We start from the raw sequence: 219,641 nt of genomic DNA, 5'->3' as shown, positions 1-219,641 counted from the left end.
TTGTGTATTCAGCTCACACACATCATGGGACATACACATCTCATTCACACACATCACGTGACAGTCATGAGGAAGGCCATGGAGATATCATGTCACAGTGCACTTGAGGGCAAATTGGCAGCGTGATGCAATCACAAATCAAGACCTCAAGTAACATACATCCCGGAGTGCTTGGCAGTCACACACTCACTTCTCAGACACATGCACATGTACACCATGCATGTCCATGATGGTGACATAAGCACATGTGTCACACCTCTCGCATTCCCCAGTCCAGACACAGGTATGCAAACATGTGCGCATCGTTACATGCCGGTACGCATCACGCATTGCAATACAGACACCATAGATGTGGGACATGCTTGAATGGACGAACATGCAGCACTGTCAGGGACATGCACACAGACATCAGTACAGGAGGCATGCCAGACATAAGGCCAAGGTGCACACTCTAGCCACAAATCAACATGCAAATACACTATAGTGGACAAGAACACATGAACACCTACTAGTCGACTCCAGACGGAGCACCAACTCCAAGACCTGGGGTACAGCCTTGAGGAGGCGGCGGGCCTTGTTGTGGTCCGGGACCTGAAGTCTTCCCAGCGCTTGTGGACATGTTGGTAGTCGCAGGGTGCCACCCCCTCCATGTTGATGACACCCACGATGTCCTCTCAGATCTTCTTCCGTGGTTCATTGCTGACTTGCGATGGGTCGTGGAAGAGGGCATCATGATGCCCCAGGACTTGTTCCACCAGGATGCCAACTTCCCTGGATGAGAAGCTGACAGCCCTCTGCCTCTCTGCCGGGTGGTTGCCACTTGCCTCAGATGGTGTTGGGTCAAACATGGCAACACCAGAGGCATGTGTGGGTGGGCAAGGTGGTCCTGGGGCTGGGCTGTGGAGCAGTGGTATGGCAGTCTGGAGTCTTCAGGATCAGCAGAGGTGGTCACAGCAACAGGATCACTGGCAATGGCTTCAGAGAAGGCACCAACATGCAGGGTACATGGGCAGCAGGCACACAGAGTGGGCTGGCAGCAGCTGATGGCTCGTAGGAGGCAGCTCGGGCAGTTGAAGGCAGGTAAATGGTCTAGTAGGCAGGAGTGTGGGTCTTCCGTGTTCTTTCGCGGGGCCAGCCGGAAACAGAATGACTCTGAATGTGCGGAAACAGCGCGTTAGCGTGTAATCAGAGGAAAGACCCTAAGCGCGTAAGTTGCGTGACGACCCCTGGACGTTGGGCGTTGCTGTTCAGTATGTGATAAAGGTGTGCATAGGATGACAGTGCAATGCATGTGCTTTTCGTGGGGACGGACGTGTGAATTTCATATTTTTGTGGGTTCACACGCGATTAGTTCACTACTGTGGCAGTGCGTACTTCTTGTTTTGGCGGGGGGAGTTGCCCATGGGCACACGCGCGTGTGAGTCGTGCATGCATTTTTCCCACTATGGTTGCCACTGTGTGTCGCGTACCCCATTTTCGATGTCATAGTAGCCTACCTGTTCCTTGCGTATGCATGTTTTGTGTAGCTGGATACCACCGCGTACTGTGGGATTTTTTTTACTCACACGTGGGCTGCCGAGGGGTCGCGTACACGCTGATTTTTGTTTTTGGGGTGCCAGAGGGTTGCACAACCCGTTATTTTTTCCCCAGGGGTCACATAGAGCCTTGCTGGAGCACAGTGGTACGTTTTCCATCATGTACCCTGCCCCCTCACACCAATTGCCCAGGACAATTGTTGGCTGCACCTCCCATTGCGCTAGTCCATCAGTGCCAAGAATGGGAGGGCAACAAGTGGGTAGGGAGACAAAGTTGGGCAACCTGCCAGAGGTGGCCGATGTGGCCATGGTCGGTGATGTGGCCAGGGTGGCCAAGTTGGCCAAGGTGGGGGATGTGGCCAGGGTGGCCAAGGTGGGTGGCGTGGCCAGGGTGGTCAAGCTGGCCAAGGTGAGTGACGTGGCCAGGGTGGTCAAGCTGGCCAAGGTGGTCCACGTGGACAAGGTGTCCAGGCCCATGCAGGGATAGCTATGCCCCCCACCCAACCCGGGCAGGGAGATGCAGCTGCTGCCGACATCCCCAGCACCCGTGTTCCCAGACAAGCAGTGCCATCTGCTGTCCAGAGCAGCCATAGAGTGGAAGCTGCAGGGGCAGCTGCGGCTACCAACAACCAGGCTCAGGTTCAGCCAGCCCGGACTGTAGTGGTCCCAGCCCAGGCACAGGGTGACTCAATGGCCGATTTCCATGCCCTGAAGGCCAAGACACGTGTGGTGCAGGGTCCTGGCAACAGCACCCAGCTACCGATATCTGCAAGCGGACCTTCTCTAGTAACATCAGTGGCTGATTCCATAGGCCAGTCCACCTGTACTCCAGCCCCTACTGACCAGAGTGGTACAAGCCACTCAGGGTCTGCACCACCTCGCAAGAGGCAGAAGCATGCTCCAGCGGTACAGGCTGGGACCCCAGACACGGCACAGCAGTCCTGCACGTCGAGAAAGAGGAGTTTCTGTGATGAGGAACTGGACAAGCTTGTGGACTACGTGTTGGATCATGGCCGTGACATGCTGGTGCAGGCAGGGAGCACACGTACGCCTGCTCAGCGTATGGCCAACTGGCAGTGCCTCGCAGACCGTATTAGCGCCTTGGGCCATGAGAGGCGCACAGCTGGTGATGTGGTGAAGCGCCGGAATGACCTCCGACGCCGAGCAAAAGACATGCTGGCTGCCAAGTTTGCCTCTAAACTGCTGACTGGAGGTAGGTCAGCACCAGAGGACGATGAACTCACTGGACATGAGGAGATCGCTAGTGATTTCATTGCAGTGGAGCAGGTCCAAGGCGTGGGAGACCTGCCAATGTATGAGCCAATGTCCAGTGAGTGTCGATGCGTGTGTGTCCAGGCCATGTGTATGTTTCTTGGGTGATGTGCTATGATTGTCTGCCAGTTCAGGCTGCATTGACATCACTGCCATGTGTGACCCATTTGATGTTCGACTGATAAGTGCTTGTTGTCATGCAGACTGCATACAAACCATGTGCTGCACACAGAGGCAATCCTCATCACCACACCTGCTCCCTCCTTCCATGACACTCTGGCCCTATTCTTGCTCCAACCTGTGGTCGCCGATAGCCTGTGATGATCTTCCACTCAACACTGGCTTTCTATCGTCACATGACTGACATCTCTGTGAGGTCACCCTGCAAGCTGCTCCTCCTCAGAGGCATTCTTCCTTTCCTCTCCATCCCCCAGCAGCTCACTGTCTCCAGAAGACTGGTAATTCCTATGGTGGATTACTGCAACAGGCTTTACCAGGATTTATGTGATTCTACACTCTTCCCTTGCAACTCTGCCAGTGTCATGAAACGCCCATGGAGCCTGTGGGAGAGATGGAAGCAATGGAAGAAGGACTGAGCTCCTCCTTTACCTGGACGTTATGTTCTAGCCTCGCTGGAACAGAGTCTATAATTAGCTGTCAGGTGTGGCAACCGGTGCGTTGCAACTGATTTCTTTTCCGACGCTAGTTGACAGTGCTCCTGTCTTGTGCTACTCCTTGTTATTCCACCCATTTGGCTTTACACTGTTTGTTTTCCTTGCTTGCGCTTTCTTGCTACCTTCCCATCGTGTGTGTCTGTTATTTCTGCTGGAGTCAGCAGACACCTGCGTTCACTCTGGGGCCATTACTCAGCAAGCGTGAACTTGCTATCTGCAGTTCTTTTCTAAAACACACGCTTTTACAAGCAGCTGCCACTTTCAACTTGTGTCCACTGAGTTGTGTGCTTCCTCTGACCTGTGTCACCCCCCCTTCTGTTTATTTACTCAACCTTGCTCACTGAGTTCTTGGAATCTTTTCCAAAACATAGACATTGCACCCAAGTGCATTCTGGTATATGTAGTACTCCCAAGAAGTGGGATTCCAAGAAGGACTGTGAATTACCCACTCACTGAACATTATTCCAAGAAGGATTGTGAATACTTATATGAACTTAAGCTGTATTCCAAGAAGGATTGTGAATACCTATTTGAACAGACCAACTCACCTGAAACTACCCAGGGTTTTTCTGCTGCAGCTTTTCCCTGGTTTGGGGTGGGCTCCCCGGAGCCCCCGCTGCCGGGCACATTGCCATACTCGCAAAGTGGCCTCCGGAGGAGCTCGGCCCTATCTCTTCAAACAAAAGGGCAAGATGGTGAAGAAGAAGAACCCAAGAGCCTGGAGAGAGAAACCTGTGGAGACTTTTTCAGACGAGCCTTCGGAAGCCAACTCAGAAACCTCAGGTGAGGAGTGGGAGAGTGATAAGGGTACAATTGTAGACACTAAACAGCCTGAACCTGAGAGATTGCAACGCCCAGAAAACATGGCAAGCCTTGAGCAATACCAGGAAATGGTTAATGCTATTCAAGCCCTCACAGTGGAAGTACAGTCACTAAGAGCCAATAATGCAGCCCTGCGACAACAGGTACAACAGAGAGAAGATAACCAAGGGGATTTACCTCCCATTGCATTACCTTGTGGCAAGTTTGACGGCAATCCCAGAAGAATGAAGGAATTCTTGGATGCCTGTTTGGTACACTATACCTTTCGCCCGAAAACATATGAAGTGGACAGGGCCAAGGTGGGATTTTTGATTTCAAACTTAGTGGGGAATGCGTTGGCATGGGCTACTCCACTAGTTACCAACTCTGACCCAGCCCTCAATGATTACAGTAATTTTGTTCAACACTTCCGGGATAGGTTTGAGAGACCCGAAGTTCTGTACTCTACTTTTGAAACTTTATTAGATATACGCCAAGGACCAGCTGATGTTCAAACCTATGTGGCCAATTTCCAGAGGGTCGTTACAGAAGCAGATTGGCCTGAGACGGCACAGCAAGCCATATTCCGTTGTGGTTTACATGACGATATCAAGGATGAATTAGCTTGTGTCGCCAGACCTTCTACGTTTCAGGAACTAGTCTCCTTAGTTCTGCAAATTGAGTTCTGTATGGCCGAAAGGAAGGCAGAAAGGAAGAGACCCAGATCTACTGTACTCATTCCTCACCTCCCTCCCTTACCGGAAAAAGGGTCTGCAGATAAGCCTATGCAGATCGGTACGGCCAGAGGCCCCCTCACCGCAAGTGAAAGAAAGAGGTGTAAGGATCTAGGACTGTGTATGTACTGTGGATCCGATACACATTTATCACGGGATTGTCCTGAAGTTCCACCCAGGTGTCAGACTTCGGCTCCACCTCCCTTCTCCTCACCTGAATCTTCTGATACTGAGTCCTTTACCGTAGTCCGGATTCGGGGACGTTCCTTCTTCTTGGTAGAGATAAGAACCTTAGGTGTTCTAACCTTCTTATCGTGCAAGTAAGGTCTGGCCCCTCCGGAGGCCACCCTGGCAGTAGTGGAAACCTGCCGTGGGGGGCTCCCAGTGGGCCAGCCTCGGTGCCCAAGGGAAAAAGCCAGAACGGCAGAAAAAACCCTTGAATGAAGATCTGCAGGCAAGGTGAGGAGTGGTTCCTAAGGCAAGGTATAAGGCAGGTTCTCCCAGGCTGAGATGATGAAGATTCAGGAATGATGGATGGAAAAGCAAGGGCCTTCTCCAAAGTCAGGACACTGTAGAATGCTTGGAGTGCCAGATGCCTCGGACACAGAAGCTAATAGGAGCCGCAAGCGGTATAAGGTACAGGAAGGTAACAACGAGAAGCAGGATGAGAAGGGTTTCGCAAGCGGAGAAAAAGTAAACAGAAAGGTAAGCAAGAAGCTGAGTGCGAAAGGGATCGTGAGCAGAGAAAAAAGGAATCAGAAAGGCAGAGGCGAGGAGCAGAGTGCGAAGGTTCTCGCAAGCGGAGAAAAAGTAAACAGGAAGGTAAACAAGAAGCTGAGCGCGAAAGAGATCGCGAGCGGAGAAAAAAGGAATCAGAAAGGCAGAGCGAGGAGCAGAGTGCGAAGGGTTTCGCAAGCGGAGAAAAAGTAAACAGGAAGGTAAGCAAGAAGCTGAGCGCGAAAGCGATCGCGCGCGGAGAAAAAGGAATCAGAAAGGCAGAGCGAGGAGCGGAGTGCGAAGGGTTTCGCAAGCGGAGAAAAAGTAAACAGGAAGGTAAGCAAGAAGCTGAACGTGAAAGGGATCGCGAGCGGAGAAAGGCAGAACACAGATAGTTGGTTATGAAAACCACGTAGAACAAAACACAGAGCGGACAGAAAGGGGAGAGGGACACAGGAGGAAATAACAAGCTCACGCCGAAAACGAGAGCGTTGAGGAATACTCGGAAAGAAAGTTACGAGCAACTCTGGGCGCTGGTAGAAGTGTAGGCAATACACAGATACAACGCGCCGAGCTGGAGGCGGGGCCTAGATTTATAGTGGAGGCAGCCATGATGGGTGAGGACTAGAGCGTCCATCGATCCCACAGCTTCCACCCTCGATTCCTGACACCAGGAGACAGGGAAACGGCAAACCCCGACCTTGAACAGGGAAAAGGGAGGGGTGTCTACAGTGAATCCCTGTGAAACTACTCAGTGAGCTATGATCAATAAATGCAGCCTGATGGTCATTAAGATCCACTTAGACTGGAAACAGGAAAGCCCGGTGGAATGTTTGGCAATGCTGGATTGCGGAGCCGCAGGCAATTTCATTGATGACAAATGGGCAGGGGAACATCAAATCCCCAGGCGTCAAAAGATACGTACAATACCCGTGGAAGGGGTTGACGGCACACCTCTAACTTCGGGTCCTATTGTTCATGAAACCCAGGAATTAAGAGTCAGGATGGCTGCTCATCAAGAATACATGACTTTCAATTTAATACGCGCCACTCATTTCCTGGTTATACTGGGAATCCCCTGGCTCAGACAGCACAACCCTTGTATTGATTGGAGACTTAATACAGTAGGATTCCAGTCTCAATATTGCGAGCAGAATTATTTAGTACCGGTGGAAGCACCTCCTCTGATACACGCGTCCCTTCAAGATACTTCCTGCAGTGTCAACACAATTCCAATACAATATCAGGAATTCTCTGATGTGTTTGCAGACACTCAACCACGAAGCGTTCCGCCCCATCGGAAGAAGGACTGTAAGATTGATCTTGTGCCTGATGCAGTAGTGCCATTTGGTAGGATGTTCCCGCTTTCCTTACCTGAAAAGGAAGCACTTAAAGAATATTTGGCAACCAATTTACAAAATGGCCTCATCAGAGAGTCATCCTCTTCAGCCGGAGCTTCTCTTTTTTTTATTTCCAAGAAGGGAACCACAGAATTCAGACCCTGTATTGATTTCAGGGGCTTAAACAGCCTTACAGTACGGGATAGATATCCCATGCCTTTGATGAAAGACATCATAGAGGCTGTCCAAGGGGCTCGTGTATTCATAAAGCTTGATCTCCGAGGGGCCTATCATCTTCTAAGAGTTTGTGAAGGAGACAAATGGAAGATGGCATTTAGAACTCCTCTGGGCCACTACGAATACATGGTCATGCCGTTTGGGCTGGTCAACGCTTCTGCACAGTTCCAGCGTTTTATGGATAAGATCTTTGCAGATATGCCGTATAATACAGTAGTGATTTATCTAGATGATATACTCGTTTATTCAACTTCCCTAGCAGAACATCGTCATCAACACATTTGTGTTCGCGCGTGCTTTTTATGCATTGTTTTAGGCGCGCGGTGATGCTTATGCCTGATTTTGCTTGGCGGATGTGTTTCCCGATTAGCGCATCTTTTCCCGCACGCAGGAGAGCCCTGTTCAATTCCATGAATACTTGTTGTTACTGCGCGTGTGGGCATTGCGAATATTTTACTGTGGTACTTCCCACGTAACACCCACATTTACGCTTGTTGTTCCCCATTCCACGTGTTCCGCCCCCTTTTTAGGTGTGTGCGCTGGATGGTGTGCGCCTTCACTGGGCGTCTTGCGCAAGGTGGTTGTGATGTCGCAGTGACGTGTTGGATTCGTGCGGATTCAACGCCGGTCTCAGGTAAGCCACCCGCAATGTGTTCCATGAATCAGAAAATGGGAGCTTGCGCGCATTTTGCATGCATGCGCCCCGTTTTCAACGCAGATTGATTCCATGAATCAGAACCAGTATATCTGCATACTGGAAATATCTCCACACTTATCACCCACCTCCTACTAGTAGCCAGAATTACTATGCAAGATGCTGGAAGATTCCTGATGACCCAATGTTGCCTTTGTGGTGGGGAGAAATGTGGGACATATTGGTGTCTGAAAAGACATTTATAAGAGCCTTCATGAGTAAATGGAAATTGGTACCCAACAATCAATGTAACTATTTTCTGGGTACTTGCGAAAAGACAATTCTCTTCTTAATTCTTTATCCTGCAAGGACATAAAAGGTGGCTTTTACCTGTCCTGTTTTTAGGAAATGTAATATGTACATTTGGACTGCTTTGGGTTATTGTTATCAGACTGTTGATGATTTATCTCTGTCAGGGATCTCCCCATTTTTTAAAAAAATGCTTAGGTGTTAAGGCGGAAAAAGTTAAACTCCAAAGGAGAGACACTTTTTTGAAAATGGCTCGATTGAGAAAGCACATCACAGTTGTAAATATTTTATGAGTATATGCATTATATGAAAATAAGGATAGTTGGAATTTTAATTGTGCATCATGAATTGTATTATTGGATGTTATGATTTTACGGTTTTTAACCGAAATAAATAATTATGCTATTACTACCACATTTATAAATGATCAGATCACAAGATAGATAAACATATAGTCACTCTTCATAGTATATTGTCAGAGGAACCCTTTGTCCATGTTTAAACCAAGCCTCTTGCAAATGTTCTCTTTACTCTGAGCCCTTTTCTTGCTATTGCTAAACTGTGCTGTAGTACCATTATAATCAGATTTTTAATGTGGAGACCAATATATGGAATGCACATCTTCTTGTGGTGAGTGGGCTGTCCAGTAAGCTATTTGTAATGCTCTGTTCGAGATATATAATCCAATGTCAATTGTTTTATTCTAAGTCACAACGGCAAATGTTAAATAAAAGTGAATTAAAAAACGTAGACTCTGCATAACCTGACAAACCTACTTGTGAATACCTACAGTGTCTGGCTATTATTCTCATGATTGAAAGCAGGCAGATGTTCACTCCTAAAAAGAAGATGGTCTAAAAGCATATCCAGACCACCATAGTTCTCCTTCACACAATACGTCATTCTCACACTCAGTAACAGTCCCAAAGAAAGCCATCAATGTTCTCAATGGATCGTCTTGAGAGAATGTCTACTATGGGATCAGACTTGGATACCTCACTGGAAAAAGTCTTCAATTGATAGTAAAGGTCACCTTCTGTTAAAGAATGTTCCTCCATCCCTGGATCTTCCCCTCTACTACCTGTAGGATATGCTTCTGTAAATACTCAGAATACAGCAAGTTCATTGGTTTCTGAAACAGGAGTATTTTACTTAAGGTTTTAAACTGTGGATGATGTACTGTGTCCGTTAGATTTTAATTTTGATATTCAAAACACTATTTTCCTCACATAGGGAGTAACATTTTCAATCATTTGTATTTTAGAAAGGTGTGGCAGTCTGTGTCTTTCCCCTGACTCCTGTGTGGGTGTGTCCCTGAGAGTCCATGCCTGTCTCCTAACTTCTGTTTAAACGGTTGTGTTTTAAGTTCCTTTCTGGAGAAGTGTGAGAGTTTATCTTCTGTCTCCAGTGTGAGTGTGATCCTGATTGTAGTCGACCTGTCCATGCCACTTCCTGGGTGACGGGGCAGTGATGCCATGAATGTGTGTGGTGTAGTAGGCAGAATGTTTCCCCCCTTGGTGCTCTGTGTGGAATTGCCTAATCCAGGTGTTCCCTTAGTGACAGTTGGAAGTTGACCTGGTGGTGGGCACAGGTGGGTCTCCCCTTCTCTGTACCTGTAATACTTAGACAATAAAGAAGGCTTACTTGAACCTACAGACTCTGCACTCCTTCACGTGTGGAGTCGCCTTCATCTCATTATAAGAGAATGGCGACGAGTGGTCTTCCGTGGACATCCAGGTTTGACCTAGAAGTGCTATGGCGGAGGGAGCAGCCAGCCTCTGGAGCTCACTGACCACCAAGGAGAGCAGCCCACTACTCAGGGCAAGGTCAGTGCTGTGCCACTGCAGACCGTCCCATATTTTCTGTGTCTGCCTGTTTGTCTGGTGCTGCATTTCTGCCTTTTGTGTGTGCACCCAACCCAGCATTGGTTTTGTTCTGGATATTGTCTCAGGTATGGGCCAGTAGTGGACTGAGCTGCAGAACCTGCCGTGGTGACATGATGAGGAATTTTGCCATGCTTGCTATGTGCGGTTTGGATACACCATGCCAAATACCTAACTTGTCCCTGAATATACTTACAGTGTAGAATATTAATCATGTGTCTCCAGCGCACTGAATTAAATGTAAATAATGTTTGGTCTGATTTTATTTGGCCTGCTAAAGGTTAACAACGTGGCCTCACACACAGCACTTAGAAGGACATTTGAATTAATTTGCCTTGCTACGCCGCATAACCCCTCATTTGCTGTACGACAGAAGCCATACATATTTGTGAACGCTATTTCAGACTGATGTGAGCAGTCCTTTTTATTTTGTAAAATGTTCAGAGGCACAAAGTGCAAATGCAGGCCTCTCTTTGCATTCAGAAAAAGTCAGTACTGATCATTAAACCCAGATTGCATTGAAAACAGCACAAAAAACAAGATTAAAACAGCCTTATTTTCTTTTGTTCTTGCCTCCTCTCATAGAGAAACGTGCAGTCACTATATTCCTCTGCCTTCTGCCTACACTTTTCATGCAGATCTATAAGTTCATCCAATCCGAATATCTTCATTTACCCACACTACAACATCACAAACAGGTAATGTTGTTCAATGAATTCAACCTTCTGGGTACAATATCCCTTGTCAAAATAAACATATTTCCGTCTACATGTATTTCAAATTTCTGTGCCTTGCTGTTCCTTCCTCTAAAGAATATGCTGTAACAACTTGTGCTCATCCTCATGTAACACACATTAGGACCCTGGTGGCCCCGTAATGAACGGTGCCAGTACGGGACCGGCACCGTTCATTATGGGCTGCCCTATTACGAGCACTGCTGTGGGACCCGCTAAGGAACGCCTGGTCAGACCAGACATCCTTAGCGGTTCCCGCTAGCAGTCCAGGATGCTAACAACGGGCCCGTCATTAACGGGCCCGTTGTTAGCATCCTCCCCATCCCATTGAGCCCTATGGGGGCTCATGGGAATGGGGATGTACCTGGTCTGGGTCCCGCGAAAGGGATTTACCAGGCCCTCCAAGGTTGGAATGGACCGGTAAGTCCCCTTTTGCGGGACCCGGACTTATTACCTGGTATGGAGGTAGCCATGCCGCTTTTAGCGCAATGGCTACCTCCATACTCGTAATGAGGCCCAATTACTTTGTTTAACTAAACTAGCATTGCGATAACAGACTTTGTTTCATGTCATGTTTAATTCTAGTTTTACTAAAGTTTAATCCTCTGTGGTTAAGCCATTGTCTAGGTTCTGTGTTTTAGTAATATGACACACAGATTTTTGCTGAATTTTAGAAAATGTTTCTTTTAAATATTAACCTTCCCAGCATAGCAAAGCAATTATTAAGGAGTTCATGTATGTTAATAGCACCAATGCAGTTCCCATGTTTTGATATTTACACAACAGTGTCTCCGTCTCATTAAATGCTGCCTGTTCATGTAGTACAGCTCCCCTTACTTTCTCACATATACCACAGTACTTTTTTCATCTTTTGTTTTTTGTCCTGACAGGCCAAGGGGCTTGAGAAGACCCAGAGCACAATCAATGGAGCTGTCAAAATCCTGCAAAGGCTTGTCGTAAGAACTCCATCCTGCGTGATTCCCAACAGAGTAATGGTGATGTCACCAGCAGGCGGACCTACGCATATAACCCCAACTCACAGTGATGTGATGGGCGCTTCTAACGTCAAGCTCCAAACTGCCTTGGTTGGGAGCAATGAGGAGGCAATGACCCTGGGAGTGTCATGGAGCTGCTGCAACACCCCTGTCAGAATGGGTACTGTAGCACATGCTGTCAACAGATGAGGCTATGTTGCCATCTAAATGGGGGGGCAAAGAAAATTCAGTGGAGCTGGCATGGGCAGAGACATGTCCTAGAAAGAGAAGGAAAAGTGACCTTGCCTGGCAAGACTCTGGCAGAAAAGGCTCTGACTTTGAGACTACGGCCTCATTACAAGTCTGGAGGTAGCCATGGAGCTATTAGCTCCATGGCTGCCTCCAAACTGGCCTCCTTTACCGGGTTCCTGCAATGGGGACTTACCGGGTTACTCCGACAAAGGAGGACCCGGTACGTCCTCCTTGCAGTAACCATTCCCCATTCCCGTTTGAGCCCACATATGGCTCAATGGGAATGGGGAGGGAGGTAACAACGGGCACATTATGAGTGTCCTGTTGTTACCTCCCTCCTCTCCTCGCGGGATCCGGAAAAGACGCCTGGTTTTACCAGTTGTCTAATCCGGGTCCCGCGAAGGGAACCTCGTAATCGGCCCTGACGGAATAAAGGAGGTTTCGTTTACTATCCCCAGTCACCAACCTTGCTTCTGCCCCTCTTCTGAATAGTTAAGTAATTGTATTTGTTCTAGGTTTCAGGTCATGGCTTCTTTTGCACAAGGCTTTAATGCATCTTAATTCCTGATGGGGCAGGCATTGCATCAGATTAATTTGGGCATGCTGTTCAGGTTTTGTAATGCTGCATGGGCTATATGCTGCACACCCTGAATGTTGCTGTATAAGTATTATCCTACCGAATACCGGATGGTATTTGCGTCTCACTGCGTAACATGGCCTCATGATCAAGGCAGCTATTTTGTTTCATTTAGAAGATATCCCCATATCCTGTGGGGTACATGTCATTATTCACCACCCACACAACAATGTACAGCTTACTTACTCAAGTAGCCAGGTTATCTGTTAACATAATGTAGGTGCCTTTTTGGGAGCTGGGAGGATTTCAGTTTATCAATATTTGTCCATGCTTTGTATTTTAATGGTGTGCCCAGAAGTAGCCAGTATGATTCATATTTCAGTGTTATACATATAAGTCTTTTATTGTTTAAACATAAACACGGGTTGCACTTTTGAAAGATGAGGCATTCCTGTTGTTTTGGAGCTATCCTCCTGTTTTTACTACTCCAGGTGGATTTATGAGCCCGGTTTATCTGTGAGTCTGACTGTTGATATTTCTGTGTTTTACATGAGGCTTGAGGAGATGTTACAGTGCTTGAGAGCACTGTCATGTGCACAGGGTACATTCACATTTTTGTGTGCATGGTGTGCTGGTGCAGTGGCAGCATCCTAAGTGTAGTTTTGACAGTGCTGCAGAGTGCTGTGGTGTGCAACCAATGATGTTCCCCTGGTGGAGTTGTCACTTAGTGTTGCCGGTTCCGGATGTTGCTCTCACTTGCAGTGTTTCTTTCCCATGTATCTACTGTGGGGCAGGGAGCAGCTGATGTTCAGTGATGTTGTCCTTCTCAAGTACTATGGATTTCTACTTTTCCTTTTGGAGCTGTTCTTTTCTTGGAGCATCTAATTTTCCTTCTTTTTTTACAGTTGTCACTATCTTTGACCTTCTCTTAATGGTGCATGTTTGTGTTAGCAAAGGGGCAGGGCTCCTAGTACGAGTAGGTTGTGGGTGGTCACCCTTCACTAATCCTTAGATAGGTTTTTGTGTCTGTTACGGGGCAGGAAGAGACTGTCCTCCATGGCAGTCGTCTGTGCATTCTAGGATTCTGTCCATTTTCTTTTGATCCTGATGATTGTTGTCGCACTTGAGTGTTCAGCAGGCTCTGGAGTGGCAGGCCTGTGTGCTTGGTTCTTGGGTGTCATTGGTGTGGGAGCTCAAGGCACTTGAGGGCATGCGGTCTTAAGTGTGGAGGACTTAGGACGGTTTGTTGGTGGTTGGTTTCCTGGGTGTTGGAGGCCCAGCAGCAATTCTTTCAGTTCATGTGTTTTGAGCATTTGTTTGGTGGGGTACCTTTGTTTGGATTTCCTCTCCTTATAGCTTACTGCCTCCTCGCTCTCTTGGTCCGGGTCAGTATGCATGTGTGGCTCCTTCAGTTCTCCCTATATGGGTATGCGCAAGCCTGTGAGTCATGCTGGCTGTGTCATCCTTGTTGTCACTTGCGTGACAAGAGGTGTGGGAGTCTGTGTCTGTCCCCAACTCTGTGTGCTTGGGGTTCTGCGTCGGTTTCCCGACCCCTATAAGTGTGTTTGTGTTTGTTGCACCTTTTGGGGAGAGACTTGTGGGAGTATTTCTCCCGATTCTATTGTGGGTGGTTACCAAGTTGGAGTCTGCCTGTTATGTATAGGTTCCTTCCTGGGTGACTGGCAGTGATGTCATATGGGTTTGTGTGGTGCAGTATGCAGAATGTTTACCTCTGCTGTTCTTGGTTGAATCTCTTGACCGAGGTGTTCCTTCAATAACAGTTGGAAGTTGCTTGGTTGGTGGGTATCAGTGGGTCTCACCTTCACTGTGCCTGTAATATTACCCTATAAATCAGGTTTACCACCTCCTCCATGTGGGGATTCACCTTCAAATAATTGTAATAAAGTTCCTTGAAAAATGTTTGGTTTTGTGTTGAATACAAATGCAAATGTCTGTCCACGTATTAAACAGCAGATTGCAATTTGAAATGCAAGACACATTTCTGGACTAGAAATCAAAGTATTCTTCTTAAGATTTACAGGCTCAGTACTGTGACTCTAAGAAAAGCCTTACTCTACTTACAGTAAGAACACCCGCTCAAGCTGAAAGAGCAGAACATATGTAAGCATTTTCATTTTACAGTTACATTGAAAACGCTGGTTCAACAATATTGTTCCTGGGTTTGGGTGCAAATTCACTATTTCCTACTTTTACAGAAGAGTCAGTGAATTTGAATCATTCTTTGTTAATGTTAACTTGATTGCCCAGAGGAGGGCCACCAAGATGGTAGCAGAACTACACTCATTCCAAAGAGGAGAGATGAAAAGACTAAAACCTGTATAATTTGTAAGAAGGGGTGGTAGGGAAGGAATAAGTGGTAGAGGTATTTAAATGTCTCCAGGGTTCAAAGAATAAATATGTCTTCGAGGGTTCAAAGAAGTGGAAGTGATGACCATAATCAAGTGATGTTGCACGATGGTAACTGGAAGAAAATGATGTACAGTGTTATAAAGTTAATTGAAAGCAATGTAATAATGAACAGATTAAATTTACAAAGACTGTAGGGATTTAAATGACTGGTTGAAGACACAACACTGAGATGTGTCACCGATTTGGAATGATCAGCCTTTCGTTATCTACCATACTAATGATTTCATTGTTCAAGCCACTGAATATTTTAGAATCAAGCATGAGCTAGTGAATAAATCTTCCCACTAACCCACCTCACATTCTCTAGCTGACATCAATCAGATTCCTGGGCAACAATGACATCACAGAGGTACATCTGCCACCACACGTTCTAAGCATTGTGAGGGAGTGAAGAAGAGAATATGCAATTCTTTTCTTGTTTAAACCATGCAGTTGTTTCTTTTTCAGTGGCCAGGTTCATCACTCCAGCTCACCCTGATTGGCTTCTCCCACACATGAAGACCAGAAGTAATGAAGTGGAGCTGTGAGTGATTTTTGTTCTTAGATAAAGGTGCTTAGAACCCCAAAAAGAATACCGTTTCCAAACATACCTTGATATTTATGACAATAAGGGTCTCTAGGCCTAGTATTCTGCTTTCTACACTGTCTGATGCACCACCCTAGCTTGTACCTGGTCTCTAGCTCCGTTGTGGCTCTCACATTATGGCTACTTCCCTGTGTCTGTCCCCAACATCTTTTTAAATGTGTTTACTGATTTTGACACCACCACACAGATCTGATGTTGGCTCCCTGCTTGATAACCCTTTCTGTGAAGGGAAACCTCATTATGCATGTTACTTCAAAGCCTCTCCCCACACCATGACAAGTATTTACTTACACCTTTTTCCGCTAGAATTCATTTTTGCAAAAGGGGCCTTATAACCTGCTCCAGACATTTGGCATTAATATGTCACCCCAGATATAAATCCCTGTGGGTCGACACAGTTGATCCTTCTTCTAGGTCAATAAAATGAGAGCCATTGGGGCACCTGACATCTGACTGACTGGCTAAGTTCTTTGACAAGTTTTAGAGGCAGGCTATTCCCAATTCTTCTATTTGACACCCCAATCCTGCTTTGGCTAAGGAGACCATCAGCCAGGGCAAACATTTACAGAACTAGAATCTACAAAAGAGGTGATGGCTGGAAAGTTTAGAATGAATCAATCGATCAATACTTTATTTCAACCAATAATAGGTAATAAAAGTCATAACAATTACATAAAAAATAAACAATTAATCTTAATCTCTGGCAATTGCTCTGGGCAACCCTACAAACCATTGTTTTTCAGCCTGCCAAGCCATTACAGGAAATGGGAAATCAGGCTTGGTCCCACCCCAAAAGGGGCAGCCCAGCCTTAACTGCTTGGTGACATCCCTTCTACACAAAACCACAAGCAACCCACGACATGTTTCAACCTTATTGGACATCATCAGTGAGATGTAGCATGGGTCTCTGGGCCTAGCAGACTCGGGAACCACCTCTGGGCATACCCAACCCACTCGGGGACACAGACAAAACAGATCTACAATTTTGTAAGATGATTATGTGGGTGCACTATCTAATACTTTACTCTTATTCTCATTCTTATTTTCCTTCAGTCACAGAATCAGTTAAAAACAGAATGATCACTACCACTTCTACAGAGCAGGCTATCCTAAAGTGATTCTGTTCACCACATGATGGGATATTAGGCATTGAAAATGGGCATATATCGGATTCCTGAATCTAAAACAGTATCATGGGGTTGATCCTCTTTGATACCTGGTATGCACACAAATGCACATAGCAGAGATTGGTAATAAAGATTGGCATGAAAAAATATAGCTGGTTCCATTACAGCAGAGGCCTATGGAGTCTGCCTGTTCTTAGATAATGCTAGAAAGAACGCCGTCGGTAGGAATTCCTGCTGCTCTGCCCACACCAAAGTGCTGATATGGTCGGAGAGGCAGCCGGAATCCCAGGAAGGAGCAATGAAATAAACAGAGTGGATTTCCAATTGAGCTTCTCACTCCATGCCTGTAATCATGTCCAAAAAGATGCAGGTCCACGAAAACCTGTGGAAAAATAGTTTCCATGGGTTTTCACACATCCATACAATTTTCCACCCTCGTAAAATAGGGTGTCTATCGTATATTGCATTGCATTAAGCCATTCACGAAAGTCACAAAAGTCCAGGAGCACGTCTTTATTTAAGTAGAGATATAGGAAGTGGCAACAAATCAAAAACTAAAGAGGAATTACACGTTGGTAATTTGGACCAGTCATGGTTTGCATTTTAGGCAAACCTTCATTTTTGAAGAGGGACAATGACATACTGTTTGCAAAATTGGTGGGGTGAGGGATTTGGGAAAATTACTTTTTAATATGTAATGTTAATGTAGGTTGCTTCTATAAGATTTGTAGACCGCAATGGATGTTTCAAAAGGCCACAGGTGAAATGGAGAAGGGAAACGATAGAGGGTAAGAGAAAAGGAAGGATAGGACAGAGGAGTCAAGGGTGACTTTGGAAGATAAATCAGGGTTACTTTGAAAGGAAACACTCAGCGGCAGCTGGGGAATATTTGTAAAGATGGGCTTAAATATTTTTCACGAATTGGTACGAATGTACAAACCCAAAATCACTTGCCAATCTTGTCATGTGTTTTACAGCTCTGTTTTTCTGAAAACGTTCATACAGAGTCGTAAGATTTACAGGCAGTTTTGTAAAAAAAACGGTTGTATCCTCTACCCTGAATCATGATTTGACATTTATGAAGAAACAAGGTACTTTATTCCTTTACATCATCGTCACCAATGTCAACAGACAGGTCAATGCCTCTCTGCCACTGATCTCTTCCCAACCATCAATCCACCCACCTCTACATTCTACATTCCACACTCAAAGTTCTCTGTCAGCTCACTACACATCCCCCACCCACACAATAATGATTTACAACAGAGTGATATAATGCAATGAAATTACCTATCAGACTAAAAATACTATAATGCCATGCCAAAAACTGTATATGTCTCTGATGAGAACTATATACACTTAACTTTTCATTTATATGAGCATGCGCATATATAACAACAATATACAAAATAAACTTAAACATTTATATGAACCGAACCATATATATTTGCAAGAATAAACTATATTGTTGTTGATTTCTGTGTACATACACTAATGAGACATGTTATTTCCTGAGCCCAGCTAGGTGGTCTTCTCACTCTCTTGTTTCTACTCAGCAACTTATCTCACCTATCTCCTCACTCATCACACATCCATTATCATCTTGATCCTCTATCTAGCTGCACCCTTGTCCGACCTGAACATCATTCTAATTTCTCACATCCTTAGCTAAATACTTAGCCCCTCGGTTACAATTCCAGATGGAACCATCTTCTACCCGTTACAGCATTTGACACCACTTTATTACTTTAATGGGATATGAAAATGTTGACACTGCCTTACTTGAAGACACACCTCTCTATATTTTTACCCACTCACCTGGCACAAAACTCTTGGTATACATCAAATCCCTGACATCATATTTAATACTAGATTTACCCTGCGCTTCATCAATACGTTTTCTCACCTACTCCTTTCCTACCTCAACCTTTTTAATTCTCACATTCACTCACCCAGGGTTTAATTTAAAATGTTGATCTCTCCCTTGCATTAATCGGAAAAGGGAAAACCCTGTCACCGCCTTGGCCGTCATCCTAGCCTTCCATACCTTATCAGCAATAGCCTCTACATTATCCATACCACTTCTTTTAGTCAACACTATAATCTCCACCAACACTCTGTTAAACCTTTCTACCAATACAATAGTTTATAGGTGGTAATTTGACACATATTTCCAGCTTATCCCCAACCTGCCTGCCTAGTCCTAAACGTCCTTACCTATAAACTGTGGACCGTTGTTACTCACCACTTCTTAGGAAAGTCCTTCGCTTCTGAACACCTGGCCCATGAATGTAATCACATTACTGCAAGAAACATTTTTTTACAACCTTTACTCTCGGCCATTAAATAATAACCAATCATCACAATAATTAAGATAATCCTCCTTTGAAGAACTGGATACGGACATAAAATGTCTATCCCAATCTTTTTCCATGCCCATCAGGTACTTCCATCAGGTACTTCAACCAGTTCCAATGGCTTTTTAACAAGTCTCAAACTTTTGTCAGAGTCTTGACATGGCCAACAATTTCTTACCATTCTTTCCACACACAAGTCTATCTCCGGCGACCATTACTTCTCTCTAATCCTTCTTTTGGCGCCTGTTACTCCTGGATGACCTGCATGTCCCAAGCTCATGATGCAACCCCTCAAGGAACAAGGAGAAACCATCTTCTGTCCTCTGACAAAAAATCTCCCATCCACAGACAATTCTTCTTTCACCAACACAAATGGTACTAAATCTTCTGTTACGTCATTCTTACTTGGCCAACCTTACCAAATTCAACTCATCACTTTGTTCAAAATGACATGCTCGTTCATTACCCTAATCCATTAATCTACAGATATGGATTTACATAACTCCCACTCCTTCAACAACACAACTAATTCTTCCTCTCAGTCCCAAACCTCAACACTCCCTGTTGGTAACCAGGACAACCAATCTACAATTTTATGGTGCACTCCTGGCAAATATCTCACTTGGAAATCATATTTGTGTAGCTTCAAACACGAATGGGTAATCCTTGGAGAAGCTCTTGTTAAACCACCCTTTGTCAACACTTCCAAAAGTGGTTTATGTACTGTGAAAATTATACATTTTTTTCCCCAGAGATAGTTCACTCCCCAAACACATGCTAACAACTCACATTCTATTACTGAGTACCCTGATTCAGGCCCGGATATGTCCTAGATGCATGACATATCCATAATAATCTGTCAGTTCCCTCCACAATCTGTGACATGACAGCTCCTAATCCTTTCCCACTGGCATCAACTGTCAATTTAATCAGCCGTCCTATGACGTAACCGTATAATGTGCTCTTTTTCTAATCTATCAGGCTAGTTTTTCATATTGTCTCTTAAGGTCAATGGAATGCTCCTTGCTTTATGCCGACTCAGCTCCTGCTTTTAAAATGATTGTGTGTGCATATCCTTTAAGACAACCTATGTTTGGAGTGAAAATCCCTTCAAATTGTTCTTCCCCATTCACATTTATCGTTTGTATTTCAGTGCAGCTTGGTCCTTCCAACCTAACACCTACACACTTATCTTTACGACATACACTTTGATTCCTGACATCCTGTTTCTGAATTCAGCTAATGCCTGGAAATAGCCCATTATTTGAATGCTCGTCCCTTCAAATCCTCCACGATTTTTCATATTCGATAATGTTCACTTCTTTCACAGCAAAAACATCTGTTTTTCTCGCCTTCTGCCTGGTGGTACCTCCTTCTCCCTCCTTCTGCCTGGCTCCAATTCTTATTCATACTCCTTTTTTTATATCCATCATTTCATCTTTCCTCCTGGCATCCTTTTCTTTTTCTTTCACATTCCCTTCTGCTCTCTTCCTCACTACATGAACTTGTGAGTTATTTGTCATGTCCCCTTCCTTCTCAGACTTCGCTTGCAGAACCTCTTTCTTCTCCTTAATTTCCACAATTGTGTGTGCTCATTCTTCTTTGCTATTGCAATCGTTTCCGCCAGCGTGGGATCTACACATCCATAGTGTCTCCTGTATAAACATGTTTTTTGTGTGTATAGTTATCTCATCTGTGATCAATTCCTCAGTTCTTATACCCATTCCAAATTTGCAAACCAGAGCCAATGTTTTCAAGGCAGATTATATTCTTCTGTCGATTCATCAGTCTTCTGAACTCTTCAATAAAAATTAAACCAGTTTATGGCAACATTCATTTCAGGCACATAATGCAGATCCAATTGCCTCAAAGTTCTCTCATATATGTCTATGTCACCTGATCCTGAATCAGTGCCACTCAAAAGGAGGCAACTCCCTGTATTTAAGTTGTCCCTCTGGTCAAAGTGCATGCAAAAGTAACAACCTTTTCTTTTCTGACATCAACTCTTCAAACTCCACTTTTTTTGTGTAATTTCCCAAGTACTCTTTCCATCCTATCCACAGAATTTTCGGTTCACCAGGATTTGTCAAAAAATTTGCATGTGGGTGTATTGTAATATGTAGTGATCAGTGATTTTAATATCTTAAGCATTACTGTATCATATATACATATTACTGTTATTACTGCTATGTTTTCTTTCTTATTATTCAATTGTCCTCGTTGCATCTTCACGAGGTACCTCAAGGTTCTGGGTGAGCTCGTGAAGATGGAATGGGAAGGAACGTTAGTGTTTGTTTACATACGGTTGTCGGTGCAAAAGGACGGTGGGCCCATTGAATAAAACTCACCTGAAAATAAGTTCCTGCTGTGTTGTCATCGTTTCTACATTGGTGACGAGGATTTCTTATCCTTAGTGAGCCCACCCCCTGCCAGTGTGAATCCCTGTGAGGAGGAGTACCGTGGAGAACCATCGTTTGAAGCCGCGGTGCCTGCGAAGCGAGACGGACCTGTTTAGGACTGGGGCGTCATGGACCAAAGAGGTGGAGGCTGGCCGCTCCGCCCCGGTGTTGCAGAGGCCGCAAGGATCCAGCCGCTCTACCTTTAGGGTCGCAACAGCCACAGGAGACTAACGCCCCACTGCGCACAATATCATCTTCGAGATTGGCCGCTCCGCCCCTTCAAGTCACCGGGGCATAGAAGCGGCAAGGACACGCAGAAGAGGCGTGTCTCATTTCAGAGAGCACTGTAATCATTATAAGAGAAGGGCACTCCAAACTGCAAAAGAGGCGTGTTTTGTATTGAAGCACCTTGTTGTGAAAGCACCGTGTCTAGTGTAAGTAAAGAGCACTTCCAGTGTTACGAAGAGCTGCCACTTATCTTCCAAGTATGAAATTACTTTAAGTGAGAGGAACACTTAAAAGTTGCATGGGGGTAATTTTCAAAACCAGAATCCCACATTGTTAATACAGTGGAAGAGACACAACTTTAATCAGAAATTACAGTTTTCAAGTTATATTATACACCTGGGGACAACTGTCTACCATAAGCAGTTACAATGGCAGCGGCAAGTATGCCTCCCCCACCACCCTTCCTGTCAGAACCTGGTACCCCTATGATTAGGTGGGACAGGTGGAAAATACTCTTTGACACCTACCTGGTGGCTATTGGGGGAGATAAGTTTGCCCCGGCAAGAAACGAAGCAGCTTTGTTACACAATTTAGGGACGGATGGACGCAGTGTTTTCAATGGATTATCTGATCCCACAGACATAGGACAAGTAGAAGAAGATCAATTCACAGTGGCCATCAGCAAATTACAAGCACATTTTGAACTCAGAAAAAATATCACTTTTGGGAGACACACATTTTTCTCAAGGAGTCAAGATCTTCTGGAACTTGTGGAGACTTTCATTGCAGCATTACGCACATTGAGTCATTCATGTGACTTTGGGGCCTTAACTGACTCTCTCATTCGTGATCAACTAGTGCGTTGTACAAACAACAACAGAATACAGGAGAAATTGTTATTGAAGGACTTATCTCTGGAGCAAGCAGTTGAAGTAGCTAGGGGCATGGAAGAAACGTCAAAGTACATGGCCAGCATGAAGTTGGATAAAAACAATGGTGAGGTAGCGGCTATTAAAAGTGGAAAGAGGTTCACTACAGGGAAAGGCATAAAGTGCTTCAAGTGCGTCAGCAACCGCCACGTCTCTTCAAATCCTTTCTGCCCCGCACGGAACGCCAATTGTCTCAAATGCAAAAGAAAGGGACACTTTGCTAAAGTCCGCAGATAAAATTCTGTTGTAGAGAGCATAGAAATGGTCATCAAGTGTTCTGAACAGAATGAAAATAAGGTGGAACAGCAAAACATGCAAGTTAAACTTGTCTTAGAGATTGAAGACGTCTCTGGTGGAGAAAAAGGGCCGATAGACGTTTTCATGGTTAATAACAGAGTGGTCACAATGAAGGTGGACAGTTGCTCACCGTGGACAATAATGTCCAAGGAGACATTTCTGAATTGTGTGAGAGGCAACATAGAAGATTTGCGTGAACCCACGATTGAACCGTATAAATTGAGCTTTTAGGAAAATACACGGCTGTCATCAAATTTAAAGGAAGAAGTTGTAAGGCTGAAATATACGTAACTAAAGAAGGATCATCCTTGTTAGGCTGGAGCGAACAAAAAGAATTAAGAATAAAGATACAAGCCAATGCGGAATGCCCAGTTATGATTGCGCAAATTAGAGACCAATGGGAAAAAGAATTTCCTAAAGTATTCACGGATGAGCTGGGAAGACTGAATGGATACGAACACCAAATCAAACTATAGAGAAATGATGTACCAAGAATACATAGAGTTAGATTGGTGCCACAGAATCTCAGGAACAAAGTGAAAGAAGAGATTGATTCCCTACTCCAAAGGGGCATCATAGAGAGAGTGGAAGGTGCTGAATGGCTGTCACCTGTGGTGATAGCAACTAAACCAAGTGGTGATATAAGACTATGGGCCTCATTACGACTTTGGAGGCAGCCATGTCCTTAATAAGGGCATGGCTGCCTCCAAAATCGGGTCCGGGTTCCCTGAATGAGGAAATACCAGGCCATTCCGAGTATGGAGGGCCCGGTATTTCCTCCTTCAGGGAACCCGGGCCCGGTCCTTCCCCATTCCCATTCGAGCCCCCATAGGACTCAATGGGAATGGGGAGGGAGCTAACAATGGGCCCATTACAAGAGGGCCCGTTGTTAGTTCCCTGGTCCCCTCGCGGGACCCGCTATGGACGTCTGGATAAACCAGACGTCCAGAGCGGGTCCCACGAGGGGACCTCGTAATAGTGCGGAATGCGTTTAACGGCGCCAGCACCATTACCGGCGCTGTTAAACGCATTCCGAACTACTTGTAATGAGGCCCTATGTGTAGATTTGAGAGAACTTAATAAGAATATATTAGTTGACCACCATCCCCTGCCGAACATCAGTGAGAAACATTGAACAAGGCGAGTGTATGTTCAGTCATTGACTTATCACAGGCATACCACTTTTCGAAGATTGTCAGCACCTCACCTCCTTCATTACTTCTGAGGGAACATTTAAATACTGTAGAATTCCTTTTGGTTTAGCTTCGGCAGCTGCGGTATTTCAAAGGGTGATGGAAATGATCTTGGAGGGAGTTCGGAATGTAGTAATATTTCAAGATGATGTTCTAGTATATGCTGATTCCAAAGAAGAACATGATCGATTATTGAGAATAGTACTGTCACAATTGGGGGAGGCGGGCCTTACTGTCAAAAGAAACAAGAGTGTAAGATATCCGTAGACAGTGTGGAGTACCTTGGTCATGTGGTGTCTAGCCAAGGTGTAAATCCAAAATTGAGTCTGGTTGATGCAATTGAGAATGCACCATGTCCATCAGATAAAGACCAAGTTAGATCTTTTCTTGGTCTAGCAGAATATATCATACATTTGTGAAAAATGTTTTCCATCATATCTACACCTATAAGGGCCTTATTAAAGAAAGGGGCGTAATGCCAATGGTCCACACAATGTGAAATAGCATTTAAAGAAATTAAAGATGGAATTGCACATCCGCCTTATATTGGAAGGTTTAGTAATAACGATCGCACGGTGTTGGTAGTTGATGTTCGCATTTTGGGTTTAGGGGCTACTTTGTTACAATATGATTCTAATAAGATAGAGAGAGTCATAGCATTTGCCTCCAGGACTCTCAAAGGAGCAAAAGTGAACTACTCAGTCATAAAGTGAGAGGCAATGGCTATGTTCTGGGCCATTAATCATTTCAAGTGTACTTTTTGTGGGGTAGGAAGTTCAGTGTGCGATCGGATCACAAACCTTTGGTACAATTGTTCAATAGTGGCAGGTGGGCAGCAGGATCTCCAAGAATAAGTAGATGGGGTCTTGGGCGTCTTGGGCTTCAGGCGTACAATTTTATAGTGGATTACTTACCTGGAAAAAACAATATTGTGGCTGATTTTTTTAGGATGCCGATAGACAATAAATGTACAAGCAGTGCTATGAATGAAGAGTATGTAGTTGCCGAACTGGTGAGTGTGGACAATGAGGAGTGGTCCAAAGCAGAAGGTAATGACCAGGATTTGGAATTGATCAAACAGTGGACCATAGATGGATGGCCAGACAGGGAAGTTTTTGATAGGAAATTTGAAGCATGGTGGGAGATAAAGGATGAGCTGAGTATTGTAGGAGGTAGATTAAGAAGAGGAAATTGTATAGTTCCCCCAGAGGGTGTGCAAAGAAGTCTTTTAGAATTAGCTCACCAAGGTCGCTTAGGAGAAGGGGCGACTAAGAGAAGGGTACGACATAGCTACCGGTGGCCCAAGATGGACAAAATTGTGGAGTTAGTTAAATGTGGCGTTAGTGCTATTACTGCGGCATTTAAGGGTCCGCCAGATCATGGCCTTGGCGGATTGCAATGCTTGCCAACAGAGCGACAAATCGAAGGTTGTACGTGAAGTACCACTGAGTGTTCCAACCCAACCATGGCAGAAGTTAGCTGTTGACATATTAGGGCCTATAGCAGGTCTGGGAGATGGGTTCAAATATATCTTTTTATTAGTTGATTTCCATTCTAAATGGGTAGAGTGGGAGGTGTCGAGGGAAGTAACTGCCAGAGATTTAATTTCTTTTTTAGAGAAAGTATTTCTCAGAGAAGGGTGTGCCTCTGAGTTGGCCTCTGACAATGGGGTACAATTTGTATCTCATTTCATGAGGTCATTTTTAGAAGGCTACGGGATTAAACATATCCGGATTGCCCTTTACCACCCAAGAGCTAACGGATTCGTAGAGAGAGTAAATAGACTTATCAAAGGAGGAATCCAATTAGCTAAATGCTCAGGTCAGGATTGGAAAGAAATATTGAACCACATGTTATGGAGTTACTTAACTACACCCCATTCTGTAACCAAAGTATCCCCTTTTGTTTCTCTTAAAGGTAGAGAACCTGGAACTAAGCTCTGACCCGGATGGTTGGGTTTGGCAAGTGCTGTAGTGGTGGATAGAAGTGCCATCATGAATCTCATTAAGCAAGCACAGATTATCAATAAGGAACATTTTGACAAAGAGAAAGTGTAAAAGACAAAGGGCCTCATCACAAGTCTGGCGGTAACCCTTAAATGTGGCGTTAGTGCTATTACTGCTGCATTTAAGGGTCCGCCAGATCATGGCCTTGGCGGATTTCCCCCCAGCTCCGAGCTGGGAGGAAATCCGCAGCAAATTTGCCAATTTTTGGCGCTATTACCGCCGGCTGGACATTTGACGGCGGTTATAGCGCACATTTTCCCCATTTGGCCCAAGGGGGAATGAGGAATTCCCGAATGGGCCCAATGGGGAATGGGCACTAACCGTTCCGCCAAACCCATGATCCGGCGCTAATAGCACCGGGGGTTTGGTGCTAGAGCTAATAGCGCCAGCGGTAATAGCACCGGTGTTACCGCCCAACTCGTGATGAGGCCCAAAGAGTAGAAAATTGAGGATTGGGTGTTGGTGAAAAATCCCAGATATTCCCAAAAGTGTGTGAAAAGCAAATATATTGGTCCCAAGAAAATCGTTGAAGTTAGAGGGAATGTAGTAGTTGTGGAAGGAGGGGAGGTGTGGTCTCAAGGCAAGTTAGCAAGTGTAAAAACAAGGAATGTGAATGATGATAATGAGGAAAGTGATGAACAGGATAAAGAGCTTTAAATAAATGAGGTTTCAAAGGAAGATTCTATTGATGATAAAAATGTTAGAATCGGTGGTAACTTTTAAGAGGTCCATTCACAAACCAGGTTGGTTAAAGGATTTTGTAGAATGAAAAGCAATTACTATGTTTATTTCTATATTGTAGTTATTTAAGGTTTTAGGGAGGGAGATATGCAGTGATCAGTGATTTTAATATATTAAGCATTACTGTCTCGTATATACATATTACTGTTGTTACTGCTATGTTTTCTTTCTTATTATTCACTTGTTCTCGTTGCATCTTCACAAGCTACCTCGAGGTTCAGGGCGATCTCGTGAAGATGGAATCGGGAGGAACGTTAGTGTTTGTTTACATACGGTTATCGGTGCAAAAGGACGGTGGGCCCATTGAATAAAACTCACCTGAAAATAAGTTCCTGTTGTGGTGTCATCTTTTCTATATAATACCTTGCATTTTGGTACTATTAACTTTCCTTTGCAATTCAGAATTTTTTTTTTTATTCTCTATTGTCATTTATATGTAATGTAGTGTAATGTAATGTAATTGTCATTTGTATTCCGCCTTTCACCATTGGTATGGTGTCAACGTGCTGTAGGTTGGACCGACGTCCAGGTATGGCAAATTTGTCTGAGGAATTTAGAATGCATGTGTGCATTTTAGCCAATACGAATATAGGTAGGGGTATCCAAGTCCCTGCTAGCCTTCCATGTTGAGCTGACATATGGATGGGTGCAGAGAGGTAGTCTGGAGAATATGCGAGAGCAGGAAAATCATTATGTGTGCAGCTGGACCACATTTTTATCGTGGGGTATAGCTGCATTCTTATGGCAGAGGTGAAATGCAAAGTGTCTTACAGTGGTGTATGATAGCAGATGTCTGCGGGTGGGTGGCCGAGCCTTTGGCTAGTTTCCCTACGCATGTGTCCTGACTGGTTTCTTGGTTTACGTAGATGCAGCTGAATTCAGAAGGGGGAGAATTCAAAGCGCGGCTAAACTCCACACACAGGCCACACAAAATGTGCCCAATACAACACATTGGTCCTCATTACGACTGAGGCGGAACGGGTTAACGGGCTCCGCTAAAGGAGGCGGACCCGTTAAACCTGTTCCGCCTCATTACAAGATCCCCTCGCGTGACCCAGTAAGTAACGCCTGGTCAAACAAGGTGTCCTTACAGGGTCCCGCGAGGGGAAGAGGGAGCAAACAACGGGCCGCTCGTAATCGGCCCGTTGTTTGCTCCCTCTAAAATTCCCATTGAGCCCTATGGGGGCTCAAATGGGAATGGGGAAGGTCCAGGCCCGGGTTTCTGGAGGGAGGAATTACCGGGCCCTCCGAACTCGGAATGGCCCGGTAATTCCCCATTCAGGGAACCCGGACCCGATTTTGGCAGCAGCCACGCCGCCAATAGTGGCATGGCTACCGCCAAAGTCGTAATGAGGCCCATTGACTACACTCTGCTATACTCCCTAAATGTTGTATGTAATTACACTCATATTTATACTACATAATGCTAATCCATTCAAAAGTTGTTACTTTTGATTCAATGTTCCAATGTTCACTCCTTTTACTTGCTGTATATCGGTTTCAAGAGTTTCTTTTTCTTGCTGTGTATCTGTTAACATGAGGTTGCCTTGGCAACACTCCATCGCTACATAGTCCCTTCTCTTTCTTTAGCCACGCAAAGGCACACCATCTCGCACCTCTCCATGAACCACATTGCTGTTTCGCTCTCGTCCCTTGACTTGCCTTAAAACCAACAAATGACAAAAAAAACGGAATGCTTCCTTATTGTTACTTCGTATCAGTAAGGCAATTGGATCCTCCTCATGGGATACTGCTCCTCTGACACTGAGGCAAGCGTGATGACTTATGCTGATGCTACGTTACATTGTCCATTATCCCACTCATCGCCAAAATGTTGTATACTCTACCCTGAATCATGAACAGATATTTATGAAGATAGAAGATACTTTATTCCTTTAGAGCATTGGCACCCAAATCAACAGACCATCTGGAGTGAAAAGGTCTTTTTAATTTTACTGAAAATTAAAAAGACTGATTTTGAAAGACCTCTCTGAGAACGATCACAGCGGTCTTTCTAAATCTTAACTGTCACATCCCTGCCGCACAAAGCTGCATGCAGGGGCTGACAGGCAGGCCGGGACGGGCAGGGAAAGAAGATTGAGGTGTTTGTTTGCGTGCCTGTCTGTAGGTTGTGGGGTAGTGTTTGTTATGGGGAGGGTGCTGGGGAGAAGGTGTCTGTTTGCGTGTGTGTATTTGTTTGTGAGGCAGTGTTCAGGTGGGGGCACACACAGGTTAAAGGAGGCCTGGGGAAGTGATGTATTTCAAATATTAAAAAGGTTGCACCAGATTAGTGCAATATTTCGAAAAAAAATAGGTATTCTTTGCGTGGGCCTTTAATAGTCGAGATTATCAAATAGAGCCCAAAGACAGGTCAATGCCTCTTTGCCACTGATCTCCTCCCAACCGTCAATATTCCCACCTCCACATTCTACCCTCTACATTCTACACTCCAGGATCTCTGTCAGCTCACTACAGAAACACATGAACCACTTATTTCTGGGACACCTAAGAATAATGATTGCACTTTTATGGTCGGAAAGCAGTGAATGAGTATGTTACAATTATTTAGGCAAAGATAATATACTTTTTGTGATATATTGTTTTCTTATTTTTTCCTCATTATGTTTCACTTTCTTTTTCCCTCTCTTCTCTTGTCTTCTCCCTTTGTTGTTGGTCCTTTATTTCAAAACAATTTTGTTAATTCTTTAGACTCTTATGAGTATAGAGATTGATGGAAACAATTATTTTGATCAGCCGTTTGTTTGTGAAGCATGTTTAGATGTCATGTGTATTAGACAGACTTGCCACTGTGTAGCCATGAGGAAGACCCTGCAATGGCTGAAATATGTGTCGGCTTAAGCATAAATTCTTCTATTAGGGCAAAACTTTGTGTATAGTGCTAAGTCATCCTTTATGTTAATTACATGGGACAAGTGCATTTGCAGCAGTCCTTCAGTATCAAATATTAATTGGCTGGACCCAAGCAACCTTTTTCAAGACTAATCTGATCCAGGCACACCAATCACCTGGTCTGCCTGATTGCTTTATAATTTTTAGATCATTCAGGTTGAGTGCAGCCAGGGTGTACCAAATCCCGAAATGGCAGAATATCTTTTGAATTGAGAAGAAGACAGGATAGCTTTATTTGCTCCAAGAGGCAGCACATTGAATGCTTTTAGAAGCATTATAGCTAAACAAGAAACTTTGAGGCAAACATTTGTCAGACTGGAAAGAGTGTCAAAACGAGAAAGAAACAAATATTGGGAGAAGGCAACAATGCTTAATTGCTTTGAAAACAATAACATCCCTAGAGGGCTCAGGATTTTGATATTTCCAGATTTCAACAGCAATAAAGACAGTGATTTAGCCCATAAATGGGAAGGTTATCTCAATCAGAGTTCCAAGGTTATGATGGCATTATTGGTTGAGCCTGCGGATTGAGAACAAGCAGGATACAAACATAAATTGACAAACTTAAACAGGAAATTACAGATATTGACTCTCCTGAATCCACAAAAGCAAAACATTATAAGATAATGTATGATATCCCAAAACATTTCAGGATGATGTCCAATTAAGAAAGTCTTGAAATATTTGAAATATTTTGGGAGAGTGTCTATAGGGAAGACCAGGTTTATACTTTTCAGACAAAATATGATGAAAGCCGCAAAAGTTTATCTATGGGCAGTACACCAGCATCATCATCAGGCAGCACAGATATAGATTCTGAACCAAAGGCTATTCATGACACGCAAAAAACAGCATCATCCAGTGACACTAAAATAGAAGGAGTTTCCAGTCATCTGAACACAGTGTTCTTTTTTTTTTTTAAAGGATTTTATTAAGTTTTACAAACAATCAAACAATAAAAACCAAACAAAGTGCATGTTGCAACAGTTTCATTACACTTTTCTTAACTTCTAACCACTACTCCCTCTAACCCCACCCCCTTTACGAGTCTATTGCATTAAAACTTCTGTTTCCGCATCCTGTGGTTCGGTCCCCTCCTCTACAGGCAAAGCCGGGTCAGCTAATGACCCAAACAGTTTGGCTATCAGTGATTTTCAGGCCATCAGGGACTCATTCTCCTCCTCCCCCCTGTGCTACTCGCTTCTTGCCATGCCATGGTTTCGGCTTCTGCCCATTTTTGCAAGTCTTTCCACCACACCTCTATCTTCGGCACATGGCATGACTTCCATTCCATGGCAATCCTTCTTTTTGCGAGCACATAAGCCAGATCCCTCAGCTTACTTACATGCCTGAGCTTCTGTGGTCTGGGGAACCCCCCAGCAGACAGGCCCACATTGTATCCACTACTAGATAACCCCTTTTTCTTCCAGTTTCACTTTCACTCCCCTCCAGAATCGCTCTATGATCGGGCATGAACAGAACATGTGCACCATACCCGCGTACTCCTCATCACACTTGGGGCATGCTTGCCGCCCTGCGTTTTCCAACCTCGATATCCTCCAAGGCGTCATATAGGCCCTGTGTGTTATGTACAGCTGACTCTGTTTCAGCCTCGCCTTTCTAGACACCTTCTTATGATACCCTTGCGCCCGTTCCCATATCCCGTCTCCCATTGGGGCCCCGACCTCCATTTCCCAGTCAAGTCTCAACTGCGTGAACTCCTTCCCCACTTTAGACATCAACATGTCATACAGTCTAGAAATCTCGTGCCCCCCCTCAGCTATGTCATATATCACGTCTATGGTGGTGTCTAATTCCTCCTCCAACATAGTTTCAGGCCATGCTCTCTTAATCCTCTGTACCACTCTATGATACGTGATGTACTGGCCTTCATGCAACCCAGTTTCTTCCCGCAGCCCCTCGAAAGTAATACTTGAGCCCTCCTGCCAAATATCACCCATCGTTGCCACCCCAGCCGGTTCCCAGTGGGTCCTGAGTATCATTCGTAGCTGAGCGTCTGCCCCTGTCAATACAACCAATGGTATCTGCGGTGAGCATGGGGACGGGTCCTCCATCATTTGGCATGCCCTGTGCCACACCTTCCACCCCAGTAGCATCATTTTAGGGCGCCCCACCATTTCCGCCCTGGGTACCCACATCATCTCTTTCAAATAAAAAGGTGCACAATCACGCCCAAACAGCCTAAATCCAGAGGTTTCTTCATCATAGAGCCATTTGGCAACGTACTGCAACTGGCTTGCCACATAGTACGCCTCATAGTTGGGCAACTTTATCCCTCCTTTGTCATGGAAGTTCTGAAGCTTCCATAACGCCACTCTGTTTCGCGTGCCATGCCACAAAAAGTCCCTACACATGCTATTCAATTTGGTGAAGAACTTCTTAGGAATCAGATACGGTATGTTCCCGAAGTAATGTAGGAGCCTCGGCAGGACCACCATCTTTAGCATTCCTCCCCGCCCCATCATTGCCAAAGGCAGCTTTGCCCAAAACTGCATGCACTTCTCAATTTTCTTGATGGCTACTTCTGTATTACACCTATGCTCTTCCTCCAAAGTGTAATATATGTCTATCCCCAGATACCGAAATATGCTAACCGCCCACGGTACCTGCAATACAGGTAACCGCTCCGCTGGAATCCCCATGGACCCACATAAAGGGAACAAGCTAGACTTCTGGGGGTTCACCGCTATGCCAGACAGCACAGCGTATGTCCCGAGCACTTCCAGAATATACTGGAGGTTTTCTTCCGGGAATCGCACGTACAGCAGTATGTCATATGCATATAGGGAGATCAAATGACGCTCCCCTTTCACCTCGATGCCTATGGTGTCATATTACTGCCTCAGATATATTGCCAGAGGTTCCAGGGCCAGTATGTAGAGCATAGGAGACCACGGACATCCCTGTCTGGTACCCCTGCTGAGCTGCCACCTCTCTGATATCACAGATCCTGTCTTAACTCTAGCCAGCGGTTCGCTATATAAAATTTTCGCCCACCTTACATATCAAGGCCCTAACCCGTAGTGCTTCAGGGCCGCCAGCAGCCACGGCCACCTGACGGAGTCAAAGGCCTTGATCGCATCCAAGGATACGATTGCCATCTCCTCGTCACTTTCTCTACTAAACTCAATGATTCTCTGGAGTGGCCTATGATTATTGGTAATGTTTCTATGGGGGACATAGCCCTTTTGATCCGGATGTATTCATTTGCCAATGACCCTGAACACGGTGTTCTTGAGAACAAATCAAGAGGTACAGAAGAGGAAAGCAAAGGTTAAATATCAAGCATTTGAGATTTCAAGAACCACTAGAACGAGGTACTTTAACACGAAACACAACTGTAGAGGAAAGAGAGGGGGAGGTAGAAGGGTCAGACGAGGAAAGAGGATCAACAAGGAGGATAACAAGATCAGGTACTAAGAAACAGCAGACATTGGTTCAAGGCAGGACCTAGTCATTAATTTATCAAACAAAGTATTGGCAAATGCAGAAGCAGCAGTCCTTAATAAAGGGTTATCATTTGCACCTACAATTGGTACTAACTATATAGATTTCCAGATAGCTTTCTTCAAGTTTACAAGAAAACTGAAACTTAAGAAGTTTTTCTTACATCAAGTTAGTACCTATAAACCTTCAGAAGAACTTCCGCCCAAAAGTGACTTAACTATTGCTGAATCGAAAAAAACTCATTTATTAACCCTAGAACAAGACTCAGACATTAGTCACCAACAAATTTGTGAGGAACTAGAGATTTACCCCAAGAAATTTAGAGATACAGGAACTTAAACCAAAATCCAAGTTTACACCACTGTCTCCAGTAGATAGTGTAATAGACACTTTTCAAGAGGCAGTGGTAATGGAAATCCACAAGCAAATTGATAAGGGTAAGACCAGGTCATACTCCACTTTTCCAACTCTAACTAACTCTAACTAAAGATGAGGAACAAGCTCTTTAGAATTTGACATAAAATGAAAACTTAGTGATTAAAGAGGCAGACAAAGGTGGAAATATAGTAGTGATGAATAGACAAGACTGCATATACATAGGTAACACACATCTACAAACACTGATCTGTTTTAAGAACATCAAAGACAACCCTAGCAAAGAAGTGACTATAGAGCTACAGGAATTGATTTTGAAATGGTACAGGAGAGGACTCCTAACAGTGGAAGAGAAAAGCTTTCTAAGTGTAACAGCACCCACCATGCCCACCATATTTTCCTCCCGAAGGTGCAAAAAATGTGTGACATGTTACCAGAGGTACGCCCAATCATAAGTGGCATAGGCTGGGCCACAGAGAGGATATCAGAATATATAGACAATGCAATCAATAAACAGTTTACAAAATGACCCTCTTACATCACAGTCTCGACATATGTCTTACAGATCTTTCAGGATATTGAATGGTTACCAGATTACTTATTGGTTACATTAGATGTTAAGGCATCATATACATCCATAGCTCATGATTTGGCAGTCAAGTCTATTAATTTTACCTCTGCTCAATTCTCAGCCTTGTATCTTAAGCATATTGAGATGATCAAATAATTCCTAATGTTCACATTAGAACATAATAACTTTTTGTTCATTGATGAACATTATTAGCAAAAAAAAGGATTAGCAATGGAGGCTAAATATGCCCCGTCTTCAGAAAATGTATTTAGGGGACAGTTTGAAGATACAAACATTTTATCAAACAATGATTTTATCTTAAATGTCATTCTTTGGCTGAGGTTCATAGGCAATGCACATCTTTACAACTGTGCCGTTCTGGTTACAATGGTGCCGTTAAGCCTACCGGAACTGTTGTTACTGGACCGGCACAGTACGACTGCAGGTGGGTGCCGTCCCGCCTGCCAGGGTCAGACCTGGCGGGCGGAACGGCACCCGCCCGCAGAGTTTCACAGATGCAACGGCACCGTTATTAACAGTGCTGGTGCTTCTGTGGTCTCCATTCCACTGGAGTCCTATTGCACTCCAGGGGAATGGGGACTTACAAAATTACTCGTGCCTGACTTCTCGGCCGCCGGGGTCATAATAACCCGGTGTTACCAGGAAGTCAGGCAGCAGTATTTTTTCTGGGTCCATAGGCAAGCCACCGGTATCACCGGCAAGCTTACCGCCAGATCCGGAATGAGGCCCAGTGTTATTAAGATTTGGCAAGGAATGCACATAGACTCAGTGAATTTGTAACACATTAATAATAACACCTTTGATCCAGAAGTGACCAGCCATAGCGACAGCTCAGCAATTAACTATTTAGACTTACACATTTATGTTGAGAATGGGCGAATCCAATCGAGGACATAAAGAAAACCTACAGCGGTAAACTCCACTTTATATGCTACCAGCTGTCACAGAAAGTGCACAATCATCAATATTCCTCTTGGTGAATTCTACAGAGCTAGAAGAAATTGTAGTGATGAGTGTCAACTGCTAATTACGAGATTATGTGATATAGGAAGCTCTAAATGCGTCACCAAAACATGTGACAAGATCAAAGGCACAGCAAGAGGATCGACTCTAAAACCTAAAATCAAAACTGAGAAACACCAAGTGTCAAAATGATTACCAGGTGCACCAGAGACAGCAATATACTATATAAAATGGTACAGAAACAATGGCATTTATTATTGATGGATCCAGAACTATGTCAGTTTGTAAACCCTAAACCAGGGTACACATTCACAAGAGCACCGACCATTAAGGGAAAATTAGACAAAATTAAGCAAAGGTAACTCACCGCTCGAGACACATGTTCAAGCTGCCGTGTCTATAAATACTTAAGAGCTGTATTTGATTTGAGAATCCACTGCTATTATTGCAGTTGTTTGATTGACAACAGTTTGAATTGCCATTATCTTACTTTGTACACACGCACGCAGTGAATATTTAAGACGGCTGTGTTTGCTAACTTGTGTACGCTAGCCTTTCCATCAAAGCAATCTCCTTCGTATTACATTGGGGATTGTACAATTGTGAGCTAAGTATTTTCCATTGTTCTTACCTGACAAGATCAGACTTCATTACTAGCACTGAGAGTGCCATAGACCTGATTTAACTTCAGCACAGAGAGTGCTCTGTAGCAGGAACTACAGTTCCCTGAAGCCCTGGCCAGGCTCTTAAGGAAACGGCAGGCCCTTCAGTGCGGCGCTTCAGAACCCAGCTGGTCCTTGCAGTTACTCGGCTGCGTGGTGTTGTTGAATCACGTACTTCTCTTGCTGGAACAGTAAAGTAAGTCGAACAGGATGGGATTCATTAAGCAAGAACCTTTCAGGGTAATTCATAGAATTTCGCTGAAAAGTGTCGCAAGCGGCTGGCGCAGAGTGTCCGCGTGCGATTGACTGCGCCAGGCACGTGCGCTAAAACCGATTTCCGCGCACAGCGTATTCATGGATTTCATGCTCCCAAACCAGCCGTGGCGCAGAGTATCGCAGCGACCCTGCAGCAGCGCCAGTAACGCCCCCAAGAACGCCCTTGCGCAAGGAAAAGCCATCAAAATCGCTAAATCATCGCAAAGGGCTGCGCTAACCCTGGACCAGTTACAGGGCTGCCAAACAAGGAACGCAAAGCGGGAAACGTGCATATCAGGGGTACACGTGAAGTCATACACGCGATTAGCCAGGGTACGTGTATTACAGGGGTACGCGGGAAGTTTAACACGCGATTAGCCAGGGTAAGTGTATTACAGGGGTACGCGGGAAGTTCAACACGCGATTAGCCAGGGTACGTGTATCACAGGGGTACGCGGGAAGTTCAACACGCGATTAGCCAGGGTAAGTGTATTACAGGGGTACGCGGGAAGTTTAACACGCGATTAGCCAGGGTAAGTGCATTACAGGGGTACGCGGGAAGTTTAACACGCGATTAGCCAGGGTAAGTGTATTACAGGGGTACGCGGGAAGTTCAACACGCGATTAGCCAGGGTACGTGTATTACAGGGGTACGCTGGAAGTTTAACACGCGATTGACCAGGGTAAGTGTATTACAGGGGTACGCGGGAAGTTCAACACGCGATTAGCCAGGGTACGTGTATTACAGGGGTACGCGGGAAGTTCAACACGCGATTAGCCAGGGTACGTGTATTACAGGGGTACGCGGGAAGTTTAACACGCGATTGGCCAGGGTAAGTGTATTACAGGGGTACGCGGGAAGTTCAACACGCGATTAGCCAGGGTACGTGTATTACAGGGGTACGCGGGAAGTTCAACACGCGATTGGCCAGGGTACGTGTATTACAGGGGTACGCGGGAAGTTTAACACGCGATTAGCCAGGGTAAGTGTATTACAGGGGTACGCGGGAAGTTTAACACGCGATTAGCCAGGGTAAGTGTATTACAGGGGTACGCGGGAAGTTTAACACGCGATTAGCCAGGGTAAGTGTATTACAGGGGTACGCGGGAAGTTTAACACGCGATTGACCAGGGTACGTGTATTACAGGGGTACGCGGGAAGTTTAACACGCGATTGGCCAGGGTAAGTGTATTACAGGGGTACGCGGGAAGTTATACACGCGATTAGCCAGGGTACGTGTATTACAGGGGTGCGTGGGAATCATCACACGCGATTAGGCTGGGTGGGTCCTCACAGGTGTTCCCTGTACACCCTCCACGGCCCCTGCAGGCAGTCTACAAAACAGGGGACTACCCTGCACACCTGCTCATGTCCCCCTGCACCCCCACCCCCCCAGCAGTGCAGGGGCAGCCTCCACCAGGCCCCCACTCATGTCTCCCACCACCCCCACCCTCCCGCCACCAGGGGCAGCCTCCACCAGGCCCCCACCCATGTCTCCCACCACCCCCCGCCACCAGGGGCACTCTCCACCAAGCCCCCACCCATGTCTCCCACCACCCCCACCAGTGCAGGGGCACCCTCCACCAGGCCCCCACCCATGTCTCCCAACACCCCCACCCACCAGCACTGTGGGGCACGTGGCCAGCAGGCAGTCAGGCAGCAGCAGATGGCAGGTGGGAGCGTGCTCAGGGCTCTGGGGGGCAGTAATTTCGCCTCCTGGCCAGGAGCGTAGTCTCTCGTGTGTGAACGCGTGGACAGCCTGATAGGTAGTGAAATCCCACACGTCAGCAAAGGGCCTTAGCGCGTAAACCCGTCAACAGCATATGCGCGCCTATAGTCACCTGCACGTGCAGGAAATAGTTGCGTGACACGTCCCAGTGTCAAAGCGTGTGATTGGTGAAAATGGATGTACACGTAGAAGTGACAAAGCGTGTGATTGGTGAAAATGGATCTACACGCAGGACTGACAAAGCGTGTGATTGGTGAACGTACACGCCGCGTAAGTGACGCTGTACGTGTGGGCCTGTATATAAGGTACATGTAGAACACCATTTCCTTGTACGTGCTTTTCGTGGAGAGCGAGTGGGTGAAATCTGTACTTCTTGTCGTTTCACACGCGATTTACTTCACGGCGTTTCCAGTTCGTATTCCCTGTTACCTCTGACAGCTTTTTCTCTTTTTTCTCTTTTACTGGTTTACCTGGGCCTGTTCCCTCAAACAGTGTCCCCTTCTACTGTTGTCCTGTCTTCTCAGACAGCGCACACATCTTCTTTTGGCGGGGGTTTAGCCAGCCAAACGCGCTCATTCTTCACGCTCTTTTACCTGGCAGACGGTGAGTCACGCACGTATCCAACTTCTGTGCTTGCCCCGTGTGTTGCCTACCCCTTCAGAGGTCATTCTAGGCTGCGTGTGACACGCATACGTTCATTCTTGTGTTACTGGGTGCCACAGCGTAGTGCAGGTTTTTCTTTCTGCACACGTGGTCTAGGAGGGGTTGCGTGCACGTCATCTCCCTTTTTTGGGCCTCCTGTGCGTTGCGTGACCCGTCATCTTTCCCCAGGGGTTACAATCAGCCGTGCTAGAGCACTAGGGTACAATTACCATCTGGTACCCAACCCCTTTGACCCCCAATTGCCCAGGACAATTGTCTACAGCCACTCCCATACGCACATTAACATCAGTGCCATGGCTGGGAGGCGAGGATTCCGTAAGGGTGGCAAAGGTGGAAGAGCCACAAGTGGTGGCCGTGGTGGATCCGGTAGGGGACGTGGTCGTAACTTGCAGGGTGAGCCTGACCCCCCATGTGTGGAGGACCAGTCAAGGGCACCCATCATCCCCCCCCCTCCCCCCCCTCCCCCCCCTCCCCCCCTCCCGTTGAGGCTGAAGTGGCTGACACCATCCATGCTCAGCCCTTGTTGGACCAGCCCATTGTGGCACCAGACCTGGCTGACTCCATGGCTGACTTCCAGGTCAGCAGGGCTACGACACGTGCGCTGGTGCACGTTGATGCCATCATGCCACGTGGATCTGGGGCTGCAAGGTCATCTACTGCACCAAGGAGGCAGGGCGGAGTGGCTGCAGGGGCAGCTGCGGCTCCATCCACCCCAGCCCTCACACACCCAGCCAGGACAGTGTCGGTCCTAGTCCATGCTGCTGACATTCCCCCTGACACCATCACACTAGAGCCAATGCCTGCACCAACTCCCATGCTGAGTGTGCAATCCCACACTCCTGATACAGAGTCCACCAGGGCTCCTGCCCCTAGTGTCCAGAGCGGCGCAGGACACTCAGGATCACCACCACCTTCCAAGCGGAAGAGGAAGAGTGCTCGTCCGGCACAGGCTGATGCCCCAGACACGGCTACACAGTCCGGCCCGTCCAGGAAGCCCAGCTTCACGGATGACGAACTGAATGCACTTGTCGAGTATGTGTCCGGACATGACAACGAGATGGTCATTGTTGCAGGATCCAAGACCACACCTGCACAACGCCAGGCACACTGGCAGACCGTTGCGGACATCGTAAGTGCCCTTGGAATCGTGAGGCGCACAGCCAATGATTGCTATAAGCGCTGGAATGACCTAAAGCGCAGGGCAAAGAGTAAGCTGGCCTCAAGTCATGCCGCAACTCTAGTGACTGGAGGTGGGTCTCCAGTAGTAGACATGGAACTCACTCCACATGAGTCAGTCGCTGGGACCTACGTCACGGAGGAACAGATCCAAGGCGTGGGAGATCTGGCTGATTACGAGGCATTGTCCGGTGAGTGCACATGCATGTGTGTGTCATACATGTGCATGGTGTGTGTGTGAGGGCTTCTGTTTGGGTGCCAGGAGAGAGTGTGTGCGCCTCAGTCGTATGGGTCAGCCATGTGCTTCATGCAATACTTCCTGCGCAGCTGCATTTGGCCATAGCAGTATCCCTTCTGCCAACAGTAGACATCTAGCACAACTGCACGCCAGTTGCCCTTGAAGTGTCACCTTGACACAACAGATTTGCTTATTTTTCACTGTTCATTCAGTCAGTTTGTTTGCATTCCACCACTTTCACTAGGCATGTCGCTGTCCACTAGTCACATGTCTGACATGGGTATGGCAAAGGGGAGTGACTTTGTTACCTGGATATCTTTTGTACACACATGTCCCTGTGCAATTTGACCATTACAGACTGGCAGCTCCAGGTGAAAAATCTGACCTGTCAGAATCAGAAAAGCTATTACATGCGGGAACTGGACTGAATGAATAGGTGCTGCCCTCCTCTCCATCTTCACTCAATAGCAATGGTACATGCCATCTGTGTGATGGCATGTGTGTTTCACCTGCCAATCACAGGCCAATGTGTGATGCCACTGCCAGGCAGCATGCAGAAAATTTGTTCATCTTCCATCTTGGTGTCATCAGTGTGTGCCGTTTGCCTGCACTTCATACGCAGTGAGGGTGCATGCATGGGAGGGTTTTAGTCATGTGGGACATGTCAATCAAGTACTGGTTCTCTTGCTTCTCAGCCCTCAATGTGTGCCATGGTGCTAATGCCTGTTTCCATTACTTTGTTTTCATGTCTTTGCAGGGGAAGACGCACCTGATACTGCTGGGGTTGTGGAGATGGCGCAGACCCAGGAGGTGTCCCAGGGCCGACCAACCACCAGTGAGGGACGTGGTGTGGTGGTGGGGGAGAACCCACAAGTGCTGCAGGTCGTGCTCTCAAGGGGTGTCTCTGGCTGCACCTCCCCCGAGCTGTACTCAGGTGTTGATTCGGATGAGACCTACGTGCCGTCGCTGGTGAGTGTTCCAGGGAGGGATTCTGTTCTGTCTCACCCACCTGCACCAGGGTCAGTACCCTCCATGGGGATGTCAGTGTTGGCAGCTACGCCTTTGGTGGTTACGGATGCAGGGTCACACTCCGCGACATCTGATCCTGTTCCTGGGCCAGCAGATCAGAGGGGGAATGCAGTCCTGCAGCCTCAGGCAGTGCCGGCACAGCAAGGCGCAGTTCGCCTTGCCCCAGACAGGTGTGGTGCCCGCCGACGTGGTGGCCGTACGCCACCTGGCAATACCGCATGGGAGCAATCCATTTACGGTATGGCTACCCAACAGGCTGCATCATCCGAGATGATGGCTCAGGCCATGGATAGGGTGGCCACTTCCATTGTCCCCCCAGAAAGGCTGATGGAGCGACTAGAGCAGGCAACTGACTCCATCTGCCAGTCACACAGGGAGGACATGTTGGGGTCCAACAGGGACAGGCGGGCGGCACTTGCGACTCTGCAGGAGGCCATCTCCCTTGAGTCCCAGGGCCACAGGGAAGCCCTGAGGCAGGAGCTCCTACACCTCAGGACGACTCTTGTTGAGCTTGAGGCTTCCACACACCAAAGGACAGAACAGCAGCTGGAGCGTCTCACCCGTACGCTCTCAGCTGAGATGCAGGCAACGAGGGCGGAGGTCCGGGCATCCCGTGAGTTGTTGCATGGGGACCTCCGCACACTCATCCTCCAGAACCAGACCTACCACACCCGCATGCTTGCAGCCATGGAGGAGCAGACTAGGGCCTTGCGTGGGCTGCCTCCCATAGTGCAACCACCTCCGGATGCAGCTGCACAGGGTGATAATAGCGACAGCAGTGACACTCCCACAATAGGGTAGCCGTGTGGGCCATGAGCCCATGGAGGTGTTTTATTTTCCCAGGATCCACGCAGGTGGGTTCTGGTGTGCATCCTGTCCTCGGACCTCCTGGGTGGCCTCCCCAACCCCCCCGGGCCCATCAATGGCCATTTTTGATTTTTTCTTATTTTCATTTTTATTTTGATTTCTTTTATTCCCAATTTTTTTGGGAGGATCTGTTGGCTCCGATCTGTTGGCTCCGATCTGTTGGCTCCGATCTGTTGGCTCCGATCTGTTGGCTCCGATCTGTTGGCTCCGATCTGTTGGCTCCGATCTGTTGGCTCCGATCTGTTGGCTCCGATCTGTTGGCTCCGATCTGTTGGCTCCGATCTGTTGGCTCCGATCTGTTGGCTCCGATCTGTTGGCTCCGATCTGTTGGCTCCCGTGGTTCCTGTGGGCATACGCTGCATTGTGGCTGGGCACATGCAGGCTTGTAATGTATTTGGTTCAGATGCTTGGGTTTGAGTCACACACACCCCTCCTGCTTCCCGTTTCCATGGGCTTGCAAAGGGTGTGCCCAAGTGACAGTGAATTACACAGTGACGTTGGACTCCCATTAACTGTGTGGCCAGTCTGTAGTCAATACTGTGTATACATTCCTAGTGCATATTGCTGTTGTGTTGTACACTGCATGTTGCATTGATGTGTAACTCTTCTTCTGTGTCTACCTCCCAATTTGCAGGTCCCTTCCTCAAGTCCACACAAGGACCTCTAGTCTGGCGATGGGGACCATGTTGGCAGCAGTGCACCTACAACTCTACATGGCGCCAACACTGCACAGTTGGTAGTGGTGGGAGTGCAGGCATTTCCAGGTGGTGAGACTACTAATATGTTACATTTTTGATGTCATGTTAATGGTACTACGTGCTCAAGTATGTTGTTGGTCCGGCATTGCTGTGAGCATTTCAGGTGTTGCAGGTTTCCAATAGTGCCACTGTACATAGTGAGAGTGATGTCATGTTGTGTGGATTACTTTGTTTACCTGCAATTAGCATGTCATGGCACGGTGTGTCGTGTGGCAGTGCTGGGGTTGGGTTGGCTGACATGGCACTGTCCTCTTGTTGCATTTTGCAAGTGGGTATTCATTTTAGCTGCTTCAATGTGTAACTTCACAAAACTGCATTGGTGGTGTCTGTGTGGGTAGGGATGCACACATTGTGACACTTCCAGGTGAACAATCTCAGGCTGACATGGAATTCCCGGTTCATTCTCCACACATTCAGGATCAGTGTCAGGTTGAGTCATCATTGATTGTCAGATGGAATGTGCCAGGGCAGTGTGCACTCCACAGGGGTGTGATTTCTATGTGAAGTAATTAGCCACTAGCTGTGTACGGGCTGCCTCCCCCCGTGCCCTTTCCCCTCCCATGCGCAGCGGCTGTGCATGTGGTTGGGGATGTGGGGCCACCACCATGTCCACGGCCAGGCCCCGGCGTGTTGCAACGTTGTGCAGGACACATGCTGCCACTATGATCCTGCACACTACTGGGGGAGCGTATAACAGCTGCCCGCCAGAACGGTCAAGGGAGCGAAAGCGTGACTTCAGCACTCCGAATGTGCGCTCCACTATGCCCCTGGTTGTGATGTGGGCTGTGTTCAATCTTACCTGGGGTGGCGTGGTGGGGTTCCGAATTGGCGTCATCATGTGGGGGCTGAGAGGGTAGGCACTGTCCCCTGTGGAGGTGGGGATTGGTATCATTGGTGAGGTTGTGACCTTGCTCAGTATCCAACATGCATGCATGTGCAGTGGCATACATACTCACCAAGCAGCCATGTATCGCCATGCCGCCCAGCTTCTAGGTCCCGGCTTAGGGTGGACATTCGGTAAATGAAGCTGTCGTGGGTGGAGCCGGGATAGTTGGCATATACTGAGGTGATGATTCCCTTGGCATTACATGCTACCTGCACGTTGATGGAATGCCAGTGCTTGCGGTTCCTATAGATGTGCTCAGATGCCCTGGGGGGACGTAGAGCCACATGGGTGCAGTCGATGGCACCTAGCACTTTGGGGAATCGTGCCACTGCGTAAAAATCCAGGGCGGCAGCATGCCTTTCTGCAGGTGTTCTGGGCAGGTATATGTGCCTGCGGACTGATGGGCGTGCAGTCATGATGTTCAAGACCTGGTGTAGGCAGCGTGACTGGGTGGCCTGTGACACCCCACCCACTATGGCACTTGTCCGCTGAAATGATCCAGTGGCTAAGAAGTGCAGTACATTGAGGACCTTCTCCAGGGGGCTGAGTGCTTGGGAGCACAGGGTGGGTGATGTGAGGTCATCCTCCCACTCAGTCACCAGGTCCAGTATGATGTGTGGTGGAAACCTGTACCTCCCATACACCTGGTCATCAGGCATCCCGAAAAGGCTGGTTCTGGGTGTGAATATTCTGGCCCTGACTATCCTCCTCCTCCTTTGGTAGCCCACTGCCACTGCTGCTAGGAACGGTATGTTCATCCTGGCGTCTGAGCTTGTTATTGTTAAAGTCCGCGATTTATGCTTAGCGCGTGTTCTAGGCGAGCGTGTGACCCGCGCAGCCCTGGAATCCTGTTGCCAGTCCAATAGCGTGTGGAAATTCACACGCACCACGGGATACAGCGTGTGACCCGCGCAGCCCTGGAATCCTGTTGCCAGTCCAATAGCGTGTGGAAATTCACACGCACCACGGGATACAGCGTGTGACCCGCGCAGCCCTGGAATCCTGTTGCCAGTCCAATAGCGTGTGGAAATTCACACGCACCACGGGATACCGGTTCGCTGACGTACTTGCGTGTGTAAGTGGCCGCGCACCCATTAAATACACGTACATAGGCCAATCGCGTGTACGCGCACTTTTGTCCAATTACACGCGATGACACTCTGACGTGCAGTATCTCCACGTGTGCCCCGTCATCACGTCCTGAGTGGGGAACACCCGTGCGGGTCACGTCACAGACGCGCTTACGCGCTGAGGGACTCTGGTCCAATAGAATCGCGTATGCGTGCTGACGCGCTTACGCGCTAAGGGCCTTTCCTCGGATTTCACGCTGACGTGCAGGATTTTCACGTGCCAAATCACTCCGTATCAAGCTGGCCACGCGAAAACACACGGAAGCCCACGCTCCTGCCCAGAAGGCCGAGTTACTGCCCCCCAGTGCCCCGAGCAGCCTCCCACGTGCCATCTGCTGCTGCCTGCCTGCCTGCCTGCCTGCCTGCTGCCACCGTGCCCTGCCATTTGGTGCCTGCACATCAGCCATCTGCAGGGGTCCAGTTGCTGTGTCCACCCCTGCTGGAACTGAAGACTCCCGACTGGTATTACATCGCTCCACAGCCCAGCCCCAGGACCCAGTTGCCCACCCACACCTGCCTCTGGGGTTGCCATGTCGGGCACTTCCACATCTGGCACCAGTGGCAACCCCAGGCCAGAGGGGCAGAGGGGCACCAGCTTCACTGTCACCGAAGTTGGTGTCCTGGTGGAGCATGTCCTGGGGCAGTATGATGCCCTCTTTGGATCGTCCCGCGCCAGCAAGGAAGGACGGCAGAGGATCTGGGCCGACTGTGTGGTTGCCATCAACGCGGAGGGGGTGGCAACCCGCGACGTCCTGAAGATCAAGAAGCGCTGGGAGGACTTGAGGTCCAGGACCCTTGTGAAGGCCCGGCGCCTCGTGGAGGGGGGCCGGGGCCGCATGAGTACCATCCAGATGAGGGTCCTGGAACGCGTACGCCCAGCGCTCCACGCCCAGATCCTTGAGAGGGAGGCCCGTCTGGAGTTGAGCGGTAAGTGTCCATGCATTACTGTGTGTGACAGGGCATGTTGCGGTGTGCTGGTTCTATGATACTTGCCTGTATGTGTGCCATAGCCCATGTATGCATGTATGTGTGCAGGGACATCATGGTAATGCATGTGCGACCAGTGATGTGTGATGCACATGGTTGTTGCATGTGTTGAAATGCCGCATGGGGAGCCCTAATCAGATTATGAACATGAGAGCATGCCAGTCTCTGTACCTGAACATGGGTGGGGGTGAGGGATGGGTGCTGATGCCAGGTACATATATGGTAGCCATGTCTGTGTGCCTGACCTGCGTGTCTGTGACTTGTGCATGCCATGGATGCATGACACATGTGTGTGACAATGCAGAGATTCAGTAAAGCAGCAAAATTACCCTTGTATCCGCTGTGTTTGGTGTGTTTGGGGCCAGATGGATGTGACTGAGGTGATGTGTGTGCATGTGATGGGCATGAGCCATGATGCATGTGAGTTACATATCATTGAATGTTTCAAGAGTCCATTGGACATGCATGGAAATGTCCATGGCATGCACCATGCCTGTTACTGTGTGTGTTTTGCCTGGACTGGCCCATGTGTTGTGGAGGGACATGATGGACGTGTACTTTGACAGTGGTGCTCATCTGCTATTGCTTCCTGTCTAGGGGACCATTGTACAGTGCCCTGATGCTTGTGTTCTTTGTCTCCCTCTACGCAGCGGCTAGTGAAGAAGAGGGCGGAGACGGCGCTGTGGAGCAAGGCGGCGGGGATGCCCCCACGGCTGCAGCGGAAGGGGTGGGTGAGCCCCCACAGGGGCCTGCTACGGTGGGAGACGGTGAGGAGCCATCCAGGTTGGTGGTTTGCACAGAGGAGGAGGAGGCCGCCACTGGGGCACACATGGGGCCTGGTGGGGGCATCCCTGCTGGTGCAAGTGGTGCAGTCCAGGGCCAGGGGCAGGAGGCAGCACAGGTCACCGTGGAGGGGCCTGTGCATGTCGCTGTCCCTGACCCTGTGAGTGCACCACCATGCACCAGCAGGGATGCCCCGTCCCAGGCCTGTCCGCAGGTAGAGGGGATGTCCATGTCACCTGACTCCCCTCCACCTGCGGACGTGGGAACCCCTGGCCGTGCGGAGAAGGTCCTGATTGGGGTCGCGTTGCGCACGGCTGCGATTCGTGATGCCGTGCGTGCTTCCCGGGAGGAGCACGCACGTCATCACGAAGTGCACCGTGCCGACGTGGCCCAATTGGGATCGGCCATGTTCGGGGGTTTCCTGCATGTGTTGGCCAATGTGGCGGCCCTCTCCTCCTCTGTGCAGGCTATCCACCAGTCGTTCTCCTTGCCGTCTTCCAGCCCAGATGCCACCAGGGCCCCCTGTGGACCTGCCCCGACCAATGCAGCCAGCTCGGTGGGGATCCCATCCCTGCCACAGTCGGGAGTCAGAGATCCAGCAGGGGTGGACACCAGAGCAACTGGACCCCAGCAGATGGAGGATGTGACGGCATCATCGGGCAGGGCACGTGCACGACGGCGTCGGTGGTTTCCATCAGCCTGGATGCCGTCGTGCTGGCACAGGCAGTTGCGTCGGAGGCAGCAGCAGGCTCAACGTGGGAGGCATCATGGCTCGGGGCCATCAACATCAGGGGTGCAGGCATCGGCCGGAGGGCAGGAGAACCCTGGAATGGGAGTGGCTTCCGTGTGGGAGAGGTTGTGCCAGCGGATAGGTGCGGAGCGGCAGCGGGCAGAGGAGGAACGGCTCACGATGGTCAGGGCGGAGGACTCCATGCGGAGGGCGCTGAGGCGGGCTGAGTGCCTCGAGGGTCTTCGCAGGGAGTTTGAGCTTGACACTGCGTTATCCCTGCGGGACCTCGGGGCCAGGGAACATGCCCGCCTCCAAGCCATTGAGCAGGAGTTCGAGGATGCCCTGGCCCATGACAACAACCAGTGAGCCGTCCGAATAGCCCGCTGCCTTTGTATATAGTTGTATAGTTAGGGTTAGGTTTCCTTTGTTTTTTTGAATTTTTTTTGGGTTGCGATTGGACAATGCACCACTTTTTTGTATATAGTTCCCTTTTTAGTTAGTAGTCAGTTAGGTTTAATTTGGTAGGGCTCATGGACCCAGGATTATCTTCTTGATTGGCTTATTTTATTTTTTCAAAATTTTTTCATGGACATTCATCTTGTTTTGTTTGATTTGCTTTGTGTTTTTTCTTATTTGCTGTTCAATACATATTATTTTTTTAATCTTCAATGTGTGGTATCATCTCATTGCTTTCAGGCATGTCATGTTGGGTGTTTTGACATTCACTTGCAGCCATTGTGTGTGACAGACATGTGTTAAATTGCATTATTTACATTGGGGGTGTAACATGTAATTGCCTTTGATATGTGGGTGGGTGTGATAGTTGGTTGGGCCTTTTGGCAGGGGAGGATGGGCATTACGGACATGATTGGGGAATGTTCGGACCCAGGTGCAGGGGGGCATGAATTGGACATGGGTGGGGGCCTGCTGGCAGGTGCCCCACAGTGCTGGGGTGTGTGGGTGGTGGGAGACATGAGTTGGACATGGGTGGGGGCCTGCTGGCAGGTGCCCCACAGTGCTGGGGGGTGGGGGTGGTGGGAGACATGAGTTGGACATGGGTGGGGGCCTGCTGGCAGGTGCCCCACAGTGCTGGGGGGTGGGGGTGGTGGGAGACATGAGTTGGACATGGGTGGGGGCCTGCTGGCAGGTGCCCCACAGTGCTGGGGGGTGGGGGTGGTGGGAGACATGAGTTGGACATGGGTGGGGGCCTGCTGGCAGGTGCCCCACAGTGCTGGGGGGTGGGGGTGGTGGGAGACATGAGTTGGACATGGGTGGGGGCCTGCTGGCAGGTGCCCCACAGTGCTGGGGGGTGGGGGTGGTGGGAGACATGAGTTGGACATGGGTGGGGGCCTGCTGGCAGGTGCCCCACAGTGCTGGGGGGTGGGGGTGGTGGGAGACATGAGTTGGACATGGGTGGGGGCCTGCTGGCAGGTGCCCCACAGTGCTGGGGGGTGGGGGTGGTGGGAGACATGAGTTGGACATGGGTGGGGGCCTGCTGGCAGGTGCCCCACAGTGCTGGGGGGTGGGGGTGGTGGGAGACATGAGTTGGACATGGGTGGGGGCCTGCTGGCAGGTGCCCCACAGTGCTGGGGGGTGGGGGTGGTGGGAGACATGAGTTGGACATGGGTGGGGGCCTGCTGGCAGGTGCCCCACAGTGCTGGGGGGTGGGGGTGGTGGGAGACATGAGTTGGACATGGGTGGGGGACTGCTGGCATGTGCCCCACAGTGCTGGGGGGTGGGGGTGCAAGGGGACATGTGTTGGTGTTCATTAGTTCAAGGAGACATGTGCCTTTGCTGGGGGGCATGCCCATGTTGGGTGGGCTGCCTGCGGGACATGACCAGGGATGCAGGGTAGTCCCCTGTGGTGTGGGCTGCCTGCAGGGGCCGTGGAGGGTGTACAGGGTACACCTGGGAGGACCCACACTGTCAAATCACATGTGGGACTCCCCGGCACCCCTGAAATACACGTACCGTGCAGAAATCGCGTGTAAAACTTCCCGCGCACCCCTGAAATACACGCGCCCAGGCTATTCGCGTGTAAAACTTCCCGCGCACCCCTGAAATACACGCGCCCAGGCTATTCGCGTGTAAAACTTCCCGCGCACCCCTGAAATACACGCGCCCAGGCTATTCGCGTGTGGGACTTCCCGCGCACCCCTGAAATACACGGGCCCAGGCTATTCGCGTGTGGAACTCCCCGCGCACCCCTGAAATACACGCGCCCAGGCTATTCGCGTGTGGAACTCCCCGCGCACCCCTCAAATTCACGCGCCCAGGCTATTCGCGTGTGGTACTTCCCGCGCACCCCTCAAATTCACGCGCCCAGGCTATTCGCGTGTGGAACTTCCCGCGAACCCCTGAAATACACGCGCCCAGCCTATTCGCGTGTGGAACTTCCCGCGCACCCCTGAAATACACGCGCCCAGCCTATTCGCGTGTGGAACTTCACGCGAACCCCTGAAATACACGTAGCCCGCTCCCCCAGGCCCGATCGCGTGTGGAACTTCACGCGAACCCCTGTAATACACGTAGCCCGCTCCCCCAGGCCCGATCGCGTGTGGAACTTCACGCGAACCCCTGAAATACACGTAGCCCGCTCCCCCAGGCCCGATCGCGTGTGGAAATTCCCGCGCACCCCTCAAATTCACGCGCCCAGGCTATTCGCGTGTGAAACTTCACGCGAACCCCTGAAATACACGTAGCACGCTCCCCCAGGCCCGATCGCGTGTGGAACTTCACGCGAACCCCTGAAATACACGTAGCCCGCTCCCCCAGGCCCGATCGCGTGAGGAACTTCACGCGAACCCCTGTAATACACGTAGCCCGCTCCCCCAGGCCCGATCGTGTGAATAACTTCACGCGAACCCCTGTGATGCACGTACCCTGCAAATCGCGTGTGACACTTCCCGCGCATCCCGGTATACATGCACACGTATTTTTTGTCAGCGGGTGTCCGTGTTTGTGGGTACCCCTTTGCACGTCATTTTTCCTGGAGGGCCACAGTATGGGACATTCATCATGGCAGTATATAGGTGCTATTTGTTGGCGCACCTTTTGGCGCACATTTCTTACAGCCGCAGAGACGCTACCGCCTCCTTTCTTGTGGCGGTCGTGTTTGTGCCTGTGCGCTGGTTTGAGCGTGCGCTTTTTTCCCCTATTCTATTCCATGAATACGTGTTGTAGGCGAGCGTGTGGGCGTTCCGCGCACTTGTGCCCTGTACTTCCCCCGTGACGCCCACGTTTTGGCAAGTTGTTCCCCATTCCGAGTGTTACGCCCGTGTTCCGCCTACTTTTATTGCGTGCGCCGCGCTATGTGCGAATTTCGCTGTGGCCTGTGCGATTTTCGCTGTGACCTGGCGCACGCTGTTAGATGGCCTGTGCGCCAACGTGCGCCAACGTGCGCCGCGCACTTTTTTTTCGCACATCCGCTGGTTTTCTCGCGCACGGCCTTCCATGAATCGACGTGCGCTGCTTTTCGTGCGATTTTCGCACGTTCACTGCGATTTTCGCTATTCCACTGCGAATCGCACGTTTTTGCCCACTTGCGCCGCGCTAATTATTCCATGAATCGGCCTCTTAATCTTTACTGTCACTACACATAAATCGCTCGACCCTTATTGATCAAGTAAAAAGGCATATACTAGATAGTCACGCAGCAAACACAGAGGAAACAAAAACTATTCTCGATACTACCATAGTTAGTCCTGTATTGCACGAGCCATCTACCACAGTCATTGGGGGCAAAAGTAATCCATTAACTCAAGAGGAACTTACACCAGTTTCAAATATGGAAGCCACGAACAACATAACGTTTCTAACCTCAGATAAAACTACCCAGAAATGCACTGGTCCCCTTCAAACTTTAATGGAGTCACGCCCTAACTCTATTAAAATTGACTTTATCAACACGCGATCCCTATCCAAACATTCGCAAGCTATCCATGATTATATAGTTCACAGTAAAGTGGATATATTATGCATAACCAAAACATGGTTGCAGGATACTAGCAGACCCTATATGTCGGAAGCCTCTCCACAGGGTTGCACTTTTTACAATGCAGACCATAGGTTAGGGCGGGGGGGGGGGGCAGATCCACTTTAGGCTTATTCCCATTGTAGGTGCCTTTCCCCTGCTTACTACGTGTGAGAGAAAATAAAATAACCGACACAATCCCTTGTCGGGGAAGGAGGCACTGAGACCCGGATGCAAGAGTTGAAAGGATGGTTTATTTCTCCAGCTAGGAAATAACCCAAAAAACCCTCTACCTCCCATTACATCACACTTGTATATATATCAATTAAAGTAACTCTAACAAAAAATGCTAAATGGACCCGATTGGCCAGGCGGTGTGTTGCTGTAGGTGTGGGTGGCATCTCTTCCTTCTGGTTGGCTGAGTGGCTGACGAGATGACGGACGTCAAATATTTTGTGCTCCATGCAGGTCAGGGTCCGGTCACTGTGGTCACTACCTAAGCTAACATGTTACATATTAAATAACAAATTATCTAAAACATTTTAGGCTACTTTTCACATTTCTACATAAGTCACACACAATGATTATTGCCAGTACAATTGAGTCATTCGTGGCTTGTAATCGAAGGCCTTGACCCTTATTGTGCATGTAAAAGAATCAGGCTGTGTTTCACATCTCTCCTAGGTTTCAAACCCATTAGTACAAGTAGAAACATATATATATATATATATATATATATATATATATAGTAAAAATGCTTAAGGTTAGTAAGGAGTGTGTTGGGTGGGTTTCGCAGCACAGGCGAGGGTCTGGCACTTGAAAGAAATACCTTACTGGGAGCGTAGGGTCAGGAGGGCAATAAATTGTTCTAAAATGGGGGTGGGTGGCTGGAACGTTTATGGGGATGAATCGAGCAGAAAGTGCTTAGCTCATTCTGGTTCACATGCTGGTTCTCAGGCGAGCAGTGATCTCAGAGGAAGAAAAATGTATCATATTGGTTGTTGCAACTTTCTCCGGCTTCTGCGCGAGAATGGAAGCGCAGAGCTTTCCTTCGCAGGGGGAGTGCAAGGGTGGGGGCCAGCCAGCTGCCTGCGCGCCTTGGGTGTGTGTGTGTGTGTGTCTCCGTGCTTGGCTGCTGCGGTGGAAGGGGAGCTGAACATTGCTGTACTATCGCAGTGAGGCATGTTTACCCGAGATGGAGTCGAAAGGGGGTACAAAAGATGGATGCCCTGTGTCCTGCTGAGTAGTCCCATCTATGTAGCGGTCAACGTGGTTAACTTTACATAAGGGCGAGGGGCAATCCCACTACCGGAGGCACATGGTTCAAGCCTTGTACTGAGGAACGTACGACGCAAGGGGGCCTGAGGACCCCTCGCTCCCATACATTCCCCCCTTTCGTTACATCTAAAGTAACAAACTACTTATCTCGTTCTTTCCGTTCTCCCTTCGGTAGCACTCAGCTTCAGCCACAGCCTCATCCCAAGCAGGTGTACCCTTTATTGGCATCCATGCTTTACACACACTTCTTAAGCTGTTACCTCTTCTTGCGTATTCTTCTGGGGTGACCATTAAGTATATTCCACCATCCCCATCTAAATCTATCCAAACCTCATTATACTACAGCAAGTTCTTTGGTTCTTTAATGGTAGTGTAGTGTACATTATCAACCACGTCTCCGTACTGCCTATAGATGGCAGTCATCCTATACTGCGGTGTGGTGTATTATCCAGTTTGTACTTGGGCATCTATCATGGTAGCCACCGTTGTCTGTCGGCCCACTGTTACCATCATCATTGCTGATTTAGGCATATTATTTTCACAGCATCTTAGTCCCAATTGGCACACACAGAATATTAGAAGAAGAAAGACAATAATGGGAATGAGTATCTTCGCTGCTATGTTCACCCATGATGGTATGCAGCTGAACAGATTGTCGAACCACGTGTCGTTATCTGCTCCACCTTCTGCTCTCATTCTTTCTCCTAAATTATGCACTGCTGTTATTACATGTGACAGTGTCCCGTTATCAGCATTTGAAGTTGGTACGGACGTGCAACATGCCCCCCAATTTTTTTTGCAAACACCACCGTCCATCGCCGTGATAAGATCTAAGACATATCTGTTTTGCATCGTCATCAGGCGCAGTGCAAGGAGCTCTATTTTTATGATGTTGAATCCTTCTTCAGTGTCGTTAGCCAGCTGGGTGAGCTCCCAGCGTGTTATCTGCAGCCATTTCGCGTTTGTCCTTGCTTGAACGCATGGTGCTAGAAATGATGAAAAAAATGTCTCTGCAGATGAGAAAAGCCTGTACTGCTGTGGGATTTCAGCAAGGAGTTCTGATGATTTGGACGAAATATAATTGGATCTTTTTTTGCGTGATAACTTGATTTTCAAGGTTTCTTCTGACAATAGTTCGTATGCTGGGGGCTCCGTGATTGTCTCATCGGGCGCTGTCGATGGTTCAGCCGATTGCCCTGCTGCTGATGTGTCAGCCGATTGGCCTGCTGTCGAACTGTCAGCCGAAGGCCTTGCTGTAAACTGAACGTGGCTCTCTGGTATCACCATTAATGCTGAGTGAAGTGTGGCTAGGGCACAAGTGCCCTTCCAGGATGCTGGGAGATGCAGGTAACCTCGTTTGCCACAGATCCAGTATATGTCCATTAATGCGCCAGTGCCTTTTTTCATATCTGGTATTATTATAGTTTTATTGCACTGCTGCACGGTTCCCATATTCACCTTCCCTTCTCCATGGAAGCAAAGTTCGTGCAGTATTTCTCTTTGAATCTTTATGGGCCTCTCCAGGGGTGTGACCCATGTCAGCTTGGTGATATGCTGTGACCAGATGGGGATGCACGTTTCTTTTGCCCACTAGTATGTTACGTCTGGCAGCCCTCGAAGCCCCTCAGCTTTGCATTTAATCGTTTCATCATGCCACTTGTCGTCTGCATACCTTGTCCCTTTTATGATGAAAAATGGCTCTTGGAGGCAGATTACTCCTTGTCGTCTGGTGGTGCAAGTTTGTTTGTTTTCCAATTTTTCCATAGTGACTATGTGTGCTTGAAATGTCTTTTTTATTCTACACAGCATCAGATGAATCAAACATTGGGTCTCAGACAAGGGTACTTCCTGTGGGATTAACATTTTTGGGGTTCCAGTTGCATGAGGAATAAGTGAGCACACATAGCAACTTTTATTACTTGCTTGCTTTGCTGCAGCGCTCATGTCTGAATACCATTTATTTGATTGGTCAGGGTGTCGGGGGTCCTCTCTTTCATCTAACCCCAGGTTATGATAAATATTGTATCTGTTTTTTCCCACCCCCCTTTTTCGCCTCCTTTTGTTTTTTAATTGGGTACCAACTCGTGGATATTGCAGTGGGAATATTCTGGACCATGCATCATCTATGTTGTTCATGGTGACATGTGTGTGTTCAGTAGTGGTTTCTGGTGCCGTGTGTGTGTGTATGCTTGTATTTCTGGAGTTAGTCAACCAATAGTAATCGTCATTTACATTCCATCCGAGCTCTATTTCCTTGGCCATAGTATTGATGGAATAGCAGTTTTGTTTACATGCAATTGTTCATAGGGTGACGTTGTATTTATACTATTCGATTCAATGTTATAAGTGTCCTTCAAAATAGTCGTTGCTCCAGTCCATATTAGTTTAGACCCTGGTTTTGTCATTTTAGCCCCGTTCCCCCCTTTGTGCATTTCATTTGCCACAAATAAAACAACGTTATACCAAATAAAATAAAACATCATTATTGCAAATAGTATGGCAGCATATTTTATAACACATTCCACATTACTTATTCTCCTGGCCCTAGTGGCATCCCTATTTCTATCTAACATCTCAGCCTGCTCAGCCGTTTCGTCTCATGTTGAACCTATGTGGGCGAGACAAATTTGTTAAGTCATCATGAAAAGAAACATATTTGTAATTGTTCATTCTTTTTCATCTCTTTGCTCAATTAGGCATTTAACAATTTCTTTTCATTTATCATAAAAATAATGAAGAAAAATAGAAAAAACAACACGATTTATATGAGAAGAAAAGAAAGAAAGAGAGAGAGAGAGAGAGAGAGAGAGAGAGAGAGAGAGAGAGAGACAGAATATATAAAAAAACATTTTGCTTTTTTCACTATTCTTTCCCTGTCTTAGTTGCAGTTTTCATTGTTTCAGACCGTGTTAGCGATGCCATCCACACAGTCTGCTTCATTTTGGGGAAGTGCGACGCTGTGCGCCCTTCTCACATCTGAGAGGTGCACCCAGTATTTCAACCCCTTCACTTTAACTGCAGTTGGGGTGCTGTACACCACTGTGTATGGACCATGAAATCTTGGTGAATTCCACCTTCTTACAAAGCTTCTAACATAGATGTATTCCCCTGGCATTAAAGGCCCCTCCGGGCTATCTGCTGCCGGCATGGAGGTGTCTGTTGCTACATCTTCAGTAAATGGCGGAGCAATTTGTTTTGCTATGCTGCGTACTGCGCGCGTTAGTTGTGCTAGGTATTCCTTAAACTCTTCCCCCAGCACTGTGGCAGCCCTGTGTGCATCAGACGCCCTCCTAACAGGAGAGAGCGGCGTGTGCATTCTTCTCCCCGTCACGATTTCGTGCGGGCTTAAATGGTGATCCTTACATGGTTGGTTTATGAGTTGGAACAGTGCTAGAGGCAGACAATATACCCAATTTTTTTCAACGTGCTGCATAATTTCGATAAATTGCTTTTGAGTAGCCCGTTGATCCTTTCCACAACTCCATTGGCCATTGGATGATAAATCGAACATAGTTTATGTTTCACCCCCAGAAGGCAGGTTACTTCTTTGAAGAGATCATTCACAAAGTGCGTGCCGTTGTCTACGGATCACGTCACAGATTCCCCACCGCGAGAATACTTCTCGCACAAGGAATTTGGCAGCACATTTTACATCAGGATGGGGACAGGGGCCCGCTTCCACCCACCGTGAAAAAGGGCATACCACCACAATCAAGTTTCTCGCTCCTTTACATCTTTCTCCCATATCGGCATAGTCGATATGTAGTTCTCTGAATGGACCTGGAGGGCGTGGCAAGGTGCCACGCAGAGTTCGTAATGTCATTGCTGAATTGCAAGTTTGGCATGTAATACATTCAATCACAAATTTAGACAAGTATTCGTGCAGATTGGGAACAAACCAATCCTCCTGAATGTCTGAGGCGATGTGTTGTTTTGCAACGTGAGCTGGGAAATGCAGTTGTTGGAACGCTACTTCTAATAATTCTACAGGCATCACTACCTTGCCTGTCATTTCCTGTCTCCAAATGAGATCTGTGGCTGATTGTTTACATCCTCGTTTGCCCCACAACTCCTGTTCTTCCGATGGGGCCCTCCTCTGGAGTTCTATCAATTGTGCTATGGGCGTGTTACTGTATGCTTCTGCTGGTTGTTCTGCTGTGGTTGTTTTCACAATGTACTCTGATGTTGGTGTCTTATTGAAGTACGAGGCTTCCTTCGCTGCTGCGTCGGCTGCCGCGTTCCCCAATGAGACGGCGTCTGTGTTATTGGTACGGGCTTGGCATTTAACCACCGCTACTACCGATGGCTCTGCTAAAGCTTCTTTTAGTTCATTTAGCAACGTGGCATGTTGTACGGGGGACCCGTCTGCTCTTCTGAACCCTCTCCTTCGCCAACGTGATAACCCTGAGTGAACTGTGGTGGTGACGTAAGCTGAGTCTGAATATATTGTTATTCAGAGTTTGGCTGTGTGTAACACGCTGATTAGAGCGGTCAGTTCGGCTGCTTGCGCAGAGTAATGTGAGGGGAGGCGCTTTTGAACCATCACTTCATATGTGTCTTCTTCCATGCGCACTACTGCCATCCCCACATGTTTCTCTCCTGTCTTTGAGTTTATGGATGCTGACCCGTCTATGAAATAAATTTCTCCTTCTGTAAGGGCATTTTCTCTTGCTTTGGGAATGTCATCGCCCTCTCCCTCATACGTGCTACAATCGTGTTCCTGTAAATCCTCAGTTGTGCATGGCTCTGTAATGAATGTGGCTGGGTTCACTGTCTTGCATCTGACCACATGTACATTTGGACCTGATATTATTATTTCATAAGCAGATGCTCTCTGTGTTGTGAGAGTAGATTTTGATCTTTCCAAGATAGCAAATAATGAGTGTTCCGCATATAGCGTCACTGAACATCCCATTACGATCGTGGCACTTTTCTCAATGGCGAAGGCCGCTGCAGCGAGGGCCTGTTTGCAAGCGAAATGTCCCTGCATTACTGGGTCTAATGTCCCACTGTAGTACGCTAATGGTTTGTGGCCTATCAATGTCTTTTGTGTCAATACTGCTGTCATCAATGTTCCATTGCTGTGTGAAAACAGGAAAAATTCCCTTTCATAATCTGGATTTGCAAGGACTGGGGCGTCTGTAATAAGGTCTTTTAATCGGGAGAATTGGGCAATTGTCTCCTGTGTCCATTTTATTGGGGCTCTGTTCTTTTGTGCTTCTTTCAGTGCTTGTAGCATTGGCCGTGTGTATGCTGCGTAATCGAGGATCCATGCTTGGCAATAGTTACATATGCCAAGAAATTTCTGCATGTCCTTCACTGTTTTTGGTAAGATAATGCTTCGAATGGCCGCTGCTCTGTCTGGTAGTATTCTTTTTCCGTCTTTAGATATTTGCTGGCCAAGATATACAACGTCTGCAAGGCAGTATTGTAACTTTCCTTTGTCCACCTTGTATCCCTTGGCAGCCAATACGTTAAGCAGTGTTATCGAGTCTTCTCTACACTCTTCTTCTGTTTTGCTGCAGACAAGTAAATTGTCTACGTACTGTATAATGGTGCTCCCTACATCTATGTTGCTGATGTCTTCTCGTAGTATCCTGTTAAAAATGCTTGGGCTCTCGCAATACCCCTGTGGGAGTCTGCGGTGTTCATATCTGCTGTTTCCTAATGTGAAAGCTGTAAGGTACTGCGACTCTGGTGCGAGTGACACAGAGAAAAAGGCATTTTTCAGATCAATGACAGTGAAGCAAGTTGCCTCTTTTGGTATACTGCACAATATTGATGCCGGGTTAGGCACTAATGGGAACTCTTTTTGGATGACGTCATTGAGTGGGCGGAGGTCCTGGACCATTCTCCACGCCCCTCCTTTTGCTTTTTTAATCGGAAAAATCGCTGTGTTGCATGGGGAAGTTGATGGCACTAAGATACCTTGGCTTAGGAGTGCATTCACTGTTTCTCTAATACCTTCCTCTGCTTCTTTGGATATTGGGTATTGTTTCACTCTGGGTGGGAGGGTACCTGGTTTCAGTTTTTTATTCTTTATGGGAGTGTAACGCTCACCTGACTCCCACAGAGGCGCTGGTCTAGTCTGGGTTGCTGTGGCCTCTTCGAGCGTGATGCGCAGAACTCAGAACACCGACTGAACAGGACCTTCAAATCTTGCTTGTCTGGCCCGTAGGAATATCCTTCTGCAGATGAGAAAGGGGATTAACAGTCTGCAGAATAGTGTGCTTGATCCCCCCTGCCCCCTTTCGTTCTTCTCTAACTTCCTCCAAAATCCCCGGTTGAAGCTCACCTTATGGTTTGAAAGGATGAACTCTCCATCCTGCTTCTGGTGCAGGGGTGCGTGTTTGTCCAGTTACTTCAGTGGTTTTCAGAATGGCGCTGGCAAAATCCACGTGACTTTTCCGAGCGGAACGCCGTAAGTATGAAGATTACAAAAGTTCAAGTGTTGAGCCTCCTTTTCTGTTGCCTTCCTAACCTGTGATCTGTCCTTTATTTCAGGTGCAGAATGAAGGCGATGCGTTGACGGATTTAATTGCCGAGGGTAAACTCAGGTGAGTTAGCGATGGGGGCGACCCCTCTTAATGTCTTTATATTCCTCCAGTAATGTCTTTTGTCCTTTCCCCATAGGGGCTGGGGTGCGGTACCTGCCAACGAAGCGGCGCCGACCCGAAATGAGGAATGGTCCACCAACAGAAGACCGGTAAGTGTTATGGCGGAAAATTAGGCTTTCCTCATATGTTCCTTCTGCTCACCTTTTGTCTCTTCTTCTCTCCCCTAAGCGCAGAGATGTGGCGACCGGAGCAGACAGTGGCGGTGGAGCCAGAAGAACTCCCGAGGACAGGTGAGTGAAGCGCAGCGCTGCAGCGAGCAACGCAGTGCTTTTAAATGAAAGTCTTTTCTCAGGAACGCTGGCGTGAAGGTTCCGGATGCAGGTAAGAAGTTTGATAAAATTCTTGGTTTTCACCTTTCTCTGCTCTTCTTTCCTTACAGGTGTTCCAGGATCGAGGCGGGCGTGGCTGGAGACCAGATGCAGGAGCAGACACGGTGAGCGTTCAGCTGCTTGGATGCAGAACAACGCGAAGCGTGAGCTACTGTCTGGGCGTGGCTTAAATAGCCCCCAAAGTAGTTCCAGGTAAGTATCCTTCCCTGGCCACGCCCGAGTGGCAAAATAGTCCCAATGAAAAAATAGTCCCTTTCAGGTCTCAGGGAGGCCTGAATCTTGCAGCATGGTCTGCATCAGGTAAGTGCACAAAACACCTTCCTTTATGAGCCTGGCGCCTATGGCACCAGGACTGATGTCCAACATGAGCCTGACGCCAACGGCGCCAGGACAGAGTCCAAAGAGCCCCTATAAGGGGCCGCTGGGCTTTTGCCCGAGGGCATGATGCCTGCTCCCGGGGGTGCTGGGCCTGGCCTGGTGCTCCGGGGGTAGGCATCATGACAGCACTCCCCCCCAAGGCCCCTCCCAAGGTCGTTCCCTCTGGAGGTTTCGGTTTGTTTGGGAAATTCCGATGGAACCTTTTTACCAGCCGAGGTGCATGTACGTGGTCGCTGGGTTCCCAAGACCTTTCCTGAGGCCCGTACCCTTTCCAATCAATTAGATAGAAAAGTTTTGATTTTGAGATCTTAGAATCCAAAATGTTCTTCACCTCGAATTCAGGCTCCCCATCTATCTGGATTGGTTCTGGTGGCTTTATTAATCTGGTTGCTGGTTGCACTGGTTTCAAAAGTGACACATGAAAAACGGGGTGAATCTGCATGTTAGCTGGTAGATCGAGCTTCACTGCCACTGGGTTAATTATAGCTTTGATCGAATAAGGGCCCAAATACCTTGGATTAAAAGTTCGAGGTCCCTTGAGCAATAAGTGTTTGTTAGCCAACCATACTTGAACCCCTATTTGGTATGGAGGTGCCTCACTCCGATGCAGATCCGCATTCTTTTTGTATTTCCCTTTCGCTTGTTGCAAATGTGCAGTTGCATCCTTGAAGGCTTGAGTTATCGTGGAATGCAAATGGTCCACTGCGGGCATTTCAAGGCTCAGAGGTGAGTCCAGGTCTGAAGTGCGAGGGTGATGTCCATATAGGGTATAAAAGGGGCTTTGTCCAGTTCCAGAGTGTAGCGAGTTATTGTATGCATATTCGGCCACCCATAAAATATCCTTCCAATTACCCTCCGATTGGTGCAACATACATCGTAGGTATTGTTCAAGGGTTTGGTTTGTTCTCTCCGTCTGACCATCGGTCTGTGGGTGGGGGCTGGTTGAGACTCTTACGTCGATTTGGGCCAGTTGACAACACTTTCTCCAAAAATGAGAAATAAACTGGCTTCCTCGGTCGGAGACTAGTATGGACGGGAATCCATGCAAACGGATGATATTTTCGAGGAATTCCTTGGCTAGGACAGAAGCTGAAGGTAATCCTTTCAACGGAATAAAATGGGCCATCTTGGAAAATAAATCCACCACAACCAAAATAGTATTGTATCCATTACAAGGTGGCAGGTCCGTGATAAAATCTAGTGACAAGGTGTGCCAAGGTGCTGGTGGTATGTCTAAAGGCTGAAGAAGACCGGCGGGTTTTGTCTTTTGGCCTTTGTTTTGGGCGCAAACTCCACATGACATCACGAAAGATTTAATATCCTTTCGCCAGGAAGGCCACCAGAATTGGCGTTTAATTTTTTCCTCAGTTTTGGCAATGCCAGGATGTCCTTCAATCAGGGTATCATGATGACAGGAAATAACCAGTTCTTGCAATTCCTTTTCTGGCAGAAATAAGTGTCCTTGGAAGTAAGGTAGGCCATTGTTGACCGAAATGTAAGACCCCCTTTGGATCCAATCCTGCAAGGCTGTAGAGTCCAGGAGTTGTTTTACCCGTGCTTGAATGTCTTCAAGGGTTTGTAAAGAGGTTATCCCCAAAATTCTTTGTTCAGGAATTATCGGCACAGGTTCTGAGTTTGTGTCTATTTCTCCCATTCCTATTCGAGATAGCGCGTCCGCTTTGCCATTCTTACAGCCGGGGCGGTAAGTGATTACAAAATCGAACTCAGCAAAGAACAAAGCCCATCGGAGCTGACGTGACGATTGAGCCTTGGCAGTTTTTAAATATTGTAAGTTTCGGTGATCAGTGATCACGGTGATGGTATGCCTGGCGCCAAGAAGATAATGCCGCCAAGCCTTAAAAGCGGACTTAATGGCTAATAATTCCTTGTCGGTGATTGCATAATTTACCTCAGGCGGCGAGAACTTTCTGGACCAAAATGCTACGGGGTACAGTTGGTTGGTTTCAGGGTCTCTCTGAGACAGGACGGCTCCCATGGCTAAGCTGGACGGGTCGGTTTCGACTACATAAGGGAGATCGGGACGCGGGTGCTTCATAATAGGTGCGGACGTGAATTTAACTTTCAATTCCTGAAAGGCCTGTTCGGCTTCCTCGGTCCATTCGAAGCGTTTATTTTTTCGCAAGAGTGCAGTGATGGGTTGTACCACACGTGAACATTCTGGGATAAATCTGCGATAAAAATTAGCAAAACCAAGCATGCTTTGGACACCTTTCACCGAACTAGGTGATGGCCATTTGAGGATGGCATCCACTTTTTGTGAGTCCATTCGGACCCCTTTAGGTGTCAGGATGAATCCAAGAAACTCAACCTCGGTGGTATGGAAAACGCACTTTTCCAGCTTTGCAAACAGTTTGTGCTGGCGCAATTTCTCAAGGACGGCCCTGACATGCTTTCTGTGATCAGATTCCGAAGAGGAGTACACAAGAATGTCATCGATATATACGACAACACAAACATCGATGAGTTCCCGAAGGACATCGTTCATGAAGAATTGGAAGGCAGCAGGCGCGTTGCACAACCCGAAAGGCATCACCTGGTATTCGAATAATCCATATTTTGTATGGAAGGCCGTTTCCCATTCGTCGCCTTCTTTTACTCGCACCAGATGATAAGCACCCCGGAGATCTAACTTGGTGTATACGCAAGCGTCCTTCACCTGGTCAAGGCGTTCAGGGATCAGAGGCAGAGGGTAACGTTTTTTAACAGTTATCTGGTTCAATGCGCGGTAGTCGATACAAGTTCTAAGGTCGCCTTCTTTTTTGGGCACGAAGAACAATGCCGAGGATGCCGAAGACTTTGACGGGCGAATGAAACCATTGTCTAGGTATTGATCTAAATATTGTCGCAAATACAGATTCTCAGGTTCAGTAAGGGCATAAATCCTGCTACAAGGGGGTTGTGCACCGGACACCAGATCGATTTGGCAATCGTACTATCTGTGGGGAGGTAACGTGTTGGCCTGTTCCTTTTGGAAGACGTCCTGAAAGTCTTGGTATTCCCGAGGTAGTTGCATGGAGACAGAGGTTACAGACGCTAGACTAATCTTCAAATTTTCTGGGTAGCAGGTTTGTGCACAATCCGGGAAGGTTATTCTCTTTGCTCGCCAATCAATTCGAGGATTATTTAATTTAATTTAATTTAATTTAATTTAATTAAATTCAATCAATTAGATAGAAAAGTTTTGATTTTGAGATCTTAGAATCCAAAATGTTCTTCACCTCGAATTCAGGCTCCCCATCTATCTGGATTGGTTCTGGTGGCTTTATTAATCTGGTTGCTGGTTGCACTGGTTTCAAAAGTGACACATGAAAAACGGGGTGAATCTGCATGTTAGCTGGTAGATCGAGCTTCACTGCCACTGGGTTAATTATAGCTTTGATCGAATAAGGGCCCAAATACCTTGGATTAAAAGTTCGAGGTCCCTTGAGCAATAAGTGTTTGTTAGCCAACCATACTTGAACCCCTATTTGGTATGGAGGTGCCTCACTCCGATGCAGATCCGCATTCTTTTTGTATTTCCCTTTCGCTTGTTGCAAATGTGCAGTTGCATCCTTGAAGGCTTGAGTTATCGTGGAATGCAAATGGTCCACTGCGGGCAATTCAAGGCTCAGAGGTGAGTCCAGGTCTGAAGTGCGAGGGTGATGTCCATATAGGGTATAAAAGGGGCTTTGTCCAGTTCCAGAGTGTAGCGAGTTATTGTATGCATATTCGGCCACCCATAAAATATCCTTCCAATTACCCTCCGATTGGTGCAACATACATCGTAGGTATTGTTCAAGGGTCTGGTTTGTTCTCTCCGTCTGACCATCGGTCTGTGGGTGGGGGCTGGTTGAGACTCTTACGTCGATTTGGGCCAGTTGACAACACTTTCTCCAAAAATGAGAAATAAACTGGCTTCCTCGGTCGGAGACTAGTATGGACGGGAATCCATGCAAACGGATGATATTTTCGAGGAATTCCTTGGCTAGGACAGAAGCTGAAGGTAATCCTTTCAACGGAATAAAATGGGCCATCTTGGAAAATAAATCCACCACAACCAAAATAGTATTGTATCCATTACAAGGTGGCAGGTCCGTGATAAAATCTAGTGACAAGGTGTGCCAAGGTGCTGGTGGTATGTCTAAAGGCTGAAGAAGACCGGCGGGTTTTGTCTTTTGGCCTTTGTTTTGGGCGCAAACGCCACATGACATCACGAAAGATTTAATATCCTTTCACCAGGAAGGCCACCAGAATTGGCGTTTAATTTTTTCCTCAGTTTTGGCAATGCCAGGATGTCCTTCAATCAGGGTATCATGATGACGGGAAATAACCAGTTCTTGCAATTCCTTTTCTGGCAGAAATAAGTGTCCTTGGAAGTAAGGTCGGCCATTGTTGACCGAAATGTAAGACCCCCTTTGGATCCAATCCTGCAAGGCTGTAGAGTCCAGGAGTTGTTTTACCCGTGCTTGAATGTCTTCAAGGGTTTGTAAAGAGGTTATCCCCAAAATTCTTTGTTCAGGAATTATCGGCACAGGTTCTGAGTTTGTGTCTATTTCTCCCATTCCTATTCGAGATAGCGCGTCCGCTTTGCCATTCTTACAGCCGGGGCGGTAAGTGATTACAAAATCGAACTCAGCAAAGAACAAAGCCCATCGGAGCTGACGTGACGATTGAGCCTTGGCAGTTTTTAAATATTGTAAGTTTCGGTGATCAGTGATCACGGTGATGGTATGCCTGGCGCCAAGAAGATAATGCCGCCAAGCCTTAAAGGCGGACTTAATGGCTAATAATTCCTTGTCGGTGATTGCATAATTTACCTCAGGCGGCGAGAACTTTCTGGACCAAAATGCTACGGGGTACAGTTCTAGAACCAGTTCTATTCATTATGTGTCTCTAACCAAGGGATTCCGAGAATAACCTGAAACTGTGGAGCCTTGATTACATCAAACACAACTGCCTCCCGATGGCCGTCCGAACCTATAAGTGTCACCTCAGCAGTGGAATGTGTTACCGATCCAGAGGCAATTTCGGTTCCATCGACTGTGGTGATGACATCTTTGCTGGTTTTAGGACGCAGAGGGAGGTTAATCCTAGAGACCAATTCACGATCCACATAATTTCCTATAGCCCCACTATCGATGTATGCCTTTATTGTATGCAACCACTTAGGCTGTTCCGGATCTACGAGGACCATTGGCACAATGAAATGCGAGGTCTGAGAGTTAGTTTTCAAGCTCGGCAAGCGGACCCCTACGCTTGTCGGGCGTGGTCGTTTCCCGAAACAGAGTCTTCATGGTTTTTATCAACGGCTCCTACCACCTTCTTGGGCGGTTTTGCCGGGCAATCTCGTAGAAAGTGTCCAGAGGACCAACAATAAAGACATAATTGCATCTACCGTCTTCTTTCACGTTCTTTTTGAGTTAAAGGTCCTTTAACCCCTCCAATTTGCATAGGCTCAGAGACATCAGCACCCTTGGGGTTAGCGTGGGTCTTGACCAACTCCCGGGTCTCAAACTTGGACCGATCTGCTTTTCTGTTTTGAAGTCTGTGATCCAATTGGACCACTAAGTCTATATATTCTGTGCATTCTTGGGGCGGATTTACAACTTGGGCCAGGACATCTTTAAGTTCTCCGCGTAGACCTCGATAAAATAACGTGATTCTTTTATCCTCTGGCCACCCAGTTTCCACAATTAGTCTATTAAAGGTTGCAATGTAGGATAGGAGGTCCTGATTGCCCTGTCGCAGGGATAGGAGTTCGTAATCCAGAGCCTGCCCCTGAGAGTGTCGAGCAAATAACCTTTCCATGCTTGCTTGAAATCCTTGAAAATCACGGAGAATCGGGTCATCTTGAGTAACCAGTGGAACTGACCAATCGGCAGCACAGCCGCTGAGATATGACAATACAAAGGCTACCTTGGTCTGGTCATTAGGGAAGGCCCCAGGTCTGCATAGGAAGTGCAAACGACACTGATTCATGAATACCGCGAATCGTTTGGGGTCCCCAGCAAAGCGTTCGGGTGGGGCCAGCGGCATGTCTCCAGGTAAATTAATCTGCACAGGGTTACTGGGAACCACAGGAGCGAGGTTCCCCCTGGAACCGGGTAGAGGAGTGTGTCCAGCTTGACCTTGCAAAAACTGTCTAGCCAGGTCATCAGTTCTTTCCTTTGATACAATCACTTCCCTCCTGAGAGCATTATTCTCTTGACGAGCGGCGTGTACTTCGGCCCGTAATTCCCCCAGTAGTTGGGCCAACTGATCAGTCTCAGAAGTTTCCATAGCGCCTGGGTGGGAATTTGTAGGAAGGCTTCGCGTTCTGTAACGCTCACCTGACTCCCACGGAGGCGCTGGTCTAGTCTGGGTTGCTGTGGCCTCTTTGAGTATGATGCGCAGAACTCGGAACACCGACTGGACAGGACCCTCAAATCTTGCTTGTCTGGCCCGTAGGAATATCCTTCTGCAGATGAGAAAGGGGATTAACAGTCTGCAGAATAGTGTGCTTGCTCCCCCTTTCCCCCCTTCGTTCTTCTCTAACTTCCTCCGAAATCCCCGGTTGAAGCTCACCTTATGGTTTGAAAGGATGAACTCTCCATCCTGCTTCTGGTGCAGGGGCGCGTGTTTGTCCAGTTACTTCACTGGTTTTCAGAATGGCGCTGGCAAAATCCACTTGACTTTTCCGAGCGGAACGCCGTAAGTATGAAGATTACAAAAGTTCAAGTGTTGAGCCTCCTTTTCTGTTGCCTTCCTAACCTGTGATCTGATCTTTATTTCAGGTGCAGAATGAAGGCGATGCGTTGAGGGATTGAATTGCCGATGGTAAACTCAGGTGAGTTAGCGATGGGGGCGACCCCTCTTAATGTCTTTATATTCCTCCAGTAATGTCTTTTGTCCTTTCCCCATAGGGGCCGGGGTGCGGTACCTGCCAACGAAGCGGCGCCGACCCGAAATGAGGAATGGTCCACCAACAGAAGACCGGTAAGTGTTATGGCGGAAAATTAGGCTTTCCTCATATGTTCCTTCTGCTCACCTTTTGTCTCTTCTTCTCTCCCCTAGGCGCAGAGATGTGTCGACCGGAGCAGACAGTCGCGGTGGAGCGAGAAGAACTCCCGAGGACAGGTGAGTGAAGCGCGGCGTTGCAGCGAGCAACGCGGTGCTTTTAAATGAAAGTCTTTTCTCAGGAACGCTGGCATGAAGGTTCCGGATGCAGGTAAGAAGTTTGATAAAATTCTTGGTTTTCACCTTTCTCTTCTCTTCTTTCCTTACAGGTGTTCCAGGATCGAGGCGGGCGTGGCTGGAGACCAGATGCAGGAGCAGACATGGTGAGCGTTCAGCTGCTTGGATGCAGAACAACGCGAAGCGTGAGCTACTGTCTGGGCGTGGCATAAATAGCCCCCAAAGTAGTTCCAGGTAAGTATCCTTCCCTGGCCACGCCCGAGTGGCAAAATAGTCCCAATGAAAAAATAGTCCCTTTCAGGTCTCAGGGAGGCCTGAATCTTGCAGCATGGTCTGTATCAGGTAAGTGCACAAAACACCTTCCTTTATGAGCCTGGCGCCTATGGCGCCAGGACTGATGTCCAACATGAGCCTGGCGCCAACGGCGCCAGGACAGAGTCCAAAGAGCCCCTATAAGGGGCCGCTGGGCTTTTACCTGGGGGCATGATGCCTGCTCCCGGGGGTGCTGGGCCTGGCCTGGTGCTCCGGGGGTAGGCATCATGACAGGGAGTCACCTCATGCAACAATCCCACATCGTGTGGCCCTGTAGTCCAAATTTCAGGTGCTACCCTAGCCATGTCTTCCTCAAATATTGTCAGTGGGGCCTTTATGTTAGCCATGAGTGGGTTGTGTATTTCTCTGGATTGGATCATAATGTCACATGATATGCATATTTCCATTATTATTTCTCCATCCCCTTCGTAATCATTAAACAATTCTTCATCAGTTACATCTTTTAATATTATGTTTGGCTCTATGCATAGCACACTTCTCCACTCGCGTCCCTGCGCGTCCAGGCCTATGACCACAATGCGTTTGTTGGCAACTTGAACTGCCTCAATGTCTATAGATATAATTGTGCCTGGCACTACATCTGTTGGTGTGATTGGGCGGAATATGAAATCTGATGATATTCTCCACTCTTTTTGTGTTATTTCAGGCACTACTCGGGCTAATACCTATATTCCATAGACGAACATGTCCATGTCAATGGGGATCCCTCTTACTGCAACTTCCTTTGTAATTGTGCTTATTATCAAGAGTGCTCGTACGGGGCATACTCCTGGCGTCGAGCACACTATCCCTCTTTCAGTAAAGGCTATGGTCATGTTTAACTTGCTGAGCAAGTCTCGTCCCATCAAATTGATTGGCGTGTCTTCGTAATACAATAAGGGTGCGCGCACTGTTTTTCCCCCTACTGTTACATCAAGATCTTTTGTATAAGGAACTTTTAAAATAGCCCCAGAGAACCCCTGCGTCTCCAAATTTCTTCCCGAGGGCTGAAACTACCCTTCTGTTTTCTGCTCCAGAGTCTACCATAAAGATAAACTGCTTGTTTCCTATCTCTGCCACCACTAGTGGTTCCTCATTTGCACTTTGTGTGGTGGATAGGACTAGGCACGCAAGTGCTCCCTGTGGGCTGTCCTAGTCTTGGTATCTTTGCTGACCTGGCACTGAAAAAACGTTGTCACCTACGACCGTTATGCCACGGAATGGTGCAGGGGTGCCGTTTGCGGCCGCTGCAAAATGGTCATTGTTTATGTTCCCTACTGGGTTTTGTCTCGCCATGGGCTGTGGTGCGTTTTGATGTTGTATCTGCTGCTGTTGCTGCTGTTGTGGGGCTGGCTGTCTCTGTTGCATTTGGGGGTCATAGCAGTACTGATCTTGTTGTCCCCCTCTCCCCATTGGAGCTCCACAAGGGCTACCTGTGTGTGGGCAGCCCCACCCTTGTTCATTGTTCATGGGCTGCTGCTGTCCCTGAAAATAGCCTGATGGTCGCATTCTACAATCTCGTGAATAATGTCCCGATCTTCCACAATTCCAACATGACCCCTGTTGTCCTCCTCTTGGTCCTTGCCCACCATACCCTCTGTTTCCCATTCCTCCGTATCCTCCCCTCTGCCCGCGGTACCCACCTCTTCCTTGGGCCGGCCTGTTCTGCCACTGTGATCCTTGGCATGGCTGTTCCTCTCCGTTCCACTGTCCTTGGTCCTCTCCAACCCACTGCGCAGCTATCCCAACGGGCCTTCCTCCCGCGTTTTGCTCTCCTTCGTTTCGTCGGTCTGCGGTTACACTGGCAGCCATGGCGGCAACCTTCACTAATTTCGTCTGTACTAATTTTGCTTCGTCGGCCAGCCTCTTTTGCGTGACCTCCTTTTCCTTCTCTTTGATCCTCCTCCAATGGTGTACAATTATGCTCTGAATTTCTGGCCATCCCTTGGCTTCGATCCCAGCTATTTTGTCCAAGGCCTTCTGCACTTCTTTCGGCAACCCCTTTTTAATGATAAAATAAAATAGAGCTGTTGATTGATTCCATGGCGTACCAGTTTCGCTTCTCCATAAGTCTTGCACTCGCTAAATGAATTGCGCAGGATCCTCGTTCTCCTCCATCGTGCACTGCATTACTGCATGTAAATCCGGAACGTCCGGAAATGCACGCCGCAATGCATCCCACACTAGTGCTCGAACATTGTTGAATGGTGATCCATCGTGTCGATCACAGCTCATTGTTACTCCCGGGAACCCTGCCCTTTCCCAGATTGTGTCTGCTTGGTCCCCGATTGCTGATACTAATAAGCTTTTCACATCACCTGTAGCTAACGGCACGCCTGCCATGTTCTTCTCAAATACATGTATCCACTTACCTGCCCCTCCCGTCAGCGGGGGGAGGAGTTTTAACAGGTTGGTTTTGTCCATTTGGGCCCACGGAATATAGTTTGGCCTACCTGCTCCTTTATGTATCAGTGGCATTTGTAGTTTCTGTTTCTTTCCCGTTTTGCTCGTTCTCCCTTTTTTCGTTTTACTTACCAGTATGTTCCCTGTCCTCCCTGTTCGTTGTCTTAATCTACCTTGCCATAATGGTGGTGATAGTGTGTCTGGGCAACGGCAGTTTGGCAGTGGGGAACCCTCTGCGGCAGCTGCCTCTTCGTATTCATCTAAATCATCCCATACTTCTTCTATTTCTGACTCTAGCTCGTTATTATCCTCCCAGTTTTCCTTGGGTTCACTTCCTCGTCTTTCACCCTGATCTCCACTTTGTTGACTCTCTAGTGTATCTGGGCGTATAATTCTCACTGGTTTGTTATTCAATTGGAACAGGAACTGTGCTGAATGCCACTCTTGTTCTTGTCTTTGCTGTGATGACGTCCCTTGCGATGCTATAGATTGCCCTGATACCAAGGCTGCTGGGGTTGCATTGCTTGCTGCCCCTATCGGGGGTGTGAGATCTGCCAGTGACAGCAGGGGTACCTCCCCTCCCACTGGCAGCATTTGCCCTTTGTCACATAAAGCTCTTAACCGTGTTATTTCTATTTGTGCGTGTGCTAACTGGCGGTTCAAATCACCTGTTAAACGTGCTATGTCCACAGGAGGCACACTCGTGGGGCCGTACAGGCCTCCTTTGTCATATGGTGGAGGTTCGGGGGCTGTTGCCCCGCCCTGAGCAGTGGCGGTAGGTGGTATATACAGGGTTTCACTAAACCCTACCGCTGGCCTAGTCATTAAGGGATAGATTTTTGTTACTTCGTTTTCAGTTGTAGTAGTTGAGCATTCCCCTTTTGGTGTCCAGCCTACTTCTTCAGGTTTGTTCTGCTTTTCTATCATTCGGCTTGTACCTACCTCTGCCGTGGGGGTAACTTCCTCAAACATTCGCCATAAATCTAATACTTCTCTCCGGTTCTGTAATTGTTTCCCTTTGTATCGTGCTAGCAAATGTGTTGATACTAGGTCCAACACTCTTGTCAAATGACCCTCCTTCTGTCCAAATTGGTGTAACACCATCTCCTTTTATCTCAGTGATCCATTGATCGTGATACTTCTGTATCCTGTCGCTATATAGTGGAAGGTGCTGGCAAATATGTGCCAGTGGTGTTACTCCCCCCATGGCAATGTTTCTTTTCCTTTCTTGTGTATTCTGGTACCCTTGAGTCCCCTCCCACCTGTCACTTGATATGTCAGTTACAATATGTGAAAATACGTTCTTTATCAATGCTCGCAATTATGATATGTCACATTAGCTGTTCTTCTTGAGAGGTGTGTAGGTGCCTTTCCCTGGCTTACTATGTGTGAGAGAAAATAAAATAGCAGACACAACCCCTTGTCGGGGAAAGAGGCACTGAGACCCGGCTGCAAGAGTTCAAAGGATGGTTTATTTCTCCAGCTAGGAAATAACGCAAAAAACACTCCCAAATCTCATTACATCACACTTATATTTATATTAATTAAAGTAACTCTAACAAAAAATGCTAAATGGAGCTGATTGGCCAGGCGGTGTGGTGCTGTAGGGTTGGCTGAGTGGCTGACGGACGTCAAACATCTTGTGCTCCATGCAGGTCAGGGTCCGGTCACTGTGGTCACTACCTAAGCTAATATGTTACACACTAAATAACAAGTTATTTAAAACATTTTATGCTACTTGTCACATTTCTACATAAGTCACACGCAATGATTATTGTCAGTACAATTGGGTCATTCGAGGCTTTAATTGGAGGCCTTGACCTTATTGTGCATGTAGAAGAATCAGGCTGTGTTTTTGCATCTTTTCCTAGGTTTCAAAACTCATTAGTACAAAAAAACATATATAGTAGTAAAAATGCTTAAGGTTAGTAAGGAGTGTATTGGGTGGATTTCGCAGCACAGGCGAGGGTCTGGCACTTGAAAGAAATACCTTACAGGGGGTGCAGGGTCAGGATGGCAATAAATTGTTCTAATGGGGGTGGGTGGCTTGCACGTTTATGAGGACGAATCGAGCAGAAAGTGCTTAGCTCATCCTGGTTCACATGCCGGTTCTCAGAAGAACAGTGATCTCAGAGGAAGAAAACTGTAGCATATTGATTGTTGCAACTTTCTCCAGCTTCAGCGTGAGAATGGAAGCGCAGAGCTTTCCTTCACAGGGGGAGTGCAAGGGTGGGGGCTAGCCAGCTGCCTGCGCGCCTTGTGTGTGTGTGTCTCTGTCCTTGGCTGCTGCAGTGGAAAGGGAGCTGAGCATTGCTGTACTATCGCAGTGAGGCCTGTTTACCGAAGATGGAGTCGAAAGGGGCACAAAAGATGGATGCCCCTTGTCTTGCTCAGTAGTCCCATCTATGTAGCATTCAACCGTGGTTAACTTTACATAAGGGCAAGGGGCAATCCCACTACCGGAGGCACGTGGTCCAAGCCTTGTACTGAGGAGCATACGACGCGGGGGGGCCTGAGGACCCCTCGCTCCCATACATTCCCCCCTTTCGTTACATCTAAAGTAACAAACTACTTTATCTCGTTCTTTCCGTTCTCCCTTCGGTAGCGTTCAGCTTCAGCCACAGCCTCATTCCAAGCAGGTGTATCGTTTATTGGCATCCATGCTTTGCACACACTTCTTAAGCTGTTACCTCTTCTTGCGTATTCTTCTGGGGTGACCATTAAGTATATCCCACCATCCCCATCTAAATCTATCCAAACCTTGTTATACCACAGCAAGTTCTTTGGTTCTCTAATGGTAGTGTAATGTAGATTATCGACCACGTCCCCATACTGTCTATAGATGGCAGTCATCCTATACTGTGGTGTGATGTATTCTCCGGTTTGTACTTGGGCATCTATCATGGTAGCCACCGTTGCCTGTCGGCCCACTGTTACCATCATCATTGCTGAATTAGGCATATTATTTTCACAGCATCTTAGTCCCAGTTGGCACACACAGAATATTAGGAGAAGAAAGACTATAATGGGAATGAGTATCTTCGCTGCAATGTTCACCCATGATGGTATCCAGCTGAACAGATCGTCGAACCACGTGTTGTTGTCTACTTCACCTTCTGCTCTCATTCTTTCTCCTAAATTATGCACTGCTGTTATCACATGTGACAGTGTCCCGTTATCAGCATCGGAAGTTGGTACGAACGTGCAACACGCCCCCCCCCCCCAATTTTTTTGCAAACACCACCGTCCATCGCCGTGATAAGATCTAAGACATATCTGTTTTGCATCGTCATCAGGCGCAGTGCACGGAGCTCTATTTTTATGATGTTGAATCCTTCTTCAGTGTCGTTGGCCAGCTGCATGAGCTCCCAGCGTGTTATCTGCAGCCATTTCGCGTTTGCCCTTGCTTGAACGCCTGGTGCTAGAAACGATGCAAAGAATGTTTCTGCAGATGAAAAAAGCTTATACTGTTGTGGGATTTCAGCAAGGAGTTCTGACGATTTGGACGAAATATAATTGGATCTTTTTCTGCGTGACAACTTGGTTTTCAAAGTTTCTTCTGACAATAGTTCGTATGCTGGGGGCTCCGTGATTGTCTCATCGGCGCTGTCGATGGTTCAGCCGATTGCCCTGCTGCTGATGTGTCAGTAGATTGGCCTGCTGTTGATGTGTCAGCCGAAGGCCTTGCTGTAAACTGGACGTGGCTCTCTGGTATCACCATTAGTGCTGAGTGAAGTGTGGCTAGGGCACAAGTGCCCTTCCAGGATGCTGGGAGATGCAGGTAAGCTCGTTTGCCACAGATCCAGTATATGTCCATTAATGCAGCAGTGCTTTTTTTCATAACTGGCATTATTAAAGTCTTATTGCACTGCCGCACGGTTCCCATGTTCACCTTCCCTTCTCCATGGAAGCAAAGTTCGTGCGGTATTTCCTTTTGAATCTTTATGGGTCTCTCCAGGGGTGTGACCCATGTCAGCTTGGTGATATGCTGTAACCAGATGGCGATGCAAGTTTCTTTTGCCCATTCGTATGTTTCATCTGGCAGCCCTCGAAGCCCCTCAGCTTTGCATTCAATCGTTTCATCATGCCACTTGTCGTCTGCATATCTTGTCCCTTTTATAATGAAAAATGGCTCCTGGAGGCAGATTACTCCTTGCCGTCTGCTGGTGCAAGTTTGTTTGTTCTCCAATTTTTCCATAGTGACTGTGTGTGCTTGGAATGTCTTTTTTATTCTACACAGCATCAGATGAATCAAACATTGGGCCTCAGACAAGGGTACTTCCTGTGGGATTAACATTTTTGGGGTTCCAGTTGCGTGAGGAATAAGTGAGCACACGTAACAACTTTCATTACTTGCTTGCCTTGCTGTGGTGCTCATGTCTGAATACCATTTGTTTGATTGGTCAGGGTGTCGGGGGTCCTCTATTTCATCTAACCCCAAGTTATGATAAATATCTTATCTGTATTTTCCCACCCCCCTTTTTCTCTTCCTTCTGTTTTTTAATTGGGTACCAACTCGTTGATATTGCAGCAAGAATATCTTAGACCATGCATCATCTATGTTGTTCATGGTGACATGTGTGTATTCAGTAGTGGTTTCTGGTGCAGTGTGTGTACGCATGCTTGTGTTTCTGGAGTTAGTCAACCAATAATAATCATCATTTACATTCCATCGAAGCTCTATTTCCTTGGCCACAGTATTATTCAACAATGGAATAGCAGTTTTGTTTACATGCAATTGTTTGAAGGGTAACGTTATATTTTTACTATTAGATTCAATGTTATAAGTGTCCTTTAAAATAGTTGTTGCTTCAGTCCATATTAGTTTAGACCCTGGTTTTGTCATATCAGTTCTGCTCCCCCCTTTGTTCATTTCATTTGCCACATATAAAACACCGTTATGCCAAATAAAATAAAACATCCTCATTGCAAATAGTATGGCAGCAGTATTTTATAACACATTCCAAATTATTTAATCTACTGGCCCTAGTGGCATCCCTATTTCTATCTAACATTTCAGCCTGCTCAACCATTTCGTCGCATTGGCTCATGTTGAACCTATGTGGGCGAGACAAATTCGTTAAGTCATATGAAAAGAAAAATATTTGCAATTGTTCATTCTTTTTCATTTATTTACTCAGTTAGGCATTTAACAATTCCTTTTCATTTTATCATGGAAATAATGAGGAAAAATAGAAAAGACAACACGATTTATATGAGAAGAAAAGAAAGATAGAGAGAGAGACAAAATATGTAAAAACCTTTTGCTTTTCCCCTATAATTTCCCTGTCTAAATTGCTGTTTTCATCATGTCAACCTGTGCCAGTGATGGCATCCACACAGTCGGTTTCATTTTGGGGAGGTGCAACACTGTGTGCCCTTCTCACATCTGAGAGGTGCACCCAGTACTTTAACCCCTTAACTTTAACTGCAGTTGGGGTGCTGTACACCACTGTGTATGGACCATGAAATCTTGGTGAATTCCACCTTCTTACAAAATTTCTGACAAAAATATGCTCCTCTGGCATTAAAGGCCCCTCCGGGCTTTCTGCTGTCGGCATGGAGGTGTCTGTTGCTACATCTTCAGTATATGGTGAAACAATTTGTTTTGCTATGCTGCGTACCGCGCGCGTTAGCTGTGTTAGGTATTCCTTAAACTCTTCTCCCAGCACTGTGGCAGCCCTGTGCGCATCAGACGCCCTCCTAACAGGGGAGAGCGGCGTGGGCATTCTCCTTCCCGTCACAATTTCGTGCGGGCTTAAATGATGATCCTTGCATGGGTGATTTCTGAGTTGGAACAGTGCTAGGGGCAGACAATATACCCAATTTTTTTTCAACGTGCTGCATAATTTCGATAAATTGCTTTTGGGCAGCCCGGTGATCCTCTCCACAACTCCATTGGCCATTGGATGATAAATCGAACATAGTTTATGTTTCACCCCCAGAAGGGAGGTTACTTCCTTGAAGAGTTCATTCACAAAGTGCATGCCGTTGTCTGAACGGATCACGTCACAGATTCCCCACCGCGAGAATACTTCTCGCACAAGGAACTTGGCAGCACATTTTGCATCAGGATGGGGACAGGGGCCCGCTTCTACCCACCGTGAAAAAGGGCATACCACCACAATCAAGTATCTTGCTCCATTACATCTTTCTCCCATATCGGCGTAGTCGATATATAGTTCTCTAAATGGACCTGTAGGGCGTGGCAAAGTGCCACGCAGAGTTCGTAATGTCATTCCCGAATTGTAAGTTTGGAATGTAGTACATTCAATCACAAATTTTGACAAGTATTTGTGCAGATTAGGAACAAACCAATCCTCTTGAATATCTGAGGCAATGTGTTGTTTTGCAACGTGAGCTGTGAAATGCAGTTGTTGGAATGCTACTTCTAATAATTCTACAGGCATCACTACCTTGCCTGTCGTCTCCTGTCTCCAAATGAGATATGTGGCTGACTGCTTACACCCTCGTTTGCCCCACAACTCCTGCTCTTCCGGCGGGGCCCTTCTCTGGAGTTCTATCAATTGTGCTATGGGCGTATTACTGTATGCTTCTGCTGGTTGTTCTGCTGTGGTTGTTTTTACAATATACTCTGATGTTGGTGTCTTATTGAAGTACGAGGCTTCCTTCGCTGCCGCGTCGGCTGCCGCGTTCCCCAATGAGACGGCGTCTGTGTTATTGGTATGGGCTTGGCATTTAACCACCGCCACTACCGATGGTTCTGCTAAAGCTTCTATTAGTTCATTTAGCAACGTGGCATGTTGTACGGGGGACCCGTCTGCTCTTCTGAACCCTCTCCTTTGCCAACGTGATAGCCCTGAGTGAACTGTGGTGGTGACATAAGCTGAGTCTGAATATACTGTCACAGCACAATCTTTGGCTGTGTGTAACGCGCTGATTAGTGCGGTCAGTTCGGCTGCTTGTGCGAGGGGAGGCGTTTTTGAACAATCACTTCGTATGTGTCTTCTTCCATGCGCACTACTGCCATCCCCACATGTTTCTCTCCTGTCTCTGAGTTTATGGATGCTGACCCGTGTATGAAATTAATTTCTCCTTCTGTAAGGGCGTTTTCTCTTGCTTTGGGAATGTCATCGCCCTCTCCCTCATATGTGCTACAATCGTGTTCCTGTAAATCCTCAGTTGTACATGGCTCTGTAATGAATGTGGCTGAGTTCACTGTCTTGCATCTGACCGCATGTACATTTGGACTTGATATTATTATTTCATAAGCAGAGGCTCTCTGTGTCGTGAGAGTAGATTTTGATCTTTCCAAGATAGCAAATAACGAGTGTTCCGCATATAACGTCACTGAACATCCCATTACGATTGTCGCACTTTTCTCAATGGCGAAGGCTGCTGCAGCGAGGGCCTGTTCGCAAGCGAAATGTCCCTGCATTACTGGGTCTAATATTCCACTGTAGTACGCTAATGGTTTGTGGCCTAGCGATGTCTTTTGTGTCAATACTGCTGTCATTAATGTTCCATTGCTTTGTGAAAACAGGAAAAATTCCCTTTCATAATCTGGATTTGCAAGGACTGGGGCGTCTGAAATAAGGTCTTTTAATCGAGAGAATTGAGCAATTGTCTCTTGTGTCCATTTTATTGGGGCTCTGTTCTTTTGCGCTTCTTTCAGTGCTTGTAACATTGGCCGTGTATATGCTGCGTAATCGAGGATCCATGCTCGGCAATAGTTACATATGCCAAGAAATTTCTGCATGTCCTTCACTGTTTTTGGTAAAATAATGTGTCGAATGGCCGCTTCTCTGTCTGATAGTATTCTTTTTCCATCTTTAGATATTTGCTGGCCAAGATACACAACGTCCGCAAGGCAGTATTGTAACTTTCCTTTGTCCACCTTGTATCCCTTGGCAGCCAATATGTTAAGCAGTGTTATCGAGTCTTCTCTACACTCTTCTTCTGTTTTGCTGCAGACGAGTAAATCATCTACGTACTGTATAATGGTGCTCCCTACATCTATGTTGCCAATGTCTTCTCGTAGTACTCTGTTAAAAATGCTTGGGCTCTCGCAATACCCCTGTGGGAGTCTGCGATGTTCATATCTGCTGTTTCCTAATGTAAAAGCTGTAAGGTACTGCGACTCTGGTGCGAGTGGCACAGAGAAAAAGGCATTTTTCAGATCAATGACAGTGAAGCAAGTTGCCTCTTTTGGTATACTGCACAATATTGATGCCGGGTTAGGCACTAAAGGGAACTCTTTTTGGATGATGTCATTGAGTGGGCGGAGGTCCTGGACCATTCTCCACGCCCCTCCTTTCGCTTTCTTAATCGGAAAAATTGCTGTGTTGCATGGGGAAGTTGATGGCACTAAAATACCTTGGCTTAGGAGTGCATTCACTGTTTCTCTAATACCTTCCTCTGCTTCTTTGGATATTGGGTATTGTTTCACTCTGGGTGGGAGGGCACCTGGTTTCAATTTTATCTTTATGGGAATTACCTCGTGCAACAATCCCACATCGTGTGGTCCTGTAGTCCAAATTTCAGGTGCTACCCTGGCCATGTCTTCTTCAAATATTGTCGGTGGGGCCTTTATGTTAGCCATGAGTGGGTTGTGTATTCCTCTGTATTGGATCATAATGTCACATGGTATGCTTATTTCCATTATTATTTCTCCATCCCCTTCGTAATCAGTAAACAATTCTTCATCAGTTACATTTTTTAGCATTATGTTTGGCTCTATGCATAGCACACTTCTCCACTCGCGTCCCTGCGTGTCCAGGCCTATGACCACAATACGTTTGTTGGAAACATGAACTGCCTCAATGTCTATAGATATAATTGTGCCTGGCACTACATCTGTTGGTGTGATTGGGCGGAATATGAAGTCGGATGGTATTCTCCACTCTTTTTGTATTATTTCAGGCACTACTCGGGCTAATACCTGTATTCCATAGACGAACATGTCCATGTCAATGGGAACCCCTCTTACTGCAACTTCCTTTGTAATCGTGCTTATTATCAAGAGTGCCCGTACGGGACATACCTCTGGCGTCGAGCACACTATTCCTCTTTCAGTAAAGGCTATGGTCATGTTTAACTTACTGAGCAAGTCTCGTCCCATCAAATTGATTGGCGCGTCTTCGTAATACAATAAGGGTGCACGCACTGTTTTTCCCCCCACTGTTACATCAAGATCTTTTGTATAAGGCACTTTTAAAATAGCCCCAGAGAACCCCTGCATCTCCAAGTTTCTTCCCGAGAGCTGAAACCGCCCTTCTGTGAGGCATGATCTTTCTACTCCAGAGTCTACTATAAAGATAAACTGCTTGTTTCCTATCTCTGCCGCCACTAGTGGTTCCTCATTTGCTCTTTGTGTGGTGGATAGGACTGGACACGCAAGTGCTCCCTGTGGGCTGTCCTAGTCTTGGTATCTTTGCTGACCTGGCACTGAAAAAACGTTGTCACCCATGACCGTTACGCCGCGAAATGGTGCAGGGGCGCCGTTTGCGGCCACTGCAAAAGGGTTATTGTTTATGTTCCCTACTGGGTTTTGTCTCGCCATGGGCTGTAGTGCGTTTTGCTTTTGTGGCTGCTACTGCTGTTGTGGGGCTGGCTGTCTCTGTTGCATTTGGGGGTCATAGCAGTATTGATCCTGTTGTCCCCCCCCCCATTGCAGCTCCACAAGGGCTACCTGGGTGTGGACAGCCCCACCCCTGTTCATTGTTCATGGGCTGTTGTTGCTGCCCTTGAAAATACCCTGATGGTCGCATTCTACAATCTCGTGAATAATGTCCCCATCTTCCACAATTCCAACATGACCCCTGTTGTCCTCCCCTTGGTCCTTGCCCATCAAACCCTCTGTTTCCCATTCCTCCGTATCCTCCCCTCTGCCCGCGGTACCCACCTCTTCCTTGGGCCGGCGTGTTCTGCCACTGCGATCCTTGACATGGATGTTCCTCTCCGTTCCACTGTCCTTGGTCCTCTCCAACCCACTGCGCTGCTATCCCAACGCGTTTTCTTTTCCTTCGTTTCCTCTGTCTGCTGTTGTACTGGCAGTAATGGCGGCGACCTTCACTAATTTCGTCTGTACTAATTTTGCTTCGTCAGCCAGCCTCTTTTGCGTGACCTCCTTTTCCTTCTCTTTAATCTTCCTCCAGTGGTGTACAATTATGCTCTGAATTTCAGGCCACCCTTTGGCTTCGATCCCAGCTATTTTGTCCAAGGCCTTCTGCACCTCTTTCGGCAACCCCTTTTTAATGATAAAATAGAATAAAGCTGTTGATTGATTCCATGCCGTACCAGTTTCGCTTCTCCATAAGTCTTGCACTCGCAAAATTAATTGCGCAAGATCCTCGTTCTCCTCAATCGTGCACTGCATCACTGCATGTAAATCTGGAACGTCTGGAAATGCATGCCGTAATGCATCCCACACTTGTGCTCGAAAATTGTTGAATGGCGATCCATCGTGTCGGTCACAGCTCATCGTTACTCCCGGGAACCCTGCCCTTTCCCAGATTGTGTCTGCTTGGTCCCCGATAGCTGATACTAATAGACTTTTCACATCACCTATAGCTAACGGCACGCCTGCCGTATTCTTCTCAAATACATGTATCCACTTACCTGCCCCTCCCGTCAGCGGGGGGAGGAGTTTTAACAAGTTGGTTTTGTCCATTTGGGCCCACGGAATGTAGTTTGGCCTACCTGCTCCTTTATGTATCAGTGGCATTTGTAGTTTATGTTTGTTTCCCGTTCTGCTCGTCTTCCCTTTTTTCGTTTTACTTACCAGTTTGTTTCCTGTCCTCCCTGTTCGTTGTCTTAATCTACCTTGCAATAATGGTGGTGATAGTGTTTCTGGGTAACGGCGGTTTGGCAGTGGGGAACCCTCAGCGGCAGCTGCCTCTTCGTATTCATCTAAATCGTCCCATATTTCTTCTATTTCTGACTCTAGCTCGTTATTATCCTCCCAGTTTTCCTTGGCTTCACTTCCTTGTCTTTCAGCCTGGTCCCCACTTTGTTGACTCTCTGGTGTATCTGGGCGTATAATTCTCACTGGCTTGTTATTCAATTGGATCAGGAACTGTCCTGACTGCCACTCTTGTTCTTGTCTCTGCTGCGATAACGTCCCTTGTGATGCTATAGATTGTCCTGATACCGAGGCTACTGGGGGTGCATTGCTTGCTGCCCCTATTGGGGGTGTGAGATCTGCCAGTGACAGCAGGGGTACCTCCCCTCCCCCTGGCAGCATTTGCCCTTTGTCACATAAAGCTCTTAACCGTGTTATTTCCATTTGTGTGTGTGCTAACTGACGGTTCTAATCACCTGTTAAACGTGCTATATCCACAAGAGATGCACTTGTGGGGCCGTACAGGCCTCCTTTGTCATATGGTGGAGGTTCGGGGGCTGTTGCCCCGCCCTGGACAGTGGTGGTGGGTGGTATATACAGGGGTTCACTAAACCCTACTGCTGGCCTAGTCATTAAGGGATAGATTTTTGTTACTTCGTTTTCGGTTGTAGTTGTTGATCATTCCCCTTTTGGTGTCCCGCCTACTTCTTCAGGGTTTTTCTGCTTTTCTGTCATTCGGCTTGTACCTAACTCTGCCGTGGGGGCAACTTCCTCAAACATTCACCATAAATCTAACACTTCTCTTCGGTTCTGTAACTGTTTCCCTTTGTGTTGTGCTAGCGAATGTGTTGATATTAGGTCCAACACTCTTTTGTCAAATGATCCTCCTTCTGGCCAAATTGGTGTAACCCCGTCTCCTTTTACCTCAGTGATCCACTGATTGTGATACTTCTGTATCCTGTCGCTATATAATGGAAAGTGCTGGCAAATATGTGCTAGTGGTATTACTCCCCCCATGGCAATGTTTCTTTTCCTTTCTTGTGTATTCTGGTACCTTTGAATCTCTTCCCACCTCTCATTTGGTATGTCAGTTACAATATGTGGAAATGATACGTTCTTTATCAATGCTTACAATTACCATATGTCGCATTAGCTTTCTGAGAGGTTTTACCTGATCACCTCTCACAATTTATTTCTTTGCTTTACCTTATATCAATCACAAATTACTTATACTTTAGCGTGTTCAACAAGACATATACACAAAAGCAGACCAACAAACATATAATCATGCAACATACACATGCACTGCATGCGCGCGTTTGTTCTTTCCCTATTCCCGTTACTGTCCCTGTTTATTCTTCTTCCCTATTCTACCTACTATTTCGCATTCACTCCCCACCTCTTTCACCTTTATTATATCTCAAGATTTCTTACCTTCACGGAAAAAGAATATTCTAAAAACTACTCCGAGCCTGCACGAGACCCCTACTATTTTTCTCTTTATCTCTATACTGCACTTGGTCGGGACAAATGCTACGCGGCGCCGCCTTCTACCCCCTACGGGCTAGGATACCACTTCTCTTCTTCTTTTCACTTCTTACAACACCTAATGGCCATATAAAGGATAGATCAGAAAAGCCTCAGCGTCACTCACGCAGACCCTATTCTTAGCTACTGTCATGATCTCTGCTTCCAAAAGGTCAGGGTTTTCCCAACTCCCTTGGAAGCAGATCCATAACCCAGGTTCCGAGGGCCAACCAGTCCCAATTGGGACCTTTTGGACCCAGTCCTGGCGCCAGTTTCACCAGGCTCATAAATGTGCCCAGTCCCAGCGCTGGAAGCGCCGGGCTCATAATGCTTGGGTGGACTTACCTGCAGCAGACCATGCTGCTTACTTGCCTGCCAGCTGAGCCTCTGATCCTCTTCTGTTTGGAACTACTTTTCCTGTTGGGTGGGGCAGGAGCCACTCCCTAGATTCAGAACACTGGAACTCTTCTGGAAAGCAGGAACTCTTTTCTTACTTAGGCGTGGCTGTGGAAGGAGACACCTAAGCACTACAGGAGGCTATTTAAACCACACCCGGTGGATGAATCTTGCTTTGCGTTATTCTGCATCCTCTGCAGCAGAACGCTCATCGTGTCTTCTGCATCGGATCCTGGGCCTAAGGAAAAAGGCTTACCATCCTGAATCCAGTCTTCAGCAACACCTATAAAGACAAGAAAGAACAGGTTAGCATTCCGGCATCTGAAAGACAAAGGCTTACCTACTCTTCGTGCGCTCCGAAGGTCTTCACACTGCATTCCGGCATCTGAAAGACAAAAGCTTACCGACTCTTCGCACGCTCCGGAGGCCTTCGGCGCTGCATCCTGCATCTGAAAGACAAAACAAGGTGCGTTTAAAGACATTGGGGAACTTTAATGCTCACGTGCCATTACTCCTTTCCACATCAACCCCAGTGGGTAATCCGGCACCCTGCAGCCGCTCCGAACTCGTACCTGCAAAATAAAAGACAGTTAGAGCGCATCGTGAAGCAGGCAACAAGCGCTTACTTACGTGCTTCCAGGCGCTTCTATTCATCATACGGACTCCATCTTCAACTCACTTCAGCCCGTCATCCGCCATCGCCGGAACCTGCAAAACAAGAGACATCATTGCTAAAGACTTTAAAGACAATAGAATTACTCGAAACTTACCGTTCGTGCAGTAAACGACGGACAGCAGTCCTCTGAAGTCAAGAGGCCTGCGCTACCGATCCAGTGAAGAAACTGGTTACAGCACCCTGCCCCGAGGCAGATGGAGAGCTCGGCATTCACTTACCTAAGGTGAGAGCGTTAACCTTTGGGGGTCTACAGGAGAGCAAAAAGGGAAGAGATAGGGACACCCCAATAACCCCAGTTCATTAATCCCATATTTTCTGTCTGCAGACATCTTACTCTTGAAGTCAGGCATACAGTGCACAGAGGTCCAGCCCAAAGAGCCAACCGGGTGCTACACATCACCTTTGAAGATACGGTAGTCGCCCAGTCAAGACCGGCGCCTCTGCGAGAATCAGGTGAGCGTTACAGCTACCTTCCCTTTGTTGCTAATTCCCTTCTTCCCGTATTTCCCCTTACCTTCCTTTGGGGTCTTTGCAACCGGGACTCCACGTGTTCAGTCAGGTACTCCAAGGGTCGCCGCTCACGGCCGGACCTCCCTCAGGTCCGTCCCCCAACCAAGCCGTGGCCTGCCTTGGTGAGCAGCTTTTTCAATCGGGTATTCGTCAACTGGGAACCCTTGACCCTTTCTTCTTGATGTGCACAGTCTGGTCAACCGCTGAGGCGATGGTTCTGCTGGGGGGCGCCCTGGATCACGCTGACGGGCGGCGCAGGCCTCAAAGCACCTCTCTAAATCACGTCGCGGGGGTCACCAAAAATGTAGGTGCCTTTCCCCAGCTTACTACGTGTGAGAGAAAATAAAATAGCAGACACAACCCCTTGTCAGGGAAAGAGGCACTGAGACCCGGCTGCAAGAGTTCAAAGGATGGTTTATTTCTCCAGCTAGGAAATAACCCAAAAAACCCTCCAAAATCTCATTACATCACACTTATATTTATATTAATTAAAGTAACTCTAACAAAAAATGCTAAATGGACCCGATTGGCCAGGCGGTGTGGTGCTGTAGGTGTGGGTGGCATCTCTTCCTCCTGGTTGGCTGAGTGGCTGACGGACGTCAAACATCTTGTGCTCCATGCAGGTCATAGTCCGATCACTGTGGTCACTACCTAAGCTAATATGTTACACACTAAATAACAAATTATTTAAAACATTTTATGCTACTTGTCACATTTCTACATAAGTCAAACACAATGATTATTGTCAGTACAATTGGGTCATTCGTGGCTTTAATTGGAGGCCTTGACCTTATTGTGCATGTAGAAGAATCAGGCTGTGTTTTTGCATCTTTTCCTAGGTTTCAAAACTCATTAGTACAAAAAAACATATATAGTAGTAAAATGCTTAAGGTTAGTAAGGAGTGTATTGGGTGGATTTCGCAGCACAGGCGAGGGTCTGGCACTTGAAAGAAATACCTTACAAGAGGTTCAGGGTCAGGATGGCAATAAATTGTTCTAATGGGGGTGGGTGGCTTTCACGTTTATGAGGACGAATCGAGCAGAAAGTGCTTAGCTCATCCTGCTTCACATGCTGGTTCTCAGACGAACAGTGATCTCAGAGGAAGTAAACTGTAGCATATTGATTGTTGCAACTTTCTCCAGCTTCAGCGTGAGAATGGAAGTGCAGAGCTTTCCTTCGCAGGGGGAGTGCAAGGGTGGGGGCTAGCCAGCTGCCTGCGCGCCTTGTGTGTGTGTGTCTCTGTCCTTGGCTGCTGCGCTGGAAAGGGAGCTGAGCGTTGCCGTACTATCGCAGTGAGGCCTGTTTACCCAAGATGGAGTCGAAAGGGGCACAAAAGATGGATGCCCCATGTCTTGCTCAGTAGTCCCATCTATATAGCAGTCAACCGTGGATAACTTTACATAAGGGCAAGGGGCAATCCCACTACTGGAGGCACTTGGTCCAAGCCTTGTACTGAGGAGCGTACGACGCAAGGGGGCCTGAGGACCCCCGCTCCCATACAGGTGTTACCTGGCCACCTCTCACCATTTATTTCTTTGCCTATTATTCCTTAATCAAAAAAGTTACTTGTACTGAAATACTTTAGCGTGTTCAACAAAACATATACACAAAAGCAGACCGACAAACATATAATCATGCAACATACACATGCACTGCCTGCGCGCGTTTGTTCTTTCCCTATTCCCATTACTGTCCCTGGTGTTTCTTCTTTCCTATCCTATCTACTATTTCACATTCACTCCCCAGCCCTTTCACCTTTATTATATCTCAAGATTTCTTACCTTCACGGAAAAAGAATATTCTAAAAACTACTCCGAGCCTACACGAGACCCCTACTATTTTTCTCTTTATCTCTATACTGCACTTGGTCGGGACAAATGCTATGCGGCGCCGCCTTCTAGCCCCTACGGGCTAGGATACCACTTCTCTTCTTCTTTTCACTTCTTACAACACCTAATGGCCATATAAAGGATAGATCAGAAAAGCCTCAGCGTCACTCACGCAGACCCTATTCTTAGCTACCTTCCCTTTGTTGCTAATTCCCTTCTTCCCGTATTTCCCCTTACCTTCCTTTGGGGTCTTTGCAACCGGGACTCCACGTGTTCAGTCAGGTACTCCAAGGGTCGCCGCTCACGGCCGGACCTCGCTCAGGTCCGTCCCCCAACCAAGCCATGGCCTGCCTTGGCGAGCAGCTTTTTCGATCGGGTATTCGTCAACCGGGAACCCTTGACCCTTTCTTCTTGATGTGCACAGTCTGGTCAACCGCAGAGGCGATGGTTCTGCTGGGGGGCGCCCTGGATCTCGCTGACGGGCGGCGCAGGCCTCAAGGCACCTCTCTAAATCACGTCGCGGGGGTCACCAAAAGTGTAGGTGCCTTTCCCCGGCTTACTACGTGTGAGAGAAAATAAAATAGCGGACACAACCTCTTGTCGGGGAAAGAGGCACTGAGACCCGGCTGCAAGAGTTCAAAGGATGGTTTATTTCTCCAGCTAGGAAATAACCCAAAAAACCCTCCCAAATCTCATTACATCACACTTATATTTATATTAATTAAAGTAGCTCTAACAAAAAATGCTAAATGGACCCGATTGGCCAGGCGGTGTGGTGCTGTAGGTGTGGGTGGCATCTCTTCCTCCTGGTTGGCTGAGTGGCTGACGGACGTCAAACATCTTGTGCTCCATGCAGGTCATAGTCCGGTCACTGTGGTCACTACCTAAGCTAATATGTTGCATACTAAATAACAAATTATTTAAAACATTTTATGCTACTTGTCACATTTCTACATAAGTCACACACAATGGGCCTCATTACAACTCAGGCGTTAAGGGTTTAACGGCGCCGTCGGCGCCGTTAACCCTTAACGCCTGAGTACCATTTTAACCCCTGCTTTTAGCAGGCGTTAAAATGCAAGGCGCTAACCCGCCTTGGTGCTAATTACGGCACCGTAATTTACGGTGCCGTAATTAGCGCCTTCCCCACTCCCATTATGCCCTATGGGGCAAAAATGGGAATGGGGAAGGGTAAATGGGGAATGGGGATTTACCGCCCCACTCACCTTGGAATGGGGCGGTAAATCCGCCATCCACCATGGTGTAAACGGAGTTTACACCATGGTGGTAAAGTAGGGAACTTACCGCCTGGGTTGTAATGAGGCCCAATGATTATTGTCAGTACAATTGGGTCATTCATGGCTTTAATTGGAGGCCTTGACCTTATTGTGCATGTAGAAGAATCAGGCTGTGTTTTTGCATCTTTTCCTAGGTTTCAAAACTCATTAGTACAAAAAAACATATATAGTAGTAAAAATGCTTAAGGTTAGTAAGGAGTGTATTGGGTAGATTTCGCAGCACAGGCGAGGGTCTGGCACTTGAAAGAAATACCTTACAAGGGGTGCAGGGTCAGGATGGCAATACATTTTTCTAATGGGGGTGGGTGGCTTGCACGTTTATGAGGACGAATCGACCAGAAAGTGCTTAGCTCATCCTGGTTCACATGCTGGTTCTCAGACGAACAGTGATCTCAGAGGAAGTAAACTGTAGCATATTGATTGTTGCAACTTTCTCCAGCTTCAGCGTGAGAATGGAAGTGCAGAGCTTTCCTTCGCAGGGGGAGTGCAAGGGTGGGGGCTAGCCAGCTGCCTGCGCGCCTTGTGTGTGTGTGTCTCTGTCCTTGGCTGCTGCGCTGGAAAGGGAGCTGAGCGTTGCTGTACTATCGCAGTGAGGACTGTTTACCCAAGATGGAGTCGAAAGGGGCACAAAAGATGGATGCCTCGTGTCTTGCTCAGTAGTCCCATCTATGTAGCAGTCAACCGTGGTTAACTTTACATAAGGGCAAGGGGCAATCCCACTACCGGAGGCACTTGGTCCAAGCCTTGTACTGAGGAGCGTACGACGCGAGGGGGCCTGAGGACCCCTCGCTCCCATACAGGTGTTACCTGGCCACCTCTCACCATTTATTTCTTTGCCTATTATTCCTTAAACAAAAAAGTTACTTGTACTGAAATACTTTAGCGTGTTCAACAAAACATACACACAAAAGCAGACCGACAAACATATAATCATGCAACATACACATGCACTGCCTGCGCGTGTTTGTTCTTTCCCTATTCCCGTTACTGTCCCTGGTGTTTCTTCTTTCCTATTCTATCTACTATTTCACATTCACTCCCCAGCCCTTTTACCTTTATTATATCTCAAGATTTCTTACCTTCACGGAAAAAGAATATTCTAAAAAACTACTCCGAGTCTACTCGAGACCCCTACTATTTTTCTCTTTATCTTTATTCTGCACTTTGTCGGGACAAATACTATGCGGCGCCGCCTTCTACCCCGTACGGGCTAGGATACCACTTCTCTTCTTCTCACTTCTTACAACACCTAATGGCCATATAAAGGATAGATCAGAAAAGCCTCACCGTCACTCACACAGACCCTATTCTTAACTACCTTCCCTTTGTTGCTAATTCCCTTCTTCCCGTATTTCCCCTTACCTTCCTTTGGGGTCTTTGCAACCGGGACTCCACGTGTTCAGTCAGGTACTCCGAGGGTCGCCGCTCATGGCCGGACCTCGCTCAGGTCCGTCCCCCAACCAAGCCGTGGCCTGCCTTGGCGAGCAGCTTTTTCGATCGGGTATTCGTCAACCGGGAACCCTTGACCCTTTCCTCTTGGTGTGCACAGTCTGGTCAACCACAGAGGCGATGGTTTTGCTGGGGGAGCCCTGGATCTCGCTGCCGGGCGGTGCAGGCCTCAAGGCACCTCTCTAAATCACATTGCGGGGGTCACCAAAAATGTAGGTGCCTTTCCCCGGCTTACTACGGGTGAGAGAAAATAAAATAACCGACACAACCCCTTGTCGGGGAAGGAGGCATTGAGACCCGGCTGCAAGAGTTCAAAGGATGGTTTATTTCTCCAGCTAGGAAATAACCCAAAAAACCCTCTACCTCCCATTACATCACACTTGTATATATATCAATTAAAGTAACTCTAACAAAAAATGCTAAATGGACCCGATTGGCCAGGCTGTGTGGTGGTGTAGGTGTGGGTGGCATCTCTTCCTTCTGGTTGGCTGAGTGGCTGACGAGATGACGGACGTCAAATATCTTGTGCTCCACGCAGGTCAGGGTCCGGTCACTGTGGTCACTACCTAAGCTAATATGTTACACATTAAATAACAAATTATCTAAAACATTTTATGCTACTTTTCACATTTCTACATAAGTCACACACAATGATTATTGTCAGTACAATTGGGTCATTCGTGGCTTGTAATTGAAGACCTTGACCCTTATTGTGCATGTAAAAGAATCAGGCTGTGTTTCGCATCTCTCCTAGGTTTCAAACCCATTAGTACAAGTAAACACATATATATATAGTAAAAATGCTTAAGGTTAGTAAGGAGTGTGTTGGGTGGGTTTCGCAGCACATGCGAGGGTCTGGCACTTGAAAGAAATACCTTACTGGGAGCGTAGGGTCAGGAGGGCAATACCTTGTTCTAAAATGGGGGTGGGTGGCGGGCATGTTTATGGGGATGAATCGAGCAGAAAGTGCTTAGCTCATTCTGGTTCACATGCTGGTTCTCAGGCGAGCAGTGATCTCAGAGGAAGAAAACTGTATCATATTGGTTGTTGCAACTTTCTCCGGCTTCTGCGTGAGAATGGAAGCGCAGAGCTTTCCTTCGCAGGGGGAGTGCAAGGGTGGGGGCCAGCCAGCTGCCTGCGCGCCTTGGGTGTGTGTGTGTGTCTCTGTCATTGGCTGCTGTGGTGGAAGGGGGGCTGAACATTGCTGTACTATCGCAGTGAGGCCTGTTTACCCGAGATGGAGTCGAAAGGGGGTACACAAGATGGATGCCCTCTGTCCTGCTCAGTAGTCCCATCTATGTAGCGGTCAACCGTGGTTAACTTTACATAAGGGCAAGGGGCAATCCCACTACCGGAGGCACATGGTCCAAGCCTTGTACTGAGGAGCGTACGACGCGAGGGGGCCTGAGGACCCCTTGCTCCCATACACCAGCAACTATCACATGCTCGGAATGTGAGATTTTACATCTGAAATTGACACCATCATACCATAATTGTGTCAATATAGTGTTGATCTATCGTCTCCCTCGCAAAATGCTGAATTCAATGATGAAATTGTGGGAATATTAAATGGCTATAGTAGCCCAAACTCTTCCACCCTTTTTTTGGACGATCTCAATCGATGGAAGGGAGATGTAGAGGATAATGAAGCAATATCTCTTGAAGCTGTAATATCAGATAATGGCTTCAATATCTTAAATAATGACCCGACACATGAGAGCTCTCATATATTGGACTGGGCTGTCACAAAGAACACTGAAACAAAGGACATTGGGCCTCATTACGACCCTGGCGGAACGGATTAAACAGCGCCGTAAAAGGCTGCGGTGCCGTTCAACCCGTTCCGCCACATTACAAGTTCCCCTCGCGGGACACGTTAAGCACACCTGGGAAAACCAGGCGTGCATACCGCGTCCCGCGAGGGGAAGAAGGAGCAAACAACGGGCCATCTCGTAATGGCCCGTTGTTTACTCCCTCTCCCATTCCCATTCAGCCCTATAAGAGCTGAATGGGAATGGGGATGAACCGTGTCCGTGTCCTCGAGTGAGGAATTACCGGGCCATCCGGACTCGGAATGGTCCGGTAAGTCCTCATTCCGAGGACACAGACACGGATGCGGTTTTGCCGGGAGCCATGCCGCAAATTGCGGCATGGCTCCCGGCATAACTTGTAATGAGGGCCATTGTCACCCTAACTTGTACATGGTCAGATCAATCCTTGATCAGCTTTACCATGTACCTACTATCTCCAATTGTTAAACCGACTAACATTATGAAATTCGGAATTACGGAATTGAAGCCATTAAGGCCAAAACACTGCCGACTGACCAAATTGAGGACATGATGAATGTATTTAATAACACATTCACAAAAATGCTTGAATAGGTATCCACCGTTAAAACAAAAATTGTCAAAGAAAATCCCAGACACCAAAGTTGGTTCACGTCAAACCTTGAAGAGTTGCAAAGAACAAAAGAGCTTTAGAACTGATATGGAACAAACACACCTCGGACACAACATGACTAGAATGGAAGAATCTAGATAAATCCTACAGAACGTTAATAGTGGACACAGAGAAAAACTTTTATAACACCCTTATTGAGCAGGCATCTAACTCTGCAAAGGAATTTTTTAGAATTCTGAAATCATTAGAAAAACCAAAAACCTCAGAGCTTCCTATATCAATTACAGATGAAGACTGTGCATGAATATCTCTAATGTTCGAGGGGAAAATTACCATGACCAGGAGTAAAATATTAACCTCCCAGAGCTCAGATACCATACAGGAGGCACCCATTAATGCGACAGAGCCCAAAGAGATGGGGGATTTTTCCACTCTCTCTCTCTATCCCCAGGTTTCTCGATCTCCCCATCTCTTCAATGGAAATGAATCTGCTGTTAGCTTTCATGAACCCCACCACCTGTTCATTAAACCTCTTACCATCCAAAATTATTCTACAACACAGAGACATGTTTGAACCTTTTCTAACACAGTTTGTCAATGCCTCTTTCCGAGATCAACAAGTGCCAATAGACATTAAGAAAGTGACTATAACGCCAATTCCTAAGAAACTAAACCTGTATCTTACTGATCCTAGTAATCTCAGGCCAATAACAAACGGACAGTTTTTCTTTAAAGTATTTGACAAGGCTTCTACATCTCAACTTTAGACCTTCATAGAAAACAACAACAACCTGCACCATAGACAGTCCGGCTTTCGCCCAAACGATAGTACCAAGACCGCTCTCCTGGACTTCCAGAATCATATGTTGGAGATCATTGACAGGGGGAAACCAGATTTGCTGATCCTGTTGGATCTATCGGTGGCATTCGATCACGTTGATCAGGATCAACTGCTAGAGTATTTGCGACAACAAGGGAGTTGGTCAGAGATGGCAGTCAACTGGATTAAATCATTCTTGTCCACTCGAGTATCCAAGGTTCAATGGGGTGCAGCCTCTTTCCCGGTTTCTCCAATAAAATACGGCGTTCCTCAAGGAGCAGCAATATCTCTGCTCCTTTTCAATCTTTACATGCACGCCTTATGTATGTTACTAGAGAAACTAGGAGTCTTTTTTACCAACTATGCTGACGACACACAAATGGTCATCGAGCTAAATGGACTACTACCATCAAGATTCATTAACATTAGAAAGCATCTATAATGCCATTGAAAATTGGATGTCCTTTAACTGGCTCTGCCTGAACGGTAATAAGACCAAGCTTCTCATCTTTGGCTCACTGCAGGCAAGAGACAAACTAGACCCTGACTACTCTCACTTTTTACTGCAAGGTAACCAGATCAAAACTCAAGTTAAAGTGAAAACCCTAGGGGTCATACTAGAGGCCTCATTGAACTCAGATTCCCATGTACAGAACCTCTGCAAAACATGCAATTAACATCTGAGGCTTCTACATACTATACCCCCTACCATTAAGGAATGGGTTCCACAAATGCTAGACTTGTAGTATTTGCAGGTATGCCCATACCATTTACTGATGTGTTTATTGATAAATCTGGTTTGCAAGTGTATATCAACAATTTCATCAATTGGCGCTCAAAATGTGTTGGCTACGGGATTATTTGTGTATGTCATAAATTGTATATTGGTAGCACAAATCAAGAGCTTCGAACACGGATCAAGGAGAGCATGTAGAATTTAAGTAATCCTGACCCAAGACTACTATTAGCAAGCCACTGGCAGGAATTCCACCAAATTCAAGACAAAAAAGACATGCAATGTATCGTCTACAGTAGGCAACCTGCAGAAAAACAGGTGAGGTCCAGAAACTGCTATTACGATAGATGCAATCTAGACTAATCTGCAGACGACGAAGTTACATTGAATGAGGAACATGAAATGAAGGTATTTTTATGAATGGACTGCTTTGAGAATAATGGGACAATTATGTTAACAGGCCATTCCAGATGCAATATTTGCAAAAACAAGTTTATAGAACGTGGTACTGAATAGGGAGTGTGATTCTGAGGCCTTTTAAGGATGTGCCTAGTTATTGCACTAATATCAAATATGACCACTATGTGAAATATCTTTGAGAGTAACAGGCATATGTGATTGCACATATGTAATAAGCACAGTGCTAATGTGATTGAATGTACTGTGGAAAAGACATGTCACATGCAATAATGGTGGAGCATGGAATGCTAACTGAATTAGACACAGGAGATTATTGAATTTGTTCAGGAAGCAATGGTATAATGAAGTTTGGTGAACAGAACACATTGCATAATGAAGATTTGATTATTAGAACACACCTGTGGTATGCAGTACCATTCAAATACTTTGTAGCGACTGTTTAGGCGCTTTGTTGAGAGGCCATCTAGAAAAACTCACTAGACATCATAATGGCTCGTGACAGCATGTGTGATTATTTGAAGGAATTGCAGGTTTCTCTCGAATATTATTACTGTGAGAGAAAATGAAGAATTACTATAGGTGGTTTCCTGGGCTTTCTTGTCTGGTGCAGTATCAAGCATTCATTTCCCACGTGAAGCAGACATGCAGGGCACTCCCACTTGTTTCTACAGAATCCAACCATTTATCGAGCAATGCTGTTCTCTATCCCGTGTACACATTGTAATTTACATAAGTTCACGATAAGGGTACAAGGAGAAGACTGTGAACAGCACACACCTTCAGTCCGTCAAATTAATACCTACACATCACTGAGGATCTCACTCATGCATTAGGTATTCAATATGATTGACTTTACCTGCCGTGGACGTGATATGGCATTGGCCTGTTCTGAACAACATGGTGTTAGCTGTGCAAAACACAGCGGAACACTATCAGCCTCATTACAACTCTGGCGGTAGCCGTGCCGTTAAAAACGGCACGGCTGCCGCCGGAGTTGCATTTTTTCCGGCACCCGTAAATGGGCAAGAACCGAGTCATGCCGAGCTCGGCCGACCCGGAAATTGCCCATTTGCGGGTTTCGGAATCAAGGGCCTCCCGATTCCCATTCTGCCCCACAGGGGCGCGTGTTGACGGAGTCCCTCAGCAAAGAGACGCGATCCCTTCCTGGGGCCCAGAAGCTCCTCTATTGCTGCACACGAAGTTGGAGACGAACCTGTACCAGATATGGGATGCCCACACCCGAGGAGACGGCGCACCGCGACAGTGAAGGCGCCCATACAGTAAGAGCTGCTCTACATGCAATTTGTTACCAGAGCACCCCTAGAGGCCCCTGACCCGGCAATGGGTACATTAAGGGAAAATACCCACCTGAACGGTTCTAACAGGGAAAGCCCCTTCCTGGGCAAGCGGAAAGCTGACTCTCTCTTATGATAAAGAGGGTCTATACTCATTAACGTGTTATTATACATACCCTCCACTAGAGACACAGCACATATAACGCCTCACACACTACGCTGAGCGCAGCCGAGCCGAACCAAACCAGACAGGAGGAAGATAATGACAATGATAATGATGTGTTATTTATATAGCGCCTTAATCCAAAGCGCTTTACAAAGCACCTATTTACATACAATATCATCCAACCGAAATTGGTATTCATTTATCGCCCTCGGAAGGATGAAAGGCTGAGTTTTCCTTGCCGGGATTCGAACCTGTGACCTGCAGATCACGCTCAGATCACAGCAGCAATCGCTCAACCCGCTGAGCTATTTTACCGGCTTAGATCAGTGATCCGATCAGTGCTGGAGGGAGAGTCCGCAGGGCGGAAAAAGCGAGGTCAACATGGGTGCAGATAGTCAGGAATACAGACAAGTACTGTCAACAGGCCTCATTCCTGGAATCATCCTGAAGGCACCCAGGCCAGTGGATACTGGAATTCAGTTACGTACACTACGCTAGCACACTGTTATCAATGTAGAACGGAAATTAAAGTCCCCCAGGACATCTAACAGTTCGGTGAACGCCGCACCAGTAGGCAACCTTAATTGAAGGAGAACACATTCTCACTGCATGTGTGAGGCCCATTGTACTTGGGATACAGGGATAGAACTGGTGATAGCTCTGTGGCACATGAGATAAGTGAAGGCTGAAGACCTAACAGATACATAGCTGGCTTGAATCACAGTAGACGCAGCCTGAACAAATATTGCAAGTAATCAACAGGGAGTTGCGCCCCTGACTCTGTGGCGTGTACCCTCTTCTAACCCACAGGTGACATATTAATTGGAGGAGGTTGGGTCCCTGTCTTGTTGTGAAGGTCCTTTAGGTCTACTCTGGCATATCAACCGCTAACAGAACCTTTTTGAAAGGAACTGAGGGCGTTTGTTCCTCCCCTCAGAACATCTTCAGACGCAGGTCCTAAAGATACAGAAGTACTGACCCCGTAAGTGACCAAGGGAGCCGGGCCTCCCCTCAATGGCAGGTAACCTCCCCCATTGAAAGCGAACCTCGGAACTCCTAGCCCTCCCACACGACACACGAGCAGAGAAGCAGCACTTGCTTGGTAAAGACCACATCCCTGACCAGTGAGTTGAAACTGTGGAAGCACACAGGGTGATGAACGTCTCACGACATAATACGATATACGCATCTGGCGCCTATGGACATAAAACAAAAACTTGCAACGTATCGATTCCTCTCACATCGCATTGAATCTAGTCACTCACTGCACACCAGGATGGCGACGTTGGGGACAGACGAAGTGGTGACTAAGGGTGACGTAGCGGACCCATTGAACAAACTCAAAAGCATGAGGGCGAAAATCGGGGGGAAAGTCGATAAAATCACACAAAGAATCGACAAAATGGAAGAAAGGCTAGAGGCGGCTGAACACAACCAGCCCACTCTAGGAACACTTGAGTCCCAAATAGATATAAGGATTTCCGAGATAGAAGCAAGGGAAGAAGCATTTCGTCGGAAGATGGACGATTTGGAGAATCGAGAAAGGCGAAACAGAATACGCATCTTTGGTATTCCGGGCAAGGAAGGAGAAACGGAACGAGACCTAAAAAACACTCTCCACACGATTATGAAGATCTTGTTCACGGATTAATCCATCGATTGAGCCTAAAATAGACCGCATACATAGAGCTGGAGGGGCAGCAGGCGGCCCGAAGACCGTATTAGCACGATTTCACAACTATGCAGATAGAGCAAGGGTCCTCGAGAAAGCCATCTGCACCCCACAGATCCTTCTTGACACAGCAAGGATATCGATATTTCAGGATTTATCATCATTGACTCTCGCCATGAGAAGATTGTGCATGCCGCTTACCAAATGGTTTAAAGAGAAAGGGGTCCGATACCGTTGGGGCTACCCATTCTCGCACAAGTTTGAGTGGGAGGGAACGACGATGAGATTGCGAACTAAGAAGGACATTCAGACTTGCACGACCGATCTGCTGGGACACCAAGAAAGTGAAGTGGTTGAGGTTGGAAGAATGAGGACAGACAGTGGTGCATACAAGGCCCAAGACGTGGGCGCGTACGTGGATCCAGGAAAGCCAGGAGAATGAATGACTCCCTTTGCGCTGACCACTGACAATATTGACATCACTTCCGAAGATTGCCCCGATGGATCATGTGACTCATGGATCACCTAGGTGTATCCGACAGAGATCTGTCCATTTGCAGGCGGGTGGTCGTGGTAACAAAAAGGGACATGGAGTTTCCAGCACGAGAAGGAGGGGAAGTCAAGGAGTAGTGGCATTTACATCAAGGTACTATGGGCATGTTGGAGAAATGTAATGATCCCAAACATTAAAAAGGGAAGGGAGGAGGCGGGAGTATGGAGGGGCTCAGAAGTTAAGTAAATATTTATCGATAGGACCAAGGCGATTTTGGTCCTCACTGGTGGTGCGATTCCGGCTAGGAGAAGCGGAACAAGCTGGTTCGGATGCCACCCTAGAAATGGGGAGGGGAATGGGGAAGGGGAAGCGGCAGATGCAGAGTGTTCCGTAGACCTGCGAAATGTGGTCTTTTATTTTACATAGATAATTCAGACGGGCTAAGGTACATCTTGGACACTCGAAGCACGCTGCATGGTTAATGGAAACAACAAGCAAAACTATGATAGGTGAGCTCTCCAGGATTTGTACACTTAATGTTAAGGGGGTCAATTCCCCCACAAAGAGATCCCTGGTCTGCAGAGAATTTCGGAGGTCTGAAATAGACATGCTATTCCTGCAAGAGACCAAGTATGGAAGGAGTGAAGAAGGCAGAGTCTTACAATCTAAAATGGGAAAGGAGTACTGGGGATCTGGTCCTCTCAAGAAGGCGGGGGTGGGAATATTGGTCAGAGGGAGTCTGAATCTTTAGGTCTCAAAGGTATGGATAGATGTCGAGGGAAGAGCACTAATGGTGGTGGGTACTATGAATGGCTTAACGATCACTTTAGCAACCATTTACTCCCCCAACACTAAGCAAACTGGGTTCCTACAGCGCACTATATCCAAGATAATGCTGGAGGCCACCGGTCATGTGATAATAGGGGCGGACTTCAATTTATGGCCAGATACTAAAATTGACTGGCAAGCACCTGCCCCTGATTTAACAAAACCTGCCAAAGCAGGACGAGCAGCAGTAGCGGGGATGATGCAGACATACGGACTGCGGGATATATGGCGAGAATTACACCCTGATACCGTAGGATACACCTTTTATTCCACAACTCATGGCACGTACACCAGAATTGATTATATGTACATCTCTGAGGAACTGGCTGGGGTGACGGCCAGCTCGGAAATTGAACCTGTCACTTGGTCGGAACATGACAAGTTCGTCAGTAGTGCTGCCTGGAAATCGATTTGAAGTTGTGGTCCAAGATGTGTAAGGGAACTTCCTCGGTATCGATTGCCTCCCAATATAAGTTACATGCAACCAAACTCCACAGATGGCAAAACAATCCCTATGGGTTGTCAAAGACAAGGTAGCAACCATTCAACTGCAGGACCATGTACAGGCAGTTGATATACTTCACACTAAACAGTCAGGTTTCAGAAGTTATCATGGCACTGAAAGTGCCCTTCTAGACGTACAGACTTTTATGCTTTCTAAACTATAAGAAAGTAGGTCGGGCTGCTGATGTTGTTGGACTTATCGGCAGCCTTCGACCTGCTTGATCACGACATCCTTCTTGAAAGAATGAAATCGGTCGGGGGCCTCTCTGCAAATGTCATTGATTGGTTGAAGTCGTTTTTAGAGGGTCGACGATCCCAAGTATACTGGGGGGACTGTGCCTCTGAACCACAACTATTGACTTGTGGTGTCCCACAGGGGGCATCCCTTTCTCCGTTATTGTTTAATATCTATATCCTACCCCTCTTTAACAAATTGGAATTCTTCCAGATTTTCTTTTGCAATTATGCAGATGATTTCCAATTGGTCCTTGACATCACTGGTAACCATGATACTGACCAAAACTTGGTAGACATGGTGTATCAATTGATAAAAAAGTGGATGTCTACTAATTGGCTCTGCTTAAATGCCTCAAAAACTGAGCTTATGCTTTTTGGACCCCGCCAGGCATTAGCTAATCTGGACAAGCCGTACTCAGGCTTCAGGATTGATGGCAGTGTCATAAAAGTCGTGCAAAAAGTCAAGACGTTAGGCACGTACATGGAGAGTAGTCTAGACTGTGATGCCCACGTTACAGCTATTTCAAAGAGCACCAATTACCATCTTAAAGTGCTCAGACAGGTTGCCCCACTTGTTTCCATTGAAAACCGCACTAAATTGGTGAGAGCTGTTATTCTACCACATGTGTATTATTGTAATGCACTCCTGTGTGGGGCCAGTAAAGCCGATATCGATGAACTCCAAAAAGTACAAAATAAAGCAATCCGCATCATCTTTCAGATGAAATGTTCTGAACCGATTACCGCTGCTCGACATAAATTACGCTGGCTCCCTGTTGAGGCCCGTATTCGGTTCAAGTTACTTACCATCTGTCATAAATGCGTCTTTGGGACTGCACCAATTTATCTGAAAGATATTATAAGTGTTTATCAGCCCACAAGAAGACTCAGATCAGCGGAAGATCTTTTATGCGTTCAGTACCATGTGAAACGATCCCGCGGGCTTGGCAGAGCATTTCATATCCAAGGTGCTAAGGCCTGGAATGCGTTGCCAGCCGCACTGCGTAAGACCGGGGACCTATTCACGTTTCGGAAACAGTTGAAGACCCATCTCTTCTCTTAGCACTCTTTCCCCTCACTGGTAGCCTGCTGTCTTTTTGTCTCTCGGCGCCTGGATGCCCACACGCTTTGGCGCGGTATAGGAAAAATAACATAACATAACATAACAAGATGTTCCAAACAGTGAGTCCCCGTTGCTAGCGAGAATGTGGCGAACGGGCAAACTATAGGCACATGTGGTGAGGATGCCCCTGAATAAGAGTATACTGGGAGGAGGACCTCGGGTGGATTGAAGACATAAAGGGAATCCAACAGGAATGCGGGCCTCTACTTGTTTTGTTCGGGCTAGAGAGGGATGAAGACAGATTCAGGAGGACAAAGGGGCTGGTTGCCCCCTTGCTGTTGGCTGCCCGTGCATGCATAGTGATAAAATGGAAAGCAGCCATGGCCCGAGCAAGATTGAGTGGGTAAAGGTTGCCACTGGCATATGTTTGATGGAAAAGATTACTGAGGCTCTGCATGGGAAAGCCGCACAATATGAAGCGTTATGGCAGGATTACATTGATAAATATATTACCTGTTCCCAGTCCAATACAGCCATCACGACTCCAACTTGAAAGAATACAATTTATAAGAAGGGGAAATGTGTAGAAAAATGCCTCGAGAACTGGGACATGCCAGGCATATGAGAGATCTACGTCCTGACGAGCACTTTTGTTGATTGTTCATTAACCGAGAGTGAGAGGTGAGACCCGAATCTGAATGTAAATGGTAGTAGAAAGACAAAAGACCTATTGTTGGATTCCAGTTGAGAATAACACTGTTCCTGAGGGAGGCGGGAGGGTAAAGGGAAAAATAGTTTTGAAATAAAGTTCTAATGTTTGTAGGAGGAGGGGCAAGGACATGGTCCATTGTTGGTTTCAAAGTATTGGAGTTAACTGTAACAGTATGATATGTTTAGTAGAAAAACATAATAAAACCAATTTTGAAAAAAAAGGTAAACAAATACACTTATTCTTAATCAAAAGAAAAAAAAATACACTTATTCTTTTAGACAAAGGATTTCCATTAGTGTATCACTCCACGATCGAAAGGATCTCTTGTATGTGTCACAAGCATAAAAAAGCTGATGTCACACGGTATGACGTGTGATGTCATTGGCTATATTTAAATAATTTACAATTTGGCATCCGCTGTGAAAACAGCAAATTAGTTGATATGTTTTCAAAGGGTGCAAGCACTGTCTCACCTTCTTGGATAAAAGAATACACCATTTCACCAATGAAAAACAATCTCTTGCTGCATTTTTAGCACCAGAACCACTTCAGCGAAAGTGCATCGCGGCTTCTTCATATCTTTACATAATTTGGTGAGTACATTAAAATACTGTGGATTATTACACATCTATTAATTATCACTGATTATATGTTATATATCATTCTCACTGACCCCTGTGCTTATATAATTTAAAGAGAATTTACATATACAGGCCAAGATGCCGCAACGGCCACAGCAAGATATACTCACCGGGTTACTTATTATCATGTCAGGGTGCAGTGTATTGATTATTTTATAAGTAAAATCTTTATTAAGCATATGTTAGGGCCTCCATTGCTAAAGTCTCTGGGTAACCAACCAATGCCCCAGTAAAATTGGACTTAGAAGTTTGAAAATGATCTTGTAGCGATTAAAGAGCAAACGTTCAGGCTAGACAAGGCATTCAGCCCACTATATCAAACTAATGGCATGTTCTGGCTATGGATAGGACAAAAAGGGGACTTATGTTTAATGAAGACCAAAGTTCTTACTAGAGAAGAATATTGGTGAACAGACATGGACTACATGATATACAAAGCTATAACTATGTGTTTGGAGTGCTGTGACAGTAACAAAGTACTGATGTCTAGAACTTCTCCCCTGGTCGTGTCCAATGCACTGTGGGAGAGACTGAAAACAAATTACTAGTTCAATGAAAGGGAAGAGGAGGGAAATGTCTCTTTCAGGTGGTCTTTTCATCAAGAACTGGAAAATAAGCTGGCTAAACTGTGTCAAGAATCTGGTTTCAAATGGCCTGAGGCCTTACAACTAGTTTTGTTTAGCATGAGAAGTACTCCAAACAGAAAAACGAGACTCAGTCCAAATAAAATTATATATGGATGCCCTATGCAGCTGCCATTGTCTCCTCCTGTGAAAGCTGTATCCAATGATTTACATTTGACAGATGATAGAATATTATCATATGTGAAGTCCTTAATCTCTTCTGTCAGTCTCTCCCACAACCAGGTCAAAGCCACTCTGCCTAGAGAACCACTTGTCCTTGGCCACTCCTTGCAAACCTGAGATTGAGTCTTGATAAAAGTCCACCAGCAAAAATCCAGTTTGGCTGAAAGGTGCAGAGGCCCTTAACAGGTCCTTCTGACATCAAACGGTGCAGTCAAGTTACAGAGGTCCCTGACATGTGTGCACGTGAAAGTAGGCGGTAACTGCGGGAGACTGAATTTCTAAATATTTGGATTTTGTCTTCTTGTTCTGTTGTATTATATTTTAATTTCTAGTGTATCTTATGCCTCATCCTCAGAGCACGTGAAACCTTATAACCTTACTAATATAGCTACTACTAAGTTTTGATAGCTGGCCTACAGAGGGAAGAGGGAAATCCCAACACAGAGGCAAGCCTCGGGAGAGACATCATACTAGAGGGATTGAGCCATGCCAGCTTATTTTTCAACACCCCATTCCATCTCTCTACTGCTCCAGTTGAATGGATGGCTATGAGGGCAATGCAAATTGTGATGAATTTTCACGGTGCACAAAAGTGCTTGTATGATACTAGTCACAAAGTGTGTACCTTTTTCACTATTCATGCTAGAAGGTACTCCAAACCTTGGAACAAAGACTTTCACCAATATCTTACCGACAGTTATTGCATCTGTTCTCCTCCATCCACTCCGAGATAACTAGAAGATACTGGCAATTATTACAATGCAGAAGTTGCAGGAAATCAATTTGGAGACCGACAAAGGGACCGTAGGTTGGAGAATGTGCCCACTGGGTGGAGGGTACAATCTTTCCCGCATTATTCTGCAGGAAGGTGATACAGCATTGACAATACTCTTGTGCTATCTTAGAAAACTCTGGACCAAACCAAGATTGATTCAGGGACATGACCATTCCTTCAGGCCCAACTTGTGCCTGTCTAGGATATAGTCTGATGAGATGAGATATTGAAATATTGAGGCCCACTAATCAACCAGGGTCATCTTTTCACAGAGAGTCATTGTGCAATGGAAATTCTTTCTGTATCCATTTATCATTGTCGCTAGTGTTACGCTCACCTGGTCTCAGCGGGGGTGTTGGGGCACAGTTGGAGTCTTCCCTGGAGTTGGCTCCCTTAGAACGCTTCTCTCCCCCAACTGCTGTCTGTTCGTGGACTCGGAAGGCTGGACCTGTTCCTGGGACAAGATGAGAGGCAGTGAGGATAGCGTGGTGAAGTCGAAGTTCCCCTCTGCCCTTTCGTGCCAAAAGGTAGTGCGTAGAAGTTTACCCATGCAGGCTCACCTCTTTATACGTAAGGATGAGCTCTCTGTCCTGCTTTCCTTCAGCAGGGGGGCTGTGGGTGGACCTAGTTACTTCACTGGTCCAAATTGTGGAGGTCCAGACCGGCTGCGACCATTCCGTCTTGACGGTAAGTGTTTATGATTATTGTCCGTATTCATGGTAGGAAAACTGTCCCAATGAATATTGTTTGTAATGGTATATTGTCCTCTTTCCCCCCTGCAGTGATGAAGATGGCCCATGAGTGCATGATGGAGAAAAGAGTCTGCTCCGGAAGCGTGTTAATGTCTATGCGACCGCTCACCTTGTGTCTCTTATTCCTTTTGCAGGCGCGGCAGCTTGGCGATGGCTGATGAGAGATTTCCGACTCCTACTGGCTGCCGGAGATGAAGATCCACGTAGAGGCTGCACCCGATGAAGGCCCCGTGTTGGTGGAATTCAGAACAGGTAAGGGTGCTAGGCGGTACCTGCAGAGGATTCCAGGAGACAGGTAAGATGAATGTGGCAGCGGCGGAGTCGGGAGCAGATGGCTGTGCTTCTCGCAATGGTGTGGCCTCAAGGTAAAATGCGTGCAGCGGCTGCCGGATGAGAAGCCGATGGTAGCGCTTCCAGCGATGGTGTGGCCTCCAGGTAAGGTGTGCGCGGTGACTGCAGAGTGGAAGCAGATGGCACTGCTTCCGGCGATGGGGTGGCTGAATCCAGGTAAGATGGTCACGGTATGCAGAGATTTTGGATGCACGCGTTGAACCAGGTAAGTGCTGGAGAGTTCCGGAGACTGTAGGCGCACGTGCTGAATCAGGTAAGAGTCTTCTGAACGGCGGTAAGTGTTATGCTGCTCTTAGCAGAATAACACGAAGCGCCAGTATGCGAGTGGAGCCGACTTATATAGCCTGGCCCCAGCCAATCCCCTTAGGCCCCGCCTTGCTCCTCCTTCAGTCTTCTGAACGTGCCTTCCCTGTGATAATAGGGCACCGCCCGGCCTTGCTGCACGTGCCTTTGGTGTTCTGTGTGCAAAGCACACTTTGGGATGAGCTTGGTGCCAAAGGTGCCAAGACTGGGTCCATTGGGACCCTCCATGAAGTGAAGCACTGGGCTCTTGCCCAGTGGCCATGACAACTAGAGGGAGTATTTTCTTGTGTTGAGGCCAAACCTTCAATAGTTTCAAAAGGGCAGAATTAGAACTGGCTTTGATAGAGATGATATATGCATCTTCAGAATCTGATGTAGCAGCCAGATTAGTGTTACGATCTACAAAATCGTTGCTGCAACTAATTGGATCATCCAAAGTTTAATGAGCAGCACCCTTAACAATGACTATCCTTTCTGGTAACATCAATGCATGTAGCAAAGCTTTCACATATTGTCCATCCATTATGGTTGTCCCTGTCAAGGTTAAGAGTCCTCTATGCTTCCAGAGTTGACCAAAGTCAAGGGCTATCTCAAAAGCATAATGCGAGTCTGTATAGGCATTAACTGACTGATGTGCTGTTAGGCCAAGTTCTGGTGTGGACCACAAATTCTGCCATGTGGATGGGGGAGACTTGGGGCACCCTTCCACTCTCCAACCCTCTCCGGACTCACACACCGCCTACCCTGCAACCTTCTTTGGGAGTGGAACATAGGGAAACAGGGTTCAGCACAGAATCAGGGTAATGTTTGAGGAGTTAAAAAAAAAGAATTTCATATATGCTGCTTCTGGAAACAGATATATACTGCGACTCGGTTTTCGATAACAGGAAAGGTATCGCCTGAGGCACTGCTACCGCCAAAGGAGATCCTTACACTCTGCTCTAATGCTAATACCGGTGCAACATCCCAACAGATCCAAAACAAGCGGCATTCAAGCAACCATAGGTCTAATTCTTTACTATGGTAAGCAATAGGTCTATAATGAATACCACTCTTCTGAGTAAGAACTGCCAGTGTAAACCCATCCTTCTCATGACAATACAAGGTGAATCCTTTTTTTATAATCTGGGAGTCCCAGAGCAGGAGTTTAAACTAACTGACTTTATGCTTGTTAAGGCTTCCTTCGCCTCCAGAGTCCATTGTAAGGGCTCCACAGTATTAACTCAGGTATAATGCTGAAGGGGTTTGACTATTTCAGCATTACCTAAAATCCATTTCCAGCATTAATCGACCACCCCCAAAAAGACTTTCATTTGTGTGGCAGTCTGAGGTTTGGAGATTTTATAAACAGCCTCTTTTTGGAAGTGAGATCTCAATCAGTGACCTTTCATAATATGTTGAGAGTGAGTGAGTTTGAAACTTATGGCAGTTCGATTTCTTGCAGGTAAAACTTGAACACTTGGGAATAGAAGGATCCACTCGTGCCATTTACTCTAGTTTCATCATGGGGAGCAAAGGTTTGTTTGTCCTGATGAAGGCCTAACCAAATTGGGTGGTGCAGCAAAAAACACTGTACTTGAGGCTGACACACATATTTGTCAACATGTTTTTGTTGTTTTGTTACACACAGTGCATTGAGGTTATGAATGCGGGTCTGAGACTAAGCACGTGACAAAAGTATCAGGTAGTCACGGTGTACCAGTAAGATCTGGCCTTAGGAATACATCCATGAACAATGCGACTATTGGGAAAGGCCTGAGAAAAGACATTGAGGCATTTAGTCTAGACTCTTACCTGTGCTACAGAAAAGTGTACTGTATTAAAAAAAAATATTCTGATTTGTGCATACATTTGTCACTGTTTTACTAGCCCCCATCACAAAACGTTTGTGAAAATCAGTCCACCTAAGAGTGGACAGGAAATTGTTAAGTGCTCTTTTCTTTTTTTTAAAACCTTTATTTATTTGACATGACAAACCACAAACAAAAGGGATGTACACAGCACAACAGCAAGATACAATCTGATATAATGAGCAACAGTACTGGTATTTAGCGGGCAGTTAATACACGTTATTAGGGCAGAGTTCAGGTGATACCACATACAGAGGAGTAAAGTGTCACTGCTCACGGGGTGGCGACCGGAGAGGGAAGAGTGGGGACGGGGGACACAGCGTCTGAGTCCGAGTTCATGATGGACATATAACTGCGAAACTTCCGCCAGATATCCCTTGGTCTCGAGTGTGAATGTTGCAACATACCCCATGCCTCCTCAGTATCTGACGCCCAGGTGACTGCTCTGAGCCACTCCACGTACGAGGGTGCTCTAGGCCGGAGCCAGTTCATCAAGATGCAGCGCACAGCCAGCAGCATACAGAGACCAGCAAGCCTCCTTGAGTCACGCCATACTGGAGGAAATTCATGGAAAAGACACGTACCAGAGAAGGGTCTATGGTGTGAACCAGCATAGTAGACAGTGTGGAACATATTTCTGACCAAAATTGTGTCAATCGCAGGCAGGACCAAATCATATGAATATATGTAGCCTGATCGGACCCACATCTGGGACAGCTGGGGGAGAGCTCACTGAACAAGCAGTGTAGTCTGCTCGGAGTGTGATGATATCTGTGCAACACCTTGAATAGTATTAGTTTAAAGCAAGAATTGAAGGATACTTTATGTGTGCATGCACACATCCGGTACGAGCGTTCATCAGTTATCTCCACCCTAAGATCTTCCTCCCACTTGTGTTTCAGCGCGGTGAAGGAGGGTGCAGCTCTGGCTTGTAGCAGGGTGTAAAGCCTGGATACCTTTCCCTTCGAGGAGTCAAAGGAGCACAGCTCTGCAATTATGGATTCATCAGGTGGTATTGTAGGAAAGGTGGGATATTTAGTTTTAAGACTCTTCCGGAGAGAGGAGTACTGTAGCCATGCTGATGCTCCCCTCCTAAGGGCGAGTGGGAGGTCTGACCATTCAAGAAAATTACCAAAAGCATCTCGGAGTGCCATAAAGCCCATGTCAGCCCATCGGGAGACGATGGATTGTGGGACGCGTGAGACTTCCGGGAGGAAGTTCCAAAGCGGAAGGACTCCATGGAAGGGATGGGGTGTGCCCAGGGATGTCATTTCACCAAAATGCCAGGGGTAGCGGAAGTGACATCACACGACCCTTGACCCCCTGGTGACATCACAGGAAGTGATGTCATTTGACCCCACCCCAAAGTGATATCGCGGGAAGCGATGGAACACAACCTTTCACCCATTGACAAAACAGGAAGTGGCATCACATAGCATTGTACACTACGATAAATATGGTTACGACATCACTATAATGTGATGTAAATTTCATACCTGAATGGGTCGCCATATGTATCGTTAAGATCAGTGTGTATAGGCCCATATTACCAAATTACTGTGATTGCAGGCAGACGTCCATGACCAAATGATAATGATGTGTTATTATATAGAACTTAAACTTAAGCGCTTTACATAGAAGAAATGTGCACCCAATATCACCCAACCTGTGTTGGTACCCATTTATCGACCTCAGAAGAATGAAAGGCTGAGTTGAGGCGTTAGAACAGACTAAATCAGTGACTCACCCCCTGAAGTGTGACTGAAATAAACCTTTAATGAGTCTAGCAATTATTGTATAGAATTCCAGAAAGACACATTATTTGGTATTCCTATTCTTTCGTATTTAGGTTCAGTGCTGAAAGTGTTAGACTTGTGGCACTCCTGTTTTTATTTTTCTTCTTTTTATTAAGGAGCCTGAACAAGAAAGCCAGCCACTCCAGAAGTAAAGAGCCACATGGTGCTGGCCACAGCCCAGGAGCTTGCATTAAAAAAAAATAAAAAAAAATAATAATTCTTTTTTTTAGAGGTCGCAAGGGAGACCTCAGAGGTCGCACTTGCGACCTCTGGCGACCCCCAAATGACGTCCCTGGGTGTGCCCACTAGTTTCCAGATCTGAGAGAGGGCCAGGAATGTAGTAGTTACCGGATCTGTCGAGCCAGGGTCAGACGGAGCGGGCTTGAGAATGAGGGAGCAAATATTCCGATCACTGACTGTCAGTTTCTCTAACCGGACATTAGGGGGAGGGTCTGTGGTGTTAAACCAGTGGGACGAAATTTGGGATTGTGCTACCAGCCAGTACCTGGGGAAGTCCAGGGCACCGAATCCACCTTATTCCATAGGGGTGGTCAATGTTGTTAGTTTAAGTCGGACTGTTCCAGAGTGCCACAGAAGGTGTTAATTGTGTGAAGTAGCCTCCGGAAGAAGTCGTCACCTGGCCATAGGGGATGGTTAGTGAATCGATAGAGGAGCTGGGGCAGTACAACCATTTTAAGTATTCCTATTCGGCCTGCTAAGGAGATCAGGAGTCTAGCCCAACTCACAGTTTTAGTGGCCAGGTTTGTAAGGTAATTCAGATAGTTGTCCTCACGCAGCATTTCAGGGCAACGGGAAACCACCACACCAAGGTAAGTGAACCTGGACTGGGACCATGTGAACCCCATTAGGTCGGAAGGGGGGAACGTGCAGTCAGTAAGCGGGAACAGCACCGATTTAGAGCAGGTAACCTTCAGTCCGGATATGTGTCCAAACCGGACCACATCCTCCATAATTGGAGCAAGGTTAGCATCTGGGGAACGGATGTGGAGCAGGACATCGTCAGCATATAGGGAGACAATGTCGGACTGGCCCACTGTTCGCAGGCCTCTATGAGCATGCGAATGACGCAGCATGTCGGCAAAGGGTTCCATGGCTATGGCGAATATGAGCAGGGAAAAGGGGCACCCCTGTCGCATCCCTCTGGCGATCTGGAAAGAGGGGGAGAATCTGTCCTCCCTGCGCACTCTAGCCGATGGGCTAGCATAGAGCAGCTTTACCCAGGATCGGAAGTTGGGTCCAAACTCGCCATAGGTAGTCCCATGATACCGAGTCAAATGCTTTCTGCATATCTAAGGTGGCCGCTACTGCCAGTACTTTCGGATCGATCCTGCTGATCACATTAAATAAACGTCTCACGTTCAGGGAGGTGGATCGGCCCGGGACAAATCCCGCTTGGTCCGAATGAATGATGTGGGGCATGAATGAGGATAGTCGCATGGCTAATAGTTCGGCGTAGATCTTGACATCGCAATTAATTAGTGAAAGGGGTCGGTACGGGCCGCATTGGGTGAGGGGTTTGCCAGGTTTAAGTAGGACTGTTATCATTGCCTCCCGGAGTGAGGGAGGGAGCATGCCCCTTTCACATACCTCCTCCCATAGAGCCATTAGGTGTGGGATCAGCAGGGATTTAAATTGTTTATAGAGCTCAATGGGGAGGCCATCCAGACCAGGGGCTTTGCCTGATGCTAGTGAATCAATGGCCACTGAGAATTCCTCTGGAGTGAACGGCTTCTCAAGGGTGACGCTGGTGTCAGCGGAGAGCACAGAGAGAGGGAGGCTTTCCAGGTAGGAATCAATCTCTGATATCTGAGCGCTATCAGCTTTTGAGTATAGAGAACTATAGAATGTTAAGGACTCTGTGTTAATGTCTTGTGGTGATGTGGCCAGTGTTCCATCGGGTCTCTCTATCACCGGTATATTGGGGGCGCCAAATTCACGCCGAAGCAGCCTGGCTAACATTTGGCCCGGTCGTTCTCCCTCACCATATTTCCTAACCAGATGGGGACTGTCTAAGAATTTAGCCTCTCGTTCGGCCAGATCACGAAATGTGTCCAGCTCTGAACCCAACAGCGCCAGGGTCTCAGGAGAGTGGTCGAAAGCATATTGGGCCTCAGATCCCTTTTAGGATACCACTCCTCTTAGAGATGGCGATACCCCTGGTTTGTGCTTTAAAGGATTCCCAGAGGGGGGATTGTGTTGAAATAGACTTGTTATTGAACTCAAAGAATTCCTCAATGGAGGATTCAAGTTCAGAGCTAAAGACCGGGTCAAGCAGGGAGTGTGGCCTCATTCTCCACTGTTTAGTTCTATCGTGATCCCAAACCCAGTCCAGGGAGATGACCACTGGCGAGTGGTCGGAGAGGGTTCTAGGGAGAATCGACAGATGGGATAGGTACCTAATCAGAATATCAGATATGAGCCACCTGTCGATCCTGGAATGCAAATCGTGCACTGAGGAGTAGTAGGAATATGTTTGAGAGTCAGGGTACATAAGGCGCCAGGCGTCCACAACTGATAAGCGGGGGAGCAATGTCAGGATAGAGTGGGATGCTCTGGAGAGCTGCCGGGGTCTGGAGCCCGACCTATCAAGGTTGATGTCCAGTATAGTATTGAAATCCCCCCCCCATACGGTCGGGACCAGGGGGAAACTCTCCAACAGAGAGGCTAGGTGTAGGTAAAAGTCAGGGTCATCAATATTTGGTCCATAGATGTTTACAATGGCTACCTCTTTATTTTGCAGACTGCCTAGGATCAGTTCATATCTCCCCTGCAGGTCCACCCATGAGTGGCTGCACATGAATTTAAGACTACTGTGTATTAGGGTCAGCACACCTCAGCTCTGGGTGGAGTAATTGGTGTAGTACCTCTGGGGTCCCCACCGTTTAGCAAACTGCTCACATTGTTCAGAGCGGGAGTGGGTCTCCTGTAGACATAGGATTTTAACGCCATGCCGTTCAGCATGGAGTTGTATATGCCACATCTTTTTATGGTTGCCCAGACCCCGTACGTTCCAGCTCATGCACGTAAGTTCATTATCCACCATCTGTGTGGAGATGTTGAATAAACTCTGTTTCATGGCGGGGCAATGGCCAGTACCGACCCCATGGCCGCGGATACACCACTGTACCAGCATGGTTATAGCCTGATATTGCAACATGTGTGACACCTCTTGCGGTCGCCAAGACTTTTTTAACATAACTCCCAGCCCCCTCTCCCCCCACCCACATCCCTCCCCCAAACAGAGGAACGATAACCCAGCACAACCATAACAAGAACCAGATCAACGGCATCAACGCCTAGGGGCCTGATAGCTGGCCTGGCGGTAATGCTCCGGACTGGGGGGTGTATAAGGATATTCGCAGTTCAAGACCAGATTAACCAATGTGACTGGTAAGGATCACGTGGATTCAGGATCAACAGATCAATTGGAAAACAAGTTCAACTACAAGGCCCGATGGAGCCTGTTACTGGATAAAAGCTAAATTGGAAATAAATAAATCAACGATCAATGCTAAGACAGCAGGGGGGCGACTCAGCCAGGCAAAGGCTCATCAATGAATTTTGAGGCCTCCTTAGGAATCGTAAAGAAAAATGTCTGATTGGAGTGTTCAATTCTCAGTTTGGCTGGGAATAGCATGGAGTATTTAACTCCTAAGTCTCGGAGTCTCTTTTTTACTGCCAGAAAGGTTTTACGCTCCTGTTGCACTGCGACAGAGAAATCCGGATAAAGGTGGATCCTTGCCGCCCAAAGAAGCAGCTCCCCTTTGACTCTAGCTGCCTTCAGGAGGGCATCCCGATCCCGAAAATGTAAGATTCTGGCTATGATGGGACGTGGAGGCGCTCCAGGTCTGGGCTTCGCGGTTAGGGATCGATGGGCTCTCTCCACCGCGAATTGCAGAGAGAGTTTCAGAAACGTTAGGAGAATGCGTTCCACATAGTCTTCCATGGGCTCCTTGACAATGTCCTCGGGCACATCAACTATGCGTAGGTTATTACGCCTTGAACGAGATTCGAGATCATCATTCTTTTTCTCCACTGCTAGTACCCGACTGGATAGCGAGGCGACTGAAGCCCGCAGGGATCCGAGATCGTCCTCGGTGGCACCCACCCTCGTTTCAACCTCAGCCACCCGGCTATCAGTCTTCTGAATGTGAGCCTTTATGGATGAGATGGTGCCGTTCATGTCATCAAGTTTGGTGTGCAGAGTGGTGAACCCTTCTCGGATATACTCCAACATCATCCACAAGTCATCGGAGGTCGGTGGGGCCGACGTGGCGGGCGCATCCTCCAGTGTCTCAGCAGTTGGCCTAGACAGCATTTTTGCGAACATTGTCAGAGAGCTCTGTTTTTTCCCAGCACCTTTGGGCATGATGTCAGCTAATGCGTGTTCTAGGGATGTGGGCATGCGTGGATGGCAAGGGGTGCCAGAGTTCTGTTTCAACGTATAGTACAACAGGATGTCCAATAATGAGCTGCTCTGATCTTTTACAGTGCCGCACAGAATTCCCCCAGAAGGGTTATGGCCTCGGAACTATTGGAAGCCTGTGAAGGTGCCTCAGCAAGGTAGCGTCCAGGCCCCAACTATCAGTGGGTTCACCCCAGTCGCCGGCTCCACAGGCTCTGTTAGTCCACACCTACGGCAGTGGCGGCAGGGGACCACCCAGAGGGAATACCACGACAACCCCGACCACCAACAGCCACACCCCCAGCGGACCAACGTGCGCAGGGCCGGTGCCAGGGCCAGTGCCGAAACAGTGCTGACAGACGTAAGGAGTCAAGGCAGGAATGCGTAAAACACGACTGGAACCTGAAGGCCCCCAGTGCAAGGCGGCCAGCCACTGGCGTCAGTTTATGTTAGAGGGGGGGCTCCACCCAGCCGCAGTGAAAGGTTGTACAGGCCGCCGCGGGAGCTGCCCTCAATGTCTATGGTGCCTTTAGATATTTATGATCCCTGAGCTTTGCCACCCCCGCAGCAAGTCGCAGGAGAGATCCATGGGGCTCCCAGGCAGATGGAAGCGCTGCTGCATCAAGGGCGCACCCACCCCGACCCCACAGCCCCCCCGCCCCTGGGCTCATACCGTATCTTCAGTCCTGGAGGGGCCACAGCCGCAGGCAGGGGAGCCGCGGGGGCCGGGAACCAGCGCACCGATATGGGTCCTCCAGTGGCACAGCAGCCATCCAGCTGCACCCAGGTTCCTGCGCCGTGCACGCACAACGGGATATCCACGGGTGGCAGGGCCAATTTTAGGCGGGCGAGGGCCCAGCAATCGTCCAGACACACCCACAAGCCAAAGTCCGGGCTCCCAGTCTAGCCCGGCACGGGGGCCTACAGAGCACCTCCGGCCGCACGTTGGCCGTCAGGTATGCGACCAGGGCAGGAGCGCCCCACCCCCTCGCGGCCCGCGGCGCCGCAGCCCACAGTAGTTGGGCAGACCGCCCCTCTTGGAGCCGCCGCTCGGGGAAGTGCAGGCGAGTCCCACGCTGGTTTTTCACGTGGGTTCAGCGCCACAGCCACAGGGTTTTGGGTCCTGAAAGTCGGTAGGAATAAGCCGTGCGGGTCCACCCACAGAAGGTGGGAAGATGAGAGGGATTCACTGCAGAATGATGGTTATTTTCGCAAAAAGGATTTTCCCCGTCCGGAGCTCGGCGCTTAAGGTGCCATTTCCTGCAAGTGCAACAGTGACCCCCCGTTAAGTGCTCTTTTGAGATATTTTTACTTTGTTTTCAGAATTAAAATGTATTTTTCTAAGCACAGAGTATAGTCTTGGTTATACAAGAAAAGGATCCGTTGAGTCGTATGGGAAGATGTGAGATTTAAGAGTATTTGTAGAGTTTTGGAGTATCTAATATTTGACGCGTCTCCCATAAGAGCTTTATTTGAGACTTTTCATCCTGGTAGAGGGAGACAATAGTCGGGTCCCCACCTCTTAGAGGGCAATATAATATAATTGCCTAAATAGTGAACTCTTTGTGCGTATAATTGCAACTTCTGTTTGGATGCTTTATGACTTCCCACTCTTATTTTACCTTACTGAAGGATGCATACACTTCACTTACAAAGTATTATCACTAATGTGACATCACCTCTCCTTGCTATGGGAGCTCCCTTCTGTCTCTACTACAAGGAAAAGAAAAACACGGAAATACAGACCACGTGTCTCAAACCATCACTCACTCCTCTTCTGCGTTTATACTCACTTTCCCGTTGTAGTTCTCGGATCAGGTGCACTGGCTCGCTATGGTCATCCGAAGTCTTCCGGGGCTGCCTCTCCCCACAATGGCCTGCACTCAAGGGGGCGGGCCAGGCCCTAAAGCGATCAGGCAAGCCTTCTGGGTACCCCGGTGCTTGCTACCTCCTCAGGGGCTGCCCAGTATTCTGCTCTCTCTAGGCGGACCTCGCTTGATCTGGAGTACGGCAGAGGAGCCCACAGCTGTCCGCAAGGGCCACCAAAATATGTAAGGCAGACTTTGCTTGCCCTGGAGTGTGGCGGAGGAGCCCACAGCTGTCCGGAAGGGCCACCAAAATATGCAAGGCAAGTATCACGTTCAGTAATAAAAATCAATACAAAGAGCCAAAAAAGAATGCACGAGATATGAGAAAAACAAAAATTTATTATAGGCCGGGAATTATCGAGAAGACATTCAACAGTATGACAGAAATGGCTGGTTTTATAGCAAATTACAGAAGAGAAATGACAACAAATGTTACAGGTTATTTACATTTTTCCCACCTCTTACTGGACATTGTCATTTGCACTACAGGTGAATCCATATACTACCTAACTCTATTGGCTCATTCTATACTTGTGACCGGATCAAGAAGTAAGTTTATTAATTAACATTGAGATCATCTCCTTTCTCATGATGCTGATTGGATAGTACGCTTTTAGGTTTGTATCATCTAAACCTGATATTTGATTGGCTGTTTCAGGAGGCGTATGCGTGGAGTGAATGACTGAGTACGTTTCAACCAATCCCTGTGTGAGATGTAATAGTGTGACAATAGAATGATATCTTTTACATCCCCGTCCCTTTGACATCATCGGTCGGCACCGACTTACCATTCCCTTCAATGTGAACTGTTCATGGCCAAGTTCAACTTTGCAACTCCTTGTTGGAAACATTACTTGCCTCTCCTTCCTTTCTCATGATTCCATTTGCCCTGTATCTGACCCTATCAGCTGGGAGTTTACTTGTTCGCAAACGTCATTCTCTTACAATGACATGAATATATATATGAATTGGTTGTGATCAAGCGGCGAGGCAAGCTGCGAAACGCGTCAACGTTCCTAACGCGCACGGACATTTTGCACTTTGGGAGAGCCTTATTTTAATGGCTTTTTAACCATTTTGCCACTTTGCAAGGCATTAATAAAGACTATATTTTAATTTTACTTTGCTGTTCGGACCTTGTTAATTTTGGAAATGTGAAGAGTGCTACTCACCCTGCCTGACGTTATCAGTGCTTTGAAGTATATATATTTATTTATTTATTTATTTATTTATACATTTTTAAAGCACCTAAGCCCAGGGGCATCAAGGTGCAAACCAGTTACACATTACGTATACTTACAGAAACAGTACTTTGTGACAGGTGTGCAGCAAAAGTCACAGGCGAGCCTCTCAGAGAATGAGTGCTCACGGACAGTGTTTTAGGCAAAGAGACAGGTTTTAAGGCTATTTTGAAAGCCCTGTGGGATCCTTCTGCTCTTAGCGATAGAGGAAGGGAGTTCCAATGTGTGACAGCTGCTGATGGGAAGCTGGCACCCCCTCCTCTGGCTGTTTTGAGCTTTGGTTATGCAGTGAGCGTGGACTGACCTTAGTGGTCTGAGTATGTTGGATCTGATCATTCTTTGTGCCAGATACTCTGGCGCTTTATTCGAAAGGCATTTGTGTGTGATCATAAGGATTTTGAAGATGAAGTTTTCCTGGATAGGTAGCCAGTGCACCTCCTTTCTTGCTGCTGAGATGTGGTCCCTTCTAGGGATGTTGAGTGCAGAATGTAGCTCGTTATTTTGGATTACCTCCATTTTGCTGATGTTCTTCTTAGATGTGCATGCAAAGAGGGTGTGGCAGTAATCAAGTCTTGCTCCTGTTACTGCTCGTGCAATGGTGAGGCAGCTAGCCGGTGTAAGGAATAGTCTGGCTGCATTAAGGAGTTTGGCGGTGTAAGCCGCTGAAGATGAGATTGCGTGACTTGTTTTGTGAGGTAGAGGGTGTCATCTTGGTGCACTCCAAGAGTTTTGACCGAAGCTGAGACAGGTATAATTGTGCCGTCAATCGTGAAGGATGAGTAATGGGGGAAAGCTTCTTTAGCATTGCTGGTGAACCCACTATGAGGATCTCAGTTTTATCATCGTTCAAACAAATATGATTCATGGCCATCCAAGCCTGGATTGACAAGTAGATTCTGTTGATAGTGCCTGTGTCCTCTTCATAGTTCCCTGATAAAGGGAGGAGGATTTGGGTGTCTACGGCATAGTAGGTGTAGGCTATGCCAATGGCATCCATGAGGTCAAAAAGGGGTTTGGTAAATATATTATAGAGGGATGGGATGACAAAGGAGCCTTGCGGGACTCCACAAGCAATGGGCGCAGGAGGGGCACTGGCCACTTCTGAGAATACTGTAATGGCTCTTCCTTCTAGGAATGAGGCCACCCAGTAAATGTCTTCTTGAGAGAAACAGTTAGCGGCTGTGAGGTGGTGGCATAGGAATTTGTGGTCTACCAAGTTGAAAGTGGCTGATAGGTGACGAGAAGCAGGAGAGGTGTTTTTCCTTCACCTCTGAACCTGTCAAGCTGATTTTTTACATCTAACAGTGCAGATTTTGTGCCATGGCCTGGCCGCATGCCCAATTGTCACTTTCCTAGAACTTGGTTATCTTCTAGAAATGGCTGAATTTGGTTGTATGCTACCCTATCCAGGATCTCTTGCAGGAAGGGGACTGTGGTGATTGGGCAGTAGTTATTTGGAGCTGTTGGGTCTAGGGAGCTTTTTTTTATAGAAGAGGTAGGACCCATGATTCTTTCAGACTGGCAGGTACAAGGTTAGATGAGAAGGAGGTGTTAATGAATCTGGTGATGAATGGGACTATGGGGTCAGGCAGGGCAGAAATCCCCTTTAAATGTTGATGGTTTAAGATTTCTGAGGATGCTAGCAGTTTCTTCCTCAGTGACATCTCTAAAGTAAAAAGTTGGGGTGAGTGGGCTGGTGACAAGGGGCACACCAGGGATATAGGAATGTTGGGTTTGATTAGCTCTTGTTTCTGGGATATGTTCTGCTGTAGTGTGTGTATTTTAGTCCTCATAGCGGACTGAATGCTTGAGCACCACAACTCATGTTTTGTGATGGTTGTAGGGGGTTCGGCAGGCATTTTCAGCTCTCTGAGTATACAAACAATTTCCTGGGAGTTGAAGCTGGCATTAGAAATTCTGGTATTGTAGGAAGTCGATTTGTCTGCGATAATGGCACGTTTGTATTCTCTAGCAATCTTATTAAAATCAGTTTTCGGGGTATTGGCTGGTGCCAAAATTACAAAAATAGTTCACAGTAAAACAGAATATATTTACAGGTAATACATATTTACAGAGGTAATATAGCAGTGTTTCACAATATAGATACAAATGTACAGGTTTTGAGCGGGATAGGACCCCCACTTCACTAGTTTACAAAGATAAACTAAGGCAACCTAGATGAGGAAATGAGGAAATTGCTGTGGTGTGACTAGTGGTCAGTAGTTACCGTACATGACCCGCGGAGTGTAACTGATCTGCTTAACATTGTTCAAAAGTTCCCTAAGATCCAAGAGGATCCTGTAAAATTTCTGGAAGGACTGCTGGTCATCATAGTGTGTTATTGACCCACATGTGCTGACTTTAACCAGTTGCTGAGAGATGCTCTCCAAGAAGCTACCTTTGCCCTGCTTAAGCATGAAGTAACTGGCCAGCTGAAGTACACCCGCCTGATGGTTTAAAGGGTTTTACTGATACATTAGTACAGTTCATTATTGAAATCTATCACAGGAAAACCGATTCGTCAAGATAAACACCTGTAAACCAGCCATGGGTGGATAGCCTGCAGAATATCTGGTATGCAGTAATAAAAGCGTGGCAAAAATGTCGCCTTTACAAAAAATCGCACCAAAAACGCTGTGGGTTGACCCGGTAAAAGTGTACCCCATTAGACCATTTAAGAGGAGCGGGGGTGTCCCGTGCTCCCCTTAAATGGTATAATGGGTCTGGGGGTTGCAGGGATGTCCCTCGCATCCTTTACATGGATTGCGGTGGCAAAACCACAGCCTTTTTGCCTCGATTTTTTGTGTAAACGCCCATTTTTGCCGCGATTTTAACACATGGCACCGAATATCTTGAGTTGTTGAAACAATGTTTTGATGAATATTCAGGAATTATAGATGCTGCTGTTGTTGTCCCTCAAGCCATACTATTGCAGTCTGTTATAGGTCTGCAAACACAAGTGGCTGAAGGAATAAAGTCTATCCTGATTGGTTGCGAAGAAAATTATTTGACTGAGGCCTTGCTAGTGCCACATCACTTTCATGAGAAGGTGCAAAGACCAAAAGAGAGCACTGAAGCAAAACATATGGCGTTACAGATTCAGCAGTTCCAAAATGCTGAATCTGTAACGCCACAGGCTTTGCGTTAGTCCTCTCCATATAACTAGACAAATACAGTACAGCAGAACCTCATCCACGGTAACTTAACTTGTACGTTGTGAAGCCATTCATATCAGGGGGCGCTAGACTCCTCTCCATAAAGGCTCACAGCACCCTTTCTTTTTACAGTTCATCATGACTTGCACCGGGGAGCAGACCTGCGCGAGCGGAAGTCAGTGTTTCTACTGTTGCAACCAGTTTGTGTGCATGACTCAAAGATCTGGCCGGGAATGTGGAACACCGACGTTCGAGGAGCTCCACGCCGTGCTGCAGAGGAGGGCGCGCTGCTCCCAGAACCCCGCAGATGAAGTCTGGCCCAACCTCTATCTGGGCAATGCGTAAGTGGATAAACACACGTATTGGGCGACATTTACTGTGGTGTGTGCATATCTGAGAACATTCAATAGATGCTGGATATGGCAAGCAAGCAGTGTAGCGGGGAAGTCAATGACTGCTCTGAGTGGGGATCTTTAAAGGGGATTAGAAAGGAGTCATATCAAAAACAGATTGGCATAGCCAATAGAATTGACTTTATTTAAGTCACTTGGTGACTCGTATGCCCAGATGCATCCATCATACGCCCAGGGACAGCTTCACATGCACAAGTGCTGACATTATATGCTAGATGCAGCCTCATATGGTGAGGTACTATAATATTATTATTATTATTATTATTTATTTAGTACTTGTAGTGCGCAACACGGCCGCAGGCCTCAGTGCGCCAAAGAAAAGGAACAGGTCACTTGGAAAGAGAAGAAATCAGACCAGGCGTCAGGCAGAGGGGAGAGAGTCCTAATCATTAGAATTTAAAAAAGTATGCTTTCAATGCTTTCTTAAAGCTGGCAAGGCTGGGAAGATTACAGATGTGAGGGGGGAGGGAGTTCCACAATGTGGGAGCATACACTTGAAAGCATGTGCCTCCAAAATTGCTGAGCTTTTGTCTGGGTACATGTATGTTTATTAGATCCACTAGAGCTCAGGATGTGCCGAGTGGCGGCCTTTAGAAGATGGTTGGTTAGGTACCGAGGAGCCTTGTCGGCCACGCATTTATGGTTGAGGGTAAGCATTTTATGGGGGATACGATGGTGACCTGTAAGCCAGTGCAACGATCTTCTGGATTCAGTGATATGATCCTGTGGGCCAAGATTGCAAATAGCTCTAATGGCTGGCTGCATTCTGAGCTGTTTGAAGGATTTTAAAATTGTTTTTAAATGTGCCAGCCACAAGGCTATTGCAATAGTGGAGCTGGGAATTTACAAGCATGGTGGCCATAGATGAAAGGTGCGTAGATGATAAGAAGAGCATGATTTGTCTTAGAAGCTTGTTGACATACGGGCAGAACATTTTTACATGCAGCATATGTTTTTTCATTGTCATCCCGAAATCGAGAACAACTCCTAGTGTTTTTTTTACAGACAAGCTTACTGGAATGATACAGCGATAGATAGTGAAGTGGCTATATTTAAAGTCTATCTTTTTTATTTGCTTATTAGAGCCAACAATCATTAGCTCTGTTTTTTCCTTGTCCAATGCTTGGGAGTTAGCTGTCATCCAGCCTAAGCCTTGTATCAGCTTGTAAGTATTGTCAACAAGGGCAAAGTCAGTGGGCCTCATTACGAGGAATGCGGTAGAGGGATAACGGGGCCGGTAGAGCTGCCGGCCCCGTTATCCCTCTACCGCCCCATTACGAGGTCTGCTGGCGGGTGCCGCTAAGGACGTCTGGTAAAACCAGACGTCCTTAGCGGGACCCGCTAGCAGACCAGGATGCTAACAACGGGCCCGTCATTAACGGGCCCGTTGTTAGCATCCTCCCCATTCCCATTGAGCCCTATGGAGGCTCAAATGTGAATGAGGATGCACCGGGTCCGGGTTCCTGGAATGGGGAAATACCAGGCCCTCCAAGGTCAGAATGGCCCGGTATTTCCTATTCCAGGAACTTGGACCCGGTACCTGGTATGGGGGTAGCCATGCCACTAAATGCGGCATGGCTACCTCCATACTCGTAATGAGGTCCAGTGTCATAATCTCCTGAAAGCTAATAGACCAGCTGAGTATCGTCGGCATAGTTAGTATATTTAACGCGAACGGTATCCAGCAGGTCAAAGAGGGGGCACATCTGTATATATTAAACAAGGAAGATGAAAGGCAGACGCCCTCTGGAACTCCACAGGAAAGAAGCTACAGAAGCCACCCATAGCAACTCTGGCCCTGCTAGGACTGAGGAATGAGGCAAACCAGGCAATGGTAGACTCAGAGCAATGTATCTGTTTCCCTAATCTCTGAAGTAGAAGGGAGTGATCAACCAAGTTGAATGCGGTAGAGAGGTCTAGCAACATGACTAGCGCGACCCTGCCGCTATCGACAATTTTGGCTAGGTTGGCTTGTTGGTCTAACATGCCTGTCTCTGTGCCGTGCTTAACACGGAATCCAGACTGACGGATACTTAGGAGACTGTGTTTCTCAACGTATGTGCTCTTGGAGCTGTAAGTATGCAGCCTTATTGAGAATCTTAAACAAGAATGGGACATTTGTGAATGATTGATAATGTTAGAATGTGACAGGTTCTGCATCAGTTTCGGATGTTCACCCAGATACACCAACTTACAGTTATACTACGCTTAAGGCCCAGGCTTATGTGCCTACATATAGCCATCATATAGTCAGGCGCAGCTCAAATACAGCCTTATATGTTAGGTACGGCCTCACATGTCCAGATACTCCAATAACAGGCCAAAGGTTTCCATCATATGCCTGGGTACCCAAAACACATGTCAGAATGCTTGTTGCTTCTCAGCATACACTAGGACCAAAGTACTGCATTTCTCATAATGCACACTGCTCATTCAGTGTAGATGCACAGACATGTTCTAGAAGTCATTCATTATGTAGAGATGACAAAGAGTAATACGTGTACCACTCTACATCACTTGGTACTGCTAAATGGATCCGGCTATATGCTCCAGAATGCGTTATGCCCCACTATTTGCTGATGCCTCTGTAGGCCTTCACTTTGCCGCACTAAGTATGGGACAATGTTAATATTATAAATACATATACGTGAGCATATTATCTCCTTCCACTTTGGTCAGATAGTGATATAACGCCACCTCCACCACTGGCATATTGCCAGCAATGTCTAGTTAGCTTACCCAGTGTACTGCCTAGGTTTCAGTCCTTTGCCCATCTTGCATCCCCACATTGGAATACCCTCCAGATGCCCTTAAGGCCAGCCCTATGCTGTCCAGTAAGTGGCACCTTATAAGCCTGTACAAGAGCTTTTAGTACAGTAATGTAAAGGTGCAAGTAATCAGTACGTATTGACCAAGCAGAGTGCTGCCGATGGTAAACTAGGCAAAATAGTATAAACTATAATGTACTACAGCTGATTTCATTAAGCCTGCTGCTGGGGATGCCTCACTCCTACATAAACTTACATTGCCCTCTTCCCTATGGCACATATCTTCAAACAATCCAATTTGAAATGCCTTGCTAGATACTTACCATGGCCAGATGTTCTGTTTGTGGTTTGTCAATTTTTCCCAAAAAGCCATCAGATTGAACAACAAAAGTGATAACAAAGTATTTTTCGTAAAATAAATATGTCCATTTTTTTGCTTCTTCAAAGTTATTGTTTGATAAAAGATTACACTTGTTGTATCTCTCATCACTGAATCTGTGAAGAAAATGAAAGTGCTGTATAAATCCAAACAATCTCATTAAAGCTAGTTGTACATAACTACTTGAAAAGGAATGGCAATAAGTTGGACGGTCACCCACATGGTGATCTGTGACATCTAAAGGGCTTCAGGCTGTAGCCTATTGAATCATATTTATTGGTATTTGGAATTTATTTTGCAGGAGAGGCAGGTAATAGAGTCTTTTGAGCCTGTAAGTCTGACATAAGGGCCAGGGCAAAGCGATTGAGCATAAGGAGAGCCATGGCATTCTAAATCCCTTATTGCCCTGTAGCTCCAAGCAATGTTGCTATTACTACCCAGCTGCGGGGACCGGTGCTGATAGCATGGTCTGAAATTGCGGGGAGAAAGAGAAAACCAGCATGCTGATATGGCCCCAGGACAACCTTTGCTCGGGGACAAGCAGGTGTTTGTTCCTCCTCAATATATGTGCACTGCGTGTGATGCAAAGCAGGGGGGCGGTGCTGTGCACAAAAATGGAGCGAGTGCTGACACAGCCGTGGGGACAGGTCACTGACAGAGGGAGCAGATCGGGGCCAACAGGAGGGATAGGTACTAGGGGTAAAGAAAATTCCAAGCGTGGGCTAGAGCAGAGATAGAAAGTCGCACTCAGAGCGGAACATTGGAACCAATGAAGCAACAGGATCCAGGCCTAGACTAGCTATTATAACCAGACTGCCTTCTGAAACAAGCACCATGCAGTGTTTCTCAGAGTGGTGACCTGCGATACTAAAGGTCTCCGGCAGTCGCTGCTGAGATCCGACGCACGTTAGGGGTGAACAGACGCGAGCAGAGTGGGAATCGACTGGCGCTGGGAGAATGTGTGCTCTTGTAGGGTCTCCGTTATGGAGTGATTGGCAGATTGAACACTTGCAGATATCAATTTCTTCCTGAAGAACTAAACCCACTGTGGTGTTGCTTGCAGATAAATTGGCACCTGGCTTTCAGGTGCCTGACAGAAGGCTGGATGGGAGCTGATGGGAATGTAGGGTGCCTGTGTCAGCGTCCCTAGGGGGCAATTAAAGCTCGATTGCGTATAGCAATAGCTAGAATATCCCCATTCTCCTCTGGATTGACCTAGGCAGTGTATGCCATGTTGAGCTTGCAATATACCTACGTATACTTATAGGATAGAAATTGGGGAGTATTGTGTCAAGTATACTCTCTGCAACAGCTCATGATTATACATTGCAACAAGACGTTTGCTGATGCCGTGCTGGACAACAGCTGCTGGGGCTCCATGAATGACTGTCCCCCTTACAGGCTATTACCTAACCCACCATTAAAAGCTTGTGGGGGCACATGCTTATGTCTTTATCAGTTTTATATGTGCAAAGGGTTTGATCCTTGCTGATGGCACTGATCCTTAATCTTGGTTGGTTAATGCAAAACTATGTTTTGAAATAGTTGTAAAGTTAGGGGTGCACAGCTATCTAATGGTACAGAACAGAGGAGGCAGAAACCAATGTTGCTCTAATTTACCTTGGGTAGGTAGTGTTTGCTGTGATTCCTATTGTGGAATTGGCTGGGAAAAGTTTTGCCATATGACTGATTGATTAAATGCTTTATTTCAGTTGGAAAAAAAACATAAAAGCAAGAACATCAAATACATCATTAAGGAGAACATTGCATACAGAAATGAAGGATTAAAAGATATAAGAAGCATCACAAAATTACAACAATGTAATGCATTAATAAATATAATATTTGTAGCATAGGAGCTAGAACACAGAAATAAAAAAGAAATACTAAAGCAACATTTACAATATTTTTGATGGCAGTTCCAAGCCCTGGAGAGATATCTAGTAACAAAACTCCAAAGTCCCTAGAATAATATCAACATTGTTTGCTTTTAATATCAGGACGGTAAAATAGAAAGTGATATTCATCCTCTTTCTCTGCCTTGCACATAGGGCACCTTTGGGTTGCCACAGCTGTCCAATTACTGGTGTAGACATTTAACAGAAGAATCTCCACAAGCAATTTAATATAAAGATTTCTTTCTCCAGGTATAGTGATCCAGGAAAGATACTGCTCAAGCCCCAGTTCTAATGTAATTCTTAAATATTTTTGGAACATGCTCTTGGTCTAATTTCTATGTAAGGATTCCAATTAGACCAAGTTCCAGTAAAACAGTGTGTACCAGAAGGGGCCTAAACTGATCTTAACCAACACATTCTTGACATGGGTAAACCATGCCTATGATTTGATGTGGTTGTTAGTGTCGTGGAAAAACAACCGAAGGCTCTTCCAGTGGATTGGTGAGCGTCTTTTACTGGCAGTCAGTGAAGCCAGCATATACAGGACAACAGCACCCCAATGACAGAATGAGACTCGGTGCAGCAACCCCTGCCCCCCCAGGCACTTAGCTTTATACAGGAGAGCACACATGCATTTCAATGGAAAGGCAGGTTTCAGACATGGTATCATATCGCCAAGAAACAGTGTTTCAGGTCAATGAACAGTATTTCAGCATACAAGGCTTAGGCAGAGGCTGCGTTCTCATGCTTGGGAAGGCCTAATCAGGATGTAAAGAAAACACTGACACATTTCTAGTCTTGCTGTGCAAGCTACTTCTACAGTTGACACATGACTCAGGGCATGCAAGCCCACCTACCATTTGACAACTTCTGCCTGCTAGAGCCGCCTTGCCTATGCCAAAAGGGAAACATGTCAGAGGTGAGAACTGTGGAAGGGAGCCCCGCTAGGTACTGGGCGACCCAGCCTTTGAGGTTAGGGCATGCGCATTAGAACACACTGCTCACATAGCAATGGCAATAAAGCACTTGTTGAACATGACAGTTAACATTGGCTGCTCATCATTATAAAGCAGCAAAGTGTCCCAGGTGTTCATTAAAAATGTAAAAACCCAGTTTTCCCTCACATTAGCAAGAATTTCTAACATTGCTCCTATGTAGCCATTTAGTTCCAAACATGTCCATAGCTTAATCTAAAATAAAATTGGTTTCAGCTAAGCAAGGTGGTTAATGCCCGTCTGTCCTAGTTCCATTTTGACCACTATACTTAGGGTACCAGTAGCTAACCCCAGTAACTTCTTAAAAAGATTGATTTCACCAACTTTCATTTTAACTGTAGCACATTACCCCCATAGTTTGGCAGCATTGTGGGTTTGCACCTCTATGGTGGCTTCAATTGCAGAACACCAACATTTTCTTGAGAAACTTAATAGTGCCGCAACTCGTCTTTTGAAAATGAGAATACTCTTTTGTAGTTGCAAATTCCAGTCCCCTTTATTGTTAAACCGTACCACTAAGTATTAATAGTCACCAACATTTTCAATGTTATCTCCCTCCAATTCCAGATCTATCAAGGGCAGTATTTTTTCGTAACAAGTCATAATTTTGGTTTTTAGCAGCATTTATGACTAGTTTCCTTTTATTGCATAAAGAGACACATTCAGAAAGCTCCTTTTCATTCCTTGGGGAGATGTGGATAGTAGGACTGCATAATCCGCAAACAAAAGAATATTAATACGTTCTTTGCTTATTAATGGGACATCTGTTTGTCTCAGCAATGTGGACCAAGAAGCCTATGGTGCGGGTTGCACACCCTTAGTCTAGATCCACGTCTAGGAAAACATTCATTTTAGGTATTGCTTCCTTGTTCCATTATTAATGAATATGTTATAAATAATGTTACTGACTCTGATATCGCGTGAAAAAACAGCTGTTTTGATTTCAATAAAGACTCCACTCGGAAGCCTTTGCCAAAACATACTAAAAATGCCAATGCATTTCGGACAACTCGTCCATACTCAGGGCAAATAGCTATATAAACTGTTAATTTAATCCATTAATCATTCACCAAGATCCCATATATAAACAGGAAATAAAAATTACTGACCCTTGTTATTGTCAAAGTCATCAAGACCTGAAGTAAGTAATTTGTGTAAAACACCAAGTGACATAGTTGCGTGTGACATGTCCGTAGCCACCATCACCAGAGGTACACCATAAAATACAATTCCATAGTTGTTCCAATTCAAAACAGGACATCGTTATTAGAAAAAGCAAATTCCAGACACATTATTTTATAATCAACAATCGTGTCACAAAAGTATTGATGTACATAGGAATAAGGATGATAAAACCATAAACAAAAAGCCAACGAGAAAAAAACAATGAAGAATAAAGTGAAAAAAGAGAAGAGAAAAAGGATTGTTAGGATCTCAGAAGATGTTACTAAATCCTCTTAAATAACTCCCTATAAATCATTATATTTACCCCCTTTTTTGTCGTGCCTATCAGAGTGAATTGCCTCCCCAAACCGTGCCGTTCTCATGCAAACTATCACCATGTCCCTGATCAAACCGTGTTGTCAACAATTGCACCCTCTGTGTAACAAATTACTTGGAGAACTTAATAACAGTACCTGGCTTAGCTGAAAAACTATCACCATACCCCTGATTAAACCGTGTTGCCAACAATTGCACTCTCTGTGTGACAGTTAGCTTGGAGGACCTTGGAGCTTAGCTGGCTTAGCTGGTAAAACATGAGCGGCGCACATCCAAGTGACCCGCTTCTAAATCTTCCAGAAAGCGTGGCTCAAAGTAGCTCAATCAACTCTAAACAAAAACACAGAAACACACCATCAGAATCTGCTGTTGAAATTAGTCCACACCGAAATTACTCACATGAATCTCCTCTGTTTTACCTCTCCCCTTCTAATTAAGCCTTCTAACGCGCATCCTGGTGTCTCTCGCCCCGGACCTCTAAGTTATTCCTTTGAAGGTACAGTAATCACGTGACAACTAGTCACGTGCTACTCATTCTCGACCAACCTACATTAAAGCTAAACGGCGGACGGACCGGGACATGTGTGGATCACGAATCGGATCCATGAACATCTTCTAACAGTAAATCAGGTAATGACCTCTCCTATAGTAGACCTACCCTCAATCGTGAGCTAATTGTAAAGCCTGTACATCATACTGTTGCTCCTAATTCGTCTAGAGAGTGATTACAAAACCGCTATGAAACACCAAACTTACTCTACGTTCAATTTCGTTGCTATCCTACTGTAAAGCAAACATTACCCTTGTCTCAACTAAGATGAATATCATTTCTGGTCTGAAAACCAGTCTAGTGATACCCCATACGTACCCATTGGATCAAGCAGGGCCTACTCATAGTTAAGAAACAAAATCTAGAACCATAAATTGCAGAAAGAAAAAACAGAAAATAAAATAAAAATGAGGTATCCTAGTGTGAAGTGGGTACCGAAAACCTTCACTGTACTCATCTTCTGGGTTAATGAAACAGAACTCAAGTATGGCAATTTACAATGGTTCATAGGCATAAGGTTAAAAAATCACAAACATGTCCTCATTGTTAATTGCATTGTGAAACTAGTCTAAGATCATCCAATACATTGTCAAATATCAATAAATACATTGAACAGTTAATCGATACCAAATGCAGTAAGACCATCTTGTATACTGCATACTTCATTTACATTCCTAAGTAACATTGCAAATCTAATTCTTCGTTCATGCCGTTTGGTATCAGGGACTCCAATCTGTCAATCCAGAAGGCCTCTCTTTGCGCTCTTCTCCTTGCAATATCACCTCTGAATTACTTTGTAGCCATTACTTCCAGGATTTGAAACCTCATCTGTGCAATTGTATGTCCACATTCAATTAAATGTTGTGCTACTGTTGAATGCCTATTGTTGGTTTCTATACAAGATTTGTGCTCGTTCCGTCTGACTTTAGCCCGTCTTTCGGTCTCTCCCACATAATACATGCCACAAGGGTACCTAATACAATAAATCACATTCTCAGTAAAACAAGTAGCAAAATGTCTCAACTGTATACGTTCACCCATAGGGGGATGGAAAACATACGGACCCTTCCTCACGCTATTACAGTTGCCACAACTTAGACAAGGATAGGCGCCCTTCCTGTCTGTCATGTTAATGTTCGGTGCCTTTTCTCTTGTGCTGACTAGCATGTCTCTAAAATTCTCACTCCTTTGAAAGGTGATTACTGGTGGTTCAGGAAATAAATCCTTAGTTCTTGCATCATTTCTGAGTATGTCCCAATGTTTCTTAATGATCCATTTGATTTTGTTGCTCTGTATGCTAAATTTGGACTAAAATACAAGTGGTGGAGTAGCCATCGTAGGTTTCTTTTGTAGCAATACTGTTCTTGTTTGGTTACTTGTTTTCTCGACTGCTGTCTCTAAACTGCTCCTCGTGTAACCTCTGTCTTCAAACTTTCTCACCATTTTATCAAACTCAATTTTGCATTCCTCTGGATCACTAACGATACTTTTAATTCTCAAATATTGCCCATATAGTAGGTTCATCAGTGTATTTGTATCATACGATGCAAGAAGTTGTTTCTGTCAGAGGGTTGTCGATATCTTGTTGTCTGTGGCTTTGCCTTCCACATCCCAAAAATTCACATTTGATGTCCCGATCTCTGCTGTAAACTGAATCCGAGAATCTATCTCATTGATGAACTTCCAGAAATCTTGCAATTTGTCAACCGTACTTTGACAGACAGTGAAGATACCATCTATATACCTAACCCACTTAATTAAATAATGGCGCCAGGCTGGCTGATGTATGATGTGTGTAGTCTTGAACCTGTACATAAAGCTGTTGGCATACGCATGGGCCATAGTGGCACCCATCGAGGTACCAAATGTTTGAAGGTAATGTTGCTTCTTGTATTTGAACTAAGAATTTTGTGAAATAAATTCTAGTAAGATCAAGATAAACTCTTTGTTGGCACCAATAGTATCAGTTTGTAGAAGTAACCATTCCACTGTCTCCTGACTGAGGTCATGAGGGATGCTCGTATAGAGGCTACACACATCAACATAACTAAAAGGTCCTCCCTGGTGAGCTGAACTGTTTGGAGAAAGTGGGTGGTATCCTTTATGTATGTTGATGTGGCTTGTATAAGCAGTTGTAGAAAGTGGTCAATGTAAATCCATATGTGTTGTTGCAATCCACCGATGGCTGCCACTATAGGTTTCCCCTCTGAGGGTCAACCAATCTTTTGTGTATTTTTGGAAGTCATTGTAATTGTAATTGTTTATTTATACAGCGCTTATACACAGGTGGAGTGCTTCAAAATGCTTCAAGGCGGGCAGGAACAAGGGAATACAGTAATCATTCTTAGGGCTTGAAGTTTCTGAATGATCTAAACAGAGAAACTAGTATACTAGGCCTGATGGCATTTCTCCGAGTGCAAGTGCATGAAGTGTTACAGTTTCAACGAGCTAGGGAGGGGGGACAGAAAAAGGTGCAGGGGTCGGGACAGGACAAACAAACTCACTTGTCTAGTACATTTAGTTAATGCATGCGTACAGACGGAGGTCGAGAACGAGGTCGTGTGGGTTAGGGGGACAAACGCGCCCAGTCCAACTGGGCCCTGGGTTAAGTGCAGCAAGGTTAAATCGCCCATAAAGCGTAAGCAGAAAGTGGCGGGGGTCCTGGGACCTGTAAGGCTCTGGAGGTGAACCAGGCAGCCAGTCAGCAAAATTGAGCAGTGTTAGGGAGGAGAAAGAGGAAGGAGGGTGGGGAAAAAAAGAACGGAGGTTAGCAGAGTAGTGGGAGAGAGAAGCAGAAAGAGAAGAGGAAGGTCTTGAGGAGTTTCCGGAACCTAAGGTGCTCAGGCTCAAGACGGAGAAAGGCAGGGAGGCTGTTCCATAGGGAGGCACCTGCAGAGGGTAGAGATCTACTCTCAGATCTCTGTTTGTGAAAGTGGCTCATCTGCAGAGAGTTGGAGGAGGATGAGCGTAAGACTCTAGAGAGAGAGTATTTAGGAAGAGAGCGTTGTAGATAGTGCAGGCCCTGGTCCCAGAAAGTCTTGTGGACTATGCAGAGGGTATTGAACTTGATCCTTGCAGCCACGGGGAGCCAGTGGAAGGATTTCAGCACCAGAGAGATGCAGTCCCTGTGCTTGAGGCCAAGGATAAGTCTTGCAGTTCTGTTCTGGATGAGCTGTGGAGGACGAAGAGTAAAAGTAGGAAGGTTGAGAAAGAGGCTGTTGCAATAGTCCAGACTAGAGATTACCACGGCTCTCAAGGTAGTGAGACTCTGGGGGAAAGTGAGAAAAGGTAGACTGCCTCTGAGGCAGTGCAGTTGGTAGTGGGACTTTTTGGAGATGTCTGAGATGTGCAAAGAGAAAGAGTGAGTGGAGTTGAAGATGACCCCAAGATTTTTTGCCTCATTGGTAGTTGAGGGCACTGGGCCAAGGGAGGCCGGCCAGTACGAAACTTGGAAAGCGGGAGCAGGTGTCCCAGTGAGGACAAGCTCTGTCTTCAGGCAGAGATCATTAGCAGCACACCAGTACTGAAAGACAGTCAGGGATGATGGAGGCGGAGGAGGAGGCTGAGGGTAGTCTGAAAGAGAGCTGCGTGTCATCCGCATACCACTGACGTTTAGAGGTAAAGGTAGAGATCCTGTGAGTCAAGGGGGCCATGTAGATATTGAAGAACCAGGGGGACAGGTTAGATGCCTGGGGTACACCACAAGTAGAGAGAGTAATAGAGGAGAGAAAGGGTCCAAGTTCCACCTGGGAGGGCTGGTCAGAGAGAAATGAGGCGAGCCATGCCAGGGCTGATCTGTAATGCCCAGGGTATCACTGAGACAGGTGCTCAGGATGTTGTGGTTTACTGTATCGAAAGCAGAGGAGAGGTCAAGAAGAATGAGGACAGAGGGAGAGTTGGAGTCAAGATTTGAGAGCAGGTCTTCACAGGTGTTCGGAAGAGCAGTTTCCATGCCTCTGGATGCTCTAAAGCCAGACTGATGATCATGAAGACAACAGTGTGGATGGTAAATTGGGTAATGGCCAGCTTCTCCAGGAGTTTTCCCAGGAAAGGGGTGATGGAGATTGGTTGATAGTTTGCCGGAATAGACGGGTCGGCAGAGAGTTTTCTTAACAGAGGGTGAACCAGAGAATGCGTGAGAGGAGAGGGGAAAACTCCAGTTGCAAAAGAGAGGTTGCAGAGGTCGGCCAAGACTGGAGTGAGAGTGTCACTGTTGTCCTTGATGGTTTTGGAGGTGCAGGGGTCGACCTGTTTGTAAGAGGCTTTCATAGACTGGACTAGTCTAGAGACCTTATCAGGTGTGACAGGGGAGAAGAAGGAGAGAAGAGGGGGAAGGGTGGGGTGGCCGAAGGGTGTCTAGGAGATGTTGGTGCAGGAGGGGGAGTGGAAGAGAGTGAGGACAGATTGTCCGGTGTTTTGGTGGTGAAATGTGCAGCCAGGGCCGAGAAAAGAGCCTGGTGGATGCAGTAGAGGATGAAGCTGCAGTAGGATTGGCCAGCTCCTTGCAGACTTTCAAAATGTCAGCTATGTTGTTAGAAGCCGCAGAGATGCAGGCTTGAATGTAGACTCTTTTCTTGGAGCGGATGCAGAGTCTATGTTCCCTTTGAAGAAGGCGGCAGACCAGTTGGCAGCAGGCCAGTTTGTCAGAGGGTGCACCTGAAGATCCCCATTTCCGTTCCGCTGCTCTGCCCTTGCTTTTAAGGGCAGCCAGATAGGAGTCGTACCAAGAGTTGCACTTTTTGGCAGGCTTCAGTCAGACCCTCATGACAGGGGCAAGAATGTCAAGAGTGTTGGAGATGGAGCGGTGAAAATTAGAGAGGGCTGTATCAGGGTGGGAGTCAGCCACAAGAGTAGAAGGAGGAGAGTAGGTGGAGGCAATGGCAGCCACTGACACTCTTTTCATGGGTCGGATGACCTCAAAGGCAGGAGGTCGTGTAGGGTTTGCCAATGCTAAAGGACAAGAGAGCTTCAAGTGAGAAGAGAGAAGAGTGTGATCAGTCCATGAGATTGAGGTAGTGAGAGGAATAGAGAGTGGGATGTCTGTGGAGATGAGAGCATCCAAGGTGTGGCAGCATTTTGCGTTGTACCAGAGGGTAGAATGGAAAGAGCAAAGGAGTCACACAAGTTGCATAAAAGGTCCTGAGGAGTCCGAACAGTTGAGATGGATGAAAGGTTCCCCAGCAGGAGTAGTTGGGAAGAGGAGGAGAGGAGAGAAGAGGCCAGGTCAGCCCATTCCTAGAGGAAGAGGGTGGACTGGCCTGGGGGCTGATATAAGGTGGCCAGAGTAAGAGAGGTGACAGGGGAGAGAGAGGTAAGTAAAATTAAGGTACACTTGGATAAGTTGTGGTAAGAAATGCTTTTGTTTTGTCTGAGATCCATTCCAACTCTTCTGCTCTCTCCAGTATGTTATCTATGTTTCTCTTGATTTCGAATGTGGGATTGCTGCTCACTGGTGCATATAAATTGTGGTCTTCTAATTGTCTCATACATTCGTTCTGCTAGGCAATTGTGTTCAATAGTACCAATGCACCGCCCTTATCCACTGGTCGTATCGTGATCTCGGGATCTGCAGACAAAGATCGAATCTGTGATATTTCACCTCTATTGAGGTTTGAGTTTTTTGGTTTGTGAAGTTCAAATGTTTCAAGTCCGTCATCACCCTATTCAGATAGATGCCTATTGAAGGTATAGAAATTGGTGGCATAAATGTGCTCTTAGGTTTAAACTCTGTTTATGCCTCAGTGTCCTCTACATTGTTTGTCTCCCCAGATTCACAGTTCCCTGATGATTCCGAGAAGAATGTTTTGAGTTTTAATTTACGTGTGAATTTGAATAAGTCAACCTTCATATTAAACAAATTAGAACCATAGGTAGGTACGTATTTAGGTCCTTTCTGCAACGTCTTTGTCTCACGATTTGTAAGTTGCCTCCTTGATAGGTTAATCACTAAGTTCTTTGTGTTTGAAACCTGGTCTGCATCCCTCTGTTCTACTCATTCCTTCCGCCTCCTCCTGCTCCTCGTCCTTTTGCTCTGGGACCCAGCTCTAAAAAAGTATGTTGTGATTGGTTTGTATCTTCTCCCACGGTACCTGTGTTGCTGCCTGATGTGCTCGCTCGCCTCTTGATCTCCAGGAGCACCTTGTGGATTGTTGGTGGTATCCGTTTCTGTCTCACTCATGTCTGATTATGAGTACCCTCCCGTTTTCCTGGGTTGCTGTTGGTACTTATCCACCCAATTATAGACATCTTTGTTCAAGTAGTCATATGTATTTCTCTTGAATTTTCTTAATTTCTTAATCGCAAGTTATAAGGCTCCAATTTATTGTTAATGTCGGTTAAGATCTCTGTAAATATCTCAGGATCTGTCAAATTCGTAATTTCCGTCGTTAGTTCAACTATCTCCTTTTCTAGTTGGTTGATGTTACTGGCAAATTCTTGCATGGTTAGTAGGATCAAATCAAGGGAACATTTGTTAAGGATCTGTTCCCATTTTACTACAAAGTCCTCATTCATAGGGTAGGCCTGAGTGGAATACGTAGGCTCTAGGGATGCGTTGGGCTCAGTAATACTTCCCCAATGTTACAGCATGCAATTTGCGATTGATCTCTTTCTTTATCACATATTCCATTTGTGGGATCTGGTGCTGAGGGTCACCTGCTTTATTTGTATGTCCTGTTTCTTTGATCAAATTAAGTATGGAATTGGCTTAGTCGGCTGAAAAGCCGAGTGTAGTTGCTCTTTTATCAGTAAGATGCTTGATATCTTCAAACGACATTGCCAGCGTGCCTCCACTCAAAAAGGTTGTGCGGACAAAACTTGCTCAATGCACAAACTATGGGTGTGTGGGCATTGCTCATGTTCGTATAATTTATGATTTTGTTTTCTCGCACCTTATCTGTTTGTCTCGCCAATAATAGTTTAGCAAAAGCATTGATGTCAAAGTAAATTAAAAAGGGGCCATTATGCAACCCTGCCTTCCACCCTTAATTAAAGTGAATGGTTCTGTCTGGTTACCCTGTGACCCCCATCTTACAGCTGGCTAATTACAAGTATAAAATGGTATGCAGTGATTTAATTTTAACCAACTTTATTTTCTTAACATGGATTCAGGCTACAAACATATATGTGAGAAACAGCGTACAGTATTCTTGTCATTGTTCTTCTTTTCCAATTCTCATTTCAGTCCTACAGGAAATCCATGAGTTTTAACATTTATAACTTCCCCCACCCTATGTTTACCATAGAACGGGTAACAATTGTCCCCTTTCATCCCTCCCTCCCCCAACTGGGCTGGTTCTGTTTTCTACGACATTAGTTAGTGCAGATTCAGTTTGGGCGTTGTCAGCTTGTGTTAACGATTGCTATTCAAGTTTACGTCCTTCCAGGAAGTTTTAGTTCAAAATCGTTCTCATCAAGTTTGGTCTATGGAAATTAGGGATGTAACGGTATAACGGTATACCGTTAAAGATACCGTGAACCACTTAATTGAACAATAATAACCATCACATTGTTTATACCAGTATACCATTTATACCGTTAAGTGTGCTTTTCAATCTGATTTGTAAAGGCTGCAGCAAGCAAGTGCTGCGCAGTCTTGGTCTTGCACTGTTGGATGTGCCGCCTGCTAAGTGGTTTCAGTTGAAGCAGTTTTTAATGCCATTCCATAAACCACACGTGCCTGACACAAAATCAATATGTTAGCAATAGGAAGAATAAATACAGTGCCAAGAAGGAAAAGGGATTACTTTGGGTTGGCGGCTTTGGGGTTTATATATTTATAATGGATAATGTTTGCTAAACATATGACAATGGGGTATTTCCCTGGTTCTATCATTGAATTTACATAAAATAAGTCACGCTGCGTAATTCACTCCTCTCTGTGGGTATTCCCTGCTGCCATACCAAAGGGTAACATGTCCGTGATTACTGAACACTTTTTGGCCCGCAAGTAAACTAAAGGCTGTAACGTAAAGAGAGAGTGTGTGTGCGTGCGTGCGCGTGTGTGTGTATGCGCAAAAGCGTATACTATCATCAGCCTCCATTGATCTGTGGCATGCAGGTTATCAAAATGGCAACATGTTCATCTTCACCAGTAGCCAGTGGGGGAGCTAAAAGCCTGAATGACCACTTAAGAAAAGCTATTCAGTTTGCTTTGCCAGTCGCAGCAGGGCTCCCCACACCCCCTCCTCCTCTCCACACGTGTGTTTGTGTTTGGTGGAAGCAAGGGTGGCATTTCATTGGAAAGTATGTTGAAAAGCCGTGAACCACTTAATTGAACAATAATAACCTTCACATTGTTTATAACACTATACCGTTTATACCGTTAAGTGTGCTTTTCAATCTGATTTGTAAAGGCTGCAGCAAGCAAGTGCTGCGCAGTCTTGGTCTTGCACTGTTGGATGTGCTGCCTGCCAAGTGGTTTCAGTTGGAGCAGTTTTTAATGGCATTCCATAAACCACACGTGCCTGACACAAAATCAATATGTTAACAATAGGAAGAACAAATACAGTGCCAAGAAGGAAAAGGGTTTACTTTGGGTTGGCGGCTTTGGGGTTTATATATTTATAATGGATAATGTTTGCTAAACATATGACAATGGGGTATTTCCCTGGTTCTATCATTGAATTTACATAAAATAAGTCACACTGCGAAATTCACTCCTCTCTGTGGGTATTCCCTGCTGCCATACCAAAGGGTAACATGTCCGTGATTACTGAACACTTTTTGGCCCGCAAGTAAACTAAAGGCTGTAACGTAAAGAGAGAGTGTGTGTGCGTGTGTGCGTGCGTGCGTGTGTGTGTGTATGCGCAAAAGCGTATACTATCATCAGCCTCCATTGATCTGTGTCATGCAGGTTATCCAAATGGCAACATGTTCATCTTCACCAGTAGCCAGTGAGGGAGCTAAAAGCCTGAATGACCACTTAAGAAAAGCTATTCAGTTTGCTTTGCCAGTCGCAGCAGGGCTCCCCACACCCCCTCCTCCTCTCCACACGTGTGTTTGTGTTTGGTGGAAGCAAGGGGTGGCATTTCATTGGAAAGTATGTTGAAAAGCCCAATTCTGGCCCTGGGTGCCTGGTTTTGTTTGTGTTGATAGATCTGAAAATGTATAACCTTTTAGAAAATATTTTTTTAGATTAGTTAACTCCACCTGCTATACCGCGATAACCATGATATACCGTCATTTGGCAAGAAGGTTTTCGTACAGTCATAAAACTAATACCGTGACACCCCTAATGGAAATAGGCTTCCCTATCTGCAACAAAGTCTATGAATGGGTCCCGCAATTCCCTGAATTTAAAATATCTGTTGTCTTTTATGGCCGCCACCTTTTCCATTGCCAGTATGTGCCATATTTAACCCACCAGCATGCGACCACTGGGCTCCCAGGATTTTTCCATCCCTGGGCCAGTGTTATTTTCGCTGCATTTAGTAGTTGCGTGATCAGGGTTGCATTGTTGCCTGTCTATGCGTACACACCTTCAACTGCAGTTCCCAACAATATTACCTTTGGGTCGTGTGGGAGTTGTCGCCCTGTGATGTCTCTTTTATGTCCCAATATTTCCTTCCAGTATATTTCAGCTTTAGAGCAGGTCCACCACATGTGGTATAGGTCCCCTATGTTACCACATTGTCTCCAGCAGTTGGGGGGGTATGCAGGGTTCATTTTATTTAATCTGTGTGGGGTTAGGTACCCTCTTGTGTATAGCTTATATGAAGTTTCTTTAATTGTAGTGCATTTGGATGCTTTCTGAGCCTTCTTCCAGCTTTGTCCCCATTCCTCCTCCGTGATTGGGCTCCCAAGTCTTTCTCGCAATTGTCTCCATATGACATTTGATCCTCGATTCGTGCGTTGTCTAGCAGCTTGTATATTCTTGTTATTGGTTTGTGGGTCTGGCCTTCCTGTAGGGTGAGCTCCAATCCTATGGGGGTACTGGTGGCCGCTTTCTTAACTCTTTCCTGTGAAATCCAGTGCCTAATTTGTATATACGTGTACCTATCCTTTTCCCCTAGCCGTAATTTCTGCTTGCATTCCTCGAATTGTAATGGGGTTGCTTCCTGGTAAAATTCTTTCAGGTGAATCGGGTGTGGTCGTCCCCAGTTTGCCAAAAATCTGTGCCGTTTACCCGGGGTGAAATCCTGATTGTGTGCCATTGGTGTAAAGGGGCCCAGTCCAGGCGCTATGTGATGTTTTCTGAGTGCTTTTAGTGAGGTGCGGGTGGATTCTAGTAGATATCCCTCCACTCCTCTAGCTCATGCCCGTAGGGCGTGCAAAGTCCCTAGTGGAATTCTGGTTTCTCCCTGTTCTATTCCCACCCATCCCTTGTGTACATTTTCTCCCATCCATTTCAGCATAGGGGATATCGGAGCTGCTAGTGCGTATCTTTCTACGTCGGGGAGTCCTAGTCCCCCCAATAAGACTGGCCTGGTTAGGATCCCTTTTTGGATTCTGGGTTTCTTCCCATTCCATACGAAGGTTACTAAATCCTTTTGTAGTTTTCTACTCATTTTAGGGGTGATCTCTATCGGGCGGTAGCTAATTACATATAGGAGGCGGGGTAAGAGGGTCATCTTGAGTGCGGTTATTCGTGCAAACCATGAGAGTGCCTGGGTATCCCATCTCGAGAGGTCCTCCTTCAATTGTTTCCATAATGGTACTATGTTCTCCCTGTATAGGTGTTTATATTCCCTTGTTAGTTGGGCGCCCAGGTAATCTATGGCCTTGGGTTCCCAGAATAATGGGCATTGTGTCGCCATTTCTTTGGGTACCTCCTCTTCCTCGGTTATGTTTAGAGCTTTTGATTTTTCGTAGTTAATTGTGAACCCCGATACCATAGCAAATTCTCGTAGACTTTCTAGGGTTTTGGGTAGTGATATGGCGGTGTTTCTCAGGAATAATAGGATATCGTCTGCGTATAGTGCTATTTTGTGGTCTAACCCTCGTGCTAGCACCCCTTTTATTTCTAGGTCCTGTTTTATAGTTTGTGTCACTGGTTCCATTGCCATTGCGAATATAGGGGGAGATAGCGGGCAGCCCTGTCGCGTGCCTCTCCGAATCTGTATTGTTGTAGTGGATCTGCATTGATTATAAATGTTGTTGAGGGGAGTTTGTAGTTTGCCAAGACCATCCTTATGAAGGTAGGGTCGCAGCCATATTTTTCCAGGGTTAGCTTCAGGTACACCCAGTCTAAGCTGTCGAATGCTCTACGTGCGTCCAAGGCCGCTATGGAGAATTTCTGTTTTGTTTTGTTCCCTACTTCTATAATGTCTACCGCCCGCCTGATGTTGTCCTGTGTGTGCCTCCCTACAATGAATCTCGCCTGATCTTCGTGAATTATTTGGGGTAAGATCTTCGCCAACCTGGTTGCTAGGATCTTTGCATATAACTTGGCATCGCTGTTAAGTAATGATATTGGCCTGTAGCTTGTGCAATCTGTGGGATCTTTCCCTGGTTTAAGGATTTGGACTGTGGTCGATTTCCCCATGTCTGGTGTGACTGCTCCAGTTTCTCTGATGTGGTTGTAAAGGTTTGTTAGTGGACCCAGTGGTTGGTTCCTGAAGGTTTTATAGTACCCGTTCCTGTATCCGTCTGGCCCAGGTGTCTTATTGTGTGGCAAGTGTGTTATGGCTTTGCTTATTTCTTGGGCCGTTATGGGGGCTTGAAGCTTCAGGTTGTCTTCTTCCGTTATCTGGGGGAGTGCTATTTTGGCCATGTAATCTAGTTGGAGTTGTGGGGGTAGTTCCTCTCTTTCGAGGAGGCCTAGGTGGAACTTTTCCATGATGTCCAACTTTTCATCCTCTGATGTGCTTGTCCCCCCATTTGGGTTCTTAAGGCTCACTGTGTAATTACGGGTCTTTTGTTTGTTGAGTTTAGCTGCTAAGAACTTGTTAGCTTTGCCTCTGTGTGCATAATAGGACTGTTTAGTGCGTAGTAGGGATTGTGCGGTGTGATCTGCCATGTGGGTTTCTAGTTGGGATCTCACTTTTTGAAGGTTTCCTACTGTTTTGGGTGTTTGTTTGGCCTTATGTTGTGTTTCTGCTTCCTTCTGTTCCAGCTCAAGTTTCTGTTTGAGCAGCTTTCTCTCCCGTGTGTATGCTGTAGTTTGTGATATGAATTCCCCCCGTATTACTGCTTTCCCTGCGTCCCATGTTACCCCCCAGTTTGTGTCGCCGCTGGTGTTGTCCTGAAAATAGTTGTTCAGCGCTGTTTCCATGTGGGCTCTAAGGGCGAGATCCCTGAGTATGATCTCGTTCAGTTTCCAGGTTCTATTAGTACGGGGTGTCTCTTTTGTGGGGATCATTTTAAGTATGACTGGGGCATGGTCGGTGAGATACTGTACTCCTATTTGTACGTCTTCGATTTGTGGGATGAGTGTGGATGAGGTTAGGATCATATCTATCCTCGAGTAGCCCCTGTGTACTGGCGAGTAGTGAGTAAATTCTTTTTCCACACCATGAAAGAATCTCCTTGTCTCTATTACCCCTAGGTCCCTGAATAGTTTGCCTAGCGCTTGTCTGTTCCTGCCATCTGCCGCAGTAAGGGGGAGTGTCTTATCTAGAGCAGGGTCCATTACGCAGTTAAAGTCTGCACCTATTATTATTTGTTTCTCGCACCAACTACCCAGGTTCCGCAGAATTTCGCCCAGGAAGATGTCTGGTCTGTCATCCGGGGCATATAGTGGTATTAGAGTGTACGTTTGTTCATGCAGGGTCCCCTTCAAGAACAGGAACCTACCCTCGGTATCTCTATGTACAGCCTTTTTCTTGAATGGTAAGTTAGCATTTAATAGGATTGCGACTCTTCTAGTTTTATTCCCCCCCTCTCTGGAAGCAAAGTACTGTTTAGGGAAGACCTTATGGGTCATCCGTTTCTCATCTATCGTGAGCAGGTGTGTTTCTTGCAGGAACACTATTGCGGCTTGGAGTTCCGTCAGGCGTGTCAGTATACTGCGTCGCTTCACTGGTGAGTTTAGGCCCGGTACATTCAGGGTCATGACAGTTAACTCAGGCATGAGTCTTGTGTGGTGGATTCCTCTTCATCAGTGTGCCCTCTTGTCAGCAATAAATGGTGTACAGTGTGTAGTTGCGAACCATGCCTCAAACAAATCCCATCATAACATAACCGAACCAAAACAATTATAAACTTCCAAACTTGTTTCACCCTCAGAGTGGTGGGACCAAGGAGTCTTTGCGCCTCCTCCGGGCTCCCCCCGGAGCGTTGGGTCCCTTGATTCCCCCAGCGTCCCGTTTGTCGGGTCATATCTGGGCTTGGTCGTGGGTTCCAAGATTTCCCCTCCCTCTCCGCCCAGGCTCATTTCAATCTCCTTTCTAATTTACCTTGTGCTGTGTCCTTAATGCGGTCATCGGTTTCTCTTCCGTTCCGTTTCCAGGTCTTTAGGTGTTCTGTTCATTGTTGTTTTGCCAGGTCTGTTCCCTCAAGATTTATCATGGATTGGAGCCTTTTGGTGCGGGTTCTCTTTCTTGTCGTCGCCTAGAGTCGGGGGACCATTCCCATCGTCTGGGTCCCCCCAGCTTTCTCGGTTGGCGTGTTTCCGTATTTTTCTGGGGTTCCTCTTCATCTTCTAACTGCAGCAGGGTTATTCCTTCTTCGCATGTGGAGATCCGGTGTGGTTTGCCCTCCCACGTACATTGTAGTCCAAAAGGATATGCCCACCTGTATATAATTTATTTAGCTTTCAGTGCTCTCGTGACTGGTTGCATCAGTCTTCCTTTGTGCAGCGTGGATAGGACTAAGTCCTGGAAGAGTTGGATCTGGCTGCCATTAATGGTGACTGTCTGCCGTGTGCGGGCTACTTTTAATATATCTTCCTTCATTACATATGAGGTCATTGCCATGAGCACGTCTCTTGGCCTGGCTCCCGGGTCATTTCGCTTTGGCCCCACTCTATGTATTCTGTCAATGGATATTTCTTCTGGTGGAATATCGTTGAGCATGCTGCTAAAGCACAGCTGGATTGTGTCTTTAAGGTCTTTGTCCCCAATTGTCTCGTCCAGGCCTTTGACTCATATGTTGGACCTTCGTGAGCGATTCTCGAGGTCCTCCACTTGCAATTCTAAGTTGTGTGTGGCTCTGGAGATCTGTTCTAGGAGGATGCTATTCTGTTTGACGTCTTCTGTTGTCTCTGAGAGGCCCTTCTCCATGATATCCACTCTGTCTCCCAGCTCCCTGATGTCGTTCTTCACCTCCTGGAGGGAGGATTTTAGTTCTTCACGGATTGTGCCCGGTTGGCTCTGGAGGGATTCCATCATTCTCTTTTGCATGCTTCTCAGACAGTCCTGTAGATCCTCTTTACTTAACGCCATCGTGTTGGTATCCGCTATGCCTGTTTCTGTTTCAGTGTTTCGGTTTTCTGTGTTATTCTTGTGCTGGTTCCCCTCCTGGGGTTGCCCCCAGTATAGTTCCAGCTGTCTGCTTCGTGCCTTCGCCATAGATCTGGTTCTTGCGGGGGTGTTCTTTTGTTTTGTGCCTGGCATCTGTCGTGCTTCCGATGTGTGGACTGTAATATCACCCGTTATTGTCTGCAGCTGAGCACCTACGGGTCCCTGGTCTGTTTTGTTCGCTTCTGCCGTGGCTGGTGTCATGTTAGTGATGTGGCTACATGCGGTGCTACCCACTATTTGTTATCCTGCAGCGCGTGACTGTCCCACTCCGTTGGTCCGCTGCAGTTGCTGGGGCCTCCGCCGGGAGACCCCCGATGTGCTGATGATGTGGAGACTGGGAGTGGGGGAGGCGCTCCAAGGTCTCCGGAGCGCTGGTGCTTTTACGGCTCCGGCTTTTAAATTGCTGTGGCTTGCCCGGAACGACACTGCTTTTCGGAGGTGGCTCCTCCTCTCTGTGCTCGCGATGAGCGTGCTGCTCTTCGAAAATCTGTTGTGTAGGAATTCCAACACACTTCACGGGGATCAGGTTGCTGTTATTCTTAGGTATTATGCAGGTAATTTCTCCTTTAGTTTGCCGCCCGGGCGGAGCTCAGGGGTTGTGCAGCCTCAGGGACTGGCAGCCATCTTGGATCTCGGTATGCAGTGATTTTAACTAATTGAAAACGAAGAATGAAATTTTAAGGAATCAAAAAAACAACAAAAAACTGGGGTAAGGGGTTACATCTTGTGGGGAAGGGGTTTTAAACAAAGGGTAAACAAAGGGTAAAAAGGGGTGTAGGGGGGCCCCCAAAAAAGAAACAAAAATATTTCGATATTTTTTCAATGTTTTGGATTCGTTAAAAATGCATTCTTCATTTTTAGTTTGTTAAAATCACATGTAACCGTATACGGTGCCTTAATGTATTTTCCAGCTACGACGGAAGCCCAAGGTCAAGTATGCAATTGAAATGATCAAATGCTACCTTTAAGTCGGTCAATGCCATATACAATGGCATGGCCTTCTGTACGATATACTTTTATAAAATCAATGCTAGCCTAAAATCTTGTTCTGTTGTGACTATACCTTTGCAAATTCTGATCTTCTATGTGCAAAAGTAAGCATTTTGCCAAGATCTTAGTATAAACCTTACCTACACTATCACGGAGAGAGATTGATCTAAAAATGTGAGGGATCAATGATATTGCTCTTTTTAAAAATAGGAATTATCACTGGCGTGCGCCATGACATAGTGCGATTATGATTTTTATGAATCTGGTTGAATCTTTTAAATAACACAGATACCCAGAAGACGTGTTATGTTTTAAATAAATCAATAGGGATACCATCTGGCCCTGGTGCCTCTCTGTTTTGTTTGGGCATTAAGAGCAGTTAGCACCTCTTTAATTGTAAACAACAAAGGAGGCTCTCTGCTAGTAATAGAATCATCAGTGATAGGAAAAGTATTATTATCCATAGGAGATGCATCATATAATGCTTTAAAGTGCTCATGCCAAATAGAACCTGGGATAATCATAAGAGTAGCAATATCTACATCTGTGCTCCTGGATGATGCAATTTTCCAAAAATGCTCTTGATCATGTTTACAGGTATCTTTTTTATGCTCTCCCATATCATCTCAGTTTGAGCTGCTTTGTTTTCTTAATCTTAAGAAAGACTTATAATATATTTTCCTTTGATTAACTACACTAATTGTATCGACACTTTCTGCTTTAATGGCTGCTAAGAGTTCTCTTTTAGCTGTTTTGCAGTCATTATCAAACCAATTTCTTTATTGTTTTCATATTGGTACTTTTAGGGTAATTAGGTTGTGGAAAGAAAAAGGGATATATAGATCCCACTATAAAAGTTCATAAAAAGTGAGCTCCTGGGGTTCATTCGATATATCTTACCCCCATGAAGTCAGTTAACATGGGGTCTATCTCCCCAGGAATATCTGCCCTCAGTTCTTTGAAATTAATTGAACTCCATTTCGGATTATGGCCATTAATCAATCTGGTTGCACCTGGTACGGATGAATCCTCCCTTGTATTTCATAATTCAAAGAAATATCCAGTGCATCATGATCACTCTCTGGTCGTTCCAGGACAGACACAGATTTAAGTAACCGCCAGTACGCAATATTAATTAGGCAGTAATAAATAAGGCTAGCAGCATTCATAGCCCTATATGCGGGTTTTGCTGGAATATCTCCTGCTATACGCCCATTTGAGCAAATAGTCTGCAAATATTGTCGCCAGCTCCAGTGCGTGCCCATATTGAGTTCTTGTTGTGGGTACCATGACCCGTGGTATACTTCAGATCACATCCTCATCCTCTAGTACATTCTCCAACCATTTCTGGGGTTGTAATGGAGCATTGAAATCCCTGACTGTGATAACTGTTTCAGTCCTAGCTTTATCCCCTGCAGTATAAACTACATCCAGTCATTGGGTTAGGCACGCAATTGTAGCCACTGCTGAGGTGCAGTCAAAAGACCCAATATAAACATTAAGCTTTTATTAAATTGGGTAGAGGTTGTGATTTCACTGGCAGGTTGGAGATTCTTAGTGTGGGTGAAGGTGGAATGAGGAATTTCTGCGGGATCCATGGGCCTTTTCTTTAGGGGTTTGCTATCACCCATGTGAGTGGGTAAGGTTAACTATCAGGTTAACGAGTGATGTTTGGCGTGGCAAGGTCTAAGGTTATTAAGCTGTAATGGGGTTGCAATGACTGTGGACTAGCCTTTTGGAGAATAGTTGCACTATTGGCAGGAATATAATGGAAAGTCCCGACAAAACTGTCGGAGGTAGTCATTATGGGAGGGTGAGACAGAGGGCAATGGGATTTCCAAGCTAGAAGTGATCACCTAGAATGTAGGTGGCATGGGGCACCCTATCAAATCAAGCAAGGTGTTTGCTTACCTGTAGAGATATGGTGGTAATGAGGTGCTTTTGTAAGAGATGCACTTGACATCTGCTCATCAAGCTGTATTTAGTAGGAAAAAGAACAAACAAACAAAGGTATTTCTTTTCTTTAAATTTACATGTGGGGGTGGCCATATTGATCCATACAGCTATATGGTTTAGTTGCAAAAAGTGTTTGCCAATGCATTCTGGCAACATCTCCTAGCTTCTGGGACAGTAGAGCCATCATTCCACATTTGTGAACGTTTATAGGCCCAATTGTGATGGCCCAGGATAAGTCCAAGTGTTCTTCTCAGATGCTTCCTAAGGCGTCCAGTGTTGTTCATCATGCGGTAGACCTGTGTGATTTGAAAGTTTGGAGGGCCTTTTGATCGATAATACACGATCTATTCTACCACACATGATGTAGCTTCTCAGATGCATTTTATGTTATTGTTTGGGAGGGCTGGCACATGATGCTAAGGAACGATCCATTTTCCCAAGCACTTTCTTATGTGTACATTGGACTGACAAAAGGCATTGGAGGATTAAGGTGGAGGGGCTGACAGATAGAAACATTAGCGTAGGAGATATCAGACTTTGTAATTTGCAATTAGATTTGGTGCAGTCTAAGGTGCTTGTGTGTGAGGGTTTTAATGTTTAGATCAGTGGAACATGTATCCCTAAGGAAGAAGGGAAACTCTGGTCTTTGCAACATGATCTTAATGCATCAAGCAGAAACTCCACGGACTGGAGCAGCAATTTAATTTCTCTGGAGATAAGGCAGTATTAGCCAAGATACAGGCATGCCTGGAGGAGTTCAAATGTGTGGCTGAGATGGAGGTGAAGTTAATTCATCATAAGATCACTCCTAGGTGGTGTTCGCAACTGACTAACAAGCCTTCAAATGGGAATCAACAACAGCCCAGCCCAGACCCAGAAAGATGACCACAATCCTGCCGTTAAAGAAGAGGAAAGGACTGGTCTGAGATGACAGAGCTGAGCTGACTGGAGGACGACTGCTGGAGGTGGGTGGGGCTGCAGGGGCAAGGAGAGAAGAGTGGGACATGTACTGTCCAGGAACTCCTCTAAAGCCCACTCATGATTCCTGGGAGTGATCAGAGGACACGTTGGTGAATCAGATTACTTAGTGGGGCAGTCAAGTAGCGGCACAACTAACGGTGAGGACAAAATGCAATGGGCTCCTAAGCTGGGTGAAGAAATTGAGAAAACCTCCTCTGGAATGTGGCTGAAAGGTGAAGCAGGTAGTACTAACTGAGAAGGATAATACCTAGTTTAGGGACACCTACTGGGCAGGAATGGGTCAGTCTCACATAGCAGATGGACCAGAAAAGGGAAAATCTTGGGAAGAAAAAAGCAGGGTGGACTCTAGAAGGGCATACTGAGCAGCATAGTTGGGAGTAGTCAGTAGACGAGAGCAGAGGGCAGGCTGCAAGGTAGGCAAGCCCCGAATTGCATGAGTGGCTATGCCACAAAGACGCACTCACACAAAAACCAATGTACATGAGGGGCCCGGTAGTTGAGGGAAGCAAAGCATGGCTGAAGAAGAGAGAGGTGGACTGTATATTTCAGGAGCAATCCTGACACAAGGAGCACTAAAAAATTAGTCACCAGTGCCTTGAAGGCAGGATAGGGAGCAGGAAAGTCAGGCCGGAGGAAGGCAGACACGCATGCTAGGAGCAGCCAGCCACAGAGAAAAAATCAGGGAGCATCCACTACCTGGCAGCACAGGAAGGGAAGATAGGCAGGAAACATGCATGCCAGGCTTCCGGAAGCTGAGGTTGGAAGGGGGGTGGCTGGACGAAGAGAGAGGAGAGACAGGAGGCACTAGGAATATGGTGCAGGAACAGTAAAGTGGTCAGCCGGTCCTGGAGTGAGGAAAATTACAAACCATGCATGCTGTTTCCTGCAACATATTTAATGGCTCTCTGCAGTTGCCGATAATTAGACACACTTACCTCACATATTGTACAGGGAAGGAGAGACACCTTGGATGACCTTGGCTTGGTTGTTAAAGAGGGAATGTGAGGCCTTCCAATTTAAGTGTGATCAAAACCGCAAACAGGAAAGTAACCCCTCAGGCTCAAGAAATAAATGGCACTTTTCATTCCTTCTCAGCAGACGTGTATGAATATAAGGTGGGGAACTCTGGGGAACATACCTATGGGTGTTTCAAATGCATCCCGCTTGCTGGATTGGAAAATCATCCAATGGAACTTCTTAATCAGGCCCTACAAGTGAAAGAAATCAAAGTGGCAATAGAGAGCTTTGAAGGCAGAATGGCTGCTGGGTTAATAACCAAGTTGTATAAGGCTTGCTCTAATCTCTTATAACCACCTTAAAAATCTATGTGTGAGGAGTCATTAAAGAATTGAGTATTCCCCTTGTCGAGCAGGAATTTGGTACTCTCCCTAATCTTTAAACTGTAGGAAGATAATTTGTACGACATGCAAAAGTCAGTTAATCGCTTCCATTCATTTAGACAACTAAGTCCGGGCTAAGGTAATAGCCACTGGAATTATTCCCATCATGCGGGACTGCTACTTCCACACTAGGTGTTTTATTCTTGGTAGATCTACTTCCTACCGCAGCCCTATCATCGGACATTCTAGATACTAATTGGGTACAGACGCAGGAGAGGGTTATGTGTTATGAGCACATGAGTAATGTTGGACATCTCTGGTCGCCCTTTACATCCTAACACACATCCTTTCCTGCGTCAGGCAAGTGTTGCCCTGCGGGATCTCTTTGGAGGGTTCACTAGCATATACTCACTCAAATGTGTTGTTGGTTGTTCATCTTATCAGAGCGCATTGGAAAGCCCTATAACTATCAGATCACGAGGAAAAGCACTGTAGCAATCTTTGTGGGAGATTACCCAGACAATTTAGGGAAATGTTCCAGTCTCATACTGGCAGGCAGAGCACTAGAACACAGCAGGGGAAGATCGCTGTGGAAGATCTGTGGTCGAGGTACTAAAAGGGTAGCATCTTTGAGATTACTTTATCAGCAGAGGAATTTAGGGAGCAGGAAGCAAACACAGTTGCAGGGCTGTGGACCTTGCTTTTACCATGCCTCACAATTTGTTTTTGTCTGAAGCACTGTCATATTCAAGACCTCTGCAGTCACATTGAGCTAAAATGCCTCGAGCAGCTCTGCCAATACTATCTCAGACAATGAATCTTTCTTGGGAAGCTCTATGACAGAAAGTTGAAAGTTTCTCGCTCAGTTTCTTGTGTTGCGACTAAGTGGAGGAGGTAGTCACAGGTGATGCACTAATTGTTGAAAGAAAGGTGAATTTGATTCTTGGGTAGGACTTTAAAGTGTGTTGTGGAGGGGGTTTGAGGATTTAGTGATATTACATTTGTACAGTCTTCCTTGGTTGCTCAATAAATCAAGACTTGAAACACATCCAGGTAGTTCTTACCTTTTTCAACCAATTACTACCAACACGATGTGAATGTACTCCTGCACCAATACAAACAGGGTCTCCAAATCAACTTGTTTACCTTACCTTTGGGAATCAGTGAGTTTGTCCCAAGCAAACCCTGTACTCTGCAGCAGGATCTAATCAACCCCCCAATCGGACCAAGCGTAGCGCAGAGGTCTGCCTTTCCTCTAACTCACAACCTCAACTAGCGAAACTCGGGTAGTAGGAACACTGAGCCATTTGAGGGAAAAGAGTAGCACCCAGGGAGATTCTTGCCAGACTGGAATGCAATAAAATAATGTCCCACTCTATCGTTCATCTATCAACAAGGTTTAGGAAAGTTGCAAAACTGCTAGTTGTAAAAAACAAGGTAGTGTCTCAGATAATGAGAAATAGGGTAAGTTTAGGTATTTGGGTGGGTGAGACTACATCTAGAGTTCAATAGATCATTTAGGACCACAGACTTTACAGAAACCTTTGCAGGAATTGCGAAAAAAGATTATGACAAGAAAAATATTATGTAAGTGTTTTTGTTTTGTGTTATTTTCCTAAATCTTCCAAGCTTGATGTATACATGACAGTAGTTGATAAGATTCTTTTAGTTTGTTCCATTCCCTCTTTACCCAGTGGCTCGCTGTCAGGCGCTATAGTAGAAGTGCCAACACTATGACTAGTATGGATTAGTGAGGTATAGCAGTTCTCACAGTGGCACCAAGGGCGGATTGGATGTTTTACAGGCTAGTATAGACATTAAACAACTCTAATCTAGATGTGCACGCTGATTGAAGTGACACCTGAGCTGAAGCTGCTCCGGACATGGGTATTAGTTAGCGGACAGAGAAAGTTAGATAACTTGGGGTATTTGTGGGGATTACATGTTCCTCGGTTTGACATGGAGATGCACACAGGTTTAATTGACACAAGCTCTGCTGCATCAGTAGGATAACAAGATTATAAACTCAGTATTTAGCCAAAAAGACTTACCATGTACTGTGACATTGGTAGTGACAAAAGGTGCAATAAAGCAATGCTGCAATGTTTTGTCAACACATTGTGAATCTCGCACCTAGGGCAGGCAGCAAAACACCCTTAGGCATTGTTGGAGACTAAACTTACTGAATTGTCAAGGAGGGTGATAGTGGATCCCGTTTGTGGAGAGGCGGTGGGTGAACTTAAAAGGGTAAGGAGAGAATTGAACTCACTCATTGATGAACGTAATGATCGGAGTAACTTCTATTTGAAATGTGCGTATTATGAGAAGGGTGAAAAATGCGACAGGTGTTTGGCTTATAGGCTGAGGAAGCGGGAGGCGGAGCGGTCTATTCCGTCGATTCGTATGCATGACGGCAGTATAAGTTATCATCCGGGTGAGATAAACAAAATTTTCAAAGACTTTTATGAAGAACTTTACAAGAATGAGTTGGAGGTATCAGGTGAGGGTACAGAATTTCTGGATAAGGTGGGCCTATCTAGGATTAATGTGGATGATTCGGAGTTGTTGGAGGAGGATTTTTCGTTGATGAGGTTAGGATGGCGATTGGTAAGTTGAATGCTGGGAAGGCCCCAGGACCGGATGGGTTCCCGGCTGAGTTTTATAAGATGCTGCCGGATTCGGCTTTACGATTGTTGCTAGATATGTATGTGGAGTCGTTGACCATTAGATTACTTCCTGAGACTACTCGACATGCTCTGATATCGGTTTTCTTGAAAGGATGGAGGGATGTTACTCTGCCTTCCAGTTATAGGCCCATTAGTCTTGTTAATGTTGATAATAAGATTCTGGCGAAAATGCTGGCTTTCAGGTTGGAGCGTCTGCTTCCGTCCGTGATACATGTGGATCAATCTGGTTTTGTGAAGGGTAGGAAGACCTCCAGTAACATTAGGAAGATTTTGAGTATTGTATCGAAAGCGAGTAGTCAGGAGGGGGATAGTGCTGTTTTGTCATTGGACGCGGAGAAAGCGATTGATAGAGTGAATTAGGAATTCCTCTACGCGGTGTTGGGCAAGATGGGTTTTGGTATGAGGTTTATTTCATGGATCAGGTTGCTATATAGTGAGCCGACTGTGGAGGTGGTCACCAATGGTATGAGGTCGGGGAGGATTAAAATGGAGAGAGGTACGAGGCAGGGGTGCCCTCTGTCACTTCTTCTGTTTGTGTTGTCTTTGGAACCACTGGCCGAGTTTATCAGGAGGGCGGAGGACGTGGTTGGTCATACGTGCTGGGGTATAGCGCAAAAGATTTGGCTGTTTGCGGATGACATGCTCTTAGTCCTTAGTGATCTTAAGAAATCTATACCAGCATTGATGGATGTTATGGCGGAGTTTCATCATTGTTCTGGATACAAAATTAATTGGATGAAATCAGAGATTATGCCTTTGACACATTCTGTTGATAGGAGGTTTATGGTGGACATGGGCTTCAGGTGGTGTCCAGATAAATTGCTGTACTTGGGGGTTTGGCTTACTCCGGAGATAGGGGACATGGTTAGGGAAAATGCGCGGGTCAAGTGTAGTGGTTTGCAGACGGAACTTGAGAGATGGAGTCTTTTGAATCTTTCTTTGTGGGGTAAGGTGAATGCCTTAAAGATGATATCTACCCCGAGAATTACTTATGTTTTGAGTATGGTCCCTTTGATGTTCCCTGAGACTTTTTGGAGAGAGTTGGACGGGATGCTGCAGGAGTTCTTGTGGGATAGGAAGCCCCCGAGTTTGAAGTTGTGGAAGTTACAATTGACATTGTATTGGGGTGGTCTTGGGGTGCCGAATTTCAGGGCATACCACCTGGCTTTCTTTTCAGAATATTTGGTTCCATTTGTGGAGGACTTGCAGGATGTCTGGGTAGAGGCTGAAACCAGTTTCCATGGGCCTCTTACTCCAAGAGCTGTGTTGACTTCGGTCTCTAAACAGAGTTGTGAACATGATTTGCTGATGGATAACATGAGGAGCGCCTGGAAGGGCTTGTGTCGTTATTTGAAGGTGGGCGCTTTGAGGGAGCCTGGTGCCTCAGTGTGGCTAAATCCTGCTATCAAAATAGATGGCAAGGTGGTCTTTTGGGCAGATTGGTTTCTGGGTGGGGTGAGGTGGGTTGCTGATCTGTTTACCAATGGTCGTTGGATGAATGCAAGGGAATTGCAGCAACAATATGGTATTGAAAACTTTAGACCCTCTGATTTTGTGAAGCTTAAACGTGCGATTGGAGTTGTGGATTTGGAGAGGAACATTGCATTGGATCTGTTCGCAAGGAATTTGGTGGGTTCGGGTGGGGGACTGGCCAGTCGCCTGTATAAAGCATTTGTGACGTGTTATCAGAGGAATGATTCTTTAAGAGAGGAATGGGGCAGGAGAATCGGATTGGATATCACAGAGGGCTTATGGCAAAACATGTGTATGAATGTGAAGTTGTGCTCGCTGGGACTCACGGAATGATCGAGACAGATTATAATTCTTAATCAAATTTATTGGACTCCTGAGAGAATGTGTAACAGAGGGTTGTTGGAGAGTGCAGATTGTTGGAGATGTTCATGTGAGATTGGTACGATGGAACATCTGCTATGGGATTGTAGGCTGGTGAGACTGTTTTGGGGTGAGATTGGACATGTGTGTGATGAAGTGATTGTTGGTCTCCCGGTCTTGGATTTTAGTGTGATCATATTGGGGAGTGATGAGTCTTTGGATGATCTCACTCAAAGTGAGAAGAAGTGGTTGTTCAGAGGGGCAATGACTGCTAAAAGAATTATATTGAGGAACTGGAAGAATGCTTTGACATTGAATGTGGAGACGTGGTTGTCTGAGATGCATGAATTGGCAAATATGGAGAGAGTGATGTATAGGAGACTTGGTAAATTGGCTTTGTTTGAGAAAATATGGGGTAGATTTTTGCAGTTGTTTTAAATTGACATTATAGTTGTTGGGTGGGGGGGTAATTGAGAGATGTATTTGAGATGTTGGGGATTTAGGGTATTGTATATCTCGCTGTTTACATAGTACTGTGTAAAATGTTGTGCTTTTCTTGTGTTTTTTTCATGTGTTATTTGATATACGCTGATTGGATTGGGATTTGTTATGGATGTTGTGTAAATAAAGTTTCAAAAGGTCGGCTTTAATTCATAAATTCAAAGAAGACATTCAATGTTTCTCATTTTAGCTGGGGGGACTGTGTCCACCCTCTGAAAAAAGTGGGTGGACTCCGTCCACCCGCGTGCACCCTCGACTTGAGACGTAAAAACAGAACATTTTAGAATTAGGGACACAGTAGGGAATTGGCGGTAGTCCTAAAATCAGTACTGCATGCAGTGATTACTGTTACTGAATGCAATATGAAGAGGAGCCCATATTGAGTACAGTTGTACCTTCACTATAGTGTTAAAACCTTTTCACACATGCACCATTTGATAAATCCTGCATGCTTTGTTTCTGGATAATCCGTGCCCGCTTCCCTTAAAAATGAAAACAAATCATTGTCAGGCCTGTCTGAGCGATGAAAACCCATATGGCACAGCAGGGTTGTACAATGCTGCTTTCCTCGGGACGAGACATGCACACAAGTGTCGCCCATGACCCATCTACTCATCATAGCACTTGGACATTGGGCATACATGTCAGGTTTAGTCAGGCGAGTACAAAGGCAGCGAATATGGCAAGGGAAATGTGCACTAAATCACACAGTGAATATCTTCGAATTAAACTACGTGCACACAGGAACGACGACTCATGTATGCTAGAACCCAGGAGTGCAAATAGAGTGTGACAACAAAACCAATATATGAAAAGGGATGTGGGGTAAGCACCTGACCGCGAGGAAAGTCGGCAAGCGCCTTACCCCCAATTGCTGTTACAGGTACTGACAGCGCTAAACCCACGTGGAGGGCAAGCAATGACAGGATCTGTGAACTAACACTCTTGATGGTATTAAATAAGGGAACTAAAGAACAGTACTCACGAGGACGAGATAAACCTCTTGAATGTCAGTTAGCCCACGAATCCTATTGATGAAACTGGGACCCAGAAAGGCTATAACAGCAATGGGAGGAAAACTAAATACCTAAGTTGGAATAGTGATTACAAATTAGTGAGGAAAACATAAGCATTCACACAGGAGCTATCTACAAACACACACCACACCTAATAATCAAATGGGAAATAAATGCAGAAGTGCAATGGAAAACATGGAATGGATCCCAATAGAAAGTAAGGATCAGGAGCAGGGAAAAACGAAATAACCAATGCAAACTTCCCCCTACCCCTCCAAGGAAAAGACAGGAAGCTAATCTAAGAGGAAGGCTAAGGCATACGGGTTTACAGCAGCAAAGGACAGAGTCAAAGAAATATAGAACACAGACAAACTGGGCTGCATCTAAAAGGGGAAAGCACTGAGAAATGCTGCCTGCAAACAGAGGAAGACAAAAAGGGAATCAAGGGAGCAGAAATCAATTAGCGCATGAATCCGAAATCCAGGGCGGAGGAACAAGAAAACAGGAACTAGGAACTAGGTACAAAAGCTAAGATCAAGGAAAAAAGGGACTAGTCACAACAGGAAACACTGCAACGATGACCAGCGCTGGACTGAAGTAAGACTGAGGCTTTTAAAGCTGCTTAACGAGCACACGCCTCAGGTGTGCTGATTGCTGCACCTGCAGCCACAGGTGTTGCCTATCCTCCACCCAACCTTGTCCTGCAAGGGTGGAGGTGAAGCAGTGGGCCAGGCATTCTGGGAAGCATAGTCATTTGGTTAAAGAAGCATGCTGGCTGCCAAAAACCTGGAATGGATCCGGAAGGGAAGTAGCTTGGAAAATAGGGATTTAGCGCTTCCAATTCATCACGTCACTGTAGCATAAGGTTCGGAGGAAAAGTCCAGTAGGGAATAAACCCCAAATCATGCCCCCAAGTGGTGGGAACGGGAGCGAAGGGAGCGAGTCGTGACAATACAGGTGTTGAGATATCTGTGAGCACTATGTAGAGGAGCAGCTGAATGCCTCTGCAGGAAGTCCCAGCCCCCTTCTTCATATATGCTGGAAGCCAGAAGTCACAACATGCATGACACCAGTGATTGTGCCTGTTCCACTGAGAGTTTTTGAGAAATGGTATCCATTGAGAAGACCCTATATGATGTACCCTCGTAAAGAGGACAATCTCTTGAAGGAGATCCCCAAAGGAATATGAAGATGAGGAGAGGCTGATGACATCACAGGAAATGAGCGTGACACACTGAGAAGAGTGGTCGTAGAAGAATAAGATGCATAGACCTTATAGAATCTGATGATGAAGTAAAGAATTGAGTACATTTTCATATGCGGAATGGAGATTGCACGTGTCAAGAGCACTGAGAAAATACAAGCCATTTTATAACTGTACAGATGCAGCAACACAAATAGACTAAGTGATCTTAAGGGCTAGCAATACGTAGTGAATAGACTGCAGGCAGTGCCGCCATTATATAGAAAATGGACTTTGGGGTCACAGTTTTTGTAAGCTTAAGCCCATGGAGAAGATGGCTGAAAGTTGTGTCACAGCAGGAAAGCAGCTGGAATCGATGAAAGACATAGAAAGTCTGTCTGACCTGGTGTCAAAGGCTGGAGCAGCCAAGAACAGTTTATGTATCCTTGAAGAACAGTGATCGTGGGAAGCTGAATCAGCCCTTGTTAAGGTGCAGGAAAGAACACCATGAGTGCTAATATTATTAATTTAAGACAATTAAATGCTGCAGAACAGGCCGAAATACTGTCTCCTGTCACGTGAGTTAACGATGGAAATAGGAGTTGGGGCATGCAGACCTGAACTGCGAAAAGAGTGTGCCTATACTACCGTTTATTCTCAGGAGCATTGATACTTTACAAGGACAAGTTCAAAGGCAATCTGAATGGCAGACGGCATGAGCGATGAGAGATATTTGGGTAATTGGGTGGGGAGACACAGTCAAGTCCACCGACTAACACCTGGGGTACCAGTTTACGTGCTCCTAGTGAGCAGAATGTTCCAGAATGGTACAAGCGTGCCAACCAATTGTAGAAGGCCATATGTTGAAGGGCCTTATAGTTTGAGAGCCAATGGTGTACCGTGTATCTAGTAACTGATGAAGATGACTTGCACTAGGGGTGGGCATAAATTGTCCACCTGACGGGAGAGACCCAATCACAACCCAACCCCTTATAGAAAGTATACTTAGATGCACCCCTTAAGCCAATCACAACTCCCCGTAGTTTTTCTTAGTTTGCCACGTATGACGAGTTTGTGTTATAAAAGTATGATTTTTTAATGAAATGCATCGAGAGCACGATCGAAGGTCCGTTAATGTCTGTTGTAACTCCCTGTTTTAGACAATTGAAAATAAAACAGTCGGAGGAGACTTTTTGCCAACTTCCTGAGTCTGTCTTATTATTTGGTGTAACAGTTATTCTGCATCCCATCCTGACATGTTACTGATTTAAGGGCCCCCCTGTGGGTTCAACTACATGTTACATGTAGGAGAAAATGAACTTTTTTAAGTCAACTCCAAATGTTTGCTCACAAAAAGTATTTACCTTCATGTCTTGTGCTGTGGTAAAAATATTGGATATTTCTGGGTGTAATTCCATCTCGTAATCAAATCATATTTTGAAGCTATCACATTCAGCTATTTGCAAAATAAGTAATGGGGTGAAACTTGCTTTGGGGCAAATGCTAAAAATGCTGTGTTTGACATTCCACATGTGTTTCCGACAACCTCACTACTCGTTATGCCTTTTAATAATGAGTGCAACATGCTGGGCAGATCCTCTAAATTAGGGTCACTTGAAAGCTATCATATATATAACTGAGCATGTAAAACATGCTTTTTTGGTAACAGATAGGAACAGTGGACACATAGGGCATATTCCACTTCAAACCAGAGTGCACCCAGTGGTCGAAGTGAGCAGGAGCGGTCGGGAGCGGTGCTCCTCTACTTTTTAAATTACGTTTTACAGCTCCTATACTTTTATTTTAAAAAGAAACCGTTCCGAAATGGTTTTGTTTTAAAATAAAAGTGTAGGAAGACGTTGCAGCTTGCATTTTCAGTGCATTGTACTGAACGTTCCCTTAAACAGTAGGTGCAAGTGTTTGGGGGTTTATATTGTGTGTGGGAGGGGGCGTGGTGATGAGGTTTGTGGGGAGTGGGTGCAGGCCAGCAGGGAACATAGTTCCACTACTTCTTTTCTTACACTTCGACCACTGAGTGCACCTCTTCATTATAGTGGGGAGAATCCCTAATTTGGCCATTGCAGTGTTGAATGATGACGTTTACAGCAGAACTAGTGCACCTGCACATCACACAGGATAGGGGCCCTCCACTTCCAAACCGAAAGTTTAGCCCCACTGCTGGACTGACTTGTGCATGTCCTACCTAGGGGATGGATACATACTCACACTCTCATACAACAAATCTCTCTTTACTGCATCAAAACATGGTAACATCACATCTATAACCATCTGACATAATTAATGAACACTATGTATTTTCACCCTTTCCTAAATACAGGTGTATTTATCTGTGTCTAAAAATGTACAACAGATTTACAAGTCGTTGTAAATTGTTATACAAAGATAAATACACCTGTATTTAGGAAAGTGTGAAAATACATTGTGTTAATTAATTATGTCAGATGGTCATAAATGTGATGTTACCATGTTTTGATGCATTAAAGAGAGATTTCTGGTATGAGAGTGTAAGTATTTATGTGTGATGTGATAACTGATTGTGAGCAATTTTTTATATACGTGAAATGGATTAAATATGCTGAATGTTTTTATTTGAAATAAAATAATGTTTTGAGTAAAGAATGGAGTAGGAGTATATTCTCATCCTCGATCTACTGGTCCAGTGTGTGTTATAATTACTGTATCCTTACCTGAAGAACCAAAGATTAGTTTCAGGTACGCTTTATTTTTTGATACTACCTAGGGGATAGAAAAATTCCACTGCAATACTGAAAGGAGACCCCAAATGTAGGTTTGAAACAACTGCATCTCACAATGGTGGCTGGTGAATTTTTAAATTGGAGTGGAGTCAATATTTACCACAAATATGCCAGAGTATTGTAACCGAGTGTAGCGAGGGAGCCGGAACCAACCAAGGGGAGTTCTGGGTGGTTCTCCCCTATAAGAAATGTATGGTACATTATACACTACGCTTTCTGGGAAAAACTGTAAAACGCCAGACAGTTTGAAATTGGTTTCATAGGGTAAATCATGAAAAATCTAATAGATGCAAGTTGCCAACAGTGCACAGGAACATTTCCAACACATTTTCATGACACCTTTGCCCACAACATATGCAGCATAAATAAATTACACTGGATGTGTCCATACATTTTCATGCTGGCTGAACCAATGCATGCCAGTAGTATATAAGTACATACTCATGATTGTTTTGCACATAATGCCAGTAATGATACTGTAAGAAAGCATGTACATGCAAGATCTGCCAATATATGCCAGTATCCCGATGTAAAAACATACTCCCGTTGGCTTTACATTAAAAAATCTCATCCCACAATAAGAAAACATGTTTTAACTGGCTGCAACAAAGCAGGCCAGCGTAGACATGTAAGAACACCTATAATTTTTGCTTTACCCTTGATACCCAGTAAAAAAAATGCCATGCCAAACTGTAAGGCAGTATAGCTATACTAGCTGAACCAAATGTCTAGCCCCATGATAACACTTATGTTTACTTTATCATAGGTACCCAGTAAAAAATGCCATGCCACAGTAAGAAATTATAGGTAGACTTGCTTCACAAAAATATTCCAGTCTAGTCACTTAATAACACTTATCACACTTGCTTTATCATAGATGTCAGGTGCAAAATGCCATGCCACAGTAAATCCACAGTAAGCATGAGCGCTTCCTGGCTCCTGTACATGTGCAGAGAGCGGAGCACTCCAAGCGTTATCCTGTGGTTTCCAGGAAGCAAATTACTTCGATGTAATTTACTTCGAGGACATTACTTCAAAAACACTTCGAAATGGACATATGTTTGTGGGGTAAGGATTAAAAGAAGGGTGGGAAGGAGGTTGTGATGGGGGTGGAAGTGGAGGGGAAGGGGGGCTTGTAGGGGCCCCACAAAAAAGCATTTCAAAGTGTTTCCTTGAAGTAAATTCAACAAAGTAAATTGCATCAAAGTAATTTACTTCGTTGAAATTACATGGAACCCTCCACACGCAATGCCCAGGCAGTCCGACTATGAAGGGAGGTGTAAGAGCGCTCCCTACACACATTCAGAGATGCAATTGCCCAGCCTGCTTCCCCAATGGGACATGCAAGGATGGGGAAGCAAAACACTGCAACCTTTCATGGCCCATTGGTCATGCACCCTAGGAACAGAAACTGTCAAAGGGAAACCACATTTTCCTTTGACAGTTAAAGCCAGCCCAGAAGCACTCCCTCAGCTGTAGCAAGCAGCTGTGGGAGTGCTCCGTTTTTACACTGGCAAGGTGAAACTTGTCCATAATGGGTGGCAGTTCTGGTGGGTCGACACCCGATTGCCCATTATGAACAAGCCCTGGATACATTTGCACTGCAGCAGTGAAAGATGACCCAAACCTTCAGACTAAAAGAAGTAAACTTCCTCCAGGACATCACTCCCGCAATACTAAAAGGTGATATATGCATCAAAACTAAGAAAAGCTTGCCCCCGGAACATGACACGCCCACTGCAAAGTTGAAAAGTGACACTCCCAGCAGGACTACAAATGTGCACTACACCAAGTGCACCACAACTGAAATAAGCAAAAGTGACAGTAACTGAAGGACTGACAAACGTCCTACGCACAGAAATCCAAATACCAATATTTTAAGTGAATCCTTACTGCAGTGATGTTTCAAGTGCATCTCACACAAATGTCCATCACCACAATACGATAATATGCAAAAGTGAAACAAGGCACCACCCACAGTACAGAAAATGACCCAATCTAGTGCCATAGACAACGCTAGACCTGCTGCTGAATCTGCCATAGTCCTACCAACCTTTCAGAGGCACCAGCATGTCTTGAACTGGCCCTGGCATTAATCCTCCTCTGTGCAAAAGAGAGCTTTACAGGGTGTGTAGTTAGTGCCAGTTCGACTGATGTGATTGATACCTGGAGGATGGCAAGTCAAGGAGCCTAATACTGATAATCTCTTTCAACAGATCCTCAGCCATGGATACAGACCATCTGCAGTGTGTGGGCATTACTCACGTCCTGAACGCAGCCGACTATCACACCGGTCCATACTACTACCCCTGCATACCAATTTCATATTTTGGGATAACAGCTGAAGATGCACCAACTTACGACATCGGTCAACATTTCTGTGAAGCTTCCAAATTTATTGACCAGGCACTAAAGACACCAGGAGGTAAGAGACATAGCGCACACGGACCCAGTGAAAGAAATGGTAGAAGTACTTGTGATCTACTGTATGACAGGGGCAGAAATCAGGGAAAAAAGCTGAAGGGTACTTGAGAGAGGGAGAGACCAAGAGTCAAGGGAAAGCTATATGGCTAATGTCAGAAGCCATAAGGAACTATTTAATGACAAAGTCCATAACCTCCAGGTATGTCCTCATGCCAATGGAATATGCAGAATACATTCCTCTGGTGTGACATCACGGATGGGGAATATGGCTTTTAGCTGTCTACTTGATGACTCCTCAGACCTGTAAGAATCAGATGAGTCTGGCCTCAGTGATGACATAGCTTTATAAAGGGTATACTCATACTTCATAGAAAAGACTGGTTGTTTGGGATTCTTAAAACAGCAGTATCATACTCCACACCCTTTCTCTAGTGAAATTGTACCGACCACTTCAAACATTTCAAACATACTGTAAAATGTCTTTAACGCCTGCGGATGTCATTCTCACGAACAATTCAACAACAGACTTAACTTGTACCTTAGAATATAGTCTTTCTTCGTAACAAGTATAGCCCTTCCTCCATGAGTAAATCTCTCGAACTTGCAGCAGACTTGGACAGTGTGCTTGACTTGGTGCCGAGATTTGCCACTGACTCTAAAAACAAATATGTCTCTTGCATCAGACTGTCTTGCCTCAACACAGGGGACATGTTAGCTTTTTCCAAACTCTATCACAACTACGTATAACTGTATTACAGGTTCTTCGTTCAAGTGGGGATTCTTTAACTGTAAACCATGACACCCTTGATTTGTCTCCATGCATACTAGAGCTCCTTATCGCAGTATGGCAGAATCATTGGCACCTCCGATGAATGTTGTCTCTGTTTTCCTATGTCCCACCAACTTTCCTTTTGATACTTGTGGAAGGAGCAATCAGTTGGTTCCTTGTAGTGTCATAAACAATATTCTGCCCATCAACAGTTGTGGAAGGCAGTACTCTATACTCAATACCAGAAATATGTGCACTGCACCAACTCATGAGGTCTAAGTCTTGGATCATACCCACTATTGAGTGACTTTTTAAAAACTTGTCTCACGTGTGTGATTGATTGAATTACTACAATGCTGTGCAGCCAAAGGGAAACATGCTTGATTGACGGGCCACTTTAGATCACATTTTTTGCTTGGACTACGGCATTGACAATTTTAATTGTACTCCGGAACTTGGAGGAAGTAAGTGGGGAAGTGAGGGAGAAAGTGAGAACACAGTTTTTGTAGTTTGGCGGGTTTCGGTGAGTCTGTCTCACTCTGGCTGCCCCCTCCCCCCTTTTGCCTGGCTCTTTCTAACGATCTGAACTTTCTACTCTTCACTCTGGTATCGCTTTTCATTCCGCTTCACCATCTAGAGGATGAACTCTATGACTGTTGCCATTGATGGATCACCCACCATGGGGGGTGGGCGGGGTTCTGAGGTCTCTGAGTTATCTCCTGATGCTTACATAACGAAGCGCCCAGCGAACCTGAAATGCTCTGACTATCCTGCAAAGAACACCCGCTGTATAAAGCGTGTATGCCCTCAACATACGCTGAAACTACCCAAAAATATTTCGGAGGCATCAAAAATGAATACCTATTTTCCTTTGTGCAACAAGGCTACAACTGAAAATGCATTGTCCACCAGGGCACTCACTGAGGATTTAATAGCAGAACCTTCGGTTCCCCTTCATTGTTTGGGTTCTATGGCCGTTGAAAAAAGTCGATATAGCCCTTACCTGTGAACTGCATGCCCGGGACATTCTGTTTGAATTCATTGCGGCACCTTCCCCATCACAGTTACAGCTTTATGCAGAACCACAGATGTTGGCTTGCCCACCCTCATCGGAGGAAGTGTCATCCGGTGTATGCCCCAGGGGGGAAATGGTGTGCTCGGCACAAGTACCCACTGTAAGCAGCCCTTCTGAGGACCTAAAGTACCTGGCAGACTCTTTTTCCACTTTCTGTGAGTCTGAGGTGTCTCTCAATGTCTCCCCTCGGCCATCGCCCCATGTGTGGACTCTATGCTAACTGCTGTCCCTGCACGCAACCTTGCTGAGTTACATCCTGTCTCTGCATGCAGAGAAAATAGCATTCTCACTCCTGCTTCTAATTCCTTCTCTTCTACGAGTCCTGCCGATGACAGCAGTAGTTCTGCCACGTTATTCAATGCTCTGGAATCCACGCTCTGCAATCTTTCCCACAAATCCAATGTGATGAACACCAAACTGCAAGTACAGACACTACACATTTTAAAAATCGTAGCCACTGCGGAGAGCCTGACTTCCACCCTGGCCAAGCATGAGTCTAACTGGGCAGAGCTGCAGTTGTATTGTTCTCTGACTCTTCCCGCTCTCATAGATGCCATCTCTATCTCGAAGATGTTGCCCCCAGTCGAGCTGCCCATTATATCGGCACCTGGTGCCGGCAGCCTTCCCAAAGTTCCGTCGTTATCTGTGTGAATCCAGGGTGTAATCCTTCTTGCCAAAAGAAACGCACGCGCAGGAGAACCAGCAATGCGTCCATGTATGAACCTCTAACAGAAAAAAAGAAAAGAAAGGTCATGTTCACCAAGAGCGGGACGCCTGGAGTGATTTCGGGGAAGGTGGTATAGTAACATCTGCCTCTTTTTTTAAACCCCTTTTTCTCTCAAATATGCCCTTTTCAGTTTCTGAGAAAAGTGCCCCCTTGTCCAACTGCGCAGTGCTTTGGGTGCTAGTCTGGATTTACTGCTGCCTGACCCTAATCTGGTTGCTCAATTTTCCAAAACCAGCCAAACTAAGGCAGCAATCAAGGACATCACTACCAACACTAGCTCAGCCATCAAGGCTGCCCCTACAAATGTGAAATTTGTTTTCTCTGCCTTAGTCAAGCCCTCCTCGGATGTTGTGTGTGCCACTATGAAAACGCCGGCCAAGGAAGCGGACCTCATCCTGTCTTCTATTGAGGGTAGTCTGGCTACTTTAGCTGCAACAGCGGCCCCCTTGGCTTCTGTAACATCGGCCCCTCTGCCTTCTGCGCGAGGATGTCTCTAATTAGTTTGCACCCTCTTCCAACGGGGTCGAGGATAACCTCTTACAATCAGCGGCCGAGTACAATTTAATCCAAGGCTTTATTGTTTCAGTGTGTATTTGGTGTGGACAAGGAACACTTCCTACATCGATCACGGCTACTCGTCTTATTCCACTGCATTATCCCTCTCCGCTTCATATGGAGCAACGATATCAGGGCGGTCGACCTTTGTGACACTTGCCCCAAAGCAACAGCAGTGGTCCACTTTTACTCCCCTGAAACTTTGGATTATGTTCTTGAGCATGTAGTTCATTCATTCGGCTGGATATGAATGTGTGCCTATCGACTGTGAATATGGGAAAAGAATTTACCCTGTGGAATCGCGCACCGGCTTCCCGACCCTCTGCTTCCCGTCCGCCTCTGCACCCACCTTACCTGCTGGGGTCTGGACATGGGTGGTACGTCGGGGGATGAGTGTCATTGGGCATGGCTGACCCGGTTAGCAGCTCTGATGGGGGATACAGAACTTTAGCTCCTGCTATACCCTCTGCTGTGCAGTTCATTAGTTGGAATACTCGTGGACATGCAGATCTTTTTGAAGTGGGTGGGCTTTGGGACGAATTGGAGTGTTTCTCATTAGTGGCCCTCTAGGAAACTTGGTTGATCAAATCTGTTGTGGTGCATGGGTGGCAATTTGCGCACAAACCGGCTGTAAAGGTCCCTGTGAGCGGCCCAAAGGAGGCCTCTTAGTGGGTGCCCGGAACATCCACAAATTGGTGGAAATCCAAACTTGCAGTTCCAATTTTTTAATGGCCATGGTCACAACCCTGCCAGGGGTGGAACATAGGGAATTTGTCAGTATTAACATCTATGACCCACCTTACAGACTGATGTATAGTTCTGTTTTGTCGGAGTTGGAAACTATTCTGAGCAATGTTAGTCCCCACATAGCCTGCATTGTTTGTGGTGACTTACAACTTCCGCATACCGGCCTCTACAAACCCTTTTAAGCAGGATGCACCTAATTTGTCGTCCCCTGTTGATGACAGTCAGCTTGCCCATACCTGTAGCAGGGGTTTGGAATGGGCGACCCTCCTCTGTTCTCATGGTGCCCAGAACATCCACAAATTGGTGGAAATCCAAACTTGCAGTCCCAATGTTTTAATGGCCATGGTCACAACCCTGCCAGGGGTGGAACATAGAGGATTTGTCAGTATGAACATCTATGACCCACCTTACAGACTGCAGTAACCAAGATTCTGGTCTTCCATGTCACAGGATTACTTTTCCCTGGAACCTCAACGGTGTTCCCCTTGAGGTGGTTATGGAATACAAGTACTTGGGAATCAACGTTGAGGAAGGTCTGCGGAGCAATTCTCATCTTGCCCATGTTAAGGTCAGACGTCCCCAGATAATTGGATCAGTTGAGAGACTAGCACACATCGGGGGGGGGGCGCATCAGCTGGAATCCTGCTTCAGCTATATTCGGCTACGATTAGCCCCACCCTATTGTATGTTCCTGAATGCTGGCACTCAGGGGTTGTGTCACACGCTGCTGTGCTCGAATACATGATGCTAAAGAGACTATTTAGCTTGCCTCTGCGCACCCCGATACAGACCAGCTTCAGATATTCTCTTGCAAAGCGAGACTACAGATGTCTCTGCTCAATTTCTTTTGGCGCCTGGCTAATGCAGCAGATGGCACGCTCAACTCCGTTAACTTAAGGCAGTTTGAACCACATTTTTGCTCACGAGGGGCAATGCGTTGCATCGCATTATGCAATTTGAGCACCAATGGCTGGCAGTTGCCCCAGGGGTTTCCATTTGTTGGTCTTATCCACGTTTTAAAACGGCCATGAAAAAGGTGGTTCAAGCGCACTTTGGTGAACTGTACATTGAACTGCTGCTACCAAAACATAATAGCCAACTTTTCATCGAGTACATCTTAGCCATGACTAACACCCTGAAGTACATTGAGCAATTCGTGGGCAATTCACTGATATGGGACTATCTGAAGCTGAAAACTAACTCTGTTAAAACCCTGGAATTAACAGGGGCGTGGCATCATAGCCCTAGGCCTTTACGGCTAAGCATGTTATGTGGTAGTGGAAGCTTGGAAACTGTTCTGCACTTGATGCTTCAGTGCAAGTCGACTAAAGCCCAACAAGCAGTGGCCAGGTTAGCCGTTTAGATCAGTCCATTTCTGAAGTGGCACTTTGGGATCTTTTCATGGGGGGAACCATGAGCCATGTGTTGTGTTTTTTTACCATTTTATGGAAAAAGGTACCTTCTTTTGGCTACCCATGGCTAGTAGGCTGGAAAAAACCCCATTTAACTTTGTTTTATTTGTGATTGCTGTTTCCTTCCCCTTTTCATGTGTTTTTTTTCCCTTCTCTTCTTTTCTTCTCATGTGTTTAAAAGTTGTTTTGTCTCACTCTGCTCATCATTCTTTCCATCTCTCCATTTGGATATTGGGGACTGGAATGGATCAATTGAATTCCATACTGACTGAAGATTGGACTTCTCGAGAACAGTACATTGCGTGAAGCCATTGATTTAGGGATTCCTTGGCCTGTGAATGACAACTTCATGGTTGCAATCACTGTATGCAGGGATTTATCCTATGTTTTCAGCACTTGAGAGTATTCGGAAAAGGCATCCACACTAAACAACAAGGTTTTTCATTTTTTTAACTCTGGCCCAACCACAACGATTCTATTCCCAGGCAATTTATGAATTACATGGAAGCACAATGTTATGCTTTTGACTGTCTGGAGGATTTTCTTGATGTACATTTTCCATTAATTGTTCTACCTCTTTGAACATAACTGATGTCTACATTTTTCCACCAGCCGCTCTATCTCTTTGGACATTCTTTTTTTCAATGTTTTATCAAAAGCATACATATAGTTAAAATAAATGACTTTATATGCAATTCTAAAGTATAAATACAATCCAAAACATTCAATATTAAAACATACCCCAAATCACACTACAATATTGAAAACAGTGATATAACATATCCGTTCATTAAATCCATAGTTACATTAATCAAACCCAAACCCAGCATCCCAGATGTTATGGTTGAGATCTAATCGACAATACATACATCATTAAATAATTAATCTAAGATCAAAAGAACTTGATCACAACATTTCAGCATATGATATACTAAATTGACATTATGTCCATCCATTAAACAATCCCATATATCATTATACATATCTGGAACCTCAGTAGAATTATAAGATTTCAGATATCTATGGCTAAGCTAGGAAAGGCTTTCACATTCAGTCATCAAATGACATATAGTTACCAGCACATCCTCCCCACAAAGTGTACAAATTATCTCCTGTGGGGCAATATTTAACCTGGCTCTAACAATCTGCAGGTAGTCAACTATATTCCATTTAATGTTTAGATATTGTCAAAGCATATCATTTGTGGGGTAAGCACTTACATAGCCTGGGTAATCGCTTCTCCCAACACCCCCTGTGTCCTCATCTTACTTGATCTCTCTTCTGCCTTTGACACGGTCAACCATGCCATCCTGCTCAACCGTCTCCGTGATAACCTGGGTATCACTGATCAGGCCCTGGCTTGGCTGACTTCTTCCCTCACCGATCGACCCTCCCAGGTCCAACTTGGGTGCTTCCTCTCCTCTATCTCCATCTCTACCTGTGGTGTTTCCCATGGGCCTATCCTCTCTCCCTGGCTGTTAAATCAATACCTGGCATGTCTTGACCACCGCATTGCCGCTCTCTGCTTTAACTTTCAGTGCTACGTGGATGCCACTCAACTCATTTTCAGGCTCCCTTCCGCCACCTCTTCTCCTTCTATCATCTCTGACTGACTGTCTGCCATCCAGGAGTGGTGTGCCACGAATGAGCTCTGCCTTAATGCCAGTAAGACTGAGATTCGCCTCATCTGCACACCTGCTCCCTCCTTTCCTGTCACTCTCTGGTCGGCCTCTCTTGGCCCTCTCCCTGCTCCCACCTGTGAGGCTAAAAACCTTGGGGTTATCTTCGACTCCCATCTCTGACGTCTCTAAGAAGTCACACTACCAGCTGCACCTCCTCAGAGGTATTCTTCCTTTCCTCTCCTTCCCCCAGATGCTCACTGTCTCCAGAGCCCTGGTTCTCTCCAGGCTCGACTACTGCAACAGCCTCTTTCTAAATCTGCCTGCCTCTACTCTCCGCCTTCTGCAACTCATCCAAAACAGGACTGTGAGACTTGTCCTTGGCCTCAAGCCCAGGGATCGTATCTCTCCAGGACTGAAATCTTTGCACTAGTGTGGCCGAGGATTAAGTTTAAAACTCTCTGCATTGTTCACAAGGCCTTCCTGGGCCTGGGACCTCAATATCTTCAACTCTCTCTTCCTAAATATCTTCCTTCTCGAGCTCTTCGCTCATCTGCCTCCAACTCCCTCACGGTCAGTCGCTTTTCTAAGCAGCAAGTTGGTGGAAGATCTCTTTCTTCTGCTGGGGCCTCCCGCTGGAAGAGCCTCCCTGCCTCTCTGAAACTTGAGGAGAACCATCTCCAGTTCCAGAAGCACCTCAAGACCTTCCTCTTTGATTCTGCTTTTTCTCCTCCTCTCTCCTGCTGATCTCCTGGCTGAATCTGATTCTGCACTGGTTACCTGGCTACCCTCTGCAGGTCCCCTCCCCGCTAGTTGCACATCTGCACTGCCCCCCTGGCAATCCTTGCACCTGGGGACTGTCTCTGTATTCCTACAGCCCCTACTAGCACTTAACACCTGATGTCTGCATTTACCCTTGCACTTGCCGCCAGCTGGCCACACTTTTATGTATTGTATTTATTAATTTTACTGTTATCCTATGTACCGCACTGCCCCCTCCCCTTTACCCCCTGCACTTTTTCCCTTCCCCCCTCCCCTGCACTTGCGCAATCTCAATGTCACCTGGCCTAGTAGGATTGTTGTCTATGTCTTCCCCCTGTTCCCCCTCCCTTGCCTCGTCACGCTTTGAAATACTATAGGTGCGTTATAAATGCCATATCATAAATCATCATTAATCATCATTAATCATGTATTCGATAAACATTACTGCTATAAACCTTAGTAGCCAAATTAATGATAAGATTGTCTTGATCAAACTCGTATAGAATAACTAGGTTACTCACCGTAGTGACCACCTTAGTCCTAGTCCATAGTCCCCTTTCCTCCATACTTATGGGACATCTCTCCGTCCTGTGGGACGGGACCGGAGCACTTTGTAAAAAGCATCCAAAATGTTTCCAAAAATGTGTCCTTCCTCGCTTTCTTGCGGGGGGCCCGGCATGCGGCCGTAACCCCGCCCACCTTGGCTCCACCCCGGGCATCGCCCATCAGTCCTTTTCTATCGCCAGGTCAGAGACCTATTAGCAATAACAGAGGAACCTTATTAGAGGGGACGGCGGGCGGGTGTATGGAGGAAAGGGGGCTATGGACTAGGAGTAAGGTGGTCACTACGGTGAGTAACCTGGTTATACTCCTACGTCCCGTCCCCTTTCCTCCATACTTATGGGAGATTCCCAAGCACTCCTTACAGGAACTACGGGTGGATGGAAATACCCCTTACTGAAACAGGTTCTTCAGCACAGCCTGACCAAACTGAGCATCAGCTCTTGAGCTCATGTCAAGACAATAATGCTTACAAAAAGCAGATGGGGAGGCCCAAGTAGCTGCCCTAGCGATGGACTCCCAGGGCACATATTTCTGAAAAGCAACCGTGGCTGCCTTGCCCCGAACCAGGTGTGCATGAATACCCTTAGGAGGTTTCAGCCCTTGGACAGTGAAAGACTCCGTGATGCAGGCGGCAATCCACCGAGAAATAGTCGCCTTAGATGCCTGTTTACCCTGAGGGTTACTGAAGGTCACAAAAAGTTGAGAAGAACTCCTAAGCTCGGAAGTCCTGTCAAGGTAGAACTTAAGAGCCCTTCTGACATCAAGACAGTGCAGAACCCTTTCAGCCTCTGAGGCAGGGTTCGGAAAAGGGAGATTGACTGATTCAGATGGAATTCAGTTACCACCTTCGGTAGAAAGGCCGGGTTTGTCCGTAGGACTACCTTGTCCTTGTGAAAGACCAAGAAAGGATTCTCCACTGACAAGGCCTGGAGCTCACTCACTCTCCTTGCTGACGTAACGGCGACCACAAAGGACACTTTCCAGGATAGGTACTTGAGGTCCACTGTGGCCCTGGGTTCAAAAGGTTTATGGCACAGCGCAGTCTGGACTACATTTAGGTCCCACGACGAGTGCGGACTACGAACCGGAGGGTAGAGGCGTGTCAAGCCTGCAAAATGCCTCTTAACCACTGGGTTACTCAGAGAATAAGAACATTGGTCTGTAGAAAGATAAGCGGAAACCGCCGAAAGGTAAGTTCTGCATGACAGAACGTGAACACCCGACTCTGCTAGGGAGGACACAAAGGACAGCACCGTGTCAATCGTAGCCACCCTTGGATCCAACTGCTTTTCCAAACACCAATGACAGAACCTGAGCCATTTACTCCTGTATTGGGATCTGGTTGAGGGTTTCCTGGCTGCCCGGAAAATACGCATGTTATCCGTAGACAAGTTAAGATGCTCTAAAGACTTAAACTCAGGCACCATGCCGCCAAGCTGAGCGATTGTGGGGAGGGGTGCCACATCTGCTGTTCCCCTTGATGAAGAAGATCGGGGGTGACTGGTAACCCGATCGGCGGATACACCGACAGGTGTTGAAGTTCTGAGAACCAAAACCTGGCCGACCACACTGGGCTATGAGTAGAAGGAAAGAGTTCACTGAGTTCTTCAGCTTCCAAATTGCTCGATGGACTAGAGGCAGAGGCGGGAAGGCGTAAGCTCTTATGTTGTGCCATGGAATCTCGAGAGCATCCCCCAGAGAGGAGGCTCCCAGCCCCCCTCTGGAGGCATACTGAGGAAGCTTCTTGTTTACCGCCGTAGCGAAGAGGTCCACCTCCGGTGTGCTCCAACGCAAGAAAATCCATGAAAGGACCTCCGCCTTCAACTCCCACACGTAGCTGACCACTGTCCGCCGGCTGAAGGCATTCGCTGTGACATTCAGCTGGCCGGGGATGTGCACTGCAAGCAGCCAGACACCATGAAGCACGGCCCACTCCCATATCTGGATGGACAGGTTCACGAGGGGGGGAGACTTTGTTCCCCCTTGTTTGTTGATGTAATACATTGACACCACATTGTCCATGCGTATGTGGACCACCTTGTTGGCAAAGAGCGTTCTGAATGCCCTGAGCGCTAGGAAGATCGCCAAAAGCTCCAAATGATTTATGGGCAGGAGCTTGTCCTGAGGCGACCAGAGGTCCGAGACCTGAAAAAGATCTAACGTCGCACCCCACCCCAGAAGGGAGGAGTCCGTTGTGATTGTCACCGTGGGGGCTGGGTCCTGAAACCCCGCACCCACCAACAGGTTGCTGAGAGATGACCACCAATCCAGGTCCACTCTCATGGAATCCGGAATCATTATCAGCTTGGAATCCGGGTCCAGAGCCTGACGTCAGGAACGCCGAAGAGCCATCTGGGTCCGTCTCATCTTGAGTCGAGACGAGCAGGAGGAAGAGCCAGCATGCACGAGGCCATGAGGCCCAGAAGCCTCTGGAACCACCAGGCTGACATGCTCTCCGACTGCGCAAACATCTGACACGTGGCTAACAGATCCGCCATTCTGTCCCCGGTCAGGTACACTCTGCAGTCGATCATGTTCCAGCGAAAACCCAGGAAAATCAGGTCCTGCGAGACCGTCATGGAAGATTTCCGCCAGTTCACCGGCAGCCCAAGATGGAACAGGAGCTGAAGGAGAGACTGGAGATTGCCCGCTGCTGCCAGCGAACAAGGGCTGCGTAAGAGCCAGTCGTCCAAATATGGATACACATGGATACCCTGGAGAGGAAGATAGGCCGCAATCACCGACATCATCTTCGTGAAGACACGCAGCGCCGAGCTGAGGCCAAAAGGAAGCACTCGAAACTGGAAGTGCTCCTCTCCCAAAGAGAAGTGGAGATATCTCCTGTGTGGGTTCCAAATCAGGATATGCATGTACGCATCCTGAAGATCCACGACGCTGAGCCAATTGCCCATCTGCAAGGAGGAGCGTATCTGGCTGGGCGTAATCATCTTGAATTTCTCTTGGGGTAGGAAAAGATTGAACTGGGAAAGGTCTAGGATGGTACGCAGGCCAGCCTGGTTGGGTTTGGGCACCGTAAACAGCCGGGAGTAGAAGCCCTCCCCTTGCTCCTGTAGGTGCCTTTAACCGGCTTACTACGTGTGAGAGAAAATAAAATAGCTGACACAACCCCTTGTCGGGGAAAGAGGCACTGAGACCCGGCTGCAAGAGTTCAAAGGATGGTTTATTTCTCCAGCTAGGAAATAACCCAAAAAAACCCTACCTCTCATTTACATCACGCTTATATTTATATCAATTAAAGTAACTTTAACAAAAAATGCTAAATGGACCCGATTGGCCAGATGGTGTGGTGCTGTAGGTGTGGGTGGCATCTCTTCCTCCTGGTTGGCTGAGTGGCAGACGAGATGACGGACGTCAAACATCTTGTGCTCCATGCAGGTCAGGGTCCGGTCACTGTGGTCACTACCTAAGCTAATATGTTACACACTAAATAACAAATTATTTAAAACATTTTATGCTACTTGTCACATTTCTACATAAGTCACACACAATGATTATTGTCAGTACAATTGGGTCATTCGTGGATTTAATTGGAGGCCTTGACCTTATTGTGCATGTCGAAGAATCAGACTGTGTTTCGCATCTTTTCCTAGGTTTCAAAACTCATTAGTACAAATAAAAACATATATAGTAATAAAAATGCTTAAGGTTAGTAAGGAGTGTATTGGGTGGGTTTCGCAGCACAGGCGATGGTCTGGCACTTGAAAGAAATACCTTACAAGGGGTGCAGGGTCAGGATGGCAATAAATTGTTCTAATGGGGGTGGGTGGCTTACACGTTTATGAGGACGAATCGAGCAGAAAGTGCTTAGCTCATCCTGGTTCACATGCCGGTTCTCAGACGAACAGTGATCTCAGAGGAAGAAAACTGTAGCATATTGATTGTTGCAACTTTCTCCAGCTTCAGCGTGAGAATGGAAGCGCAGAGCTTTCCTTCGCAGGGGGAGTGCAAGGGTGGGGGCCAGCCAGCTGCCTGCACGCCTTGTGTGTGTGTCTCTGTCCTTGGCTGCTGCGGTGGAAGGGGAGCTGAGCATTGCTGTACTATCGCAGTGGGGCCTGTTTACCCAAGATGGAGTCGAAAGGGGGCACAAAAGATGGATGCCCCGTGTCCTTCTCAGTAGTCCCATCTATGCAGCAGTCAACCATGGTTAACTTTACATAAGGGCAAGGGGCAATCCCACTACCGGAGGCACGTGGTCCAAGCCTTGTACTGAGGAGCGTATGACGCGAGGGGGCCTGAGGACCCCTCGCTCCCATACATTCCCCCCTTTTGTTACATCTAAAGTAACAAACTACTTTATCTCGTTCTTTCCGTTCCCCCTTTGGTAGCGCTCAGCTTCAGCCACAGCCTCATCCCAAGCAGGTCTACCCTTTATTGGCATCCATGCTTTGCACACACTTCTTAAGCTGTTACCTCTTCTTGCATATTCTTCTGGGGTGACCATTAAGTATATTCCACCATCCCCATCTAAATCTATCCAAACCTCATTATACCATAGCAAGTTCTTTGGTTCTCTAATGGTAGTGTAATGTAGATTATCGACCACGTCCCCATACTATGGCAGTCATCCTATACTGTGGTGTGGTGTATTCTCCGGTTTGTACTTGGGCATCTATCATGGTAGCCACCGTTGTCTGTCGGCCTACTGTTACCATCATCATTGCTGAATTAGGCATATTCTTTTTACAGCATCTTAGTCCCAGTTGGCAAACACAGAATATTAGGAGAAGAAAGACTTTGATGGGAATGAGTATCTTCGCTGCGATGTTCACCCATGATGGTATCCAGCTGAACAGATCGTTGAACCACATGTTGTTGTCTACTCCACCTTCTGCTCTCATTCTTTCTCCTAAATGATGCATTGCTGTTATCACATGTGACAGTGTCCCGTTATCAGCATCGGAAGTTGGTACGAACGTGCAACACGCCCCCCAATTCTTTTGCAAACACCACCGTCCATCGCAGTGATAAGATCTAAGACATATCTGTTTTGCATCGTCATCAGGCGCAGTGCACGGAGCTCTATTTTTATGATATTGAATCCTTCTTCAGTGTCGTTGGCCAGCTGGATGAGCTCCCAGCGTGTTATCTGCAGCCATTTCGCGTTCGCCCTTGCTTGAACGCCTGGTGCTAGAAATGATGCAAAGAATGTTTCTGCAGATGAGAAAAGCTTGTACTGCTGTGGGATTTCAGCAAGGAGTTCTGACGATTTGGACAAAATATAGTTGGATGTTTTGCTGCGTGACAACTTGGTTTTCAAAGTTTCTTCTGACAATAGTTCATATGCTGGGGGCTCCGTGATTGTCTCATCGGGCGCTGTCGATGGTTCAGCCGATTGCCCTGCTGCCGATGTGTCAGCCGATTGGCCTGCTGTCGATGTGTCAGCCGAAGGCCCTGCTGTAAACTGGACGTGGCTCTCTGGTATCACCATTAGTGCTGAGTGAAGTGTGGCTAGGGCACAAGTGCCCCTCCAGGATGCTGGGAGATGCAGGTAAGCTCGTTTGCCACAGATCCAGTATATGTCCATTAATGCAGCAGTGCCTTTTTTCATATCTGGCATTATTAAAGTCTTATTGCACTGCCGCACGGTTCCCATATTCACCTTCCCTTCTCCATGGAAGCAAAGTTCGTGCAATATTTCCTTTTGAATCTTTATGGGTCTCTCCAGGGGTGTGACCCATGTCAGCTTGGTGATATGCTTTGACCAGATGGGGATGCACGTTTCTTTTGCCCACTCGTATGTTTCATCTGGCAGCCCTCGAAGCCCCTCAGCGTTGCATTCAATCGTTTCATCATGCCACTTGTCGTCTGCATATCTTGTCCCTTTTATGATGAAAAATGGCTCTTGGAGGCAGATTACTCCTTGTCGTCTGCTGGTGCAAGTTTGTTCGTTTTCCAATTTTTCCATAGTGACTGTGTGTGCCTGAAATGTCTTTTTTATTCTACACAGCATCAGATGAATCAAACATTGGGCCTCAGACAACGGTACTTCCTTTGGGATTAACATTTTTGGGGTTCCAGTTGCGTGAGGAATAAGTGAGCACACGTAACAACTTTCATTACTTGCTTGCTTTGCTGCGGTGCTCATGTCTGAATACCATTTGTTTGATTGGTCAGGGTGTCGGGGGTCCTCTATTTCATCTAACCCCAGGTTATGATAAATATCGTATCTGTTTTTTCCCACCCCCCTTTTCCTCCTCCTTGTGTTTTTTAATTGGGTACCAACTTGTGGATATTGCAGCGGGAATATTTTAGACCATGCTTCATCTATGTTGTTCATGGTGACATGTGTGTATTCAGTAGTGGTTTCTGGTGCAGTGTGTGTACGCATGCTTGTATTTCTGGAATTAGTCAACCAATAGTAATCATCATTTACATTCCATCCAAGCTCTATTTCCTTGGCCACAGTATTGTTCAACAATGGAATAGCAGTTTTGTTCACATGCAATTGTTCAAAGGGTAACGTTATATTTTTACTATTAAATTCAATGCTATAAGTGTCCTTAAAAATAGTTGCTGCTTCAGTCCATATTAGTTTAGACCCTGGTTTTGTCATATCAGTTCCACTTCCCCCTTTATTCATTTCATTTGCCACATATAAAACAACATTATACCAAATAAAATAAAAAATCATTATTGCAAATAGTATGGCAGCATATTTTATAACACATTCTAAATTATTTAATCTACTGGCCCTAGTGGCATCCCTATTTCTATCTAACATTTCAGCCTGCTCAGCCGTTTCGTCGCATTGGCTCATGTTGAACCTATGTGGGCGAGACAAATTCATTAAGTCATCATGAAAAGAAACATATTTGCAATTGTTCATTCTTTTTCATTTATTTACTCAGTTAGGCATTTAACAATTCCTTTTCATTTTATCATGGAAATAATGAGGAAAAATAGAAAAGACAACACGATTTATATGAGAAGAAAAGAAAGAGAGAGAGAGAGACAAAATATGTAAAAACCTTTTGCTTTTCCCCTATAATTTCCCTGTCTAAATTGCTGTTTTCATCATGTCAACCTGTGCCAGTGATGGCATCCACACAGTCGGTTTCATTTTGGGGAGGTGCAACACTGTGTGCCCTTCTCACATCTGAGAGGTGCACCCAGTACTTTAACCCCTTAACTTTAACTGCAGTTGGGGTGCTGTACACTACTGTGTATGGACCATGTAATCCTGGTGAATTCCATCTTCTTACTAAATTTCTGACATAAATATGCTCCCCTGGCATTAAAGGCCCCTCCGGGCTTTCTGCTGTCGGCATGGAGGTGTCTGTTGCTACATCTTCAGTAAATGGTGAAACAATTTGTTTTGCTATGCTGCGTACCGCGTGCGTTAGCTGTGCTAGGTATTTCTTAAACTCTTCTCCCAGCACTGTGGCAGCCCTGTGCGCATCAGACGCCTTCCTAACAGGGGAGAGCGGCATGTGCATTCTCCTTCCCGTCACAATTTCGTGCTGGCTTAAATGATGATCCTTGCATGGTTGATTTCTGAGTTAGAGCAGTGCTAGGGGCAGACAAAATACCCAATTTCTTTTCAACGTGCTGCATAATTTCGATAAATTGCTTTTAAGCAGCCCTTTGATCCTCTCCACAACTCCATTGGCCATTGGATGATAAATCGAACATAGTTTGTGTTTCACCCCCAGAAGGGAGGTTACTTCTTGAAGAGGTCATTCACAAAGTGCGTGCCGTTGTCTGAACGGATCACGTCACAGATTCCCCACCGTGAGAATACTTCTCGCACAAGGAACTTGGCAGCACATTTTGCATCAGGATGGGAACAGGGGCCTGCTTCCACCCACCGTGAAAAAGGACATACCACCACAATCAAGTATCTTGCTCCATTACATCTTTCTCCCATATCGGCGTAGTCGATATGTAGTTCTCTAAATGGACCTGTAGGGCATGGCAAAGTGCCACGCAGAGTTCGTAGTGTCATTCCCGAATTGTACATTTGGCATGTAGTACATTCAATCACAAATTTAGACAAGTATTCGTGCAGGTTAGGAACAAACCAATCCGCTTGAATATCTGAGGCAATGTGTTGTTTTGCAACGTGAGCTGGGAAATGCAGTTGTTGGAATGCTACTTCTAATAATTCTACAGGCTTCACTACCTTGCCTGTCGTTTCCTGTCTCCAAATGAGATCTGTGGCTGATTGCTTACACCCTCGTTTGCCCCACAACTCCTGCTCTTCCGGTGGGGCCCTTCTCTGGAGTTCTATCAATTGTGCTATAGGTGTGTTACTGTATGCCTCTGCTGGTTGTTCCGTTGTGGTTGTTTTTACAATGTAATCTGATGTTGGTGTCTTATTGAAATACGAGGCTTCCTTCACTGCCGCGTCGGCTGCCGCGTTCCCCAATGAGACAGCGTCTGTGTTAATGGTATGGGCTTGGCATTTAACCACCGCACTACCGATGGTTCTGCTAAAGCTTCTATTAGTTTATTTAGCAACGTGGCATGTTGTACGGGGGACCCGTCTGCTCTTCTGAACCCTCTCCTTCGCCAACGTGATAGCCCTGAGTGAACTGTGGTGGTGACATAAGCTGAGTCTGAATATATTGTCACGGCACAATCTTTGGCTGTGTGTAACGCGCTGATTAGTGCGGTCAGTTAGGCTGCTTGTGCAGAGTAGTGTGAGGGGAGGCGTTTTTGAACAATCACTTCGTATGTATCTTCTTCCATGCGCACTACCGCCATCCCCACATGTTTCTCTCCTGTCTCTGAGTTTATGGATGCTGACCCGTCTATGAAATAAATTTCTCCTTCTGTAAGGGCGTTTTCTCTTGCTTTGGGGATGTCATCGCCCTCTCCCTCATACGTGCTACAATCATGTTCCTGTAAATCCTCAGTTGTGCATGGCTCTGTAATGAATGTGGCTGGGTCCACTGTCTTGCATCTGACCACATGTACATTTGGACTTGATATTATTATTTCATAAGCAGAGGCTCTCTGTGTTGTGAGAGCAGATTTTGATCTTTCTAAGAATGCAAATAATGAGTGTTCCGCATATAGCGTTACTGAACATCCCATTACGATCGTGGCACTTTTTTCAATAGCGAAGGCCGCTGCAGCGAGGGCCTGTTCGCAAGCGAAATGTCCCTGCATTACTGGGTCTAATACTACACTGTAGTACGCTAATGGTTTTTGGCCTAGTGATGTCTTTTGTGTCAATACTGCTGTCATCAATGTTCCATTGCTGTGTGAAAACAGGAAAAAATTCCCTTTCATAATCTGGATTTGCAAGGACTGCGGAGTCTGAAATAAGGTCTTTTAATCGAGAGAATTGAGCAATTGTCTCCTGTGTCCATTTCATTGGGGCTCTGTTCTTTTGTGCTTCTTTCAGTGCTTGTAGCATTGGCCGTGTGTATGCTGCGTAATCGAGGATCCACGCTCGGCAATAGTTACATATGCCAAGAAATTTCTGCATGTGCTTCACTGTTTTTGGTATGAAAATGTGTCGAATGGCAGCAGCTCTGTCTGGTAGTATTCTTTTTCCGTCTTTAGATATTTGCTGGCCAAGATATACAACGTCTGCAAGGCAGTACTGTAACTTTCCTTTGTCCACCTTGTATCCCTTGGCAGCCAATACGTTAAGCAGTGTTATCGAGTCTTCTCTACACTCTTCTTCTGTTTTGCTGCAGACGAGTAAATTGTCTATCTACTGTATAATGGTGCTCCCTACACCTATGTTGCCAATGTCTTCTCGTAGTACTCTGTTAAAAATGCTTGGGCTCTCGCAATACCCCTGTGGGAGTCTGCGATGTTCATATCTGCTGTTTGCTAATGTAAAAGCTGTAAGGTACTGCGACTCTGGTGCAAGTGGCACAGAGAAAAAGGCATTTTTCAGATCAATGACAGTGAAGCAAGTTGCCTCTTTTGGTATACTGCACAATATTGATGCCGGGTTAGGCACTAAAGGGAACTCTTTTTGGATGACGTCATTGAGTGGGCGGAGGTCCTGGACCATTCTCCACGCCCCTCCTTTCGCTTTCTTAATCGGAAAAATCGCTGTGTTGCATGGGGAAGTTGATGGCACTAAAATACCTTGGCTTAGGAGTGCATTCACTGTTTCTCTAATACCTTCCTCTGCTTCTTTGGATATTGGGTATTGTTTCACTCTGGGTGGGAGAGCACCTGGTTTCAGTTTTATCTTTATGGGAGTTACCTCGTGCAACAATCCCACATCGTGTGGCCCTGTAGTCCAAATTTCAGGTGCTACCCTGGCCATGTCTTCTTCAAATATTGTCGGTGGGGCCTTTATGTTAGCCATGAGTGGGTTGTGTACTTCTCTGTATTGGATCATAATGTCACATGGTATGCTTATTTCCATTATTATTTCTCCATCCCCTTCGTAATCAGTAAACAATTCTTCATCAGTTACATCTTTTAGCATTATGTTTGGCTCTATGCATAGCACACTTCTCCACTCGCGTCCTTGCGTGTCCAGGCCTATGACCACAATGCGTTTGTTGGAAACTTGAACTGCCTCAATGTCTATAGATATAATTGTGCCTGGCACTACATCTGTTGGTGTGATTGGGCGGAATATGAAGTCTGATGGTATTCTCCACTCCTTTTGTGTTATTTCAGGTACTACTCGGGCTAATACCTGTATTCCATAGACGAACATGTCCATGTCAATGGGAATCCCTCTTACTGCAACTTCCTTTGTAATCGTGCTTATTATCAAGAGTGCTCGTACAGGGCATACCCCTGGTGTCGAGCACACTATTCCTCTTTCAGTAAACGCTATGGTCATGTTTAACTTACTGAGCAAGTCTTGTCCCATCAAATTGATTGGCGTGTCTTCGTAATACAATAAGGGTGCACGCACTGTTTTTCCCCCCACTGTTACATAAGGAACTTTTCAAATAGCCCCAGAGAACCCCTGCGTCTCCAATTTTTTTCCCGAGAGCTGAAACCGCCCTTCTGTGAGGCATGATTTTTCTGCTCCAGAGTCTACCATAAAGATAAACTGCTTGTTTCCTATCTCTGCCGCCACTATAGGTTCCTCATTTGCACTTTGTGTGGTGGATAGGACTGGACACGCAAGTGCTCCCTGTGGGCTGTCCTAGTCTTGGTATCTTTGCTGACCCGGCCCTGAAAAAACGATGTCACCCACGACCGTTACACCGCGGAATGGTGCAGGGGCACCGTTTGCGGCCGCTGCAGAAGGGTTATTGTTTATGTTCCCTACTGGGTTTTGTCTCGCCATGGGCTGTAGTGTGTTTTGCTGTTGTGGCTGCTGCTGTGGGACTGGCTGTCTCTGTTGCATTTGGGGGTCATAGCAGTATTGATCCTGTTGTCCCCCCTCCCCATTGGAGCTCCACAAGGGCTACCTGGGTGTGGGCAGCCCCACCCCTGTTGATTGTTCATGGGCCGTTGTTGCTGCCCTTGAAAATACCCTGATGGTCGCATTCTACAATCTCGTGAATAATGTCCCCATCTTCCACAATTCCAACACGACCCCAGTTGTCCTCCCCTTGGTCCTTGCCCACCATACCCTCTGTTTCCCATTCCTCCGTATCCTCCCCTCTGCCCGCGGTACCCACCTCTTCCTTGGGCCGGCCTGTTCTGCCACTGCGATCCTTGGCATGTCTGTTTCTCTCCGTTCCACTGTCCTTGGTCCTCTCCAACCCACTGCGCTGCTATCCCAAAGGGCCTTCCTCCTGCATTTTCCTCTCCTTCGTTTCCTCTGTCTGCTGTTGCACTGGCAGTAATGGCGGCAACCTTCACTAATTTTGTCTGTACTAATTTTGCTTCGTCGGCCAGCCTCTTTTGTGTGACCTCCTTTTCCTTCTCTTTGATCCTCCTCCAGTGATGTACAATTATGCTCTGTATTTCAGGCCACCCTTTGGCTCCGATCCCAGCTATTTTGTCCAAGGCCTTCTGCACCTCTTTCGGCAACCCCTTTTTAATGATAAAATAGAATAAAGCTGTTGATTGATTCCATGCCGTACCAGTTTCGCTTCTCTATAAGTCTTGCACTCGCAAAATGAATTGCGCAGGATCCTCGTTCTCCTCCATCGTGCACTGCATCACTGCATGTAAATCTGGAACGTCTGGAGATGCACGCCGTAATGCATCCCACACTTGTGCTCGAACATTGTTGAATGGTGATCCATCGTGTCGGTCACAGCTCATTGTTACTCCCGGGAACCCTGCTCTTTCCCAGATTGTGTCTGATTGTGTCTGCTTGGTCCTCGATTGCTGATACTAATAGACTAATAGACTTTTTACATCACCTATAGCTAACGGCACGTCTGCCATGTTCTTCTCAAATACATGTATCTACTTACCTGCCCCTGCCGTCAGCAGGGGGAGGAGTTTTAACAAGTTGGTTTTGTCCATTTGGGCCCACGGAATGTAGTTTGGCCTACCTGCTCCTTTATTTATCAGTGGCATTTGTAGTTTCTGTTTCTTTCCCGTTCTGCTCGTCTTCCCTTTTTCCGTTTTACTTAACAGTATGTTTCCTGTCCTCCCTGTTCGTTGTCTTAATCTACCTTGCCATAATGGTGGCGATAGTGTGTCTGGGTAACAGCGATTTGGCAGTGGGGAACCCTCTGCGGCAGCTGCCTCTTCGTATTCATCTAAATCGTCCCATATTTCTTCTATTTCTGTATTTCTGACTCTAGCTCGTTATTATCCTCCCAGTTTTCCTTGGGTTCACTTCCTTGTCTTTTGCCCTGATCTCCACTTTGTTGACTCTCTGGTGTATCTGGGCGTATAATTCTTACTGGCTTGTTATTCAATTGGAACAGGAATTGTCCTGACTGCCACTCTTGTTCTTGCCTCTGCTGCGATGACGTCCCTTGCGATGCTATAGATTGCCCTGATACCGAGGCTGCTGGGGTTGCATTGCTTGCTGCCCCTATCGGGGGTGTGAGATCTGCCAGTGACAGCGGGGGTACCTCCCCTCCCCCTGGCAGCATTTGCCCTTTATCACATAAAGCTCTTAACCGTGTTATTTCCATTTGTGCGTGTGCTAGCTGACGGTTCAAATCACCTGTTAAACGTGCTATATCCACAGGAGGTGCGCTTGTGGGGCCATACAGGCCTCCTTTGTCATATGGTGGTGGTTCGGGGGCTGTTGCCCCACCCTGGGCAGTAGCGGTGGGTGGTATATACAGGGGTTCACTAAACTCTACCGCTGGCTTAGTCATTAAGGGATAGATTTTTGTTACTTTGTTTTCGGTTGTAGTTGTTGAGAATTCCCCTTTTGGTGTCCCGCCTACTTCTTCAGGGTTTTTCTGCTTTTCTGTCATTCGGCTTGTACCTACCTCTGCCGTGGGGGCAACTTCCTCAAACATTCGCCATAAATCTAACACTTCTCTCTGGTTCTGTAACTGTCTCCCTTTGTATCGTGCTAGCAAATGTGTTGATACTAGGTCCAACACTCTTTTGTCAAATGATCCTCCTTCTGGCCAAATTGGTGTAACCCAGTCTCCTTTTATCTCAGTGATCCACTGATCGTGATACTTCTGTATCCTGTCGCTATATAGTGGAAGGTGCTGGCAAATATGTGCTAGTTGTGTTACTCCCCCCATGGCAATGTTTATTTTCCTTTCTTGTGTATTCTGGTACCTTTGAATCTCTTCCCACCTCTCACTTGGTATGTCAGTTACAATATGTGGAAATAATACGTTCTTTATCAATGCTCACAATTACCATATGTCGCATTAGCTGTCTGAGAGGTGTTACCTGGTCACCTCTCACAATTTATTTCTTTGCTTTATCTTATATCAATCACAAATTACTTGTACTGAAATACTTTAGCGCGTTCAACAAGACATATACATAAAAGCAGACCAACAAACATATAATCATGCAACATACACATGCACTGCCTGCGTGTGTTTGTTCTTTCCTTATTCCCGTTACTGTCCCTGTTTTTTCTTCTTCCCTATTCTACCTACTATTTCGCTTTTCACTCCCCACCTCTTTCACCTTTATTATGTCTCAAGATTTCTTACCTTCACGGAAAAAGAATATTCTAAAAACTACTCCGAGCCTACACGAGACCCCTACTATTTTTCTCTTTATCTCTATTCTGCACTTGGTCGGGACAAATGCTACGCGGCGCCGCCTTCTACCCCCTACGGGCTAGGATACCACTTCTCTTCTTCTTCTCACTTCTTACAACACCTAATGGCCATATAAAGGATAGATCAGAAAAGCCTCAGCGTCACTCACGCAGACCCTATTCTTAGCTACCTTCCCTTTGTTGCTAATTCCCTTCTTCCCGTATTTCCCCTTACCTTCCTTTGGGGTCTTTGCAACCGGGACTCCACGTGTTCAGTCAGGTACTCCGAGGGTCGCTGCTCACGGCCGGACCTCGCTCAGGTCCGTCCCCCAACCAAGCCGTGGCCTGCCTTGGTGAGCAGCTTTTTCGATCGGGTATTCGTCAACCGGGAACCCTTGACCCTTTCTTCTTGGTGTGCACAGTCTGGTCAACCGCGGAGGCGATGGTTCTGCTGGGGGGCGCCCTGGATCTCGCTGCCGGGCGGCGCAGGTCTCAAGGCACCTCTCTAAATCACGTCACGGGGGTCACCAAAATGTAGGTGCCTTTCCCCGGCTTACTACGTGTGAGAGAAAATAAAATAGCTGACACAACCCCTTGTCGGGGAAAGAGGCACTGAGACCCGGCTGCAAGAGTTCAAAGGATGGTTTATTTCTCTAGCTAGGAAATAACCCAAAAAAAACCTACCTCTCATTTACATCACGCTTATATTTATATCAATTAAAGTAACTTTAACAAAAAATGCTAAATGGACCCAATTGGCCAGGTTGTGTGGTGCTGTAGGTGTGGGTGGCATCTCTTCCTCCTGGTTGGCTGAGTGGCTGACAAGATGAAGGACGTCAAACATCTTGTGCTCCATGCAGGTCAGGGTCCGGTCACTGTGGTCACTACCTAAGCTAATATGTTACACACTAAATAACAAATTATTTAAAACATTTTATGCTACTTGTCACATTTCTACATAAGTCACACACAATGATTATTGTCAGTACAATTGGGTCATTCGTGGCTTTAATTGGAGGCCTTGACCTTATTGTGCATGTAGAAGAATCAGGCTGTGTTTTGCATCTTTTCCTAGGTTTCAAAACTCATTAGTACAAATAAAAACATATATAGTAATAAAAATGCTTAAGGTTAGTAAGGAGTGTATTGGGTGGGTTTCGCAGCACAGGCGAGGGTCTGGCACTTGAAAGAAATACCTTACAGGGGGTGCAGGGTCAGGATGGCAATAAATTGTTCTAATGGGGGTGGGTGGCTTGCACGTTTATGAGGACGAATCGAGCAGAAAGTGCTTAGCTCATCCTGGTTCACATGCCGGTTCTCAGACGAACAGTGATCTCAGAGGAAGAAAACTGTAGCATATTGATTGTTGCAACTTTCTCCAGCTTCAGCGTGAGAATGGAAGCGCAGAGCTTTCCTTCGCAGGGGGAGTGCAAGGGTGGGGGCCAGCCAGCTGCCTGCGCGCCTTGTGTGTGTCTCTGTCCTTGGCTGTTGCGGTGGAAGGGGAGCTGAGCATTGCTGTACTATCGCAGTGAGGCCTGTTTACCCAAGATGGAGTCGAAAGGGGCACAAAAGATGGATGCCCCGTGTCCTGCTCAGTAGTCCCATCTATGCAGCAGTCAACCGTGGTTAACTTTACATAAGGGCAAGGGGCAATCCCACTACCGGAGGCACGTGGTCCAAGCCTTGTACTGAGGAGCGTACGACTCGAGGGGGCCTGAGGACGCCTCGCTCCCATACACTCCTTAAGGGGAATGGGTTTCCACAGCCCTGAGGTCCAGAAGTTTCTGAACTTCGGCTTTGAGGGAGGGCGAGCCCGACCGCTGAAAGGGAGGGTTGAGGGGTGGGGTAGTGGGTAGGGGTAAGCGGAAGCCCGCTCAAGCGACTGACAAGACCCATCTGTCTTCTGTGATGGTCTGCCACGCCTCCCAATGAGACGCAATGCGTCCTCCCACCGGGGTCTCGTGCGAGCGCGGAAAACCCTCATTTAGTATGTTTATCGGTGGCGGTGTCATGCCTGCGCCATGACCGCATACATTGGCGATCAATATGGACTAATTGTTATTCATTTTTCTGCGGAGAACTCTTGGATCAACCGTTGTTCACTTTTTGGACCTTGTTTCCCATTTGCAAGACTTTGGTGCCTTTCTATTTTTCCCAACAAACTACACTTACCACAATGCACTTGGCTATAACTATCTATTCCGGGCCATTCCTATTCGTCATCATCGGAACTACAATCCCCAGAAGCCCTAGGGATCAGCTCTGCTTCCACCAGCTTAGGAACAGAGAGGGAGGAGGCAGATTGTATGCAGGTGTGCTGATCCATGTGCGACCAATTAGCCTGCCTCTGTGCTGGGCTGGGCGGTATAAATGCTGCTGCCTGCAGGAGCTCAGTCTCTTGCATTAAGAGTCCTTCCAGCACCTTTGTGCTTCGAGCTACGGATCTTTGTATGCGGTTCCTCCTTACTCCTTCTTTGGATCCAGTGCCCTGCCGGGCTCTCTGCTTTGCAGCCGATCACGCTCTGCTGCTTTCCAGCCTCTGCCTTTGCCCTTCCGGGCTTCTGCCTTGCAGCCGATCTCGCTCCGCTGCTACCTTCCGCCCTTGTCTTCCAGGCTCCTGCATGCAGCCAATCACGCTCTGCTGCTTCCCAGCCTCCGCCTTTGTCCTTCCGGGCTTCTGCCTTGCAGCTGATCACGCTCCGCTGTTACCTTCCGCCCTTGTCTTCCAGGCTCCTGCCTTGCAGCCGATCACGCTTCTTGCTTCCTACAGCCTTTGTCCGCTGGGTTCTCAGCCTAGCAGCCCTCTACAGTTCTCTGCAGCCTTCTTCAGTCAGCGGCCCTGCTCCCCTGGGCTCACTCCTTGCTGCCCGGAACCTTCTGGGCTCCTTGCCGTGCAGCCTGCTTCACTCCGCTGCCCTTAGCCCTTTCCCTCTGGGCTCCCTTCCTCACAGCCCTGCTCCTTTGGGCTTGCTCATTGCTTTCCTGCTCCTCTGAGCTTTCAACCTTGTATCCTACCGTCCTCTGCTATCCACAACAGTTCACCTCCTTTATTTACTTTCAGTTATTGCAGTCCCCCTGTTTCCTGACTGCTGCTCCCTTGCTTTCTTCCTTGTTTTCAACCCTCTGTTCTTTATCCCTATCCAATCCTGTTATACGGCTTTCCCTTCATTTCCTTCTGCTAGTTTGCTATCGACTTCCTTTTTCATGGATTTGTCTGTTAGTGTCTTCTCTTGTTCTGTTTGTAGACCCCTTGTACAGAGCTTGTCTGTTGGTTTTCGTCAGGCAACCTCTGCCCTTTCCCTTGTCTCGTTTCTGTGTTACAGACACCGATAGCTGTTGTTCCAAGCCATGAGCAAACAGCCTGGGCCTCTGTTATAGCAAACTGTGTAGAAGGCTAGAGTTTTTCCTAAGGTCCGTGGAATACTCTTTCCCTATATCTGCATACACCCCAAGAGGGAATCCATTCTGTTGTACCTTATTGTAACGCTCACCTGACTCCCACGGAGGCGCTGGCCTGGTTCGCACTGCTGTGACCTCTTCTAAGGTGATGCGCAGGGTTCGGAAGACGGACTGGACCGGGCCCCCAAATCTGGCTTGTCTGGCTCGCAGAAGTATCCTTCTGTAGGCGAAAATAGGGGATTAACTGTCTGCGGGGTAATGCAATCAGCCTCCCACTTTCCCCTCTCACCCTCCTCGAAACCCTTCTGTGATTCCTCGTAGCGTCTCACCTTAGGGTCTGGAAGGACGAGCTCTCCATCCTGCTTCTGATGCAGGGGCGCGTTGGTATCCAGTTACTTCACTGGATTTTCGGATTGGTGAGAACCAAACTTGCTTGGCTTCCAGGTAAGTTTTTTGATAAGAGTTTCCCCTTGTGTCCATGCATTAATGTACTAATGCTAGTGTCTTTTTCCCCATAGGGGCCGGGGTACGGAATGCCGGGGAACAGGCACCGACCCGAGATGAGAGGTGAAATCCTTGTAGAAATCAGGTAAGTCTTTAATGAGCGTTTTTTGGTAATGTCTTTTCATTTGCTCATTAACGCTGATGTCTCTTTTTCCCCTTAGGGGCCGGGGTCCGGAAATGCCAGGTTGCGGCGCGGACCCGAAATGAAGAGGGAATGAATCAACAGGTAAGTCTTAACATGGAGATTTAGCTTTCCTTATTCCCTTCTCTCTCTCACCTTTTGTTCTGGTCTTTTTCTCCCTAGGCGCTGGGGCGTTTTAAATAAAAGTCTTCCTTTTCAGGATTGTCGGCGAGATGTCTCCGGGATGCGGATTTAGCAGGTAAGGACTTTTCCTTCTTCTGTTCTCTTCTTCTCTTCCTTTGCAGGTGATCCAGGATGCTGGCAGGCGTGGCAGAAGTCAGGATGCAGGAGCAGACACGGTGAGCGTCCAGCTGCTAGATGCAGAACAACGCGAAGCACGTGTGGCTGTTCGGGTGGGGTTTAAATAGCCTTGGAAGAAGTTCCAGGTATGTATCCTTCCTCCAATCAGGTATGTATCCTTCCCCGACCACGCCCGGATGGTAAATTAGTCCCACAGGTAAAGTAGTTCCTTTCAGGCCTCAAGGAGGCCAGGATCCTGCAGCATGGTCTGCATCAGGTAAGTGCACCCAAGCACATCCATAATGAGCCTGGCGCCTATGGCGCCAGGACTGATGTCTTTTATGAGCCTGGCGCCATAGGCGCCAGGACACCGTCCAAAGGGCCCCTATATGGGGTTGCTGGGTCCTTCCTTGGGGACTGGATGTCCACTTTCGGGGACGCAGGGCTTGAACCGGCTCCCCGGGAGCGGGCATCATGACACTTATTTCCTTGCTACACTTGCCTACTCTTCGTTCTCTTTACTTTCAGCTGTGTGTGTACTTATCTGTCCACCTTACTTCGGCACAACCACCCAAACCCTTCCTGGGTGTCCTGTGCCACTCTTAACAGAGTGCCATCCCTTGACAGAATGCAAGAGCCAAAAATGTCTTGTTCCATAGGCAGGAAAGGCACACACAGACCAAGGATGCTTTCCTTTCGGGTTAAGAAACCTTTGCAAAAATCTATAGTTTCCCAAAAGACATCAAACAAAAACATTAGTCTAAAAGACAGTCTTGCCTTAGATAACAAAGATTTACAAGCACGGTACTACACTCACTGGCTAGCTGAACCTTCTTCCATGTATAATTATTATGACATTTGCGACTATGATCAGCAGTCCTTATCTGTTGAAGAGCTACAGCAAGATAATTAATTCTTACAGATCTTGTTAGCCCAAACAGTGAAAAACACTCCTGCGTCTTCTGACAATTCTTCTGACACTGCTACAGCCAAGGATATAGCACTCATTGTGGGAGACTCTAAACCAAAGTACGCTGTTACTAGAGTGATATGTTCAAGATCAGCTTGGCAAGCTCCCCAGACTGCTGGAAACCCTCATTTGACAGGACAAGGCATTAAGTATCCTGAAGTTAGTCCACCTGGTCCTGGGTACAGAAGACCAATACTGACCATCGGTTGTCTTAATACTTCCCCAGTATCTACTAACCATAATAACCTTAAGGTCAGTCTTCCTATTGCTACAACCGAATTTTCTGCTACACCAGATTCTGAAGCTTTAGATCAGGCTAATGGAACATACCTGCTTCAAGAACAACTCCTACGCCTTAAAAGACAGACCGAAGATCTCTATGATGACTTTGTTTATTTACATAGTAAAAATTTAATGAAGGGACACAATATTCCAGACCTTCTGACACTATGTCCTACACCCGATATTCTGTCTTTAGAGATCGACATGATAAGGCCTGGAATTGCCACACAGAAAAGGATACAGGCTTATACCAAGCAGATGGAAGACCTAAATTTAGCATATGCATCCCTTCTAAAGTCTGACACAGCTCTTTCCCTTTCCAGCCACAGTAACTCAGGTTGTTGTACAGACAGTAAAGAATTAACTCCTTCGGTGGGCCAAATCACTCACACTGCCATTACACCACAAGACAAGTGTAATCTTCTGATTAGAGACCCTTCTGAGTCAAAGGATTGTTCCGCTCTTACCCCTGACTACTGTCCTTTACTCACACTTACAGCCTCTTCTGAAGTGATCAAATCAGAAATGTACTCTGCTTCTAAGGGTTTTTGTACACCAGACCACGATTCAAATTCTGAACAATACCCAGTACCTGTCTGGAATCCAGCCTTTCCATCAGTCAATACCCCAGACCCACCTAGCAATCTGAGCACACCAGACTTTGAAGATCAGCCTTCAGAACGCCTACCTATCCTGACCCCACATCTGTCATACTACCAGTTACTGTATCTGCTAGCCCAATCTCTGCTGCTCCTCCTGCTAATACTTCTAAATCTGCTATTGTTGCAGTATCTCACATCACTCTTTCTGCAGTAGAAGCACCCCCTTCCTCTCTGCCTGCAAGGACAGAACCTGTTGCTATGTCAGATAACAACGTTTCTTTTAGGACTACAGCTCCGGTTGTTCCTGCAGGTGTCTCTGCAGCACTAAAACTACCAGACTCTACTCTATCAGTCTCAGGTGCGTCACTGCCCGCTGGTTCTTCTATGGCACCCGCACCCCCAGTTGCTACAGTATCGGAACTATCTACAGCCATTCATGATCTCCCTGCTGCGGTGGCTTCTGAACTTCCTACAAATCATGGAGAACCCTCCTCTGTGACTCCTGAATTTTCTGCGGCTAATCTTGACTTTGCCATTGCTGCTTCTGATGCCTTGGAAAACCTTCCTAGAGCAACCAACTCTGCTGTACCTCTGGCTCCACCTTTCAACACCTTACTGTTGCCTTTCAAAGCAAGATTTGCCATGGAGCCTGCAGCAGTCTTTCACAGTTCCTCTGTTCATGAACACACGGTTGGGTTTTGTGCTCCAAAGACTTTGCCTTTTCTGAATTCTATCTCAAAGGTTCAGAACATTGATACTGTCTCCGTCCTTCAAGACGATCAATATGGACTAATTGTTATTCATTTTTCTCCGGAGAACTCTTGGATCAACCGTTGTTCACTTTTTGGACCTTGTTTCCCATTTGTGAGACTTTGGTGCTTTTCTATTTTTCCCAACAAACTACACTTACCACAATGTACTTGGCTATAACTATCTATTCCTGGCCATTCATATTCGTCATCATCGGAACTACAATCCCCAGAAGCCCTAGGAATCAGTTCTGCTTCCACCAGTTTAGGAACAGAGAGGGAGGAGGCAGATTGTATGCAGGTGTGCTGATCCAGGTGCGACCAATTAGCCTGCCTCTGTGCTGGGCTGGGCGGTATTAAAGCTGCTGCCTGCAGGAGCTCAGTCTCTTGCATTAAGAGTCCTTCCAGCACCTTTTTGCTTCGAGCTACGGATCTTTGTATGCGGTTCCTCCTTACTCCTGCTTTGGATCCAGTGGCCTGCCGGGCTCTCTGCTTTGCAGCCGATCACGCTCTGCTGCTTTCCAGCCTCCGCCTATGCCCTTCCGGGCTTCTGCCTTGCAGCCGATCTCGCTCCGCTGCTACCTTCCGCCCTTGTCTTCCAAGCTCCTGCCTTGCAGCCGATCACGCTCTGCTGCTTCCCAGCCTCCGCCTTTGTCCTTCCGGGCTTCTGCCTTGCAGCCGATCACGCTCCTGCTCCGCTGCTACCTTCCGCCCTTGTCTTCCAGGCTCCTGCCTTGCAGCCGATCACGCTCCGCTGCCTTCAATCTACAGCTTTTGTACGCTGGGTTCTCAGCCTAGCAGCCCTCTACAGTCCTTTGCAGCCTTCTACAGTCAGCGGCCCTGCTCCTCTGGGCTTACTCCTTGCTGCCCGGCCCTTCTGACTCCTTGCTGCGCAGCCTGCTTCTCTCTGATGCCAACAGCCCTTGCCCTCGGGGCTTCCTACCTCGCAGCCGATCACGCTCCGCTGCTTGCTTCCTACAGCCTTTGTCCGCTGGGTTATCAGCCTAGCAGCCCTCTACAGTTCTCTTCAGCCTTCTTCAGTCAGCGGCCCTGCTCCCCAGGGCTCACTCCTTGCTGCCCGGGACCTTCTGGGCTCCTTGCCGTGCAGCCTGCTTCACTCCGCTGCCCTTAGCCCTTTCCCTCTGGGCTCCCTTCCTTACAGCCTGCTCCTTTGGGCTTGCTCATTGCTTTCCTGCTCCTCTGAGCTTTCAACCTTGTACCCTACCGTCCTCTGCTATCCACAACAGTTCACCTACTTTATTTACTTTCAGTTATTGCAGTCCCCCTGTTTCCTAAATGCTGCTCCCTTGCTTTCTTCCTTGTTTTCAACCCTCTGTTCTTTATCCCTATCCAATCCTGTTATACGGCTTTCCCTTCATTTCCTTCTGCTAGTTTGCTATCGACTTCCTTTTTCCTGGATTTGTCTGTTAGTGTCTTCTCTTGTTCTGTTTGTAGACCCCTTGTACAGAGCTTGTCTGTTGGTTTTCGTCAGGCAACCTCTGCCTTTCCCTTGTCTCGTTTCTGTGTTACAGACACCCGTAGCTATGAGCAAACAGCGTGGGCCTCTGTTATAGCAAACTGTGTAGAAGGCTAGAGTTTTTCCTAAGGTCCGTGGAATACTCTTTCCCTATATCTGCATACACCCCAAGAGGGAATCCATTCTGTTGTACCTTATTTCCTTGCTACACTTGCCTACTGTTTGTTCTCTTTACTTTCAGCTGTGTGTGTACTTGTGTATCTGTCCACCTGACTTCGGCACAACCACCCACACCCTTCCTGGGTGTCCTGTGCCACTCTTAACAGAGTGCCATCCCTTGACAGGCGGTGCTACCTGAACCTGAGGAGGAGGCTGAGGAGCGGGAGAAAAACCGCGTCTGTTGTTGCCTACGGCGGTTATTCCCCGCAGCAGTATCCACTCTGCAAGATTTGCGGTCGAGGAAGCCCCTAAAGCCAGAGGAAGGTCGACTTTGCGACAACAGTCTCTGGGTTTTGAAAGGAGCCTTAACCAGGACAGACAATGACGTAGCTGTCTGAGCGCTATCCTTCGTCTTGGTGAGCTCTACATCTGTTGTAGAATGAAAGAGCTCCTTCCCATCGAACGGAAGGTCCAACACCTTGTCCTGCACTTCTTTTGAGAATTTAGTTGCATGCAACCACGCCTGCCGTGAGGTATCAACCCCCAGCACAAGGCCCCGAGCCGAGGTCTCTAAGTGATGAGCCGCAGCCTCCAGGAGATCCTGGGCCAAGATCCTGGCGTCGGATAGGCCTCCTTTAAAGTCTTACAGCTTCTCGACCGGGATAAACTCCTCAAACTTCGACAGACCTTTCCACATCTGCATGTTAGCTCCCTCTAATATCAATTCAGCGTTGGCCTGCCTGAGCTGCAAGGCCGAGTTGGCAAAGATTTTCCTCCCGAGGGAGTCGAGGAGCTTGTCCTCTTTTCGCAGCCACCACTGTGGAGGAGGGAGGCGTACAAGACAACAGGGCCACCGCTTCCGAAGAATGCAGCCTGTTTCTCGCGTCAATTTTCTTATTGACAAAAAATCCAGAGTGTGGCTTTTCCCAGACTCTGCGGACCTCGGTCAGAATGTCCTTCTGCAAGAACAGGCCAGTACGTTCCAAGGGAGACAGGGTGAACGCCCCAGAAAGCACGCCCTCCTGCAGAGCGGGTGCCTCAGGCACCGGAACATCTAAGAAACTCATAATGTCCAGTACCCGGTCATGAAAAGCTCTGATAGAGCGGGGAAGGTCCTCATTGTCCTGATCGCCTTGGGCGTCATCCGGCAGGTCAGGATCCTGCTCAGCCGTGTCAGGCGCTGCCTTGTCCACCGGGGACAATGGAGGCAAAGGCGGAAGAGTCGAGGGAGGCGCCGGCAGAACCACCGTAGGAACGGGTGGAGCCGGAGGCGCAGGTGGACATATCTCCCTGAAAAGCCCTTTGAAATATTCCCTCATGGGGTCGGTACGCATTAATGTTTGAAATGTACCGAAAAAAGCCTCCTCCCGGGACTGCCTCGGAACCTGAGGAGACCTCTCACGAGGTGGACAAATCCAGGGACGTAATGGGGAAGGGTGCCACACAGGCCCCTCCACCGACGTATCCACATAAATCAAAGGTGCCGAACCCGCAGGCACCAAAACATAGTGCTGAAGAGTCATCCGGGCGTTCCAATCGTAAACTGGCCGATAAGGATGCGCACAAGGGACTCTATGTTCACCCAAGGGACCAAGCCCTACACCTGAGGCCAATGGCGTAGTTGTAGGGGTAGCACCTAAAATGGCCGCCGCGGTCGTGGCGGGAAAAGGCGCCATTTTGTCCTCATCTGAGGGGAACTGCGGCACGTGAGGAAGTGAGGAAGGGGTCCCCGTCGATGGATCAGGGGTCTTAACTTTAGCCTTAACATAAGGAACCTCGGCCGAACCGGTACTGTGAGGCCTGGAATGTTTTTGTGAGATACCAACCGCCAAATTAGCCTTCGAAGGAAGGACCTCGGCACTGCCGGTAAAAGAAGAACTTTTCTTCTTTGCCCCCTCAACAGGTCTGGTGTCACCGCAAGAGCGGGAACGGTGAGAAACAGCTTTCACCGACAAGGCCTTGTCAGGCCTCTCAGAACTGTTGGTAGCTTTAGCCTCTGAACGAGGGACCTCGGACCCAGGCCCGGTAACAGCCTTATCTGCGCAGGCCTCGAACATCCATTTGGTAACAGCAAGCCCACCCAAGGCCTCAGGGCGCACCCCGGTCTTATTTTTGAGGGAAGCCGACAGAGAGGCCTCAGAGCGAGCTCCGATACCCCACGACTCAGTAGAACTGGGTCTACAAACAGCCCCCACAGGAGGGGCCTCGAAGCGTACTCCGGTATCCACAGGCCCCTTACGGAGACCCTCGGAGAAAACTCTGGTACAATTATTAGGCCCAACGGGCACCTCAGGGCGAACCCCCGTGGCAGAGCGATCAACGCCCCTCCCGGCCCGAGAGGAACCCAGAAAGGTATCCCCCGGCTGGGGTGCTCTGGAAAGTAAAGAACTTACTGGGCGTTTCTTCTTCTCGTTGATGAACGCCTGAAAAATGTGAAGGAGGAGTTTGTCGGAACACCTCCTCCCACTGCTCCAACCGACTTTGAAGTGCCCGTACCAAAAGGGAGTCGCAGTAAAAACAGGAGTCCCAACGGTGATCCGGACCCAAGCACTCTAAACAAAGAGGATGGGGGTCCGCCCTCGCGAAACGACGGTGACACGATGAACAATCTGGAAAGTCTAGTTTGAACGACATAGACAGACTAGTACACGATCGCTAGCGAGAGTCAGACAGGAGAAAAGGGAAGAAAATCTTCCGAGGATGCAAGTGCGTCCAGTCCCGAACGAGCGGAGAAAAGGACTGATGGGCGATGGATGGGGCGGAGCCAAGGTGGGCAGGGTTACGGCCGCGTTCTGGGCCCCGCACAAGAAAGAGAGGAAAGACACATTTTTGGAAACATTTTGGATGCTTTTTACAAAGTGCTCCGGTCCCGTCCCACAGGACAGAGAGATGTCCCATGAGTATGGAGGAAAGGGGACGGGACGTAGGAGTACTCTTTTTACTACATACCTATAAGCATTGAAGATGATCTCAGGCGGAAACACATCAATTAAAGGAGCCCAATTCTCAGCAGTCATGTAGAGCAAGTGCAAATAACAGCTGCTTATTGACATTTGCAAAGTTGAATATGTCTGTATCGTCCTAACTAACAAGGATCCAGGGTCCAATCCTATAAATCACCCATATAACATTAACCTTTTGTATAATAAACATGTAGAAATGTTCTGTAGGTTAAATTCCATTCAAATATATTCCGTAGATAGTGATTTTGGCAGTCCAAAAAGGGTCACTCCAAATTTCGACCACATATACAATGCTAGCCAGGATTTTTGCCTTATATAGTAAGTGTGGTCTGAATGGAATGGCCACCCTATATGGCCATAAACCATTGTATTGCCCCCACTTATTGAAGTGACTTGGAGCAGACAGCCTTCCAATGGGCTATCCAATTCATCTTGTCATCCACAAGCACTCCTAGATATTTGTATAAGGAATAATTCAACTTTGGAATTATTTAACATTCAAAGGTATTTCTTTAGATTTACACGTGGAGGTGCAAAAGACACAGTTTGGGATTTTTCAATGTTGATTTTAAGACCATTTGTTGTTGCATATTCCCCTAGTGCCATCAGTTGTGCCTGTTGGCCTCACTGAGTATAATCCAACAATAGCAGATCATCTGCATAACGTAGCCATGCCAATAAATTACCATAACATTTTATCAGGGATGCCTTTGAGGACTTCAAGGCTAGGTCAAGGTTAGCAAGGTATACATTGAAGAGCGTTGGGGCCAGTATGCATCCTTGTTTCCCCCCTCTGCGAGTTTGAATCCACTCAGTAACCCAACTGACACCATCTAGCCTAATTCTCACTCAATTATGCATATGAAGTTGTACAAGCATATGCAAATGTCAAAACGGAATTTAACAGACAACCAGTTTGTTCCATAGTCGTTCACAGATGACAGTGTCAAAAGATGCACTGCAATAAATATTTGCAACATAAAGAGGTTGTTGACGTTTTACCCATGCATGTTTCGCAAGCGCGTTGAGTGTTAATAGGTTGTGTAGTTTGTTCGTTTTCAAGGGAAAACCTGTTTGATTAAATGGTAAGATGTTTGAACCTAAATCCAATCTCTTAGTTCGATCAGCAATACCCGTGCAAAGATTTTAGATGGTATGTCGAGCATTGCTAACAAACGGCAATTCCCAGGATCTTTCCAGCTCCCCCTTTTATGTATCGGAATTATATTGCTAACCGTCCAGGATTTCGGGAGGACGCCCTGAAGACTTATATCCACAAACAGACAGTGTAGCACTTCAGCCCATTAATAAAGTGTTCAATTTAATTAGTGCATTGCAGGTACCATCAGGTCCTGCAGCCTGAGAAGAATTCAGGGACTTAATGATGAGGACTAAATATACAACTGTCGTTTTAAAGTCCCATGTATTATTCCCATTATATTTTAAGGATGTCTCAGCAATACTAGTATCAAGCGTAAGGACAATGTATGCCATCCAATCCGCACTAGTAACACTTGTCACTAATGCAGAGCAGTTTTTAGTAGAGTTAACCAAGCTCCAGAATAATCTACTTTCCTTATTCTTGATATGATATGCCAATTGTAACCACATTTCCTTATCTTTCAGCTTTAAATGCCTTCAAAGCCATATCTGATAATCTCTCTTTAAACTCTTACTTGTCAAGTTGACGGTTGCAGGTTTATCTACTGCCAACACATTATGCTAATCTTTTTATCTCATATCTCAAGACTGTTTTCCTCTCTTGCACAACTTTGTCATATCTTCACTTCCTTGGCAAATCATGATTACTAACCCCCAAGCCACTCTTAAGACACCTTTTCACATGCAAATAAGAGTTAATATTATAAAGTACAATCTCAAACTTTTCAACCACACCATGCTCCTGGTTATTCCCACATTGCTCAACAGAAGTCAAGAGATTCCCCAGCTCGAGGCCTGCAACAACATTGGCCTTAGTCAGCCTAGTTGGATTCCACCTCAGTCTGTTTAGGCCCATGTTAATCTCAAGGGCACCACTATTATCAAAACATTGTGTGCCAAATCCCAATTTCAAGTTAACACATAAAGGCGCATGTTTGCTCTCTTCCCTGGGTGAATCGCCATGTCATTTACCAACAATAAAGCAGTTGAATTGACAAACATATTGGGCCTCATTACAACTCAGGCGGTAAGGGGTTTACGGCGCCGTAAACAGCGCCGACCCTTACCGCCTGAGTACGAGGTCCCTTAGCGCCATGGCGGATTTAACACCTGCTTTTAGCAGGTGTTAAAATCCATGGCGCTAAGGGACCATGGAGTTAATTACGCCACCGTAATTTACAGTGGCGTAATTAACGCCTTCCCCACTCCCATTATGCCCTATGGGGCAAAAATGGGAATGGGGAAGGGTAAATGGGGATTGGGGACTTACCGCCCCGCCAAACTCGGAATGGGGCGGTAAGTCCGCCAACCACCATGGCGTAAACGTAGTTTACGCCATGGTGGTAAAGTCACGGCCCAGGCGGTAACTTACCGCCTGGGTCGTAATGAGGCCCATAATCTATTGTAGATGCACTCTTTCCACTGACTCTGGTAAACCCTTGCTGGGTGTCTCCATGGCAAAACCCATTTAACAGTCTGAGAAAAGATGTATTTTTGCCTTACTGAGGGCGCAGGGTGTTAGACATGTACAAACAGCCTTCAGATACCTTCTTTCTGTCCCACATGTATCCGTGGAGCATGTCTACTCTTATACTGAAAATGCTTTTTTATTATGTAACTATTCACTGGAAGCAGTAACCTCTTAGGTCATCTTATGTTTTTAATATGGCTATAATTGTCTTTTGTGCAAGATTTTAATCGCTTTCTTTTCTCTTTTTCTTTTATGTACATATTTTATCAATGATCTTGTGTATGTCATTTTTGATGTTTTTATGTTGATAGTTGGATGGAACTTTATGTTCTGAATCAACATATTTTATCTATCTATCTATCTATCTATCTATCTATCTATCTATCTATTGTTTAACATTTTGAAATGATGCTGAAACAGCAAGGTTGATCACGAGAGGTCCTTATGATTATTAGTACCCGGCGAGGGACAATGAGATTGTAACATGCAATCTCATTGGCCTTCGACGGGGCGTTACCCGACCGGGAATCCCTCTCCCCATAACGTTCCGGCCTTAATGTCTGCGGCGGGGTGGGTGTGGCAGCCACTCAGCCAATGAGGAGGCTCGGAACAGGGTAATCCCCGCTCTGAGCCACCACACGGCTGGAGGCTGCCATCTTCCCCTGTCGGGGATCGAGGTAAGTGTTGGTCCCTCCCGCCTGACCCCCCTCTCCAAAGAATCCCCTCTTTGCCCTCCCAACCCCACTTACCTTCTTTTTGGTCCATTTCAGGAGTGGACGCGTTGGGAACACTTCTGTCCCCAGCGTGTCCGCTCCCGATCCTCGACAGGCCATCATGGAAAGGAGAGAAGGGACTACACGTAGTCCCTTCTCTCCTTTCCATGGCGGCCATTTTCTTAGTTTACATTTTCCCTATTTTTTGAATGGCTGCGATGGAAAGGGAGAAGGGACTACTTGTAGTCCCTTCTCCCTTTCCATGGCGGCCATTTTGTTTGTTTACCTTTTTCCATTGATTTTCAATGGCCGCCATGGAACGGGAAAACTGACTGTTCCGAAATGGCGGAGCATTTTGGAACAGAAAACAAATGCTCTTACAGTCTTACGGTCCGGGGTACTAATAGCAATAGGCCCCACGCAGGGGGGGCATTAACACTTCAGCTAATGCCCAGGGCCTTCGTTAAGTAACTATGGGCCCCGGGGCATTACCTGAAGTGGTAATGCCCCCCCTGCGAGGGGCCTATTGCTTAAATAAACATCTTGTAATTATGAGAACAGGAATCATCACTAAAGGCACCTAAATTAGAGGGTTTCCATGAGTTGAAATACTCACATACAGAAACAGGAGTGGTAGCATTGATGTCCTCTAATAATGTCTTGACAATATTTTTCCTATGCAAGACCATGCCTGGTGAATCATAGACATTAATCATAAGTATACTCTTATTATGATCATGGTCCCTAGTAATAATCCCTCTAATATAGTTTCACTGCTACTGTTAACTTTCTTGATGCCGCAATGATAATAATACCCCACACCCTCTAAGCCTTCACTTAGGTCCCTTGACTGCAGAAGCATGGATAGTTGCTCTACCATCAAAATCTGGGGTATCGATCATCCAGGTTTCTTGTAACAGAAGTATAGGATATAGATGCATATATTCTAATAGCCCTCCCTCAGAACTGTAGTGAGAAAAGTCCTGTGTGTTCCAAGAGAAAAGAAGAAACAATTTAGAGCAATAATCAAGGTTTTGTCACAAAATGTGCCTGGAAAGACTTGGGCAGCCATTGCCAGTACCCCAACATTTCCGTTTTACAATCCGCCCCAAATGATCTCACCTGTTTGCTATTACCAGTGCATCAAAGGCCCTGAGAACGCCCCACATATTTTGCCTCATCCACTATCAAATTTTTTCCCCTCCTCGCATCTTCAGCTGGTTGCCAGGTACTAGTCCTGACATCAGCAGAAGCAGGGTTATAAAGGGATTTATCTTTACCAAATGTATGTTTTGGAATTTTCACTACCTTATATTGGTAACCTCTTTTGAACAAATGCACCTCGTGGGACAGAATAACATCCAATATAGTATCTAATGTAAAAATAATGTTAGATATCAATCTATTGGCATCCTCCAACTGATCAACTATAGTTATATCTTTTGTTGTTATTACTCTCAGAGGAAAAATGCTCTGTAATATTTGCAAAACAAATTGCACGATTAAGCGGTGGATGCCTTTCTTGAGGGAGAACTGACTGTACCTGTAATGCCATTACAGTGTACTGAGCCTCCTCATGTGTTGCATATGGTAGTAAATCCAGGGAAACCTGACAGGATCTAGTGGATCCCCTCCAGTCACTTCTCTCACTTGTCTGACACAGAGCATCTCTAGTACATCTGTTCTGGCATAGATGGCTGAAATACCAAAGTCAACCCTTCTAATACTTCATCTTCCTCTCTTGGGTCTGATACTGTTTTGCACCTGTCCACGTATGGATCATTTTCTCTGTGTTTATTAAAAAATACCCGAATATCTTTATTTGTTTTAATTTTGACAGGACCATAGGGGAGAGTCTGATTCCAAGCATTCTTATAAGATTGCAATTTGCCCTTGCCCTGCAATGCTGTATTTATTCCTGTATCACTCATGGCAACATTTGTATTCTTAGCCTGGCACTTGTTGGCATTTGCTGTTTTTTCCGTTAAACCTTCAACATTATCTTCTAATAAAAATTGACCCTGACCATTCTCAGTTAGCCCGACAGAATGAGATCCTGGGACACACATTCTAGTTTTATTTTTCTTAGTGTTATTTGCTGCATGCATTATGGGCTTATACATAACTCTCTTCTTCTTAGTCTTACCCCGTTTATGCTTAGTCCTTTGTAACCTTTCAGGAGTGCGGACAGTAAGATCAATCTGTTCTGCATCAATCAATCCCGCAGACTCATTCACAACACTCTCTGGCTTGTCACTGACCAGTTCAATCATTGACTGCCGGCCAAGAGCAGAAGCAACAGTACCAGTCTTGCCCATATTAAATCCCAAGTCCCGCCACAGACTTTGTTTCCGGTAAGTCCCTATCACCAACATTCTGAACCACAGGGACTTCCTTAACATCCAGGTTATCACAAGTACACTTATGTGCATTTTTCTGCAGTATCACATTTTAAATGTGTGTGTTGATCATGTTTTAATTCAATATCATCACATTTTGGTTATCAAAACAGCGATAATGCTTGCCAACGCTAGAGACATAGAGGTGGAGGTTCTACTATCACAACTCAACTGGGGCACTGCTGTATGATTTAAATCCCCCAGTTTGCTATCTTCACCGTCAGTGTACAAATAACCCTCAACCTCTACTATATTTTGACCAAGCACAGTGTCCACCTCAGATTTTAGGTTATCAATAATACCTCCAGCTTTTACAACAGTGTCTAATATATTTCGTTCACAGGGCTGAAGTGGACAGTTCTGCCTGATAAGGGGTGAGATGGCAAAGAACACTCCCTGTCAGTTTTTTACCAAGAAAAGCCAATGTCGCCATTAGGCCAAAATCTATTATTATTATTATTATTATTAGTAGTAGTAGTAGTAGTAGTAGTAGTAGTAGTACATTTTTGTACAGCACCACATGCCCATAGGCCTCAGGGCGCACAATTTCATAGTTTAGAAATGTCAGTGTCCTCGGTCTCTTTCAATGGAAAAAACCTTGTTATTTTGGAGAGGGATTTACCCTTAGTTTCAGTCATTGGCACACATAAGGTTTTAGATATATACAACTTTCCTCAGCAAATAGGTACTTTTAGATTGCTCAGCCTTGCTTGCATTTTCAACCCTCTCAGCAAGCTTTACCAGTTCTTCAACATCCCTTGAAAAGTCATCATGCTTTGGCCCAAGAAAGGTAATTCATACCAGGTGCAAATGGGTGGGTCAAAGGGTTCAACACCAGCAGGCACTACCTGTAATGCTGGCTGAAGTAGTTCAGCACATATATCAGCACGGCAGAAACTGTCAGCTCCTCTTTGCACACCAAATAAAAGCGCTGTTCCAGGAGTTTATACACCCTAGACGCTATATGGCCTTGTTCCCCTTTAATTCTAATAAGTTCCTTTACACCTGCATCTTCCAGAACCGCCAATGGAATAGCTCTTCTGAGTGTTTGATATTCCCCAAAAGTGCAATCGTCTAATCCATATTTCATTTTCAATTTTCAAAATGAGAGCCTGGACCCACCTTCAGAAAGGTCACCAATCACCTTAACTCCCTGCAGGAGCCATTTTGGCCAAATTATGCTGTTATTGTTTACCATTATAGCTGGATTTAGTCAAATTGACGATTAACCCATTAAGCCTGGGTTCATGTCCAGTGACAAGGCTATATTTTTCCATGTAGTCCGCAAGGATTCAGTTAACATATTTTTCTCTCTCCAACCTTTGCTTGAGCTTGAAAGTAAGGCCAAAAGATTCAAAGGGCCAATCATACTTGTTTCAGCTGCTGCCCATTCATCATATGGTTCACTTATGAATGGCATCAAGTGCCTAGGCATACATGCCTGATGATATTTCATGAAGTTTGGAACATTAAGTCCCCCTCTTTCACAATGAAGATGAAGTTTCCACAGTTTTAATCTCAGAGTTGTATTCTCCCATATAAACAAATGGATAAACATTTCTTTTGAGCTCGCTGAATCATGCTCATTACATAAGTAATCTTTGCTGCTGTGTTCATTTTTATTGCATTCACCTTTCCACCCAGTGACAATTTCAGTGAATTCCAACGCACAAAGTCTGCCGAGATTTTATCAATTATTATTTTCATGTTCACCTCCATCATGTCTTTTAAGTCTATCGTAAGCCATATTCCGAGGTATTTCATTCTCAAAGGGCACCATCTGAAATCTAGATTTTTCCAACTCTGATTTATTACACAACGTTCAGCAAGGCAGTGCCTCAGATTTAACCAGTTGATTTTGAAATTCCAGACAGTGCCAAACTTTTCAATCAGGTCCATCAGTCGTGGCACTGACATTGTCACTTCTTTTAAAACCAAAAGAAGATCATCCGAAAAAGCCATACATTTTGCGACACTCCATGGAAGTTGATATCCTTTATTCTATTCTCAGATTTGATTGCTACCACTAGTGGTTCCAACAAAAGAATAAATACATCTTGTGTTCTGTCCCTCGAAGTCTTTTATTGGCACTCTTAAGTCGATGCGTTCTGCTGGTGCTCGATTGCCCCCGGGCGGGCAGCAATTTCTACGTCTTATCCCCGGCACCTGTACCCATTCTCAGGACTTTCTCTTTTTGGACGCGTCTCCACCTCAGGGAGCAAAGGTTTTTGGGCAGATGTCATCTTCTGTAAGATGTAAAAGGCTGTCACCTTCTTCACATGTGGTAATTCTGGGCTGGCACCCGTCCCAGATGAATAGGAGTGCGAAGGGGAAAGTCCATTTGTATTTGATTTGTTTTGCCTGCAGAGCCTGCACGATCGGACCCATCAGCTGGCGCTTCTGGAGAGTCGACTGGGCTAGGTCCTGAAACAGTTGTTTCTCTGTGCCAATAAATGTAATGGGCTCTGCACACCTCTGGCCTCAAAAAGGATGTGTTCTTTTTTGGTGTAGCGCGTCAGTGCCACCAGGGTGTCCCCGGGATGTGTGCATGGCTCCTGCCTTCTAGGGCCAGGTCTGTGCACTCTGTCGATTAGCACCTCCTCAGCTTTGCCTTTCCTGAGGATAACTGCAAATATCTGTTGTACTGTTTCCTTGAGCTCTTTATCACCCACCACTTTGGGTAAATTCCTTATGCTTATATTAGACCTGCAGGATCTGTTTTCCATGTCCTCGCATTGAAGTTCCAATTTTGTGGGAGAGCCTATCAAGGTCCTCGATCATCTTGTCAGTTTTCCTGCTATAGTCCACCAGTTCCTGTAGTGCTCTCTCAGTGGTATCTGTTCGCTCTTCTAGTGATCTTGGATTGATTGTTTAATTTCAGACGTGAACATCGCAAATTGAGATTATAAGGTGGCTGAACGTTTCTCTTGGAGGTCATTGTGCAGGCCTCCAGGTCCGCTTTGGACATCGCCATATCGCTCGTGTAGTTGAGCTGGCTCGCATCCTCCTAATTCTGCTCCGGAATCGTGGGTGGGGTGGCAATCGGGTCCTTTTCCGTCATCCAGTAGTGGCTGGGGGTTCCCTCCATGGGTCCCGCCAGCGGTCATTTTTTCAAATTTTTTTTATGACGTTTTTTATTCGAAATGGGGTGGTCTCCCCTAACCCCCCTTTTTTATTTATTTTTTATTTTACCCCTTTTTTTTTTATTCCCGGACCCCAACATAAATATATAATTTAAAAAAAGGAATTCGACTTTTTTTCTTCGACATTTATTTTTCGACATTATTGTCTTTCGACATTTTTTTTTCTCGAAAAAATGACTGCACACCCCCGCCAGCAGATGATACTTGCCAGGACTGCTCCAAGCCTTGCCCCCTGGCATCGGGAGCGACTCCCCTCAATCTTCCTGGATGGCTCTTCTGTTGGTCTGCTGTACTGTAGGGAGAGCCACTGTCCCCTTACTTGTTGCTGGCCTCCGCGGCTTCTTGTTGCGCCCGATTCCCAGCAGTACCTGAATCCCCTTTTCCTTTACTGTGTTGTTAGTGTGTCCAGGCCTCACTTTGGGGTAAATTGGCAGCCTGCTAGCTCCATAGTGGATATATATATAACCTCCCTTGTCCCCCCAATCCAGGGGGCCCCAACACCACTCCCTTGACAGGGCTCCCGTTGATCTTGGAGAGGCTGCTCATTGCTGAGGTTGAGACGACTCTACCAGCTGAAGTGGGGGGCCCAGTTTAATGGCTCCTTCCAGGGAATGGTGACTGCAGTCCCGGGGCCCACTCCAGCCCGCTGTCCCTTCCTCATCTCATTCTCTGTATGCTATTTCTGCTAGCAAGAGGTCGTTCTCACTGCTGGATGCACTATCCGGCTGGTCATTCTCCTGTTAAGGTGCAGGGGCTCCCACAGCAAAGGTGCCACTGCAGGTTGCACTCAGTGGTTGAGGTATACGAAAAGAAGTAGTGGAGCTATGTTCCCTGCCGGTCTGCCCCACTCCCCACAAACCCCATCGCTGCGCCCCTCCCACACACAGACCAAACCCCCAAACAAACACACCTATTATTTAAGGGAATGTTCATTGCAGTGCACTGAAGTGCAAGCTTCAACTTCTTCCTAGACTTTTATTTTAAAACTAAACCGTTCCAGAACGGTTTCTTTTTAAAATAAAAGTATAGGAACGGTGAAACAGAAAAATAAAAAGTATAGGAGGACCGCTCCTGCCCACTTCGACCTCTGGTTGCACTATGCTGCAGTGCACTCGGAGCTGCGGGCGGCCCTGGCAAGGTTTTTCTGTGATGGCTGCACTCCGCTGGCCCCTGGTCCTTGCCCTGGACCTCCAAAGTGCGGTGCTTGATCTGGCTGCTCTCTGTGTCTGCTGTGAGCGGCTGCTCCCTTTCACGAGTGTGGCCTCCCAGGGCTGCGTGCCGGCCTCCTCTAGATCTGCTCTTTGCGGGTTGCTGGGCCCAGGCGTCCCCCGTCTGCCACACGTACCACTTTGCCCTGGCCACCTTATGTGAGGTCACCTGGTTTTCCCCGCTCCGCTGGGCAGGGAAGTTTCCTTGCTGTTGTAATCGCCTATGGTCAGCTCCCTATTCTCAGTTTGGGTTGCTGTGGCAGTGCGGTTGACCGGGTCTGCTTCGGCCAGCCAGGCCACGGGTTGGGTGGCAAAGTATCCTGCTTCCCCTTCACCACTGGTACTTGCAGGTGTACTTTATCCAGCCCTCTAATACTTATATTTGTTGCGGGGGGCACAGCGTGTATTAACATGTTGTCAATACATGTTTAGCCAGGTGTCACACCGCTGTTATGCCGTGTTGTCAGAGCTTCCCAGAAACGAATATAAGAAGGAAAATTTTCTAGTGGATTTGAGAGTTCCTTAGTTAGAAAACATTTAGCGTAAAGATGAAAAACATTGTTTCTAAGGAGTATCAAACAAAAATGGTATGCTTCAGATTGTATTTTCAGTACCCACGTACCTAATGTGATGAAAAACTACTTGCTCCAACAATTGGAGAAAAGTCCTTGCAAAATTCTATTTTCGTGCAGATGATGGTGTCATATGGGTTAAGAATAAAAACGTAAGCAGCATACAGAAAGCTATCACAGATGCTATACAGAGAGTAGAGGTATTGTGCACGCAGTGGGGTTTTAAAATATCCTTAAGCAAAACAGAGGCTATGTTGTTTGCAAGAAGGAGGAAGGTGTTTCTAGGAAGGAAGGTTGTATCCAAGTTATGCGCCCGGTTGCCCCTGGGCCTGGTGCGCTATATAAATAAATAAATACAAATACAAGGTCAAAAAAGATGAAGTTGTGTAATGAAAGAAGTGTAATCATTCAAATACTTTGATGTATAGCTAGATAACAGGTTAGCTTGGACTGCGTTCATTGATATTATGGCGAGAAACATGTAAATCAAGATTAAATTAATTGAGAGTCATAGCTGGGGTAACCTCGGGTGCAGGTAAAAAATATGTGTATTCGTCGTACAACGGTATGATCAGAAGTGTATTTTATTTATTTATTTATAATATTTAAAAAGTGTGAACAAGACAACAAGTGTATCAGAGCGCTGTACAAACAATCCCAACAGTGAATTATACAATTCCATGAAAAAACATTAATAAAAAAAAAATTACAAATATTTCCTAACAGAATCACACAGTTAAAGGGATAGTCCAGTAAAAAATGTTATTTAAAAAATAGATAGGCAATATAAAAAAAATAATACTAGCACTATTTATTTTTAAACTTCCTATGGAAAATTTTTAGCTATTCAAGCTCAAAATTCGCAAAAGCAAGCACATGGGCGCATCCATTTTGTGAAATGGATGCCCGCCTGTGCTGGCTTTTGCTTTTGCGGTACTAATGAAGGAAAAGCCAGCCAGCTGTAGTAAACAAAAGCTACCGCTGGGTGGCTTTTCCTTCATTGGTGCCGGGACTCGGAGGACGCGGACCGGAGACCAGAGCAGGAAAGCTGCAGCTGAATCTAGGTAAGTGCTATTTATTTTTTAAAAAAAATAAGCACTAGCTGCAGTTTTTTTTCTAAGTTTTCCGGGCTGGAGGAGCCCGGAAAACTTAGAAATAAAACTGCAGCTTCAAAAACGTATTTATGTTTGCGGTCGCTTTTGAAGCGACTGCAAACATAAATACAATGTTGTGTTTGAAAACGCTGCGGTTTTTCTTTCCAAGTTTCTCAGGCTCCTCTGGCTCGGAGGAGCCTGAGAAACTCGGAAAGAAAAACCGCAGCGTTTTCAATCACAACCGCGTTGTGTTTATGCCTGCTGTGGCTATCACTTTGGGTCTCCGGTGCTCCCCCATGGGAGCACCGGAGACCCAAAGTGAAAGCCAAGGCAGGCAGAAACACAACACGGTTGTGTTTACATGCTGCAGTGTTTCTCCCTACAGCTGATTTCCCATTTGGGGCTCCCCACGGGGGGCCCGAGAGCCCCAAATGGGAAATGCTAAATGCTGCAGTGTTTCTGCCTAAATCTGCCTTCCCATTTGGGGCTCTCGGCCCCCCCTTGGGGGGCCCAAAAGCGACCGCAAACATAAATACAAAGTTTTTAAAGCTGCAGTTTTATTTCTAAGTTTTCCGGGCTCCTCCAGCCCGGAAAACTTAGAAAAAAAAAACGCAGCTAGTGCTTATTTTAAAAAATAAATAAATAGCACTTACCGAGATTCAGCTGCAGCTTTCCTGCTCTGGTCTCCGCTCCGCGTCCTCCGAGTGCCGGCACCAATGAAGGAAAAGCCACCCAGCGGTAGCTTTTCTTTACTACAGCTGGCTGGCTTTTCTGTCATTAGTGCCGCAAAAGCCAGCACAGGCGGGCATCCATTTCACAAAATGGATGCGCCCATGTGCTTGCTTTTGCGAATTTTGAGCTTGAATAGCTCAAAATTTTCCATAGGAAGTTTACAAAAAAATAGTGCTAGTATTATTTTTTTATATTGCCTATCTATTTTTTAAATACATTTTTTTACTGTACTATCCCTTTAAAAATGTACCAAAACAGACTCAGGACTAAAGCTAAAATGGAAAAAGTTCCAATTAAGAGCATGGAACATCAGTTTAAAATATATAATCAAGATAACATGTTCATTAAGAAGCTACTTAGTTGAAAACGAAATACCCAAACCTTTTAACAACCTTCAAATTTCAAATGGCCTGCAACCACTCTTATCTGTGGAGAAAGTTAATTCTAGATGTTCACAGCTCACCAGAGAAGGACTGGTTCATTTTTACAGACCGTTACAATTTAGAAGAATCAACACACAACATGGGTACCACCATTCAGCTGTTCTGTAAGATATAGCTGACTTTTGCTATAAATGCACAGTGTGTAGTACATAATAACTTAAACTGAATTCTCTGTTCAATCGGGAGCCAGTGAAGTGTTCTCAAGATAGGGGTAATATGCTCATATTTACCTGCACCAAACCAAAAATTAAATGCAGTGCAGCATTAAAGATTGCCTTAAGAGGAGCATCTGCAATTTTAGCAAGACCGACTAAAACCGAGTTTTCAATATCGATCCGGGACAGTCCCAATGAATGAACTAATAACTGAAAATAAGTAACTGGCAGGTAGGCTTTTACTGCTCTAACAACAAATGAAAGTTCACAATTTTGACTAAGGCAGAATAAAAGATAAATGTGAATCCCAGTGATTTTAATTGTTTTGGAATATTCAATCGATGATGCTCCTAAAGGTTTAGCCTCAGACATCCAAGACTCAATTAGAGGGTCCGGAGACAAGTGTGAAAATATTAAAAAATCAGTCTTCATAGGATTACATTTTAAAAAGTGTGATGCCATCCAGTTTTCTATCTCACTAAGGCAATTTCCATCTTCTGCAGAAGAGATGTTTATATACAATTGCGTGTTGTCAACATATTGATGCATATTGACCCTGTGTTTCTTTGCAGTTTCACCTAATGGTTCATGTATAGATTAAATAAAATCAGAGATGAAATTGCCCCTGGTGTACTCTGCATGGAGCCTGCAGAGAAATCAAGAGATTTTGACGATCTGAAAGAAATTACCAAAACCGATTGAAGACCTTTCCTCCTATCCCCATTCACAATTGTAGAGTTTCCAATGGTCTCATGGTCGATCGTATTAAACTCTACTGATAAATCTAGGAAAACCAGTAGGCATTCTTCTCCATCGTCTAAACCAGTCAGCACTGCATCAAAAATGTGTAAGGTTGTCGTTTCCATGCTGTAATGGACTATGACGGGCAGATAGCAGTTGGTTTTAATGTACTACAAAAAAGAAAGATAGCAAGCATATAACTAAAGCTTTGAGAATATGTTCAGTACATTGATAGCATCTCCAGTTAAGTCTGTACAAGTACTGATGTTTGCTACCAGATTAGCCCTGATAATTAAAATGTAGGATTTAAAGTACTGGTACAAGATGTTGTCATGTGCAAAATCCCATGCAGTAAAAGAAAATTCAAATGAAAGACAGAAAGAAGGATGCTAGGAGTGAACATAAATCCAAAGGTAGTAACTTTAGTAAAGGTAACATTGGGAAGTTGCAGATTTCTACTGATTTTTCCAAGGACCAAAACACAAAACTTGCAGGTATAGCCTATACTATACCAAGCTTAGAAATGTGGAAAATGGCAAGGATCTCAAATGATGTCTCCACTTGCACAGCTGAATTGCTAGAGATTCTGGTATCTATTAAAAAGGTGCTGGACATCAAAGAAATATACAAAAGAGATGTTCTAACTCTTTGAGAGCAGTTTATGCTATACCTAACAGAAAGGGAGAACGACCTGGGATAATTATGGACATCATTCAATAGTATAATGAGAGTAAACGACTAGGTTTGAGTATAGAAAGAGTCTGGAACCCACACATGCTAGAATACTGGCAAGTGAGGTGGTAGATCTAACAGCTAGGACGACTATGTCAAGAGAATGTATTGATATTGCAGTACCTTTAAGTGATCAGGGAAGATATACATATCATTTAAAAGGGACGAGGTAGAGGTATGGCAAGAGAGAGGTGGGCTAGAAATGCTATCATTATGATAGGTTGCAAACAAATGTCAGCCACCATTCAAAAATGTACTGAGAGAGCAATATATAATAAGAATGAGAAATACTGCACCAAATCTACATTTATTCTGAAAAGGGAGTCTAGAAAATGAGAAATACCCACATTGTGAAAGGGCAGATAGTATTGAGCACTATTTTCGGTTTTGTCAAGATTGAAGAGGTGAGTCTTAACTTTACTTGAAGTCTGACAGAGACACTGGGCTTCATTCTAAGTCCGGCAGTAGCCGTGCCGGTGAAACCGGCAGGCTGACGCCAGACTTGGACATTTTTCGGGCGCCTGGCTTGCCGGTAACAGTGGGGGATTCTAACCCCGCCAGCCCCGGGAAGTCAGGCGCCGGAAAAATGGAATTCCCCATTCCCGTTGAGTCCCATAGGACACAATTGGAATGGGGAACACAGAAGCTTCCGTGCAGGTCTGCTTACCGTGGTCTCTGTGCCCGGCAGGGTCCGACCTGTCGGGCACAGCAACTCTGGCAAGCAGACCCATAGTGTGCCATTCCGGTGCCAGTAGGCTTACCGGCACTGTTGTTACTAGACTGGCACACTTAGAATGAGGCCCACTGTCTTTCTCAGGTCGGGAGGGAATGCATTCCACGTCAAGGGTGCCTGGACATTGAATCAGATACAGCCAAATACTTTCAATTTGAATTTAGGTTGTTGGAGGCTAGCCTGATCAGCTGATCGAAGCGAGCAGCCGGGTTGCTAGCCCCTAGTGCGTTCACAAAGATAAGAGGGGGCCTGAAGATTGAGGCAGATGTGACTCAGCGTTAGAGCCTTGTGAGTAACACATTGGTTCACAGGGAGCCAATGAAGCTCCCACCTAGCATGAGTGATGTGGACTTGTCTGGCTCAACACTTCACAGCCCGGACTGCCCCATTCTGAATCACCTGGAGTGCTGCCATGTTTGCCTGGGAAGTACCCAGAAACAGACTATTACAGTAATCCAGGCGTGAGTTGACCAATGCTGATGCAAGAAGGGACATGTTCCCACAGTCAGGAATGGATGGATGTGGCTAAGAAGTGTGTTTTTTTTGTGTGTCTTAGTTACGTAATTATAACGCGCTTAAACACGCCGAGGTTTCTAAGCGCGGACCCGGGGATCAAACCTGTGTTGCTTCGTGTCGTCTTGCTTCCAAGACGGGCACGCTGCCGCTGAGCTATCCTCCCGGGACAATTGATATAGCCATAAGATGCCCGCAGGAGGGCGACATGAGGTTTCATTGTAAGCTCGGCATCGAGCGTAACCCCTAGGGTCTTAACACTTTTCGCCACTGGGATGATGGAGCCATTATGTAAAATCATAGGGCACAGTCAAAGCTGCCTAAGCTTTAGTATAGTAATGATATCTTAATGTGTTGGTTCACACAAGACGATCATGATGAGAATGCACTATGGAGATTGCACATATCTCAGGAGGAATCTCATCTAACATGCAATAAAGAAAAAGTTTGAACTTACAAAACAAAACCTGATGTTCTAGTAACTTTATACTATCAAAATATTCCACATTACCAGATCCTGACATAATTGTCGCCCTCATATCCAACATGGCTCCTGACATACCCTCCTTACTCAGATTGTATTTGAATGTAGCAACTGCTACACAAGATATGTACAAAACATCATATCATTGAGTACTCCACCCGGATCTGTGTGATTTGGCCATAGCATAATTGTTTGCAGCAGAATTGACCGTAGTCAATTTAGCTGCAAAACCAATTTTGCACGGGCAAGAATCCACAAATCTATGCCCCCCAACTGCCCAATACATCATCACCTTCCCCCCACATACCTTTTGCACATCCGCTTTCTTTTTGACCCTGCAGCGTCAGTTCCGTCCCTCTTACATGGGTCAGATTGGACGCTGCAGGATCGGCTTTTCTCTTTTTCTTTCCACCGTCCTTAGCCTCCAATCATCAGGAAGCGGGAGACACCCCTGCTAACACCAGAGGCCATCAATACTGAACATGGGGAGCGGGGGACACCCCCACAACCCCTGCTCCCCATGTTTGGTAGTGATTACCCAATGTGATCGATTTTAATTGATAGAATGGTGCTGCCGAATTCGGCCAGATGTACCATTCGATCGATTAAAATTGATCAAATTGGGTAACACCCTCCACCCTGGTATTTGGCCAAAACAGTCAAGGATGCAAGTGGTCTACAAAATCCCAAACAACTCTAGATTAGATGTAAAAGTGTCTAGATATGCCCCATCATTGGAAACTACAATTAACATAATCTCAAATGTCAGTTACAGCCTTTACCAACACCAAAAAGGCCTAAATAATGCTGAAAATAAAATCCTTGTAGAGGTGTGGCATGTGAGCTTCAGCGCCTTTTTCTTCTGACAATATAAGTACAAAGGAGAGGTCTGAGGCTGCAGGACAATACCTTCAAACTAATTGGGGATCGACCCCGACAAACTATTTTGTCTACCATGAAAGACTCTGGCTCCAGAGTACGTCAGTTATGAGATTCTTTATACCAGAACAGGAAGATATGAAATCATCATGCTTAAACCAACTTAATGAAATCTACGGATGAGAGGACACACTCAATGTGGCAATTATATGATACATATACAGAGATGGAGACGCAGGTATTATTTACTAAGAAAGAAAGATAGATTTACATGATAGAACTAGTGCTGAATCTGACTCATTCCAAGGAGTCCATTGCTCAGTAAGGGGTGTGGCAGCACAGGATGAGACAGCTACTGTTGACAATCTAGTAGCAGCAACACTCTGTGTCAGAATACTGTGTATTAAAATATAACTTCTAGCAGGAAATGTCTGTGAGGACGCAGTCATTCATTTCTTTCGCCCACCGCCCGTGGGCCATTACCTGCTTATAGTTATTATTGAGTGGTCAAGATACCCAGAGGTAAAGCAGATTCCATCAACCTCGAAGGCAGCCATCATTTATGTGGTTGGTAAGATCTCAGTTTATGTTATTACTTCATCTGTCACACCAGACAAAGGACCACCTTTGTTTGGAAAGGACTGTCATAAATTCCAGATTTGGCAAGAGAGGGATATTTGCCTTTAATCACTCTGCTGATCAGAGCAAAACACAGAGCTTCCAGATTTTGGCAAGAGAAGGATATTTGCCTTTAATCACTCTGCTGCTCAGAGCAAAACACAGAGCTGCCAATCATCCTGGACTGTCCTTCCATTTCTGTTCTTCTGTATTTATGGTGAGAATCAATAATCAATATGGGTCCTGACCTCACAAGTAGCTGTTGGCTTTTTCCTGCTCCCACCAGCCCGGTGCTCACTGACAACACCTACTAACATTCTTAACTCTTGGCATGAACATACTATACATGATATGAACTGGGATGTAGGGGCACCCTTTGGTATGAATTAGCATGATACATTTGATATGATATAACATTTGCCCTCTGAAATAGACTAGCATGTGACCTCTGACTTGTAAATGTGACCTCCGACATGAACTAGCATGTAACTTCTAATATGAACATAAACTCACCCCCTCTCATCGCCTCATTGAGCCTTTCTTGTTTCTTCTTCTCCTCCCTCGAACTGATAATTTTACTGCATGCAGCTCCCACCCTTATCCTCTCAGCTAAATAATCTAATTATTCCTCACCCCTTCTTTTCCTCCTTCTCTTTCCCCATTTGCTATTCAATTCTCACTCTTGTTTACCAACTCTTTCTTTTTGCTCTCTTCTCTCTCACCTCAGCTTTCTTTGCACTCCCCCTTTGTTTTCTCCACTACTTTATAATAATGTACCACTCTTCTCTCTCCTCTGCTATGTTAGCCCTCCATGATCATCTGTTCACATCCTTTTGCTTTTTCATTCCTGTCTCCCTCCCCCCATTGTTTCTGTCCAATGTTCCCTGTTTCTGTCATTTTTATTCTCCACCCACTCCCTTATGTCCTCTGCTCTTGTCACCCATCTGCTCCCTTCAGCTCTTTGTGCTCCTTTTCTTTGGTGTCCCTTTTTGCATTACTGTCGCATTTCCTCTCTCATGCCTTTCATTCTCCCATCCCTATTTAGTCTCCCCTCTTGCGTTCGTTTTGCTCTCTCCAACCCATGTGTGTCCCTTTACAACTTCTTTCCTCCTGGAACAGCTGGTTTTAGTCCTCCATTTGATCTCTTGCAGGTAAGGTGCTTGTGCACTGCTGTGAAACTGGACTAAGCCGTAACTCCACACTGGTGCTTGCCTACTTAATGATCTATCGCAATCGGACCCTGATGGAGGCCATATGTTTAGTGACCAAGAAGAGATACATTCAACCCAATGATGGCTTCATCCAACAGCTTCAACGACTAGATGAACAGTTGAACCACGAGAGGAGCAGCAGCAATTGGCACTAACAGTAACCACCTAAAACTGGCCTAAATAAACCTGGCATAAAACTACCAGTTTTCTTTAATACATCACTGCTACTGTCCAAAATAGCACAAGTGCCCACTCATATAGCTAACTACTCACACAGCGGCCCACATAGTGGCCGACACATCAAACACATCAATGCTCTCTCAGAAGCAACCACATTCATCCAGTCAACCCAAGCACATACAAAGAAACTCACACAAACAACCATATTCATCTGCAATGCCCTCCCCCTCATCCAGTCCTTACAAACTGAGGTGAATCCCATTTTGCACGAGAGATATGCACATGCCCTTAATTAACATTTTACTCCCCATGGCGGCAGGGGTGCCCTGGTGTATAGGGAACTCTGGAGATTTTCCGGTAGGCCTGGGCACCATGTGCCCTTTTTGTGGGGTGACCTATTGTATTTCCACATTTTGTCATAGGCAAAGGGTTGGGCTTGCTGAACATGTGTGATATGGGGCCACTTTATTTCTAGGGCCTCTTTTGGTTACCCGTCCACCCCTACATGGCGGGTGGTAGCTCCTCCACCTATCCTGCTATTGCAGAAAGCGGGTCTCCACCTGTTGTTTTTCCCTGCTGCAGTCAAGGGTGTGTATGTCTGATCCCTGCTGAGCAGGGATCTCATGTGCTGGTAAGTTCCCAGTGTCTCCCATTGCCTGCTGTAACATGGGGCAGGAGACTGATTCATTTTCTCAGCCCTCAAGATAGTGACAGGCTTCACCGTTGTTTGAGGCTGCTGAAAGTAGAAGCCTGAATTCCATGGTTACACAAAGAGGGTGGTGGGTTCAGGGTGCTCAGTGCAGAAATGGATGGGGTGGAACTCAACTGATTCGTTAGCCCATCTAGTTTAGCTTTCTCCGGGCATATGTGCTCCGTTACTGTCCGTGAAGGAGCACTGGGACCTCATCTGATTAGTGCTTCTCTAGCATACTCTTTGGGAGTTGGAGAGAGAGAGAGAGAGGGGGACAGATACAGTTGTGTGTTGTCTGTATTGCTCACATTGGGCCTCATTAGAAGTACATCAGTGAGGAAAAAACTGCAGTAATGCAGCAGTAATTACCGCCCCAGTACCATAATACTGTACTACAGGTTTAGCAGTGAGGTGGAGCATTTTCCTCCACCACCTCCCCGCCAATAAATGGACAGAATTACCATTGGTGGTAACTCTGCTGATATCCCCATGGAGTCCTAAGGACTCCAAAAGATGGGGACTTGCACCACCTACTCCAATTTGTAGTCCCACAGTAACGGTAATGGTAATTCCGTTTGGTGATATTCCGGTGGATCTACTGCCAGAATACTGCCAAATTCGTAATGAGGTCCCTGTTATGTGTTGAGGAAAAACAGGGAAGCATGTGCAAAAGATGAGATATTTTCAGAAAAGCAGAGATTCTTCTACCTCATCATGGGTCCAAGAGGAAGTGTCATTCCAGGTAACCTCGTTTTGAGTCAATGTCAGAGGAAGATATTATATGTATTGTGAGTGAGACCATGATTTTGTTCCTTCTGTGTCTGTCAAGGAGGATCACAAAGCCATGCATCATGCACACATGGGTAATTATAGTTTAATTTAAATGTGCTTGATCCTATTCTTTAAGAAGCACCAACAATATCCCACCTCTTGAAAAAGCTTCCCTTTCATCTAGATGTGCAGCATGTCATTCTCAGAGAGTGCATGAAACCAGACAGATTCCTTTCCAAAAGGCATATCTGGTGCCGGCAGAGAAAGAAGAAGCTCCGAAAGCAGCAGTGAGCGAAACTGACTCAGCGCAACCCGCCTGATAAGAGGATCAGCAGGGGGTGAGCCCAGATCCTCCACGGCCTGACAGAGAGAGCTCAAGCGGAGCATAGGCTGGGCTTGGTGGGGCAGCTGTGCTTGCATTGAAGATCGGCTTGCGCTGCGCGCTCTGGCCGTGTCAGGACACACACCGGGTGGCCAGCATTCAGCAAGAAAGGGCCCATATGCTGGCCTAGAAGAGCTGATATTACGGATACATTACAGCAGCAGGGAGCGCCCAGCCAGTCACAAAGGGCAATAACAAGAAGCAACCCAAAATGGAGGCTTTCACTGGTGCCCCGGCACATGCCCGGCTCCAGCGGGGGGGGGGGGACAGGGAGGCCAGGCCCCCCGAGAGTCAGCCTCTGGCCCCCCCAGAAAGAAGGCCATGTCAGTGGTGTTCTACACCACTGGTAACCGAGGGAGTGGGGGTGGTTGTCACTCTAATCATTCAGCAGCCACCTCAGAGACATCATTCTGTGAGGCTGAATTGCAGGAGGCCTGGCCAGTATTTGTTTGCTTGCCCTAGGCAATGATGTATGCCACACAGCCAGCCATAAAACTACAAATGACCAGGGAAATGGAGGACCATTCATAACTCTAAGTGAGGCAGCACACTTATTCAAGCAGGCTGCCTACAACTATTTTCTCAAACCTAAAAATCACAATTTTGGTTTCTGTAATTTAATTTAAAGTATGTTTATTTTTTGTGGGAATATAGTGGTTTTTCACATCATGCTTAATTAAATGGTTAACTATATCAAACAATAAATGACAGGTAAGGTTGCTTGAACACCGATTTCTGCAGAAGGTGCAGCTACTGACTAGGGGCCCTTATAAATGACATTCAAAGTATATATTCTGCTGCATTAACTACTTGAGTATAAGTGAAAAGATAAGGTTGGTAGTAATAATTTTGTAATTTTTAAGGGGAGAGTGTAGTAAAATCAAAAAGTGATAAATGCAAGGCTTTGAATTAAACATTACCACTTCCGTTGCTCTGCGCAATATTCCATGCCATTATTCTGTAATATGTCTGTGCGATTAGAGAAGGGGACAAGCCATTAGCAAATGACTTTTGGTGCTGCAACCAAAAGGTGCAGTTCAATCTCAGTTGCTAGGCCGTGTTCCATCTACACTGGAACACAAGCAACCATATGAATTATAAGGCCCTGTGGTCTAGCAGTTTGGGAGGGCTTCTGGCATTAGTGGCAGGGCCAAGGCTGATACGCAAACAATGTTATGGAAGGCTGGCCAGAGCAATGACGGTGGTTCTAATTGATTCAGAGACATTGGGCCTCATTCCGAGATTGGAGGCAGCCATGGTGCTATTAGCACCATGGCTGCCTTCAATACCGGTACCGACTCCGACCTGGTTCAATGGGGACTTACCGGTGTAGTCTGACCTTTGCGCGACCGGTAAGTCCCCATTGAAAAAGGCAATCCCCATTCCCATTTGAGCCCCCATAGGGCTCAATGGGAATGGGGAGGGAGCTAATAACGGTACTGCAATTTGCGGTACCGTTATTTGCTCCCTGGTCCCTTTGCGGCTCCCGCTAAGGGCGCCTGGTAAAAACCAGACACCCATAGCGGGACCTGCTAAGGGACCTCGGAATAGGGTGCAAAGGGATTACCGACACCGATGTCCTTAACGGTGCTCGTTATCCCTTTGTGCCCACCTCGTAATGAGGCCCATTTACCTATTACGTACAACTAGAACGCATGCTGTGGAACACAGATAGGATGGCAATACAATTTGAGGAGGAACACCCATCCTATGGGTGAGTCTGGTCATTTACCTACCTAACGAGAAGCCATGACTATGTCAATGCTTCACAACCAAAACCTAACCTTTCTAGAACTCTTTGAGCAGGCTCTATCACAAAGGAACACCAAACGTGTTGCTGTATAGGGCCTGCCAGTGTTATATCTAAGCATTCTTTTGAGTGTTTAATTACTTAATTGACTCTGTGAATGAGCTCCTGGTGTAGTACAATTATCTTAATGTGTGTCTTCAGCCAGTTGATTTTATAAGCAATATATTCGTCAATGCCTCTGTGACTTGCACTGAAGTCCTGTCTTAAACAAGCAATCACAAAGCCAGCAGTGTTAGCTTGTGTATAGGTATTAGCAGACATTTGCCAGGCAATGCCATGATATGCCCAGTTACTGGCACCATTTTCCAGCTGTTCTCTTATGGCCAGGTGGTACCCTAATGGCATTGTCTGGCCCCTATCCATGCCTAATCAAAAGCCCAAACTGTTGGCTTTGCCAATGCATGTTGGCTTCCATTTGTCTCCAACAAGGCCTTACCTGAAAATTATAAGGCTAGGTTGGCAAGTATTGATCAGTTTCAGATCTTCTCATGTATACTTACCAGTGGGGCTTCGACTTAAATAGAATGTAGCTTTGTTTGGAAGCGTAGTCTACTCTTGACAGAATGTTTCATGAGTCAAACTGATAAGTACTGACTTGATAACCTCATTCTATTTGAGTAAATTTACAGAGTTTGCATGCAAACAGAATATGTCATGTGTGTTGTGGGATTTGTTTGGAAAGTATGTTGTAAATCCTGGGTGCTGGGTATTCAGGCAGTGCTGGAAATGAAACATGAACATCCGTAAAATAACAAAAAAGACTGTTTTCTATAATGATGCAGCCAAAGTATAAAAGGTATACGTAAAGTAGCAGTATTTAAATATTTTTTATATAGTGCAATTGGAGGTGGATTTAACATTTGGACAAGGGACAAATGCCAATGCTCCCCTCCTCCCTCTCCGGCTCTACTCTCTCCCCTCAAATACAAACAGCAGGGCTGATCAGGCCCTACCAGTAATATCTTATCTTTTTAACGTGTCTCAGAGGCAGATTATTTACAACAGGAAGTGATTAGGCATGAGAAAACGTAAAAAGGCAGTACCCATTGCTGTGGCACTTTAAAAAAAATGTATATAGGGTTTTAAGAAGCTATTTAAGTGTGATTGTTGGGTGATTAGTAAATCAGGGGACACAGAAAAAGCTGTGTGAAGCAATAACCTTGTCATGCATTTCATTTCACTTTGTGTCTGTATGAGATTGTTTGTAAGTTCTCATTAATTGCTATGCTGGAGCTTGTAGGCTTCCATTCAGGATGGAGAAAATAAAGCTCCAGCCATAGGGGATCATTTTCCAGGTCGAGTGGAGTGGAAGAAGTGGCGCTAAATGCATGTAGCTCTACTTTTTATGATCTGCAGGGTTTTGTATGATTTGACAGGTGAAGTTGTAGAACAGGTCAGATTTAACAAGGTCCCTCTGCCAAATCCGATTGGTAATCCACCAGCATGTGGAAAACCAATAGATTCCTACGGGACCTTCTGACTTTTACACCTGGAAAAAGCAGGCAGAGTTCAAAGGAATCCATTGTGGATGGCTCCCACAATCGTTAATTGTGGAAGTGATTTACACTTTTCCAGACACGTAGTGGTAAAATAAAGAGCAAAGGCGATTTTTGCCTGTGGTTTACTCTTTACTTTTCCAGTACTTGGTGAAAACAATAAAAATTAATGAAAGGCCCCTTTTGCAAAAAAGTGCAAACAGGATAATTCCGATCTGTGCAATTTAGGATTCAAAACAAAATGCCCCCATTAAACTTGTTATCAAATGTTTCTACAATGATGAATATATTGTCAGGTTGGTTTATCATGTGACTTGTGCATTTTTAAAGTAATCTGCATACAATGTAGTATTATTTTAGGTATTTAAAGCCAAACTTCAACACATATTTTATCAACTTGAGCTCGGAAGATGTGTGTTCAAGTATCTAAATTTCAGGCTAGGCCCAAATTATGGCTTTACCACTTGACCAAAGTGTGTGATCCTGGGCATATTTTTTAATTTCACTATGCCTTACCTGTTAAAATGAGGTGCCCCTAGAAGTGGACCAGTTTGCATTATAAGCTATTCCAAAAATCCTCCCTCATGGTTTAATAGATGGGCAGCACAGGGATTAGGACACACACAAATCTAACTTTGAAAATATCCGGGCCACATTTATTGAACACAATTGTGTCATTCAATAGCAAATCAGAGTAAACACATTAAACAAAGAGTCATCATAGACAATTGCATATTATAACCAGTATGTACCAGACAATGATGTACAGGGGCACGACCCACCAGGAGCGATTCCAGGAGACCGCAAACCCCTCAACCAGCACTGTCTGCCTCCTGATGCAGCCCTTACAGTGTAGCACTCCCTTGCACTCTCAACTCAATTAAAATGTGCTGCAAGAATGCAACGAAAAATAACATTTTGTGCTTAAAATGTAATTTTGGACATGAACCATTGATGCAAGACATTCAGAATGGGAATACTGTAGGGGTTCAGTTGAAAAGTAGGGGGGAGGAGGTTGTGGAATGGGTGGGTGAAGGGAGGATTGTATACATGTGTATGTTATTGGAGGATATGTTGCTGTGCTCGAAATATTGTTAAGATCAACAAGACTACCTGTATTGATTAGACATGGTATGTTCTGTTCTTGAAATTTAAAGAAGTTTGAAAAAAAAATTATTTTGTAGGAAACAAAATCTATTCCTTGCTTCAGTATTCTGGGTGGGGGATCTATCTTTCACAACAAGATGGACGGACCACACGCATCTCCTCTGGGGCCTGCTGAGAGTATCCACAGTGCTCAGGAAGGTATTGTTGGGCAGACACCATCTGAGATCGTACAGAGACTGGGGGCCTCACTGCTTAACCCTCCCATAGGAGGAGGAGGAGGAGGCATCACCCGAAATTGTCCCAAGCCAGTCCAGGAAAGGCATGCTGGGTGCTGGTGTGAATAGGTGGGATGGGAGGTAAATGGGAACGGTGGTTAGGGCAGCTGAAGGAAGGTGACTGGATGGTAAAAGGTGAAGGAGGATGAGATATAACAGAAAGGGGAGAGCAGATGGGAAGGGAAGATAGGTAGATTGATGTTGCAACACTATTTTCCTTGCTTCTCTTTTGCTATGTACAGTTTTTTTTATAGAGGGATGCAAATGTATTTTTGCATATCTGGGAAGCCATTTTTTGCTGGATCACGGATCTGGGAAATCTGGATCAACGCCAGCACTTTGTTTAGGGTACTCCTAGACCCACACCCAATGGGATGTGGGCCCCCCTGATCACAACCCCGGTCCACCCAGATGAAAATTCCTGGAGCCGGGCCTGTGCCCTGCACACACACCATCACGAGTCAGCGAGTGGCACGGCCAATGGGAAGGGAGCGTAGACAGCAGAAACCCTCCAACGTGGCCCAGTTGCTGGTGGCTCTGAAAGGAGTGTAGACTCCATGGGGCAAAAGCTGGACATTTTATCCACGAAAGTTGACATCTTTTGGGCCAAATTGAAAACTTAGGTGGTAGCGTCACGGAAGCATAAATCCGAATAGGTGAGGTGGAAGATACTGTGGTTAAACAAATGAACGACTTAGAGGGAGCTCTCATGGGGATCAAAAGACTGGAGGCCAAGTGTGAGGACCTCGAGGGGAGGTCCATGAGGAATATCTGCTTAACAGGGCTCCCAGAGACCACTAACATCTCCTTTGGCAAGAAACTGCTGTTGGAAATCCTGGATAATCTCCCAATATTGCAACACTTTCTGATAGATTGGGCGCACAGGTCCCTAATGGCAAGGCCTTCTCCCAGTGCCCCACTGTGCCCAATCATCATGAAAGTCCTGAGTTACTGAGACCGGAACACACTTTTGGCTGCGGCCAGGGAAAAGAAAATACTTCAGTACAGCTCCACCAGGCTGGTACTATTCCCACACTTTAACCCAAATGTTTAATAGGCCAGGAAGAAATTCCAAAAAGCTAAGGATATCCTAGGGAGTGGGGGCCTGTCATATGCTATGTATTACCCTGCCAAGCTGAGAGTGAACGCAGAAGGGAAGGTCCACTATTTCACAGATTACACAGTGGTGGAGGACTTTGCAGGGAGGAAAGTCAAGGACTTGAAGAACAGGGCTGCTGTGGAAGCAGAGTCGCTAGACGATATCGGCTGACTCCGGGGACAAACAAAACATGTGAAGTCATTCCTCATGGAGGCTCTTGAAAGGTTTGCTGGCAGTGTGAGTAGATGACTGTGCTGGCGTGCATTGCGTTCTCTGTGTATGGACGGCAGCCTAGCATCCCCTAGGGTGTGTAACGCAATATGTTTGCATTGTTCATTCGAGTTGGAAGAGGAACAAGCTGGTTAGGTTCTGAGACCGGCATGGGTGGGGGGAGGTTGGGCACACACCCCCTGTATAAGACGTGATGGCTGGGGTAATCCGCCAGGTTTACAAGGGGACAATGGGGAGTTATGGGGTTATGTGTTTGGGCATCAGTAAACAGCCTCAATATTGGTATCACTGTGGGCAAGGGTAGAGAGATTCCAGTTCCTAACAGAGAATGAAGACTAAGGTGATAGATGCTAATATTCTGGACGTGAGAGATAACAGGATTATGTGCCAGGTTGCGGAGTATGCCAAGAGGCACTGTGCAGATATCCTTATTGTGAGGACAACCCACCTCTACGCAGGCAGCAGGAGTAGGCTGGCTCCATTATGGACTGAGCACATGGAGTACCAGGCTCTAGGTGGCAGCAACATTCATACACAGGGTAATGGGTTTCAAAATGCACACGTCTGAGGCAGATACAGAAGGGCGTATGCCATTATTGATTGGCAAAATAGGAGGACAGATCATAGTACTCCTAAATACTTATGCCCCAAATATAGATGATCCAGCACTTTTTGAAGATGATGCTAGAAGGCTGCATAAATATAGCGGATACCTGATCCTATGGGCATGCGATTTCAATGTATTCGTGGATCCTAAGCTT

The 219,641-nt window shown here is 46.3% G+C and overlaps 1 protein-coding gene across 1 annotated transcript; it reads left to right on the top strand.

Moving 5' to 3' along the window:
- The first annotated feature begins 15,524 nt into the window (after positions 1-15,524).
- LOC138473717 (dual specificity protein phosphatase 13A-like) lies at positions 15,525-211,038 on the top strand. Its single transcript, XM_069612193.1, has 4 exons — positions 15,525-15,626; positions 117,567-117,775; positions 157,820-158,028; positions 210,779-211,038. The coding sequence occupies exons 2-4, from the start codon at positions 117,573-117,575 to the stop codon at positions 210,991-210,993; spliced, it is 627 nt and encodes a 208-aa protein (XP_069468294.1). The 5' UTR covers positions 15,525-15,626; positions 117,567-117,572; the 3' UTR covers positions 210,994-211,038.
- The last annotated feature ends 8,603 nt before the right edge of the window (positions 211,039-219,641 follow it).

This window comes from Ambystoma mexicanum, chromosome 8, assembly GCF_040938575.1.
Source record: "Ambystoma mexicanum isolate Mex_15411 chromosome 8, UKY_AmexF1_1, whole genome shotgun sequence".
Lineage (NCBI taxonomy): Eukaryota > Metazoa > Chordata > Amphibia > Caudata > Ambystomatidae > Ambystoma > Ambystoma mexicanum.
This window is presented reverse-complemented; position numbering and strand designations above follow the sequence as displayed.

Coding starts and splice junctions, on each gene's coding strand:
- LOC138473717 (XM_069612193.1), top strand. CDS start 117,573: ATGACTTGCACCGGGGAGCAGACCTGCGCGAGCGGAAGTCAGTGTTTC. Junction 117,776..157,819: donor AACCTCTATCTGGGCAATGC/GTAAGTGGATAA, acceptor CTCTTTCAACAG/ATCCTCAGCCATGGATACAG. Junction 158,029..210,778: donor GGCACTAAAGACACCAGGAG/GTAAGAGACATA, acceptor GATCTCTTGCAG/GTAAGGTGCTTGTGCACTGC.